Source organism: Serinus canaria, chromosome Z, assembly GCF_022539315.1.
Source record: "Serinus canaria isolate serCan28SL12 chromosome Z, serCan2020, whole genome shotgun sequence".
Taxonomy (NCBI): domain Eukaryota; kingdom Metazoa; phylum Chordata; class Aves; order Passeriformes; family Fringillidae; genus Serinus; species Serinus canaria.
The window spans coordinates 36,099,447-36,387,804 of record NC_066343.1 but is presented as its reverse complement, the minus strand read 5'-3'; the positions used below and the strand labels follow the sequence as shown (position 1 = coordinate 36,387,804).

General features: G+C 35.1%; 1 protein-coding gene across 1 annotated transcript; it reads right to left on the bottom strand.

Moving 5' to 3' along the window:
* Nucleotides 1–69,307: 69,307 nt before the first annotated feature.
* Nucleotides 69,308–269,818, bottom strand: CNTNAP4 (contactin associated protein family member 4). Its single transcript, XM_009098299.4, has 24 exons — nucleotides 269,470–269,818; nucleotides 227,463–227,573; nucleotides 196,718–196,911; nucleotides 149,414–149,561; nucleotides 141,176–141,379; nucleotides 140,818–141,002; nucleotides 138,988–139,131; nucleotides 136,320–136,581; nucleotides 128,731–128,877; nucleotides 123,251–123,422; nucleotides 117,098–117,204; nucleotides 114,792–114,911; nucleotides 111,951–112,148; nucleotides 108,692–108,848; nucleotides 105,561–105,688; nucleotides 96,469–96,639; nucleotides 91,375–91,593; nucleotides 87,521–87,760; nucleotides 86,145–86,369; nucleotides 84,718–84,851; nucleotides 83,627–83,714; nucleotides 76,138–76,356; nucleotides 75,703–75,774; nucleotides 69,308–72,694 (listed from the first exon to the last, which is right to left on the bottom strand). The coding sequence occupies exons 1-24, from the start codon at nucleotides 269,564–269,566 to the stop codon at nucleotides 72,501–72,503; spliced, it is 3,936 nt and encodes a 1,311-aa protein (XP_009096547.3). The 5' UTR covers nucleotides 269,567–269,818; the 3' UTR covers nucleotides 69,308–72,500.
* Between the last annotated feature and the right edge of the window lie 18,540 nt (nucleotides 269,819–288,358).

Sequence of the window (288,358 nt, the reverse complement as noted above, 5' to 3'; positions counted from 1 at the left end):
CTGGTGACAAGATGGAGGGATTTGGGCGTGTCTAGCCTTTCTTCTTCTTCTCTACCTCCATCTTGTCTGGTGATGTTGGCACTTTTAGATTGGTCTAGAGTAGAAACTCACTGTCTAGCGTAGATGATAGGTATTGGAAAATAACTGTAAATATTGTACACGTAGTTTGTAGTATATAAAGATAACACCGCCCTGGGGGAGGGCGGAGTGCCTCTGACTGTCCTGCTGAACGGATCTCGGCTGGACAGGGAGAAAGAATTTTATAGATAAGATGTAATAAATAACCTTGAGACAGAAAAATGAAGAGCCCTGACTCCTTCTTCAAGCACCGGGCTGGGAAAAGAAACTTTTGAACTTTTTCGGGGTCACTCTGACCAGCTAGAGAGAGAGAGACCCCGACAACTGGCAAAGGTGGGCTGAAGAAAAAGTGCCTAAGCGTGTGTGGGGACAGAGACAAACAGCCGGACTCCACACTGGAATAGCTCATAGATTAGAAAACATTCCATAGGTGGGTCACCATTTGCATAACAGCCTAGTTTTTATGTTTCATTTAGTAAATGTCAGTAGATGTGGTTATGCCATCCCCAAAGAAGGATTTAAAAGGGACAAAATGTTTGTAGGTGCCATTCATCAAGGGATCACACTCAGTCTTGCAGTTTGTACTAAGATAATTGAATTACGGTTGTATGAAGTTTTTCTAAACACCTGCTCACCTAACACCATGGTTCCTCACTGCACATGCCTTTTACAAATGGTGATTGTTTATTACTGGGTTCTCAATGTGCAGTGAATATTGTCTTTAAAAGTGCAATTTTCAAACTTTTATTCCAATGATTCTTACTTTAATTAATATTTCCCTAGCTGAGTAATTTTTGAGTTCAAATGCTAAGTTTATATCTATTGTCTTATTTAGTGTGGTAAAAGTAATTCTCTAAACTCTTGCAGAATGAAAAAATAAATGATGCAGGAAGCATCTCTATATTAGGAAAACGTGTGTCTAGTCTAACTTTACGATCAAGAAATAATGCTCACATGCTAAAGGGAGAATAGAGAAAATATTCTAAACCACTGACATATAATTAGAGCATAATTTCAATTATCTAAATGTTACTTACCTGAAAATCCATATTATCTCAAACAATTGGAAAGGAACTTGATACTACCTAATCCAATACTGAAATTACGTAACAGTAGCATGTTTGCCTGCACAAGAAGACTGAAGAGAAGTGATCAAACTGTAGGATGTCCTTGGAAGGAAATAAGAAGACAGAGGTTTAAAAAAATTAATGCCATTGCAGGTAAACTGAGGTCACTTCCTGTCTTTGGGTTTCATCATCTAAAATTATAAGCACATGAAGAGCACAGTAAGCATTTCAAAGGCCAATATAAGAGTTAGATTGCTGCCTACCCTGCTCACAACAGGAACGTAAGAGCATGTAGGTGTTTTATTCATACAAATCCACACAGTGGCAAGCTTTGCAGCTTGAGTCTAAGCCAGCCGCACCATACACACCTGGGTAGAGTATCACACAGCAACAAAGACAGCTGACTCAGGATAATAGCAGCCTTGCAGCAGCATTCCAGAATTTAGAGCAAACCAATTACTCTTTAATTGTTTCGCTGTCTTCTGCTGCGTGTAGTAACCTCTGTTGGCCCTCTGTTCAGTATTACATGAAGTTGCTGAAATTGTGACAGATGTTCAGCTGTGGCAGGCTCAAAGGGGCATAGAAATGTTAGCTCTAAAACACACATTTTATTTCAAACTCTGCAAAATCATACCAGATATTTTAAGCTACTAATTTCAATATTGAAATCAAACTGAACAATGCTTTATAAAAAGAAGAAAAAATACCTCTCTAAGCATGCAACAGAGTTTTGGCAGATCAAACACATTTTCAAAGAATACCAGCACTGTAGAACTTCTGAAATGCTAAGATCAAGAATGTCTTTCACTTGGTATTTTGTGAGTCCTAAGTCTATTTTGTGGCTTCTATATACTATTCTAAAAATTTGGTGTATAGAATTATTTGAATTTTCAGATGTCTAACTGCATCCAGGCTTTCCTAGTCAAAGTATGCAATAATAAAAATGGAGTTAAAAAAGTTCCAACCCAAATTATTCTCTGATTTTCTGAACGTATTGAACTTCTTTATAAAAACAACACAGACCTACTGACTATGTGGAAAGGTACTTTACAAACATAATTACTTGTGATTAGCTGAGTTACAGCTACTGTGGGTTCACAATCCCTTTTAAAGAATAATAAAGCTGTTGAAATATCAATAAAATTAAGTACTGGATTTTAGATGCCAGGTAAAGTAATCAAGAAAAATGGCAAGTGTCAAAAGTGGAAGAGAAAGAAGATTAAAGTATGCAAAATAGAAAAAAAAAACAGTAATAGGCAACTGAGTAGAAAAGATAGATAAAAATGTTAGGCAGTGAAAGATATTATTTTATTTCATTTTACAATTTGGTCAGATTTGGTCAAGGTTATTTTAAGAGCTTGAATCCATCCTGCATGGTCTTACCAAAACCTCCTTGGTTGAAAAGGTCTGCTGTGATGCCTTGTGAAGACAGACCTAGAACAGAGGCTAGATGGAGTCTAAGAATAAAGTAGGCATTTATTAAAAGGCTTCAGTGGATACATCGAGGGCAGTACAAGAGCCCAGCCAGGGCTGCAGCCAAGATGAACCCAAAATGGTTACAAAAGGGACAACCAGTCAGGGGGTCTCCCACTTCTATAAGTTTTAGTCCATTAACATATTGGAGTTAATTGTCCAAATATAGCTTTGGATTATGAAGTCCCATCCTTCCTGGTTTTCTTTCTTCACTCTGCCATTGTTTGTGCTCTTGAGCCTGAGCTTTGGATCATTTGTCCTTGGTCCCCACCTGGAGAAGGAATTGTTTTCTCCACTTTGTGAAGAGAGTTTATTACCCCTTAATATGAAGCTCAGAACTACACACTAAAGCAGTAAAGAATCTGAAAAATACAAAACCTAAAACCTTAGGCTTCAGCTGAATATATTAACAAGAACTATCTTTTACAACATTTTCAGTATTTATTAGATTTTTTTAACTCAGTTTTTGGCCTGTGTCCTTAATAGAAAAAATTAAAAATTTATCTCAGAATATTACTTAATTTTCTTAATACTTCTAAAAGTTTTGTGTTTTTTCTGAATTCTGAGCTGTGTTTTGTATCACTTTTCATTTTTGGGAAGCAGGTCACTGAAAAAAGGTAGAGATCATTTTTGCATGTTCTGTTACTCCCTGAGGAAATGAAGTACTTACTGTCAAGCAATGAAGCAGTACATTTCCATCTCTGAATTCACCTCTGCCCTTTTCATATAAAAAAGGAACTGTTTCAGTTCTCTTGTATGAAAGTTTTATTGAAGCTTTATTTATTTATTCTCTTGTACTAGTTGTATTGAAACAATTTCATCACATACTGTTACTCATTAGTTATTTACCACTTCAGTATAGAAACTAAATCTTGGAAGGAAGGAGAATCTTTTCTTCAGGTAGTTGATTTCTGAGGGCCTTGAAGGAAAATTTACTGAAGTGATGCTTTAGGGACTATTAATGATTAATATTTCAGGACTAATAATAATTATGAAATATGACATTATTTAAAATATTTCAAAAACTATCTGTAGTATGGTTCTACATCACACAGATGCATAGGCAGGCGAAACCGATTCAGAATGCCTCAAGTCTCTTATCTATTGTACACCTGATTAGAACCATCATGAGAAGGATTTAAAGGAAAAAAAAATCTATTTTCACCCACTGTAATATATTAAATTCAGTGGATTTGAAAAGAAATATTGAATCCCAAAATTCTAGTTTAGAATGTTATCCAGTTAGCACACTGTATGTTCTTCAAAATCAGAAGCTTTGTATTAAATTAGAAAATATGTGCATTTTTTTAGATATTCCTGGAAAGATAAAACATCTGATCATAATTTAAATAACATTTCAACTCTTGGAACTGATCTTTTTCCTCACCTCATGGCTAACAATATAATTACATCAGGATACGAAAACAACCATATTTCCTAACTCCCGACAGCAAATATAATTTCATTTTCTCAGTTACAAACCCTTATGGAACTTTGTTAAATGTCTTCAGCATGTGCTTGTGTTAAAAAAAGAAAGAGAAAAAAAGATGTAAGTGAAAGATAGAGACAAGTTAGTGTACCACGTATTAGAAAAAGAAAAAAAGGCTTAAGGAAACTCTAGTGAAAGACATTTAAAGCTCCTTAAATTTTAGCTTATAATGACTCTTTCTTAGTTTCATAATTACACTGGAGAAATATGATGACATTTTGGCATAGTTTTGTTCATCATTTTTAGTTTTAGAGCTTTAAAGATAGATGAGGCTAGAATGGCCTCAGCGGGTAGAAGCTGGTTCAGTTCCATTCCAGCTGAGACAATGATGCCTACTGTATGAGAACCTAGATATTTGGGGCTGAGAACTGGTTTTGGCTTGGATTTTTTTCAGTAACAATTCTGTCTTGTGCATAGTCTAGGAAATGTATAGGAGCTGTGAAACTGTTGTATCAGAGGTATCACACTGAAAAGGAAATGTCTCCCCTCTTGGCATAAAGCCCTGGTTAGAGCCAGCCTGCTGGAGTACAAGGAGGTTTGGGGTGGCCCTGCAGTAGTGAGGTTTGCCCACTCACCAAGATGGGGTAGAAGCAGCCAGCTGTGCTCCAGGCAATCTCGGACAAGCTGTCTGCTTCCCTGGTGCTCTGCTGGCCCTCTCCCTTGGCAGGCACTGTGCAGCACGTGTGGGTAAGCACGGGGTGGCTTGTGCAGGCAAACACGCTGCAGGGACCTGAGATCCAGGATCACATGGACCACACCAAGCCACCTGCACCTGTGAGCTGTGAAGGTGGGCTTGAAACGTGGCCACAAACAGAGCAGTGTGAAACAGCGTGTGCCAGGATGAGGGAGATGAGTTCAGCTCTGCTAATGGCCTGGAAGAGGGAGGAGAGACCAAGGCTAATCAGTTTGTGAATGATACTAAATATGGGGACAGCACCAGGGACAGGAATGTATTTCAGGATGATTGCAAAATTATGGGCTGACAAGATAGGAAGATGCAGCCTAGAAACTGTAAAGTAGCAGAACAACAAAACACCAAGGATATACAAGGGCTCATGGTGAAAAACCTGGGAAAAAAAATGATACCAGAAGGGGATAGAGGAGGATGCAGAGAATAATGTAACAGCTAGATTACTGGATTTATGACTCTGAAAATAGCAAATAAATTTGTTATATTAGTTTCCTAAGTGAGCAACAGAAGATTTTTTTTTAGTTAAAACTCATCTGTCTTTCCACTTGTAAATATTCATTCAAAATAACACTTAAATTAAAAAAAAAATATATACCTAACCTAAACTCCCATTAAAACCTGGAGGGAAAGAAAACTATATTATTTATTTTATTTATTTTTGCCACCATCCCCTGCTCCATTAGCTTCTTTTCTCACTGGACATCTTCTGAACCCACCTGTATTGGTCCAGAATATACTGTCCACATTTCATAATGTGGGAAGACTGGTTTTTTTCTTGCGTCCAGGATGAAGGGGAGGGAACACCCAAGATCACATGAAATAATTATAAGTGTTTAGGAGTATTTACGTGGCTCAAAAGGCATTAGTTCATAGATACACAAATAAAGTTCTACTATTTCAAGTTGCCAAAACAATACATTCCACAGAACTGAGAAAGTCTTAAATTAATTGTAAGAGGGTAATGTAATGTCATTGAATTTTTCTCAGACATTTCACCAGATAATTGGATGCTGAAATCTGTTTAAAAAACAAAATAAGAGGGTTACAACTGAAAATGCAGAAGAACAGTTATTAAGTGGCCTTGAAGAAGAACAGCATTTTTCACAGGAATGAATGATTTGTGGTGTTTTATTGTACAGTTGAAGTTTAATGGGTGCATGAATTAATAATATCCAGTTTTTAGAAAATGGCTGAATTTGTTTTCAATTCTCTAATTTCTTGCATATGCAAACTGTAATTTAAGTATACGTGTTATGTCATAAGAAATAGTCTTAACTTAATAAATGAAAATAACTGGATTGTAATTTAATAAATTTCCTGGTTATTCAATAACTTAAAGATATATAAAGTAAGAGTCATGTTGTAACTGAGTACTAGTAACTCATAGGAATACATAGCTGCTTATTTTTCCCAGAGCTTTTTGGAAAATCTCAATAGGATAAATTTGAGACAGGAGATGCACTTGTATTTCTTGGATTTTCAATATGTATTCAATTTGTATTTCTTTGATTTTCAATATACTTCCTCATAAGAAAGTCTAATTTATCAAGTACCTTAGCAAATTGAAGTTTCAAGAACTTCTCTATGAATTTTATAACCACATATTCAGAATAAGTGGAAGATTATTCTATGACTCTATGGTTCTTTTATTTTTGACTACATTTCAACTGTGTTAATTCTTCTGCCTTAAAACAAATTTATTCTTTTAAGTTCATTTGGTATGAACAATCTGATATGGATTTACTTGTAATGTATATTTCTGTTTCAGGGGAGATATGCCATTAAAGAGCTTTCATGACACATTTAGAATGTCATTTTTAATCATTCTTCCTTTATAAAAGAAAATCTATTAATGAAAAACAACAAAAAAAAAAAAAAAAAAAAAAAAAAAAAAAAAAACCCAAAAAACAAGTAAACAGACAAAACCCCAACCTCTCACCCAGAAACAAAAATCCTATCTTACTTAGAAAACTAAATGGTTTTTTTTTTCCTTTTTTTCCCCCCTGATTGTTAAAAGCAACCTAAATTACTTAAATGCACTGATTTTGGAAGAATTTTATATCTCTTACTCAATAATACCTGGAAGGTGTTGAATAATCTTGAAAATCTAGCAGTGGTGTAGATTTCAGCTTCCTTGTTCATAAGTCTTATTAATGTGAATTAATTTAGTTCTCTTTGTCTTTTGAATATAAATATTCATCATAGAAACTAGTGGCCTTCAAGTTATGGATCTGCCTCTCTCCCACCTCGTTTTTAAATAGTCTGCTAATTGCAAGTTATTTTTTCCTTAATACCTCCATTTTTTTTTTGTCCTTTTTTATGTCCTTGCAGCTGCTGCCCTATAACACATCTGTCAAAACAGGTGCTCTGCCTTCGTGTTCAAAACACTTTGAGAAATTTCTTTCAGCATAACATTGTAGGACATTACTGAATATTATTGTTGGCATTGGCAGTTATTATAAACATCTTTACATTCTTTGATGCTGTCCTGTGGTATTTATTAGAAAGAAATTTTAAAACTTTTTCAAACTTTTCATGTTTTCGGATTTCTGCCCACATGATAAAAAATAATAACTCCACCAAAATAAGACTAGTCTTAACATTTTATTCTAATCTTCATTAGCTGAATTCATGCTGGACTAAGAAACTACTACCTGTCTATTTTTTGATTCTAGGTATTTCCACTGGACTAAATATTGCTTGCAGCATTTTGTAAATAGATTATTCTATGTAACCTTTTGCTTTCTAACAAACTGTTCACATATGGAATTGCTAGAAGGTAGTTTCATTCCTACTTTTTTCACAGTTTGCTTAGAAATCCACTGGCACTATGAGAGCATTTACTATTTACACATTGTGTGAAGCATTAGAATTACTTTGCCAGCAAAATCTCAATATAATCTCATTTTTGAGAAATAAACTTTAAAGAATTTAGAGATTTTAGAAGAACTTAGGTTTTAGTTAGAGGTAAACTTTATTAGAGTTAATCAAAAATAGAGTAGGTCTTGAGGAAGTTAGGAGTTAGTTAACTAATAATTGCTTGTCAACATAACGTTTGGTTAGCTGGATTTCTAATGGAGAATATAGAAACTGATAAATAGCTCTTAGGAACATAAGACAATTGTAGGCCTCCTCTGTTCTGAGACCAATTGAAGACAGGGAATGGGAGTTCTACCAAGGGTTCATTTGTTGTATTTGCATTGAAAAGGTAGAAAGGTCGGAATGAGGAAGACTCCATTTACTTCCTCATTTTGGGACCCCTCGCCATGAAAAGGACCACCGACCCATTTCAAGGAACAAACTGCACATGCTTAATAGCTTTGGACTCATTACCACGCGAAGCAGGAAATGGGATGTGCCAAAGTTATGAATATGCATTTGTATTTTGGGTATTCAATACTTGTATAGATAAAGGACTCTGTAATCACCTGTAAATTGCAGTGTGTATTTGGGAGCTATCCCACACACTGCCCCTCATCACAATAAACATACACTTTCTAACTTTAAACTGTTAGAGAGTCTTTGTCTGTCACAGTTGGATATCAGTGCTAGATCAATATCCTTAATTTAATAAATTAATGTTGGTCATTCTGACCAACATTAATAGCCATCTTTGTGCCCTACCCATTAATTCAGATGTTCTTTTACTGCACTGCTGAAGATTAGAAGTTATTCAGAAGATTAAAAGGCAAGACAGCCTTGGGGAGGACAGTTTCCTAAGTCCAAAGGCGCTATGTGTAGTGATCCTGTAATGGAAAGAAAAGTTCACAGTAAACTAGTTCTAATTTACCTCTGTCTATTACTCTCATAGCACAGCTGTAGCTTCTCACTGTTTAAATTGAATCCAGTTCCAGTTCATAGATTTTTTTCTAAGCACTAACTCCCTGTAGACTACTCACCAGACTAGTAAATCAGCAAGGCAAGAAAAGAAGAAAGAGACAAAAATAATTCTTCTGACAAACATCTATCATGGGTAAACTTAAGGGACTGGAAACCAAAAATATTTCTACAACAGCCTAGATGACATGGGGTGTTTTTCTATTCAGAATAAAGGTGTGCATTTGGCCAAAAACCAGTTTGCTCTGTTTGGCTTACCAACTAGAATGAGGAAAAAGATAATCCTTTTAAAAAATCTGTAGGTAAAAGTGCTAAAGATACCTGAAAGGGAAGAAAAATTATATCTATTGGAAAACAAATACAAAAGAAAAGGATGACTAATAATGCCCTCTGGAGTAATTTATAATATTGTTTTTCTAAATAGACTGCTTTTACTTACCACTGTTAACAAAAGCAAAATCTTTTAATAGTAGAATTTTAGAATATTTATAAATTTAACGCATGCATGTACATTTTTCTGTGTATATAAATAAACACAAAACAGAGCAAAAAAAACCTGAGCAAAAAAATTTTTATGAATTTATGTTAAGGAAAGCTACAGATGAATTTCTCTTACACAGAAATTATTGAAATTACTTTCATTTATTTTATTTAGCATGCAATTTAATTCCTTTGTTTGTAATTTTGGCTGTATGCTTATAGTATTTGCTTACAGATCTTAGCAGTGTACAAGAATTTAAGTAGACAATGCTTATAATTTTTAGGAATCTTGTACGGAAGTCATATGCTTTTTTGTTTGGTGGTTGGTTTTGGTTTTTAATGGTTGAAAGAACAGTTTGCCTTTGATTTCTTGTAGAGAATATGTAAGATTTGGATTTAAGACGAGAAACTAACCTTTAGCATCTGTTTTCCTATCTAAGGTGGGTATGATTTTCCTTAAAAGTCAGAATTAACTCTTGTCTTTCAAAAACACCCTCTATTAGAGGTGTAAATAATGTCAGTTTTAAAGGAATTATTTTCTCATTAATCCTGCTGAGAATAACCTTCTGAAAACTGGATGAGAATCTAGATCCTTTAAAAGTGTCAAATATCAACAGCTGGAAAAAATCCCTTGTCTCAAAATAAAACAATGATTCATTGTGCAAGGTGTAGCATCAGTAACATGCTTATCCCTACAGAAACACAAAAAAAAATTACTTGTAAGACAACTAAAGTTTAGGATTATCAGGAGATTGGTCTTGATTGATGTTTTTCAGAACATTAATCTCATCAGAACACCAGGAATTTAAGTGAACTGCCAAATAACCTATAAAAATAGTCTGGACAGATTCTTTAATTATTCTCTTTTTGCTACAAGAAAGAAAATATTATTTATATGTGCTGTGAAGTGGGTGTAAAGTGGCATGTTAAATACAGAGAAAATGTTCATACAAATCAGTAGGTTTTTTTTTCTGTATTCAAATCAAAATTTAAATGGATTTATATAACTTATATTGTGATTCCATTATATAAATGCCCACAGTTTCTGTTATTCTAGAATTGTACCCTTAAAGAATAGACTGCAGAAAGGAAAAGTAAAGGACATTTTTTTATTAGTTTTTTTTAAATTAATTTTTCATTATGAACAGACATAGACAGTTCATCTACAAGTGGGCATTTTTCAAAGACAGTCATGCAGAAAGATTTTAATGGTAGTCCATGCCAGAATTAATTATATTTGGTGCATACTTTACAGATAAGTTTGTAGGTGTTTACTGTGCAGATAGCAATTCCTGTGCCAGTCATCTTCACTTCCTAAACTGCAGAGAGAAATGACACTTTGGGGATAAGAAAGATCTCATTTTCAGGTATTATTTTAGATCAAGATCTGGTAGAAATAACAGTTTCTACTGTCTGTGAAGTCTAAACAACTATGTTGTCACTCAAAAAGAATAATTTTTTTTAACCACTTGGTAATTAATACCATAGCTTAGTCACAAATACAAATTATTACAATAACAGCCATTAAAAAATGCAGTTCTTTTTGATAAGGTAATCGATTGCCTCAAAACCAACAAAGAATTAAAGCAGTGGTAAATGAAGTTTTATTCACTGTAATTTATTGGGAAAATGAGGGAAGTTTAAAAAAGAGAAAAGCAAACAACGAGAAAAGCAAACAAAACTTTTCCAGTAGAATAATACCAAATATGTATAGGGAACCTCAAAAATTAAAAAGTATAGAATAACTTGAAATCTTCACACAAAATTGACTATACTAACATCATGATTAATAGAAGTAATTAAGGAGTTATTAAGAACTTGCATTAAAGCTGTAATGCAGTATTAATTTTTCCAAGAGTGTACCTCATAAGTTTCTGCACACATTAAAAATGTGGAACCTCAGGGAAGCTATTTATGAAAATTAGTATGCTATTTTAGAAATGTTATGGCTTTTTGTTTAAACATTACCATGTTTCTTATTAACTATTTTGCTAAAATGCAGTTTACTTATATATCTGGACATGTCAAGAAAGGCAGCTGAAACTACTTGAGGTTCATATTATTGAAGAAAGTATTTTAATTTTTATTTAAAATTATGTTATTATACTCTAGAATATGTAAATATCTTCTGCTCCATAATTTATAACCTTTAGGCAAATTAGTGAATTTGATAACATAATGCAATTTCAAATTTTATAAAGATAACCTTTCTAATAGTTTTTGCTTTAAATTTATAGCTGAAAGAGCATAGTGGGCTTTTAGTTATAGGCTCTAACCATATCTGAGTAACAGTAGCTTTTATGTATGAGTTGCAAAAGTTTAAAATGAGAATATTAATTTCACATATATCTCCTGGCACCTCTCTTCCAAGCTGCTCTCCACTCCTGATAACACAACAGATTGCAAAAAAAACATGGATAGGGTTTCTAATAATTTTTCAGTTTATTCTTTTAGGGAAAATGAATTTTAATACTGATTTGAGTGGGATGGAGATAGAAGAACTCTGAAAAGCATCTATAAAGATCATATGGATACACTTGGATGAAATGTTTTGGTGTTCAAGGAGAGGCACTGTATAACTATACTGCAAATGTTCACTGATTTATCTTTTTTTGGGGGGGGGGTTATATTTTTACAAGAGAAATTGATTTTTGTAAAAGCTAGTTCTTAACTATAGAAATATAATAGAATGTAATATTTACAATCACAGTAATAAAAAAATAAAAAGGATCATTTATCCTAAAATATAATAATCTGTTATTGAACTTTTTACTAAATGTGTGATTACCTCATGTTCAAACCACTCACCTGGGCTAAAGCAATCAATTGTATTTTTGGTAAACTGAGCACAACAATGTGCATTCCACATTCCCTGATGATCATATATTCAGCATTTTCACACAACATGAATTTAAAATACTCAAAGTGTGAATTTCTCCTCCACAGCACAGTATCAAGTGGCAGGAAGACTTAGTGTGCTCTGGCAGAAAGAAGGCTAAAAAGTGAAAATTACCATATATTTGGTGTGAGGCGACAAAAGTACTAAGGACTGTAAATGTGAACTGGTCCTTTTGAGAGTGTTTAAATACATATCTGAAATCAGTCAGTAGAGAAGGAATTATACAAAATAGTATTGAATTTTGTTCCAAGGTACGCTGTGTATCAGTGTTCCAGCCGCAGGTCAAAGAACAGAAAATACAAAGGATGTATGTGTGTATTGGGATTGCACAGCAAGCTTCTGGTAGTGGGGGGCTACAAGGGTGTAATCTGTAAGAAGGCCCCTCCCCTTCTGTGACAGAGCCAATGCCAGCTAGTGCCAGCATTGACCTAGCACTGGCCGAGATGGAGACATCGAAAATGGTGGCAGCACCTCTGGGATAAAGTGTTTAGGAAGGAGAGAAACTGCATCCTAAAAGCAGATGGCAAAGAGGAATGAGAACTTGTGAGAGAAATAGCCCTGTAGAACCAAGGTCAGTGAAGAAGAAGGGGGTAGAGTTGCTCCAGAAGCCAGAGCAGAGATTTCCCTGTAGACCATGGTGCCAACCACGATGAGGCAGCTGTCCCTCTGCAATCCATGGAGGTCCCCAGTTAAGCCCATGGATACACCCAAAGGAGGCTGTGACCCTGTGGAGAGCCAGTCCTGAAGGAGGCTCCTGGCAAGACCTGGGCAACCATGAAGGGAGGAGCTCACAGTGGTTCATATTTTCTTGACAGAACCTAATCCACGGGAGAAATTTCTCCCTGAAGGACTGCATCCAATGGAAAGAACCCATTCTGAGCAGTTTGTGAAGAATTGGAACTTCCTTTGGGAAGGACCCATATTTCAGTTCACTGATGACTGTAGGAGGGAGAAGGGGAAGAGTGGCAAAGACATAGAGTCAAGTTGACTGTCTTGCCTGTGACATTAATTGATGAGTGATCTCATGATCTGTTGGTATCTTGTACCATGTCTTTAGTTTGTTACATTTTTCTCCTCCCCCTCCAGCTGATAAGGAGAAGAGATAGAGAGACTTGGTGAACACCTGGTGTCCAGCCAAGGTCAGCCCACCACAGGACTAGAGATAAATTAACCACAAAGACTGCTTGACTCTTTAGGTTGAAGTAAATACATTGAGGTGTGCTTCATATAGGCACAAATCTGACAGTATCATCTTTTGCTTATTCTTTATCTGTACACGCTGAATAACAACAGGGTTTTTTTAGGCTTTTTTATTTACTTGTTTTGTTTAGCAGAGATTACTGAAATGCCTCAATTGTCAGTCAGCCTTCCTTCCTGTTATCTCTGATTTTTTGTGGGGTTTTTCTGAGAACAAGTCTACTTTAAAGTACTGATCTGCCAACTCTTAAAGAGAGAATTTAAAAAAATGTTCTTTCTCATATCTCTACTAGAATCTGCATCTTTGCTCATGACAGTTCAGAAAATTCATACCTTGCCAGGATATATTCATTTAACAAAGCTTGGGCTTTGTGCAGAACTTAGCTGCAGACAATTTTGCTTTTCCAGTGAAGCTGACCTGGAGAAGTTATTTTATACATTGCAAAATAGAATCCCAGCTAAAATGACCTTCATAAAATTCTATTTATAAAATTCTATTTGATAAATATATTCTGTTAAAGTGACAGGATAAAATTTTAAAAGTTATTTCACAGCAAGAGATCTATACCACTCTTTCACTGCTATTTCATACAATCACAGAATACCAGGTCAGAAGGGGCTTCATCATCTGGTCCAACTTCTCTTTGCAAAAGCAAGGTCTAGAGAAGATAATGCAGAATCTTGTCCAGCTGAATATATTATTTATTATTATTATTATCTTTTTCATGTGATTCATTTTAAAAAAAGGGTTCTCCATCTCATTTTTAGCCACTTTTTAAATGCTAAGAGAGGGTGATAAAGTTTCTCCTAAGCCTATTTCTGTCAGACCTGATAAAATCCTGTTCTCTCAGCCTTTCTTCTCATGGCAGGTTTTCCAGACTTTTGATCATTTTCCTGACCCACCTCTGGAGCCTCTCCAGCCTATCCACACCTATTTTCCATAGCAGGGACTTAATTTTTCTTAAGTTTCCTTCTTTCATGATTTAGAGATTTTTCCCTTGGTTCATACAGGTTCGGTTTTTAATTGTTTTTAGTATTTCTTAATTAAACACACTCTTTTTCTCCTTTCATCTCACATGTAGCTGGTCAAGGCCCTCAATGACATAGAATTTAACATTTGACCTTACTTATTTTATGTTAACAGTTAGGGGGTTTTTAATTTTAAAAATTATTTAATTTTTAATTTTAATTATTTTAAAAATTAATTTATTTTAAGTCATGAGTACTTTTCATCAATATAGTTACTCATCATACAGTTATTTTTAATTCTTCCTACTTCTATGGTGCAGTGAGAAATGTTATCAACCAGAAACCCTAATAGGTAGGAAAACTTATGCTATGATGGGCAGCATAACTGACTCTTTTAAAAGTGAGTTATAAGGTGTCCTACATTCAAACTTCCAGATACACTCCTGATACTTGTGATCTCAAAGATTGCTATTGGAATTCCATTCAACACATGGGTGATCTCAGTCGGTACAGATCCATAGCTTTCACAGCTTGCAAAGTACACAAGAAGAAATTGGTTTTTGTCTCATATGGCAAGACTTATCATGCCTCTTAATTTACTTTTTTAGTACAACTTCGTTTGAAACAATTTCAGCTTGCATTGAGTTGGGCTCTGAGACACAGTAGTATAAACACAGGTCAAAGCATTTGGAAATGCAAAAGCATACACTCATATTCAGTAGAGAATAAAGGAAGACAGGGTGACCAAAAACTCTGTAAGAAATGAAAAGTACAAAACGATGGGTACAAGGAAGACCGATACTCAGTACCAATAATTACACAGAACAATGTCTTCTGCGTCTGCAGATGAGAGTAAGGAGAGGAGAGGAAGGAGAGGAGAGAAGAGGAGAGAAGAGGAGAGAAGAGGAGAGAATAGAGAGATAGGAGGAGAGAAGAGAAGAGAAGAGAAGAGGAAGGAGGAGAGGAGAGGAGAGGATAGGAGAGAGATAGAGAGGAGAGAGAGAGTAGGAGAGGAGAGGAGAGGATAGTGAGAGGAGAGAGAGGAGAGGAGAGGAGAGGATAGGAGAGGAGAGGAGAGGAGAGGAGAGGAGAGGAGATGAGAGTAGAGTAGATGGAGAGTAGAGGATATGAGAGGATAGTAGAGGAAGAGAGTAGAGATAGATATAGGATATTATAGTATAGATTAGTTATACGATACTATATTACTAGATTATACTATATTATAGTATACTATACTATATTATACTATATTATACTAATTATACTATATTAAATTATATACTTAACTATGCAATTAATATCATGTCACCTAACATGCTAGTACCTGGAACTTAAGCTAATGTTTGAGCCTAATGCAAATCAAACATTCTTCACGGAACACAATGTATTGAAGTCCCCCCTAAGTCTTTGCCCTATAGTGTGAAACACACACCACAAAATCATGCTCCAAGATAGAGCTTTCTACACTAGAGAACATCTGATACATTCTTCATAAAGATAGCCATGGTGCTTCATTGCAATCCAGCTCTTTTCTATGGTATTTCTGGCAGGTACTCTTACAACACATTCTCACTAAGATTTGGAATTTCAGAGAAAAGTACAAGGCAGAAAGGTATCAGAACAGATAATAGGGGTTTTTTAGAAATTTGCCATATTTTCTCAGCTGTTCCAAATTTTCTGTACCATCTGTGTCCATTAATTGTTTGTTAGTAGTGAGCTGCTTTACCGGCCTAATTACACGGTAGTCTTATCTGAGCTGGTTTTTTTTCCCTGAGTGGAGAATTTTTGTACCATTAAAAATACTGCAATAACCTGTAAAGAGTATATCAGATAAAAATCCTATGTTTAATGTTTTACTCAAAAAATATATTGATACTGCCAACAAAACATATGATGTTTTATAGAAATTTTAAAGCAGCTTCTTAAAGGGAAAGAAGTGATTTCTTTACTAATAAACTTTCCAATTCTGTAATATTTTGTAATTATAGATAAAACACAGAAGCAGTTTTAGTAACTTTGGATTTCCATTGCTTTCTGTTTTGTGTGTTTACATGTTTTGGTTGATTCATATAAGGGAGAAATAAATAGGAGAAACATTCTCTTAAATCAAAAACTGTCAGACTGGTTTTATTAGGCAATATTGGAATATACTGGAAATTGCGGAATGGAGCGGAGGAGTAGACTTTGATTTCACTCCAAGCATGGTACAAGCTAATTTGCTGTGCAATTCTCAATGTGAATCTTGCTGCAATTTGCTATTGTGAATCTCAGTATTTCACTTTGCTGATGATGCTTGTCAATATTGCCCCAGTATGAGAAAACATCTGTGTCCTGATGCTTCTTTCCCCCTTTGCTGCATTTTTGAGGCTGTTGGAAGTGACATATTGCAAAGAAATGACACTGGATGTAGCAGTGAATGATTAAATACATCTATCAAAGTATCACCACCTATGACACTGGTGATCATTATGTGTATTTTTTGCCAGATAGAGAATTATTTGTGTCTACTAATCCTTGAATAGTTTGGGGATATTTTGTGTCCTGACCAAAGTAAAATTCTATATTATTTCAGAAATTATTTTGATTTAAAAACCTAAAGAAGGGACTTGATTCATGGGGCTTTTTTTCCCCCACTGTATATTAATCAATTTTTTTTTTTTGCAGAGTAATATAGACAATCCTTTGATTTAAGTAAGACAAGATAATTAAGCCCTGTGTAATACTAGTGAAACAAAAACCCTCTACATAATAACAATCTTATTTTTCCACACACATTCCAAATAATTTTAATAAAAGTTGTGGATTAATGATGCATAAGATTTTGAGAATGAAGCTGAAAACTGAGGATAAACTGTGTAAGGAGATCCTCCACATCTCTGTGAGTAGTGATATATCTCCTACGTGATGATATCCTAAGTAACTGTAAGTGTCAAAGAGGCAAAAACATTTTGAAGAAAATTAAGACAATACTTCATATTCCTTTTATTTATAGTCTCCTATTTTTAGTAGAAATTTATCAAAAAAAAGAAAATAACGTCTTTGTACAGTCAGATCACAGCTGCAACAAAAAACTGAATCACATTTTTTACTGGATACCTTTTAAAGAGCATTGCTTAGAAAGAGATAATTATTAGAATGGCAATAGTAAAACCTGTCAAGAATACTAGAACATCTTGCCTCAAAATTCTTTGCACTGACAACCTAAAGGAAGAGTTCCAGCATAGTGTACATATTGCAAGACAGCTAAGATTCTTCAAGGAATAAATCAAACTTCATTTTCAGATATAGCAAAAACAATAATTGCATAGCCTATGCAAAACAAAAAAGAATTGATTATATTAATGTTAGGAAAAAATAAGAAACAATTATCTTCAAAGTAGCAACAAAAATATTACTCAGACTGAACCCATCAGTAGAATTTTAGGTTTTTTGGTCATGGGATGGCTTGTCCACCTCCAGGCCTCCTGAAAACAGATAGAGTTCATCTGTGTAAAAGGAGGAAAAAGATCCTTGTCCATGACCTGTCAGGGATGATTGTGAAGGCTTTTAACTAGGTTTGAAGGAAAAGGATAAGATAATTGTTAACAGAGATGAGGCTGGGGTGACATGCCTGTGTTGAGGGTGGCATGGACAGCCCAGCTGAAGTGCACCTGCACCAAAGCACCCAGCATGGGTAACAAACAGTGGAAGCCACTGGCAGCAGGAAGCTATGATATGGATAGCACCATGGGAATGTGGAGGGATCACTGGAGTACTGCAGTGGATGGCTGCAGGCTCCTCAGAAGGGACAGGTGAGGAAGGAGGGGCTGTGGGGTGGCTCTGTGCACTGGGGAGGGTTTTGGCTGTACAGAGCTCAGGGACAGTGGGGATAAGTCTGGGTGCCTGTGGGTGACAGTCACAGGAATGGCCAACAAGGCAGAGATCCTGCTGGGAGTCTGTCACTGACCACCCAGCCAGGATGAAGTGAAATATTCTACCAGTGGATGTTTCATGATCACTTGCCCTTGTTCTTGTGGGAGACTTTAACTTGCCAAAAGTCTGCTGGAAGCTCAGCAGTGGAGAGGAGACAGTCCAGGAGGTTCCTGCAGAGTGAGGAAGGGAAATTCCAGACACAGGCTATAAGGGAGCCTACCAGGGCATGCCTTGCCAGGCCTGCTGTTCACAATCAGAGAAGGGCTGTGGGACATGGGGTGGTCAGAGGCCACAGCAACTACAAAATTATATTCTCTTGTTCTTGGTGAGGTAAGGAAGGTGGTCAAGAAAACCTCCACTTTTGACTTCCAGAGGGCAGACAGTGGCCTGATCAAGACATGGGTAGGAGAGTTATGCCCCAAGCTCACTCAGTGAGATTTCAAGGGACTTGCATTCTTTTGATTGACTCTGGTGGTGCACAGGAGAAAACAAAGTTCTTGCATGGTTGAATAACAAAAATATCCAAAGAAAGAAATGTTACAAGTGTGGGAGTAGGCCATCTGTATGTGCCAACAGATGAGCTGTGTGTAAGTGCCCTGACTGAATAGGGAGATTTCACTGGAACTCAGGTAAAAAAAAAAAAAAAAAAAAAAAAAAAAAAAAAAAAAGTATGATCTTTGAAAAAAAAAAGGTGCAGGCAACTCAGGAAGAATACGAATACGTCAACAGATAATGTAGATAGAAAATCAGAAAGGTATAAGCTCAGCTAGAATTCAATCTGGCCACCATTATGAAAGATAATAAAAAGAGGTTATATAAATACACAAAAATTTCTCCATTCTGTATGGGATACGAGAAGGGCAACAAAACTGGTAAAAAGGTCTAAAGAGCAAGTGCTCCTCCTTGTATGAGGAGCTGAAGGAGTTGATTCTGCTGGAGACATTTTCGCTCTCTAAAACAACCTAAGAGGGGTGCAGCCAGGTGAGGATTAGACTCTTCTCCCACATGACAAGAGACAGGACAAGAGGAAGTGGGCCCGAGCTAGGGAGGTTCAAACTGGTCAAGCACTGGAACGATTTGTCCATGGAAGTTCTGGAAGTGCTCAAGAAACAGCTGGATGCATCTCTTAGTGCTGTGGTTCAGCTGCTGTGGTATTTGGTCAAAGGTTAACAGATCTTGGAGGTCTGTTCCAATTTTAATAGTTCTGTGATTCTAAGATTAACACACTATTTCATATCAGCTGAACTGCAATATCTAAGCCATATTACTCCAAAATAGGAGAAAAAAAAAATGTATATTTTACTGCAAGATACTGCTGGGTAAAATTTTACACATGCAGTTACCAAGGTCTAGCTGCTTTGCAAAAATTTAATACCTAGCTATAACATGTTCATATGTCAAAAAGGAAAAACATTGTCATGAGGAAAAACATTGCTTTGCTTATTTAACCCAAATGAATTGTCTGTTCCTGTGTTACCCCTGTAGAAATAAAATTCATTAGCTCTTGAAGGATTTTTGTACTTAGAATTCATCTCAGTGTAAATCAGTCTCACAACCAAGAAATCTCAAAATTTACCCAGCAAAGTGTTTCACTAGGGATTTGATTTTAAACAATTTATATGACAGGAAATTACAAGGGAGGAAAGCTGTTTATTCTAGCTTTCAAATGTATTGCAATGGATCACAAATGCAGTGCTCTCAGTACTCTATACTAAGACAAATACGTGTCTAATTCTAATTGTATGGTTTTGTTTTTTACACTGTGCTGTTACTACATACAAACTACAGTTGGAGAAAGTTGCACCTGAAGTACCAAATCCATTCCAGTCTAAGAAGGTACTTACTGTGAATTTCACACAGTAAGGCTCTTTCCCAACCCAACATAGTATCCAAAATAAGTATGCTAATTAGACATGACATCTGAATATGGAACCCAAAGAAATTATTCATATAATAATATTAATTTTAATTTTAATATGAATGGTAATATGGTAGACTAATTTTAAAGAGCTAGGTTTTCTATAATTCACCTTGAGCTGGAAAATACCTACCCTAGAATTGGATATCATACCTTCATATTCACTCAATTCTAACTAGAAATCAGCTCTGATAGGTTTTTAGCTGATCTTTGAAGCATGCTACATAGAAAAATTTTGACTATAAAGAAAGTAATAGCATTTGATTCAAAATACACAAAACACCTCATCTGTACTTCATTTGGCCAGTGACATGCTAATATGCTAATATCCGTAGCTACTCTGAAATTTAGGGGACCATTAGAATCAGTAGGTGCAAAATAGAAAAGAGTATTTACCATATTGTTTATCAATAGGCCCCAGTCAGACAAACAATAGAGTACAGATGCTTAAAGTTCTCAAAAAACCCTTATACCCTGGATATTTGAAATACTTATTCTTGAATTTTTTTCCCCATGTTCCACGGTTTAGAACAAATGGAAATATTATCAAACCCATTAAATTAATTATTCACAGAAGTCTGTTAGAATGACTAATATTTGCTCTTCCTCACCCTATTATCACCTAGGGTTCATTTTTCACCTTTTAGATTCATATGTTACTGAGACTTCCTCTTCTGAAGTTCTGTCATCAATCTGCAATAGATCTCTTACCTTCCATCAGACTTCAATCTTTTTTTTCCTGACACAAGAACATGAGAAGGACTGAACTAGATAAAACCCATTGGCTAAAGTCCACAACAGCATCCAGCCTCTGACAGTGGACTTTTTGACAGGGACCTGTTTAAAACAAAGCAAGTAGTACATTAGCATATACTCAAAGGGTGTAAACACATTCTATGGAGGATTAGAGCTATTGCTGAAAGATGGACTTGCAGTCAAATGGTAGGTTCTTTCTTTTGTAAAAAAGTCAAATAAAAAGCTCCTTATGTCAAATATTAATTTAGTGAATAGCTGTTTTTTGAACACAACATTTTATTTTCCTTCAATTTCAATCAGTATTTTATTACTATGCCCTAATCTTTAATGCTATCCAGCTCTATTATTTCATGTTACAAGGCCTGCCTGACACAATTAAATATGATGTGCTAGCCTACAGAAAAATTTTTCAATTACTTCAAAAATAAATATGCCTCAGTTTCTCACAATAGTTGTTGATAATCTTACGTTTTTTAATTAATGCAAATCCAGTTTACATATATTTCAGTATGTTACTAAAAAGATTTAATCATTAGTGCAAATTTCTAAGGCTGCTGAATTTTTAGAGTAGTCCAAGTTATTTGGAAGAATAGATGCATGTAGTATTTAAGAACATAATGGAAGCAATAAAACCACCACAAAAGTCCAACTGATCTAGCCTGTGAATAAACAATAAAGAATAAAACATATAAAATGGAAAAAAAGGCCCATTGCTATAAACCAACTCAATCTTTTTAATACTCATATTGCTATGAATGATTGGGTTGTCCTGTTGTTAGGTACCCTGAGAAGCACCCTTGTCTCCCAAAATACCTTGTACTCTCAGTATACTTGCATAATCACTGTTACACTTGTGATGATAACAAACCTTTTTTTTCTTTTTAATCTCTAGCTGAAGTAAAGGATTGAAAATTATTTGAGTGTGTTTCATTAAACAAATCTGTTTTAGGATAGCAGTTGTATATATTTAAAAACTTGATTATTTGTCATGCTAAAATAATTAAATAATGGAAAAATAATTTGAGTTTTCTTTTTCCTCATAAATTTTTGGGATAATGAAGATTAGTAAACACATATGGCATTTAAAACATAGTCTATTAGTAAAGCATATTTTGCCCTAACTATTCTGCTTACAAAACAAATATTTGTTTAGGATGTTAATTAGCCATGATTTAATTTGGTCCTGAATTTTAACAATAGGTAAATGCTCTGAAATATCATTTTACTACTCTCTGTAGCATATTTAAGTTTCCAATAGATACTAAAAAATCAAACACCTTAGACTTTCTCTTTTCACTTATAACCTGAAACATATCCCTACTGTTAACAGAAATCTCCAAGAACAGCAGTTTGAGCTAACAAAACAATCTGCACAAGGAAACACTGAAAGTTTCATTTCGACTAAGTGTTTGTTTTCTGATTATTTCAAACTCATTCTCATTAGCTGCCTGCTCATTGGAAAGGAAACAGCTGATTCTTCAAGCATGTTGACAGATGTCTACTTTGAAATACCTGCTGGGTGGCCAGCACATCAGTGAGACGTTAAATCATGTTGTCATCTGGAGAGAAGCACTAAGCTGCTAAACTAGCTGTGAACACTGGCTGCTTAGTGACCTTTGCATAGAAATGGTGCTTCTACCCATAAACATTTTAAGGTCATGGGATTTATTCCAGTTCCTCACAAAGCCTGACATTTTGCAAAAGCCAGGAGCAACTCTACTGACTTTTTACCTAGGAAATATCTCCCTTTGGTATTCATTAGGATGGGTCAATCTAATCCAGGCTGTAAGGCCATTAGACCTGATGAAATTTCAGAGAAAAAGGATTTCTAGTGGTGCAGATGGTGGAGTCATACCAATAATTTTTTCCTCGCTTTGATTTATATTGCTGCTCATGAGAATTTATATACTGAATATTTTTACAATTAAGTTTCTCCAAAAAGACGGTGCACAGAAAAGTAACAGCTTGTCCTCTACTCCCTGGTGCTTTGGTCTCCCACTGCTGGGGCAGTAGCATGTTTCACTTGCAAGAAATTTGGTCAGAATCAAATTTGATGCTACAGAAGAACCTGTATGTAGCCATGCCTGTCCCTGTCAAGCTCTTCCCCATCTGCAGTTTGTGTAAATTCTCTCCAGCTTGTGCTTCACATTTTTGGGAATACCACAGTTTACTGATACATTTATATTTGAATTCTGATGCATTAGAACATTAGTACTTTACTTATTTTGTGCCATAAATGGCACCTTTGCTTAAAAACCCAAAGACAGCTTAAGAAATGTGAGTTGTGCACAAACTTGTGGCAGCAGCTCTCTGGCTGCCCTATGGGTGGTGCTGTGATGGGCAGAGCCAGCGGTGGCCATCCGTAAACAGATTGTTCCCAGCTGGATGCAGCGGAGAGAGGGGTGTGGTCAGCATCCAAGGCCGGCAGGCTTGTGGATCAGGGAATGCCGACCCTGGCCATTGGAGCCATGTCGACCGTGGCAAATGCTCGCCAGCTGCCATGTGGCACTCGAGCGGGGGGAGGCGCTCCTCCAAGTCCAATTGGGATGTGCCTACTCAGCTGGATTCACTTTCCCTTGGGGTCCAGCCCCTCATTGCTTTGCAAAGTATCCCCCACACCGGTAGTAGTCGAGGCACACTCACATCTCCCCTTGTGAGTTCATCACACAGACAAAAACCCAGTGAGGCCCAGGGCCACGGATCCATGGGGAAACCGAGTTTTGGCCCAACTTAAAATCTGGAAAGAGCATCATCTGACACAGGAAGTCCCTTATGACAAACCATATGTCCCCACACTGTAAGAGTTACGTGTTCTGGCACAGAAATTCAGATGCCAATTTTTGCAAGCACTTTTTCCCAGCTAGAAGCGGACCCCAGGTTACAGGCAGTGATATTGTTGGAAAATCTGTTACCCGCTCCAACTCCTAGGCTATGAGGGCAAAATTGCTGCCCCAAGGGGCAGATCTTTTCCAGGAAGACACAGGGAAGGGTCATGTTACCTCTCCATGGGAACAGAAGGTGTCTGGTTGGTGGCTGTGCAGGGAACTGGAGGGTCCAAGCAAGGTTCTGATGGAGTCCTGGCAGAGTCCTGGTGGGGTCCCGAGGCATCTCCACCTGTCCTGTGACTCCACAAAGGATTGATTGATGTAATACACAGCATGGCCACCAATTGTCATGTCAATAGGCCCCCGGCTGGGTAATAATTACCACTGACTCCATGATTCACAGAGGCTGATCAAGCTCTTTATTACATTATATTATTATTAAGAAACCCTTTGCTTTTATAGACAGTTACAACACACCTTGACTTAATCAGTCCTCAGATCCAGACACCATCACCATTGGCAAATTCGGAAACCACCCTTTGGTAAAGAAATCTCCATAACACATTCCGCATGTTCACAGCAGATCCAGCAAGAAAAGATAAACATTGTTTCTCATTCTTTTCTCTGATCTTTTCACAGTCTTTCCCAGAAAGGCATGGGAATGTTATGTGTTGTTCTCTGTAGCCAGAGATCTGCTGCCAGATAAACTAACCTAAAACCAAATCTTTCTGGAAATAAAGTGTACAGAACTTTTAAAAGTGTATCAAACCAGAAAAAAGTTGGGGGATTTTTTTCTTATGTGGCCAATTTAAATTGTAATGCCACATCTATTCTTGGTGGAAGTTTATGCTGAAATAATTCAAAAGGGATGGGAAAAACTACTATTTTATTAGTCAAAGTCAATATTTAATTATGAACATAAAGTCATAAAATCAAAAAATTGTAACTCAGTCTGTGCTATACTAAATGGAAAAATATGACTTAAATATTTATAAAAATTTGTCTTTGACATGCATGAAATTCTAAGGAAGCATTCCCTTTTCTAGTTTTATCCTGTCCCTTTATTTTTTGTTTTCTCTTTTTCATCATCCTCTCTTTTAATTATTAGGCCAAATAATGTGATGAAGTTGAGAATTAGGTTTTGAATCAGTGAGAAGGATTTTAAAGAGCTGAATCCCAAATTTTGTACTGTCTCTGAGTTTTGTAATCTAGTTAATGATGCAAATTATGAATGAAATAAATTTATACAGTAGTAAATTCATGTACGGTGCTTTATGGCTCACATTGTAAAGCTGAATTTTAAATGGGAGACTAATGTCATTGAATAACCTGAGATTAATGTATCTAATATTCATAATGATCTGATAAAAATTAATCCAGAACCCTGCATTATTCTTATTGGAATGTGACACTGAATGCCAAGAAGAAAAAGATCTGACCCAGTATATAAAAAAAGATAATTAGAATTAATATGTTGATGTTGTGAGAGGCTACCTAGAACAGAACCTAGACAGTGTTACAGGAATAAAGTAGGTATTTATTTGTAAGGCCTTAAAAGAATACACCTTGGGCAGCACAAGAGCCTGGCTGTTGCTAAACCTAAGATGGACAATGGAGCACACGTTTTTCACACTTTTATAAGTTTTAGTCCATTTACATATTGGGGTTGGTTGTCCAATAACAGCTTCAGGTTATGAAGTCCCATCCTGCTGGTTTGCTCTCTTCAATTCACTGTTCATGCTTTTCAGGCCTGAAGCTGCACTGGTGTCCTTGGTTCTCAGGCTGGAAAAGAATTGTTTTGTCTAACTAAACTGTGAAGGGAACTTTCTAACTCTTTATTTGAAGTTCAGAGTTACATACTAATGCATAGAATTTAGAAAATATAAAAGCCAAAACTGGAGTAATCATGTTAAGACACTCTATATCTTCATCATTGTTTATGCATGGACTTAGATCACATTAAGCTTAAAAAGAAGAAATATTAAGTGCCTCTTTGGTATAAAAATTTGAACTATCTATAATAAAATCTCAGCCCAGATTCTGGCTGTGCACAAAAAATACTTGAATATTTGAATACTTTGAAATTCTTGAATATTTGAATCTGGAGATTTACCTTGGATACAGTTGTAATAGATATCTTACCTATCCATCTTACCCTATCTATATTCCATGTGAGTTTCACCAATTAATTTTAAAAAGTGAAAATGTGGCTATAAAATACCATTACTTCATTTTGTCAGATAAGTCCCCAGACACTGCAACTTCAGCTGTTTGTATGTTATCTGTATTTCTAGGTAAATTCTGAAATATAAAGATTTGGTTAAAAAAAATAAATATAAATATTTTTGGAAGTGGTTATATAATATTAAGTTTTCAAGGTTGGTGGCTAAAAATTTAGCCAAAAACTAAATTACCAGTCAGATTTACAAAAGTAGAAGAATTATTAAAGTCTCATTGCTCAGAATTTTGCATTACAATATTCATGCGATAAGGTGTTTTTCTTTTCCTGAAAAGTGATGTAGTCAGTAAAGATTGTAGTATTTTTTAACATGTTATATAAGATAGATACATATTTGATAGCAAGAAATCACTGCACACCTATGTATATATGTATATTCTAGTAGGAAAGGAAGAAGCTATACCTTCAGAAGCCTATATTCTTCTCATATTCTTAAATGTAATTAAATTATTGATATAATATGTTAATCATAGTACAACATAATATAAAAATTGGATTTGAGACTGGCAAAATTGACTGCAAGTTTTTTTTGTTGTTTATGTTAGGCTTTATAAAAATTCAACATGCACATTATTTTCATGTATACAAATGATGAGGTGTATAATTGTATTTACCAAATTATACTCTAAGCAATATTAAGATCAGAGTAACTACACTCTCCTTTGCTATTATACTTTGACTTATAAAAGAGTTTGTTAGTACAACAGTCTTTTTTGTTCCTCCTCTTAAATTTTCTTTTTCTAATTTCCAATTAAATTTTCTGTTTACACAAATGAGGTAGTCAAATGCCTCATGCCACCTCTTGCCACCCTGTACAAGTCTTCTTTCCATTTTAATGGCTTCCAGTTTCATTCTAAAGAGGGGGTTCTTGCTGAAATTTATTCCTCTTGCTAAAGCCTCATTATTTCCTTTTTTTTTAATCCAGAGCCAGTACTGGAAACATATTACTTGACTCTAATAGAGATTTATTCCTACTATTGTTGCCAGACCACTTTTGTCAGCTGTTCCCCATTCTTTATTTTTATCTTCTCTGTCTGTTCTCTCCCTTCTCATTTATCAGACTTTTTTATTACAATTAAATGTTAAACCTCTGAGGTTCAACTGCTCCAATCCTTCAGGAATTACAGAAAAATTAGAGTGCAAGAGAAAGTGATTTTAAAATTAAATGGTTAGAGAAGCAATCATTTTTTAAATTAAGCTTAGTCTATCTTGTGTCTTCTTTTTACTTATTTTGTGCTCACATTCATTGATCCTGTGTGGAGAATCAAGCCCAAACAAACAAAAATTCCTCCCTATCAAAACTGGTGTTTAAAAGTAATACTTTACACTTTACTTACTGTGGAAATAAAAGGAGATTTACAACAATGGTGGTACAGAAAGATAATAGAAGTGTTCTAAAATGCTGTAGGATATGGCAGAAAACTTGTATGTCTGAATGACTGATAAGATCAGGAGTCAAATGAGTCATCAAGAGCAAGAAGGTCAATAATCACTGACAGGAAATATTACATGGGGAACTTTATTCATTCATAGAATTTTTTTAAGGAGATTTTAAAATATATTCAACTCAGAATAAGGAGGGAAGGCAGCTGTTAAGAAAGATGAAATGCAGAAGGCAGGGATTTTTTTAGGTTTGTTTTTTTTTTTTTTCTTGCTAAAGGGGATCTTTTTATCTGGTAAACATACTTAGAAAGAGTAATCAGAAGGAGCAGTTCTCAAAAAGACCCCACAAACCAAAAACCAACAACCCCCTCAAACAAAAAAAAAAAACAAGCTAAGAAACAAAAACCTCATTTACTTAAACACCAAAAAAAAAAAAAAAAACCCAAGAGAACAAGAACAAAAAACAAAGATGGGGTAAAGTTGAGAAATCTTCATGCCTGACAGAAGAACAAGTCAGATCCCCTTTCTCCTGTCTTTTAACAAACTTAAATGCACAACAGTGGGGTGTCAGTGATGCATTGAGGATTGACATTTGAGAAAAAAATGTGCGGTGACTGAAAATTTTCCTCATTACTGCTTCATAATATTATTAAAACAGAGAAACCTTTTTGACAACAGAAGTTAAATTCCATCTATATAAGCCACTTTATCTTGTATTCATTCAATTTTATGCAGTACAAAGGAAAAATAAATGGAGAGACAAAGGCTTATGAACAAAGCTGAATCTAAAGCTTAGGCAAAGATTCTGTGGTACTTAAATTGTCTTCCAAGTCCATGATATAGTGTACAGAACTGCAAAAGAATAGAGGACTGGTTTATCTGAGCTAATCCTAAGCAAATGAGCTGGTCCTACAGGTCCTCCTGTGTGAGACTTCACAGGCTCCTGAAGTGAAAATGTCCTCCTGACATTTTCAGTAGTCAGGAGGACATCATAGTCCTCCTGACCACTGAAAATGGCACAGTAAACTTGCAGCTGTTTTCCAAGGAGTGGGTGTTACACCTGAAGTACTCTGTTCATGTTGCCGGAGTTCAGATGTTTCCATGGTTTTAGCTATTATAAATATATGCTGTATTTCATATTTCTTCAGGTTGAAGCTAATTGTTTTGTTCCTGGTGCAGTGAAATCACAGAAGCTGAATGATTCTCAGTGGGACAGAATTCGTAACCAATCACAAATTAAAATGATGTTCAGCTTTGTTTGGTGTAGGAGTATAGTGAAATGGAATAGTGCAAAAAAACATTTTTAAAGTAGTTAATTTACTTTGTTAATAAAAACTTTAATTTTTTCTAATGTAGGAACCTAATATTTGAAAATTTGAAATTTTCTGGCCTATTTATGTCCTGTAATCTGTTCTAGAAAGGCAAATGTTAGCATTCACAGGGAACATTATTAAATTACTAAAGAATTACATATCTTAGAACTCACTTCTGACAATTTCATATTCTCAAGCATATTTACACTTCATGATGAGACACTGTCAAAAATTTTTTGCAAGCTTCCTTTGAAAAAAAAATCAAAACAAAGAAATCTCAGAAACTTTAAGCTGATAAATTTTGATGATTTTTAAAAATATTGCATTATTTTCTTTAGCATAGTATTGTCTAACTTCTTTTTAGTGTCAGGTCAAAATGTTACATTAAAAAAAAAAGTCACAGCAATGGTGCAATAAAACAAGGAGAGTATGGTTAAAAGAAGTTTTGAAACATTAAAAATTTTGAAAGCTTGCCAAATTACCTTTTTATTGTAGGAAATTAAAATTGCAGTGAGGAAGAAAATATTACTAGGTTTTGAAGACTAGGAAAGTAGTAATATGTTAGTTGATGTTTCAGTGTTCCAGAAAACAGGAAGAATCTACTTCTAAAATTTTTTTTCTGTAGCCATAAACAGCATTGAAATGCTACCCAACGTATTATAGTAAACAATAAATAATACAGTAAAAAATAAAATAAAAAACATACACAAATAAGTTTGCATTTCAAAAAATACCAGTGTACTCATATCTCTGAGTATTTAAAATGCCTTTAGGAGCTGCAGGTTGCTTAGCATTTGGAAACCTGGACACAATGATTCAGTTAGAATATTATGCAAAGGTGAGTATTTCTGATAAAGTTTTGGTAAAGCTCAAGCACAGGAGTAAAATATTTTTAGAGTTGGAACGGACCTCTTGAGATCATCCAGGCCAACTCCCCTGCCCAGGCATGGTCACCTAGAGGAGGTGACACAGGAACACATTCAGATGGTGTTGGAATGTCTCCAGAGAGGGAGACTCCATGAACTCCCTGGGCACCCTGTAACAGCGCATGGACACCCTCAGTGTAAAGAGTGTAAAGGAACCACAGAAAGAAAAAATAGTTAAAAATAAAAGGTATACAAAATACAAAATATGCTAATTAGTGCAGAGTCTTTCCTTGTGTGGCTATTTCCAAGTGAGATTTATAAAATTAATTTTTAACTTCTGATAAATTTCATTTATTTTCTCTACACTGTCCCCATAGTAGGATTTTCCCTTGTTCTTAACTCATTTCCCATTTATCTTTCTGCTTCCAGAACTTTGTTTTTTCCTTCGAGCTTACAATTAAAGAATGTAATATATATGTCTAAAGCTCTGTAATTAAAAAATCTGCACTCAGTCAGCAGCCTGTTATTTCACCAATATTTAATTGGCCAGCCCACTGGCATAAAAGAGATGCACTGAAGTACTAATTGACAATCCAGAATTTAGGATAGGTGGCAGAATCCCACAGTGCGTAAGCTGTGCTTACAAGGCATCCTCATTTTTTTCCATGGGGAAATGAAGGTTACAGTGCATTCCTAAAAAGTTGTACACTTTTTGTCAAGTAGGAGTGTAGGAGTATACCTATTCAAAGTTAAGGAATAAAAGGCCCCAAGCAGCCAACATAACAAGATCTGGTGGAGCTCCCGTGCAAGATAGTAAACATGCACCAAACTGCAAACATGTGAAATATTATCCACGTCATGGAAGTCCTCCACACACCTACCAAGGAAACAGAACCCAAACCCAACAACCATCAAGCTACGTGACAGCCTAAAAGCAAAAAGAGCACAGAACACTGATGAGCCATCCTGCATCCAAAAGTCTGCCTCTGTAATTATAGGACCTCCCTATCGGATAAGTCCCACTTCTTCTAATACCCTTCCCCAATTTCTGTGGCCTGCCTGCCTCCCTCCCACTGGCCCCTTTTCCTTTCCATTGTCCCATCATCCCTTTTTTTAGTTCCCACAAATTCCTACCTCCCTTTTCCCCCCTTCCCTGGTCTCCCTCCACTAATCTTTTTTATCAGAGTTCCTTCTCAATACCAGAAGGGGGCGATTAGGAAGGAAAGGAAGGAAAGTTTCTCTAAAGTAACCATCTTTTTTCTTAAAAGTTAACAATTTCTATTTGTAGTTTCCGACCGGCACACCACCCCCTACACTACCTTGTACACAGTCTATCACAGCTGACCACTTTGCCACAGGTGACAGAGAACCAGTTTCTGCTGAAGGAACCTTCTCCTGACTCAAATTCCTGATAAACCCTGCCAAGAAAACCCCACATCCCTCCTGCTAGCTCTAAGATCCTCCAGAAAATCTGTTTGGACACTGGGGACTCAGGGTTCTTTACATTTTGAAAACTGTTTTATGGGAGCTTTTGATTGTTTTTGTCATTTTATGTTCATTCTGTTGATCTTTCAGAGAAGCTTTCTTAATAATATTGAAATGGGGAGTTGTGGAGAACCTGAAAGCCTTCCCTGGGGTAGGGAGACACAAGAAGCTTCCCTCAAAAGATCCCCTTTTCTTTAAGACCCCACTAGCTCCTTCCCCTTGTTCGTGACCCTCTGCCACTCCCTCCCTATTCCCTGATTGTCCCTTATCTTTGTACTGCCCCAAGACCAGGGCCAGTCTGGTTTGTTTCTCCCGAGCCACCCCCAGGGTGCCTCGGGAGAAACAAACCTGGAGTCTCCCCATGTGTGTGACTGGGACCCTAGACATCTCACCAGATGGCTGAATAAAACATCTGTGGATATTATGCAAAGTCCTTTTTTGCTTCCTTTCCCTAGACTTTATTAGCAGCTATTTCAGCTGCTACAGTTTTTCATAGGTAAATGAAGGTTACAGCACATTCCTAAAAAGTTTTACACACCTATTGAGGTTTGTCAAGTAGGAGTGTAGGAGTGTACTTATTCAAAAGTAAGGGTTGTTTGGTGGCTTATTCCTAAATATTTTAGTTTTATTATAATTGTTTGCAGTTGGTCTTTCCTTGGAAATAAATACCTATACACCACATATTTAGAGAATATTTTAAAATTCCATATAGTATTATCTTCTAAATCTAGATTAATCTATTAGTAGATTTGACTTGAAAATTTGTGATTGGTTAATGTTGCAGTGAATTCTGTCAGCCATATTACTTCTGACTGCAGTCCAAAATTATTTTATGTTACTATATGTGTGTATATTTATTCTCCCTTAAAAGTGCATAGTATATAGATGCATACAGCAGAAATAGCAACTGTCCTATACATCAGTTCTAATGAAATTTCAGAAAGGCCACTATCATCTGGGATACTGCAATCCAAATATGAGGTCAACCTATCCAAAAATTGCTCTATTTTTAAATAGTAAGCACATTTTCAGGCAAAATACTTTATCAAAACCATGGTAAAGTAGATTTGCTGGTTTTTGCATTGTTGGCAAGAACATATATCTGTGATGCTGCAAAATTTGATTGGAAGTTTTTTGTTGCAAATATAAGCTCCATATCCTGACTTATTCATGTCTCAATGCCTTTTCTTTTATTTAATGGTCCTTGCTGTTTACATCTGTGTTAGTTATCTTTATTTCAAAACCTTAAAGGTCTTAGTCCTTAAAGTCTTTCTTCTGAAATTTGACAGCACTGGATTAATTTGATCTGTTAGTTTATTTAAATAATAATCAGAATCAAAAAGCCTACTGTAAAGATAACTCTTTTTTTCACTTTATTTTCTTCTGAAATGTTCATTTCAATTGTTCTAAATGATGGTAATGCAATAAATTACTCATGTGTAAATGCTAAACTCTAACAGTACACTAGTAATTTCTTTGTTTCAGAGGAGAGATTTATTCTCAAAAAAAAAAATATACCTATCAGAAGAATTTATCTAAGCCTGCAAAATTTTTTTAAAATTATCAGATTATTTGCTGTGCCATGCAGAGCATTTAAATGTTATGTTCATGAGCATTTAAGTTCATCTAGTTGTTCTACTTTTGCTTTCAGTTTTGGATGAAACAAAATTTTAAATTCATTTAATAACAGATGGAGGCTTCATGCTTTAGGAAAGGTAAGGGAAGGCTGAGGCAATGAAGAAACCTTCCTCATTCTGAATTAATGAGGGCAGGTGAGAGAGCTTACTGCTCTTGGAAACATTAAGAAGACAAAGAGTCATACCTGATCTGGTGTGAGCAGAGATTAAAAGATAGGCTGGAACAAGGGAAATTCCATTTTGATATCAGAAATGTTCCACAGTGATGATACTGAAGCCCCCAAAGGGCTTTGTCTAGAGAGACTGGGATTCCAATTCCTTTGAGATACTGGATGAAGAGAGCCAGATGAAGGTCATGATATAAATTGTTCCTACTTCTCATAGGTGGGTGGATGGTGCAACCAGATTCCTTTCTTACCTAAATTACTAAATGTAGAAAAAATATATATACTTCATTTCCTGAAATCTGATGTCTCATTTTCAGGTGAGTATCACATTGATCTAACACTATTTCCTCACACTATTTGATTTAATAAAATCAATTTTCAGAACAGCTTTCACAGGAATAGGTACTAGCAACTTTTCCTTTGATTCTCTGCAGGGTACAGATCCAGAGACATTTCCTCAAAATACATGTTATTCTGGGGAATCCAGTTAAATCCCACATGAAAGTGAAAATAGAAAGTAATTAGCGTATGTTTTTCTACTCATCCACCTCCCCAAAATAACATCCTTCCCAAAAGAGCTGTAGACAATAATTAGCAATCTAGAATTTATTCAATTTGTGTACTTGTGGTTTTAAAATGTTAAAACCACATTTTCACTTTAGAACGTAAGTGGAGATTTCATTTAGCAGTGGTGTCTTTTTACGTATAAACAGTGGAGCAGGTGCTTCAATATTTACTCACAATCACTATGACTTGACAAGACTGCAGTTCAAAGGCAAGTAGGTATCAAAACATTAAAAGCTGTAGTGTCAGAAATCCCATGAGATGGGTACCTTTTTTAAAGTATGTGTATACTTAAGTCACAATTTTCTGTGGTTTCTTAGAAAAGTCCTATAGCTAAGCTATGACAATGACAAAAGAGAACCTCTGGGTCAAACATGAGAGAAATTAATTTATCACTAGTGGACACGGTAAACTTTGAACAAAGTAAGGCTTTGTAAGGCTATTGTTTGCAGGGATCTCAGCTTTTGTGGGAAAATCATATCTATGCAAAAACCTGCGAAGGTCTGTGATAACACGCAATTTTTGTGTATGCTAGTGTACAGATGTGTTATTGTATATTATCTCCAAATTTTTCTATGTAAGAAATAGCCATTGACAGAAAACCTGCTGAAAGTGGCTGTGATGAGACATTGTAGTAGAGCTTTCTGCCCCCTTGGTGCTCATCGAATGGCAATGGACAGGAGCTAAAACACAGTGAGTTTGTGAAAAGCCTTGATCAAGTCACACAGCTTGCAGTCTTTGAAACAGCTTCTGAGCAGCAGTTTATGAGTATGCATTGGAAAAAAGATTCCTTTGTCAAAAGAATGTCATCAGGCACTAAAGCTAGGAGATGGAACTTTGTTCATATTTTTGGTCTTGATTCTGAAAATCCTTAATTCCAAATTCAAACGTGCATTTTTTAACAAGGACATTCCTCTTTTCAATGCTAAAAATCTCCCATGAACTACTTCTTGGTCTGGGCTTTCTGTAGGAATCATTGCCGTAATCACATTGCCTGTGAGTCAGCTGGTATGCTGGATATCATCTCAAAGGGGCAAGGAAAAAACACCCAAATGTAGGTTAATTCTCAATAGTGCAGAGACTTTCTTTTGTCATTTTTAAAGATAAAATACACTATTTTGTGCTGCAATGCAGCATGATGCTTCTTTCAGATTCCATTGCAGGAGCTGCTTTTTCTGCTTTCTCATACACTGAAAATTAACCCAAAGCCAGTTGTCTGCTTCTAAACACATGCTAATCAAGTTTATCCCTGAGGGAAAAAAAATAAAATCAATTTATTGCATCCACGCAAACTATTATCAATCCTCATCAATTATAATGTGGACCTAGCTGCCTTACACTCTCATAACTATTTCCTGGCCCATAAAATTAAATTCTCTTTTTACCTTTTTGTTCCCAGCCAGTTCCCTGTAATAAATTCTATTTGATTTTTTTAAATAAATCATCCTAACTTTTCTATAGAAAAATCATAATACATTAATTTTCCACAATCATTGACCTCACTTAGTATATGGTTAGCAACAGTTTCACCCAATCATAGAAAGCAGTCCAAAAATATATTAATTGCACAGTAACAGTGGTTTGTTTACTATTAGGGTAGAAGTTATTTTTCTAAATGGAGAAGATATTTTTGTGTGCTTTATTTTGGCTTTGGAGTCTTTGGTATTGCAGACAGGAAATGCGGCTGGGTGCAGTAGCAGCCAGTTTCTAACACCTTCATTATCCCAAATGCAATGCTGCTTAATAGGAAAGTCTTCTCATCTAGGCTGTACTAAAATGTTGTGCTTGTCATTTTGCTCAAGTACTAATGCCCCTTTTCTTGGAGAGGAAGTTCCCAACTCACATGTGTCAAATTATACATTTGCCCTTTCAATGTTAAGCCAAGTCTAAGTTTTTGGTCTGCCCTTTCTTGCACTCATAGATTTCAGATCAAATTACTCATGTTGCCTTCCTCCTGGCAGAGTATCATTATTGTGCTAATGTTATTTAGCTTCTTTTGAATTACCACTTGATTTACAATTCTTTGCAGCCTTTGTTTTCTTTTATGCATGCAGATTTTTTTTTTCTTTCATGATGTAGTTAGCCCTTAATATTTCATCTCATAATTCCTTCTATAACAAATGGTCATTTGAAACACAAGGATGAGTGTCTGCTACTTTTCATGGGGTAAAGAATCATCATGACAGGTCTTCCACACAGCTACTGTTTAAGATCTCTGGCTTAAGCTGAATTTATAGGTACAGACAATTAATCATAATTTTTTCTGGGTCCTCACATATTGCCGGTAGATAAATGCAGCATGGAGAAAATGCCTTGAAGTTTAATGGCAAAGATGATTTGATGAGCTCGATTAGTCTGTAATTACTAGAGTGAAAACCAACATGCGACTGTGATAGTGATACAGTTATTGAATGACACTGTTGTGTGATTTGCATGGCTTAAAATCAGCCAGCAAGCAAGCCTCAGAGTTGCTTGCTCGCTCCCCCACAGTGGGATGGGAGAGAATTAGGGAAGAATAAGAGTGAGAAAACTCTTGGATTGAGATAAATACAGTTTATTGGTAAAGCAAAAGCCACACACACACACACACACACAAAATAAAACCGGGAATTCTTTCACTGCTTCTATGGGCAAACAGGTGTTCAGACATCCCCTTCAAAGTAGGGCTACACATGAATCACGGTTAATGGGGAAGACAAATGCCATAGTTTTGAGAATTCCTATCTTCCTTCTTCTTTCCTCAGTTTCACATACTGAACATGTTACCTTTATGGAATATCCCTCTGGTTTCAACCAGCTGTCCCTCCTGTGTCTCCTCACAGCTTCTTGTGTACTTCCTGCTGACTCAGTGGCAGGGCAGTAAGAATTGCAGGAAAGTACTTGGCCACATGTAAGCCCTGGTCAGCAATAACAGAAACGTCTCTACATTATCCACACCATTCATCATAAATCCAAAACATAGCAGTTACAGTGAAGAACATTAATTCTGCCTAAGCCAAAACTGGCACAGTGATGATGTTAGAAGCAGCACACCCCTTTACTGTCACAGTGTTCTACAAAAACAATGTCATCAGCAGCAAAGAAAGGGTCTTCAAACATTAATGTGATAAATTCTGTCACCAGGATTGACTATAAATATATTCTATTTCTGAACACTATTTTTGCACACAATCCTTCCAAACAGATTACTTTTCCCTTTAATGTTTTAGAGTACTATTGTGGTTATTACTTTTGTGTTTTTATCTCTTAATAAACAAAACAAGAACTTTATTTTAATCTCAGGATTTGAGAGCAAAGAGAAAGAAATTATTTTGAGCAATGGGACCTCAAGCTAAATGATTTCTTTCTACCCCAGTCTCCCCTGGCATCACTGTAAAAACCAATGTTATCTTTGTTTTAAAATATAACTTGATTTTAGAAAAGGTATTGAAATATATATATATATATATATATTATATATTTATATATTATCTATTGTGTACTATTAAATTCAGCTTTGATCTCTAGGGTCTGTTCTATTAAATATTAAAAACAGTTAAAAACAGACATGTTAAAAACAGCATCTTAGCTTCACACCATACTAAATAACATATTCCTATTATCTGTGTATATAACTGTGTCTATTCTCAGCTGAAGATACTGAAATGCTGACACAGTTCATAAAAAATGTCAGCAATCCTTTTTTCAATGTGGAAGAAGAATACAGGGAATAGAAGAAAGGGACATTGCAGGTGAGGTTTTCAGTGGTGTAGAAAACCTCCAGAAAGAATAATTTAAAGGATTCATCCCCAAAAGGAAAAAACAAAAAAAAGGAATTAATAAGGTTAAAGAAATAAAACAATGGCAGAGCAATAATATTGGAATGGAAGGGTAAAAAATTTGATGAAAATGATTCAAGATCTGCTGAAAAATCCAGGCTAGTAGTCAGTCTCAAAATAAAAGTCTGTGCCAGACAGAGGTCTGAACAGATGAGAGTCTTCCCTTCCCTTTGATTATCCTTAATAGTGTGAAAAGGATAGCCTCTGGAAGGTTAATCCTCCCAGAAAAAGATTGAGAGAATAAACTGAAGATGGACTGAGAGGGAAGAAACCAAGCCTGGGACAATGCAACTGCAAGGCCATGCATGTAATTTAGGACTGCACATTGTAACATACCTTCAGTAGGATTTTGGTTGTTGCTATCCTGGCATTGTCTGCTGACAGACCAGATAAGTCTAGGTAAGGAGGGGTGGGCACGGTGAGACAAAACAGTGCAGACTAGAAGATGCAGAGGTAGGGGAGGAGTGGGATTTGTGGTCTTTCTCCTGACCCTTTAATGAAATATTCCCTGGAAAGAGGTAAGAAACAGCCTTGAAGACTGTGTGGTGTCTTTTGGTTGCTGCAAACTACCTCATAAACTTCAGATTCATCTGAAAACTTAGAAGTCTTTCTCCTCTCTTCTATTATACTACTTTCTTCACACACTACAGCAAAGTTTTCAGTGCCAAAGTAAATTCATAAAAACCATCCAAATTCTCCAGAGGTTCAAAATAGCTGTTACCCACTCTATCAGAGACATATCTCTTCAAACTCACTGTTGTACCAGTATAAGCAATGTCCTTAATTATCACTTCTGAAACCATACCACTGATTATCATAGCAAAAAAATATTTCAGTTATAAATATATTATTTTAAAAGAAATTAGTTTTTCAATCCTCTTTCTTTCCATATCCTTCTTAGTGACGTAAGATGTCTCAATGCAGATAATATTTGGCAATAATACAATCTATCCATACTGAATATGCACTTTTCAATATTTATAGCTAACATTACTGCTAGCAATTACTTTTTTTTCTCACATTTAAATTCGATTGTCTAAGAGACATTTAATATAGCTTTAAGCATTCTTCACATATAAATTCATTGCTAGCTATTTAAATCTCAACTTAAACTGTTTCAGTAAATAAATTTCCTAAGGGATTTTTTGTTCACAAAAAATTAAGCTCCTAAAATTTGGTAGGTTTTCTTTTTAATCAATAAATTATATAGTTTTCTTAACTTTAAAAAACTTAAAAAAAACCCAAAACTGCAAAACCTAAACCAAAAACATTAAAAAAACTAATTTACTAACTAATAAAATCCCTAAATCTAGATACAAAAAGTCTCTGGCTTTCAAAACATGGTGGAGAGATAAAATGTCATCTTATATTTGCAGTTACAAGGGAAAAGAAAAATTTGCATATTGTGTAACTGGATTTGGATTTGGATTCTAAAAAACCTTGATTAAGCAAATGACCTCGTAATCTGTTTCACAGAAAAAATTATTCTGTCTGCTTGCTTGGGCATTTGCTTCAGTGAGTGGAGGTAGATGAGAGTGGGTGTCAGAATTCATCATCCATTTTTAACCTGTACTGGGGTGTATTTCTGAAATGCAAAAACAGGACATTCTTTTTGTGTGTATAAGTTCCATAATACCTTTGAATAAATCCCCCCAAAAAAAGAGAAGATTATGCATGGCTCTGAAAAGACAGGCAATTTTGCAAAACTACCCAATAAAATCCGAAAATGACAAAGCAAACAAAGAAAAAAATCCTTAAATAAAATGGATATTCAGTGAAAAAAACCAGATTTTCTTAAAAACAGTGTTACAATTTTTCATAAGACAAATGCCTTACTTGGCATATTTTTGAAAGAGCACTACTTCAGATTCCAAAATTTAACTACTAGCAGAATAATGAAAGCTGCAATTAAAATAGATTGGCAGAATGGGAATGGAGAACAAAATGCTTAAAATCTGTATTTATTCACAAGTGAGCATAAATATAGTCTTTGGAGTTAAAATAAGTGTTATGCATATGGCAATTAACCTAAATAAAGAACAATTAAAATAAAATTAAGTGATTTAGGGCTACACCATTCAATTTGCCACTAAGTAACATTTATGTTCTCACAAGACTGTCTTTTAAGAACAGGAATACAAGGCTTATAAATAATTAGGGATACAGAAATACAATAATGAGTGGTTTCCCTTTTAACTCTGTACGATGAAGACAGATGCCAAAATTGAGACTGCAGATACTCAAATGTTGTATGCAAGTACCTGACTAGATTTCTTCCATTGTCTCAAATTTATTTGCAATCAATCAAAAAAATTTCAAAAACATGAGTATGAGTGTTGAAGGTAGATCAGTATGGTGACCATAAATGGTGTGTTTCCTTACAAACACATGCTGTAAGTGACACCTTATATAAAAGTTATGGCCTGTATAAAATATTATGGGACACTAATAGACAATTGAAGTAAAAAAGGGTAGTAAGTTTGAAATAGAACCCATAGAAAAGGATGAAAAATTAAATACTTAAAAGTGATCAATCTGCCTAAGAATATCACAATTTAGCTGATTTTAATATTTATGGATGCCAATAATACTCAGAAATAAAAAGTAGATTAACAAATTACATGTAGTTTATTAATTTATTTCACCTCAGTCTTTTTGCAAAATATTTACAGTCATTAAAATACTCAAATCCACTAATTTTTTGAGTAATCTGTGAATGTACCTATAAAGATATTTCTGTTTAGGGTCAGGAGGTGCTGCTGGGTGAATAATGATTTCGAAAGTGGATCATAGTTACAAATATATTATAAGAACTCAGGGCTTTGTAGCTTTTATCTTTACAATACTCTCAGGTTTTATACAAAAACCCCACATGATAATCTGACAGCCACTGGGAAATAAAGGATAAGTATGTCAGTATTATAGCATTTGAAAAAGAAAATTCTTGTTTTTTTCTTGCAACATCTTTTATCGCTATTCTGAAGACCTTGTCTTGGTCTCATCAGACATCCTTCTTGTTTATATGATCAAAATTATATATTCAATATGCAACCATAGAGAAAAATATTACATATATGTAGAGAGAGAGAGAGAGAGAGAGTATATCACAAATCCCCATTTGTTATTATTATATTCTCAATCAAATTCAATGAGTGAGGTTTTTTTGATTTTAATGGTTTGGTCTCTTATTTCATTTGCTTTGGGTAATTCATTCATCACATGTTGAATATTATGTAGAAGAAGAGGGAGGCAGCTTTAAAGTCTGTCCTTTTCAAAAGGAGAGACTTTGCTTTGCACAAATTGTCAAATGCTTGTCATAAAAGACAAGGATAACAGGTTTTCTGTTGTTTAGATTTTACCTTTTTCTGAAAGCTTTTTGAGTGTTTACAGGTTATTTGCTTGATTCTTGTGATTTATGTCTGGATTGAGTAGTTTGGCTGGTTGGTGTGTTTTGTTTTCAGTCTTAGACCAGAGCTGTTAAATTGAAAGAATTAAATCAATTTACACGTATACCACATGTGAAACAAAGAATTCTAGATAACTGACTTTTATAAAAACTCCTTTAAAGAGGAGGAATTAAACAAGAAAACAGGCAAAATGAAGAGGAGAGCATACTCCTTGGAATTGCCTTAGGCAATGCCTCAATTCACACTGCTTTTGTAAACCTTTTGCCACCCATCAGAGGGTCTGTATTGCACAGTGGTCCCCTGAACCTTCAGGTCATTTTCCCACTGATACACTTTCCCTCCCTGTCCCTCACGAACACTTTAAAAAAGATAAATCTGATTTATTTCTGTTCAGGCAAGGACAGGAGACAGTCTCCAACTCAAGACTTTCACATATACATGGTAAGAGACGACATAATACTCTCAAAGCAAATGAAAGTGTAGTGTAGATCACTATTTCTAACTGTTCCTGACAGCAGTCCTCATTAATTCCTTCTGTGAGCAAAATGGCCATGAGCCTGCTGGGCACAAAGAGGTCAGGGATCCCAGACTCTTCCATGTGGAAGTCACCTCCTTCAAGGCTAGAAAAAGGGTCCTATGCCACAAGAAATGGGTGGGCCACCCAGTGCCACAGGGACTGCTGTGTGAGTAACCATACCCTGAAAGCAGGAGAACTGAAAATCCCATCTCTTCCCCATCTCAAGCTGCAAGGAGGATTTATGTATAACTATTGATGAAGGGAGCCCCCAACACAGGGAATAATGTGCTCTGACTCCATGATTTCAGAAGGTTGAACAAATGCCTTATTAAGATATACTATATCACACTAATACTATACTAAATTACATACTAAAAAGATACTGTGCTAAAGAATACTAAAGAAAAACCCATAACTGTCTGCAGACAGGCAGGACACAGCTTTGACCCAATTGGCCAAGGAATCAAAACAGCCTTCACCGGTCTCCAATTAACAAATTACTTTGGGTAAACAATCTCCATCACACGTTCCACATGTGCAAAACAACAGGAGCAGCAAGTAGAGATAAGAATTGTTTCCTCTTCTTCTCTAAGGTTTTCACTGCCTTATCCAGGAACAAACCTCGGAGAACTTGCGCCTGCTGCTCTCTGTGGAGAGAGCTGTGGCCTGACATAACCACAGCAAGTTCTTCACATCCTGGAACATCTAACTGTGAAATGTTTAATATGTTCAGAAGACAACATATGGATAAGCCCAAACACATGAACACAAATGATTACCTGCTCCACAGGAACACTTGCAGAAGTCAGATTAATATGGTAACCTAGGTACTGATATTTCAGAACACTTGGAGCACCTTTTCCCTTGTAATTTCTCATGGTTTTTTTCATTCTAAAAGATGGTGGAATGACTGAGTTCTGATGGGTGCCTCTGGAGACCACCTAGGCCAGCTCCTTGCTCACACCATGGCTGGTCAGATAAGTTTTCTCCAAATTCGATCTTGTCCAGGTTCAGTATTTCCAGAGATTGAGGTGCCACACTATCTCTGGGAAAACTATGGCAAATACAGAATCATAGAAAAATAGATTTATTAAGGTTGGAAACATCCAAGAAAGTATCCAAGATCATCAAGTTCAACCTTTGACTAAACAAAACCACATCATTTAAACTATAGATCTAGGTGCAGCATGTAGTGATTCCTTGAACACTTGCAGGTGTGGTGACTCCACCAACTCCTTAAGCAGTACTTTACAACACCTGAAAACTCTTCCTATGAAGAAATTCTTCCTGATGCCCAACCTGAGCCTGCCCTGGCTTGAGGCCATTTCCTCTGGTCCTGTCACCTGTCTGGGGGAAGAGGCCAACCCCCACTTAGATGCAATCACCTTTTAGGGGGCTGTTGAGAGTGATAAGATCACCCCTTGAGCCTTCTCCAGGCCAAACACCCCCAATTCACACAGCTTTGTTTTAAAATTGAATAAATTACAGAGTTTTGATACTTATTTTTCTAAAAAGGAAAACAATGTCATTAAAAATATGAAAGCTTTTCCCCTTGAAATACTTCAATGCAATATGACTATAATATAAGCTGACTGCAGTGAAAACATTGTAACTATATTGTAAAGCTAACCCTTGATCTGACTCATTATTAGAGATGCTTCAACAAATCTGGTTAAAGTCTATCTACTTTTCATAAAGGCGGATCAGATTTCAAAGGTAGAAATGTGCCTAAAAATGAAAATAAACACCTGCTTGTCTTTTTGAAAGTACTTAGATCAAAACAGTAGTGTGAAAAAATACTACATGTAATGTTAAATATACCCTTCATGGAGTGAGAAGCCAGAGAACTCTGTCAGCCACAAGACAAGAGTCCATTAAGGTAATGTTTTCTGATGATATTGATGGACTGAGAAAGTTTCCCTGCTTCCAGTGTCCTAATACATCACAACTGTCAGTGGATATTCAAGAGCTGGACTACAAGACATGGCTTCTACAGGACGGAGATCCATCTGCCCCAGTCCTTGTGCAATGAGGCAAAAGTCCAGGACTCCCTGAGAGTGTATCACCTGGACATGTCAGATAAGTCCTGCAAGAAAATGAAGAAAAGTTTTTAGAGAATGATTCTGTTACAAGGGTCAAAGTACAGGGAAGAGAGTTAACTGAAAAAAAGAAATTTAATTTTTCTAATCTAGTTTTTTATGAATCTTTTTGTAATATTGTTCAAGCACTACTATCATTTGAGCAACCTTGCAGACCATGATTTTACATCTAAGTTGACCAACAGCAGTTAGATCAGTATGAGATAAGTAAGAGCTCCTCACAATAGGTATGTTTTCTTTATTTTGCTTTGTTTAATTTGAATTTGATGTTAAACTTCCTCCCTGAAGCTGAAATAAATCCAGTCAGTATTTCAAGCAGATATTGAGACTCACATAAATAAAACTTAGACAAACTATTTTTCCCACCTTGAGGGTTGTGAGATCATAGTGCTGCTATTTGTTGTTTCCTCTGGAAAGAGCAGCCTAGCAGCAATTATTTTATGGTTCTGCAAGTTCGCTTTCTGAACAGAAGATGAAAGCAGGGAACTCCTGTTCATGTAATACTGTAAAAAATTACTTAACATGTCAGAGTTCTGCAAAAGAACACTATTTCTTCCTCTGAGATGTACCACTTGACTATCTATGCTTTTATGCTAAGAATTTTCCATTTTTTTAGAAAATCAAAGGAACTAAAACAAGTTTAAAAAGAAAATCAGCAGCAAGATGAGCAGAAATTTTGCCTTGTTTCAGCTGGATGGGTTTTGCAAGGTTGCATGAGATAGCTTCTTAATATTGCAGTAATATTTTTTTCCTTAAATTATACACATAGAGTTGAATAAAATACGTATTAGAACTTTTAGACAGGTTATAAAATTTTCCACACACCCTCTAGATGCATAATTATGTATGAACACAGACACTTTTATCCCACGAACCTGACCTATTACTCCCATATTCAGAACAGATTGAAAGGACACTATTATTTTGTGAGGGTTGGGCTTTTATTTTGTTTTCTTGTTTAACTTTGTTTTTTTTTAGTTCGCATCTCTTAAATTTTTCTTTTTGTCACAAAATTAGTTTCTGAGGAAGTAAGAATCACTTATAATTAAGACTGTATTCACTGATTAAACTAAACACAAAATCCCTACAAAAACCCCAACTCACAAACCTGTACTTATTTATCTTTCTGTTGAGCTGACTCAGGGAGAAAAGTGAAAACTGAGATTGTCTGGTTCTTCTTAACTGAACTGTTCCTCCTCTTGTTTAGTTGCTTTGGGGGACTTTTTTCCCCTCTCATATCCTTTCTTGCTTTGCCTTTGGCATCTTCAAATAACTACTAAAGTGTTTCGGTTAATAATTGCAAAATACTTGGCCTTGTCAGATTTGCCTTGCCTTGTCTTGTTTTTCTGTTTCTCTGTTAATTCAGAAAAATGTTTTTTACAAAATAAGATAACAGTTCTAAAAACACACTAACAACTCCTGTGAGTGTTTAAAAAGACAGGTTTACTTTTCACCAAGAAGTAATGGGGGAAATTAAAGAACTTCCTCTTAAATCAAAACAAGTAACAACTTGAACAGCAACTTATTTTGGTCTACTTAAACTATGGCAAAAATTGTACAATTAACTAGTTAATCTATATTAATATTTTTAAAAATGCAAAATTAAGAATTACATTTTGACATAATGTCTACTTGGGATTAATATAAAGATCTTTTGGTAAAAATCTTGAATCAATAATTAGTTGAAAGTAAAAATAAAAGATGGGATTCTAATCACATGCCATGGCAATTAGAAAATAAATATACTCTCTCAGGAAAACAGAATATATCCCATACTGTAGTTGTGCAATCAAACTGGGAAAGGGCCTGAAAGTAAAACTTATATTTTGTGCCTAGTTTAATACACACTGGAAGCATCTTTTATTACTTGGGCACCTCTCCTGTGACACATTGCCTGACTAAAGTAAATTGTTTAGGATTTTCTGGCTTATCAAAGCTGAGTTATTCCTCTGTCCAGCGCAGAGGAGATTAGAAAACTTTTGATGGAGCCAATGAGTGTGTGCTGGCAACTCTATTCTGAACTGAGACTGTAGCCTGAGGTTGCTAGGGCAGCCTCACAGGGACATGACCACCGGCACAAAGGCAGCACAGCACTGGAGTGCTTTTTGTCACTGTAACTCACCTTTCATATTGCTTGTTCGCCCAGCTCTCTTTAGGCCAGCTTTGCCACTGGGGTAGGAGCTTATGAGAAACAGCCACATCTTTTTCCTCTATACTCACTGTCTGTGCTCTCTGTTGAGAGCGTCTGCTTGAACAATAACACAAGCAAGTGCAGAAACAGAATGAAAAGTTGTCAAAAAAAATAAAAGTTTCTGAACAAATAACAGTACTCCAGAGCATGACATAAGTAGTAATGAATTTATTTAAAGGACTAGAAAGTATTACCTTGAATTTTTCAGTCCTCCACCTTCTCACACTTAAGGGCTCTCTCTGCTAAGAAAAAATCCTGAGTTTCATGAGGAAAGAAATCGCATTCCCTGATGTTCTTATTCAAGTAACCTGGGGATTTCTCTAACCTATGCTAGGCTGACTATGGTCACTAAGGAACCCCCTGTCATGCGTAGATAGCTGGAGCAAAATACACACATTTTCATTTTGGTTAAGAGGTAACTAAAAATTGTGTTGAAATATCAACCAGTCACTTCTGTTCTCTGTTTTTGATCACACAGGAAATACAAGGTTTTCTTCCTCTCTCTTTTTAAAAATATATGCACACACACATATAAACATATACCATAATTATATTACAAAAACCCATTTAGTTCAGTTGACTGATTGTTCTTTATCTCTTGAACACTTAGCAACACTAACCAATACTGAAACTCGAGCCAAATTAGCACTGAATTACAATTTCAAATAGAAGCAGTCACTTCAGGCATCTGACAGAAAATTCAAGAAAGATGAATTATATTTGCAAGAAGCATTACATGCAGAACAGCAATTATTAAAATCCTTAGTACTTATGCATAGCCAGTCAAATTATCTGACAGGCTGAAAAACTTCTGTCATATTCTGTTATATAAAATCTTCCAAAGCACTGAAACTCATTTCAGAATAGCTTGGCAAGTATAAATAATGGATTACAGTGAGCAAAATCTGATTTCTCAAATCAACATGATAAAGTCAGGCTTTTCTTCATCAGACATAATAGGAAGTTTCTAGTTTCAAAGTCTGTTTTCAAAACAGTAAGGGATAACGAACTAATAGTGAAAATATGTCTTATTTGAAAGCTAGATCACTCATATAGGGATTCTATTATAGGTCCAAAATTTCGGTTTGTAATAAAATATTAAAAAAACCTGGATTGGTCTCCCGAACTCAAGTAAATAAACCAAAACCTAAATACTTCACCCCAAAATTCTTGATTACTATGGTGGGTAGCCTCATCCAAGAGCCCAGAAATGAGCTACAGCCTCTTGTGCCTTTTCACCTGTTTGTATAATAATTTTTTTAATTAATTTTTTTTTTTGTGGAATATAAGACTCTACACAGCATACTAAAGCAATGATTCAGAGTTTTAAGGTGTTGCCTAATAATAAGCAGATAAAGTAGACCACTCCTTATGCATAACTCAAAAAGGAAAGAATCCATATTAAAATGTTGATGAGATGCTGAACTGTGATTGATATTCTTGAGAAGAAGACAGCTAGAACAGAAGTAAAAAACAGTGAAGGAGTGAATTAGCCAGATTTCTACAAATCACACACAAATCAAGTGAGCTCTGCAAAGGAAGTTTCTGCCAGAGGAGGCACTGGTAAGTTCTTTCAACAGGCACACAAATCTTGCCCTGGAAAATTACCCCATTGCTATGAGAAAACAGAAAGCTCTTCTGAAAGCTGTTAAATACAGTCAATTTAGTAAATTTAATAAATAAAATTGTAAAACCTTTATCTTAATGAATTTTCAAAAATATTAAGTGGCAAAATGGACAACTTAAAAAGCCAAAAGCAAACAAAAACCCTATTTTTTTTTTAAATTTAATTTATTGGTAGAGCCCAACCTTAACATTAAAGTATCATTATAAATCAATGAAAACACTAGTCAAAAAATAGACCCAAAAGCTGCTTTCATATGAATTAACTTAAATACCCAACTAAAACAAATTAACAAAAACACCCTGCTGGTAAAATGGCTTTTCCTTCCAAAGCCACAGTCTGAGATTTCTATCCTTCCAATTTAATTAAAAGGACAGAAAGTTATTTTTTCACCTGACTTTTGATGATAAAAGAGATTCATTAAATATTATATCACCCCATGCAGGCTCCGTATCTAGGAGTGCTAGTGCCTGAGGACCTGGAAATAAAGAGATGAAGACACATAAATTTAATGCTGAAACAACAAGTTTCTGGTATGCCTTTCTGAAAGAAAAGAATTCTCTGAGGTAGATGCAGATTGCATGAAGACCTACACATTAGAAAATAATTGATTTTTTTTTTTCCAGTAGCTAACTCACTACTTAATTTATATATTTTACATCAAGAGGGGCTAGAGGGGGCAGTGCTCCTCTCCTTTTGTGTAAGAGGCTTTCTGAATCCTATCTGGATCACACGGGGGGCAGACCATTGGCAGCGGTGACAGGGATCCAGCATCCCGAAGAGGGTGTGATCGTTTACCTGGTAGGGACCATTTGAAGGTGACTGTTACCTGAACACCTTCTCTGCTAGCAACATGAACAAATGCAGATTTTCAGACATTCTCTGACAAAGCAGTCCTGCTTCAGCCTTTGTTTCTGAATCAAGGACAGCTCCATGACTTCTGAATTGTGGGCAGCTCTATGCCCAGTTCCTGCAGCAGACAATGCTTTTTTCTGGTGTTTCTTACATGCTCTGAGATGAATTTTCAGACACTTTGGTGTCTGAAATATAGGAGGAAAAACCAGGAGAAATATATTTCCTGGCATGCTGGACCATAAAGTAGACCTGGAGCTGTCTCTGTTTAAAACATTTAAAGCGCAATTTGGTATATTAGATATACCAGTGAGATATTAGATAAAAACAGCCATCTGTCTCTCCATCAGGCCTTCTAAGTCTGGCTTCTTTTCTACAATTTGTTTTATCAGTTTTCTAATTTGTTGATTTTTTTCATCATAAAAGGATATGTACATATTTCCCGAAAATATTTATTGGGAGATGGATTTTTTAAAACTGTGAACAAGGAATAGTTTTTGTTCAACAGTTGGAGAAACTCAATGTGTTGATATGCAAATATATTACACTATGAAAAGCAAGTTGGTGAAATTATTCTTTAAGGAAATAGCACATGTTAAACTTCATGATAACTTTCTTTCACAAAAGAAATAGAAAATTATATGCTGATTTTCTTTCAAAGTTATTTCATTATGTTCCACTTAGCAGAGAAAATTTCTCTTTTCAAACCTGCACAGAGGATCTTGATTCCTATGTTCCACTCATTTTGCTTCAATGCAAATCTTGATTAAACTTTATGAGAATATTGAAATTCAATACACACTTCCTTCCAACCATGTCCACTCGTTGATATAAACTGCATTTGGAAGTTAAACTGTGTTACTACATCATCTGACCTAAACCTTCAGCATCTGAAAGAAAGCCATCATATTGAAAACCACTCAGTTATTCTGACTTATTTTCTAGGACCTAGTTCCTTATTAGTAACTTGTAAGCAAGAGTATTTCTTAGCTGGAACTCACTACATTAGACAAACTATTACAGTCCTCTGTGATTGTGCATAATTTTTCCACACACAGTGCTGTGGGCCAGTAACAAAGGGCATGCCAAGTACCTAAAATCTCTAATGGAGTTTAAAATCATTGTGATCCTAAATCTTAGGTAATAAAATCCTCCACACGTGTCTATACATGTGCTGATGGGCACAATGGGCAGATCTCTTGCAATAAGCACAGAGTCTTTGTATTCCATGTCTTCCTCAAGCCGACATGCCAGTGAAATTTCACTGCCTGCCTTTGTACAGGCATTACAGCCTACCTATTTGCACATCCCAGGGAACAGCAGTCTCAGGAGATGTGAGATTCAGACTGGCTGCTACTGTCAAACAAATATTTAAACCCACACTGTTACTCAGCACTATTATTTTGGACAACCCAAAGAGTTGCACATTGTGCAGTGAATTGGAAGAGCTTCTTCTGGCATGTGGAAGTCCTCAGCAACCCTGTCAGTCCCTCCAGCAAGCCCACGTACACAAGAAACATGAACATCACTCTGTGTGACAGGGTTGCCAAAACATCATTATCATTTTGAATCCAGCCTCTCCATTACCTTGCCCTCAGCCTTTTCATTTGAGTTAAAAAAAAAAAAAAAAAAAAAACCCAAACATTTTTTCCCTTTTGTGGAAGTGCAGATGTGTTGGACATAACTAAGGAAAGACTGAGGAGGAGGAAGAAGATCTTCTGCGACATATACTGCCAGCTCCAGAACCTTAGGACTTTCTTCCATAAGAGGTCATTGGGATTATAACTAACGACCCTGAAAAAGGATTTTGCATTCACATGTAAATCAAGAACACAAACTAACGCTTTTGGTAGGATAAAAATGTAAATCTCTATACCTCAGAGCATAGCCAGTCGTTGCCACTCCTGTCAGAGAAAACAAGAAAGTCCTCCAGCAGCCAGGTCGGCAATTTGTTGTGCCTTCCTCTGGAGAATCTGTCATTGTCAGGCTCATGCCTCAGTGCCAGACGGAGCACTGACCTGATCCAGAGAGGCAATTTCTTCGTTTTGATTCTTCCTCTGTTTGGACTTAACAAGGTCTCTGATCCTGTTTGGTAAAATCGCTCTCTTGTTAAATTTAACTAAGTGTTCATTAAACTGTGATACAGTGTCATTCCAATGTTGCCAAAATCTGCTTGTACCCAAATTTATATTTAGGCCCCTAGAGATGTTCAGCTGATAACACATTCTTTGGAGACACAACCTTTGTTCTTTTTTTTTTTTTTTCTGCTTGAGGGTGTTTTAGCATTGCTGGCAAGCCAGAAACTCTCCCTCTTCAATCTTTCATTCACTTGCACAAATCAAGCAACATTTCCATCTTGGAGAGGGGACTGCACTGGCTCCAGGATCTCAGTCAGCAGGGGCCTCTGACTCCAGGAGCAGCCACACAGGTTGCAACTTCATAGTTGCTCTATTCCCAGAAAAACGTGATGCTAAGTAAACCTGCAAGCACAGTGTTATGTTTTTACAGGTATTGATATAATGAACCAAATTCTGAGCTGCTGTAAATTGATACCCATCTAACTACACAGCCATTTCTGGAAAACTACATCCAAACAAACAGATGGGTGCAAATATGCCAAATTTTACATCTTGATTATATAGCCCTACATCTGCATTATATAGCCCTATTTTCTATTTACTTATCAAAAGTAGACCTTGAAAATAATTTCATGCAGAACGCTCTTGTCACTGGAAAACTCATAAAAATATAATTTCTTCACTATATTTACTTCTAAAGTTTTTTCTGGTTTAGTACATGTTAGTAGTCCTAAAGTCCAGGAAGATAATTTTTTTTCTTTTAGAAAGTAGTGGATGAAAGTGAAACTACACTTCATTACATTGTTACAGATTAGATATTTATTGGGTAAATATTTAAATATTTACACTCCAAAAAGAGTAATCCAGGAGCATAATATTTCTATCCACTCTTTCAGCCAACTAGAGCATTAAACTAACTTACAAATATCCTCATAACAGATGACACTGATATTCTCATGTCAGGCGTTAAGGCTAAAAAGCTGCAAATTAAACTCAAAGTTTTAACCTTTATCAGCTGTGAACCTATCTGCTACTTTTATGTGTCCTGCAAAGAGCAGAACTACTCTTCAATCCATTTTTAAAATAATGTTAAGTGGACAGGGACAAAAGCAAACCTCAGCTAGGTTAAACAATTGAAAGAGTGTAAGGAATTAATAAAATCCTTTTCTCGAATAACACGGAATAAACTTATTTTCAGTAAACAGCATTCAAGTTTCATACAATAATAATTTTTAGGCACTTACAAAGAAAATGTACTTGTTATAACTAGATATTAAAGACTTCCTAAAACCTCAGCAAGAAGTTTTCAAATAAATTTAAAAGAGGTGGTCTTTATTATTTGACAGATATTTTAGTATGCAAGTAAGGGCTGGCATTCAGGTACCTAAATGCTAATGGGCTATTTGAGATGCTCTGCTACAATCAACCTGATTTCTCTTAAGCCATCCTTTATCATACTGTCCCATGAGTCTCAGACCTTGCTGGGTTGACAGCTGAATTTGATCCACAGGTCAGTATGATAAACTCCTTATCACTATCCATTTTAATTTCTGCGATTTTTTGTGGTTTTATACAATCAACATGTGCATTCGAGTTTGTTGGTCATTGAATAATGACTTGTAATTAAACAAAAAATACACTGTAAGAGAAATAAATCTTGTCCCTTGTAATCAATCAAGTCAAACAGGGCTGGTGTAGTTTTTGACTACTTTTTATCCAAAGAAATGGTACTGTTTTGAAGCACTTCAGCATCCCAGGGACTGAGATCATTTAGCGATTCTTCCATGGTGCCTCTTCTGCCTTTAAGGATTTCACAGAAGGACATGTGATACATTTCAGTCAGGAGGTAACAAATCTGCTGCTTAGATATCTCCTGAGAAGATTTGTGGAGGTAGTAAAAATGAAGGAAACTGCAATATTTTTGGACATGGAAACCGTTAACAGGAGTAAGGGGTCAGGGGCCAGAGAAACACCCTCAGACTGGATTTTTAACTACAAAAAATTACTGTAGTTATTAAAATGTGGAGAAATCAACCACTGACAGCACTGTAATTTCTCTTTAATGCTCAGAAGTTTCCTTCAGAATTCAGTAGACTGTGAATGAAATATACATCAGTTTTTCAGTTAATGAATTTTACATCAGTGCTAAATTCTGGTACAGATACAAGGGCTTCTAGGACCTAGGAAATGCAGAATTTTGTTAAATAAACATAATGTTAACAGTGGCATAAGTTTATAGAATAAGTTCTGAAATTTACAGGTAAAAATAGAAATGCTGATGTTCTCACATGAGCCATTTAAGGTAAGAAGTTCCAAGGCCATTGGATAATGGAGTTGTCACTGTGCTAACTTACTATTTATTATCCATTCCCAGAAAAGAGTTGATGCAGCAGACTGTGTTCTTAGTGACAGGCAAAGTTGGAAAATGGTATAGAGACTGGCTTGTGGCCTTGTTTTCCACTGGCCACAGCTGGGTATACCCACATGCTAGAGAAAAATCAATTTAAAAAAATTATCAAAACAATATTTTTTGAGAAGTTTGAGTACAAGATCAAAGATTGTGCTGTTTCCACTTTGTCCCAAATCCAATATGACCCATAAGACTACACAGTACTTCTGTGCCAGTTACATAAAGATGTTTCAAGGATGAAAATCCCCAAAAGGGTAACATTGATAAAAATTCATATAACCCGTTATTGAGCAGTAGTGGTATGAGACTAGTAAATATGACAAAATTATAACATTCAGCTGTTTATAAGATGTCAGCAATGATCTGTTTCTTAAGGAAACCATTAAACACTTCTTTTTTCTTTCTACACTCAATTTATGTAGTAAAATTTGTACCAAACTTCAGGTGTCAATTTTGAAGAATGCATTCAAGAGTTCAGAAATCCCAAGCTACCTTTATTTCCTACTTTCTGTAGAACTCATTGTCATGTCTGCTTATAGACAGATTATACAGACTGTATATTATGTTTTCTTTGATACTTATATTTTCATTTCCAGATGAATAGTGTATTTTGAAAGGAAATTGACTTTGGATTTTGATGTCAAAGTCTTCAGGGTGATTTCTTTTTTCTCCTTTTGCAGATTGTCTTTTTCTGTTTTTATGCTTTAGAGAGGAACTTTGGAATATGTCAAATTGTGGAAAATATGCTTGGAGAAGTCAAGGAAATTTGAGGTGGGGTAATTTTGGAATTTTAATTAGTGACTCATGAAAGTCTTTACTTCTGACAACATCAAAACCAAATCTGGAACATAGTCACTAGGTCTGGCAGATGTAGGTCGCAAAGCAGTTGATGGAGAGATTATGATCCTGGTACACCTTTTGGTTCTTCCCTAAAATTGACCCCTATCTTTAAACTGTGAGAACTGTCAGTAGCAATAACACAGTAGGCAGGAAGGAGAAAACCACATTTCTGTATTGCCTGACCAGATTGCTTTCCTGGTTCTGGTGCCAGTTTTTATGGCCAGAGCTACTCCACGTCCAGCACCGTTGTACCATTTTTACTTCTGGATCTTCTTTTTCAGCTTACTGCTACATCAGATTCAGATCCTCTACTTTTGAGCAGACTATTAAATCAGCAGTTAAACGAATCACTGAAACATCACTGAAAGGATTTTATTAAGAAGATAATTATCTATATTTTTAGAGATTCTGGTGATTTAAATTTTCTAGGGACACATTATATATTATTCCAATCCAAAATAGGTGTGAATAGGTGAGACTGTATTTGCATTAAAAGAGCCTTGAACCATAAGAAAAAGGATGGCTTTCAAAACTTAGAACCCTAGAACTAAGACAGTTTTGGAAAATAAATCTTAACTATTTGCTTTCACCATATATGCATTGATGTCTGTTTTTAAGGCTAGAGATCTCCTGAACAGCTTTGCCTTTTCATTATTTTCTGTGTGATAGACAGCAATAAAGGCTTGCCAGATGTTTATTTGCAATTTTAAATAACTACAAAATAAATCACAGGATTATAATTTTTTTCAAGGTTTAAGTACAGACATGACATTTCAAATGGTGAAACTGTCATTATATATGAAGTTCTTAAAATGAAATAATTCAGCATTTGAATTTGCTATACTGCACCACATTGCACCAGTTACTTACTTAAAGAACTGTCAGTGTTATGGATATAGGTGGAGATTATTAGACCTAGATGTCAAAGGTATAAATCAAGAGCACACTGATAATCATTAAATGCAAAAAAGATGATATTATTGAATTAACCTAGTAGAAAAATAAATTGCAAGAAACTGTTTGACCTTTTCAAGAATCTTAGTTATTTGTATACCTGAATGAATAAAGTTTTGCGACATAAATGCAAAGAATATTTATATTTATCACTGCATTTGCACCATATCGAGACTGAAATTTGGATCTAAATTAAAGTAATGCTTTTGGAAATTTATTAGGTTAACCTGAAACATAATCTCTTTTGTAACCAGGTATCTTACCTGGCCCTTATCCTTTCTCATCTACAATAAAGGATTAATAAATATCAGATTAGCACTCTTTTAAACAACCTGAATATGTTTGTCTATATATTTCAAAGAAAAAATATGTCAGCTACTTGCAGAAAGGAAAGGAAATTATTCAAACAAATTTTCTTTTTTTCCCTCTCAGCTTTTTGTAGCACTATTGAATAATATGACTATGATTTAGGCTAATGGTCTAGTCAATCCCAGGAGATAGTGCCTTAAAGTTTGGAGGACATCTACACACAGAGCTGCAAAAATCCATTTGACTCTGCATATTTTCCTTCAGTATGAAATGTCAATTCTTTTTGTGATAATGGCAACAGAAATAATTTATTCATGCTTTAAGGAAATATTGTAACATTGTCTACTGCAGTACCACAATATATTATATGCACAATGGACTATATAAAATTATAACATTACTGTGTAGTGTATCTATATATATAATCATCTACTATATATAACACAGTAGCCAATTCTCTATGTAATATACAGTAGATGATACAATATTTTGCTGTAAATATGTAGCATTATGTTGCATATTGAAAGACACTTTCAAGTGCCCAAGGAAAATTAGGGAAAAAGGAATGGGAAGCTCCAGGAGTGCTGATTACACCACCTAGCTCAGGTTGCATTCTGCTGCTCAGGGCTGATTTAAACTATATTTCTATATTTATTTGCAAGAAAGTTGAATAAACTAACCTTGGCCTTTAATAGGGTATTCTTTGTTTGACCCAGAAAATATCTCATCTCTGGGAATGGAACAGTTAACATTTGCAATTATTGGGTCCAAGCTGTATTCTTACTTCTTTTGAGTGTTATTTGCCCTCTCAGACTCTTATTTTCTTCTCCATTTTTTCTGTCTATTACTTTGCTCCCTGACTTCACCGTATGAACGGTTTTGCAAAGGGTCAGCAAATCATGAACAAAAATATTTTCTTTCTAGTTTACATTTAAGTTGCTACATACTCTTTTTCAAGAATAAATTTGTTTGGCCTTTGACTTCTAGCTCTCACTTAAGATTTTATGGCATCTCCTCTTTAAATAAGATAGAAGTAGCAAAATGTATTCTCTATAGACTAATGAAGCCTATGTATTTCCAGATTCTCAGCTGCAAAATAGAAGGACTTTTTAATGTATTGTATAAGTGACTTTGAGTCCTCGATTAAAATTAATTCTGGATATCTTTCTTTCCAGTTTTGTACCAAAGACTGGTGTGAGCTAGGAAATATGTCAGCAGTAGAGAGCCAGGAAATAGCAATATTGCTGCTTGCAAGGGACATTTTTTTATTATTCAGGTTTGCTGAGAAAGAGATTTTCAATATTAGTATCTCTTCTTATGGTATTAAGCATTATAATCTATTTTTCCTTCTGACCCATGGTAGCTCAGCAAGGTATATTTTTTACTACTGCCTGTGAGGTTTGTAAAAGATACACCATGAAACTGGAAACAAGCTATTCCTAAATCAGATTAATTTTGACTGAAATACATACACATTTGCCACTATGTGTTCGTAACCTGAACTTTGACTCAGAATTAACATATATCCACCCCGGTGTTCATTATTGATGTATTTTCACTCTAGCAAATGTAGAAAGGTTAGACACAAGGACGCATTACTGACTTGCAAGCACATCTCAGGTGTGTTCTTTACATGTTCTCAGTTGCCATTTTATTCTGGCCCTCTGTAGACTTAGTCTGTGTGCTGGATTGTTTATTTGTAGCATCCCAAGACAAATCCATTCTTACTTGGCTACAAAGGAAATCTCAGCACTTATCTCTAAATTTCACATCAGCAATGAAGTTTGCAGTTTTTTGAAACATTATCTTACAACATAATGAAGGATGAGCTTTCAAAGCACCCCTCAGATTTTGCAAGTAGAGCAAGAGAAAATTAGTAGAAGTGGAAATTTTTAGAGACATCCATGCTACATGTAAAATTAAAATACCTACCCTAGGAAGTAGCAGTATCTGAAAGGCTAGCTTTATTTTTAAATTATTTTTTCCTCCCTGCAGGCAGCCCAGTGACCTCTGTTTTTACTTACAAGGTCTGCTCTGGGGCAGTGAATGACACTTCTGATAACAGGGAAAAGGTTCTGACTGCAAGCAAGTGAAACAGTAAGCTGAACTCCTACCTTTATCATCTCCCTCTTGTCTTGCACCATGGCATTCTACTTTGGCTTTTGCTCCTGTATATTTTAAATCTGGAGAACAGTACTGAGAAAAGACATTTTTGGTGCCATTATTTATGAGAATGCTTGCAGCACATGCTGCACTGCTAACAACAGAAGCCCTGCAAACTATGCTGCCATAGTTTTACCTTGACTGTTTTCCACCTCTTGCTGCAATAAAACAATTCTAAATGAACATTAAATATTATAATCATGTCACTACTATAAATTTTTTTATGTCTTTGTGCTACAAGAAGTCCCAGACTGTCGATTATCCTTTGCAGAACAGCAACTGTTTTTACATGTGGGCTTTTTCCAGCTTAACCTTATAAACTGTTTTCTGCAGTTTCATTCTGTATAAGAAACAGATAAGAATTCTAATGGTAGTAAGAAACTTGAAATTCCATTAGAACTCACACTGAGTGCTGTAGGGAAGGAATACATTTTTCAAAAAAAGCCTTCTTTTCTGGGGCATAAGTGTGAGACATGGATGGATTTCCTTATTAAGTGATAGAAAATTACAAATCAACATGCCTATTGTAATAACAAATACTTTTGAGTGATGAAATTGAAAGTATTTTGCCTTTGATGCAGTGAAAGTAAGGAAAAATAAAAACAAAGCAGGGGCAAGAAACAAGATTACTTGAATTGTTTTAACAATAACATGCATATTTATATACATAACACGTATATTTATAATATATATAAAATTTCTACATCTCTGTGTTGGTGAAGTCATGAAGAAACTTTGGCAATTAAATCCTAAAGACAGACAACTTTATGATTTTTATAATTTTCAAGTTTTTCTCAAAGTTTTGAACTCAACCTTCTTTAGATAAACAAAGGAGGGGGTTAAATTTTTTATTTCATTCTGTGATATTAGTACTAGTTTGTATGGTCTCTAACACTAACTTTTCCCTAAAAATCCTAAAAATAAATTTTTTGATTGTGTCCACACTGATTCACACACTACAAAATTTGCTTTCACGTTTTCTGGTGCAACACAGATTATCTTGTGCATGTGCCTGAATGTCCACCAAATAACATTTCATTTTTTAATGTCACATTAAGAGGGCATTAAATGTATGGAGGCTTGATGCACAGCTTCAGTGGCCTATAAAATAAGAGCAGCAGCCACCTGACCACCTCTCCCTCTTTTCTACCCAGTGTACCAGTTACTTGCCACCAAAGGACTCCATTTTTTTCACTGAAGAAGAAACACTCAGAAAGGCCCCGGATCCTGGAAAAGAGGTTCTTGAGGATTCATGCTCCTACTCCGTGTTAGAGCTGCAGTAAATGTCACTACATCTGCTTCAATAATTTCATTCCAAAGTGGTTTTTTTAGCTGGTGGATGCATAAACTCCTGACAAATTCATTTTAATCCACAAAGAAGATTCCCATGTTGCAAAAATCTTACTCTAAAGCTCTTTTAATGTGTACTTCTTAGACGCTGATGGATTGTCTGTCATTATCATTATTTATGTGGTTTGTTTAGCAAAGAAATTCACTTTTTGAACTACTGATGTCTAGTTTAGGAAATTTAGAAGTTTAAATACACACATATAGTATTTGTAGCTGATCTAAGGAGAACTTTATACCATGAAAATGTGCTTTCTCTTTTCCTGAAGCTGAAGACACATTTTAACTCAATCCTATTTGCTCTTCCTTGCTGTCAAGCGGTTTCACTGCAGATTATAAAATGCATACATATTTCACACAAGATTATGGAAAAAGATGTTTCTAGACTTTTTCATTGCTATCTTTCTGTATACTCTAGACCTCTGAATGCCATCAATTTGACTCTCATTACTTTTGTTGGCTTACAAATGAATAACATTTTAGTGAATATAAGGAACTGATAGAGAGAGGTGAATAAAATTTTTTCAGCTCTCTCTAAAGAAACACACACAATTACCTAAAAAGTATTTTTTCTTTTACTTCAAATTTTCCTCACTTCAGACTCTGTATTTCCTTTCAAACATGCTGTTTCAAGGAAATACAAAATCTCACAGTTCATTTGAAGCAATAATAAATAGACAAAAATCTGTAAAGAGAAATAAAAAAAGACAGTCTCATGAAAAACTCTTATCTAATTGTAGTCATCCATATTTGATCCAAAAGTTGAACTTAATTTTTTTAAAAAAGAGTGTTAAAGGAGGCCTTCTAAAATTGATTGAAATCTGTGTTAATAGAAACTTTACTTCTTTACCTACTAAAAAAACCCCATTATATTATTCTCATACAACCATTGAAAACTAATGTGGAAGAACACATTTTATTTTGTATGACTTCCTTACATTTTCTTCAGTGGAAAAATTTCTAATCTAATGTTTATGTGGAATTCTTTTCCAAAGCTAAAGAAGTATTTCTGTAAATTCAAGAATTGAATGTGTAGAGATGTCCTATGTATTTCCCTAAGTTTTCAGTATATCTTAGGGCTTAGAAATTTCATGTGAGCAAAGAATTCTGAAATCACTTTAAGAACAAGTATCCTGACAAAAAATAACAAATTGAAATAATTTAAAGTAATAAAAAACTAAAAAGTCAAGACAAATACACAAGGCAATAAAAATGAGTTAGATCTTAACTAGGAATAATTGTCAATTTAATGTGATCACGTTTTGCTAGCCTTGCAGTAATATGAAGACCTCCTGTATTTTCACTGCTCTTGGTTATATATTCACCACCTTGAAAAGGAAGAATCCATCTGAGCTGTTTTAGCCTTCCTTCTCTTGCCCTGATTGTGCAGATGGCCAGAAATCTTTTCAAATAAAAATGCAAGGTGCTGAGGGCTTGAGCACTGGCATTCTGAACTGGCTTCCCTGTCTGGCTTTGCTTGGGATGATACTGAGAAAGACTTCAGTTTGCCTTCACCAGTGCTTTCATCTGGGAGCACTTCCAAAGAGCATTGCCAGCAGGTCTCAGAACATGCCCACAGGCAAGATCAGCTCCACAGGGCAATAACTGCCTGTCAGCTACACTAGGAAAAGAAAACCATTATTATAGAAGGTAGGAGAGCTAATCTACCAATGCAGTATTTGAAAAATGTAAATCTCTTGTACATTTAATATATTATCCAAAAAAAGGTTTGTTTGAGAGATACAGTTTTATGTAATATGCAAGTGCACAACCAACTTAGGAATGATTTTTACAGTATTTTTCTTTTAAAAAATTACTTTTGGAAATATAGATCTAAAAATACAACCACAGGATGAAACAACAACTATGGTCTGCATTAAAAAGTCAAGACAACTGATATCAGTGCACTAGCAACAACAGCTTTGGCATTGATGGTTTCTTGATGGTTTTATCTTTCCCTCATAGAGAAGATATAAAAACTGTATATCCCAGAATGATTATTCTAGTGCATTTCAGGGAAACAAATACTGAATGAAAAACAGAAACACACGAGTAAAGATTCATTCTCCTAAACATTGATTGTCACAGGCTGAAGACAGTAGACTATGAGTGTAATTATTCCACATGAAGTGCTCTCATTACAACCCTGAGTTTCCATAGATCCCTTTCAATGTTTCTTGAGTACACATTGTTGTCAGAGAATCCAATTCACTGACAAGTCACTCATGGGATTCTGAGAAAGTGAAAACTTTACACAAATACACACAGCATAAAAATGTATTTTTAATACTATTTCCTGCTGTTTGAAAAACTGTGGCTAAGGACAGTCTTGTAATATGATAATTCAAAAATCATTAGCAGAATTTTAATTAGAACCAGCTAAAAAATAAAGGTGTAGTGTCAGAACTCAGGAAATTCCTCTGGCTATCCTCGAGGACTCGAGACCCTGCCAAGGGGTTCAGAGACCTTGGCACAGAGCCCAAGACGCCTGTGCCTTTGATCTTGACCTATGGAAAAAACAATTACCAACCTTTATACGCAGAATCACAAGTCAAGAAAGTTTAAGTAGAATGAAGTAGTTTAAGTGAATTTATCACCAGGTGAAAATGTAGAATTTTGGGGTTTTTAGAATGGGGGTTCAGGAGGCAAGATGGAGGAATCTGGGCCTGTCCAGTCTTTCTCCTTCTTCTTGTCCTCCATCTTCTGCTGTAATGTTGGCACTTTTAGACTGGTTTAGAGTAGAAGCTCACTTTCTAACAAAGGTGATATGTATTGGAAAGTAATTGTAAATAATGTACACGTAGTTTTAGTATATAAAGATAAACTGCCTCTAAGGTGGGCAGTGTGTGCCACAACCCGACCTGCCAGACAGACCTGTGGCAGGTCAGAGAAAGAATGTTATAGATAAGAAATAATAAACAACCTTGAGAACAAGAACAAAAGAATCCTGACTCCTTCGTCGACTGCCGGCTGGGAAAAAGAAGTTTGTATGTATCTCAGAGTCACTCTGACCAGCAGAGATTCTCAGAGTGTAGGCTTTTTCTTGTTTTTAAACTTTATATTTGAAAGTATCATATGGGAGGAGATACAATCTAATTACACCTCCTATTTATTGAATTACAGGAGATGATTCATATATAAGACAAATTACTAAAGAATAGTTCTGTGTGGAGGCATATTGAACTGGTGTTCGAAGAGAAGAAATGGAGTAATGGGATCAACTTCGAGCCCTGTCAGTTTTCCCATGTTTTGGTCAATTCATTTACTGTGTCTGTTACTGACACTGAGTAGATATTGTTCAAGATTCTTTCCATTTAATACTGTATGTTTCTGTGTGTGTATTTCTCCATTACTGCAACAGGGTCATTGTTTAAGTTAAAATCTCTTGACACCTTTAAGATAAAAATAATACTGTTACATTTTGGATTTTCAGAATAATTATAGGCAATAAAAAAACAACAAAAACCAAACTCAAACAATAAAAATTCAGGAGGAATGATGTATCAAATAAGGAATACACAGTCTAGGGAAATGCTCATTTAAAATTGTTAAGCCACCAGATGCACTAAATCTCCTAAGCTCTGCATGTAAATCAGCTGGAAGCTATTTACACTGTACCAGACAGTTTGCATCTCTCCTGCGAGAGTTTTTAAAAGAAGTGTTGTGACTAAAAGTTTACAAAAAATATATATATAAAAAAAAAAGATAAAAAGATTAGAATCTTGAAACTTTTTAGTGTTCCAACTTGTTTAAGGATTTTCTTGTTTGACTTTATATTACTGACTGTATCCTAAGGACATGTAGATATTTGACAATCTACTATCACATATCACTCTGATTATTTTTAACATGGATTTCTCTCTGTTTTTAAGTCACTTTCTCTTTTATTCTAGAATATATAATTTTACAATATGTTGAAACAATATCATAAAATTTGATATATGAAATGTATTCACAAACTAATTCAATCAATAGCTTACAGCAAGATGAACATTTGTATAATTTATACTGAAAAGAAACTGTACTATGTGATATGCTTGATTTATCACTGCCATAATTCTATTTTATTAGCTCCCATTTAAGGAGAATCTGACATCTATAACTTACATAAAGAAAAGAGCTAGTGGTCATTTGACTAATCATGTTCCCTACACCTCATGGAGCCACAACACTTCTAGTTGTGGCTCCATGAGGTTCCCAAGAAGTTCCCACTAAATAAAAGTGAGAGATGTGATCACAGTCAGAATAAAAACAGAACATTATTTTTCACTCAACCATTGAACTTCACACACACACATACAGAGCATACAGACAACAGCAAAACCATAATGATTGCTGAATCTCTTTTTATAGCATTTGCTGAAACATTATCTTTTTACATAGCCTGGTTAGATATTTATATAGGCTTTGATTACAATAAATTAATGTTGTCATTTTGAGTTAAAGATGTACTAATTAAGAAATTCAGCTGATTAATGGTATTTATAATGTCAATGGTGTGCTTTTCAGAACATCTAATCAATGTGATCAGTTTATAGATGCAAACTCCATTTGTAGAGAGAAATAAGCCCATGTCTCAGTGTATGCTGTGGTCATCCATCTGGAAAGTAACTTTTGAGAAAATGACCTGTGAGTCCTGGTGGAACAAGGTAGAACAAAAATTAGCAATGTGCCCTCACTGCACGGGAGCCTAGTGGTATCCTGGAAATAAACAAAGCACCGACAGCAGCTTGAGAGAGCTGATCCTGCCTCCTCTCCTCAGCACTAGGAAGACTAGGAAAGGGCCACAAAATTATTAAGGCATTGGTGGTCTCTCCCATGAACAAAGACTAAGAGTAATAGGACTGTTCAGCCTGGCGAAGAGAATACTCAGGGGAATTCACGCATGTGCATCAGGGACTGAAGGGCAGGTGTAAAGAAGGCTCTGTCCATTGCTGCCCAGTGATAGGACAAGAGACAGTGGGCATAAACAGATATACTGGACACTCTTCCTGAACGTCACGAAGCACTTTTTTACTGTGAGGGTCACTTGTCACTGACTGATGTTACTGAAAGAGATTGTGAATTCTCCATCTTTAGCTACATTTAAAAGCTATCTTGTCTTGTTTCCAGGCAATTTCTTATGTGTGGCCCTGCCTGAGTAGGGAAATTGGATCAGATGACCCCTAGAGCTCCCTTCCATTCTATGATACTGTGAGCTGAAAGTTTAGTAATTTTTTTCAGAGCACTGAACATGTAGCTGCCCCCTGAATCAACACAAATGTTTTTGAAGATCTTCCTTATCCTGACTGAGGAAGGAGGACTGACTTCTTCCTCATGTTCTTAAGGCATTATAAGGTCTTATTTTGCCTCATATTTCTGTCTCTGCCAGACACTGTCTGACGCTCGTCCTCTGGAGGAAGCAAAAATGGTTTTGAGTGAGATGTCTTGGTTCTCAGCAGCAGGCAAATAGTTAGTAAGGTACAAAGTTTGTTGATCTAACCCAATGAATAGAGAGCAGTGTGCAATGGATTTCTTAGATAATAACTGTGCCATGCTGGAAATTTGAAGATGGTATTATTTAAGAATTTTTTTTACAATAACTTCCTTCCAAGTGCACTTTTCTTGATGTATCACATAGCCTGGAGAGGCTGTATTGCATCATCGTTCTGACTGTCAATTACACAGGGAAAGAACTGTGCTCAGATGACCTATAGGGGTCCTAATTTTTTTTATTGTTTCTAGAAATGCCTTCAGGAGGGTACCAAAGTTCATATTGCTAAGAGGTTTTTTTCTGCTAACAAGAGGAGAAACCATCAGCTCCTTTTCCTCCTTTGCATCATCCTCTTCAGCTCCCTGGACAGACCAGGTCACTGTCAGCCATCTCCCTTCCGACAGCCTATCAGGTTGTGTGTCTCCTTTCTCAGGCCTGAGCAAAAGTGGCAACCCTTGACCCTCTTATTATTTTTATTGAGTGTGGAATAAGAAGAGCTTCTAGGCAGGGTATGTCCCTATGTGTCTGCTGCAGGTGACCCTGCAGCATAGTGTCTTGTACAAACAGTCACATGCATGCTTCCTCCCAGATTCAAGCTGGCCCTGGAACTGCACAGAAGAGCTACGTGGCTGATGACGTCTGGTCAGCTAGATTGGATCACACTGTCCTTGGGAGATCTTGGCACCAAAGAGGGGTGACAGAAGCTTTTTCCATGAATTCATCTCAGGAAAACAGTTTGGAGAGACACAATTCATCAAAATGGAGAGACATAATTCATCAAAATGGAGACAAAACAGACATGTGAGTTGGCAGTGCAGACTCCTTTTGTGAGCTAACTCATGGTACAACAGACATCTTATGGAAAAGTAAAGCACCTACTATCTATGTAATTACAGCCACAGATTCTCCACTTGATACATGATTATGAGCAAAGTAAAAGGAAAGGAAAATAAAAGGAAATTCCAGATGAATTTTAAAAAGTGTGAAACAGCAAGGCATATTTGCTGAAAGCATGTCTAGTTTTTAAGTATGTTACAGTATACCATAGAACTCTAAGGTGAATTTGGTAGTGTGAAATAACTGTTAATGAGTAGTAGGTGTCAGAGTGGGAAGGCAGGTACTGTACAAGGGCAGCCTTATTGCCATAATATGGATTATTTGACTCATTAAAAAAGCATTTATTTTCTCAAATGTAGCACTTAACTATTCTAGAATACTGAATAGTGAGGATTTACTAATGCTTTCCTAATTAACTCCTAACTACATAGGTTTACTTGTAATCATAAAATAATACTGTGAAGGGAACTCTAGACACTGAAAGATCTTCCTATTTCAGGGAGCTCTTAATTATTACTATTTTTCATAAAGAATGTACCAGACATAGAGAGAATGTACATAATAAGCACTTCATGCTGTGCCTAATTTAGATATTGAAGTACTGTACTGAGGCAAACAGACATCTAAATATCATCTTAAAACTAAAATTTGTTTGTTTTTACAAAAAAAAAAAAAAAAAAAATTAAAGTTGATATGCTTAATGACATGGTCCCAAATAAGCGCTTCATATAAATTGAAAAATATCTGTATAAGAATATAATAAAAGCAAACTTTCAGAACTTTATCAAAAGTTTTATGAACAAATTCCTGCTCTATAGTCTCCTCTTTTTCTATGAATTTTGTCCTTTTATTCCAATTATGAATTCTGGGAAAAAATCATAAATCCCTCACAGTACACTCTCTAAAAATAGATGAATTTTTAAATGTATCGCGTAAAGGAATATATGAAATATTAAAAAAATCCTATTCCATATTTAACTGCTAATTTCTAGTAGGATTTATCTGTAAAAAACAGAAGCACAGAATTTATATGCTTATGACAAGAATTATGACTGAAATATTACTTTAAATCAGATGTTTCTATTTTGAATCTGAACATCAAAGAAGAACAATCATAGCAATGCAACATCACTAACTTAAGTGTGAGTTACTGATTTACAGACCATGATACTAAACAATCCAGCTGAATTCTTATTTCATGGGGTGTATTTGCTGTGCAAGAATAAGATTCTCTATGCTTTTTAGTTGAAACACCATAGCTGGAAAAGTATTTCCTTTCCTACATGTAAATATCAAAGCATTCACACATAAAGTTTTTGAACTGCCATAGCAAGGGGACCATGGCTGAATGGTTACCATTTGTGAGATCTGAACCTCTATTTCTAGTGTCATTGAGTGCACTGGAGAAAAAAAATTACACCACATATAGGACGTTTAATAATACTTTTAATCTAAAAATAGAGAGGATATATCTTGGGGCTGTAACTACTGAAGTATTATGAATGTTCTTACCAAGTCTGCAGTTTTTAAATTAAATATTAACATCGTATAGGACCCTTTTGAAATAATATATTCACAAACAGGATGGGATTTAGCTAAAAGTGGCGAAGCCTTTTCGGTTTACTGTGAGGGTGTCTGGATCGTGTGCGTAACCAATCAAAAAATACCCCAAAAACCAAAAAAGAACCAAAGACCACATTAGTATATGTTTACTACTAGATTTGCTGCTTCATATAGAATACACAATATTATTTTGTGTTGATAAGGAGTGTTCCTGTGTGCAATAGACTTAAAGGTATTAGAAAACAGTACATTTTTTATCCTGTTACCTAGAAAATAAGATATGGCATGCCTAGCAGTTACTCATGGGTAGAAGAATGACTCTGTAGTAACTAAAAAATAGCAGAAAATGAGATTAATGAAGCTGATGAAGCTGCTACGAACATTAAAACATTGACACATGATACTCCCTTTGAGCTAATTGATTAGTAGGAAATATTTTGTAAGAATGTAGATATGTGGTTGTAATTCCTGTTTTTTGCTTATCTGTATGAAACCTGTCTTGTTTATTTGAAATATCTCCCATCTATTTAGATGAAAATGTTCTGGGCTCTAATTTTCTGATACAAGAAGACATGCAACCAAATCTATATTACAACAAGTAGTCCAAGGCCTGTTTTTCTACTCTTTATTCATGAGTTACTCTGTGGATAAAAGAACAGGAAAATGCTATTATTTCTGACTGAAAGAAACAGGACCATCTCCTGAAATAAATGTATTAAAACAAATACAGATAATTAATATTACTTACCATATAATTTTTTGCTAAATAAAAGATAGGATCTTGTTTCTATTATCATGCTATTTACATAAAAGCTTTCATCTTCTAAGGGCTTCACAGATATTAATTAAGCAGGTTAGTCAAAACTTCAGTATATTCTTTACATTGTATAAATTGAGTGTTAAGGTCAATGGCTTTTTTCAAGGGCATACAGCTAAAGTGGAATATATATTCTTGGGCTTCTTAAAGTTCAGCCCACAAACTGTAGAGAAGTGTGCTGAAATTCTGCTAATTACTTAAATAGTTTATAGGCAGGTGTGCAACACTGAATTTATTGTATGTAGTGAGGGATGTGTTGCAGATTTCGTATTTTTAATCCAGACTTTGTGATGGCTGCTTTTAGATAAATGAACATTGGCCTTATAAACTGCTTTTAAGGCACTGTTGCTTCTGAAAAAAATAACCCATCAATTCACAGACTCCAAAAACTTTGCATTGTACTTGCATCAATTCTTGCATGTATTAGTGTGTTAAAGAATAATATTGTGCTGTGCTAAAAAGTATAACATACAAAGATTACCAGACCCTATCTGTTATTAGCTGGTTTGTAGAATAGTATAAGCATTGTTAATTTTTTTTTTTTGTTGTTATCATTGGGCTCCTGATGACAAATTCACAGTGATGAAATCCACTTCAACTCACTGACAATTTATTGTCAATTTTCTTGGACTTCAGAATGATTTTGAGAATCTGTTTCTCTTTTGCAGATTTAGGAATTTTTTTTGATGCCCACTGTCTCACCTAATCTAAAAGCATGAGCTCTGGTGCTGAATAAAATCAGGTGACTGACTGGGAGAAGTACACTCAATTAATTGGTAAAGGACATATTAACTGGGTCCAAGATTACTAATGAATTTGAACTTTTTTAGCACACATATTACATAGTAGCTTAAATATGATGTTCAGTGTTGTGATTTATGTATGTGTGTTTGAAATTTATTTTGATATCAGTCAAATAATTTCTCAAGTCCTAGATGTAACTTAAAAACAATTAAAAGAAAAAAAAAAGCCCTATCTGTGTGTGAGGGATGCTGCAACCTTTTTTCATCAGAATTCTGGTTGCCTACCTCTTACAGTCCTTGAGGAAACTTCAAGATCTTATTTTTTGCCTCCTTGAAAAATCTCTGAAAATCTCAACTATTTCTTGAAATAGTTTGAATATTTCCAAGCATAGGGAGTGTGGGGAGGATGGTTCTGAACTCTGAACACTTCTTCAATATTTGACATAATACAAAGAAAATTATAAAATTTAAAGAATCTTAGCACTGACTTCATAGCCCATTTACATGAATTTGTGTGTGCATGTTTGTACACACACATTTCCTCACAGGCTGAAGTTGATTTTTACCGTGGATTTACCATTCTCTTTAATAAGGGTTTTAAGAATGATTTATTCAATGCTATTTATACAAAATGTTACAAACATCAACATTTCATCATGCGTCAGAAATTCATAAAAATTTAAGTGAGATTTTATGTCAGTGTTTGATATAAGGGCATCAGTCTCTATGCAATGACATTGTGATGTCTGATTCCGTTCTAAGAAACGGGAAGATTAAGAGGTTTGGGGAATGTATCCAAAGAACAGTGCCAGTTTTTAAAAATTTTTGTGCCAGCTCAAAAATTTTGAGTGCCAGCTCCAAAATTACTTTTCAGACAGTCTTTCAAGAAGATGAGCATGACTTCTTATCAATTCACAGTCTATGAACACCTTTTTGGTTTTGTTTCTGTTTCTCAAATTAGTAGCTTCAGAATTCCGTACGCAAACTCATTAAACCTTTCTCTTACCAGCACTGCCAAAAGGCCCCTGGAGAAGGTTCTATATAGAGGAAACTTATAGGGTACATCCTTTCTGTACTGTATTCTTTCAAGCATGTTTTGTGCACTGAAAAAAAACCAACACTGAAACTACTTACATACATGTACACATGTATCTTTTCAGTCAGCACTAGTTTCCAAAAGATTTTTTACTTCTCTTCCTTTTTGATAATGCACAATCTCATTAAATGTTCAGGAGCACTAAGGGATTACCGTACTTTCGGCTGCAGAATTAGGTGCTCAACCTGCAAAAAATTATGTCACGTTTCTGCATATCTACTCCAGAGAATATGCACTGCACTCAAAGACTAGGGCACAAACTTTTTCAGAATTAGGTTTTCTGACTTTGGAATTAGTTTTCTGTTACTAAGAACATTCTTTTCCTGTAGCATCACACGGCTTATGCAGCTATATCTCTGCCTTGAGTGTAAACTACAATTGATTCTAAAAGTAACTAATTTTATTTCAAAATTATAGCTTCTTATCAATTCTCTGCTAAGTTGCAATAGTTGCATGTTCTGAATTTATGCAGATCCTTCCTTAAAGAAATTTTGTCTTTTACATGCCATTTTCCTTGTACATCACTGCCATGAATCACAATATTGTAAATATATTTTGACTGTGACTACATTTCATGTTAAGTTGTGCACTTGTTTTATCACATATTCTTCATTTACACAACACTGAATGTATTGGAAAATGTTTTCCCAAAACCTTAATAAATCATATTTATATGCTAAATGTTGAGTACATAAATAATTATAAGCTCTTTATAGCTAGAGCCCACACAAAGCTTTAAAAATGTACTAGCATACATGCCGGTATTTATTTTCTAATGTACTTAAGAAAAATGTATTTGCCATGGAAAATGTGTCAATGGATAGCAAATTTGTCACATTAGTGCTCCAAAGTATCTATAAATAACCACACTCACCAATATAGCATGTGCACTTCTACATATATTTACTGTTGAAAAAAAAATCAGTATATTGTTGTCAGTTTTAAACTTTTAATACAAATTCTTTTAAAAAATATTATCCTCACTTTATTTTAAAAAGTCTTTATTAACAGTGAGGTGAAAATCACACAATGGAATAGAGAATCAAAAAGGGACAGCACAATGTTCCATGACATTTTAGCGCACTTCGGTGCCACCATTTTTTTATCCCCATAGAAATGCAGCAAGTAATGAAAAATGCTGCTTCATTGATTTCAAACATGTATATTTTAGATTAAGGTGACAAACATATGATCACTGTTCCTACGGATGAAAATGGGCATTTGCATCTTCAGGGAGACGTAATTTCTTTATTCTACAAATCTACAGATGTTCATTCAACAAAATCCATGTATCTTTTCCCTCTTAGAATCCCTCACAAAATAAAATGCCTTAAAAGAAGTCATTGAATGAAATAATGTCATAAAAATAGCATTTTTATCCTCCTCTGCCTTTTTATCTAGTCCGTGAAATAGGGATTTTACTAAGCTTTCCCATTCCTGTTCCTTTTAAAAATTCTGAGGAATAGGGAAAGAAAGTATTCATTCCGAGCAAAAACAAAATAAGAGAACTTTCTCTCCATGAAGACACACAATAAAACTTTACAAGGCAATAAAACCAAGAGCAAGTGATTGAAAAGTTAGGTTTACATTCTTCCAACTTGTCTTGCTGTGGGTAAAATTTAGGCTTTATTAAGTTTACATGTGCAACTGTCATATGAGAGTTAAGATAGAAGACAACCTGTCTTTTATCATTCAAACAAAATATCTGCTTTGGTGTACTATAATCATCATCTTGTAGGTTTTGTCCCACATTGTTACTACATCCCACAATGATAAAAAATGGAGTTGACTGGGACACACCCCTGCAGGTGATTCTGTTGATACAAGTGGCACTAAGAGGTGGATTCCTATATGTCTATAGTGGAAAGGGAAAACCTCCTGAACTTCAGGAAAACCTCCTGAACTTCTCTGGTTGCAGAGAAGTCCGTGGGAGGGCTCCTCTTGAATGTAATGCAATTTAGGTCACAGCCTCAAAAAGGAGTCGTAATTTTTACTTCAAAGTAAGTAGGTGAGAAGGTTCAAAGCAGTAAACTTAATAATTCAAAGTCTTCTTGTCATGGCTCATGTGAGGCTTTCACCTCCACCACTCGCCATCCACAAACAGGATATTTTCATCGTTTATTGAGAATAGTCCGGTACTCTGGCCTTCCTAAAGGTGACCTCTTACCATGAAGCCAACTGTATCAAATTCACAACTGTATCAAACTCATAGTTCTTCATTCTAGGTCCTCAGCCTGATTAATCTATCAGAGATGAAAACCAAATTGCAAAAATGAAAACAAGAAAGCACTACATGTAAATCTGAACAATTTATGATTGTAAAGCATTCAGGCACCCCAAAAAAGGAAATAATTTTTTCCTAAAAATTAAGTAAAATCTGTACAGAAGGAAGGAGAAAGCAATGGTAGAATTCTGGAAAAAGAAAGTAAAGACTGATAGAACAAACTAAGTTTTAAACGAAAACATCTGCTGGACATTTATATTTACAATTACCATCTATGTAAAGAAATTTACATGTTAAGGGTTTTGGCATACCATGTCAGTTTTCCATGTCTTTATAATATTGTTGGGCATCTATGATAAACATTTTCTAAATGGCACAATCTAGGGTCTAACTTTGATTCTTTGAATAGAAAAGCAATGACTGTTCTCATAGCTTTCAATGGGAGTAGATAAAACTAAATTCTGGAAGATATTTAAATTTCAAACTCAAGTCTACAAGGTCACAGAAATCCTGTTTGCTTTCTCAGATCCAAGCTCCAGACATCCAGTCATCTGACTGGGGAAAACTGAAAAATGCTTTGTGTGGGTCAGTTACCTAAATACTCTCATCTAATGCCATTTATAATGCCTCCTACCAAAAGACACATACCTTCTGTGGAATCCATGACATTCACATCAGGCCACATGGGTATTTCAGATACCCTATGGTGTCTAAAGTGACCTTACAATCTTCTTTTTAGACAACTTAAACGTAGCCTTCATATCTAACAATTTGTTTGTACAATATAAATAGCTTTAATTTACTCTGTCAGCATAGCAAGCATTTTTTAAATTTTGAGTAGTGAGTCAGACCTTTTCTCACAGAGGCATTGTAGGTACTATGAAGAGAACAGAATGAAAGTGTTCATGTGGCAGACACTGTATAATTCATATAACACTGAAAAAAATTAGTCTTGAGGTCTGGAGCAAATCATAGATACAAGAGTTTCAGAGAATCCATCCCAAACAGTGCACTGAGCATTACTTCTTGACAGAAGCATCATCACTAATTTCCAGGAACAGTAACCGTGACCATCTTCTGGTGTTTTCACTCTTGATAAATTAACTACTGTTAGTCTTTTACTTGATATTTTCAAGCAAAGGTCTTGCCTTTTTCCCCCAGTTTTATTCAAATTGCCTAAAATGTGCATGAGTCTCTTGGTGCCATCACCTGACTGTAAGTGAAAATCTACTGCAAAAGAGATATTAAAATATTTCAACCCACTGTACACTCTTCAGTTCTGCTAAGCCTGACAAAAGGAAGGGATAATGAAGATATCAGGCATATCCCAGGGGAAAAAAATACAGTTTGTTCTGGACATCAAATGCCATGGCTCACAAGCAGATGCTGACACCAGCTCAAAAGGCATTTTCAGTTTGAGGAAGTAAGATGGATCACCATAATGCAGCACAGCAGAATTTCTTTAGTAACACAAAGTATTAGAATCTACCTTTCACCTTGAACAAAAAATCATCAATCAAATTTTAAATAAAAGGATAGGAATAAATTCATAACAATTTTCCCATTCAGAAATCATATTCAGTGTGTACATTAAACTTCATTTGTAGAAGGTCACATTAGAACAGTCGGAAACTACCAACAATGAAATTGGTTACAATATCTAATTCACTGTTACATAAAATGCATTTACGGTATAATAGCTAAGAAATGCATGTAATTTAAAGAGGCCCGCTACAGCAATCACTGAGACTGAACATATCAAGTATAGTAAATCTCAAATCCATTGCATTTAGAGTAGTGTGCAAGAACATTTTCTGCCCAGTGAGAGCCCCCTGGCTTAGCAAGAAAGTCAGACAGTCACATCATTATATTAGATTAAATCATTAATGACAATCAGAAGAAGTATTCCTTTTGATTTTCATTGGCTGTGTTTTGCATGCTGAGCTCACTTTTCAAAGCAGATTCAGCACTGTCTTCGTTTTCAGATCCTTTTGCCTCATTTTTTGAGTATATGCCTTTTTTTTTATAAATGCGTATGGCTATGGCCGTGATGCAAAGCAGGATGAATATGACAACTGCTATCACACCTACAAGAAGAAAAGAGAAAAAAGTAATGAGAAAGTACCAACAAATAAAAACACATAAGCCAGAGAGCAGGATGACGAAGAAATGACTACATCACATAATGGAAGGGCTTACAGGAAAGCCTGAGAAATGACAAGACATAGCTGCTTTCAAATCAGAAAGAGCACTCTAGTATGAGCTTCATGGTGATTGCTTTGAAATTTTGCACCCTATTAATAGTAATACAAAATCCACAGATCATTATAATTTCTGAAATTACTGATTTCAGAAATTATGGAAAATCACTAGGGGCCTAATTTTCAGTAAGAAGGTTTCTTCTTCTCCTTCACTATCAGGCCCTAAATCTCCGCTGGTTTGGGAACTCAAGCCACTGCAGATATGGAACAGTAAGGTGAGATACTTCGCACAGAGATAAGCAAGACCTTACAGACTGCCAGCCCATCTCCTCTCATCCTCATTTATCCTGTCATAATGGTCTTAGGACTTTAGCTTCATGAGTCAGAAGATGGGCAGGAGAGGAATTTGAGGAGATGTGAAACAGAAGGGAAATGGATCATGTTTGTCAAAGAGGCAGAAAATAGGACTAGGCTGTTGGGATGGAGAGAACACTAAGCAGTCTGGGAAACAGTTGTAATGCAGTGCCTCAGTGCCTCAGCAGACAGTCTCTTGCAAAACTTGGTCACCACTGCAAGAAAAATAAAAATACCTAGTCCCTTAGCACTGTAGATAAAAATAGAGCATCCAAAATTCAGTACATGCCAATTTTCTTGATCTCTACTATGAGCAGCATTGTAGGAATATAAGGGTTTTCACACAGTAGATCCTTCTCTGAGATGGACTTTGCAATCTAAGTAAACCTTGTTTTTATTTAGATTAACTAGACCAGTCATTATTTTATTTCAGTCACAGTAGGTGCTCTCTTTAAGGACTTTTCTATAAACTTGTTTTGTTTAAAGTAGCTGAAATGATACGTTAGTTATATTCATTTAAGGGTGCTTAACTTTAAATTTTACTTAATGTTGTACAGTTTGCTTTGTTTTGATTTTTAAACAAACATAGGCAGTAGAAAAATTATGAGTGCCAAATTCCTAAATGTTTTTAATAGCAAAAAATTGTATTGTTATTATTATCTTAAAAGGATTGTACCTATTATAGCTTGAAGTTTAAAAAATGCTTTGTTGTTAGCACACTTAAAAATCCCCACCCACACGAAGTTATCTAGTACACAGTGATCTTAATGTTCAGATACTTATTTAAAAAATATTAATTTTTTGAAACAGTAAAGGAAGTTTTGACAAGGCTAGACATGTAAAAACTCAGAAATCATATTTTTAAATTCTTGCTTTCCTTGAAATCAATGGTACAATTTTCATTTGGTGTGTACAAAATCACCAAAGTGATACAAAAGTATCAGTTTAGAAGCAGGGAAACTTCTAGGCTTAATAATCTCCTTTTAGTATCTTTGGTACTACTCTCTTAAAGATTGCTGGTCATGCAGTGTGCTTTTGCATGGAGTGACCATAGCAGGTATCCCTGTATAAATGGAAGACAAAAGTGACTAGAGGTTCTTATCCTATCTCAACCATTCATAGCCTTAAACGATTTTAACTTAAATGAAAAGCCTGGACAGTTTTGTTCTGCCAAATTCCACTACTTCCTTTGTCTATGAGGCTTTAAAAACTGTTAGAAAGTAAATAGTTTCAGAATTTAAAAGACAGAGGGCTGACCTTTTCATCCCACTGCCCTTTCTATCAAAGTATCTATGCAATTCAAAACATAATTATATTGCCAAAACATCATATTCAAGTTTTATTTACTCAGCTGCTCCAAAAAGAAGAAATACTCCTAGAAATTCTTACAGAGGATGATTGTAACAGGAGAAGATACTATGCCTTGAAAGAAAATTTGAACTGACAGAGACATACACATACTTCAATACTGGTAAAATTAGTTCAGTTTCTGATGCGGGTCCCCAGCCCCAAACTGCCACTATTGATGCTCACTTGAGTAATTCTCATTTTTGTTAAAGAGACAGAACTGGTAGATTTCATGTGGGTATCCATATGAGATGGATCCTTCATATAGGATTCATATGAGATGGACAATCATCCAGAAAGGCATAGTGATGGAACCTGTACAACAGGTTCCTATATCAGTCCTGTACTTTAAGAACACACATCTATCATAATCTTTATGCTCTATTCTGAAAGGCATAAAAAATAAAGGGACTATCACCATGTTCACTTCAGAAGTAACTCAATTCTACATGGCTCTTCCTCTATTACTCTGATTAAAAAAAAAAAAAAGTATTTTGAAAAAAAATTATGAACGGTCATTTGTAGTTCTATTTTAGCCTGATAAAAATGTCCAAAAGAAATGGGAAGAAAATGAAAAAGAGATTTTATTTCAAACCAACAGTAATTATTTTTATTATTAATATTTTAACTTGCATTTTAAGCTGTAAATCAACACAAGTGATTCTTTTCAAGAATACATTGCCTTCCAAACAGGAAACCAAGATGAAATTTCCTCAGACTGTCAGAGGATTGATTTAAGCAGTGACACCTCATACTCTCAAGAAGTCTTTCTTGTCCAGATTTCTTAAAGAAGATTTTAAACATGACTTTGTAGCAAAAGATTATTTTTTACCAAAGTCAAGAAGAAATAATGATTCTTTCTTAAATATACGCTTTTTTCACAAGAAATTCAAGCACTTTTTAAAGTCATAGACACCATTTTTATGCAGGCTGAAATGCTGTCCTTACCACCCTGTTTTTCATCAGAATGTTTCAATATATGGCAACACAGCATAAATTTATGTAATAAGAAGAGCGTGATCAATTGTATTTTAAAATAATGCTTGACTTCTATCTGTCTACCAACTGTAGTAAAATGAAGAGCTTTTACTTGTTTCTGTACGCACACAAAACTAAACTGACTTCACTTAATCACTGACAGATTCACAGTTAGAAAGAAAAGTTCCTGTGGATTTTTTTACAGTCCCTATTACCTCCAATAATTGCAGAGTCACTTCTGATTGCATTAGCTAAGGGCTTTCCCTCATCTATTGGTCCAGAGTGATCTGCAGCAGAAAAAAAAAAAAAAAAAAGAAAATGACAGACAAATAGAAGACTTTTTTAAAATAAATTCTCACAGTCACAGTTCATTTACAATATGGTACAGTGGCAGTAGTATGGGTCAGTACGCATGCACAGAACATCAATGTAGATGACACTTTGCAGAGATAAAAGAAAAATGTAAACATTCAGATGAAAAGAGAAAGGCTAGAGAAAAGGAAGTAAGTACATATAAAAGAGAATTATTTACAAACTACTCCCGAGATGTTAACCGGCATGGAAAAATAAAAGTCAGTTCTGATTCAGGTCATGAGTATTCTATTTGGATTTTGCTTCAGAGATCAGAACAAGTGATAACCATATGCTACCTGCAAATGAATGGGTTGTTTCACTTGATGTTGAGTCAGCTGCAGTTAAAGTACCACAGTTGGATTCAGTGAAACGCCCTTTTACAATGACAGGGGCTGAGCTGCTGTGGTGCAGAGCAGCCTTCAAAGGAGCAATGTGGTTGAACTGCACCGAAGATAGACAGCCAACAAACCCTTGAGAGTTTGCCTTCATAGTCTCCTCATCTACATCACTGTTTTCTGTTAATCAAAAAGAACAGAACACATTTAATCATAGTGCAAATGTACAAAATAAAGTGTCAGAAGAATAAATGAATAATTAACCTGTGTTCTGCTGAGTATATTTGAGTTGCAGCAACATATGTAGATTCACTGAATCTCTTTCTTGTCTGACTTTAATGAAAAGACAGTCAGATGCATTCACACCTCCCCCTTCCTTTTGGACAGATGACAGTTGCTTATCGGCTGAGGGAAATGCTTTTAAATTCTCAGAGCAAGTTCCAAAGCAAAAAGTTTTATTGTAAATAAAGTATTTAAATCAAAATGCAACAATTTTTCATTCTGCAAAAATATAAGATTGAAGAATGAATTCCAGAAAAATTCATTTTATTGGATTTCTTCTCATAAATAAACATTTTTGGAACGTGTCCATTCTATAGACTCATGCATCTACTCCATTTCGGCACCATCAAGTCTGTCAAAGCAAAAACCCTGAAGATCTGAGATCGCCCAATCCTAGAAATCCATCAAGATATTTTCTATGAAATTTTAAAAAATGAATAGTGTTCCAATTAACTATACATTTCAAAACATGACACCATTGTTGATACCACAAAGGGGGAGGAAAAAAAGAGAAAGAAGATACCTCCTCACTTTTTCTCTTGAGTTTCTTTTCTAAACGCATAAGAAAAGTACTCTGCGTGTTAGAACTCTCTGTTAATTCACTGGTAATGCTTACTAAGGCACCACTTTTGATGCAGAAAACAAACAGTTTATTTACTCTGACAGTTCTAATTTAAGCAAAAACTCTGGATGTACTAGTTATAAAATGAGAACTCATAACGGAAGTAAATTTGCAAATAAAAAGGGAATTTCATCTCAATAATTTTCACTTCTAGCATGTCATGGAACCCACAAATGAACTTGTGACCTTTACAATAACTATCAGAATAACTTTAAGTTTTACCGTGCACTATGCAATAAAATTTAGGTTAATACTGAAAAATGGGATCATTTGTTCAGGTGGAATGTTGCAAAATAGCAGAGTAAAATTTTCTTCAACTAATCTCTGCTTTTTGCAGTGACGATGGACTAGATAGAAGGGTGTCAGACAAAAGTCTGCTGACCTACACTGATGGATTACATAAGATGTTGGCTGTTTAACTGCTTCTGTTTTCTTTGCAGTTTTTTTTCAATATCTGCTGCTATGCACTGAAGCATCTGCTAGGATGGGATATTTAAAAAAAAAGATTAACACTGAAGTGGCAAGAAAACATTTTCACAAACCCCTGTGATAAAAATATATATCTCTAAATATGAGTCAGATTGAAAACCTCAAGAAGAGAGTGGTTTTCTATTATTTTTTAGTTCCGACACAAATCCTTTACCAAACTACATATATGTATAACAGGAAAGGAAAGAAATGAATCCTTTGATTTCACTTGACTCCTTAACTAGAAAATATTGCTGGAAAAAGTAAGGCTTTATATTGGATTGGGCAATCTTGATAATAAAAGTGAATGGGCTTAGGGAAGACACCATCATCCACTTTCCTCCAAAAGTAAAATTAAACTAACAGAAAGTGGCATTCAAAAACACTCACAGGTTGTTTATTGTATGTTACAGGAAACTGAAGTTATGCATCCTTTAGTGTTGGGGGCTAGGTTTATTTCCTGTTGTTACCTTTTACTTACACAATTTTTTTCCATAAGTAGCTAGAACACATTAATGACGGGGTACTTAAGAAAAACAAAAGAAGTGGCCAAGCTCAGGGGAGGCAAGCATCTGGTTTCACTTCTCTTGTCTGGGAATTTCTCTCTGAGGGGTGGAGATACCACAGGAATTGGGCAGGTAAGGGATGGGGCTGGGGAAGCTGCTTGGGGAAGAGAATTCACAGCTGATGCCGCCAGAGCCCAGCCCGGAGCCACTTCTTCTGCCATGGGCGAGCCTCTGCTCGTTAGAGCAGGCACTGCACTGAGACCTTATTATCACCCACCTCACTAAAAGAGGGACCCATCTCCGACTGCTCGGCTGCCCGGGATCCTGAGCTCGCCTCTCCCCTCCATGCTGGGAGCCAGACCGCCGCTGCCCCACCCTCACAGCTTCTTCGGCACTGCTCTGAGTTTTTGCTGCACTGCAGCCCTGCACCCCGTGCCTGCCGAGACTCCTGCCATCCCGCCTTGGTGCTCCTCAGAGTCCTGCTGGGACAGCGGGACCGGCTGTGCCAGGGTTTGTAAGGCGAAGCCTCTCCGCCATCCCTTCCCGCCACAGCGCCCCCTGCAGCCGCGGGGGAGTCACGGCGCCTGCCCCGCCCCCCGGGAGCCAGCAGCGCCCCCGCTGGCCGTGCCCGGAACTGCAGCAGAGGGAAAGGGCCCGCGGCCGAGAAGGCGGGGCCTGGGCTCCGGGCTCGGTCTGGGGTCAGCGCCCGGCCCTGCGGGTTTGTGTGCTGGGTCATACAGCCAGGAAAGAAATGCTACTCCTGCCCTCATCTCTCTGCCTGAGAGCCCCTTCGTTTCAAGATTAGAATAAGTTGGAGTGAGGGGATTTACATTTTCCATTGCAAGGGAGGCTCTTGCCTTCCTTAGAAGACACTTCTCTTTCAAATCCAAGATACTAAGTATCTTTTTAGCAATTCATTTACTAAGAGTACCCAACTTTATCACAGACAGAATAACTCTACCTACATTGTCTTTAAAAAGAAAACCACCAACAAAAAAAAACCTCAAAAAGCAAAACACACTCAACAACTCTCTTTAACTCTGCTTCAACCATTGTCTTTATGAAGTAGTCAAGTAGAAAGTCAGCAGACATATAGCTCCTATCAGAACATTTTAAGACAAGAACTGTGTCTTCTAATAGCTTTACGTCTTATATTACATCACCCAAAACTGCACACCTCAAAGGGGAGGCCGTCCCAGTGCAAACCCCTCCCTTGCCCAGATGGCCATGCTGCACCTGGTGCACCCCAGGACAGGGTTGGCCCTCCTGGCTGCCAGGGCACTGCTGACCCATGTTCAACATGTCATTGACCAGGACACATAGGTCCCTTTGTGCAGTGCTGGTTTCCAACATCTCATTTCCCATTATGTCCTTACATCCAGCTACAGACTCTGGAACCTGTCTTTGTTAAACTTCATGCAGTTGGCAACTGCCCAGCCCTCTAATTTACTGTTGTCTCTCTGCAGGGCCTCTCTTAAAAGGAACTATTGACTCTGCAGGAGTCAATAGTTCCTTTTAATTTAGTATCATTGTCAAAATTATTGTACCTTCAAGTCCTGCATCCAGGTCATTTATGAAGATGTTAAAGAGCAGAGGGCTGAGGATGGAGCCCTGTGGATCCCCACCAGTGACAGTCTGATGTCAGAATGTCACTGACATCCCCATTCACAGTAACCCTTTGTGCCTGACCTGTTCGCTGGCTGCTCACACACCCCATGATGTGTCTATCCAGCTGTGGGCTGCACATTTTGTCCAGAAGGATCCTGTGAGAGCTTCAAAACATTTACTGTAAAGGATTATGTCAACTGGCTTCCCTTGATCAACAATGGACGTTTATGTTGTCATAAATGGAAATTTGGTTTGATAACCAGGACTTTCCTCTCATGGACCTGTACTGGCTATGACTAATGACTGCATTGTCTTTCAGCTGTTTTTCAAAGCCTTCTACAATAATCTTCTCCATAATTATACCAGGCACTGAAGGGATACTGATGGGCCTATAGCTCCCTGGGTCAGTCTTATATACCCTTACTGAAACCTGGGACAGCATCAGTGAGCTTCCCATCCAACTGGAACTTGAAAAGATTCCATAATTCAAAAACCAGCCAGGTTTTTCAGTATTACTGCTTGAATCCCCTCAGGTCCCATAGACTCACAGGGATCTGGCTAGAACAGGAGATTCTGCACAAGTTTTGTTTGAACAAAAAACTGTCATGTTCAAATGCAGAAGAGCTCAGAAAAGTACTTCTCCAACTGAAGATGCTTCTTTAAAAAAAAAAAAAGGCTTCCTTGTGTGGTTTGCCTGAACAACACTTTCATGTATAAGAAATACATGATCTCATATTTTGTTAACTCCTTATGTTTGGACCTCTTCACTGCAATAAACACTCACTACTTTTTTCCTCTGCCTTTGTGAAGTCTTCTTCAGTCTCTAGACAGGACTCCACAGGAATCAAAACCTAAAGCAATCAGATTTCTAAGAGAAAGAGTAACTCCTTTGAAACAGGGAGAAATGTTTTTTTCAGTACAGATTCTGAGACAAATTGGGCTGAATGCCCCCAAGTCATTATAACTCTGTGCTTTGCACTGCCACGTCATTGCAAAGCCATCATTTAACTGAAGAAAGTCCCACCTCTGAATTTTTGTAACTGGAAGAGACAATATTGGTCTTGGTCAAAAGACCAATACATTATTTATCTACAAATTTACATTTTCATAGATTTAATCAAACACATTTTTAAGTAAGCAGTTTTGATATGATATTTTATAACAAAGATAGAAGAAGCTTTCATTCTGTAATGGTCACTGTGGTATTAACCTTATGTGAGTGTGACTGCAATAAACTACTACTCTTCAAAATATTATACATTCCTGATTCAATTTTATCATCGTATGGTAAAGTTTAGAAATATTTGTAACAATTTTCTTGTAGTAGTTTATATTTCAGCTAATACTGCTTTAAAGTTATGCGTAAGTGATCATTCTCTTTTTCATTTTGTGTGCATATCTACACATCAGTTCTCTTTTGGAGTGTGAGATTTATATATAAAATCTACATTTCAAATGTATATATTTCTCTTTATGTTAGAAAGGGTTTTCTTCCAGTAAGAAAACAAATCAGCTACAATGAGAGTCTCTTAAAGACAACTAAGCAATAAATAAGATTTTTTTATGGTCTATAAACGCGGTTTCTGAATTTTTTTAATACATTTTAAGCTATTTAGCATTTGGTAATTGTTCTCATAAAAATAACTATCACTGTATGAATTTTATTATATATTTTAAATTATTATTCTACCTTTACTAGATAACACTCTCATAATTGAAAACCACCTCTTTTACAGATAAAGAATTAACTGGATCTCCTTATTGAAATATTTGCATGCAACAGCTCAATGTCTAAACAGGGATTGGTGACAGGTGGTGCTCCTCTGGGCCAACACTATTTCTATTCAACATCTTTAATGACACCAAAAGTAGGACTGAGAGCATCTGAAGCAACTCTGTGGATGACACTAAACTGAACTGTTCAGATGACACACCTGAGAGATGGAATGCCACCCAGAGGGACATTGACAGGTTTGAGGACTGGGACCAAGTGAATCTCATCAAAAACAAGAATGGCAAGTGCAAAGTTATGCACTCATATCTGTGCAACCCCCAGTATCAATACAGACTGGGGTTGGGGGTGAATGGATTGAGAGCATCCTTGAGGAGAAGGGCTTGGGGGTGTTGGTGGACAAGAAGCACAACAAGCGCCAGAAATGTGCACTTGCAACCCAAAAGCCATTGGTATTCTGGGACTGTTCAGGGCCAGGCTGGATGCAGCTCTGAGAAACCTGGTCTATTGGAAGGTGTTCCTGCTTGTTATCTTTAAGGTGATCTTTAAGGTCCCTTCCAATCCAGGCCATTCTATAATTCTGGGCTGCATCCAAAGCATCCGGCCAGCAGGGCAAGGGAAGTGACTCTGTGCCTCTTGTCTGCTTTGCTGAGACCCCTACTGGAACCCTGCATCCAGCTCTGGGGTCCCAGACAGGAAACACATGGACTTGTTAGAGCAAGTATAGAGAAGGACTGTCACCGACATGTTTTATGAAAAATCCTTTCCTTAGGATTTTTCCCTCCTGAGAAGCTGAGAGGCCTCAGGAACAAACTGTAAACAATTCTTATCTGCTGTTGTGGAATGTAACAGGGGGAATCTGTGATTGGTCTCATCTGGTTGTTTCTAATTAAGGGCCAATCACAGATCACCTGTCCAGATTGTTTCGGTCAGAGACAAACCTTTGTTATTCATTCCTTTTTCTATTCTTAGCTTAGCCTTCTGATGAAATCCTTTCTTCTATTCTTTTAGTATAGTTTTAATATATTATATATCATAAAATAATAAATCAAGCTTTCTGATACATGGAGTCAACTTTCTCCTCTCTTCCCTCATCCTGGGACCCTTGTGGACAATACCAAAAAGGACTGTGAAGATGATCAAAGAACTGGAGCAGCTCTTCTATAAAGAAGAACTGAGGGATGTTCAAGCCTGGAGAAGAGAAGTCTCCAAGGTGATTTTATAGCAGCCTTACAGCCTCCTAAAGGAGGCTACAAGAAAGCTGAAGAGGGACATTTTACATGTGTATGTAGTAATAGGACAAAAAGGAATAGCTTTAAATTGAACAGTTGTAGATTTAAGCTGGAAATAAGGAAGAAATTCTGTGCTGTGTGGGTGAGAGACACTGGAACAGACTGCCCAGGATAGCAGTACATATCCTCATAGGAAGTGTTCAAGGCTAGTGGATGAAGCTTTGAATGACCTGGTCTGGATGAAGCTGTACTGGAACACAGCAGGGGTGTTGGAACTAGATGACCTTTTACATCCTTTTAAATCCAAACTTTCTATGATTCTATGCAATCACTTTAGAGGAAAGAGAAATACCCTTTAAATTTGCAACAACACCAAATCTTCCTCTAACTTTGCTAAAGTGAAAGGTACAAAAATAAAAAGGTCTTGAGAATTTCAGTCCAGGCTATTGCTATTTTCTTTTAAGAAATGGTGATTGTAGATTGGTAAATTTCATTTTGATCATTAATTAAGAGACACAGACATATTTTGAAGAATCATCACTAGACAAAGAATCTCCAACAAAGATTTGACTTATATTACCGTATTCTTCACTGTTCACATCAAAATCTAATCACAGGAAGTTTTTCAAGTACGATACGTGATTAATAGTATTATATCATCTTTGTGTATGACTTCAATTTGATTTGTTTTTTTCTCAAGAATAGAAAACAAAGTGGTGTTTCTTAATGCTTGATTGCAAAATGAGAGAGAAGTGTACAATTATTTTTAATGGAATCCACTTGATCATTTTTTCAGGAAGCACTTATTTGTGATTATATCTGTATTTCCACAAGACTGAAGTTTCTACCTTGATTGTGACTCTGTGTCTAAGTAAATCCACAACAACAAATGTCTTTCAGTGACATTTGTGTTGGTTTTTTTTTTATGCCGCATGATGACATTTGATCCATATTTTAGAAAACCCTGCAGTTTTAGAAAATGTTGTGGTGTTCCACTTACCTAAAATCTTCCCAAGTGTGAGAGACTTGATTGCATTGAATTCTGTGCCTGAAGACAGAATAAACTTCATTCTTTCATTCTGGTTAATCTATAGAATGATAGAGTGAGGAGCAAAGTAGAATAACAGAAGAAATAATAGTCAATATTTTCAAAAAAGCAAGTGAGATCAAGGCTAAAAATAAGAAGGTCAGAGGGAAGCATTTGTTATTTATAGCATAAAAACTCATCAGGAAATGGATAATTAGCTTCCTTAGATCACTGATTATAACTGATATTCTTAAGCATCCCAGCTAATAAGCCTTTATGTATCTTAGTGATTTGGCTGATTCTTTTTACCTCTAAGATGAATAAAAAATAGCAAACCTTTAAGAATATGAAAAAGTCTCTTTTCATTTTAAAAAGACACTCAGCATTTAACTTCATAAAGATCAAATATTATATTGTAAATATTCTGTGTCTCAACTTCAAGCCAAGTACCCTTAACCAAGTTCTATGCTCAAAATACTAAATTATAACATGCAGGTATTTTGAATTTAAAAAAAAAAAAACTTTTTGCATGTTAGTGTCAACCATTAGCAAAATAAATGTTTCTATTTTATTATGAAATTTCAACAAAAATAACAAAAAATATCTTCCTTAATAGCCACATTGCTTTGATGGTCTCTTTGTAAAAGAGACCAAAGAAAAATTTTAAAACAGACTTAAAGTATTATCTGTGTGGTAATATATTTGTACTGTAGTTTAGTGCATAATTTAACTAAAAAAACTGAAAATGCAAGACCTGAAACAAACAACAGCAGTCACACACATTTACCAAACTTTGAAAATTCAACCATCAAAAAATTAATTGCATTTTCATACAAAATTAGGAGGTGATATTGGCCTTTTGAAATAGATAAAATTAACATCAAAAAGATTGGCTGACATTTATTTTGACTGTGCATCGTGAGAGTGTTAACTTTGCTTTGATTACTTGAGATATTAAGGCAGATTTTATTTGGGGGTAATTGCCTTGTTGCAAGTATTACTGCATTTTTCTGGTCTACTTTTTTATGATAACCTACTTTTTCCCCCACCACTAACAGAATTACCTCTACAAAAAGCGTTTCGTCCTCTCTATTAATCTTCACATGCTGTAGCTGTCCATCAGCCATGCTTTTGGAACTGATGCTGAAGACATCAGGATCTTGATGACTATCTAACTTGTACCTGATCTGTAAACTTCCTGCAGGGATAAAGAGAGAAAAGGTTTGGTACATACACTATAAGCAGTATAGATCATCTACTTTATGATATACGATATACTATAACAATATATGATAAGCGATATATGATCTAACATGCTTCACAGGGGTACTGCAAGGGCAAAACAAGTGCTTGATTTGTTTAAGGACATTGCCATGAGAAATGGATGTAAGTGAGAAATTAAAGGCAACAGAATGGGTAATAGCAATGTCAGAAGCAGCACATAGTGGCAAAACTAGTCATAAGATGACTCAGTTTTGATTATTGACTTAAAATTTGGGCAGAAATTTTGTAATTTTATAATTAATTTCTAAATTCAGCTGAGAAAAACTCAGTCTGGTATGTCTCATAATTGTGATTTATCAAATATAACTCATAATTCTTGAATAACGTTTTCCCTGTCCAATCCTGTAAACCTCTCGACCATTATAAAATTAAATTCAATGCAGTGTACTAACTCCTAGATCTAGAAATAGGGACCTGTGTCAGATCCAGGACAGTCATGAGCAACACATGTTCCATGTCACATGATGGGGAGGATAATACAGCTACTCTATATCCAAATATGTGTCTAGGAAAGCAGAGAACCTTCCTTAAGCACAGAATCACAGTGACTGCAAAGAGTCCTTGATAAACCTGAAAATTTAACTCAGCCTGTGGGGGTTTTTTACTTAAAAAAACCCAAAATTAGATCTAGATAAAAGAATGGAAAAGAAAGATCCGACTAATATTAATGCTCAGCTTAAACAGAAATATCAATCATGTTACATGTATTTTTACAGGTATGTATATATATATATATATATATATGTATGTATTTTCATAGGCATATAAGTAGCTTATGAAATAAATTTAATGAAATTATCTCTAATTAATTTGGGAAATGGATAATGAACTTTAAAAAGCATTTTATTTAATAATTTATTTTGAGGATGGCAATTAATAGGCCTCATGAGTAGAACACAGCTCAGATAAATTTTAATTTTAATTTCCAAACTTTAAAATCCAACATTTCTAAAGGGTTTTCAGAAATAAATGTTTTTGACAACATAATTAAAAAACAGTAGTGAAAGTTGAAAGTACAGTAGGAGGAATGCTTTTCATGTGGAAAGAATTGCTTGATGCAGCTGAAATACAAAGATACCATCTAAAGAAACAACAGGACGATTTGTAGTTCCTGAGTCAGGTCTGGAAATCTGAGAAAATCCAAGCTGACAGTTATGATGTTCCTTAGTGTTCCCAGAAATTTTCAGTTTCCAATCTGAAAACTCACCATTCCTGGTGAGAATGACTGAGAGGTATTCCTTGTAGAAGGAGCTGACATGGAGCAGTAAGCTTGGCGTCCGTGTTGTTCGAAAGGCAAATGTAATTGCTTCCCTGGCCAGTGTCATGTCAGCATAGAAAGAAGAAGCATGAGAACTGGAATTTTTAGCTAATGTGTAGTATTCTTGAAAGTTGTACGTCACAGAAGTGCCAGTCCAAAAATAGGCAGAGATCTCTGAAACAAAAAGTAATTCAATATTTAAATATAATGCAAAATAACACTAGACAGCTTTTTTTTTTTTTTTGTTTGGTTGGTGTTTTTTTTCCTTCTACCGCACCACAGAAGAAAATAAAATGTGTTCTAGAGTATTGTGATAAAGTTAAAAGTAAATATAAATGAAACTAGCATTTAGAACTGCAGAGAAATTTAAAACACAACCTGGTCTGGGGCAAAAGCTCATTTAGATGTGTTTCTTAGATAACTGTTTCATGAAAAAGTGCATTTTTTCCTAGGATATTTTCTATTGATTATTCTAGTCCTCAAGCACAATATATTCTGTCTCGTATATACAGTGCTCCTACAAAGAAGCGGGTGCAGCAATTTGAATCCTAACATTTAGATTAGATTCGGTCTGAAACACATATGTGGTAGAAGAGACTGGCCAGGTGGGAGAAAGAAAAGGAAAATAGAAACTAACTTATGCTCTTCTTATGTATGAATCACTTATAGAGGGCTTCTTTAATTAACATGAAGTTGTGGCATGTAAGCTGCTTAGTACTTCGCAGAATGCATTTAATACATGGAGCAAGCAAGATATTTTTGCAAATTTGAATTATATGCAAACACCAAAACTTCTAGATAAACTTCAATTTTTGAAATTCAGACATGTGATCATCAACCATTATGATAACTTTACCAAAGAGCTACTTTAAAAAGACTTGGAGAATGGGTGCACAGTCCTTTATGCAAAAATCTTACTTTCTTACAGCAAAAAGTAGATTTAAGTTCTTCTTCCTTGATTTGTTTTAGAAACTCAGACTTAGTTTTGAGATTACTATTTGAAAGACAGAAATCCAAATGCTCTACCACAAAAACATGGTTCCTAGATTTACTGTAGTATCAAAGAATCAAAATAGTTACATGAAGAGGCTGATTCTCTCGGGAAATGTGTTCTTGCTTAAATGGTATATATTGAAGTTATCTCTGAAAGAAAAGTGCCTAGCAAAACTTACAGATATTGACTAAACTCAGCTGAATATTTACCTACATTACGTAAAGTGCCTATTTTGCAAGACTTCAACACATCTTTAAGGGGATTTGAAGATCTTGATCTGGACTGTATGGTCCTGTGGTCAATAACTGATAAAGCTAAAAGACATGCTTGCCTTTTTTACAGAATGGACCAGCATAGGCTGAGAAAGTGCAGTCACAGGAGAATCCACTGTATTTCTCTCTACATTTTCCGCCATTGTGGCACAAGTTACCATAACTGCTACAATGTCCAGGGCAGCCTGGTTCAACTCCTGGTGTTATCTTCGCTCTCTCTTCCAGATCAAGAGCCATTCCATTCAACCGTAATGAACGAATGCATCCCAAAAATCCTTTCTGCCTAGATGCTGTTCCACCTGAAAATAAATTAACAGGAGCTTTTAAAGCTTTTAAATAATTGATATGTAAACAATCTTTATAGTTTACAGCCTATGAACAGTATATTATGACTTTCCAACACACAAGCTTATTCATATGAAAATATTTATAAGTAGCTTTAAAAATACATCTGATTTCTGTTTTGTCAAGTAATTACAGAGAGCCCTTGAAGACTATTAATTCACAAAAAAGGGGAGGGGAGGGGAGGGGAGGGGAGGGGAGGGGAGGGGAGGGGAGGGAGGGGAGGGGAGGGGAGGGGAGGGGAGGGGAGGGGAGGGGAGGGGAGGGAGGGGAGGGGAGGGAGGGGAGGGGAGGGGAGGGGATGGGAGGGGAGGGGAGGGGAGGGGAGGGGAGGGGAGGGAGGGGAGGGGAGGGGAGAACTCTGTCTAGTATCTTTATTTGTGATTTGTATGAGTGTATCTGCAGTAAGTTTGGAGATGATATCATGCTGGGTGGGAGTGTTGACCTTCTGAAGGGTAGGAAGGATCTACTAGGGGATCTGGACTGGGTGGATTGAGGGGCTGAGGTCAGTTGTGTGTTGTTCAACAAATCAGAATTTTTGCAATTCTACATTTTGGTCAAAACAACTTGATGCAAGTCTGTAGGCTTGGAGAAGGGTGACTGGAAAACTGCCTGCTGGGAAAAGGATCTGGGTTTGCTGGTCAGCAGCTGAGCATGAGCCAGCTGTGCCCAGGTGGCCAGGGACAATGGCATCCTAGCCCGTGGCAGCAGGAACAGGGCAGTGACTGTTGCCCCTGTACTTGGCACTGGAGAGGTCACACCTGGAGTGCTGCATCCTGTTCTGGGCCCCTCACTACAACAGAGACACTAAGGTGTTGGAGTATGCCTGGGGACAGGGAATGGAGTGGGTAAAAGGGTTAAGAGAGGTTGTTTGGCCTGGAGAAAAGGAGATTCATGGGTGACCTTATCACTCTCAAACTGCCTGAAAGGAGGGCGTAGTCAGTTGGGGGTTTGCCTCTTCTCCCAGGAAAATAGTGACAGTATGAGAGGGCATAATCTCAAACTGTGCCCAGGGCATGTTCATGTTGCACATCAGGGAGAATTTCTGCATGGGAAGGGTGATTCAGCATTGGAACAGGCTGCTCAGGGATGCTGTGAAGTGTCAACTCCTGGAAAAGTTTAAGAAATAATTAAATGTGGAATTTAGTGCTGTGGTTTAGTTGATGGCGTTTTGTTCATTCAAACGCTGGACTTGGTGAACTTGGAGGTTTTTCCAGCCTTAATGATTCTATGATACCTCTCCACTGGTGTCTGTTCTGATGTACTTTGTCTTAGAAGGAAGCTGTGTCTATTCTTCAATAACAGCAAGGTTAACACCCCTCAATACAGAGGCATACCAGCCAGATTATATCCGACTACCAAGAGGTGATAACGAGCAATCCTAAGAGTAATAAGAGCTGTTGATTCATTTTTTTTCACTGTTCCTTATTTTTAGCACATTTCACGATAGTTAACATTTTATTCATCGGTGTTGCTTTGCAAGGTGTGTAACCTATATACTCTCTCTCTCATCCTCTGTTGCACAACCTACTGACGTTTCTTGTCCTTTGTCCTCTTTTAAAAAGTAAAAGCAGAAAATATCCCACAATGTGTGAGACTGTAAACTATAATTCTCATACATTTCCAGTTCTCATTTGGATAAATGCTTCCATGTGAACATCCATTTTAAGTTTTTTCAGTTTCAAAGTTTGTATAATTATTGGTGTTACATGGAATATCTTGACATAGCTGTTGCTATTTTCAGTTATAATGGAACAAAACAACCTGGTGGTGGCAATTTCATGTCACCCCTGTGATTAAAATGGCAAGAACTAGATTAAGTTGCCTTTCAATCTTACTAACTCCGTAAGTCTGTGATCCTATGGTTTGGAGGGTTGCTTTAGGCATTAGTTCTTGTTTTGAAAAACCAGAGTGTATAAAACTTCTTTACTTCTTCACAAGAAATAAAGACTGTTTTAGCCTGAAGAAATCACAGCCTTCATGTTACCGACTGAGCAATGGGTGACTCAAGAAGGTACTAGATTTCCAAAATGACATTTAAGTAAAGAGTGCCGCTGCTAATGTCATTCTAAAGACTCTCTATATTAAATTTTTCTCTAGATCCTTTAATTAAGCACAGATCTTTGTGAATTTTCAGAATGAAAAAAAAAAGCCACATCACCAGATGCAAAAGTCTCAACTCAAGTACAATTGTTCACCTGAACATTATCTGAAGAAAACAAGCCAGACAACTTACCTGTAGAGAAGTCAAAACTATTTTTATGTTGTCAGCTCCATAAAAGAGATGGACAAGAGTATATAATTTTACTCGGATTTGCCAGATTATTTGACAAAAAAAGAAAAATCACTATTCTATAGCCAAAAATTTACCAGGAAGTGCAATTGTTAATACAGGATAGTATTATATTTTTAGGAGGAGGATTAGAAGAACTAGAAACCAACTAAGTGCCTAAATAATTTAAAAACTCTTCAGATTTGATAGTGCCAAAACACCTATAGAATTAGACCATTTCACTGATCTAATTTCAGGTATTCATATAACAGCAGTTTTGTGGGAAGTCAAGTCAGAGAACAGCAATACAATTTACTCTAATAAATAGAAATCTGATCTTTCTATTAGTAGATCTAGTGCATTACTGTGAATATAAACCAATCTCAAACTTCTAACTCCACTGGAATTAATACATTTGGTATATTTTTTTTATATGGAATCCTCTAAGCTTTTAATCAAAACGTAAAATTCTTTAAAGTTTGATCTAGTCTCCATCTTCTTCTCTTAATACCTTTTGAGGCACAGGTACAATTTTTTTTCAGAGTATAGAGAAATTGTCTTTATTTATTTCATTTTTTTCATAGGCATTCACATTTTTGTAGCAACAGTTTAAGAACATCATTGCCCTTAAATGTATTCCTCCCTAACACCCAGCAAATTAAACTTTCATTAATTTAGTATGAGTTTCTTAGAGCATGCATAAAAAAAGACCTTTTTAAAAGTAAGGTCAGCTTTAAATGCTCTTATACAACATACATTTACACCAGAGACTTCTGAATTCATAATAAGTCAATATTACATTAGGAACACTACTGTGGATATAACACATAGCTCTAAATAGCTTTCTGTAATAGCTAAATAAATACTAATTAATTCTGTTTTACTCCATTGCTACTTTTTCAGCATTTTATCCAAATTCCTTAATGTTGTATTTCAACTTGAGAAGCTATGGATAGAGACAAAAAATTTCTTGAATTTACAGAAATTGCACAACTTCCTTTAATAGATTACATCCTCTCAAAAAAAGGGTACAAATCTTGGATCCTTGGTCCTTCAAACAAACCTCAAAAGAAGTAAACTTCATTTGAAATCCTGTCTTGGAGAAACTACTGGCCAAGGCGCTTTGATCTATCATCTCAAAGTAGTGAGTATCTGCACAGATTTTTCACAAAGTCTCTCATGTCATCACAAAAAGTGTTTTCAAAAGATCTGGTTGGCAATACTTTTTCTTCCCATCCTCACCCCAGCATTTTCTTATTTTTATGATGATAATCAGGAAATATTTTGTGGAGCGCCTACCTACAAAAAGCTGGCTGTTGAGTTGCAAGCGAATATGTCCATCAGGTGGAGCACTGTGAGATCTCTGAGGAAGTTGATCTATTTGTAAGGAAGCCTCTTTGACATTTCGTTCAGCCTTCACATAATGCCATTGGTTGTCATTTAAGGAGTTGGGTGATTGCACTATGACTTCGCTAGGTCCATTTCCCACGTCAAATGAAAAAGCCACTTCAGATGGAGCTAGAAAGAGGATAGTAGTAGCAAACACTTAAATTATTTCATAATTAATTGGGTCACAAAATAATTAACAGCAGAACAAGCTACTTTAAGGTTCAGCCTACTATTTCATAGGATAAGAATGTTTTAAGAGGAAGAGTTTATTGCAGGGGCCTGCAGCTCATTCTTCACACTCACTGACAGCAAGAGCAATGATTTATGCACTGCATGGAAACCAATCAGTTTGCAGACCCCTGGAGAACATAGTAGTCAAGAAACAGTGAAATGTGCTAGCTTTGCAATTTTTCAGTTTGGATGAAATGCATCTCTTGATTACATGTTAATTGACAGCCGTTGTTAACTACATTTAAATTATCACAACTGTAATTCAGCCAGCATCTTCTACTGTCTATTCACTTTTATTATTTATTCATATAGCCTCTACGAACATCAGAGAAAAGATTTTGATATAGTTTATAAAACTGTGATTTAAATTGAGTTTTTCTATGAGCAACTTTCACATTACACAATTTCACAGTTTGCCTAGAAAATCATTGAATCTTTGCAGGTCAAAATAAAGAGATGAGGCATATGTCAGATTACCGAAGATCTGAAAATCTGAATACTCTCTCTGAAAGTCTTTCTTTCAGATATCCAAAGACAATCATGTATGAAAAACAAATTATTCTCTAGACTATGGATAGCCATAATTTTGTATTATTAAGGATTTCATTAAAGGATTATAGAGAAAGTCCGTGAATCCAAAAAAAAAAGCTTCCTAATTACATCATTGAATTCTAACAGAAAAGCAAAAAATTAGGAATCAAGGGAATTAAAAAAGCTTCAAAGAACATTTTAAAGATTAAATAATTGAAGTGGAGAAAAATATTCCATGCAGTATTTTTTACTTTCTCTTCACTATTAAAAAAGATATTAGACATTTTAAAACTTTTAAATCCACTTTGGCCAACCTTTAGACTGACAAATGTAATGCATTTGCAATCCCTTAAGCCCTAAATCTTGTTGCTATGAAGTGTTTTTCTATAATAGTTGAACCTAAGACAGAAAAGTAAAATGGGAAATACATAAAACGTTTCATTTACTAAATAAAATAAAGCATATTGTGCAGTGAATTTATAAATGGAATGCTTTTTGTAATAAATGACCTCCTCTGCTTAAAAATCAAGTTTTACATAATAATAAGAAATAATTGATATCTAAACACAGTTCCTCAGTAAAATAAATAAGTTTTAGGATAAATTTCTTTTCTTTAGAAAAAGCTGAGAACTCACTCTCTCCTTATAAAGGGATAAAAGAAAAAAAGGGAAAAAAACCACACAGTAGGAGAAGAAAAGCAACAGAAAATCCCTGTGACTGTCTAAAAAGAATTTCTACTGAATGTTACCTTCTGCAGAGAGGTCTTTGTAATCTTCTGGATACTGTTTGAGTTAAGCCTGAAAACACAAGTTCTGCTTTGAACTCACTGAATGGGCCTATTGAATAGCATATCAGAATGATAGATCTGATAAATAAAGTTACTGTTTAAATTTTAAAGGCAAGAAAATGCATAATAAAGATTTTGAAATAACCACTGAAATAATGAATTATGTTTGTAGCACTAAAAAATTCATATAATCTTGAAAAAAGGGAAGCAATTCCTGAAGTTCTACATATGAAGCATATGAAGGCTGAAATAACAAGAATGGGTTCATGGTCATCTGTTGTGTCTGAAGACTAACCAGAATATGTCAGAAAAAGTAAAAGATATAAACACTTAACATTCTATAATATTATAACAACATTGATTGAAAATTTGAAAGAATATTTGATTTTATAAGAACCACCTAAGGAATATGCCACAGGCTGTGAAAGGTTGATTCTGGATTCTAAAATTTGTTATCATGCAAAAAAGGACATACGCACAGAGCACTTCGGTAATTTCTTAGGTAGCAGAAGAGAATGCATCTTGGAGTTCTCTTCTGGCACAAAAATATTTTTTGTGTCCTACCTACACTGGTGTCACTTAAAAACTATCCAAGCATTGCAGGAACTTTTGAAACCCTAGTGCATTCAAATATAGACCACAACTAGACTGGCAAAGTGGAGTGGAAGTTGATGGTAGTCATGGAGAGTGGTCAGTGGCTAGCTGTGGCTAGAATGACTAACAGAAAGTACAGCTACAGAGAACCACCCAGAGTATTGAGTGTAAGCATCATGTGCAGAAGCAGAAAGTGATTACCAACTAATATGCTAGAGAATGCAAAATCCTGGCATTTTCCGTAAAGGGAGCCATTGGACTGCACTCATCTTGGACAGTAAGTTGCAAATTTGGGCAGACAAAGGTCACCAGTAGTTGCATATTGCACTGTTCTGAACTTCTTCCAGAGCAACTACGGAAGCCCAACCAAATCAATACACCCTTGTGTTTCCAACCCTACTTTAAACTTTTGTTTAACTCATTGGAAATAAACCTTCAGTGAGCATTCAATAGAAAATACCCAGAACTTTGGCTAGAGTATGTATCTTTGGTCCTATAAGTGTTTAGTAGAGTGTACCCTTCAGCATTAAATCAGCTTTGTAGCTTTCACCCAAATTGCTGCAGTAAATCAGTAAATCAGGAAGAAGTTCAACATGCAATTATAACTTATTGCAAAACAAAAACAAGGGATCAAATATCTTCTTTGAGACAAGTTTCTTCTTTTACTTACCCTCTCTTTTAAAATACAGTTAGAATGAACACACCATTTTTGCAAGAGTGTTCTAGAATGTGTACACAGATGCACTACAGTGTTTCTAACTTCATAAAACCAGCAGAATAGCTCTGTTTCACATTTTGTGTTACATTTCTGGATTTGACTTTTTCATTTTAAGCTAGACTTCAATGTCTAAAGATCACTACACCATAAATAAAAGAATTAGATATAAAGTTTGAAAACAATCAATATAATATTACAAAAAATTAGTCTTCCTAAGTACTGAATGTCAAATGTTATTGACATAATAAGTTTTAAACATTTTCTCACATCATCAGCTTAAACAGTGACATCTGAAATTTATTGTTATTTATTGTTACAAAATAAAGATATTATTTTTTTAGAAAATACCAGTAGAACATAAGTATAGGCTGGAAATTTACATTCACATTTATTATAAAGGATGTGGAGTTATATGATGAAATATAAGTCATCTTATACCATATGAAATGCTCAAGTTAATTTTTTTGAGAAAGGTACTCTTGATGGAAATATATATTGCTCATTTCTGATTGATATTTTCCACAATAAAAAGAGACAATTCTGAGTCCACTACAAACAATCCTCCACTTAATTTAGATATGACATACAAAAAATAGTGGGTCTATCCACTCAACAAATTAGGGTGTTCATGGAGATGAAGAAATATCTCTATGTTCTACACAATAATGAGATAACGTTGCTTTTTTAGATGCTGAAATTATAGACCAATTCAGCCTTTTGCTTTCTCTCACACCTCCCTATTCATATAAAACCCATAAGTATGCAATGGTTTTTACGCTTATGAATGAATGGGACAAGTGACATGAGTCTGTCTTCATATTATTATTCTGAAGAAAAACTTACAGACTTCTAACAAATGTCTGCATAAATTCAGTTATCAGAACCATTCCTTTAATGCTTCCATGATTTAACTGTTTATTTTGAAAATGGAAAATAATTTCTCAGACAAGACTATCATCATTGCTTCAGAGAGCCTCCACTGAAGTGCTGATCCAGTACATTTTCTGTTTTGCATGACACTGAGTTTACAATGTTGCTGTCCTTTAAGCTGTTCACAGAGGTTTAACAGAAGGCAGTTTATACTGCCAAAAACCTGGCAAAAACAGTGTTGAAAACAGGGTAGTTTTCAAATACAGCACTATAGTTTGAGATGATGACAAACAATTTCATTAAACACTAAACTATATTCTATATTTAAATTAACTACAGAAGGTGTTTTTCTGTTTCTTTCATTACATAAGATGTTAACATGGACAAAAACCCCCAAGAAAACAGAATATAATAAAAAATATTTAATTATTTTGCAATACAACATATATATTTATTTCTACTCTTCTCTCAAAAATAAAAAATTTGATTTGGAAAAAAATGAGGAACTGTCTAATCTCAAGGTAAAAATCATTCTAAAAGAACAATTTTAGAGAACTCTCAGAGTCACCAGGCAAGAAGAAGACTTTTCAATTAATGTGACATTTCAAATTAATTCAAAAGTCTAATGAAAAAATGCTTTATCCTTTCAAATACTGTTCTTTTCAATAATGAGCAATATAAGAATAATACATTGGGTCAACTAAGATAAAGGTTTCATTTTATGTTGGTCACCTTATGTCAGACTTAGTGGGATATTTAATTTTCTGTTATACAAGAAAAATTTACCTCTGCTTGTAAGTCCAAGAAATTGTGTCTGCACAAATAAAATGAAAAAAATAATTGAAGAAAATAAACAAAAGAAAAAATATGAGAATGTGTGACTTAAGATATTGCGGCACAAGAGGTCTGATTCACACACGGTTATTGAGTGAGTCTTCCAGTAGACACATATAATGCCTGGTCTTAAAATTTGGAGAATGAGAATTTGGTGGTAGAGACCCACTGAACACAAGAAGTAGAAACAGTCTTAGCAGTCAGGGGCTGATTGCTGTGCTCTTAGATTAAGAAAGCCCTGGGACAGAAAATTTCCTCAAATGGACACCTGTTTAGTCTCAGTGCTGTGATTTTTTCCCAATAATGATAAAGATCTGGTAGTAGTAGTAGAAATAATAAAGGTAGAGAACAATTTTTAAATACTTCCCCTTTAAATTAAAAAAACACATTTTTTTCTAATAATACCAACAACAAAAACAACACCAGTCATGTTACTTACACTGTAACTCTATCCTTATGAAATCTTGAATTCCCAGGTTCTCTAAAAACACTCCTGAAGATGCAGTAGTTTTAAAGAAAAATGAGACATCTGCACTGAATTCTCCATGGAAGGTGGGGAAATGCAGGTAGGATGTCTCTGTGTTGAAGGAAGCTGAATTCCAAAATGTTCCTGGTTAACAGAATGAAAGGATGATAAATACAGTGTTATCTAACATTTCTAGTGCAAGTTTTATAGCTGATAAACAAAAGAAAAGTTTTATAACCAATCAACAAAAGAAAACTTTATCAACAATAGAAAGAAGAAAATTCCCAGGTCTAAGAACAGGTTGCAGTGTTCAGAGAGTCCAGAGAAGCTTCCCTGTTAGCTCATAACACAAAAAGGTAGTCATTATTGGGAATGTAGAATAATGTTTCATCAAGAATAAGGTGCTTAGCTCAGGCAACAAAAACCAATTATTAGGAAACAAAATTAATTTCATCTCAGCTGGGAAGTCCGGTTATGACCTGATGTATCCTTTCATGAAGGAAGCAAACATAGCAGCAATGAAGGAAGTATTAAACCTGCATTAAAGTAGTATGGCTGAGGGAGCTATTTAGCCTGGAGAAAAGGAGGCTCGTGGGGACCTTGTTCTCTGCCACCAGCTGAAAGGAGGGTGTAGTGAGGCAGGGCCCATTGTCTTCTCCCAGGTTGCAAGTGACAGGAGGAGAGGAAATGGCCTCATGTTTAGATTGAATATGACAAATATTTTTTTCACTGAAAAGGTTGTAAAGCATTGTAACAGACTTCCCAGAGTGGAGTCACAATGTATTAAAGTTTTTGAAAAACTTGTAGATATGGCACTTGGGGTCATGGTTCAATGGTGAAATGGGGGTGGTGCAAGGCTGACAGTTAAGACATTATATTTTAAAGGCCTTTTTTAACCTTTACAACTCCAGGATTAATTAGTACAAGCAAAAATTATGAGACTTATTAAATATATATTTTACATAAAAAGGAAAAGAGACTTGTTATTGTTGTAGTCTGGTGAAATTTATCAGATATCTCAAAGAATGCAGGACAAATATCCTTGCAATTACTGTAGAAGAAATCAAAGAAATAAATTTCAAAATTTAATAAATTAGCATAGATATTTTCCAGGTTTTACTTGTTTTAAAGTAAGCATCTAATCATAATTTAGAAGGTTTTGCTAATGATTTTTAAAATGCTGATGTAAAATCTCTAATATCACCCTCTTTTAATAAGGAAATAATTTTCATTTATGGTGTTCAACTAGAAGTACCTTGTTAATATTACTGAATCCTTACAGATATATCATTATTTCTTTATTAAGCTCTATTGCTTTCTAAACCAAATGAGACATTCAATACTTTCTTATCTAGTTGATCAAGCCTATTGAATATTCTCCTGATAATCTCAGTGATCTCAGTCTAACAGTTATGCAGAAATGTAATTTTTGCTCCAGCCATATTCTGCTTTTAGGATGGGAAGGGAGAAGAAAAAAAAAGACTTGAAAATTTCTTTCTTCCCTGCAAAATCAAACCCTGTAATACAGTGCATATGGAGGCCTACCTCACAGCCAGTGAAGTCCATTCCCTCATTCCAGCAGAGTTTTTACCATTTTTGGAAGGGTTCGGAACCCAAAGCTAGAAAACCCTAGAAAAGCAGCACGGCAGGATTTTCACACATATTCTGGCAATTGCCCATTGTGACTTTTGACATTCAGGAGTACTGCCAGCTATCACAAGTTAAAGCAGCCATTGGGACAAGGTTTACATGGTAAGGCAGCTGTGAACAGATGGCTGGGGCTGGGAGGGCAACACGTAGCTTTGCACCTCACTCTCCTGTGCTGACTTATGGGCTTCTTGAAGTAACCAACCTTTGAAAAGTGCCACCAGACAAAAGCAGCAGCCTTACATATTGGCATCAATTTTAAGCCCACGTTCCTCCACTGTGTCAGGTCAAGGCTCCCACGGAGCAAATTTCACAACTGTTGTGACTAATAGCTGTGTATCACAGCTATTTAAAAAAATTGGGCTGTCTGTTACCAGTAATTCAAACACAATAGGAAGTTTAATACTGTAATTTATACAAAATTGGTACAACATTGCCAGCAATTAGAAGAGAGGCAATAGGGGCAGTAACAGTCCAGTAAAGTAATGATACAATTAGCTTCAATGAAGCATTTGAATAATATTTGTAAATGGTGTCCTTGGGGGAGGCCCAGGATAGAAAGTTTTATTTTTTCTTTCTTCATTTAGTACTTTTTCTCGTCTAACTGTTCTTCTTTTCAGCTATGGGAATTGTGTAATTTATGAATGAAAAGATACTCTATCAATAAAGCAGCTTGAATATAGGTTTAGGAAAAATATATTACAAAGTATCTTATATTGTTGTAAATCAGGGTGGGAAAATAATTTCTCAACTTTAAAGCATCTGGCTCACAGTCTCTCATTTAGTTTTCTGGACCTGCCAAACACCATTTGGTTAGGAAATCAATATTATTTAGCATTTTATCTAAGCTGTAAGACTGCAGTCTTCCTAAAAGAAGGAAGATCACATTCTTATAAATTATACATGAAGTTACTTTTATTGAAAAATATACATAAGTTTTTGGCATATATGTACTAGCCTTACCAACTTGAAACTTAAAAACAACAACAAAAAAAAGGGACAATAATAACAAGACAGATAAATTAGCCTTCTCAAAACAACTGTGCAATTGCAATTTTTAGTGCTTATCAAGTTCCTACTCAAAACTGAAATCTGTTCATCATTTGTATCAATTCCTTGTCATATCTCCAATGGTTGCATCTTCATGCTGTCAGCAGGGTCACTGAGTGTTGAGGCAGAGAAAATAAAGATCTTATGTTGCCGAACAGTATATTTTGTACTTTGGGTTTTTTTTAACTGTAAGATCCACAGATAAATGACCAGAAGGGAAAACTGTGATCATGTAGTTCAATGTCTAATATAACACAGACTATATAAATTCCCTGAATCAGTTCTTGTCTGAAAAAGAGAATTTAGTCTAGGAATAATATTCAATTCATTACATTAAAAAATGTCAATTTATGGAAAATTCAAAAATGCTTTTACTGTCAGTTTGTGCATATGTACGTATTCAATTTCTTCCTCTACAAAACACTTTTTAAGTTTAACACATTGCCTCAGATTATGCCCAAATTCATTAAAGCAATTTAAATGCTTTCACTAAAAAATGAACCTCAACTTCTTTAATGCTATCCTTTAACCTTACATTCTCTTCATATATGTAAAACTGTAATCACAGACTTAAATTAAACCTCCTGATTATGCAAGAAGCTGCAAAGAGGACCAAAACAATGTTGATTAGACGGAGGTTAGGACAAATATGAATTAATAATAATTTATATAAAGCTAAATAAGGGGGAAGAGTTGAACACATGGTTTACTAATACTTCTGCTTTGCAAAGTAAAAGACATGTCCTGATTTTTCAGGGTGCTAAAGAGAGATTAAACAGATTTTTGTTGGGTTTTTTTTTTTTTCGCTAAATTAGAAATCTACTGAGCTGCTTTAATAAAGGTATCACAAGTGGTTGATACAGTCAGTCTATGTTACATCTAAAGCTCACAGTATTTCTTTCTTCATTTAAATGTCAAACAGAGAAGTCACATCATTGAATGGATTATCTGCTTGCATTTATATGCTTGCACTGTCATTTTGCAGTTGAATTTACTTTTTTTTTATTCAGCCAAGTAAACAAGACACCATCAAATACCTTATTAAAGTCTATCTGTGTCTTCATCAGTATTACCCTTATCTTTATTAAGGTAAATTCCTGCTGAATGATATATAATCTTTGCAATGCATTATATTATCTATACATATGCATTTATATTATTTTCAATGAAGATCCATATGAACAATTTTATTTTTGGCCCAAGAATTAGTCTTATGTGACAGATTATAATCACCCATTTAATGCACATAATTTTGGCACATTTGCTATATTTCAGTATTTTGGATTTATTTTTAAGTCCTAATTCTTACTGGATCATCATAGTAACAAATCAGAATATGTCTTCTCAGCTCTTATAATGAAAAGAACAAGAAAAAAAACACCCAACAGAGAAGGGTGGGGTTTTTTTAATCTACTCCCACTAACTGACTCTATTGGAACAACATCTAGCTTTTACTTCAATAATGACAAAAATAATGAAGATAACTCTTTCTTTTTTCATGAAGAACATAGAACTTCTATCTCTAAATGTACCAAAGACTTTGTTCATTCTCATATGCTTCAAACTCTTTCCTGTTTCCCAGTTTAGTTGATATATGTTAATTTTCATCTTAACTTTCACTATAGTTAGATATATTTTTCAATCTGATACCAGCAGTCATATCATAAAATTTATTAAACATATTGTAGAGCAGAAAGGGGATTATAGAAAAGAATTGGTAATAAATCAGTACTTCATCTTGAATGTGACAGAAAAGTGTGAGTGCTACTCATATGTGCGGTGCTGAGTATCACTGAATACTATTGACTAATGTTTTTTAAATGGCCATATTCTTCGAGAATATTTTTAATACTTTCATTGTACCTTGGCATCCTATAAATATAGTTAGGTAACTTTATCAAAAGTGCTGAAAAAAATCAATAACATCTGAATGCAACTTTTAATAACTTTATAACATAAACTATATTTATATTTCTTTTGGATTTTTGGGGTTTTTTTCTTACAGAAGGCGACTCTCTCCTGCTTTGCTCTGACTAATATTTTGGTTTGGTTTTCTTATAAGTAACATACTTCATTGAAGAGATCAATCCTTAAAACCTAAAATAAAGAACAGAAATGGAATATTAAATAAAAGAGTGAAAAAAAAATGCAACAATAAAGAGCCAAATTCTGCTGGACTGCGTTTGATACATGACTTTTCAGAAGCACCCAAATAAGTAAATCTTATTTGGAAACTTAGTCATTGGAGTGCATGGTTTATGGTAATTTAATTCAACCAATTATTCATGGTTCTACTTTATTTTGCTGTGGGCATTATCATTTTCTTTTCCTCCCAAGTTACTGTCCCACAAGGGATAGATTATTGATGGAATAAGAACTTATGATATTTTAGATTCAAGTAATTTAATGAAGTACTGAAGGTATTATAAATAACAGTAAACCTTCTCCTCCATGTTTTTACGTGGTACGCTAGTCAGTTATTCTAAAAAACTGATGTCTGTCAGATAGAACAGAAACTTATTTAATAAAACATATCCCCTGTGAAATACAATTGTATTTAGTTCTGGAGAGTGACAGAAGCAAAAATAGCAACAATCTCTTTGAAGAGTATTCAAATGACACTGTGAGTCCAAGAATATCTATTCTCCTTTGTTTGACAGCCCTTCTGAAAAATGGGTATTTGCCACTAGACCTTTACTGCATTCTTCACCTATCCAAAGGTAAAGGTCATTAAAAGTACATTTAATTAGACCCTCATGGGTGTCAGCAACCTCAGGTTAGGAAAAAAGTCTTAATAGTAGTCTTTTTTCCTTCTGCAGCTTCAAATTGCTGCTAGAAGCAGTGACCTGGCAAGAGAGTTTAAATGTCATCAGTTTTTTCTGTTGTTAAAATTAATATGTAGAACTCAGAAATTACTGCAAGTTATAGCTATTTACATTAACTGTAAAACTGAATATCAAGGAAAATGTTCATTATGAAATTCTCTGCTGATACACAATAACCATTGGAAGATAATCTACTAAGTCCTGTACTCAGTATTTATTATAACACATATTATATATGAGGAATTATATTAATATATTTCAATATAGTCTATATACTTACTATATATATATATATATATATATACACACATATAAATAAATATATAACTGGATACACATATAAATATACATTATATACAATTTCCTATGTAGGCTAGATCACAGAATCAATTACATTGCACAAGACCTCTGAGATCATAGAGTCCAACTTTTTTGACTGATCAGCACCTTTGACTGGTCAGCGAGACCACAGCGCTGAGTGCCCCATCCAGTCTTCCCTTAAACACCTCCAGGGATGATGACTCCACAGCCTCCCTGAGCAACTCACTCCAATTCTTAGCAACCCTTTCCATGAAGAAATTCCCCTGATGTACAACCTGAATGTCCCCTGATGCCGCTTGATACCATGTCCTCTTGACCTGTCACTGGCTGCCTGGGAGACGAGGCCAACCCCCACCTGGCTACAGGTTCCTTTCAGGTGGTTGCAGAGAGTGATAAGGTCTCTCCTGAGCCTCCTTTTCTCTGGGCTAAACATCCCCAGCTTCCTCATCCTTTTCTCATTGGACTTACCCTCTAGGCCCTTCATCAGCCTTACTGCCGTTCTCTGGACTTCATTATATATGCTATAAAATATTTATATGATAATTTTGTAATATGGGCAATCCATCATATATTATACATCATAAAAATATTAAATATATATATAACATGCCAAAATTATATAATAACTTATATTTTATTATATACACTCATAGAGTTTGTGGTTTTCTTAATACTGAGTTTATGTCAAAATCTATGACACAATTATTTTCCTTCAGAAATTGTTTTGTTTTCTCAAATTTTAGTTCTTACCTCCTTAAATACACGTCTTCCCATACTGTCTTTATGATGTAAATGACTGAGAAAAATTGCATTATATAACAATCAAAATCAATGATATTATTCCAAGGGTTTTGCTCTACTATGACCACGAACTGTTATATTCTGAAATCGTTTCACTGAGCTTGTTTCAGTTCAAAATAGCTTCTTTTTGAAGTCAAATGCTATAATGTTGTATAACATTAGAAGAATATTTCTCTGACATTCAGACTGAGTTGTTGTCTTGTGCTTGTTGTCATGACATTTTAGAATTCTCTATCACAGCTTGTCTAGAAATACTGTGATCATTCATCATCAGTGTGAAATATTGCAGCAATTCAATCACCCAGACTAAGCAAACATCAAATGAAGTAAGGGAGGTCAGTTGGTGTCAAAACTGTCTGTATGTTTTAGAGATTACTCTGAGGAAGCTAGTTGACTTCAATGTTTTAAGATCTGTCATGTCTGAGGTCAGGTTATGTAATTAATAATAGTTGGGAAGTTGGTGAGTAGCGGAATACAAATTCTTCCCCCAGTAATTAGAACTACACAAGCCCTGAGTGTCTCTGTTTCATTGCTGTCTCTGTCACTGGCTACTGTCTGTAGCCACAATGAAGGTGTGCTGCATCACAGGCTGAGTGAGCATAGCCAGCCAACTGAGGGAGGTAGTTACACCCTCTATTTGACATTTGTAATAGAACACCAATTTCCTTTCCCCTAGCAAAGAAAAACATTAATAAACTGGAGCACGTGTTGTGGAGGACACCAGAATGTTCAGGTGTGGAGCACTTGTCCTGCCCTTCAGGCAGGAGGAACCGGAATGCTTCAGCCTGGGGAAAGAAAAGGTTTCCTGGGGAACCTGACAGCAGAATCCAAAACCTAAGGGGAAATCATCAAAGAGACAGGTACAGGGTCTTTGCCTTGGTGTAAGGGGTGAGTATCAAAGACAGTGGTTATGATGAAAGCAGAGAGTTTCAGGCTTAATATAAGTAAAAAGGAATTCTCAGTGAGGACAGGCAAGCAGTGGTAGAAGCTGCCCAGAGAAGAAGGGTAGGCTCCACCCTTGGGTGCTTCAAACACCAGTTTGGCAAAGGACTGAAAGACCAGTGATCTCAACTCATGGCTAATCCTCCTATAAGCAGGAGACCTCTGTAGGTCCTCTCACTCTGAGTTATACCACAATACTATATCATAGTATTATGATATGTAGGACAAATGATCAGTTCACAATCAGATGTCAGACTAGTGAAGTGAAAGAACCCGATGGGATTTTTAAGTCTTATGAATTTTCAAAAGAATATTAGAATGCAGTGCTGAAACACACATCTGTTAACCAATCTTCCAGGCATAATTACTCTGACAAGAGAGAGATGACACAAAAATAAATACATACTAGTTTATATGGTTTTTATCTGTGTGCTTTACTGAGAGAGCTTAAAAGTATAAATCAGTACTTTACTGATTTCTCTTACTCATATAAACTGAAGAAATTTGAAAACCAAACAAGACATCATATGATAAAGGAGGAAAATCACATACAGAATAAAAATATATCTAAATACTGTATCTATTATATATGCAATGTAATAATTATTATAGATAACAGGTAAGTTCATGAAAACTCATAAGGTAACATAATTTAAGGAAATTAACCTATTTGAAAATTGTAATAACTTACTCAAATAACTCATATCAAATATGGCCCATCCAACTCTTCAGTTGAGTACTTTGTGGTTTTTTATAGCATTTCTTCTCCCAATTCCTAATTCATTATTATAAACAACAGCAGGCATAGAATTTTGTGTAATATGTTACAACTGAACATAAGCTAAACATGTTCTCTTTTCCATTGAATAGGGAAATTATTAAAAACAGAAGTATCATCACAAATTTTCAATAAGGTGTCATTTTGCACAAACATATTATTCTAGTTATTTTACATATATGTATTTAGAATGTAAATCTAGAATTACTATTAAATTTGTAAAATTTAAATTCTTACATGTAGTTGAAAATTTGTATGTAGATATTGCATACACTGAATTACTCTCCCACAGTATAGTTTTCCTAGATGCATAAAAATTCAGAGGAGATAATATGTGTAATGCTTTGTGATGGATGCATACATTGCAAGTGAATGGTATGTCCCCAGGACATGGTAACCAGCTACAAACTCCCCCTCATATAATGATTTATTCATAATTTAATTCAAGTTGGGTAAACCAAAATAACTGTTTGAAAACTATTATAACACTTTTTGTTTTCACTATTGATGTGTATCACGAAAAATAATTTTTAACAATTTCGATGGTTTGCATTAGATGATGGCAGGTTTTTTTCTAATTTTAAAAAGAACTGGATGAAACTTTTAGAGAAGTCTATCTTAGGTCTGTAACAAATAACATTTAAAAGTTATTGCAGAAAAAATGCATCACTGTTTATCAAAACTGTTTATTATTTACTTACTATCACCACGGCAAAGCAAAGGCCCCAGTTTGTAAGCAGCTTCTGAGTTTGGTCTGTCAGTATCTGTGATCACAATTTCAGTCACTGGTAGATGGTCCTTGTAGGAGAGGAAGCCAGTATCATTTGTCCTGAAAAGGTAAAATGAAAGCCACAGCTCTCCTAAATGTTTCCAATAAATATTTCATTATCATTGGCACATTCCAGAGGAAAAAGGAAAGCAACTTAAAAAAAGGAAAAAGGCTGCCTGAATATGTATGTGTGTATATGTGTGATACAAAAAACTGTAAATAGAAACATATGATTTGGAGTTGATATTGGGCTCATTTGACAGGACTAGAAGAATTTCATTGGAAGTGGGTAGTTTTATGGTTGTGACCATAAAACAAGTGTGAGCAAAGTCCTCTTGAATAAATGGGGACCTAACTGGCTGCCTAAGTCAATGAATTTTCTCAAGCCAAATTTGAAAATTAATTTTATGTTGCTGAGGAGATACTGTATCTGCAATTGACTTTGTCATCAATATGGAATATTTAATGACTTAATAAAACTTTCAAGTAAGTCCTTTTTTTCCACCTTGACAAAAGTTAAAAAAAAATCAAATAGAAAGGTATACTCATGCTGACTACAGGAAAAACAGTATATGCTACTAATATGAAATGTGCAGAAAATAAAATATGCAACTTTGCACTCTGAACACACATCTAGTACTTGTAATATGAGATGTAGTTCCTCGTTTAAAATCTTTGTTTACTTAGTGCCAGAACTGAATTTTTAGATTTCATAAGCACCAGTTTTGACCTTAAAATTCCTTTCCCTAAATCCATGGAAATACTCAGTTACTCAGGACTATTCTGGAAAATTCAATCTGTCTATTCAGTCCATTCACGGCTGACTCTTCCCTTTAAGGGCAAAGCAAAGAGTTCAGAATAAAGAGCAGAAACTCCTCATGCTGAATAAAATTAGCGACTTTTTCCTCCTCTCTCCACTCCCCTCTCCCTTTCCTATCATCACCATCATACTTCTTCTGAATATAATTTCTGTTTATCTGTTTTGGAGCACAATGCAAACAAATGGACATTTTTTTTTTAGCAAACTATTTTGCTTAACTGAGGAGTGCAAAAGAGTTTTTTAAATGTTAATTTTTCATTAGTTGAGATATTGCAGGTTTCTAATTTAGAACTCAAAGAAAATACCTCCAAACACCAGAAGTGTTTGTTTCAGTAAAATGATTCTATAAAGAAAAGGCAACTGAATATAAATTATCTTCTGTGGAGAAGATTTTAATTTTTTTAATTTTTAGGACCAATTTTTTTTTTTATTTTATTTTTCTGTTCTAGAGTTTTACAGACTTAAAGCTTTTGATTGTCAAATAAGGAGTTTAGAGTAAATCTATGTCCAAATGCACAAAATAAGATAAATTTCACTATAGAAGTAGTCTGCCAAAAACCAGCGTTTCAAAACCATGGTGTGTAACTAGTTCTCTGTGCTCAAAGTGCATCTCAAACAAGCATGGCTTCTGCCTACTTTTTCCACCCAGTGAACAGTATCTAGTCAGCTGATCCAAAACAGTAGTCTCTAGGAAACCAAATACAACATTAATCACAAGTACCAAAATTAGTGTACACATAACTGCTGTAATGCTGGGTCACTGGGAAGAATCTCTAGTTATAAGTGTCAAAAGTGGATACAAACAGAAATATAAACCCTGAGTCATTATTCTTTCAATTTAATACACTCATAAATTTTCTAAGCAACTTACTGGATATGCATGTGAAGAACTGCACATAATCCTCTCATCTACTGTATTTACAAATACATTACCATTAAAAATTAACCTATATATGTGAGCATGGATTGAATACATGACAAAACTGAGCAATAATATTTTACATGCCTGAGAAATGGTGCTAATTTTTTTCTCAAAATGCATTCACCTTTCTACACCTTATTTTTGTGTTAGAAATTAATATTGTTTTTATTTTCATACAGCATAATAATAGGAAAATTCTTAGTGTTATATATAGTGTTATGTTAAATTCTTTTCTCCAGAAATTTTGAAGCTTGTGAAGAATTGTTCTTTGATTAACTCTTTCTTGTACTTTCATTTCTGTATTTGCTGAATTCCCTGCTCATGTTGAGGGAACAAGCATTTTCCAACCCCACTCAGTAGTCACTCCATTAAAGGAAGGGTGGACCTTCAGAAGAAAAAAATGATGTATTGCTTAATTTTGTATACATCAAGTTGTTCCTAAGTTCCTAATCTTTACATTTTCTCACTTTCAAAAAAATAGATACTGATGCATTTTTTTAAATGCATGTATTCACCGAGTACATTTTTAAATGTACTCACCGAACTCGACTTATTTAAGTGAAATGGACTTCATAATTTTAAGACCATAAAAGTTTCTTTAAAAGAAGAGCTTTCATTTGAAAAGTCCCTCTGCTTATCAAATCCTGTGCTGCATTGGAGCTATTGTTGAGAAACTTGTATCTGATCCTACTAAATGAAAAGCCACGTTCAGATCTGACATTGTAACAAGAGCTCATTCATTATATTATTTATTGAAAGTTATTGTAGATGACACCAGACAATTTTAGGCACAAGTGGAATATGTACATCCTAGAAATTTATTTATTCTCTTTGAATAGGACTCCATATGAGTGCTTTGCTTCATTGATAGCAAGAGTATTAATTTTCTTTATTGATGTTGTAGAAGAAGAAAAAAAGGATGTAAAAAGTCTAAACCTTAAAGCGTAGTTATAAATTATGCTAAAAATTAAATTTTTTCACAGAACATTTTATTTTAACTTTAATTACTTCAGAAGTCTAAAAGTAGCTGAAGTTGTGCTAAAGAACTGTTGTCTTATTTTACAACATGCAATATAATAAAGACTAGAAAGTGTAAAGTTAAATCTTCCCCAAAATTTAGAGTGAAAGAACTAGCAATAATACTTCATGTATATAGCAATAACTTTGTAAAAAATTATGTTCTCTAGCAAAGAATCAGATCACACTGTGACAACTTCGATTTCCAACTGCCTTGCTATTATAAATGTGCTAAGGCCTACATATATTCTTTATTTACTTTTAACAAAAAAAGTATTGTAAATAATGAACAGTAAAAAGTCACCATTCATCCCTGTCCGCATCACAGTTGCAGTAATGCTGGGAATCAATGCAGCTTCCCTCCAGTCCACAAGTACATTTTTGTACAGCAGGCAAGGAACCTCCCCAGTAAGTATGAGTTTCATTGGTTCTTCCAATCCACCAGCTCAGTGGGATCCCATCTAAAAAGGTTAGAGAAAATCAATGCCCAGACTTGTCTCCTACTTCTTGCAGCTTTCCCATGCAAATGATTTTCCCAGAGTTTAAAAAGACAAAAGACCCTGCTCAAATCTAAAACCTTTACATGACCAGGAAAAAATAAATTTCCACCTTTACTTGATAAGTAACTTTTCATTTTAATACTTCGTTATCATGTATTAAGTGATTGTCACAGATTTTTGCTTGCATTAGAAGAAAAGGGAACTCGCAGTACCTAGTTCAGCCAGCCATGATATTAGAATAATTTATCTTAAGCAGTCAATTTATATAATTCATTTTAAAATGGTCCATGAAAGTGGAGACATAATCATCCTAAAAATCAGGATAGTTTATATTCCCTAGTAAAGATCAATTTCAGATGTTGGAACCACCAGAAATAGAATGAGGGAAGTCACAGAAATGGCACCATCCCACTACCGAGAATACTACAGAGTACTACTACCCACATCTGTGATGAGCTTAGAGTAGCTGAGTAGTGGTGTTAATCAGAAATGCCCAAAGACAGCTGCTTGGTCATGGACAGCAGGTTCAGAATTTATATACTCAAGAGACAACAGAAATCATGTTAATGGTGATCCCATAATTAAATTGATATATCTGATGAGCAGAAATGAGGTTGCCCAGGACTATCACATCTCTCTGTGGTGCATCCAGTCAGCATTGTTTGTAGCAAAATGATAAAACTCAGTTTCTTTAATGTTAAAGTACTGCGGAATAAGCTTAAAGATATTGCCAAGCAAGCATAGCAACAGAAGAAATATCTACAGAACACATGATAGCTAAACGATATGAAGCATAAAGATAAACCATCTCAAATGAGATGGAAGAAGAGTGATGGATGCATGAAAGTCAAGGCATGAGAAGCAATCAAGTATTGTTAAACTATAGAATTTCTTACAGTTGCTTTTTTTTTTTTGCTTCTGCTGGAGCTCCATTTTCAGCACCCGTCTCCCATGAAGAAGCTGGAATTTATTCTACTCTCAACTTTACTTACAAGCACCACTGCTTATTAAACCTTACTGTTAGATAAGACCTCTGTTACACTGACAATCTTTCAGATCGTGAACATATTGACTGCATCCATTACCACACAACTGTCAGCCCAGCAGGCCAAAAAACAGTGTGAGCAGTTTTTCGAAAAGTCAAGCCTGCATAATGGTATCAATGTCCAATATCAGTGTTTGCGTTTGCAAACCATCACAGGAGGAAGAAAACCCAGAGACCATGTATAAATAATTTATCAGACAACACTTTAAAAAGGTTCTAGCAACTAAGACTGTAAAAAGCAGAATATTTCTGCTGCTTTAACAGCATGCCTTAGGTTTATACTGTAGGCATGAATTAGCATTCCCAATGTTTCACTAGAGACATAGGGGTATGTTTAAAAGCTGGTCTCAGTTATTTGCTCATACAGCAGGGTGAGGAGAGAGTATTTACTGAAATGTTGCAAGTTCATATTGATTAGCCTGGATTTTTTTCACTGCCTTGGCAGAAAGTACTGCCCAGGCAAAATAAAGCCATTAATTAAAATGGTTAGAGATTTCTTCATAATGATCACATAAATGTATTAACCAATGACTTCTTTAATGAGATCATTTGCAAATGCTATCCAGGCTGATTGAATACAGTGTATTCCTAAAATACAGTCAGTTAGGAATTACTAGGTGGACTGTATGTTCCAAAAAATGTATTATGTAACCATCATAAAATTTTCTATTTCTAAGGCATACCTAATGAAGATTGTAAACAGGAGAAATGAGAGTGATTAAACTCTATTTAAAAAAAGAATTATTTTAGAAAATTTGTAGAAGACTCATATAAGTCTCTTTCACATCTATTTATTCTTAGCATTCAAAACTAGATTTTAAGTTACTTATCACAACTGATTACACACTTCTAAAACATTTATTTTAGCACATTTATGTGCATATTATAAATATTCAATATAAACAGCATAACAATATATATAGTGAATTATTTTAGCAGATTTACATGCAATCTCCATGGACCAAAAAAACAAAAAAAAAAAATGCTTTAAACTTTCTGCTTGAGGCAAACCAGCCTTTTGAACATCTAAACATGGCTTTAATTTGGAGCTCACAGTAAAAAGAAGGTTCAGCAGGACACCTTAAACAGCAGGTTCACTTTTTTTGCTGTGGAGGTGTTTTCAAACAGATATTCTTCCAAGAGCAAACACCAGCCTAAGAATCCCAGAGATACCCATGCCATAATTAGGGAAAAAGAATGTATAAGGAAAGAGCTTAGACCTAGAACCAGAGAGGGCTTCATGCAGAGACATTCTCTCTGCTTAGTAGGAAAGAATGCCAAGGAATCAATTTTTAGCATCTTAAGAGTTTCTGGTGCACAAGCCAAAAACTTTCACTAAGTTTTTCAAAAGAAAGTAAACAATGAAGATTTTACCTCCACGTTATTTGGAGCACTCAAATGTTCAGAGTAAAGTCTTTTACACCAGCTCTGTGTCAGTAATTTAAATAGACTACATAACTTCAATATTGTTTAAAGTAGATTTATTTTCCTTATTTCCTAAGGTAATTATAATTTTGTCAATAATCCACATTTTTACTACTGAGTTTTCTAAGAATGTTTATACTGGATAGTGGAAATTCAATGTTATTGATGTGTTTTGTCAAGTACTCACAATATGCAAATTAAGTGCACACATTAACTTTTGCTGGTATCTATGCACTAATTTGCGCACTTTTAAGAAAATATTTCCTCAGTGATAATTTAATTCCTTCTTTAAAGTTAAAAAATTCTTGGAAGACTAAACAAGAGGGGATCTTAACAACAATCTCTGTTAATTTTAAAGTCTTATGAGAGAAATTAACTTGTGAATTTAATTCTCTGAAAGAAAATCATTATAAATCAACATTTGCATTTTCCTCGTTCAAATATCTCTTGGCAACTTACAGAAATCTGAGATTCTCAATATTTGAAGTTGTTCAAACTCCATAGTAGCAAAATGCCATAGCCTTGTTAGAAATAAATAACTTTAGTAGCCAGCAAAATAAAAGGCATAAATAATGTTTGTCTGCTTTACTTACCTAACTTATCTAAAAGCCTTGACTTTTTGCAGTAGTAAGCAAGCTCCTGTTCACAGTGATCTGCAAGGTTTATTGTAGCCTGAAGCTGGTCTAGGCTGGCAGAATACTTGAAAAACACAGTGTGTGGGTTCTCTCGATTAGCACTTTTAGCTCTGGTTAGGTTGGTTCTGTTATGCTGTATAATAGTCCAGGTTGCATCTTTCAAAACCCATGTGAAAAGTAATAAAGAAAGAGAGCATTGTGTAAGTTAGTAAGGGAAAGAGCATGTATGATGAAATCAGCCAAACTTCAAGATAACTTCTTTGATCACAGAAAGCCCTTTGGAGCCCATGAAACAGACATAAATCATTAAGCAAGAATGAAAACAATTATTAATTGTTTCTATTCATAGGTAGATTATTGTGCCATGACTGTAACAGATATTCAGCTAGTTAGGATTATTCAATAAGAAAAGACCATGTGACGACACCAAATATTTGTATCACCAATAAAATATTGTTTATTTGGAAAATTGCATTGAAAGATTAGAAGGAAAAAACCACTTTCCTCAGGCTTAAATAATGCATAAAATAACACTTATAAGATCCTTATAGCTTCAATTAATTTATTCAGTATGAGAAAATGGCCTACAGGCTTTTTCTATTATACATAGAAGCAGAAGTTTCTTGTTTATACTGTGTTTACTGTAAAACTAAGATTACATGAAGGGGAATTATTACTGCCACCTAAAATTAAATAGTAGTTATGGTGAAGGCTCATATCATTCTTCTGTTTTGTATCTTTGCCAAGACCCTTCACCTGTGAATAGGTTAAAAATGAGCTTATTCTGTTTCAACTCCCACTTTTAAAACCTGTAACTCTCACTCTCCTAACCAAAACCCCTTTTCAAGGTAGGGGTGAGAAGACTTTTACCCCAGTCTTAAAGCCCATCTGGGACAGTCAAGTTCAGATTCATGGTCACTGTATTCTTGTATATTTATGGCCAGCATAACTTGAAAAAAAAACATGACAAATATTAATTTTTCCTAAATTTTACTATTGATATTATATTTCAGACATTTTAACAGAAGTATTCTAACTACTAGACCTGTATTTTATATCATCAGCTGCCTATAGGCCACATAGGGCAGATCATATAAAATATCCATAAAGAGGAAAGAATGATGGCCATTTAGAGATAAGTAATTGTCAGGAAATCTAAATTAAATATATTTTTCTCTAATTATAAAATTTTATTAAGGATGTAATTAGACTGTCAAAAAACAGCTAGAAATACTCATTGTCACACTCACCAAATTACACAAAAAAGAAAAATGGATAACAGCAAAGTTTGTAGCATTTTAATTAACAGTGTGGACTGTAGGCTTTAGATTCTGAAACTGACCTCCAAGAATAAAATCAGGAAATGGCACCTCCCTTCCAGCTGCCTGAAAAAAGAGCCCCATGAATGTCAAAGACAAGGCAGTGCAGTAAGAAATGTGGGCATCTGCCTTCCCTGCCTCTGGTGGGAAAAGGGAATACCAGTCATGAGGAAACTGGGAGCAAAACAAATATAGTAGATTCATCCTGTCAGAACGCATCTTGAGATGAAGAACTGATCAATGATGTTTGCTTAATGTGGTGAATAAGGAGTGACTGAGGAAAACAGGAACAGCTGTTCATGGACACACAAGGATAAATCAGACACTACACTATACCTTGGAGAGTTATACCCACTTAGAAAAATTGTCATCTTTCTGCCATGATTCTTTGGTCTCTTTTAGTCTCACAGGACATTAGAATATTTCTTTTTAAGAGCCTGTGCCAATCTGAAATGTGCTTTTTGTGAGCAAGCACAGCTCACTGTAGAAGTCAGAGTCAGGAGCTGACACAGTGAGACTAGGTAAATTGCTCAAGTCAACATCAAAATCTTACTATAAGGTTTCTAAGTCAATTTCTCAACACTTAGGGCAGATCTAGCCCTAGCCAGTTCAAATCTAGCTTATTCATGTATTCTTTTAAACAGTTATAACTGTGTGAAAATAAATTTATGGCAAACAAAACAATAAAATATTCCAGTTATTTTGGCTGGAATACATTTCAAATAAAAGGAGCTAAGTAAACAGTAAAGGAGACAGCCATAAATCCAGCAAAAATAAATTCCAAAAAGCCATTTAAATTTAAGCTTAGTTGAAAGGACATATATCAATATACCATATACCATACATCAACTGCTTTGTTAAAAAGCAGACCAAAACCAGATTCTGACAGCCAAAACTTCTAGTTATATACAAGATCAGATTTAAAGAACTGATTGCAGAAGGGCAATAGGGTGTCCAAAGGTGAGGCTGCAAGGGTCCCATTGGTTGCATTTGTATTCTCCAAAAGATCACCTTGCTGTTTGAAATATGAAGTTTAATATCAATATTACTCCTAGCAAAGGCCAGAGCTAAATGAAAATTTTTCAGAAGGCTAGTGGGGAAAGTCAAAAAATTTCTCATAAACATAACTTATTTCTCATTTTCTTAAGTATCCTCAAGAGTCTGCAACTTCAGTTAAAACAAAGCTGCTCCCCAAAAATGAACTAGTATGACATTGTCTCCACATGGAACACATGCCCCATTTATGCAAAGCATAACAGGAATGCTGTGTTAGCTTCACAGCCTGAATCCTGTTATAATTCTAATTTTTATGCCTAATTATTTGCCCAATATCCTGAGCTAAGGAGTCACCTTCATTTTGTTGTTCATGTTTACATTAAATTCACAAACTGCAGAGACTTCTCACTTGGTAACTCGGTGTTTCAACATAATGGGCATGCATACAGTCACAGCTGTAAGTTAAAGCAGTTTATCACCTCACCTGTCATATTGCAGTATACGAGAAATGGTCCCAAGGGGCCACTTCCATCTGAATCAATATTGTAGAAGCCTGAAGTGTTCCCTCTGTGCTTATAGGCTTCACATGATTGCTCATAGATGGCTGCAAAAGAACATATTCCATCACAAATGAAATGCCATGATTTTACATTTTATTCAGGAAATTAAAAAAAAATGTGCATGACCCTTGACATTGGGAAAAGAAGTTGGGTGTGTGCTATCTCTGCTAAAGAATGAAGAAAAATTCATGCAATCAAAACTATGCCTTTATTAGAAATTGTTAAGCATATTTGGTTTTATTTATCAGGGAGATTACATGGTGCATTTTTAAGCATTTTATTCTATATTTCCAGCTTAAAACTTCTGGGAGAAAAACATGAAATATAGGTGAGTAAATGGTTGAAACATTGCTGAGAAATGCTAGAATGCCAAGAGTATCACTTAGACCCTGATTTTGAGGAAACCCCCATTAACTACCTCAACTAAATCAGATTTTTGTCGATGCTGTTGCAACGTAAAGCAGAAGGTAAGCATTTTCTGGCTTTCACACCTCTTAGTTTCTTCTCATTTTAAGTGGAAAAGCAAGTGACTTGTCAGAGATTTCAGTAAAAGGACTAAATTAGCAAAGACAAAATGACAGCTCCTTGGTTCCCTGTCATGTATACTTTATATCAGTCTAGGTCTAAAAAGAAAATCTGTGATACCTCTTATATATCAAATATCTGAGAAAAAAAAAAAAAGATGTATGAGTCCACCTCTATAAATGGGTCTCAGAAAATATGATGATAATGTCAAAGCTGGACACATTAATCTAAATTCTCCTTTAACTATTATATTTCTTTTGAGGAGTCATAATATTTTTATCTTTCTTTTCAAAATTAAACTGCCCTGTATCAGTTACCAAAACTTGTAAAAATTCCACCAAAAACAATGAGCTGTTAGACTAATAATGAAAAGTAGTTATGAGTGCTATACTTCTTTTTTTAAAATAAGCTATTTTTTTAAAGAGTGCTGTCTTTCTATTTTTTTGCCTGATGGTTGCTGACATTATATGCCAACAACTATAAAAAGAGACAAACCATTCATTTCACTCAATGAAATATCCATAATAAACAATTTTTTCAATTTTCAAATGCAATTTTATGGTTCCTTACAGTAAATACTTTTAACTAAATTTAAAAATGACAAAAGTTCAGTTATTCATTATTATTTTTGATAATAAAAAAAATTGGTAACTCATATTATTACATTTCTCATTAAGTCCTAATCATCAGGAAACTCTCTGTCTGTCCTCATAGAAATCACCAGATTTCTATTTGTGACTTTTCAAATTGCAATGAATCAAATCACCTTCACCTTCACTCTGGGCTCATCAGGCTTTAATGGGGTACAGCATGGTATTTAGAAGCTACTATTGGCATATTTTCTATTTTACATAGTTTTTCTTAATACTGTTATTTATGGTTGTTGTTGACTTTGTACGAGCAAGATTTAAATAGGTAGCCTTCTAAAATCAGTGATTTCTCAGCAAATTCCATTTGGGTAGACATACATTCTTTTTCTAAAAGCTGCCAAAGAGGATTGTATAGATTTTATATAGACTGTATATAAGTATAAAATTATTTATCTGATGATTAGGGCAATCTTTGTATTTAAAAAAACCAAACCAGTTAACTTCTATCGATTTTTACTTATTATAGGCATGTAATGAAAGCCAGCATACTTCTTTTATCTTCTTCCCAGAACATGCTGAAAGCAGCACCAAAGTAAAGCATCTCCTGAAAAATTATCTAAGTTGCATTCAATTCAAAATGTGTTTATTTTCTTTTCTTCTAATCTACTTCCTGATCCAGCAAAGTATATAAAACATGTGTTTGAGGTTTAGCACAGGATTACCTTTGGACAGGCATTTCATCCCACTGGCTCAGAAATAATAAATATTAGTTGTTATGATGAATGCAGATGAATTTACCATATTTCTAAGTGATACATTGATCCAGAAAGTGGATTTATATGGATGAGACAGGATATTGTTATCCCATATAAGATATAAAAAATGTGAAAGAAAAACAATTTAAATTTCAAACAATTTTCTGTTATATATTTTGAGTTCCCAAGGCCTTTCTTCAAAAAAATTATGAGTATTTTTATGACCAAAAATATTTTATGAATGATAAATTCATATGTTTTTTACTTTGGTTTGCTTTGTCTTTTTGTTTTGTTTTGTGGTGAAGAAATTCAATCAGAAGTAAAAGCATGGTCAGAAATCAGAAAACACCTTAGACTTACGATAGTGACAAGTTGCTCCCTGGTAACCAGTATTGGCACAGTTACAGTGGAAACTGTTCCAGGACTGTGAGCACTCACCACCATGTTCACAGTAATTAGGCAAACACCTAAAACAAAAAACAATGTTCATTTTCACTCTTTTTTCTCCTCTCTTACTTTTTTACTTAACGAGGAAAACAAAATCCTGGAAAAGTATAATGTGAAGGAAGTCACAAATTCCATTTGTAAGGATGCCAATGTAAGTAAAAGAAATTTAAGATAATTTCTTCCTTGTTATTCCTTTTGCTTATAAAAATATCTTAATTATGTAACAAGCTTAAGAGAACAGAAATAGGAAAAAGATACAGAATTGTTATTAGCATTCAACTGGTTGCAATTCAGTACAGACTAAGAAACCAAATACAGGTTCATGTGTTGATAATTCAATGACAAGTTTTGCAATGACTGGGATTTCTTCAACAACATGTATCAAAACAAAGCAATATTATAGCAGATTTTTTTCTGTTCTTGTAAAAATAGTAATAAAAAATCACCTAACAAATAAATCTGACCACAGCACCTGACATCTATTTCTTATTGCTGTTAACTTTCTACCCTAGAAAGAGTTCAGTATGTTGGTTCCAACATAACTAACTACTTGTAAAGCCAGTTTCCATACTGGTAATATGACTAAGATCCTGAAGAGTTTTGATTCCTTTCTTCTAAGTATACAGTGGTTGACTGAAAAAATATTTTACCTGTAACTTCTTAGTGTTTAAGACTGCAGCACTATACTAAAGCATAAAATTATTGTGACATGAAAAAAAAAATGAAATTATATTTTTTTTATAAATGCAGATGAAAATATATTGAAATAGATTGGCACTCTTCAACCAAATATTAACTGGCTTTTAACCAATTATTTACTAGCTTTTCACCTTAGAAATTAGTTAACATTTTAATTGCACTGAGTTTATGTGTATGATATAGTTCAGAAAGTGTAAAATGACTTTACTGTTGGCACTAGCCACAGGAAAAAAAACTAACAAAAACAACATGCCCACTAACATCCACAGGATCTTAAAATACATTTTAATTCATTCAAGAAACGTTAGGAGAATATTAAATTAGGATTGCAGAAAGTCCAGCATTTCACACATCTGCCCTATGAATAATTCAGGGTCTTTACACATTTGCTGCTCATGGCACTCAAAGAACTTTATCTTTCTTTCATGTTTATAAACAAGGATAAGTGGTTTTCACAGAAGGGAATTAAAAAAAGAGGTAGCAGGTGAAGTATAGGTAAAGTAAACTGATAGATGTCAGCTGTTTTCAAGGAAATCTGTGACATTTTTTGGCAGTGAAACAGCTAATCTTGTATCTATTCTCTCACTCAAAAAATGTATTCCTAAAACTAGTCAACAGATTATATATGTCTCAATGAATTATGTTTTGGAGCCTAAAAACAAATTTAGGCACCAGGCTTACAATTATTTTTATTTTAAATACTTTGTTTGACAGATTTACATAAATATGCATACTAATGTTTCTTAGGTAAATGCTCTATTTCTCTTTCTAATCATGTTATTATAAATACAAATCTCTAGCAAAACTGCCATTCAAGACTTCAGTGCATTCACTGACAGCTGGTCTGCTTTTATTTCAGTCACATTTTGTGTCTTATGCCTTTTTGATAAAGACACTATCCAAAAATTGTGTTTTACATGGTCTTTACTTGTATTGACTCCCTGTCCCTACTAATAAATCTTCCTAATATTTTTCACAAGATGAAAAGCTTTGAAGAAATTGATGATGCTTGAACCAACTTTAATGAAAGTAAAAACAAGTTAAGAATATAATTTAAATCTTTTAACATTAAATTGAAATCTTTTAAAATTAAGTTCTTTCCTCTGCTTCGGAATGTATAATAGAAAGTAGCCACTTGCTACATCAAAGTTAATGTAAATTATGTTATATGCTGCGACCCTACCCCAAAGCAAGATTTAGAACACAGCTTTGAACAAGCTAATTTTCTAGAAAAAATATTTCTCATATTTGAAACAGTATTTCTAATACTTAATATATATTAAAAAAAAAATTATGTCTGCTAAAACCAGAAAAGCAACAGCTAATTAAACATTTACCACGTATTTCTTCATAATATGCTTTTAAGTGTATGGCTTCTGAAAATTATATAATATTTTAAACCAAGGCAGCAGCCTATTAATAACTATAAACTGATATTGAGAGGAGAATACTGATCCTGAATATGAATATAGTTGTGATAAAGAAAGGAAAAAGCAAGACATTTGTATGTCAATTTTCAACTAGACACATGTTTTGGTATACTATTTCTTTATCCTGGTTCTAAATTATGGCTAAAATATCCTTTTAAAAAAGCAAATACCTACTGTATTTTTAATGCCTATTATTTCTTCATTTTTCAGTTTATTAAAAAGAAAAGTAAAAAAATAATTTCAGAATTGTGCAGTGATCATAATTTTTATTTTTTTAAAGATATAAACTCATTCAACCTTTTTTTTGTATGCTGCTGGCAGGACAAAAAGGCAAGAGCTCCTGGCAGGAAATTGTATGTTTCTGTGTAGGGCTCAATATAATTAGGACAGACGCATCTGGTACTATCTCCTCAGAGATTAAATGTGCTAACATTGTAAGGTATTTAAATGACACTGTGTCCTTTAAAGTGATTTTGTGAATGATTTATAGCCAATTAGGAGTTATTAAATCAATATATATTGATAAAGGAACTGAGAGAAATTATATTAAAGAGAAATATATGAAGAGAATTGTTTGCATGCATAAGAGATATACGAGCAATAGAACAATATAAGGATGTCATGTAATGAAATGGCTAAATGAGGGATCATGGAAAGACTGATGACTGCAAACAGTCATAACAATTTAAGACCAGGATAAGTAATTAGAAAGTTTATCAAACTGAGTAAACTGAAAATAGGAAAATGGTACAGCATTTGTTTGTATAAAATGAATAAAAAAGTTAATAATTTAGAGTCAGAAAAATTAATTATTAACTAAACAGCTCTCCATGAAGACTGTAAATCTCATAAAGAACACTCTTCATATTCTAAATGTGCATATTTGAGGTAAAGAATGGATTAAATACAATTGTTTTCAGTTTATTTACTATTGCATATAAATCCAGTTTGCTATGCAAAGAGTAAATACTATTTGTTTTTATGCACGTCAATCACTTTTATTACAAAAGCTGCCAAGAACTCTGGAATTTGGGCCATGCTTCATGGTTTGGAACTGAAGATGTAAAGACTCGCATAAAGACACCAAGACAAAGAAGGGATTTGTTTGCACTCACCTGTAGGGAGATATTTACTATGAGGAACACAAAATGCTCATTAGCTTAAGGCATTCAAAGTCATTTATAAATCACAGTAGGAAGAAAGCATTTTTTTTTCTCAAACAATATGGATCATACAAGGATCATACAAGCTACCTACTAAATATTGTTTAAAACTTGTAAGCAGTTTTAATTTTGCCAAATAAATGTGCTTTATCACCTGGGATTTATGGTGAGATGTAGAAATAATTTGTTAAAGAGAGACACAAAGTTTGTTCCAAACTATGCGCTCCAGATATTGAATTAAATGGGACTGTGCGAAGAAATGGGAAAGAAATAGCAAGAGGGCATAAGACCAGAGAGGACTTTTAAAAGCAATCTATTTTGAAAAAAAAAATACAATGAGGGTAATGAAAGATAAAAATGAGTGGATTAAACTTCTATTTTGATAAATTAGGAAGATATATGCTTAGCAGGATGGGAAATGAAAACTAAATCTTATTTAGATTGAGAGCCAATGCAACAAAGGTACAATGGTCAAGATAGAAGGAGACATAAATTGACACTAGAAAATATTAGAGAAAACAAAACCAACCAACCAAAAATCTCCCATAAATATCTTATCTACCTTTTGTATCCCTTATCTTGAGAAAACACACATTATTTTGATGAAGTATGAAAGTAATATAAGTTCAAGTAAATAAAGTGTGAGCAAGTAGTAAGAGTTCAGTGTTCAGACATTTGTCTACTCCAAATAATGCTGGATTTTTATATACTGAGATTTACATAGTGGCTTTAAACATCATTCCCTGTTTATTTATACACTTACCATCTTTTTAAAACCTGCATGTACAAACTTACATCTTATGGCCATTCAAAATGGAAAATAGCTCGAATTACAACATTAAAAATGTACCATCTTCCTTTAAAAAATTTGGCAAGATATTTCTGTGTTCATGGATGAGGAAATGGCTTCTAAACTGAAACTCTGAGATAAGCATTTTAGGAGGTTCACAGTTACTGTGAACAATGGAAAATTCATGGTAAATCAGACAGAAATTGATATCAATTATATTATGAGCCAATTAGGTGAAATTTTTCACTCATAATCTTGCTTAGATATCCTTTAATATGTTTGACTAAAAAATATGCAGATTCTCACATTAGATTCTTCTGACCTGATTCTCTTCCTGATTTTGTCTTCATACAAGAAAGAAAAAAATTCTCTTCCTCATTCTGTCTTCATACAAGAAAGAAAAAAAGCAGTGTAATAGAAGTAAGTTCAATTCTAGAGTACAAAAAACAGCAGTGATGCAGTGCTTTAGAAGCTGGAAAGAAATGCATGAGGTCCTTCAAAGAAGAGAGGAAGGAGAGTTATGACTGAAAAGTGTGAAAATAAGTCAAAGGCAGTATTATGAAAGAGAGGCAAAAGAAACACCATTGAATGTGGCATCCCAAGTCCCCAGTAAGCCATTCAGTAAGTTTTGGTGCATGTCTATCACACTTTGTGCCTATTGCAAAGTCAGGATTAGCTCAGTAAAGGATAAATAATTATTTTATATATATAACATATATATATATATATATATATATATATATATATATATATATGCTGCATATGTTTTTAATGCAGGATAGGTGTAGAAATATTAGTGAGAATACACACTAAAAACACAATTGAAAGGATCATATTGTAGGCAGAACTTTCATCCTCATCTTGGACTTTTCTCTTTTTAAACTTTTATGAAGGATTAAGTAAATAGCTAGTATTTTTTTCCACTTTCATCTACAAGGAGCAGTGTCTGTTTCCAAAATAAGAACATAGATAGTTGCACACTGTGTTATCTCTGGGAATGAATTGCAGGTCACAGAAGTAAGGTTGTGTGACTGATCCTGAAACTGGCTATTGTCTTAAAGCAGATCTCTGCCTACAATGTTTTCCCAAAAAGACATAACTTTTGAAAAGTCTTATAATTCAAAAGACAGACTTTTTGAAATCAAAACACATTTTAGGAGGACTAGAAATATAGAAAGTGAGGGAGAATTATTCAAAAGTACATCATTCTCCTCTGTCGGCTGTGCCCTTTCAGTACAGCCTTTCACCTGGGTCCAAGCAAAAACACTTTGGGATTAAAGACAGCATTAACTGTCTGTGACTGCATTCTATGGAGTCCACAGAATAAAACTTCTCCTTCCATTGACTGTTTGTGGGCTCGCTCCCTCTCTTCTCAGCAGCTAGGGTTGTTCTGCAACCCCTCTGCTCCCACTAAACTGAAGCCTAGCAATGTCTTTCCTTCAAGCATTTCTATTTCTGGGAATGTATACAGTCTTTCCTCTTTGGGGAGAGACTTTCCTTTTGGGGAGGGACACTTCAACTAGCCATTCTATCAGATAGATGCTAATTGCAAGTTAAGAGATTAGTTCTGACCATGGTCCAAAAGACAATTGCTCGTTCACTGTGATGGATATTATCTACTGTGTTTCTGGAAAGGTAGAATATAGGAAACAGCAGTAACTTTTGTAAAAAACATAGTATTTTAAAGGATGGATAGGACTACAGGTTGCAGTAGGGGATTTGTGTCTGCAGCTTACTTGAAAAGAAAGCAAGATATTTAAACTTGTCACAAACATAAAATAATTTTAGTCAAAGTTAATTTTATTTGCAGTAAAAGGGAGACTATTTGCTATATACTACATAATCTGCATTTATTCTGGATTTCTGAATTCTTACAAAAGAAACAGCATGTCACTTTTTAAGTGTTCTGTTCTTTGTCATCAAATCACTATTAGAAACAAAACACAGACATAAATAAATTAATGAGTACACATTATTTTCTCACCTGTCTGTAATGCCACATAAATCTATCTGAAGATCACTGAAATTGCCAAAACCGTTTTGCTGAATAGAGATCATATCCACTGCTTTGTTACCAATGGAAATATGTCGCATGCATCCTTGAAAACCACCAAATGAGGTATTACACTCAGAAATGTTTCCACTGCTAGGACAGCCTGAAAAAAGGAATAAAAACTGGAGCTGAAAATAGATTTTTATTGAAAAACGTTATATACTCCAAAAGTAAATTGAACTTTTATAACCTCTACACACTTTAGCCTCTGTGATTTAACCAGAAGCTCTTCTGATAAGCCATGGTTGTATGACTGAAAAGAAATACTTCTCTGCAGTCTTACTGTTTTTAAAGCATATGCAAAACATCACTAAAAATTTAGTTAAAGGATAACCTAAACAAAAGCTCCAAAGCAATGAGTGGAATCAAGATTGAGACCTTAGTCCCAGAATGTTGGGTTACAATACAATGTCACATGATTTTAACAAGTTTTAAGACACAAATGAAGTTAAATAACTACAAAAAAAAAAATACAAACAAAAAAACAAACAAAAACAACTACTAGGTACAGTGATTTTACTCTATCAGCTGTTAAGAATATTTTGTAAGGTACTGAAACTTCTGTTGCAGACCATCAATGGCTCACCTAGGAGAGATGCTCCACTGAACCTGCTACTCATAGACAAGGAAGAAATGGTTGAAAATGTAAAGGTCAAGGACTGGCTAGGTTACAGCAAACATGAAGGTGAAGCTGTGGAGTTTATGAGCCACAGAGAAGAGAGAAAGAAACAGACTACAGAATTATAACCCCTGACTTCAGAAGAGACAAATTTTTTCTGTTCAGGATCCTTTTTAAGGATACCATTAAAAAATTGCTTTGGAGAACAAAAGGGCTTTCAAAAAAAAAGCTCTTCAGAGCAAGAGAAATCCATAGCAGTATCAAAATAGTTTACCAAGTGTAGCATAAGGCCTGCAAACATAAACACAGAGCTCCTGAGTGAGTGGAAACACAGAGCTCCTGAGTGAGTGAAAAAAGAAAGCACACAAAATGTGGTAGCAGGGACATGAAACATAGAGGGGAATACAAAGACATAATCTGCATGTCTAGGAATGCACTTAGGAAACAAAGAGGAGATAAATCTTGTCCAGGAATTTGAAGTGCAACAAAAGATTTTCTGTAGGTACAACAGTAAGAAAAGAAAGGCTAAAGAGATTATGTATATTATCCATATATCCCATGGGCCAGGGGACTTAGTGACAAGGGTCTAGAGAAGAATTATTTCCTTCAAGATCTTTTTATTCACTAGTAAAACTGATCCTTGGGATTCCCATGTCCTAGCAGAGTATGAAAAAAAGAATGTAGCACCCATGGTAAAAGAACACAGTAAAGGAACACGGTATACCTGAGCATGCTGCAGGAGCTGGTCAATGCCATTTTAACGATTGCCATTGTCATTGTGAATTCATTAACATTTTAGTCCTGAAAGGGTCTTGGCCAAATGCTGAACTTCTTGATAATTGGAAAAGTTGCACCCATCTTGAAGAAACTAGAAGGCTGTTAGTCTTATTGCACTGCCTGGCAAATTCACAGAGCAAAACTTCTTCATGCCATTTCTAAACATGCAAAGAAGTTAACTGGCTAACTTTAGCTTCAAGGTTAAATCATTCCTGACTGAGGTCTTTGTTTTCTTTGCTGAAGTGATGAACAGTATAGGTAAAGGGAGAGCACTGAGCATTGCATACCATGATTTTTTTCCATACTGTCCCTATTGCCAGATTCACAATATATATGGGTGGGATAAGCAGGCAGTTGATGCTATGAAGTCCAGCTGATGATCACTGAGCAGAAGATTCTTTAGAGATCAGTAGTGACATCTGTAATGTCTTGATTGATGATCTGGATGATGAGGCAGCATGCACTTTCAGCAAGCATGGAGCTGATACCAAACCAGAGGCAGGAACAAAGTGTTGGAGAGCAGGGCTGCAACTCAAAGGGATCTGGACAGGATTGACATGAAATTCATTAAGAACAAGATCGAGATTTTTAATCTGCGATGGAGCAAGTCCATGCAATAATCCAAACTGGAGGATAACTGTCCAGAGAGAGGCCTGAGATCCTAGTGACCATCAAGTGGAATATGATCAGGGGAAGTGCTTTTACAGCACAGAAGGTCAATGCCATTCTGGGATGCATTACCGAGAGCATAGCCAGCAAGTCTTGGGAAGTGGTTCTTCCTGCTACACGGCACTTGTGAGGCCATATCGAGAGTGCTGCAGTTCTGGGCTCCCCAGTACAGGGGAGGAAGGACATCAGCGCCCTGGAGTGAGGCCAGAGGAAGCCTCCAAGATGGCTGGAAGCTGAATGCAGTTATGAGGAGAGACTGAGATCTGGGCCTACTCTTAAGGAGAAGAGATAAAGCTAGCTGATAAGACAGCACAGAGAATATAGAGCAGGACTACTTCCAGCAGGACATGGTAACGAGACAAGAGGCAAAGAACAAAACTATAAACCTCCAAATTTGGTTCATAAGACATAAGACACAAGCAACAAGTGTTTTTACTGTGACAGTGGTCCATATCAGAACAATCTGCCCAAAGAAGTTACAAGACTTCCATCTTTGCATCAGTACAAGGCCTGAGTGGTCACATCCCAGTACATCTTGATCTAATCAGATTTGTGTAGAACAGATCTGAGGCTTAGACTACATACTATCTGGATGTACACATTCTGTAAGAATTTAATATTGTGGTTTATCTATTGTCTTACTGGTCCTGAAATGCCTTGGTCACTGATTGCCAAATAAGTAATCATTTGTAGTAAATAAATAAATTGCTTTCATTCTGATTTGATTTCAAACATGTACATTGAGCAGTATTTCCCTGTGGTAGGTAAGCACTACACTACAATGCTTTATTTGTCTTTCTTTCTAAGGGGTATTGTTGTTTCTGCAATAATGCACAAGGGTCATCCTTTGACCTTAGTCAAACAATACTGCATTCTGGTTCACAGCATTTGAAGACCTTCTTGTTTTAGGATGTTAGGAAGCAATGAGTTTTAAGACACTTTTCTGTTCCACAGAGCTAATGAGTATTTTTGAAGTCCTGTAAAGACAGTGGAGAAGCTTATGATACAGGAAGGCAAAATGACAGTGGAAACAACAAAATATATTCAAATAAGTGTGCAACAACATAAATAGTATAGATACATTTTTCAGAAATATAGATAGAAATTGGATTAAGACTGAAAGTTTGTAAGTTAATTGACTGCAGTGTGTATAAATCTGCTCAGGAACCAAACTGCTCAAAATTGTTATCATGTTTCTAAGGGCAAATGTTTGTTATCTCCTTGGTCTGTTGCTTTAAGAACAACAAATATGCAGACTTGCAAAAGTAAAAATAAGAGCACAGTAAGTTTTCAGCACCACACAGTTAGACAAATGAATTACAGGTTTAACCACATGCTTTACAGCATTCTACAGTTGAAACAGTAACATAAATTCTGTCATTTCTGGTGAAAAATATGATGCTCATTTGAGAATGAAATAATTCCAGTAGAGCTTAAATAAATAAATAATAGATAAACAAGCAGATGATTAAATAAATGGAGGCCCAAGAAAGCAGGAAAAGTTTACAATTTTTTGGCATAGCTATTTTACAAAATTGTGTCTCATTTTTTTTGGTGTCTGTTTTTCAAAAATTGTCTTCTGTGAGAGACGAGACAAATACCATTAACATCGATTGTATTTCCTTACAATTGTAGACTGGATATTAAAGATAAAAGAAAATCATATAATCATTGAATTTATATTATGTGCTTATTGCAATATTAAATGATCTCATTTTCCCTTATAGTTGCAATGAGTTTTATTACAAGAACTGAGAGAGGTAAGAGATCCTTGATGATGTCATGACTAGAAATTGTGCTGACATAACACCAAAATGTTTTCATGTTTATTGCACATTTTCCTAGTTAAACATACACATTCCCTGCATAATTTGTATTCATTAAAACAAGTGAACAAATCACCATGTCCCCAGGACATCTCTCCTGAAAGGCCGATACTTATATTTTAACAAACAGCACAAACATGGTAAATATTCATATAAACTTGGAAAGAAAGTAAAAATGCAGTGTCTGCATTTTGACAGTGGCATATAACATAAAAATTTAATAAAGAATTTTCTCAACTCAGAAACCCACTTCTATAATTCCCTGACTTTGTATAAGATGCATGAGCTGCAGATTTCAGTGAAAGGGCTGAGATCAGAGAATCTGAGGGGTGGATATGCCGTTAGTATTTCCCGTATGGAATTATTTTGTCTTCTCCACACTGCAAAGCACAAATAGAAGTGCTCTTCTACAACTTAGTTGAATATGCTGCTTTTTGTAAATCCCTGCATCCCTTCTGAACGTCTCATCTGTGCCATCAACTCTGCAATGGTGAAATCACCTCTTCAGAGATCTGGGAACCTGAACCAACATAGAAGGGTTATTCAAGACTAATATTTTGCATCTTTCTCTGATTTTGCTGATTATTAGCCAAGTCAAGGGGTATTTTTAGTATAACAGTGTAGATGCCAGATGTGAAAATTCATGTGAATGCTCACATAGCAGTTACTATGCAGTAACTTTGTCTAGCAGTTACTACACAAAGTGTATGTCTGTGAACATGAAACTTATTTAAACTTATTTAAAACCTGTTCTTTCAAGGGAAGTGATCTGTGGACAATGACACATTTAGTGTTTTAGTAGATAATCTTCTCAGTTTTCTCATAAATTTGAGAATTATTAATAAATAAATAAAAATTTAATAATTCACCCATTAATGTTTAAAAGAGAGGAAGCATTAGGTAATGTTTATCTTTACTACTATGCGGCCCATTCCCAAAAGGATTATACAAATAACAGAACAATCTGTTCCACTCTATCAGTAACAATACATGTCATTAATGACATAATCTCTTGATGACAGATGACTGTTGATATTCCTAGAGAAATGAAGACGTATGTACATATAGGTTTTTAGGAACGAATTATATTCATCAGAGGTTAAAAAAAAAAAAGTATCATACAAAGAGGGTATTTACACACACAAGCATATATTTAGGGTGAAAACTTGAAGTCATTCCAGTGGAAGACTCGCTGAAATATTCATTCGGCAAAACAATGTCTGCAGCAAGAGAAACTGTGTGTCTGTTTGATTGCCAGCCAGACTATATTCAATTATCAGAGCACAATACAAATTATGACAATCTAAAAAGTGACCAAGAATTTAGGGTGGTGATTTATTCTACCCAACATGGGAAAATTCAAAGGAAACTGAAAGCATCATAACAGTGCCTGGACAAAGCTAGGCAAAGAAGACTTGAAGCAAGCCAAATAATTATTTTCATTTGATTAGATATGTCAGGAAAAACTGATGTGTGTAACTGGTGGATATTGCCTTTATAAACAAACAATGATATTTCACCTCCAAAGTAGAAAACATCTGAATAAATCTGCAAAGGTATGAAGGCATGAGCAGATGAGGTCACATCATTATCCACTCTTACAGTGATACGATTCCTTTTGACAGAGAGAGATACAGAATGCCACTGGCCGTTATTTAATCCAGCACCTGAAAGAGAAATAAAACCCCAACATTTAGTATGAACTTCCACCTATTGTTATACCATCTAATGTTTTAGAATTGAAAGGAGAAGGAACCAAGAGAGCAGTCATAGCCCACATAAAATCTACAAGTGATAGTAAAATGAAAAGGAGCTTTATAAGCACAAGCATCATTTGTGTAGACAGGACCTTGCTTCACATTCGAAAAATAAAAAATAAAGCTATTTCAGTGAATAAGTCTTAGTGTTGTAGCACTATTGTTGTAGCCTAATTATCTGTAATATATTCATTTAATGTAATGACTATGAAGAGTATCCTCCCAATCCAAGGAGGTTTTCATTAAAACATCATTGTGATGGTGGATACAGTATTTTACATATAACACATATTTTTATTACAGTGTTACAAAGTGGTCATTATATTACAACATGGCAAAATAGCAAAATATTGCAGATGCTAAAAGCTTTGTAATCATCATGTCAGTGTCACAAGACAATTTTGCTTACAGACTATTCTTTTATTGGACATGTGTGGGAAAATACTCTGGAAGTTTAGCCATGACCACAAATTTACATTATCCCTGTCTGTGTAGGTGTAAGGTGCCACAAAGCAATAAACTTATAGCCCTGATTCTGGAAAGCTCTTATGTTTGCATAAATAAATTCTACACAGGGTAGCATGTAACCATGTTATTATCTTTAACAAGTGCTTAAAGTCAATCATGTTATTGAGTATTCTTCAGAACAGACATACTTCTTTCAGTGAAGAACAAACATATGAATACAACATATGTGGTATTCAGAATGCCTATGATTTGTGATCTGTGATATCCCTCTTGAAATTTCATGTATTTATGTAGTCCTCTCTAGTACATGTTGTAAATGCTGCAGTAACAGTCCATCAGTTAAGAGATTCATTCAAACAGAAAGAAAACAAATAAAAAGAGAAAGATGAGAAAGCTCAAATAGCTAAATTATAGCATAATTAGGATCCATAGATTGTTGATTACCATAGTCTAAATAAAAGATTGTAATAAAATGAAGAGATAAACCCTAGAAGGACATTGCAAACTCAGATAAACTATCACCTAGATAACTCCAATACATTTAAGGTAATATTTGTAATATATAACTTTTCTTTATTTTTTTCCTTATTTCAATCAGCATATTTATTAGAGAACATGTAACAAGACATCCTATACATTTTGCTTTAGCCCCAGCCTCCCATGGGTACTTCAAGTGATTGAAATTTTCCTCAGTCACAACTCTTTAAAACATTATCTCTTCCTTTAGAAATTAAAGAATCATGGAATCATACAGCATTTTGGGCTGCAAGTGACCTTTAAAAACCAGTTCAATCAATGCCCCTCTTTGCAGGAACCTTTTTTTACTGGATCATGTTGCCAAAACCCCCATAAAACATAAACGTGAATATTTCCAGGAGTAGAACACGTAAACATAACCTGTTTCACTTTAAAATTGTTACCTCTTGTTCTGCCACTACAGATCCTTGGAGGAAAAAAGGATAAAAGTCTGCATTATAGGCCTTTAATATGGAACGGCCACAATAAGGTCTCCCTAAAGTTTTTTTTTCCAGGCTTAACAATACCAACTCTCTCAGCCTGTCTTCATGGAGATGTGCTCCAGGCCTCTGATCATTTTCATGGTCCTACTCCAGTCTCCCTCCAGCCATGTTTTTCTTGTGCTGGGGACCCTAGAGCTTTAATGAGTTCTTGAGGTGGAGGTCTCATCTACCAGCATCCCCAAGTTCTTCTTGGCAGGCTCTTAATTCCTTCCTCCCCCAGCCTGTACTGATGCTACTGATGCTGGGGGGGCACTCAAACCCAGGTGCAGGAACTCACATTTGGTTTTGTTGAGCTTCATGCGCTTCACATGGTCCATTCTTCCAGTCTATCAAGCATCCTCCATCTTCAAATCTACCAAGGGTTGCATTCCTTCCCTAGAGCGAATCAACTGCACCACTCAGGTTGGGGCTATCCGCAAACTTGCTGAGGATACATTTGATCTACCTGTGTAATGACACTACCTGTCTAATGACATTACTTTGTCATTACTGAAAGTAATAAATCCAGTAATGAACTCTGTCACTTTATTTTAATTGTTACAAGGATAACTGCTTTTAATTCTTAGTTGTGCATCCTGCTTCAGAAGCTCCTTGTTCTGGTGAGTAAACCATATTCCAAAACTTGCAATATTTGACTGTGAAGGTAGGTAAGAGACTGCCCTAACATGTAAAGAATGGTGCTTCAGACCATCAGAAGTTTTAGTTACTGGAAAATGAATAATATGAATTTTATACTTTTTGGATTGTTGATTGTAATTCACCTTGCTGACCTACTATATGATTTTGGAATGGGTATTTTATCTCCTGTCCTTAGTGGTTGGCAGGGTTAGAGATATTCACCAATGTTCATGCAGCTGAAGTTAAAACTTCCTAGAAATCCTTTTATTAAGTCTGAGAACTAAGGAATGCCATTGTGGGAGCACAAGGCTCTCTGAAGAAAACTGATCATTTTAGCTCTTAAATTGAGAACTTTGACTAAAATGCTTTTTGCTTGTGTGGAGCCACTGAGTGGTAAAACATCTAAGTGGAAGAGGCCAGTGGACTATCAACATATGCATTCCATCTGAAACTTATATTGTCTGCTGCTCTACTATGAGTTAGAAAAATGTTTAACCACAAACAAACAGGAAAAACAAAGCAATTAATTTTTTTAGTACATAATAATGTAGCTGTTAAACAAGATGTCCATTTATTCTCATTAGTACCATCATTTTAAATCTAAGTATTAAAATAAGGTCTATGGGATGTCTTGCAGAACAAGATACCCAACCTCAGGAACACATGTATAAAATACAGTGTATATAAATTATTAGGAGATCAGTGAGAATAAAAAAAAAAGTTTAGAGGAAGTAATTCATAGATTAGTCTGAAGTACAACAATGAAATCCCATTATTATTAACATCGCTCAACTAAAAGCTGCATGGAAATTAAAAGCTGCATAGAAATAGAGGGTCACAGAACAAACTGAGTAATAAGATCCAACATTTATACATATTGTAATTCAATTTGGTGTTATAATTCAAAACAAATTAACTTTGTGTTGATTTCTCTTTTTTAAAAATCTATGTTATTTCTTTGTGAATATTTGATGTACCACTTGCAAAAGAGGCTACAAATGAAAGACATTAAGCAGCTATTCTGCAAAAGAAAGACATAACTTACTATAACTTAATTCGTTATGAAATGACATGCCATTCTCCTCGGTTTTATACGGTTAAAGCAATTCTTAAAAAACACAGGATAATTAATTTAAGACTTGTGCACAAAAAATATGCTCAGGTTTAATTATCAAAAATTATGTGTGTGTCTGTGTCTGTGTGTGTGTGTGTGTGTGTGTGTGTGTGTGTGTGTGTGTGTGTGTGTGTGTGTGTGTTTGTGTGTAAGTCAGGTCATAAGTCCTTGCCTGTAGGGGAGCAAATCTTCTGTCCAATCATCCATAATTTAATTACTCAACCTCCAAATGCAGGCTTGAATTGCTTCAATGATTACTACAACAAACACTTCAAAAACTCAAGAAAAAGTTTCCCATATGGTTCTGTTAGATAAATTCCTTCTCAGAAGCGAATAAGACGATTTTGCTGTAGCTTTTGCCTTCACAAAGTCAAACACAATTCTTCCTGTTAGACTTTATGAACAGAAAGCCTAACCTAGCATGAGAACATTAAATTCTGTTTCAGCATAGAATGTCAAGATTTATTTTGGGATGTTTACACTAACATTTTATGTATTGCATTGCAGCTTTGAAATGGAATAAATTGCCCCATGTTCAACTCTACCTACTGCTGTTAAAAGTGCCACCACCATAAGCCAGTCTGTTAAAATGACAGTGCATGGCAACAGTTTCTTTAACATACATCACCTAATTGAACAGCAATTGAAATAGCTCCTAAAACACCAAATTCATCACTGCTAACTACATACCACTGACATTCTTACTAAGAAATTGACATTTTCAAATGGTAAGCCTAGGGAAATTTCTTGTCATTAAAGTGGTACTCTTTGTGCATCAGTTATTTGAGAAAATAAAAAATAGCAGGGCCACTCCTATTATCACCCACAGGAACAGGATCAAAGTATTTATGTAAATTTCAACATTATCTGTGGTCATTAGAGGCTTACAGTCTTTCCCTGAGTTAAAATAATCAACAGTTTAAAATTTTACTTGTAATCATTATACACCTGTAGAAACATAATGAACTTGACAGTTTCTTTCTCTCTCTCTCTCATTCTCTCTTTTCCCTTCCCCTTCTCCCTCAAGGAAGGGAAGGAGTTTTCATTTATTAAGAGGATTTAAAGTAAGGAATCAATCAAACGAACAGGGGCATGGAACAAAGATTAAGGAGACCTCATGTTCAAATCCTGTGGCTGTTTCTCTGTCCTGCTTCGTTCTGCTTTGCTCCCATTGCATTATGCTGCCCAACAAATTTTGCAAACAATTTAGATCAGGTAATTCTAATTTTTTCTTTATACTGATTATAACTAGTATGGGGGTTTCTCTCTTGTTTTTTGTTACATAACTGGAACTAACTTGGCTTCTTTTACACTGATAATATTCTGCTTTGTGAAGATAAAATGGAAAATACAGACTTGTGTATGGGTCAAAATGAATCAAAGATCAGCTGATGTTCTAGATATCATAAATGTATTTTCTGCATCAGAATTCACCATTGCTTCTACAATACATTCCTCCAACTAGTGGACTCTGGTCATCTTTGTCCATACAAAAACCACTCCAACCCCAGCCTCAATTTCCTCATATCATATAGTCCCGGTAATCCCTTTTATCCACCTAATATCTATTTTTTTATCTGTTTTTTTTTTCCCTGTCTTAGGACTCATCATACCATATCACATAATATAATCCATCTACAAGTAAAGGGCAAAATTAAATTTGTTTGCATAAATAATGTGAAGCTCTAAGATAGCTGTGACACATGGAATTTCAGAAAATAGTACAATACTGATGAAGAGCTGCTCGGTGAAGGTGGTGATATTATTACATGGGAATGCTACTGGATATCAGCATTTTGTAAAAAGCCTCTGAAGGTGGAGATGATGTTTTCTGTCCTGCTGTAATATTTCCTGAAAGACGGAGATTCCTGACTGAGCCAACAGTCTTGCTGTTCCCACATCAACTGCCAATAGTGCTCAAAAAAACTGAGAGTCTTTGTGAAAGGCTTACTCCCATTCCTGCCAGGCAGAGAGAAAGTTAAAGCTGGAATCTGCTTAGAATCCCAACTGAATAGTCTCTAACATGTTAGTGTATCCACTATATTAGCTTCATCCTTTTGTCTTGACATATTTGTTTGCCAAGGGTGAAATTACTCATCAGAAGACTAGACTAGGTACTAGCTTTCTGAAAATCTGCTTTACCCTGAGGGATGCCCAGCAGTGTACTACCAAAAGTAGATGATCTAGTCTTGGTTCAGTGTTTAACTACAAAAGTGACCCTTTAGCTCTCAGGTATTCATTTTCCAGAAGTTCCCTTTTCTTTAAGTCACAGACTCAAACTTGCCCTGGATTTTTGAAACAAATCTGATATTGGGCATCCACTGTCCAAGATTAATGGATATCTCTGCAATTGAGAACTCTAAATAATAGCAGACATTATAATTATAGTGATGTATAACTATAAAATAAATTGTTACTTGATACCTTTTAAAAGCAAAGACTGTCCTGGTTTGAAAGGAAGTGGTTTTTTTTGGAGACAGTGGTTAGCCCAGTGGGGGCTCAGGTGTGAATACTGGCACCTGTTTGGGCCAATGAGGAGATGGTTCCGCCTCTGAGAACACAGGGTATAAAGGTAGAACTCCCAGGAAGTGACACTCTCTTGCTTGTCGGTCAGCAAAGGGATCAGGTCAGTTTTCTCTCCCCCTCCGGCTGTAGGCCGGGTGGGGGAGGGGAAAAGGCCACGAGGCGGCGTGAGGTAGGCCGGAGACCTTGGATCTTGGAGAGAGAGAGAGAGAGAGACCGGGGGGGGAAGTGAAAGGATGGAGGGGTGGAAGTAGTGAAAGCACCGAGCAAATTCCCCCCCCCCCCACCCTGCTTCCTAGAGAGAGAGAGAGAGAGAAGAGAGAAAAGAGATAAGACGCGCTGGGCAGCTCCTGGAAGTTGGCCAAGAGTGAGAAGAGAGTCCGGCACCTAGAGATGATTTTAACTTTTTTTCCTTCACGATGGAAACCTTCCAGACGTTGATCCTCCCGGAGGACAGAGATAAGAACAAGAAGAAATGGACAAGTGAAATGAGAGGTTTGTGTGAGTAGGGAGTAGTGGAGTTAATGAGAAGAATTTACTTAGGAAGAGATAAACGGAGGAGCAGTTTTTTTCGGCTGTGGACGGACTAACTTTCTATTGTAACACAGAGACTGCGGTTTTGGGGGGAAAGCAATGGCTCAGACCCAAGAAAGGCAGTGAAGAGCAGTGGTAGGCAGAAATCAGAAATGAGAGGATTTCTGTCGTGAAGCCCTTGCCCCGGGGGAAATGGGGGAATTTTGTTATCCCAAAATGGAGAGACTGTCGTTTTGTGGAACTGACCAAAGTATCCTTAAAAAGAGAAACCCCAAAAGCAATCTTCTGGTCCATTTCCATGGTGAGAGCATGGAATATGGAAAGGGGTTAGTCAAGAAATGGCACAAGGAGAAGACTCCTTCCTCTTTAATAGAATGTATTGATTGTTTGAAGAAGGATAACGGACTGAGAATTAAAACCTGGGAGATGGGGATTGAAGGAAGATTTGAGTTTGTATTGTACGTTGTAATGTGGGTTGAGAGGGGGAGGAGAAATGTGTTTGAAAGATTTCCATTCTGTTCTTTGTGTGTGTGTGTGTGTGTGTGTGTGTGTTAATAAAGTTTTTTTTCCTTTTATTCCTAAATTGGTGTTTGCTTGCTCTGTTTCTGGTCACATCTCACAGTAGACACTTCGTGGATGTGTTTTCATGGAGGCACTGGCATTGTGCCCAGTCCAAAACCAAGACAAAGACAAATGGCGAAAAGCATCTTAATGACTTATCTTGACAGAGTAAAGACTAAATTCCTTACACTTCACAACTAAAAAAGCTGCTTAGATTTGTCAGGTTATGCACATGAGCTGTACATACTATATGCATGTTAAGCTAAGGACTCAATTTTTCAGTTTATATTACTGCAAGTAATTCCTTCTCACTCATGGGGAAAAAAAGAATATATGTTTGTGAGAAAAGAAAGCATTTAGAAATAATTAAGTGCAAAATTCCCACAAAAAAAACACAGTTGCACACAAACTAATCATAAAAATAAGTCAAGAAAGCAAATATTAAATAAATAACTTCTAATTTTTTTTTCTTTTATGCATAGGAAACTTGTATTTTTTTTCTTCATGTCTGTTACCTGCAGCGACGTCACTCAGTACTCTTCCTGTTTTATGAAGATTGATTTTGACTCTCCCATCACTCAGATATAAGAGGAAACCGCCTGAAGACTGGTGCAGTTTACTGGATAACAGAAGTCCTTCCTTGTTCCAAGTGCGAAACTGAAAACTGACAAATATTTCATCTTGCCCTGATGTGCCTCGCAGTGCCAGGAAACTGCTGGAGCTCAGAAATGTCACAGGAACCACCTGTGGCTCTAAACATGAGAAGGACATATTGCCCTAGAAATAAATAAAACAAATATGGCATTAGGAAGAGTCATGAGAATTTCTCCATGGAAACTGCAGAGTTTCAAAATATGGTACATAGTACTTGGATGTACTTAGTCTAAAAATCAAACATGAACATCATTAGTTTGAGAAATGTTAACACAGTTGACCAGAGTAGACTCATCTGCCTGCACAGAGTGGCAAGGACCTTTGAGGGAATGGCATATGATCCTAAATTATGAGGCTGATTTAATGCTACTTCAGGAGTTAGAAAGAGCTGCTTTGTTCCTAGCTTGCCTCAGCCTCAGTAAGCATTAGGGACTTGACAAATTCTTCAATGACAAATAAATGCCATGTCACTCACTGCATGTAAACACCTACATGGGTCTAAATGCTGGGATACAGAGAAGAATGTTGAGCTGGCACTTATTGTTTAAGATGGTGCTAAATTTAAGAAAAAAAATTCCAAATTAATGCAATTGGAGATGTGCACCAACTGCAGTATTTGTTTTCACAAACAGAAAAATTCCACATATAAACTCTTGCTACTAATAAATGCTCAACACATACTTCTTAAGTTAAGAGGGACTGTGTTTTCAAGCAGACCCATATGGACTAGATGATGAGTTGGATTAATGCACCTAGCACTTTTCTTGGGCTTACCTTCTTCTGAAATAACTATTTCTTAGGTAAACTTGTGGCTGAATTCATTGAGAAGCTCTGAGAGTAAGCTGCATCTATACTTGTACTAAGGGATGCAGATAAGAAATCTGGAATGGGAATAATGCATTTTTTGCATCTGGTGACAGAGTTAATTAACACTTTATGGTGCTTGATTGTAGTACACTGTACATTCTAATCTAATGACTTGCTGACACCATTTGAACTATAACTATTTTTTTCTGGAAAAAGGATTACTAAAGATTAATGTTTTTGGAATTTAAAGTGAACCTAATTTCTGTTCAACACTAAGAGGTTTTAAACTTTTGAGCATACATAAAACTTTGACCACACATTAAGTAGTTTTAAAATAAATTTAAGAAAAAGATTCACTAGTCCTTGGTGTGGCAAAGTATTAAAGTTTATGGGTTTTCATTTTCTTGAAGGAAAATAGATAAATAAGCAAGAGCTTTGTCTTATGAACTCAGCTGTACAGAAATGAATCGTCAGCTAAACTGACACATCGTGAAAAGGTACTCATCAGATTCTAAAAGCCTTGTTAAATGCTAAAAGCTGGCCACTTGCAGATTCCCCCGGTAAAGTGACTATTTATAGGCACTTTTATCCCTATTTATAACAGGGATTCTGTGGTAACAGGGATTCTTTCTATATTGTTTACATTATGAAATGTCTCCTAAATAGTTTTGAAAGTAGTACAACAATTTAAAATATTTGACATAAAAGTAATGAAATTTCCTATTACAGATAGTTTCATAGATCCCCTTCCACACAGAGCCTACTATAACTGCCCATTCCCCAATATTCAGAACCATCATGGACAGAATACTATGCAGAGGTACAAGCTTAGATAATTTTGGAAAATTTCAAGTGCATTCCACATGAGAAGAGATGCCTCTCATTCATTTCTCCATTTGGAGACCAAATTTGATTATTCGTATTCTGAACAGAAATCCAAGTAAAAATATTTGGATCATGAAAGCATTTAATACATTTTAATTATTCTGAGCTGATTTCTATGACACTTCTACATTTCCTGCTATTAAATAAGCACATGTTACAAACATAGATGACCCTTGTACTAGGGGAAAAAAACCCCAAACCAACAGCAAAGCACTCAGTAACATTTCTAGAAAGCCTTTTGTAACATTTGCTTTGTTATTGGAACAGTTTCTCTAAAAGGTAGGATATTAGATAATATGATTCCTGGCAATGTCACAATAAATACATTAAACCCACCAACCTAAACTAAAGGTCTTCAGAAAAAGATCAGTATAAATTGAAAATCAGAACTGATCTATCAAAATTATAACACTCTGGACAAAGTGGATCAGTGTCCTCATCAAAAAAGAACTTAAAAAACGTACTGCTTGTGTTCTTATTAGACAGACACATATTCTTATTACTCTGCTGCAAAGCCAAAGATTTGATGTTTTCTGATGCATCTTGTTACTCATTGACTTTTGTCAACCAGTTAGAAAGCACACACCACTGTGATATCAGACAAATCTAAATATCAGCTAAAGACCTCAAGAATAAAATGCATCCTGCCTTTTCTACTAGGATGAGTCTACCCAGCATAAAATGAAAGGTAGCCCAACTTGGTAATTACTTTATTTTTCTTTCATTACCTAACATAGATTTTACTAGAAACATGTGCTAACAGGCTGGATTTGAAAGTGGTTGTGATCTTTTTCTCTGTTACAGTTATTTAGTCTTTCTTAACTATAAATCTCTTACCACAATGTAGATCTGAGACTTATGCCTCCTGGCCAGGTCAATAATGTTCACTCCGTTATAATAAATATTTTCAAAACACCCATGAAAATTCCTGCGTGATAATGTCCCTGATTTTCCAGGCATTGGGATCCCTCCAAAGCTGAGCTTAGAAAGAGAAGAGAAATCAATAATACTATTAAGTAATTTTCTAAGGAAAGAAGTTGACTATACTGTAAGAGCAGAAGTCAAAAACTTGCCTATAATGAATCTGCTACTTGTGTATTTCACTGTATCACATCTACATATAAAAAGAAAAGGCTAACAAGAAAATATCAAGTCAAATGTATGTAGCAAATAATCCTGACATTTTGGCTTTTTTTTTTCTTCTTCTGATGTATCTGTGTCTTGAATCAGTTTTCAGGGTCCATTACAGCTGTGCAACCAAGAAGAAGAAGGACAAGGCCAAGTACAAGGAGACTATGTAAAACAGTGTAAAAAGGGAGAAGACAATTAGCAACAATTTCCTTAGAAACTTGAGCTTAACTTCTCCACTCCGTGCACACAATAACTACTATAATAGAAAACAAAAGTACATCAAATTATATTATTCTAGGACAGATTTGAAACAAACTAAAGGAGGCACATTTTCCCTTTCAAAATGCTTAGGCTGTGCAGTTCCTTTGTATGGTGCTGTAAAATTACTTAGTTTCAGAAAGAGGTTGGAAGATTTAACAAAAATAAAAACCCACTGAGAGCCACTAAATTCAAGAATATCATTCTGTCTAAATATGTCCCTGCCTTAAGGCAAAAGCTGCTAGAAAACAATAAATTATTTTGGAAAACCATTGCCACAAGGGTGACCTTAGCTCTGCTCCAGTCTATGCTTTAACTCTACCACCAGAAATGGGATTCCAGTATAAGTGAACATTTGAGCTCACATATTTCAAAGCTATTCAAGACAACATTGTAAAAATGGTCAGTCTAAACTATTAGCCTTTTAATTTTTTAATTTGTTTTAAAACAAATTGTCAACCAGTAATTTTCCCTTTAGCTTTTGGTTTGTTTTTTGTTTTTTTTTTTAATTAGTATGATCCTCCAAACTTTGATATTATGATTTACATTCAGAAATTCTGAGCAGATATTTTTTGAAATGGAATAATGCAGCACAGAACAGCATGACATCTCACTTTAAAATGGTTAAAAATTGGAATGAGTACAATAAAGTCTGCGGGCTCTTGACATTCTGCTCTATCTCATTGTCTTATCCAACAAACAATATAGGACAAACATAAAGCAGCCAGTCATCACATTACAACTGTGAAATAGTGGTATTTTTAACCATAGACAGGAAAATTTCACAGCACATTACATCTACTACTTTTCATGTATCTACTATTTGTGTAAGAAAGATTTCTTCACAGTATAATTTTCTGATCTAACAGAGATTTAAGTCTTGATACAAAAATTTCTACAATGGTTTTTATGCTGACATTGCAATTTTCATTAGGTTTTATGTTCATAACATTAATATTCATTAAATCATAGCATTGAGTTGAGTCTCATTCATTAAATTTGCAATACTGTTTATCACATTTGCAGCGCTATTAAAACAAAGGTAAAATAATGAATTCTGAGATGAAAAAGATGGTCTTTTGAAAATACTGAGTGGAGTCTAGCAGGAGATTTGTGCTCCAAGAACTTGTCTTTTTTTTGATTAATTCTCTTAACAGACAGAAAATCCCCACAGTCTTAAGGACTACAAACTTCCTTAAGTTCTGTTTTCTTTGCCTGTTTCAATGCATTTGCATAACAAAGGTAATAAATGTAATAAAGGAAAGGTAATTTTCACACCTCATAATCAAGGTCCAAATAACTGAATTCTCCTTTTGCATGAAAATGATGAGTGTGTTTATCCACTGTAAAGTTTACTTGATTGTTAAAATGCTCAATGAGAACAGAATGCCAGTGTTGATCATCCAAAAGGCTGCCCAGCGTAATATTAATTTGGGCATTAGAAGGATGAGTTTTAGTATCACCTTGAAAGAAGAAAAATAAAAACTATTAATTTCATTCAAAAATATAATTATTCAAAAATATACTGCTAGTTTAACATACTTTATACATTAAAATCCACTTAACAGTTGAAGAGAAGTTTTAGTCAAGTAATGCCTAGTAACTATATTAGACTTTATGAGACTATAGCTGTTACCTAAATTAATGAGTAGGGACAGCTTCCCTTTAGTTAATTCCATGGTGATGTGGTCTCCATTTTGTCCTTCTCTGTGGAGGAGAATTCCATCACTTTGCATTGTCTTAAACTTCAGAGAAATCACATCTTTCAGTGCATTACTGAGTTTTTTATTTAATGTGTAAATTAGACAACTTTTCCCATCAAAGCCAACCACCTCAGACCCTAGAAATAAAGAAATGAAAGATAATGTATAATGCTATGTCTAAAAGAAACAGTTGCATGTTACTTCAATATGGTATGAAGCTCCATCACTAACATCTCTAGATCACTTGTGCACAGCAAATTGTACTTTATTTTTTCCCCCATATATTAAGAGTGCTGTGTTTTAATAATGATGGTATAACTAGATAATAAAACCATGTGAGAAGAGATCTGGCCTCTATTCAAATCTAAAAATGTTCCCATATGCTGTCTTCCTTTCCTTGGAGCTAAAAAGTACTTTGACCATTTCTGTTTTTACTTGTATTCTTAGGATAAAAATCACTATTAATTTATGTGCAATTCATTCTAATGAACAAAATAAAGACCAAAAAAAAAAAAAAAGCCAGTGCTGCTGTTGACCTTCAGGAAGGGAAGGAAATAGGGCTAACTGATTTTATCCCAATAGTATAAAAGAATATCCAACAAAATCAGTACAGATTGAACAAGACACACACCAAGGAACTGATAACTGATATATAAAACTCATAGAGTATTCATAGTTCATATGTAATGAAGAAAAAAGTAATTACCCTTGAAAAATACATTTTTGAAGTGAATGAAGATGTAAAGGATACTCAATAAAATATGAATTTGTTTTTCAGCTGACTGGTTGACTTCTTGCAAGTCAAGGGAAACCCATTATCTATTTACTAACTTTATATTTAATTTCACTAAAAATATTTCTCCATATTTTCAGCATGGAAATGGAATGAATTCAAATTAACTCTTGTACTTTAGGTTAGTAATTTATATTTCATTTTCACAAAGCTCTTGTCAAGTGAATGCAGTTATGTTTTTAAATATAGTTTCTTGATTTTCTTCATACCTTGATAATGAAGAACTAATTTATCAAATGCACAATGAATAAATATGATGGTCTACCTAAATATGAACCCTAGATTTTACTTCATTTTGTCATTGAATGAACGTGGACAGCAAAAGTGTTAATTAATATTGAATTAAAATAATGAATGCGATGTAGAATAGCTTCAATAAAGACTTCAATTAGACGAATTGTACATTTATATACATCTATCAAAACAGCTAACTTAGTAGGCAATGATAACTGTAGGATTGGCAACATACTCTTCTTACTGTGACAAGAGCAAAAACATTGGCATGGCTCTCCAAAATCCCTTATACTATTCTGCAGCACTAGTCCCAAGAAGCAGTATTTGCTTTGTCTAAATTTGGAAAATAAACAAAATTAAATTTTGCCCCTGCCCTCTCCATGAGTTAATGAAGATTGTGAAAGGGTTGCAGATGGCAATCAAAATTCTTGTAACATTTCTCACACAGGTCTTGTCTTAACCATCCATGCATTACCCCTAGAAATATATTTAAAGAGTTGTAAGAAAGACAGCTTGGGTGTCCTGCAGGGTTATAAGGATAAACAGAATGTGGGCACATATCCAGAGTACCATAAGATTTTTCCTCTCTTATTTACCAACTAATTGCAACTTGCCGGACTTCAAAATCCTCTACATGGATTTTCTGTACTGCTGAAAATAAGAAAAAAAAAAACCAGGTGGATTTGTTTAATGAACAAGTTTATCTTTGGTTTCCAGAGTTGGCAATGTGTCTTCCTTATATTAACGTGATATAAATCCTTAGTGCACTATGAAAATATCTTTGGAAATCACAAAATGCCCCTGAGAAACTGCAAATTTTGGAAGCCTCACAGGACCAAGAATCCTAGTGATTCTGAGCAAAAGTTTTAGTTGAAATGTCTTTGAAAAGAAATATTTTTTTTATCTTTATATCAACTGAAATCAAGGCTAATGTTCTATAAAGAAAAAAAACTTAAACCAATGCAAACCAACTGGACATTATTCCAGTTACGAAGAGGATATGAATTCCTTTCTTTAACTGATGTAACTGTAATGTTGACTCAAAGTATTTCAGCCAGGTAGGAAATGCTGAAAAAGCCTTAATACAATTAGAAATAATGGAAAACAAAAGGGTTTGAGCAGTAGCTGCAATGCTTTGTGTTAGGTATCATAACATAACTGACAATTTTTAATGTGCACTTTATATTTATTTTCCAGTTACCTAGATTCTACAACTTTATACATTTGTCATTTTCAGATTTAAACATATCTTTCTGCCTGCCAGGCCAAAAAAATCCCCACCTTTTTGTTTCTTTGATTTATATTTTTAGACTCCTGTTTTTCAGAGAATGAAATAAGAGAGTACTGTAATGAAGAGGGGAAATTGTAAGCTAAACACATTGCTAATACCTCTTTTTTTTAGCGTCATGACATGGCTTAACCTTAACTGTGTTTTACATGGCTTAATTTCCACAATCTGGCATTTCAGGAACAAGACACAGGAAATGTCAGTAGAGATTCATTGTTCTCTTTTGTACACACTAAATAAAAAGAACTATCAGTCAGAGGCTTCAGACAGATTTTGGGCTAAGGTTTAGCACAGAGTATTTTCAGTGCAGTCATGGCCCAAGCAGATGTTTTATTGGTTCACATGAAGGCAGGTTTCTACGTGTAGGTAGAAAAAGAAAACAAACTAACCCTTTCTCCCTCCTTCCTTCCTTCCTTCCTTCCTTCCTTCCTTCCTTCCTTCCTTCCTTCCTTCCTTCCTTCCTCTCCTTCCTTCTTCCTTCCTCCTTCCTTCCTTCCTTCCTGCCTTCCTTCCTTCCTTCCTTCCTTCCTTCCTTCCTTCCTTCCTTCCTTCCTCCTTCCGCCACTTCCTTCCGCCTTCCTTCCGTCACTTCCTTCCGTCCACCTTCCTTCCGCCACTTCCTTCCTTCCTTCCGCCACTTCCTTCCTTCCTTCCGCCACTTCCGTCCTTCCGCCACTTCCTTCCCCTTCCGCCACTTCCTTCCTTACCTTCCGCACTTCCTTCCTTCCTTCCTTCCTTCCTTCCTTCCTTCCTTCCTTCCTTCCTTCCTTCCTTCCTTCCTTCCTCCTTCCTTCCTTCACTTCCTTCCCTTCCTTCTTCCTTCCTTCCTTCCTTCTTCCTTCCTTCCTTCCTTCCTTCCCTTCCTTCCTTCCTTCCTTCCTTCCTTCCTCCCTTCCTCCTTCCTTCCTTCCGTCCTTCCTTCCTTCCTTCCTCCTTCCTTCCGCCACTTCCTTCCTTCCTTCCTTCCTTCCTTCCTTCCTTCCTTCCTTCCTTCCGCCACTTCCTTCCTTCCTTCCTTCCGCCTTCCTTCCGCCACTTCCTTCCTTCCGCCACTTCCTTCCGCCACTTCCTTCCGCCACTTCCTTCCGCCACTTCCTCTCCTTCCGCCACTTCCTTCCTTCCTTCCTTCCTTCCTTCCTTCCGCCACTTCCTTCCTTCCTTCCCTTCCTTCCTTCCTTCCTTCCTTCCTTCCTTCCTTCCTTCCTTCCTTCCTTCCTTCCTTCCTTCCTTCCTTCCGCCACTTCCTTCCTTCCTTCCTTCCTTCCTTCCTTCCGCCACTTCCTTCCTTCCTTCCTTCCTTCCTTCCTTCCTTCCTTCCGCAACTTCCTTCCTTCCTTCCTTCCGCAACTTCCTTCCGCCACTTCCTTCCGCCACTTCCTTCCGCCACTTCCTTCCTTCCGCCACTTCCTTCCTTCGCCACTTCCTTCCTTCCTTCCTTCCTCCTTCCTTCCTTCCTCCTTCCTTCCTTCCTTCCTTCCTTCCTTCCTTCCTTCCGCAACTTCCTTCCTTCCTTCCTTCCTTCCTTCCTTCCTTCCTTCCGCAACTTCCTTCCTTCCTTCCTTCCTTCCTTCCTTCCTTCCTTCCTTCCTTCCTTCCTTCCTTCCTTCCTTCCTTCCTTCCGCCACTTCCTTCCGCCACTTCCTTCCGCCACTTCCTTCCGCCACTTCCTTCCGCCACTTCCTTCCGCCACTTCCTTCCTCCTTCCTTCCTTCCTTCCTTCCTTCCTTCCTTCCGCCACTTCCTTCCTTCCTTCCGCCACTTCCTTCCTTCCGCCACTTCCTTCCTTCCTTCCTTCCTTCCTTCCTTCCTTCCTCCACTTCCTTCCTTCCTTCCTCCACTTCCTTCCTTCCTTCCTCCACTTCCTTCCTTCCTTCCTTCCTTCCTTCCTTCCTTCCTTCCTTCCTTCCTTCCTTCCTTCCTTCCTTCCTTCCTTCCTTCCTTCCTTCCTTCCTTCCTTCCGCCTTCCTTCCTTCCGCCACTTCCTTCCGCCACTTCCTTCGCCTTCCTTCCGCCACTTCCTTCCGCCACTTCCTTCCGCCACTTCCTTCCTTCCTTCCTTCCTTCCGCCCTTCCTTCCGCCACTTCCTTCCTTCCGCCACTTCCTTCCTTCCGCCACTTCCTTCCTTCCGCCACTTCCTTCCTTCCTTCCTTCCTTCCTTCCTTCCTTCCTTCCTTCCTTCCTTCCTTCCTTCCTTCCTTCCTTCCTTCCTTCCTTCCTTCCTTCCGCCACTTCCTTCCTTCCGCCATTCCTTCCTTCCTTCCGCCACTTCCTTCCGCCACTTCCTTCCGCCACTTCCTTCCGCCACTTCCGCCACTTCCTTCCGCCACTTCCTTCCTTCCTTCCTTCCTTCCTTCCTTCCTTCCTTCCTTCCTTCCTTCCTTCCTTCCTTCCTTCCTTCCTTCCTTCCTTCCTTCCTCCTTCCTTCCTTCCTTCCTTCCGCCACTTCCTTCCGCCACTTCCTTCCGCCACTTCCTTCCGCCACTTCCTTCCGCCACTTCCTTCCGCCACTTCCTTCCTTCCACCACTCCTTCCTTCCTTCCGCCACTTCCTTCCGCCACTTCCTTCTGCCACTTCCTTCCTTCCTTCCAAAACTAACTTCCCCACTTCCTTCTGCTACTTCCTTCCTTCCAAAACTTCCTTCCTTCCTTTCACAATTTCCTTCCTTCCTTCCAAAACCTCCTTCCCCCAATCTACGTCTGCAACTTCCTTCCTGCCTTCCACCAATTTATTCTTCGTTCTGCTTTGTAACTTCTTTCCTTCCCTTTCCTTTCTCTCTTTCCTTTCTTTCTTTTCCTTCCTTCCTGCCTGACTTCCTCCCTCCCTCATTTCCTTTCTTTGAACGACTGTAGAACATGAGTAAAAAGTAAAAAACCTAAGAAACATTGCAGAGACAGCAGAGTGAGCAAGGAGAACCCACAAAAAAAAAAAAAAAAAAAAAAAAAAAAAAAAAAAAAAAAAAAAAAAAAAAAAAAGGGAACTCTTTAAATATTTCATGTAAGTCCCTAACTGACTACCCTTATTTGGCCTCTCTACTCAATAAATGCTGAGACAAAAAAGGAAGGGCTTGTCTGGATGCTCTCTTTCCTAAAATCTAAAAAGTCAGAGTCCTCGATCTAAAAAGTTTATAGGAGAAAACAAGTTGAGTGTAAAAAAAAAAAAGAAAAAAAAAAGAAAGAAAAAACCCCCAAAATAATCTGCTGCATCCTACAGGAAAATATGATGAGTATTACAAACCTCAGTGAGACTGTAATTAAAGAGTAAACACTGTTTTTGAGAATACTAGGTAAAGGTTTTCAGAGCAGGCATTTGACTGGAAAACATCAGATTTGAAGTAGTGTCTAAATTTGCCCTGTATGACTTCATTAAGACAGTAATGACTTTTTAAGAACATAGAGACATACATTTTTCACATCACTTTATGGAGTAGAGAGGTCTAGATACTGTATTCTCACAAGTTAAGTTTTGGTTGTGTAATTTCTATCAGGTAAGCCTGAAGAATGAAATTAGTGCATTTGCACTTGAATACAGAATACACTTCACATACTTGATGGTAAATGAAAAGAAGAGTTGTTTTTTCTGAAAATCTAATACCCAGTGAGAGCTCCCTGAAGGAAAGGATGAGAAAATGGGACATGTAAAACATGTGAATCAAAGCTAAAGTAGATATTATATTATTGGCATTTCTGCTTTTTTTTTTTCCTGGTCCTACTTTGAAAAGTACAGTCATTCAAAAAGGGCCAGGCATAATTACTGTAACAATAACTGCATGTCCTCATTGCACCTGATAAATAGAGAAAAAGACTGAAGAGAAATAATTAAGCTTTTACATTTTTAAATAATTTTTAAAACTGTAAATCTATAATCACCTGGTTTGCCTTCAATGGCAACCACTGAATTTACCTAGTAAAAGCACTTGGTAATCAGTAGATGTTCAAAAAAAATACAGATGTTCAAAAAAATACAAAATATGATAAGAAGTCTGCAGTTTATTTGGAATGACAGCATTTATAGATAGGGAAAAAAAGCATTTCTAGAATACCCATTATCACTAAGTCAAAGAAAATCTTAAACAACTTTAAAAAAATTTACATATTTTTGATGATATCATGTTCTTCACATATTGCATTATAGTGAATAATTCTGCTCCATGTATGTAACATGCAAAAAAATATAATATTTCTCAAAAATAGTTAATGGCTACACAAAAATATTTTAACTTCATGACTGCTAATTCTAAGTGTTTTCTTTTACAGTTGAATGAACACTTTTCTTTATTTGTCCTTCAGACATAGAGTTTTCCACCGGTGGGCAACAAGCATGACATAGAAGAGATCCATAATATGGATCTTGCAAGAGAAAATGATGATAGTGAATAGAAATAATTAAAATCTGACTTTTAGGCATGGTCAAAAGAGTACTCTTCAGTTTGAATATGTTTGAGAGCAAAACTGAGTAAGGATTTAAAGGTTATCACATGCACAAGGTGAAGGACTGTGAAGAAGCAAAGTTGATGGCTATCAATGAATTTTAAAGTGATGCTTAAAGAGGACTATTCTGCCATCATGTACCACAGAAATTAGGTCTCAAATAGAAGACTTAGATGAGGTTTTAGCTGTGAATGATAAATTCATTTGTCTGGCCTCCATTTTTAAACTTTGGTTGCTCTGGAACTTAAAAGAGTTGAGGGTAAATTCAATGATGGTCATATTTCTCAGTTACTCAGTTTTCAAGGCCATTTTCTCAGATTGTTCTGGGAATCATAAGTCATGTTCCCAGTCTCAAAGCAGCTGTCACTGAGGAATTTTGTGTGAGCCTTTCAGTCTCTTCTCCTGGCATGAGATGTCTGTTTTCTGGGATGAGGAAGTTTACCTGATTTCTGAGGTGACCTAATCTCCTGCATTCAGGTTTAAATTTTCAATATCCTTAGTTCACTACCTTTAACCAATTTTAAAAATTCAAGTTTAAGGCAGAAAGCCCAGATATATGTTTTCCTGATATAAAGTCAGATAAAAATGCATGGCAATTGAAAACAGATATATGGAGACCATCCAAAACAAATCAACCATACAAAATATAACTTAAAAAAAGAGGAGTTGGAAAAAAACCCAAAACAAAACAACAAAGAACAACAGATAAAAAGTATGCACAAAAAGCAATTGAAGAGGTTGCTTAAAATAAATTCTGTTTCCAGCATGGAGTAGAGATGTGAAGAATAAAAAAGCAGTAAAAAACTTACAAAGAGGAATTAAAAAAAAAAATCCATTTGTGAAAAACTGCAACACTGCAACAGGAAGATGTCAGGAATATTTACACTGTCCAGCAGATCAATAAAACCACTACACTTACGCAATCTACTTCCAAAGGCTTATGTCAGTTATTGAGGGCACAAAAGCTATTCTAAATATATAAAAATATATAAAATATAAATACATAAAAATCTTGGAAATGTCTTTCAATTTTTTATTTGTGGATCTATCTAGTTGTATTCTTACTGGCTCAGGATCAAGACCATATCAATTTAAAACCGTAAACATTTAGCAGAATTTGCCCTTCCGATAGCAAGTATACCATGTTAAGATGCCATTTTTATGACTATGACAAAAAAAAGAGAAGAGTTTTCATAAAATCAGTTATTGGATTTGTCCACACCATTCATTCCAATACAGAAAGGACTGGAAAATAAGCATCACATCTTGACAGTTGATGTAGAAATAATGTAGTATACACATAAACTTATTAATTCAGTTTTATTTGAGATTAAATTAGCCTTGGAAATCTACTTTCAAATGCTATTTAGGCAGCAAAAGACATTGATGAAGATTCATTTCACTTAGTTGACTCAGAAATAAACTTACTATATGTGCATCCGTATACTTCAATGCGCATTCCAATCCTGCCATTTGGATTCCAGTCCAAAGGCACAAAACGGAGAAATCTTGCTTTAATAGAATGCTGAAGCTTATAGTACACGACACTGTCTGCATTTGTGTTTCCAGAAAAGGCCTAGAAGAAAATGAAAAAGAAATCAGTCACATCCACATTGAATACAGAAATATATGGAAGTATCACTGATCTTTTAATCTTATATATTTTACTTCCACTTCATCTGGCAAACAGTCAAGCACAGGCATAAAAATGCAATTGTCAGTGAATTCCATAGGAACATCTGATGATTTAATGTTGACATTTATTTTGAATAACGTGTTAACTCATCTGTGTATTTAGGGCTGAATGCCCCACATAGAGAAGTATTTAACAGCTTCTAAAATTTTAGTCAACAAAACCTGCACACCCAAACATTCCTCTCAAACACTCAAAATGTGTGGAATATCCTCACATTTCAATGCATGGCTCTATCTAACACTTTAGCAAAAGAAAACAGAGTGATGTGTACAAATTCCTTCTCCTGAAAGGCTAAATGGATTTCATTGCAAGCCTGTGTTTCAAATACATAGCATGCTACATTTAAAATGGTCTTATATTGACAAATCATGGTAATAAAAGACTTGTTTCCAACTAAAGAATCCAAATTATAGTAAAAGGGATGCGTTTCGGTGTCCTGTTAAAAAAGAAGAATCTTTATTTCAATTTTTTAACAAGGTGAAAGAAAAAAAGTAAACCTTTTCTTTGCAGTATTTCAATGATAAAACTATTTTCCCTTTTTCTTTCACAAAGAAACAGAAATACATAAAAATGTAAAGAAGAAATTTAAAAAACATCTGTAATAATAAGTTATACCATTCTAAGACTGGAGAATATTTTCTGATTTCTCTGGGTTGCGTGGTGTTTTTCTGTCATTACCTGTTTATGGTATGTGAAGCATTAAGAATGTGTTCAGACATTTTGTATCCAAATATCTGATGGCTCTCTGAAATATTTAGATAAGCAGTATTTAAAAGATTACGCCTTTCTGGCTGTATGAACAGTACTGTTGCCATAGCTATAAGCCACAGATGTTGCAGCTGGAGATATACATAGCAACCAACATCTTTAGGTATGCAGCTTCTCTTTCCATAAGTTTTAGAAACAGAGATGAGCTTCACTGCATTCACAATTTTTCTTTCTATACACAGACCTTTGCACCTTCTCTCTCTTGTACTAGTAAAATTTCAATAAATTCTAATCGATGAACTGTCAATGGGAAAAAAAAGGAATTGAATAAAAAGACCCAAAACCAAACCAACCAACCAACCAATCAAAATGAAAACCAGAAGAGTTAGAGAATTGGCTTATTTAAGCCAACCTATTAGGCTAGCAAAAAACAATGAGAATTAGTGACTTTGAATGTTCACTTTCAGCTTCATGCTTCATAATTCCACTAACACAGCATGTAAAGGTGGAAACATAACAAAAATCAGAGGAAACCTACTATTGGAGGGCAAGACCCTTCCAGACCTCTTGTCCCTTCAAATCCTATCTGTAGTCTGTAACAAATATAATTGCCCATGGAAGTGCCAATTACTTGATTGACTGAACCAGAACCAGGCCCAAGAAGTTTAAGTACTGCGAGCAAATGAAATGTTCAGTAAGATTTAAATTTTTTGCAAAATTGCTTTTGGAGATCAGCCACCTCATAAAAATTAATTTAAGCTTTGAAAACAGACTGTATGTGGCTTGAATTTTTTACTGTAGGGTATATTTAGACCGAGTTTTTTAATTCAAAATTTGGGGTTTGGCTTCAACAATAACCTAAAAATATTTCAGACTACTCCTTTAACACCATTCAGAATGGCTAGTTTAGAAACCAGTATTTTTTCCTGTAATTTTACAAGGCTTTTATGTAGAAAAATCACAGTTTATCACTTGTGCTGAGCATGGGTCTTTATTGCTTGTTTTAAACAATCTAAAGGTTAAAATAAGTACTTTGATTTTTTTTCAGTCTAAGTTCACGTCAAAAAAAGAGAAGACAAAATCAGACTGCTTTTTTTCCAGGTTGCAGTACTAAAGGTGTACCTATGAAAGTAGCCTGTAAGCTTTTTAGAGGAGAATTATATTTGACCTTTCAGACAGCCCTGTCTTTAAAGAAGAACACAATTACTGTTTCATGGTCCAATCCAGCAATCTTTAAAACATAGAATTTATAACCATATAATGAGCTTCTTTCATCCTACCCCTCTTCTTTAGACTGTTCAGACCACTTCACTCTTATGCCAAATCTTGTATATGGAATGTGCCATTACTTTAGATTATGCAGTGTCCTCACAACCTACACAGATATCTAATGGTTAAAATGATGTCATGTGGCCCACTATTAATAGGAATAACAGACCTAATAATTACACCTAATAAACACTGTTTGCATAAATATTAATAGGGTCACACACTTAACCCATTATAACTGTTTGTTGACTATTAATTGCTGTATTTACATCAACTACACATTATACTGCTTCCTAATAGCTTGAAAACTTACCATCTTCCTTTAAGAATGCAGTTTTGAAGCACTGCAATACTATATTGCAATTTAGCTGTGAACAGTAACAGGGCCACGCAGCAGCAGAGATATCTAGGTAGATAACTCTCCAGAACATATTTTATTCCATGAAGTAGAAGTATTCTGGGCTGCACTAAAGCCTAAACTGAGAGCCTGAACTGCTCTCAAACTTGGTTTAACCATCCTACTCAATTTCTAATCCAGTAATTTCTTTATCTCAAGCTACTTTAACCCTGCTTTGAAGACAGAATTATTCAGTTCATTATGGTGTCAGAAATCATAGTTGTGCTCTGGATTGGTAAATCCTAAATCCTGTCCAGAGAAGGACATTGGCAAGATCAGAATGATTGTGAAGGTAAGCTTGCATCAAGACAAGGTAAAAAAACTCCTTGGTTTGTCTGTCCATCCTCTATGTAGAAAGCACATGTGGGTGTTGACCAGGGATAATATAGGCATCCTGTCCAAAACTTTCTCACCAACCAAAAATTCCCCCAGAAATGAAACTGTGTAGGACCCACAATTCAGATAATCTAGAGGACATGACCCTTATTTACAAATATAACTTTACTGTATAATATACTAAACATACACCATCAAAAAATACTACTAAATAATATGCACAAAGCTTTTACATATGTTGTGTACTCATTGCAGTAAACATATTTATTACAATTACTTAATCTATTTATTACAATATTACTTAAAAATATACATTTATAAATAAATATAGGTATACTTAGCTGCAAAGCCCCATATAATGATTAATAACAAGTACTGGAACAGGATCAAACCTGAATAACATTGTTGGAAGCGAAGTTGTCGTACTAGTGTACCTCAGGATGTGTCTAACTTCATCATGCGGTTTATAAATTAGTACCAACACCAGAAAAAGCAGCTGAAAAAATCAGCATGAAGTAACTTGGAACTGTTTGTATAAACTACTTCATTAAAAAATGCTGCAGGATTAATTCATCTCTCCCATTTTCTCCCAATGCTTCTAAATTACCTCCAAGTTCATGTTACAGTTTAAATTATTTACATCTCAGTGACAAAAAGGAGCACCTATTCCAGATAACTTAGGACACAGTACAAGTACACATCAATTGACAGGTTTTCTGAACAAGAATCCAAACACTCGGACTCATCCTTCTCATCCTATTACCACTGTGCTGAGTTATTGTTAGTCTATTGAAGTTGGTCCCCAAAGCCAACATCTATGAACTTTTCAGTTAAAGTGAAACAAAGTGAAAGTCCTTTACTCTGATAAGAGAACACTGTACCAGACAAATGTCTCCATTCTTAGATGTCCACATTGCAATTACGGCTAGGACAAAATGATCACAGAGATTAAATTAACAGATTTCTAAGACTTCCTTGATATAAATGATATATGCAAAAGCTGGCTTATATCTTTCATAAAAAAAACTAATAGTGGTATTATAGCGACAAGCCCTGTGCCATAAGTTATTCTCTGTACCTTTCGTAGATCTTGAACTGTTTGAAGACACAGTTGAAATATAGTAGTGTTACCTTAAATTGATCAAAACACACAGCATTTACACATACTCATAAATCTAAGTGTTCATAATGTCTTTTGTAAAGAAAGGGCAGCACATATTAATGACAACCTGATTAATATAGACCAGACAGAAAGAAAAAAAAAAAAAAAAAAAAAACTTGGCAGAAAAACCATCATAAATTGTTGTTCCGGTCAATGTTCACTGCTTGTACCACCTAAATCCCCACTCCTGTACTTACACCTTTCAATCACTGTCACTCAGACAGAGGATAGTGGGTAAATTGTATCAATACTCTTTCAGTCTAGATCCTTCTCTTATTTCTTTAAATTTGGTGAGTGTTTTATTCACTGTCATTTTTCTTCCTCCTTTTTTTTGTCTTTCGCTATGTGAGTGGAATATCAGCATAAGCATAACTTTACATAAGTTCCAGAATTAAGAGATGAACAGAGGATGAGACCACACTGGTCAGTTATTTTATCAAAGGTGACATCTAGTATTTCTAAATGGACTCTAGATATTACTTCTGCCCTTCTGCTTTGTTTGGGGTTTATTTTTGGGGAGATTCCTTTTTTTTTTTTTTTTTTTTGTGGATTTTTCTTTTTGAGAAGGAAATGGAAACAATTTGCTTTAATATTAATACAGAAGAGGGAGATTTCAATATCTAAAATTAAGCTAATGGAAAAAGGTTTTTTTTTTTTTTTTTTTTCTTGTTACAGTAGTAGCAGCTTGATATAACATCGCAGGGGTGCATAAAAGTGTATGAATCCAGGGCCCTTGAACTGCTACTGTTAGAAGTCAGAAGAGGTTTATCAACAGCCAGCCATGCTCACTTAGAAATGCGCTTAATAAACTGTATTTTCTGTCTCTTTATTCGTTTCATATTCAATACAGCTGAAATGAAAAGGTACTTAATTTTCCAGATGACATGGCATGGGGAAGAATAAATAAATAAATAAAAATAACAATAAAAATAAAAATTAAAAAAAAAAGAAAATAAAAATAAAAATTAAAAATAAAAACAAAACCAAAAACAAAAATAAAAATGAAAATATATATTTTTTAAGTCACCAGCCACAACAGGTGTTTTGAATTCTTCCATCTACCTTATCTCCTTTCATCATTCAGATGTAGTAAAAAATGTTATGTGAAGTAACTTGTCACCATCAGAGGGAGCTCTTGTATTGACACAAGTAGGCAAAAGATTCTTCCTTTAAAAATTACCATAACAATTCTTTCTTACAAAATCCCAATATAGAGTATGAATCTGTTATGTTCTATTTATTAATGCCTAATCACATGGACCTCAGAGATATTCCTGAAATTGAAAATATGAATGGGTTTCATAATAGAATTACTGGAATTCTACACAATTTTTAACAACCCTTGAAGATTAGCTAACTATTTATCTGAAATGAATATAGGTGTGTTTTTTATAATATGGATCTGTAGTCAATTAATTTATATTCTGATATTCCAGAGGTAGCTGTGATGATCTCAGAAGGTAACAACCAAAGAAGCTTTGGTAGTTCTATTTTCACTCTTCCCCCCCTTGTTTTTTAATAACCTGTTTGAAAAAATCTGTACAATATGAATACATTGAATTTTGAATCTGGGCTAAAATGAAACTTTCTACTTTCAAATCAATCTGAAGCTTAATCACTACTCTTCTGGATAAACAAATGTTTTTACTAGTATTCTTTAATCTAGAGTACAAAGTTGAATTTATACAGTTAGAAATAATTAACTCCATAAGTGTTACAAAATATTTTTAAAGGGCAAAATCTATTTAACCTGTTATTCCACATATTTACCTGCTAAATTTTGAAAAAACAAAAATTGTGCAGGTGGTATAGTTCTCATTGTATGAAGTTTAGATAGGAATTGCAATTCACTATTGTACTCATGTAGTACATGACATAACCCAGAGACTACCAGAAAGGTAATCCAGGTAATTTATAACTAAAATACCTTTAGTGTAACAGCTGTGTATGAAATCCACTGAAATGTCAAAACAGTACATGGGAACTCTGTTTGCTCAAAGTAATATATAAAAAGAAAAACCAAACCAACATTTTATAATATTATAGTATAAATTTTCTTTTCATAAATTTTCACCACTTGGTTTGAAATTAAATTAAGCTATTAGAAAGAAAGGAAAGAAATTTTATTAACTGTACCACATAGAAATGGCACAGCCAATACTCCTATGTTCTGAGGATCATAAACAATAAAATAGTTCAATAATAAGCTTTCCTACTAAATTATTTCTGTGGCTTTTCATATATGATGTCCCATGATTTCTACTTTAGAGACATTTCTGTAAATATATTCTTTTTCAACTCATCATTATGGATTTAGACTAGTGTGTAACATCAAGCTAACATGACAATCTGTTTCTTGGTTGCTGCAACATTAGTCAAATATCTCACCCATTTCACCAAAAACCTTAGTGGCAAAATTTCCCTTTTCACATAGGACTTGCCATTCTGATAATTAGAAAATCTTTCAAAAACAACTAACTTCCATATATTTAGCTTTACTCTGAAAAAAAAGATACTATGAAATGAAAAGCTGAAGAATTTCACTGAGATTAAATGGTTTGGATATGATGTGAACAATAAGGCTGTAAGAACATTCTATATACTAATTCTAATTCTGTGCAAAAGTGTTCAGCAAATGTATATTAAGGTTGCATTAGTAGTTATCAGGAACTAGTAAAAAATATGTGGGAAATATTTCCTGTTAACATTTAGAATACCAAAGTAGAGCTTCTCAGAAGGATCAGCATTCATGGTGGAGCCTACTGCTCTAGTAGGCATCTGATGCCTCAGAAATGTAATGCATAAAGCAAAGTCTGCACTGTAAACATACTACTAGATCACTTAGGAATATTTACTAGAGTGCTCTCTTTGAGCCCAGGGGATGTGTCTAAAAAGCCACACTGAATGCAATAAAACCAAGTTCCTAGTTATTTGTCGCATGGTGAATTCATTTCTGACACAGACTTCAGGTACTTGGATAACCTAAACAACAAACTAATGGCAGTTCATTCCCTCCAGTACTGCTGAGCATTTAAATAGAAATGAATGACTAGCAAATACCAGTGACCAGCAAATTTGGTATGCAATGAGAGAAGAGATGATGGGCAACCAACAGAATGGACAGACCTTCAACCCTCAGCAAATGGGTGCCTTTGTGGGAGGGAAAGAACTGACTGATATGGTGGGGTCCATTGGCTACAGGAAAGGGCAAGCAGAAATTGGCATGGTTGCCTTCACAGAAGAAAGGAACAAAAAAAGACTTTGCAGAAACAACATGAAGTTGATCTTCAAATAGAGATTGGAGAAGACAATTTTAGGTGACAAATTCTCTTTCCAGGTAAAAATTTAAGTAACTTCATGGCTCACAGGGAAAACGTGACATGTGGTTTGCAGCTTGAAGACACATCACTGATGGTCACCAGCTTTCTTCCACCAGATAGGGCTATCTGGTGGAAAGTAAAAGAAAAGAAAGTAAAAAAAAAGTACCAATACAGTGTTAACAGTAATTCTGATACATCACTTTTCATGTGAAACAAAAAATGATCGGGCCCCTTTACTCTTATCCCGTCTCCTCCACAGCATATTTTACTTCATCTCTAAAATAAAAATACAGAGGAAAAACAACTAAAAATGTATCAGGAACTGACAATGTTTTGACTTCAGCTGTCCCAGCTCCTGTATCCAAGTTTAAAAACACAAATCCAAGTTACACTAATATTGATTTACCTTGGAGACAGGCAGGGTCCCTAGTGCTTACTTCAGTCCCTACTGTTACTGTGTATATCACTGAGATCTAGCTCCATGCTAAGGCTGTTATTGTATCAGAGAAATGCATAACCCAGAAGTAAGAACCCAAAAGTATATGTCTTAAGGGTACAACAAGATGAACACAGCAAATTTTAAAGGTCTTTTAAGGTTTTTCAACTCTAATAGTCAGAAATCAGACTTTACATGGCATAAATGGGAATGAATTTCACTTAGCGCACATGACATCATGAACCATTACTTCTTCAGAGGAGATGACTGAATATATGGGAATGATGCTGGTTATTTGTGATTCTAATCTCTTTAGTTTATGTAAACAGAGCAAAAGATAAGTTGTACTCTATGTGAACATCTATCACTATGGGTTAAAGCTAAAATATAGACCAAAGAAAATGGGTTGAAGCTCACATAGATTATGAAGTCCACACTCCAACACATCAAACAAGACATCACTGCCAGAAAATCAAATACTTTCTTTCAATAACTAAATAAAGAATCATTTTTAAATGAAAGACTCAACAAATTTTGGTTTTCACTTGGTATTCCTAGGAGGCAGCTCTCATACCAGCAATAAGCTTGTGAGACAAAAATGAAGCCACACAACTCTCATGAAGTAGAAGCGTCACCAGCTTCTAATATCATAATTTCCAGAATACTGAATTCATGTCTAACAGTAATGAAATGCTTAAAGGATGAGAGACAGCGAAAGTCATTTCTGCACGGCCCTGGAAATTATGATCAAATGACTACATGTACATGGGTGGTCATTTATCTCAAACTAAATTATTCTTTGCTCAAGAGTAGTCTGGAAATTATTTTTTTATTCAATTAGCTTTGATATTAAAAAAAGACCGTGTGGGAATAGCTTTTCTAATACAAAAAATAACAGTTAAGAGTGGAATGAAGATGGTCCTAAGTCCATTTTTTAAACCAAAATTGTGGATGGATAGCCCATCATGGCTTTCTGTACAGTAGGAAAAGAAAGTAAAAATATTAAGAATTTTTTTTTTAATGTAGACATTGCTTGTGGAACTTGGAGCTCCATAAAATGCTATTTTCAAGAATCTTGAATACAGGAATGTTAGTTCTTTGACTAAATGTTTGTGACACGGTATGTAATTTCAATCTAACTTTTAGATTACTTTTAATGTATAGAAACTTGCAGTAATCTGTAGGAAGGAATGTAACAGATTAATGTTTACTCCTTTTAGTTTTTTGTAATATTTCACCTAAAGGATGTTGCTTAAATTTTAACATCTTTAACTGCCTTTGGTGCACACTGGTGCTGCAGAATGCTTATAAATCAAGGTATTTCAAGTGGATATTTTTAGTTTGCAAGTCATCACTACATACTTGGTACATCTGGAAAAAAGCAAAGTGCAAGGCAGAAGAAAATGGAGATTTATCCTCTTATGCCTTGAGAAAACAATGCATCCGAGCAGATGAGCTGATTCTGAAATGCTTTTGAAAAACATTTAAACTGAGATCTAACTAAGAACCTGAAGGAATTCAAAGGTATATCTAAATTTGAACTCTACTAGTGGGTTTGTCTTTAATTTTTTACTTTGTTGTTTAGTTCCCTGTAGGAGTTCTTGGGGGAAGAACTTACTGGGGGAAGAGAAACTATCATGAGACTTTTGTAACAAACACTAAAATGCCTCAATGCTATTCCCCCATTTGAATTAAGGACAGGTAAATTTGCAGAGATGCATATTAGCAAAATTATTCTTACTCCACTTTACAAATGCAGATTGCATCAGACAAAAGTAATTCTACTGAAGACTGTTATCTCCTTCATTTGTAACCAACAAAGTGTGTACAGTTCACAACTCATTGTTAAGGACAACAAGGACTCCAGATATTTTATATATAAAAAGCAAAAGAAATAACAAGAGCGTTGCTGGTATCTCAACAGAGGGGCATTCCTCTGAAGCCAGTTTAAAAAACATTTTGTCACCGTATCGGAGAACAGCTTATTCCTTCCCTTTGATAAGTGTATTTTAGTATGTGTGTGCCACAGCAGAAACTCTATTCTATTTCCTAAAGGAAGGCCAAAATCTGGAAACAAATAAATTAAGATAAAGATCAAGCATGAAGTTGCCTAATCACAATTCAACAAGAGTGATTTCCTTGGAGAACCCAGAGAGCAAAGGCTAAAAACAAATTTCTAGATAGCAAGAAAATATAATTAACTGAACAATTACAGAGTAATTCACCAGTGCCTTTTACAACTAATGGGGGGAAAGGAAGGTGTTGAAACACTTCATCAGTTCATGTGGTCATTCCATCTGATACTGAGTGATCCACTCAAAGAAGAAGGAAGTGCCCACAGAAGTCAACGCACTCATTCTCAAGTTTCTAATTCTTGAGATCTAATTTGTTTTAAAAGCTGACAAGTTTATACTTCATAACAGCTACACAAGTTTTGGGTTTTTTTTAGCCTATGTTAAAAGCTATGAATTAAATCATTCTGTCATATAATCTGTCCCTTGTAACAGCCACCTTCTCTTTTAAACAAGGAATTGTTAGCTCCCAAAAACCTTTGGCATCATTGAATAAATCAATGATCAGGCTAATTATAAAAGAAGACTGCTTCTGTTAAGCAAATTATCACCTTTGCATCAGAAGTAATGTCAAAATGATGCAGGAAAAGGACATGACAATTCAATATGGTATCATTTGTAAATATTTTTAGGTCTGTCAGAAAATGAAAGCCATTCTTCAACTGCCTAACAATATTTCAAATTATCTTCATATAACACAGAGTGAGTAAAAGATTTCTAATACTTTCAAAATGAAACTGTCATTCACATTGTATTTAAAATATTAATAAATGTCACACTTTATCTCATTTTTTCAAACCACAAAGTAAGAAGCTTTGCCAGTATTTACAAAGAGTATCACACTGCTTTGTAAATGTATTTAAAATAAAAACAATTCTTCACAAACATCTGAAATAAATACACATTTTGAAAACCCAACAACAAGAAACACACAATGCAATCACGGATTACCACAAACATTAATTTGTGATGCATTACATAATCTCTTCATGTAATTCTTAAAAAAAAAAAGTTACCATTATTTTAATACTTTTGCAACTTTAAGCTACTTATGATAGATTAAAACATAGGTTTTCTTAAGACATGTGACTATTATTAAATTTTTTTATTCTAAAAAATTATTAACTAAAAGTCAAAACTAGAAAAAAATTTTAAAAAGAAACAACCAAAACCATCCTTTCAGACTTCTCAGACTCTGTTTTGAGTACATATGCTCAGTTAGTTTCTTATTAATTCTGTGCAAAATTTTATCTGTCATATTACCTCTGTGTGAAGGCTGTCCTAGGGGACTCTTCTGAGGACAGCAGTCACTAGGAAAGCAAAAAACTTCACCTCTGTCATACTTAAAAAGGCACGTGGTCATGCTGACTGCCAGTGTGCCTGGTCTTTATTTTTTAGCTGGTAAAGAACAAGATTTAAATTACCATCTGTCATACAAAGATGGCAATTCCAGATGTTGGTAGTCTGGGTAGTGATCAGCTATTAACACACACAGGACTGTGGACCAAGAGTCATGCTCATCTTGCCAAAGAGGTAGAATACATTGAAAATAAATTGAGGAGAAAATGGTTCTGCCACAGATAATAAATTCTAGGATCATAATTAGGATCTGGAATGATTGAAGCTGATAAATGAATGCAAAACACAAACTTACAGACATTATTCTGCAGGTTTTTTGTTCTTTATAGATGAAGATTATGAAAGTTGGTTTTGCAACATTAACCATCTGTGAGTTTATGTGCTGGTTTTTTTACATTGTTGGCATGACTGGATATTTTGACAGTGATAAATAACAAAAAAAGACCATGTATTTCAGACTGAATTTACAAATTTACCTGAGTTCTAACAGAGAAAAAGAGAAAACCAACAGAGAAGTAATTAACCATGATCCCCATTTGTATACCTGGCTTTCCCTCCTGTAACCCTACTAGACAAAAATAATTACTCATCCATCCTGATAGATGGTTAAATCAAATCTTTCTATTTGACATCTGCTTCTAAAGCCTGAGGTGGCTCAAACAGCTTTTAGCTGCTAAAGATTAAGATGGAAAATTCTGCAACATAGGTCTGCCCCAATCTATACCTATCTGTGCGTGTACATTTTTGCAACATAGCAGAGACTCAAGAGTACCATAAAATATGGCAAAATTATTCTAACAAATGAAAGTGTATTGTTGTAAATCATGGAAAACATCCATTGCCTTGTAAGAAATGATGTAACTAACTCCAGCCTAGTTCCCTCTTACCACTCAATTCAAAATGCTGAATTCTTGACTCTGTGTTTGGGGTTGAAATCCCCACCCAGACCACCTATGCAGAAGAGTAAGAACACTTTTAATCAATAATAATTAAAAAAAAACCTCAAAACATTCAATCTTACTTAATTTGTAATAATCTTCCATGACTTTTGTAGCCTTTCTCCTTGCACAAAAAAAAGTAAGAAGCTGCTGCTGTGCTGTCTACTATTTGTTTACTTTAGAAACACAAAACTAAAGAAAGGCTTTTTTAGCAAGGTTTCTTCTAGGAACAGACCTTTCTATATCAAGCAAAGAGCTATTGCCACCTGAATTTACAGACACAGAGGACAAGGCTGCTAACTAACTTTTAAATCTTCCTTTTCTTCCAGGCTTTTTTTTTGACCAAGACCTCCTAAAAATTCTCTTGGCACTTTATACCCTTGCTGCTTTCTGCACCTTTCCAGATTGAGGGCAAACTTTCAGAAACTGTATGTCTCATTAAATTCTGTTCTAGGACTATTCCATGGTTGTACAGCATAGTTTTTATCATGCTTACAAAGGAGTAAATTACCTCCCCCAACTTGTTCTGAGGTCTTTGACAGATGCCACTGACTGCAATAAAAAGAGAACCATCAATTTCTATTTTGTCCCAGTCATAATTTTCTAATCACTAAGGCAAACCTACAACCAGCATTATAAATCTAAAGATTACCTTGAACTCTGTGATTTCTGTGGTTTTCTCTAATTGCGGCCCAAGAAAGAGATATCCAGTTCCAGCTCAGCAAAACTAAATCAACAGAAAAACTCATCAGAGCTGCGCAAGCAGTGTAACAGATCTCAAGGCTTTGAGCTGCTCATGCAGAGATGCTTGCTGGGCACCCTAAATCATATGAATACATCTTCAGCTTGGATGGCAGTCAGTGTCTCACACTGGGAGGCCACTGCAGTTGTACAACCAGCAGCCCTTTTCTGGCCAGATCAGGGCATTTTCATGGCTACTCTTTGCAACCCTTGCAATACATCCATTCTCAAGCTGCCAGAGATTTGCTCCCTGTCACGTGAGCTTTGTCATCATGCTGCTCATCTTCACCTTGGTAAGTAAGCTTGAGTATGGGGCGGTCAAGCTACACACATACCCAGACAAAAAGCTTGTCCTACACAAGTAAATTGTACTTCAAGTAGGACCATCAAGTCCTACTATTACTTTTATTATTGAAAATACAGGGAAGTTTGGGGAAAGATACAGGCTGTTATGAATGGAATTTCAAACCATGCCACCAAAAATCTGTTAGAATTGACTCATTGCTTCAGAAAATCCTAAAATAGGACTGTATTAGAGACATTCCTTCCATGATAAAACTAACCTCCCCAGGATGATCAAAACCAAATCTGAAAACTGATGATAGGCTTTAACTATAACAGAAAACATGGTAAGCATAAGACTTTTTTGATGGTATATTCACCATGAAAGGTGAAAAAGCAGAAAAAACACCAGAAAAAAAACCTACTTAAATCAGAATATTTCTTATTCTAATACATGTCTAAGAAAACCCTTTTGCTCAGCTTTAATACTGCTTCATAATTCCACTGATATCACCTAAACTGACTGCATTTTTAACAAAGTAAAGATGTGATCTCATGTGAAGAAAAGACTGAGACACCATTTTAAAATAATTCCACTGAGGAGAGTATTTTCAATTAAAATAATAAAGTTTAATTTTTTATTAGAGAAAAAAGTAGAAAAAAAACATGTCAGATGAAGAACTAAGTATGTGGAAAATCTGCCGTAACAAACAATAATGCAAGTTAGAATAATTGCAGTGTGCTTTATTTAGACTGAGGAATGCATGCATGATGAATCAACCACTCAAGCCCTCCTTAAGTAAAATCTGTTTGTCAGAAAATTAGCTATGGATACTTAATCCAATTAAGAACTTAGCTCTTTCTTACTGTTTCGCTTCATCAAACTAGAATTTGGCAGTCTTAATTATTTTCCATCTTCCTATTTTCAGAAAGTTAGTTTGTGCTTTTGGAGTTTTGTTTTTCTGTTGTTTTTTGCTCTTTTTTTCTCTGGGTTTTTTTATAATTCTGTTTATTTCTTATTTTAAAAGTCAGTTTACTAACTATATGTATTTTTATTATTTCTGAAAGGAAAGAAAGCATGTGCTATAAACAAACTTAAAATAATTCATTTTTAACCAATTAATATACTGCAAATGCATTTGCAGTTTGTATTTTTATTTATTTCTTAAGAATTTATTTTCAATAGGCTACCTTAGGATGCAAAAGAATGAAAACTAAGGGAAAGTTGAGCTTAAAAAATATTCATATTTCATATTGTTCCTGGCAATTTTAAATACATTTAAAATAATGAGTTAGCTTAGCTTTCAGTAAGGAGAGGTATGATAATTTTTTTTTCTGTACATTAAATCTCTTTTTATATGAATTTGAGGATTTGATTGACCCATTTTTAAGAAAAAATTGAATCACATTAGTAGATTCAAGTTTTTATCATTAAGAGATAAATTTATCATTAAATCAAAGTACAGCAGTGTTTTTCATTAATAAATTTCTCCTAGCTTCAACAACAACAACAAATATTATTTCTGCCATGCAATTTCCTTATATTATGTACACTATATTCACATATACCTTTTTATATTTTTGTGCACCTGAGACCACGCAAATTTTGCAGTCTTGCAGAGGATACCACTATAGAGTTCAGATTTTTCCTGCTGGCATTCATGACAATATCTCTCAAACTTTAAACTTCTCCTGTCTACACTGCCAGAGGCAAAGTACTTCTTGTTCCTAAGGCTCATCATCACAAATTGAATTGGAGTGGTTGCAGTTTTTCAAAAGATTAGATCCTGCACTAAAATAATTATGACAGAGGATTTTTTTTTCAAGGTTTTGGCTTAAATGTTAGCTCTTTGTTATATGGAAGCTAGTAACTGCACTGAGTATTTGGATCTAACAAAAATACACCTCTTTCTTTTAAAGAGTATGATCTTCTAGCCTTACTAAATAAAAACTGGTAAAGGTTCTTTACTACTCCAGACTAATTTCTATTCTATGTAAGATATTTTCTATATCGGAATTTTTGGCTTGAATAACATTTGTTTTCTGAGATAACATAGTGGAATGAAAACGTAATTTCAACTCCACGCATCCCTAATTAACCAAACTGTAATGCAGACTCCATATGAACAACAAAATCTGTCTTCAAACAAATTATAATAGCATTGTGATAAATATTGTCAAAACAGATAAGAGAAAATACCACAGTGTGATTATCCATTATTCAAACATCCCAAACTTAATATCAAGGATGTGCTTGCCATATGATACAAACCATTGGTACAATTAATTCTTAGAAAGAACAAGTGAAATTTTCTGCATTTGGGAATATTATAAAACAAAGAACATTTATTTCATCATAGCGAGCATCCTTTGTTATTATTATCCTTAGTTATTTGCACTTACAAGATTTTTTAGGAAATACATAAATTATGATATGAAATATGCTTATTTTAGTGACAATATTCACCATTACATTTATCCCTAAAGATACTCCTGTAGTGAATGGAGGCTTTTTTTAATGCAATATCTATAAGGAATAGTTGGACATGCTACAGTGTAAGATCTGTCCCTTATTTGGTCTTCAAAGGACCAGTTTAAGCAGACCACTCAGAAAAAACATCCCCAAAAGGATGAGTTTTGTTGAGTCATGAGCAGGGTATGTTATTTTTGCTCTGGTCTACTGGTAGGGGAAATGAAGAACTGACCTTCTTTTTCTTCATGACACTGTGCTTACAGATATCGTCATATTCACACCCAATATTCTTTTTCCAGGCCAAAGAATCCCAGTCTATTCAGTCACTTCTATCATGCCAGATGTCTGCTTTTTAATATTTTAAACATAATATTTTGAATCTTTTCCAATTCAGCTATATTATTTTGCAATGAATGATCAGATCTGCACTGAAAATATGAACAATGCATACACATTCATAGTGGAATAAGAAGGTTTTCTATCTCATTTGCTACAAATTTCTTAATTATTCTAACACTCTATTTTCATTGTTGTTCCAGAAGACTAAGCTGATAGGTATAAATGTTTTAGAGTTTTCAGGTGTCATCCTAGAAGCAGTATCCCAAAGTCTCTAATTTAACATGAAAGGATGGCAGGGTTTTTTGGGGGTGTAATTTGGGGGATATTTTTGCCATGTACATTTTCCTAACAATGAAGCCGGAATATTTGTATTTCTGCTTAATTACAGTACGTTATATGTAAATATTAGAAAGCCTCATAAATGCTCCTGGCCAAAAGCTGTCATAACTCCATTTAGGAGAATTTTTTTTCTTCAACTTATCCTTTTTTTTTTTTCCTCTTTAAACATTTTGTTTTAATAAAAGAAGGCAAGAAGAACTTTTGGACCATATCAGAGAAAATTTAAAATGGCAAGGTCAAATACAAGACTATGGAATAGATCAATATATTAACTGTTTAACATGTTTTGAGTTAAGCAGTTGTTACTGCAACACATTTTTACCTACCTCTGGTAAGGCCATGCCTTCAGTGAAGTATCAATATAGTATGTTTGTTTTAAAGAAAATGTGAATTTTCTCTGACATACAAAGTTACACTATTGTTTGGTCTAATTTAAAAAAAAAACAAACAAACCTGCACGATTTTCAGGAACACACATTCAAAATTACACACACAATTTCAAACAGTATTTTGAGCTGACATTTCTATGTCTGTGTGAGAAAGAGACAAGAAACAGTGAACATTTAAGAAAACCTGTATAGCTTTGTAATTTTCACTGACGGAATTTTTTCAAATATGTGCATATTTTAAGGATGAATGCTGTCTTTATTAATTTGCACAATATTTGAATATGAACCTGTGATAATTCAGCACTGGGTATGTAGATGAGGAATTTTATGACAACTCAACAATTTGTAAATGTTAGTCATCCTGCTTCTACAAAATTAAACAAAACATTAATAATTTTTTCTTTGCTTCCATATCATGTGAATAGTTTTCCTTTTCTGCAAAACAGAAGTATAGAAATATACAAAATAAAAAGAGGGGAAAGTGAATTGCTAACCTAAACTTCAGAAATACTTCAATAGAATACTATTTCATTTAATCATAGGGTAATTTGGGTTCGAAAGAATATTTTCCAAATTCTTGCTTAAATGAAGGTCAACTACTAGGTCATGCAAGGTTTCTCAGGTCTTTCCCATCTTAATATTTTGCTGTGCATCCTTACATCTGTCACATGAAGCTGTTTCTAGGAAAATTCTATTTTCTCCCCTTTTCTCATTTTTACAACAGGATAGAAAAGAAATGAGACAAGCAGAGCAAATAAGTAAGCACTCAATCTGTTTATATTAGATTATTAATGGTTTGATTCTTCAGAGATGCAAAGTATACCATATCTTGATGAAGTCAGTGATATGAGACACTACCTATGGTGATATTTCTCCATACACCACCCAAAGTAGATCAGAGGTTAACAAAGCAATTTCACTTCATATTGCAGAAAATTCGCTGGAAGAGAGACAAAATATCATGGATATCATGTTATGTGAATAATTACATGCAGGTGGTTGGGGGGGTGTTTTGACCTTTTTTTTAAAAAAAAAAAGACATGATGCTGACTGTTATAAATTAAACAGCTTGGGCATAACATGAAGATCTCATTTCATTTGCCAGACTCTTGGAAATAAAAATGGGTTATTAATCCAATTTTACTCGGACTTTATTACCTTCAATTCCCAAATACCATTTACAAACAGGGAAGAAAAAATGAGAGAGAATTTGATTCTACTTGCTTATGTATTAACATAGACATAGTATAAAACATCAAGAAATTATATTATCGTTCTAATTTTAAGATTTAAAATATATATGATAATTAAAAATGCATAAAATATATTAACTATTCACCAATTTTTCCCTGATATGTATGTTTATCACCTTAACTTCCACAATACAGGTTCTAGGTTTTGACACTGTGCTACTGCACTCTCACAAAATGCAAATGACTGAACTACTGTACATAATTTATGACACAATAAGTACCTTGTAAGCCTCTAAAGCTTCACTGCATCTGAAGTATTTGCACCTCAGGAGAACAGAGACACATTTCTCCTAAATGGTATTCCCTAAACAGTGTGAAAAAAATACCAGCATAACCACCGCTGATTAAGGACGACCTGTTTGTTTTCATCACTTCAGCTTATCCAAAAGTTAATGCCTTGTATATAAACTCACAGAACTTTGCTTACAGCCTGCTACTACCTGAACTGCCTAAGACAAATAAAATCAAGGAGGAATATAATGAAATTCAACTCACCTAATTCTTCAATTATATCTGCTTTAGTGGTTTCATCTGGTGCCCTCCTTGATATCAAATCAACAAGGAGAAGCTGAAAATTATCATCTCATTGAGAGAAGAAAAGTTATTGAGGACAATGAAAATCTTTTTCCTCACTATGGAGTCAAGTTTTCTCACATCAACACTGAAGCAAGAATCGTTATTCTCTTTTGCATTTTGTGAATTTATATTGGCTAAATTAAAGAAACCCTGCAAAAACTAAGTAACATCCAACACAATTACACATTTTGCTTGGCTGTTTGGGTTTACCCTTCAGAAGTAAAAGGTCACAAATCAGCATAATAGCATACTAACAATGTCAGGTGACATTTTTAATAATGCAAATTAACTGTGAACTTAATCAGGATGAAAAAAAATTATGGAAACTTTACACTGAGATCCTGATAAGGCTTTTCAAGATCTTATCTTCACCATTTTTTATAGTTCACATAATATAAGTCTATGTAAGGCTAGAATCTCCTGTGTCCCAAGGAGGACCATGAATATATCTGAGGCCTGGAGCACTTGTCCTAGGAAGACAGGCTGACAGAGCTGGGCTGTTCAGCCTGAAGAACAGAAGACTTCAGGGAGGTTTTAGAGCAGCTTTCCAGATAAAGGGGGCCTACAAGAAAGATGGAGACAGACTACTTAAAGGGGCGTGAAGTCACAGGACAAGACAGAATGCCTTTAAACTGAAAGAGGGTAGATTAAGATTAGGAGTTAATTTTTTAGGAAATAATTTTTTACTGTGAGGGTGATGAGGAACTGAAACAGTTAATGCAAGGAGATGTGGATGCCCCATCCCTGAAAGTGTTCAAAGCCAGTTTGCATGGGCAGTGGTCTAGGGGAAGGTGAACCTGCCCATGGCAGGGGTATTGGAACTGGATGATTTTTACAGTCCCTTACAACATAAACCACATAAACCATTGCATGCCTCTATATGTATATAATATTATATTTCATAATTAATTAAAATACAGTCTTACACTCCATAAAATATTGTATTAGATGTAGAAAAAAGTATATGAATGTGTAAAATATCTACAACGCCATGTTGCCAGTAGCACTGTTAATGATTGCTTTTAGGTCTTCATCACCTCATTCCAGAGTTTTCTCTCACAATTTCAGGTCAATACTTTTCAAGTCCTTGTTAAAAAAACCCTTAAAATCACTGGTTTCTCACCAATAGTCACAATAAAAAGTAAAACTCAATGAAATTATTTCAAGGTTTCTTTTAACTTATTTTTGTCAAGAATGTTGATGAAGTATAATTCTATTTTTTAAAAATCTCTGAATATTATTTTAGTAATGATAATAAATTAAGAAATGGTAATAGCATTAAATTAAATTTCTCAGGCGCATGTTGTGACTCCTGGGGATGTTGGGCAGAGCCAGGAACTGGACTTAATGATACTTAAGGGTCCCTTCCAACTCAGATTATTCTGTGATTCTTTAATGGCATTTATTTTCTGAAATGTCTGATTTCTAAAAAAGAGGAAAAATTAACTTCCATATCTTTTGCCAGTCTGTAGACTTTGCAAAGAGCATGTAAAACTACCCAGACTTCCACTACGAAACAAGCAGCAAAACTTCACTGCCATCAAACTGGGTTTTGGTGATTGTTTCATTGTTGTTTTGGTTGGTTTGATTTGTGGTCTTTTTGGTTTTGGGTTTGCTGGTTTGTTTGTTTGTAATGTTGACTTGATTCATGTCACTCAAGCAAGTTCTCAAGAAATATCAAATCTCATCATACTCAAAAATATCCTAAGAGGCAACTTTTTAAAATTTCATTACCATAAACTTGACACATGGTTAATTTACTTACTGAATAACTTGGTGCTAAATTTTCATTTCTCTACCTCAGGGAGAAACCCATCAGTGAAGAATTAAGGGAATAAATCCTGATTTTTTTTTCACCAGGTGCTACTGCAAATAAAAGAAGTTTTCTGGAAGTAAATGCAGATACAATATGATCTGAGCAACATGAATAGATGAGCCTACAGGGTTCCTTTGGGAAATATTTTGAAGAGGCATTATGTCAAAATTATTTGACATTATGAAATACAAACAGACTGTACAGGCAATCTGAAAAGTATTAATTCCTCAGCTAGATTATTGGATTTTCCAGTGTGCACGATATTTCTGGGGGAGATGCAGGAGGAATATAGTTATGGAGAAGATAAAGATAAGAATAGAAAGACACATGAATTGCAAAAAATGATGATATAACAGGAATGGCAGAGGTAGGAATGTATAAGAGGATATTTTAAATCTAAGAAGTAAAAACAAACTACGATAATTTTTAATTAGTATTTTTAATAACTTATTCAAAATCATCTTTAAAAATACATTAATATATATTAACATATTCTAAAAGACAACACTGAGATAGTGCTAAGAGCCCCATTTCTAACATTTATTTATTTCATTATTGATCCAAGAGTTTTCAATGTCAGCTATATTTCTAGCATATCTCAGTACTGTTTTGGTGGTCAACCACCTTCACCATGGAAAAATAACTGAATGAAATTTTAAAAAGTAGTTTTTCCAAAGGACTGGAATATATGGAGAAAAGCAACAGTGCAAGCTGTTGTAATGAATTTCAAGCAGAAAATAATGTTGTCTGTAATGAAATTCGGACAGGAGAGTAGATGAAAAAACATCAAGGAATGTAACGCTAATGAAAAATATAAATGATTTTTTAAAAAATTATCATTTATATTTTGCAAAATGAGAATTTCAGGAATCTATTGAAAAAATAAATCTAATACTGACAAGAAAGGAATATAAATTTTTTACATTAGGGTGGTTTTTAAATGTTTAAGTAGATGAGGATTTTTTTAATGCAAAAACTGTTAATTTTGGTGGTGGTGATGGTGGGGTTTTTGTAGTTTTGTGAGTCCATGTGTTTACATTGCTGTGGTTCAAAGTGATCAAGAAACCACAACAGCAGAAATACTAGTGTATCTACTCCAACTAGATTTTCTGCCAATTTTGGCATTTGAACTTTTCGTGAGAACAACATTCCATAAAGATAAAGTGGGTCAAAGTAACCTAAATTGTAATTATGAGGAAAACTGAACATATGAATCCTTTAATCTTCACACTATGAATGACAAGTTCCTTCTACATAAGAATTTTAAATGTGCTGTAGGATGAGCAGACACCATACCATTGTTTCATATTATTGTTGAGTGCTATTTTTGCGTTTTGGATAGAAAGGAAGATTCTCAGCCATCCTACTAGAAAGGACAGAATTTTGATTTAACTCCTTTTATGATATTAGACTTGCCATTACCAACGTCAGAAAGATTAATCATCTTTCTCAAGAGCAGTGAGTTTAGTAGTACAAGTATAGACTAACATTCCTTAAAAAAATAGAATTAAAAAAGAAACCTTTTAAATTTATTATTTAATTAAAACAATTAATTTTCTGTACTTCATCTAAGATATATTCACAATTTGTTTACTATTCACAAATAATACTGGTTCTATGGAACTGTAGTGCTAACTTCTCTCAATTACTTGAAGGTAGAATATGAAGAAAATTCAAGCCTGTATACATCAACTGTCTCTTATCGATTACTATTCTGTTCTTGCAATTCCATATATTTCATAAACATTTACACTGGAAAAAAAAACTTAAAAAATTAGACTTACAAGGAAATGGTGGGTGACATTTTCCTTTAAAGAAATTTATAAAGATTAGAAATTTGGATTTAATGCTATTGAATCAGAGACAATCTTTTTCACCTGAACATAAACTGTCCCTGAAGAATCAGTTATCTCAGAATTATTTTGTTATGGCAAAAGGAGTTAAACTAAAGTACTTACAAATGCCTTATCTTTTCATATTTGCAATGATACAGAAATATTGGTATTTTTCCAGCACAAAAGAAGTTTCTATTATTGGATAATACATATGGCTTTACAAATGTGTGACATCTGTTTTGATGCTGAATGCTACAAACCCTGAAACAGCACTTCTGAAATGACACTTTTAAGTAGCAAAGTTACTTTTTTTTTTCTATCAGAAATAAACAGGTTTATCTGAAAATCTTTCTCCAATCCCACACTCAGAATTCTGAGCTCTCTAATGGAATCTTATTCAAGGCTTGCACTACAAACGTCTGTTCTTAACAAAATAATCTTAAAGTACAAATAATTTTCCCTAGGACACACACTATAGTGTAGTATATGATCTGAGAAAATAAACAAGGGGTTTCAGAGGTCTCCCTATAGAATTCTAGGGACAAACTGATCCTGTGATATAGAGCACAAACAAAATCAAAGGCAGGCCACAAAGAGAAAACACAATATAAAATACAGGGCAGAGCAGTTTCCATCTTGACTGCAGCTGAAGAATAGTTGTTGCTACACACTCTATCATTTTTATTGTAGAACTCTCTCAGCTTCTAGCACATCTCTGAGAAATATCTTGAATCACCACTCAAGTAAATCAACAAAAATGAACTATAACTTGATAAAAATGGCTTTTAGAGATTTAAATTTATTTCCATACTATTTAAGTCATTGTCATCATTGTAACTGTCAAGAGCCCAATTAATTCATATACTGAAGTCATCACTCTTTGGAACACCTGGCCAAGATAGAGATATTACACCCATGTATGAATTGAAACACTGAAGTGAGCAAGAAATGGGAAAAGCAGCTTTTCTTTTCTAGGTGACAGTTTAAATTAATTTCAACTCAGCAGTGATTAAATAATACAAAGATTGCATGTTGATCTGTGGAAGATTTTTTTGATCTTAATCCATTCTAATGGAAAGCTTCAGCAGTCTGTCATTCTGTAAACAACAAATCTGGAATTAGTTTTTGTGTTTTGAGCCTTACCAGCTACCATATAGGACTGGAAAAGGTAATACAGTGGCCTTTGGTGGAAGTGACACTTTTAGGTTAGGAATGAGGAGCTCTGCTAGAATAAAGGTAGTTTCTCTTCTTAGTCTGTGGTTTGTCTTAAAAAACTGATTTTTTTTCTCTGCCTGAATACATGTTATATTACAAATATATATGCTTAGACTACTTATAAGATATTACTAATAGTATTGTTAAAGTTATCAATTTTCAAAGAAATTGGTGAACTTAAAAATCTCATGCAGGGCACACATCTTCTGTAGATTTCTATTTCTGTTTTCATGCAATCAGTGTACCATGGGAATAATATAATATTACTTTTTTCAAGATTGGTTTTTTTTGCTTTATGTAAATATGAAATATACAAGTAAAAAAAGCATTCAAACATACTGGTAGCTTTTTTGTTTTTAATACATTAATGGTACATTTACTTGTTTTTTTCTTTCTAGGTTATTGAAGTTCAGTTGATTTGAATCTACAAATAAAAGTACCCTCTTTTTGGATACTTCTCTTCCATTTAAAAAATGAATATAAGACAAACTGCAAAAACTTAAAATAATTTTTTTCAAGAAATTGTCTTTTTTTATTTTAACTTAAACATCTTTAAGATAAATTCATCAGATCAGATGAGAATTTTGTTATTTTTCCATTCAAGACAAGCAGATTTTTCAGGTTAAATATTGTGTTGTATTTTACTACTCAACTGAAAAGCACTCCCTACTCTTTACATCATAATGAGTGTCTTGGGAATACTCTCACAGCCTCTTCACTACCCCTAACTGTTCCTTATGGAAATTGTATCCTAAGTACACCTTCTACTTTATCCTTGGACTCCTTTTTTTTCTCATTTCCTTTTAGAATGTTTATATATTCCATTCTTCTTGTCAGAATGCAGCAGTTAAATATTATGAAGCATATAACCTACTTTAGCAAATAAGAAGAAAAAAGTCTTTTTAGCTAGTATCAAGAACATCTTCAATATTGTGATCCTAGAAGACTTTATTATAAAGTGATCATCTCATGTTTTCCTCATTATCAGAGTCTCTGAATTAAACATCTTTATCATCCCACAGACACTAATGTTTTCATTCTGCTCTTAGATTTTTTTTTCTCATTATTTTTAGGATTTGGCAAAATTGATCTTGGTTTAGAAGACAGTAGGAGTAGAAATATATGACACCCCACAGTATCAGTAACCCAGGACTGTCATAAAAAGTAATAAATACAGCTTAAATGCTAACCTGATCAAAAGAAATTTAAGTAGCCCATAAAGCTCTCGAACAGTGGAATGCTGTTTATAGCAAAACTTTCCATATGCCCTTCTCATATATAATACCTTTTTCTTTCCATTAATGTCTTTTGAGAATTAAAATGGGTTTTCTAAAAAGAGTTTTACTGCAGTTCCTTTTTAAATAGCACTCTGTAGGATGGTATATTTATGCACTAATTTGGTACTCCTGAAAATTTATTATCTGGAATTAAGTCAAATAATTTACGTCACCTTCCAGGAGCATAACAGTAATATAATGGTAATTTCTTCCCTCCCCCTCCTGAATTCTGCATTACGAGGCCTTAAATATGCTAAGACAGCAGTGGACTGATTTGTGGAAAGTGCTCGGAAGAGGATTATGTCTTCAAGTACATTAATGTAACTGGGATGGAAATATTTTCTAATGAGAGACTATTATTTTTCTCTCTTTCATAATAGGACAAGACAAAGCCTTTTTGTTTCACTTTGAAATCAAAAATACTGCCACATGATACACATATTTGCTTTTAATGATGTCACATAACATTTTATCCACAATTTTTGAATGCCCATTAATTGAGTCTGTTTTAAAAAGTTCATGTGAATTCAAGATATGGTCCTAAAAGTTGTGCACATTTATCTGAGAATGAGAAATAATCTTGGGGCTGATCAGGGCTGATCATGATTATATTAGACTGCAATAAACTTAATGACATTGGAATCAATACCCACAAGAAATCTCTAATTTCAACAGACCAGCCTCACTGCCCATTTTTTGCTTTGAGACATCATTCAGTGAAATAAAAAATGGATGCAAGTAATCCAGAAGGGTACCAGTTTGTTCCCAGTAGGCAAATTCTGTGCATGAATTCCCAGAAATCCTTTCTATCAGACAAGCAAGCAGCTGAGCTCACTGGAGTGGCAGGCAATAGAGAACTAGGCAAGGGTTGCAGGAGTCCTACCTGTCTTGCTCCCACATTGCCCGGCTTCTGCTTTTTAGCGTAAGAATCCAAGTAAAAAAATTACTGCCAAATATCAACAACATCAACAACAAAATGAAGAAATTGATATCTATGTCAGGAATTAATTTTCTTCTCCTTCTTTTTTTAATTTATTTTTTTAAAATTAGTTACTCAGAGAAAATATCTTAATTATTTAAAAATGTAAATAATTTCTGACAGCAAATATATACTCCTTGCAAGAATGGAGAAAAATTGCCATGAAATAAAAACTTTTTCTAGGAATGGAATTTAAATGCTGAAAAGCTGAAATTATTTCTAGGAATGAAAGACAGTGGTTTAGGTTTTTTAAATACACAGCTGGGCATGTGTAACAGCTATTCTAGGGACCACATAATTTACTTTTTTATTCAATAGTTACTAGATGTCTCTTCTTTTACCCTGAAAAGATTAGATTTCTTTTTAGTGCAATGTTTCTTTGAGAAAAAAAACTACTCCATATAATGTAACTAGCTCCTTGTTGATTTCAAATTTCATCATATTTCTTTGTAACTTGGATTTTTTTCCTTATAATTTCAATAAAATACTGAATTTTATTTAAAAATATTTTAAAAAATAACTGAGGCTGACTGTATATGAGATTATGAGAATCAGTATATTTAGCTAGACTGAGATGCATTCAAATATTAGCACTACTTTTATGGAGAAATCATTCCATACCAAAGATATTTTATGCTCCTCACACAAAGTAACAATTTTCTTTCTTGGCAATGTTTAATGCATTTAGAAGTACAACTTAACAGTTTGGGAGTAAATAAAATTCCCACCCTGCCTCAAGAAGGACATACATTTTACACAAAATACTTAATTAGAAAAAATATTTTTTTCCCTGGAACTCTTATTTATGTATTCAACATATAAATGACATTGCATATACCTAGGCAAATACTATCTGCATGTTAATCAAATTTTATCCTTTGATCAATTGTTACCAAAATGTAATGTCTGCAATCAATTATGTTCTTCTTCCATGTGAGATTCTGTATCTTAGAAAAGAGAAACTAGCAGGTCAAATTTACTTAAGAAGAAGGTAGAGAAATTTATGGCGTTTTCTATGACTTGAGTGAGTGTACTTGACTCACATGTCTTGAGAAGCAAAGATAAATTCATACTAAAACAAATAGGTGGGGTTTTTTACTATTGTCTCTGTTCACCCTGGAAATCATACAAATAGTAGATGGGTGAAAATGCCTTTGAAGTCTGAATTCTTATTTTTACTAGGGATATACACAGCAAAACTTGTGTCTTCTTTTTCACTTTACACCCTGATTACACCCTGATGAAATCCCATTACTGATTATTTATATTATAGCTGAACTAATCCACTATACTAATTTTCATTTCCTTAAAATGACTTTGGCACCAACAGAATGACTACCACATTCTAATTTCAAGGTGAGATATTGTAACAGCAATGAAATAAATGTTTTCACACCATGAAAACACATTGACAAAATCCTTACTTGTAATTGCATTGAATCTTATGCTTAAATGACATATGCGGAGACACAGTAATAAAAAAGGTTTCATTTAATTTTAATCATAAACCATTAACCATGCTTCATGTTAAATAAATGCACAAATCAAGTCTACATTAACAAAAAATAAAATAATTTAAAAATATTTCAGAAACAAAGCAAGATTCTGATAAGCCCTTTATAAAATAGTAAAAGAATACCCCCTGTTCCAGATTCTTATAACAGGCTAATCAAGAAACCCATAAAAAACAAAAGATATTATCCAGAGCTAAGTAATATTTCACAGAATTGATCAATAAGCTCTGTGGTCTGAAGAAACATATGGCTGCAAGAGCAATGATATGGGATTTCTTAAGACTATTTCATAATGCTAAGTACGACTTCCACCTCTCTTATTCTATTTTCTCTAGAGTTTAATCCACTGGCTGAAAAAGGGAAATTGAATATGAAAGTATCCTTTTTTCAAATAGGAAACAAACAAAAAAAATTCTATTTATTGCCTGCAATATCAGTATTCCCTTAATGCTCTTTGCACACCCTAATGACTAGGTTGTATATACAGTACACAGAATAAACTGGAACAGTTATGTGATCTCTTACGACATTAGGCACAGAAAGATGTCCTACAAAGAAACACAATCTCTATGAAAGTATATAGAATATAAACGTAAAATGTAATGTAAGTCAGTTTAAGAATAACTCTTGATTCGCTATTTATTGTTTATTGATTTTCACACTCCTTCAATAGCACCTTACATCACAAAAAAATCATGCAGTTCCATTTATTTTATTGAAAGTCTGAAACATGTCTAATTTTCCCATTGAAACTGTCACATCCAGTCAAAACTACTTGTTTTTTTTTTAGATTGACACAAAATAATTTTGAAATGTATACTTCTCATATATGAGGTTGTTCCCCACAATTGTATTAGAAGCAGTTCTCAATCAGTCAGTAGCATGAAAGAAGAAATCCTTTCCATCTAATTGAATACACATGGCTAAATACCATGACACAGCTTCATACACACTGGATTAAACTACTTCCATCTTAATGACAGCAAGTCCATCCCTCTGAACAGCCAAAAAAAACCATGAAAGGCTAAACAATCTGGTTCTGAATACTACTTAAAATACACAACTTTTCTGGCTTTGATAAGGAATAGAAAGAAAATTGAAGAACAAAACTGTTTCACTGTGAAGTTTACCCGCAATAAACATCTTCTTAATAGATGTGTCATATCATCCTTCCTGAGGGATATTTACAGTGCCACCCACACCCCATTTCTGTTTCTTCTTTTCCCTAAGGAATTGCCTGTTCAGTTCAAAACCACTATGGTCTTTTCTAAGGCTAGGACTGTAACTCTGCCATTATTCAAACAATATTCCTAAATGTAAGTGGACAATCAACTACAAATACAAGTATTGAAGTTAAATGGGATATTTATGTGATTGATGACAAGCACAAAGTTGGATGATAATTATTGTAGGTGGTATGTAACAATTTCTTTTTTGTATTTTTTTCACCAATCCAAGGTATTATTATTGTCTATGTAAAAGAAAGCAAAAGAGAAAAAAGAAGTTTATCTAGACTCAAAATTACCTTTATATTTAAGGTATTTATCTGAAATATCTGCATACATTAATAATCACAGAAGGAAATGCATGAAGCCCTTATAGCAATACTAATCTTCGATGACTGTCAAAACTTAGAAAATTTAAAAATATGTAAATTAAGGGAGATTACATAATTTTTTCAGGTTCTTCTTGAGAATGTAAAATACTTTCCTGTGCTTCTCTGGTTTTTCTTGACTTCTGTGCGAGTGAGAGAGTGAGAAAGAGTAAACAAAAGGGAAGGAGTCAGGCAGAGGGAGTGGGACAAGGTAAAAAAGAGGGAGAGGTATTTAGTTTATTGAAAATAACAAGTAAATTAGAAAATTAATTTGACTTTAGAAATATGAACGTTGTGTAGCTTTCTTATCAGTCCATGTGTTATATTTTCAAGGAGTATGGAAGTGGATTATAGTGTTGAGCATCCAGTTGACTCCACAAGGATCCTAAAATTTTCTAGTTATGCATGTGCATGTATTTAGGTAAAGGTACCTTCCGATCACTGACTGAATTTTTAGGGGGGAAAAAGGCCTAAGAAGAACTGCATTTTTTATCCTACCAAAGGAAACAATTTGCACCTGTAATGGGAAGAAGAGCTGACATAACATGTAATGAACGACAAAAACCCAAAAAGTAGCTCTCAAAGTTGCATTAAGATCTATGTATCTTGCTGTTCACATATATCCTGTGAACAAGTCATTCAAGAATGCTGCATAAGTAAGTGGGGTATTCAGGACCTTTATGCAATTGGTACCAGCACTCTAATGAGCTGAAGATACCCCATACAGAAATAAGGTGTTCTTGCTTTCAAGAAGCACATTCACTCTATGAAACACAGACTGTCAAAGGAATTTAGCAGGTAATATAAATTTGTCTAAAAAAATGCAAATAGAAAAAAAAAGTTAAAAGCAAATCAAGAACAAATATTTTGAACTATCTCTAAATAAAGAGGTGAACATGTTTCTGCTGAAAACTATGAACAAAAAAAGGTATTCTGAGCCATGTTCATGAGCTGCAATTTCTCATTTTTATGTTCTGTACCTTACACCAAATTAAACTAGTTTTACAAGGAAAATCCAGCAAACATTATTTGATTATGATATCTAACACAGCCAATTCAATTGTACAACAGTAAAAATCTTGGCTTGCACCATGTGAAAATTGTCTTTTTGAGGATTTTCTGCTCAATATCTGAGAAAGCTGGTTTTATAACTATTAAATAATTTATTGTACCTGATCAAAATATTTGATATTGCTGCCATTAAGAGAAAAACATTCCTTCTGCAACTTTTCCTCTTACTAACAGTTCTGTGATTTTAATTTCCATGCTGCATTTTTTTATGTAATGAACAATTTTCTCCATTAATACTTTTTGTGTTTCAGTTATTATAGTATTTAGTATGTTATCAGTTCCATCAGTAACATTATAAAAGAGAAAAATCACACTACATTGATAGTGCATTAACATATTGATTAAAAACAATCTAGTCTTTTCAAAATGTTCATAATGTGCATTTATTCACAGCCACATACATTCAGCTAGCAGAAAATTTAGGACAACAATAAAGCAAAACCAAACAAGTGGCCCGTGAGGTGTTTCATAAAACTTTTCATTATAAAATGTTTCTGAAAGCCATTTGATTTCTAACCTGAGCACAGTCATTATTACCCTAACTTTGTGAACACTAATATGTAACAGTTTGTAAAAACTAAAATAAAAAATTCCATTTTTGCTATCTTTAGGTTTTGCTTTTTGCAAAATTATAGTAGTTCAATACTTCCTTGAATTCAGGCTGTGCAGGCAGGTAAGATTTATTTTCCTAAATACCTTTGTATAATACATAACTTAAAACTTGCATAATACAAACTGCAGAGCGTAAAACTTTAAATACCTCCTCTCCCAAAGCAATCATATTTTTTTTGTAGATATAAAATAAAAAATGGCATTTTTATAAACACAGTGTTGGACAAGAGGAATAATTATAATTTGGCAGGATCTACTATCTGCAAAGGCCTACATTAATTTTCTTCAGGCTTTCTCTTTTGTGCACAATAATTTCAAGGACAAATACAAAAATAAAAACCTCTATTGCTACAGTATATTTTTGTTAATTAGTGCCTGATCAAAGTACATATTAGGTTAGTGTAGATGAATCACTTATTGATACACATGTCTGACTGTGCTAGAATTGACTCATTTATTAGTCTCAGCTTGCAGACACTTACGCAATCATGCGCAGTTTCCTGACTTGAGTTTATATATTGATTTCATGTGAACAATATTATTAACACTAGGACCCCATGAGTCAGAAAGGCAAATCACAAGAAACAATGTCATGTCATTTCCACATCAATAATCAAATCAAATAATCCCTAATATGTTTAAATCTCTCTTTGAAAGAGAGGTCTTTGTTTAATTTGTTTTGTTAATTATGAGAAGAAAGGGAAACTACTCTCAAAAAAGGATACACAGGTGAGTGCATGCAAAACTACCTAAAGAAATTACAGCACTCCCAAGTGAGGATCCCACAGAAACTCTACAGGACGTAGTCACAGATCTGAATAAGATCATAAAAAAACCAACAGTAATAAAAATATTAGATGAAGAATTCATAAATTATTGGAAATATGATAATTAAAAAACCCCAAAGAACTAGACAGAAAAATATTTACTACCTAATTTCCTACTCTGTGAAAGAATAGATCAGCAGATGTCCAAATAAAATGCTTAATTGTACAGGCTAGATATAAATAAGCATAGCTGAAGATTTTATCACTTTGATGGAATTCTGACTGTGTACCTATTTGTAACCTGGTGCATATAAATACAAAGTTCTCCCCATATTTTCCAATGATTTTGAATGGTTTCTGGAATTGCAGAGTGTTAATGGTTCCATATCCCAGTAAACATAGTAAATTCCTAGTGTGAATCATGTATCATAGGCCAAACATACTTTTCCTGTTGCTATAAAAATAAATAAAAAGAAAGCGTATCAGTGTTTAAGTCCCAAAGGCATCTAACAGAATGAGGAAAATAGTACTGCATTGGATGGTATTTGCATTAGATTGATCTTACTAGGGGAAAAAGCCATAAAGGTCCTCCAAATGATGAGGTCTCTGCTGCCCCTAATTAATTAAGTTCATTCATTCATTCAATTCAAGTCCCATCCTTCTTACTGTCTTAATATCCAGTGTTAACTATTTTTGTTCCTAAGCTACTCTGTTCTTAAATTTTTTGTTTGGTGATTTTTCAATTTTGTAGGGGATATATCTCTGTGTGTGTGTGTGTGTGTGTGTGTGTGTGTGTGTGTGTGTGTGTGCAAAAAAAATATTAATTAACACTTTCTAGATTATTTTGGTCTCCCAATATTAATTACACTATATTAAGTAAACATGGTATCAAGACTAGCTTTCAAAGAAGGGCTGATCTAACATTTACCTTCCTTCTGATTTCCTTCTTTCACAAGTCAGAGAAAAAAAAAATCTTTAGTTTCTTGAATTAACTTGAATTCAGATCTTTTGTTACTTTCCTGTGAGGGCCACCAAGGATTGGAACAGGCCATCTGAAGAAGTTGAGGAGTGTCCTTCTGTGGAGATATTTGACACAACCTTCAATAATGTTTTCCAGGGGACTCTGCTCAAATAGGGAGGTTAGACTAAATGGCCTCCAGTGGACCCCTCTAAATGTAATCATTCTGGATTCAGTGATTAATGGGTTGTGAAAACATAAGAAAGGTTACAAGAAAGCTTTTTTTTATTTACCAATGTTCTTTTATATAGAGCTGAAATTTGCAGTGCATTATAGAAAAGAAATATATACAATGAAAGAAATCAATTTTGACGAGAGGTTAGATTAACCTTTAGATTAACCTTTTAGATATTTCTTAAGAAGATGAAAAGTAGAATGTAAATTTTTTTAAGCATAGTTTTATTTACCAGAATCATAATCTCACTTCTGCATGGATGTTGATAAACTAGTTTACTTCTTTTTTTAAACCTTGTTGAGCAAGCTTTTAAATTCAACATATTTTTAAAAAATAATAGCAAAGAAATATTCCTAACAGTGAGAGAGAAATTTGTTGTTACTATGAATGAACTGAAAGGTAATAGCTAAACAAATTTCAAGCTATGACAGTTCTTTTAGTAATTTTTAAGATGCCTTAAACATCTTCTTACTATTAATATACTGATCTCAAAACTACATGGCATCACTTTTATTTGGCCTTCATTGGTTTTCGAAAAAAACCAAGAAGCTTACATGAACTATCCATGGATTTTTTCTAAGTGTATTTGAGGTTTTGTCTATTTTAATCACTATTCACAAACAGACTGACCCATGTAGAGGCCTGAGGAAAAGGCATATGTCCACTTAAATTTTTTAAGACACAAAAGATCAGTACAGAATTCTTCATGGGCATTTTTCCTTATAACATAGGGGTTTTTCCTTTTGAAAGCTAAGGATGTAAGACCAATATAGAGGGCTCCTAAAAGACAGCGTTCAACATTGTTGAAGATAATAGAAGAACACAAATCATAGGCTCATTTTTAGGCTGAACAACAGACAGGAAATAGAGCTGTTTTTCTTACGTCAACACTTAGCTTCTGCACATGTGTCTGTCCCTTGTTCCATCTCACTATTGAAAGATATTATAGACTATGAGACTTCCTTCAAAACAAGGACTGAACTAATGAAGCCTGGACAGATTTCCATAATCTTACTGCTGGCCAGAAACTATTGTTTTCCAGCAATCTGTTTAAAATATCTGCATTTCCAGTTACAACATTTGAGCATAAAATTCCTTCTGCTAGTTTTTCTGGCATCATAATATGGCCATTATCACAGGCCACACTCAAAAATAGTAACTTATACTGAAATCAGCTTTTAACAAGAAAATGTTGTTTCCAATACCTTCTTTATTCTAGAATTTTTACAATAGTATGTTAAAGTTTGCGAAATGCCGTACTTTTATTTCAAAAAGCAAACTATTACAAAGTGAAAGAAAATAACTATTAATTCAGAACTAAAGCAGTATGGCTTTCTAATATAAATTTTTGGAAACATATACTGATGCTGTTTCCCAGAAATTTTATTACAGGAGGTACAGTCTTACAAAGACCATTTGTTCTGGGGATACTTAGGCCCCAGTGCTGAAAGGCAGGGATGAGGAGAGGAATGAAGGGCCCAAAATTAAAGGGGAAATAGTGACCTGCTACACTCCTCAGTCACACACAGGTCTACCAAGCCAGATGAACTTCACCCATAGGTACTGAGGGAGATGGTAGAAGTGCTTACTGAGAAACTTCCAATCACTGATCAGCAGTCCTGGTGAATCAGAGAGGTCTTGGGTGATTCAAAGTTAGCAAACATGAGCCCCATTTACAAGAAGGTCCAGTAAGAAGATACAGGTTTTCTTTTTCCTTAATGTAAAAACATTATTTGTACAGGCATAATGATTCAAAACGTCCCAAACAACTACTCACTCTTAGGGTTTAATAATATCATGGTCAATGACAGAATAGAGACATGAGATGTATGGAGATCTCTAGTTTTACACAGAAGTAATTTTTTTTCCAGTTAACATTCTCAATTTTTATCATGTTAGCATGAGATAATTTATTATAAACCAGCTGTTCAAAGTTAGGGTTCTTCCTTTTATTTTCTTTCTGTTAGGGGATTTTCTCCCATTTTGTTGCTGAGAGACATTAAGGACCAGGTATTTAGAGAAAAGAAGTTGCCCTGGAAATTATCAGAGGGTTTCTCTTGGAAGGGCAGAGATACCGTGAGAACTGGTCTGGGAAAAAGGGGGCTGGGGCAGCTCCTAGCTCCCTTGCTCTCTCACCTCTGGAGAAAGGTCTGAGCTGCTGCTTACAGAGGACAGGGCGGGAGGTGTGAGAGAAGGGGAGGAATTCACTGCAGCCGCCGGAGCCCAACCTGACCCTGCTTCTGCTGTGGGTGAGCCTCTGCTCGTGAGAACAGCCACTGAACTAGGACCTTATTAACATCCAACCTCACTAAAAAAGGCTTTTACCATCTGCTCCACTGCCTTAGGAGAAAACCCTGGGATCCCCAGCCCTTTCTCCTCCCAGGGTACTCTGGGCACCACAGCGGACCTGCAGCCCTGCCATTCCTCTGCCACTGCTCTGCGCTTTTGCTACACTGTAGCTATGCACCCCCTGCCCGCTGGAACACCTTATGGTTCCAGCCTGCTGGGACACCTTGTGGTTCCAGCTACAGCTTGCCCTGAGGTTCCAGCCGCTGCTCTGAGGTTCCTGCTGGGGCCCACTTTCGCCAGCCCCTCCGCCATCACTACGTGAGGGAGCCGAGCGCCCCCTGCAGGCGCGGGAAACCACCGCACCCGCCCTGCCCACCAGGAGCCAGCAGCGCCCCTGCCGGCTGCGACCGGAACTGCACCCATGGGCAAAGCGCTCAAAGACTGCGGAGACATTTCCGCTGTGGTTCTGCTCTTGTTTGCTGTCGCTGCCACTGCTGTCTGCTTGCCTTGCTACACACACCAGTAAAGAACTGTTATTCTGTTTTTCATATCTTTGCCTGAAAGCCCCTTAATTTCAGAGTTATAATAATTTGGTGGGAAGGGCTTCATATTCACCATTCCAAGGGAGGTTATCGTCTTCCTTGGCAGACACATCTTTCAAACCAAGACACCATGTTGAAGTATATGACTTGTCTATATTACTTCACAGGTATCTTCAGGAATGGTGATATTTTATGGGAAATGCTGTTATTCTGTCCCAGATTCAAGATTTCTCCATCGTTAGGCATTCCACAAAGTCTAATTTAAGGGTGTTGTAACAGGAGAAACAAAGAGACACATGGATGGATGAAGACACTGTTTCAGATTGTAGTAAGATTAGAAATAAATTTTCACTTCAGTTTTTTACTGCTCTACTGTTGAACAATAAGACTGTGGGACAACTGAGTTTATGATGGCAAATTTTGCTGTCTGAGAAACATTAAGGATAAAACTGCTGTCCTGAATCTGAAACTCTTTCAACTCTCACCACCCACTCTGTGCCAGAATGTGATGAAGATTGATGGACAGCCAGAAGGAGAAACCAGAATGCTTGAAATTTTCAGCAATGCAAAGAAGAAAGGGAAAGCTTTTGCTGTTGAGATCCACAAATCCCTCTTTCTACAACTCAAATTGCCCTGAGTGGAACATCGTACCTGTTCATATTCCAAAAAACCTTTGATTACTCCATAAGTTAAAATAAAGAAGGAAACTATGCATAAAGAAAAATCTCTGACATGTAACAGGAAAAAGGAATCCTCAAAAAAAACCCCACAAAATTGACCACTTCCTTTGCCTATCTTTCAGTATCCTAAAATAACAACTTTCCCTAAGACAGTCTAGTTAGTGAAGGCATCATAAGATAAATCTAATCATAAATTCATGTGTTAAATCAAGAGGCACAGTTTTACAGATTAATTTAAATCTCCGGATATGCAACTCCTCATCTTTTATCTGCAACATATTTTACTCTACTTTTATAAAAACCAATACAAAATTAAGATATGAAGAAGTGTTTAAATGGGTGGATTTTCTAGTGGAATACCCCAAATTTTCTCATTGTCAACTTGCATAAGTTTGATAGCCCTCTGAAACCTAGACTCAGTCTTAGAAAGGCAAAACCTGAAAAAAGCATGTGCATTCAGGGGTAATTAAATACACAGAATATATACAAAATACATCACAATCAAGGAGTAAAATCCTGCCCAACTTGTTGATTTTGCTAGGTGAAAAAGCAAGAAAACCTACTACTTTAAATCTCAGTCCTCCCCCTCCATTAAGTAAGGCCCATCTTTGGGCCTCTCATTTTAAAATTCAAATGACTTCAGAGTCTTAACCTGGTCATAACTCTACAGCAAGCACATTCTCATCAAGTCATCACATAAACTCACCATTTAATTAGCCCATACATAATCAATTCATTAAATCATGACAAAAAATTGCACTGGACAATTTTCCTGAAGAAAACATTGGTATGATGATTGCTAGTGGCTAAGATTACTGTGGCTTAATAAGATTCTTCTCGTGTCTAAATTGTATTCTTCTGTAGCTTTATACATGCTTCTGCATGCTTTTGGGGATTTGTTGGCCCAAGGGGGGAAAAACCATCAAAAAGATAATTCTTTTCACAAATATATAGAAAGTTTGAAGCACAGTCAGTTTTTACTTTCTCTCACTTCTCAAAATAAGCTATTGTATTTTCCTAAGGAGCAGAGGTAAAGCCTGACCTTTGTAATTATCTTTTTATCTCCACCAATATCAACAAATACTTAGACCAAACAGGTATTAATACATAATTAGCAACAACTGAGGATATGCTGAATGCTAAAATCTTTTTGATATATCTGATAAATTTTGCATTTAAATGATTAAAATGTTCAAGCGTATTTGTCATTACATATTTGAATTGTGAGAGACTGAAATGTTATGGTTAATGGCTCTTAACAGAAAAAAATGCCCAAATATTTCTGACTGGAGGTGAATAATGCATTCTAAGTTTTGAGAGATGGAGTTGTTTGAAAGAGTAATATAGTGTTTGTTTGACTATGATAAACAGATTTATAAACGTAACTGATAGAGCTGTTAAAACTTGCCATGCCAAGGCTAATGTAGATAGATGTGTCTCTCTGAGGCAAAATAATCAGTTAAGTCAGCAAAACCATGCACAAAAGTTAAAAAATTCTTTTCCATTCTTTTTCTATTTTCCAATCATTAGACTACTAGAGAATAAAGCCTAAGATAAGGGCTCACAAATTTGAAAAAGAATTCCATGCTGACTCCAGTTTGTATCTGTGACTAAGCACTAACACCACCTAGTTTTCAAAATTTCATTAAGAATATAGCAGCCTTTAACTAAGGGCTTAGCACAAGTATCTACAACTACCCGAGAGAGAGTCCAGATATTATGCAGTTAAGTTACTACCCTTTTTCCCCAAATATTCCATATTCAGTAACTCTAATAAATAATAACAAATATTGTGATTATCCTAAAAAGCTGCACAGCCAGCTAGTCAAAAAAATATGATTATTGTAAATGCCATGGAATCCCATAAGAAATTCTCTGATGTCTTTTACAATGTCGGTGAAAGCAGGACTGACAAGTATATAGAATCCATGACCTGTCTACAAACCCAAATAAAACTTTATCCAACAGGTAAAAATAAAATTCAGATGCTTTTAATTGAAAATTATGGAAGTTACAAAGTCTACCCAAAAAAGTCTCTATGCTCAATTCCTGTTCAGATATGTGAACATCACACAAGGAAATCTGCTGAAAAACTTGCAGATAAATTAACAGATATAGGAAATAAAAACTTTTGCTAAAGGACATACTTTTGTTTAAAGTAAGTTAAATGCTGTAAATTAGAATGTTTCATGAAACTCTTCTGATACTTTGACTCAGATCTGAAGATCAAAACCCCTAGATTCTAGCAAGCATTTTCACAGATAACTATAAAGAAAAGTAGAGGAAGGGGCTCCTTGACGAACATTGAGGCAGTTCTTTTCAGTGATATTTTAATCAGGGCTACTTAACCTTGAACAAATAAGGTAATTTAAGAAGTGGGAAAGAATAAGGTATTCACTGAATTTTCAAATTATAGATCTGATCACACAGAAATCTTTACTAGACATGAATAGTACTGCTATAGTTGCCGAATCACTTATTTGAAACATACTGAAATATTCCTTACGCAATTTAAGTCTAGCAAGTTTTATACAAAGGAAGAAATATGCAATAAAGTTCATTCAAAACTACTTGTCAATGACCTCTAAAACAAGTGGTGGCAAATGTCACTGTCTGGAAGCAGAAAATATGGATCAAACACCTATTCCTAAAACCTATCCTTATTCAGCATAAAAATGCAGGATCTCAAGATTTAAGTCCATGTCCAGTAGAGGAATAACATTCCATTTATGAAAAGACCCTAAAATATTGAAATAAGAAAGTACACAGTATTGATATACAAATTACTAACCTTGTCTGTCCTTACATGATTCAAGTTTCCAATAATGAATCAAAAATACACAAAGTACAAGCTTGAAAAACTTTGGTAAATTGTATGCCATTACCAACACTATGAAGATATGATGATCACATGTAGTCTTAGACAGCTAAAAAAAATATGCACAGTTAAGTTTTTACGAAGATACTGGTCAGGTTGGTATCAATTGAAGGTGATGTTGATAAAATAAGACACTTACACTAAAAGGTATATGAACATTTTAATTCAAAAAGCAACAAAAATTGTATTTACTATCTCAAAAAAATATCTTTTTCTGTATCTGTCTGTCTTATGTAAACATAGAGATTTCATTTTTTAGAGTGTGCAGGAAGGTCACAAAGAGGGCTAAAGTCTTTTTGGAATTAAATCTGGAAAGGGATTTCTAGGATGTTGGTAGTAAAAGGAAGACTAGGGGAAATGTGGGTCTGGTGCAGAATGATGTAGGTGTCCTACAAAGGACAGAGACAAGGAGGGGATACTGAATTCCTTTCTGAGTTTAGTCTTTACTGCTAAAGGTATGCCTCAGGGACCCCAGACCTCTGCAAGCAAGAGCACTAAAACAGGTTTCCCAGGGAGGCTGTGGAGGCTCCTTCTGTGGAGACAACCAAAATCCAGCTAGATGTGATTCTGTGCAATCTGTTCTAGCTGGTTCTGCTTTAGCAGTGGTGTTGAACCAGATGACATCCAGACGTCCTGTCTAACCCAAACCACTCTGTGATTCACCCTACATTTAAACTGTATTTGCCCATGAAGAAAAATACTTTGGAAATAGATTTTGATTTTTTTCCCCAAAAGTATTTGCATTCTAAAAATGTTCAGAAGATAGTTCTTACCATTATTTATGACCTTAACTACATAAACAAATTGTGAGGCAGAGGTTATCTAGGTTTCCAGTGAATGCTTAGGCATGTGTTTATGAAAAAGAACAGCTGCAAAAGAATAAAGGCAGATCTTAGTTCCACAGTAGCATAAAACCTGTCCTTCTGTCACATAAGAGAAGAAGATTACTAGCCACGGCACGTGTTTTACAGAAATGCAGATACAGAGAAAGAGCAGTAACAGATGAAAATTAGATTGAAAACACTGAAATACTATTGACAAAAATCAAATTCCTAAGTTAAAATAGGAAATTTGGCATCTGAGTGTATGTTGGAGCTGCCAAGCTCAAGAAACACTTAGATCTCCAAATATCTTTTTCTACTTTTAGGACTTTAGTTTCGATGCATAAAAAGTTTTGTAAAGGAAATTAAGGTGTCTATAATGGAACTGTGAAAATGATTTAAATATTACTTTGTTGTAGACATTATATATTATTAAAATAACTCATAAACTATTAAAATGGCATCACCATCACAATACCAAGGTTAAGATGTTATATACTCAAAATAATTTGAAGTTTTCTCTGAAGTTCAATGACCAAAATTTTTATAAAAAATCAGTTCTTTCACTTTGTTAACTTCAAACCTCAGGAATTATACTAGGTATAAAACAAGTCCATGTATGACAGAGACATTCTTCAAATTAGGTCTGAAGTCCATTTCTGAAAGTATTTTTGCTCTGTTCAAGGAGAGTGGCTGGAATAAACATGAGAGAAGCTGAATATGTGGTCTGCTACTACTTAGTTGCTCAATAAGCCTTGTGCAAACTGAACATACTCTGTTCTGATTATAAAGATGAAATGCTTTCTTCAAAGGCAGCTTGATTTCTTCAAGTACACAATCTGTCTGTTGCAGAAAAGAGGGACAATATTTTCCCAGCCATAGCACAATTTTCCTCATCCATCATAAGTCATTTTAAGGCAGGCATATGTGTTCAAGCACAAGCTTCTCATTTTGGAACGAGAATGATAGGGATCAGTGCAATATCACTCTAGAGCAGCCAACACCTGAGAGGAGAGACAAAGAACTAATTTTTTTTTTTTTTGGAGTTTTAATGCTTTCTATGGCATTTTCCACTCACATATGAATATTACAATGTTATTAAGATAACAAATAGGTAAAGGCATTACAAAATAATTCATCATATATCACAGTGAATTATTTTAATGGAAAAATGGTGTGCTAGCATCAATATATTCAGAGTAGAGATAATATGTTTAGAGTACAGATAATCAGAGATCAAAATAAAATAACTACTTTAATGAAAACGCATTATTTTGAACTTACAAAACCAACTCAAGATAATAGCTCTGTAATTTACAGGATTGCTGCATCTTAGAAGTGCAAAGTCATGTATAGTGCAAACTCACTGACTAAACATGCAGAAAAGGCAGAAGCAAAGAACCGGATGCTTGTTGTTTCTCTTGTAGTACCCAAATATAGAAACTTGTAGCTGCTTTGCTATTGTTTATGATGCAGCTGGAAACTGTCTGGAAAAAATTCCTGATCAAGATCAGTCCCAGAAACCAATTCTGGTACACAGTTAATAGTTTGCATAGCAGAAATCTTTAAAATAAAAAAAAAAATCTTACCAACACATCCACATTTGTGAATCCCAAAACATTCACATTTGCAAAGCTGCTGCTAATTTAATGACTGGAACATTGACACACATTTAAAATAACCTGTGAATGTCTAAATCTAGAGAGTATTTACTTCCGCATGCTGCTGGATTTGCATATTTTCAAGGCATCTTGTTGTCCTTAGTTAAAAACACGTTTTTTAAATGGGTGTGTGTAGCTTTTTTTTCCACAATATGGTCTACCATAATATAGATAGTGTCAATATATATTTTACTTGTCCTATCGTTAACAGTTCCTTTAATGTTTACCCACAAAAATTATACAGATTTTATTTAAGGCACTACATTTTTTGCTGATGATTCTATATTTTTTTCCTTCCTTTTACCTTATCTTAAATATTCTGGGACAGGTTAACCTTGATGCATGCATTCATCTTTTCACCTAATGTAAGATATTTTATACAGTACATTAATCATTGTGACTGCAAAATTAGCCTTATTAGATTGCCATCTAAGTGTCTAAAAATAGTGCTGCGGTCAGAGTGCTTTTGAAACAGAAGTAGATGGAGGAATGCAAAAGCTCCTAAGGAAAGTTCAGAAATTTTATGTTTTAAATGTCTTAAATAAATATTAGAATGTCCTCTTAAGTGGAACTTTATGCATGCAAAAAATTTCACAAAGGCACTTACACAGCAGTCCCCTGTCTGTATTATTCCACCCAAGATTCCTTGTATTTCTGACTTCCTTCATACTTGATAAATCATATTTCCCTTGAAGCTCCTTTTATACCTCAAGTTAAGAATATTCTCCTCCTTTGTTTCTTCCTGCCTCTCCCTGCATTTTTCCCCACTCAACAAAAACCATCAAATGCCCTCTCATCAGTTCACAGACAACACCGAGCTGGGCAGATGAGCTGATATGCTGGAGGGTACACAGAGGGATCCAGAGAGGCTGGATTGATGGACTGGGGCCAGTTTTATGAAGAGATCTTAAAGATCTCCTAGTCCAAACACCCCTGCCATGGGCAGGAATACATTCCATGAGAAGTGGTTTCTGTCATACATTTCCTCTTTAAGGAGGGTGACTCCTCACCCTTCTGTGCTTCAGCATGTGTCCTTTCCACAGACTGCAGTCCTTCAGCTGCTCAGTGGTCCAGTGTGGGTCCCCCATGGGGGTCATTACTGTATCTGCTTTAATTAATAGATAAAGAGGTTTCTCTCTTTCCTGTGACTAACAAAAGAAGTGTCAGGACGTCTGAAGTCACAATACTTCAAAACTGTACCTATGGAAAATGTAGTGATGGAAATTATCTATGACTTAGCTTGCAAAAGGAAACAACAGCAAAACCTTCGGGGTTCAAATTAGCAGAAGTCCAAAAAAGTAGCATATATAAAAGTAGCAGTCTTTTGCTACTAAAGTGAAGAAAATTATGATCAAGAATGATGACTCTGCTCTCTAAGGAGGAGTATCATAGCAAACATGAATCATGGAATCTAAGAAAGAGTCACCAGCTTTATCAAAACAGTGCATTCTCTAAATTTACAATGTGATTATCACAGAATACTTGTGCTTTGGTATTTCTTAACCTGCAGCTTTCCATAATTGTGAGTTATTTTACACCATGGGAAGTCTCCAAAAAAATAAAAATCCACAACTCCTTTAAAAAGGAAGTTGTGAGTATGCGTAGCAATGCATACACAATTAATTCTTCACCATCCATAAAATTATGCTACATACCATTAGAATAGAACTGTTACATTGACAACACTTCTGTGCAAATTCACGGGGTTGAGGATATTATGATGAAACAAACTTACAGTTTTAACTTCAGCTAAGTTTAATTAAACAACCAGTAGACCTCAGAACTTAAATGTATGTACAAAAATAAACAGCCATAAACAAATTTGTCTTCTAAAAGAGAACTTAATAAAATGATAATAATTTCCCCAAATTTTAGCTATTTTTGTCTATTCATTTTAATTTCTGTCCTTGAAAATCATTTTTAAAGGGAAGATTCAAAACAAATAAAATTGAAAACTCAATTCCAGCTGTGGAATGGATAAATCACTATTCTCACAGGAGAAAAAATAAAATCCACAAAACTGGAGGCTGAATATATGTGTATTTCCATAGGTGTGTCAGAGAAGAAATCGTCAACATTGAATCTAAGAGGAATTGCATTTATTTTGTTCCTCAAAAGTCCTGCTAATGAATAACACTGAGGTGCTTTTCTCCATGAGTTAGATGACTCATGTTTTCACTGAAATTGTCAGCCATGGGAAACTTCTTATTCAAACTGTGAATTGCTATAGTTCTTCCCCCTCTTGACTCCTCCTTTTTAATCTCTTTATCTTATTACTTTCTTTTAAAAGAAGAACCATTAGTAATGTCAAGGAGAGAGCACACAGCACAAAAACTCTTGGGATACGAAACTATGAATTTAGTTAAACCCAGAAATTATACTAGTTGAAAGGATCAGTAGCCCCAAACAGATAAATATAATTACAATAGGAGATTCTTCACAACCAAAATACAGGTGACAATATCTAGAATTACAAGAAAGAATACAAACACAAATCAAGAGGATGAATGAATGGCAACACCTCTAAGAAAGGTAGTATTTAAAGACGTAAGATTTCCTAGCACTTCTTGACCAAAACTTAAGATATATTTTTTTATGATGTTTTACTGTATACCACATGAGGTCTGACAGAAGAAAAGTGAAAAAAAAAATCATCATTTCCAGTGAAAAAAATATGATAACTTAATATACAAAGAGATTTGAGGCCTCTGCTCATTTTAAAGGTTAAAAAGAGCAATGCAAAAGATTGGGCTTGGGAGTTTGAACTTTACTGCATCTGAAAGCACATCCTAAGGAATATGAACACAATAAAAAGACTGAAGAATATAAAAGAGCACAACATGTGTTGTTCAAACACTTCTATATTTATGGTAAAAATAAATAAAATATAATATTGAGTTGAATTAATTTCCTTCCAAGATTCAACTAATCATTATAAAAGGGAATAATTTCTGTGCAAAAACATGTGTTTTACAACTAATAACAACTATTTCACTTGAGAATTGTATCTTGAACTGTACTAATTACTAAAAGGGACGTAAATATTGTTTCTACTAAGATCTGACTGGAAAAAGCTTACAGTAAATATCAAGAACAGGGTAGAAAATACTTACAGTTCACTTTAAAAAGACAGTGAGAGTAATATCACTGAGTACAGAAACCAAAATGTATGGTTGAAATAGGAAAAACTCTATTGTAGAACATATACCTAAAAATACTTAACAATACTTTATCTATAGTGACAAGAGTCCTAGGAATTAAAAATAATGGAGTCAGTCTTTCAAAATCTCCTCTAGTAAAAAATTATTTTAAGCAATAAATAAAATCCACATAAAATGCAAACTTCCTACATTTATGAGACAGCAAGTAAGGCATATATTTAGAGCATCAGTACAACAAGAAAACCAGAACACTGAGAGCAAAATATATTGCAGGAGTAAACACTACAGTCACCATCATGCCTTCTAAACCAATTCCCAATCTACAGAAAAGTGAAAACATATATTTAATAATTAGCAGCGGGGAAGGGACAGAGGAAAATTTCATCTAACATCAGAATTTTTACATCCAAATTCAGCAGTAATGCAGAATGAAGTGTTTTATAGGCAAAGGAAGGTGAAACATGGTTCATTTCAACCTAAGCAAGACACCTGTGGTCAGAAGAGCCAGCCTTGGAAGAAACTACCCACTCCACAGAATATTAAGAGAGTTTTGATAACTAGATAATTTGCAGAGGCATAGATAATATTCTTTCACCTCAGTTGTTATAAAAATTTTACAGAGGATGAAAAAGCTGTTATAGCTGAACAGTGGCAGGAGTTTCAGAACCTTAAGATTAGCCATAACGAAATAAAGACAATTCAAAACTAACTTCTGAAAAGATAAATGGAAAGTAGGAAGCAGTGCATTTGCAGACAAGAGAATTATCTCTATTTAAGTCAGGAAAAAGTGGTTACGAAGTAAAAATTCTTTTGTCTAGTGAAGATTTCAACTCAGGGCCCTCAGAATTGGACAACTTCCATCATTCTAATGCAGAGTAGTATTAAGAAAACCCTAAAAGTTATGTCTGGTTAGTAGCCTTGTACCAGGCCAGTTTAATTGACTCAGTTAAACATAGGCTAGAAATAACACAGTAACACAGTAGACTATATAAAATATTGGAGGTTCTTGCCTTAATGAACTTGAGCAAGTCATTTAAGAAGTCGGCAAAAAGAGGTAACAGAGAAAATCTATAAAATAAATAGGGATTTAAGAGTTTCACTTCAAGACTACATCTGTGTATTAGTTTAGAAAAGAGAGAATATATATTCCCCTAGAAGCAGAACTCCTAAATAAAGATACATAAAAAAGATCAATAGACTGCCCTGAATTTGATGGTTTGCATCCTTGAATTATTCATTACTGCCTGCAAGCCATACCTTCAATCTGCATTGCAATCATTAAAATAATCATTTTTTATTAGGTTTGAGATGATGGAACTGAAGCTTCACTTTTTAGCTCCTATAGATCTAAAAACTCCCTTTACCCAATGTCTGCATCAGCATTTAACTATTTTTCTTAACTTTCATTTGATATTTTACTGGGGGCAATATTCAAGAAATAACAATCTGCATCACTGTTTTCAATACCAATATCAGATTTCCAAAGAGCTGTCACGGAAGAGACCAAGCTGCCCTGACTCTCAGATATGTTTTGTCAGTCTGTCTTAAGATGAGCAAAGACAATATTGCAGCAACTTATGCTCATTTAACATTTAGAAAATTGATTGATTTTCCTACTCCCCACAGCCATATGGATTAGAAACTCATTTATTTCTCTTTGTTATGAAAACACAATCTGAAGTGGAAGTATGTAGCAAATTTAAAAAGCGGGATAATTATGCAACAAGTAAAACAGTGCATAATCTCATTATACTGTAGATGGGTTTTGACAGTAAGAGTGACAAGAACATTTTGAATTAAAAGTCAACAAAATCAAAATGCATAAAATGAAATACATTTTAACATAATGTTTAACTGCAGCAAGAAATAAGTGAAGTCTAAGGCTCAGAAAAATTTAGAAATTAATCAGTTCTATGCATGAAGAACAGAATTCACTTGACAGGATACAATAACATAACACAAGTTCCAATATTCTTCCTCTAGTCCAAGCTGCCAATTATTTGGGATCAAGGAAAGAGGCAAACCTTTTCTAAAACTATATAATTCACTTTTTCATAATCTTTTGAACATAATTTCCCAGATTTTTCACCCTTTGCTCTCATTTATATTCATGCAAAAAGAAAATTATGATCTTACTAATGGCTTATTAATTCTCATTAATATTTACAAAGCTAGCCAGAGATAAGCAGGTTACAGCATAAGAAACTAGAGTCTGAATTTCATGACCAAAACTTATATGTTGCTTAATTTTTTTTATTTTTTTTTTATGGACTGGGATTTGGTTGTTAAGATTTTAATTTCTTTGGCTGTTTCATTTTATTCTTACAATAAGTTTAAATGTTTTTATGCACAAGAAATGCACAAAAAATAAAGGAAGTGTTTTGTTTTGCTTTGTTTGTTAACTGTAACTAAAAGCCAAGTTTCATGCACTGGGATCAATACTTTTGGGAAAAGAAGTTTGCCATACATAGCAAGACAAAAGAAATTTTGTAGTACATTTTTAATCCTCAGAATAATTTCTTGTGTCTTAATGGAGTATTTCTATGGCTAGGTTTTTGATGTTTGCTTGCTTTTTACTGTCTTTCATCTTTTCAAGAGCTGAATTGCTTTGTATATTTAATTATCTAAACATTTTTAGTGTAGTTCTTTATATTTTACAGCTTTGCTTAGATTTGCGACAATGCGCAGTTTTGCCTTTAAGTCTTTTGCAGAAGCGTAATTTTCATTACTGAAAGAACATACCCAAATGCTTTCTTCTTGACGATATTGCTTCCAATTCTGTCCACTGTCACTGAACATCAGAAGGTAGCTTGTTACCCAGTCAGAGCTCCCATAACCACCTTGAGTAGCAACAGCAGTAATCTCAGTTCTTTCACCAAGATCAATCTGAAGCCATTGATATTTATTGGACACAAGAGGGGACCAGCCACCAGCACCTTAAAAAGAATAAAAAAGAGTGAAAAGTATTCCTAGCACAAAACCTGTATATAAAAAATAAATTAGTTCACCTGAGCAACATTATCTAATGAAAAATGTCCATCTCCAACACAAGGTTTTCAAACTAGATGATTGCTAGGTGTCCCTTCCAACTCAAATGATTCAATGATTCTCTGATTCTAATTCAAGATATAGTTGCATCAAAACTATTTTGATATCATTTAGCAAGTACTCTGAAAATGTATGCTAGATTACTAGATATTGGTAACCAAATATAACTGTTATAAATTATTAGGAATTGATTCACACCCTTTTCTCTGTCTTGAAGTTCTACAATAAATTTTACAGAGTAATTTTTACCAGCCAGACTCTTCAAGTAAAATAAATCTGAATTTTGTCTTTTTATTTTATGCATCTCAATTTCCTTTTATGTAGACTAGAAGATCTCCAGAGGTCCTGTCTAACCTAAATGATTCTGCATGTTTCTGTTTTGTGAGGCCTGGATATATAAATTTGCATATGAAAAAATAAAGCATAGATGGCGAAATTGCACATGCTCCTTAAAATGACCAAAACATTTGTAAGCAAAATGATAAAAGAATATGAGATATACATGCAGTTTCAAGCACAGGTACATCTGTCTGCAAAGAGAAAATTTTGCTGAAAGTGGAGAGCTACACCTCCAGCATTTTACCTAATCAGAAAGATATTAAAAGGAAGGAATTAAATCGAGTCAGTGTTCCTTTGTGTTCCTTTGTTTGCTTTTATTTACTCAGATCATGCTAGTTTTCCTGTAAAGCTGTGTGGAAAAGGTCAAAGGTAGATATCAAACAATCTTATAAGAAAAACCACTGATTTACAGAACTACATTGCAAAATATGCAAGTATTCAGACACAGCATCTGCTGAGTTTTACCAGAGAATGGTGTGGTAAAAATTAAAAAATACCCATTATAGAACAGATTTAGATCTAACTCTGAAAAACACACTATAAGAGGCACCTTGAAAAGTTCTTAAAGCTGCATACACAGAACCAGAAAATATCTAGTTTCCACAACAACCAGTTAGCTACAATCCAATTTTATGCTTGTATGGGCTTCAAGATGTAGAAAAATTCATAGTTAAATACTACATGTTGTTTAATTTTGTTTAGAGTCATAAGCCAAGTTCTAAACATTACCTCCTCTAGGAAAGAAAAAGAAAAAATAATTTTAACTTAGGCATGCAAAACTGTCATTTAAATATAAAATGGTGGGAAATTATATAGGTAATAATAAATTGCAAAAAAAGTGAGGTCCATTGTACAGAAAGAACTGAGAGAAAAATATAAAGTCCCATAAATGCAACACTTCCTTTGCCCACACATTTAGGAGCTAATTAAAATGCAAAAGAATTAAAACTATAGAGTTAAATACTGTGTAGATTTTTTTCTCTCTTTATCTAAATCAGAATTTTGAATTTCATGTAAATATGTGATTTCAGTGGCTGCATCTCAATTACTCTCAAGCAGATTTAAAAGCTTTTCCTTATGACCACATGAATTCCTCTTTTAGTGGCTGTACAGAACAGTGTGGTGGCATCAAACAAGCAAACTTTGTGATCAGTCAGCATGGGAGGTTAAACAAGGGTCCTTGCACCCACAGGCAGAGTGGTTCACACTCACATCGTATACTGACTGTATCTGTGACACATGCCACATAAGGCTTGACTGCCACTTTAACTTCCAAAACCTAATGCATGTACACTTACAGACACAAAAACATTCTGCCATGCTTTGTTATCTAAAGCCTTCATAGAATTAGATGTCACTGTGCTTTTTAGTGACAGTATTTAGTGACATTCTTTAACTTTCCACTTAAAAGGTGGGGTTGAATTTTAGCCAACAGGAGTAGTCTGGCAGACTGTGCTGAGTACATAATTTGCAAATTCCTTCTAAGACAAAACATCTCCACTTGGTGACTGCAGAACTTTATTCAGAATGAAGTAACGGAAGTTAGAAGGATGTAAAAAAAAGCCTGAAAAGCAGTGTGTTATGGCAGTACTAGTTGGTACTAGCCAGAGGTAAGTACTCCTGTCTTTAGTACTGGGTTTTCCAGAACTTTTTGCAAGGCATGCCTCTATGTAGTCTACACCTCTGTCACCCTGATTTTGTAAAACTTTGTAAGCCTTCTGATGTTTATATTCTCTCAACAAACTTTCTCACACACAATTCTGTAAATAACCTATGTTTTGCATTCTTTCATGGAGGTGGAGAGAATTGATGGACCCTTGGTCTGTCCAGTGGCATTGGAGAGGTGGCACTGTCACCCTCCAATCCACTGTCACCTTTGGAAAACTATAAATGTTGGAGTCAGAAAATAAAGGTGCTCTTTTTTGTTCCCCTCGAGAGCAGCAGTGTCTGTGTCATCATTTCGTGCCTTATCTCAACACACCTCTATGTAGTCTACACCCCCCCACCATGCTGTACCAAATCCAGAAAAGAAAGAAGACAAAAAGACACAGATACACAGTGTTCTAATGTCAGGGCTGTTTGATTTGAGGCATTGCAGTAAAGATGCAGTCCCAGAAATCATCTATTAGCCTTGCACTGACCAATACAACATAAGACCCATAAAGAATAACTACTGAGAAGAAGCAGCATGATATCTCCAACAGCCTGTATTAAGCCACAGTCTGGACCACCAGGAAGAAGCTGCAACATGTTTCCTGAAAAACCACTACACTGGTTCACATGATGCTTTCATTTGTCAAATGCTCTTCAGGAACTCTTTTGTCTGACTGTCAGCAGCCAGGTGTCCTCCCAGCATCTGACTGCCACCTGAAACATCACAGATATTAAATGTTTGCCCATTCCGGCAGGAAACCCTAATAGGGCACATTAGCTTCTGACCCAGCATTCTTTACAGTGTGTCCTGTCCTTGCAGCAAGATTAATGTTTGTGCACCAAACTGTAGTCGCTTTTGGCGGTAGCATACATCTGGGAATGGTGATGCACAGAAGTTAGCCGCGTAACAGATGTCAAAAGGATCTTGTGTGTCAGATTTCATGCTGTGTGGTGTGGGTGTTCCTGGGAAGATCTGGAGAGGTCTTAAACAGCTTCTCACAGGGATGTAGATACCATGTATATTAAACAAGGCAGTGCCAAAATGCATGAACATGCAAGGATAGACTAAGATTTACAGGAACATAATTTTGTCATCTCTACACTTCCTGAATTATTGACTTCACAGTTGTCACCTTATTTCTCTTCTCTCTTTTTGTCAGTTTCTTTTTATAAAGCATATGTTTTCTTCAATTATATCTGAATCTATGTTCTACAGTGACTGATGAAACATCTTTTTTTGAGAACTAACAGTAAATCAGAAAAATAATTTTCAAAGGAGATAAAACCTGCATGTAGAGTTCCTTTATTTGAACTTTATCTCAGGGGGCTTTTAACCCCTTTTATTTTCCACTGTCTTATGCCATTATTGAGATTTATATGCAACATACCAAAAATCTACATTCAAGCTGCTAAAGTATGCAAGATTCATCCTTTATATCTGTTAAAAACTCCAAGCATTACACAGTTTTTTTTTTATGAAGAACATGCTGACTTCAAGTTGAACACACAGGTAATACATAAAACATTTTAATTTCACTTATAATTCCTGTTATATTCTTTTAAGTACCAGTGCTTCTAAAATGTTTGTACATGTGATGTAATTTTTTAAAGTAAATTAGTTTGCTCAACGCATTTAGTAATATTTTTTCTGAAGTACTAACTCCTTTTCTTAATTCATGACTCTGTCTTTCAATTCCATTTTAGTAAGAACTTGCCAGTTTTACTTGATAGTTCATAAGTAAATGAAGGATCCATGGTTACTGTGAGAATTAAATCAAAGTTTAGAGTTTCCATCAGTCACTTATACATACTAATTCATAAACAGCCTCCTTCATTTTATTAGATATTAATTAATAAATGAATTATTAAATGATTGAAAAATTCCTAAGTTTTTGATGTTTTTAATACATTAAAATTGAATAATTTGTACTAGGTTTAAAATCTAGGAAATCATTCATCTTTGATATTTCAAATTTTGCCTGTGAAATTCCGTTATTCTTGATTTCTGTTTCTACAATATTATAACATTTATTTCCAAGTCAGTTAAGTGAAATATATTGAAGTTTCCTCACACATTCACTCCAAGCAATGCACAGTGCTCTTCTGTGGGAGTTATACAAGGTGGCACTATTCATCAGTTCAGTCAGCAATTTCTTCATCACTAAAACTGCCAAACTATAAACAAGACTGCAGATTGAAACCTATCCTAGATTTATGCACTAAACTTCTAACAGAAGACTTGCTTTTCTTCAGATACCTCTAGATATTCTATTTCTAGAATTAAATTTTTATGCTCTTTATATGTAGTTTAAACTTTATTATCTACCTTTCTTGCTTTTGGAGGTTAAAAATCCTCTGCCCTCTCCCATGACCATCAATATAAACAAAATACAACACTGAATGGGACTAATTCATTACTCTGGCTCCTGTCTGCTACGATATGTGTTTAAAGAACTTTTACTTTCATATTTCCTTAGCTTCATTGGGATGACAATATCATTATTACTAACATTGAAAATAGGAAAAAAAAAAAAAAAAAAAACCTCAGCAAAGTCAGCAAATAGCTACAAGAGAACAAAACTCAAAATGACTGAAGATGTGGTCTGAAATCTCACATCTAGGGCAGAAAATACTGAGTATAGCTACAGTGGACTTGGAGTGCTATAACAGGTTAAAAACTTTTAACGCTGATGGCAGAAAATGTATCAGGTGATGTTTATGCTTTCCAAACTTGCTCTGTGTAGTTATCAGGATGTCAAGCTACTTTTGCTTCATTTTAAAAACTCTGAGCTACATAGCACAGAAACTGATTCAAAGATTGTCCTTATATGAACAGCACCCCTGCTTACCTGGCTCTATGACTACCATCATCCATGTTGTAAAGTAAACCACAAAACAGTTCATGCTCATACAAGGCTTGACATCTGCTTCTTCACATGCAGTTCATTAAGACCGTTTAGCCAGCACCAGCACTTAAACCACTCTTAAATTCCATTAATTTTTTGCATATTTAATTGCAAGAGTATTCTATAATAATATTTGTATTAGCAAAAGTTAAGGTTCAAAACTAACACACATCAGAAAGGGTGTTTTCCTTTGATTAATCAAACTGTGTATTTCCCATATGGATCATTTAACAGAAGCTGATTTTAATTTCAAGTCAATAAAGTTGCACCGGGGATGAATTTGCCTGCACTTATTACAGAGCAGATTTTCTGCATGCAAGCAATTGACAACTGAGTCTTCTAAGGTTTTATTGAAATGAAAAATGAACCAGTTTACAGCATTCAAAACCTCTAAAATACAAAAAATGACACTATTTAATTTCTTAAGCTGAATGGTATCCTCTTTCACAAACTGAGAATTAAAAATCTAGATATATACCTATACAGTACAAGAGTTTTGTTCTTTAATTTTATTGACAGAAAATGAAGGTGGGGAGTGGGGGCCAATATCTGATAAATGATGTTGATGCATTGCTAGCATGTGACAACCCTCTTGGCCCCTTAAAAATGTGTGTACAGTAACAGTACGGCTGTAATAAACCAATATTCTTTTTCATTTTAGTTCTCCTATGTTTGAATGAGGCAATTCAAGACACAGAACTCATACAATTAGAAATTCCCAATTTATAGCCTTGCAAAATGCAAGAAAAGTAATTATCAAGAAGAATCTAAATAGCCAAAGATGCCAAAGAGCATAAAGCACAACTTGGCTCATTTTTCAGAAAGGCTTTGGGAAAGTTATCACAGCAATGCTGTTTTGAGCCATATTTCAATGATAAAAGACAAAAACCTCAAAATCTGAAACCAGGGATAAACTGTGGCAAGTAAACCTGAGAAGCAATGAGGGACCTTGAGGTATGAATAAGAAATATAGGACACAGCATTTTTTTTTCCACACAGATTGAAGAAGCTTGAGAAGGTCAGCTAGATCAGAACCCAGTTCTGCAGTAACAGCTTCACATAAAAAATTTCTGCATAGTAATTTTCAACCACATTTTTGATAGCAGTTCATCTTTTGCCTTTGATATGCAGCATGATGCTCTGCCTAAGTGGAAATAAAACAGCCTGAATTTTACCACATTTGCCAAACTTACTGATTATATATGGAGAGGAGGGGCTTTTTTGTTGTTAAGGAACACTGAGGCCAGCCTGACACATCAATCCCAAAGCTAAATATTCTGAGGATGTGAAGAACAACATCTCCCTACAGAAAGTCATACCAGCAAGTGATAATAGTAATAATTTATCTAAAGGCTGCTGAGCTGACACAGCTGGCTTCACACATATGAATGACAGCCAAACACTTTATACTATGAGAGCCCATAGTATAAGTCCCTCTTGTTACACAAGGGACTTGCAACACACTCCTTCTAGGAGTGCATGTGAAGATTCCTCCCTTGAGTGAGGACACCCCCTCAAGGCTACTCCTTGAGGCAGAATGAAAAAGTTGCCCAGGGACATTGGTATGATTGAGAAAAGTAAATCTCCTGTTAATAATTGTTTTGCTAGTCTTAATATAAATATTTCAATATTGCTTTAAAAAATAGCAGATATAAATATACTGTGCAGGAAGTAACTCTGATTGAAGTTTTTTTGTCTAATCATTATCATCACCAATTTCAAAAATCAATATACTTTATTCATATAAATATGTTTGGTTTGCTGTCCTTAATTCTGTTGGAGAAAGTTACATAAAGGCTGAATTACACCTACATAAACCATTAGACATAAACTTTGACTGAGTCTGGGACTAGGATAGATCCTGCCTCACCTTGACTCCTTTCTAAGAAGGAGTTTACAAAGCAAAGTGTTTCTTTCTGAACTTTGTCCTTGTTGTCTTTGACAAACTTTATCTGAAGTTTCCATTCTATTGCTTTCTACGAGATTATTATCAGGTCTTTCTCATAGTCACATATTATCTATATTTAAAACTATCACACAAAACAACTAATTTTAGCACCTAAAAAACCAAAAGGGCATTCAGCGCAGGAAAACGATGCTCTTCAAAAAGAGCTGTCACTGCCTGATGAAAGACCCATGTCTAACTGGTCTCAAAATGCATAGCCTTGGAAACAGAATCCCCAAAGACTGCAAACGGAAGAGACTTACAAGGATCATTAAATCCACCTCTTAAGTGAATGGTCCATAAATGGATCAAACCTGCATCTGTGGTGTTATTAGCACCATATTCTAACCAACTGGTGTTCTCATCTCCACGGTCTCTTCTTCTGATTTTAAGATTTGCAATTTAGGATGATATAGGGCATTCAGCCAAAATGTAAGATCACAGAAACACTTCTTTGAAGATTACTAGAACAAGGGCCTTTGAACAGTTGGGGGGAATCTTAAGACTTCTCATTCACAGTTACTTTCTGCATGAAAGAGACATTACTGAGATGAAGGAGACTAAAAGCAGGTGTCACCTGTAATCTTACCAGTGTATAAAAAGTCTCCATGGCTGTCCTTTAGGACAGTGTCATGGTTTATTATCCTTCCTAGCAAACTAGATTTTATAGGAAATCATTCAATGTCTTCACAATTGTCCTTCTATTTTAGAATGGTTTAAATAATATAAGTTTTATCTAGGAAACCAAGTATTAGCTGAAGCTGTCATAACTACTAAAATGAACGGATGAAAATTAAGAAATACATAATCCAGCTTCATGTATAGCTTCTTAGCTGTTTTCTAGTCTTGTCTTCCTATGTTGCAAACTGATAGATATGGTTAAGCTCAATATTAAAAAAAAGTACAGAAACAGAATGCAATCTTGGATATATTTCAAGGAATCAAAAACAAGATCTCCCTTTCAAAGAACTCTTTTGAATTATGTTCTCTTTTTGGAAAACAGTACTTATCTCTGTAAATTACAACAAAACCAAATCTGATGCACTATATAAACTCTGAAGTTCTTCAGTACTACCCCTTCCTTCTGAACATATAAGCCGTCATTTTCTGGATTGTTAGGGAAGCTCTTGGCCAGATTTCAGAAAATACTGTGAGAGAATGACTAAGAGACACATTTTAAGGGCCTGATATCAAAACTGCTCACTCACAGGAATATATCAAGAGATATGCTCTTTGAATAAAGACTGAAAAGTCCCATGAATGGCATCTGATTCTGAAACCTGTAAGTTACTTTTGCTGTTAAGAAATGAATGAAGAAATCTTCCCTCTTAAAATCTGAAGAATGAGATTAATCTACCCGAGTAATTTCCAGAAATAAGTATAGACATAACAAGTATGTTTTGGGTTATACATGTAGGGAAGCTATGTTTTCTAAGGATTTTTTTACAAGTGGCATGGAGAGCTTTCTCAATAGAAATCAAAACTACTAAAAAATTTCATCTACTTTTGAGGCAGAACATAAAAAAAGTATATTAATGTTTCAGTCAGACAGAACTTTCTAAGGGAGGTGGGTGTAGCAGTTACTTCAGTGGCCTCAAAGGTATAATAAGCCTAATTTTGTAGGAAGGTCTAACCTTATTTTAAGATATTCTGGAAGTGAATATCAATTAAGAAAACATGTATAATCTTAGAAGAGAAGGAGCAATTGCGTTTATTTTTTCAACTGTCAGAATATTTAATATTTAAGGAACTTAACTTTCAAAATTGTGACAGGTACTATAAAATGAATATTAGGTTTTAGTAATAATTTGTGACAAGTAGTAGTTACTATGTCAAGAAGAATTTCAAAGGCATTTTGAATTTGAATCAGCGCAACACAAAGGCACTAGGAAATGGTATTCATAGTGACAAACTTTGCATCATTCACACAGAAGGTAGACAACTTTATTTCACTCCCCCTTCTGCATTAACAGTAAATTAGGTGAGTGAGAGAGTCAGTGAATCCCATTTTATGTTTCTTCAGAAAGCTCTGAAGACATTTCTCCTCAATTAATCATTATGTAAATATATCAAAGGAGATAGTTTATCAAAAGGAAAGCATACTGACAGTGGTTCAAAGACCTATCAAAGCCACTATTTTGCTCAGATTTTTCATCGCCAGCATACCACACAGTGCTGTGAATCAGTGCCCTATAGTAGGAAACATCTTTTTTTGTGCACTGGAAAGCTTAGGTTTGAGTAAAGAACTTTTATATAGGTAATGAAGCTGTAATTGTGTAGGATATAATCTGAGCCACTCTGAGCCACTTCTAAGCACTATACTAAAAAGGTGGGTTTTTTTCTTCCTCCAGCAGAGAGAGGTACTAAAAAAATGTCATTCCAAGAGATTTCTGCTGAAGTAAAGGTTGTGTTCTCCACAAACTTCTTAGGAAAAACTGTTTTGGAAATGTGCCAGACTCATTGCAAGACTTACATCATTCTTGGCTATTACTATTCACTTTTACCTGATGATAAGCAATTTGTCTCCCTTACTATAAACTAGGAATTTCACATAGCACACATTCTGACACACATTCTTTTTGGCACACATTCTGACAATAATCCAAGACTGAATGTAAAACTGAACTTATTTGGGGAGATTGTCTCCTCCATAGGAGAATGGTTTCTTGCAATAGCACTATTCCCTTCTATATCTCTAGCCTCTGGTCATATCCAGGCTTAGGATGCTGTACTAGTAAATCCTGCTCTGCATGAAGTTTGGTTCACTGCTTCCAATATTTAGCCTTCTCTCTCTTTTTCTCCATCAGTGAAGTGAGGATCACTTATAACTCCTCACTGTACATTTTACCTGAGGCACTTATTTTGTTCATAGATGATGAACAGAAAATTTAATGGGGAAAACAAAAATAGTGAAACTTCATTGCCACCACCTTTCACTACACCACTGAGTTAAAGCAGCATTCCCACTTAAATTTCTGTACTGATGTAATTTTTTGTATATAGAGCATTATGTCAGGAAATATAAACTAATTGCATGGAAATGGAAAATATGTATTTATTGTATAAATATCTGTTACAATAAAACAAAAAACCCCCCATGGTTAGCTCAAATGCACAATTCATCACAGTTTTATAAAGTTATAAAACTTTTTCAAGCTAATAAATTTTTACACGTTCTTTACAGAGCAGCTGCTTTCACTTAGCCACCTGTATTTGTTTCCCTTGCACAGTGGTCTTGCCCAAAATGTTACACTCCTGTCTTGCAATTTAAAGCTAGTAATGATAATTAGCCATAGTCTAGATGTCCAAAAATATTTTTATAATGAGATATTGAGTTTTTACAGTTAAACATCTGCATTTAATCAACCTGTAGACATTTTAATATCCTTCTTTCTTTTTTTCTTTCTTAGTTGTTTTGCTTTTATTAATTCCAGGGTGAAACAACTAGGCAAACCCAAAATTTGAAACCAAATTAAACCTGTTTATTCTAGCATTTACTCCTCTTCACTTCAAGCTAGTGTGCCATCCCAATATTTTACTGACTACAGCCACAGAATTCAAAGAAAAGGAAAGCAAGCACAAAGCATTTTGCATTGACCAGTCAGCTTCAGTACATCTGACACAAGACTGAGTACTCTGTCACTATGACAGCATTCTGATGAGGTTTTCCAGAGTAATTAAATTAAGTTTCCTAATACCAGCTACAATCTCCAGTGATGTGAGTTGTACCAAAACATACAAATACGTGTACATAAATTCTGATCCAAACATGTTACTGTGCAATCTGGCTTGTACTGATAAATAAGAAACCCAGCCTGGTTTCATAAATTGGGCCCTGGGCTGAGAGACAGGGACCTTCACCTGTCACATTCCACCCTGAGCTGCAGGCATCTCCCTGGTCAGGAGCTGGGCTGTCAGACCAATGAGCTGTAGAGACCTGGCAGTTTTGAGCTCCCTTTATAAGAAGGCTCTCAGCAATACGACTGTGCCATGGAGCTTTGCTGTGTGTGTGATGTCCCTGTCTCCAACCGCTGACCCATGGAACACTTGGATTTTAACGTTATACAAACATTCATTTGTGATTTGTGTTCCTGTCTTCTCAAATATACATCCACCACTTTAATAGGAAATAGGGACACTTATTAAGAATAGATTGACACAGGTATGAAATAACTGTATCTTTTTTAAACTTCACTGCAAAAAAAGCCTGGTAGATGAGTATTTCAGATACTATTGTACTTTCCTTGAGGATTTGCCTGCTGCTTTGAAGAATGTTGCACAGCAACAAATTCAAAAATACTATCCATCAAAATCTTAAACCCCCTGACATTTACCACCCAGTTCTAATATATAACTAGATGTATCATCTCCAGTTTTACTTAGCAAAGTGATATGTTTGTATAGTTTACAACAAAATGAGCAGGACAGTACCTTTGAGCTAATGAACATGTTTGTGCTTGTCATTTTTATCACTACTTTAATCTCAATCCTCAATAATCCACTTTGGTACTTCTGGTGGTACTTCTGGAAAATCTATTTCAGCCTTCAAAATGCTGATTCACTGACTCTGCCACCTGTTTCGGTACACATGATGCTTTCAGTACAGCAAAGCAAACAGAAAGAATATTGACACCTACAGTTTCCAAGCAAAAATACTCTAAGTATACATATTTAAAACTGAAAAGCTATATTTAGTTTCCATTATTGTGGGTTTAAATTACTACAAGTGGCATCAGAGAGATGCTGGCCAGCTCCAGCTGGTTATGAGCCAGCATGTATATCTGACATGCACAAAGAGAATGTGATTTTTTAAGAAAACAAGTGCAGTGTCAGCATTTTGAAGTCTGTTTGTGCTTACATGCACAAGAATATGAATATTCTGCTGTGGAATGACAGATACTCTATAAGTCAATGGAAGTGTCCAGTCTGATTACATTTTGGCCTTATGTAAGGTACAATTATAACAGGATGCATCTACATGTGCAGTTCCACTTCTGCACATCTTTGAGCAACTTGACCTGACAGGAACATAAAAGGATGTGGTAACACTGGTACATGCATTCTCCCCTACATATACAGTATCTCCCTAATTTGGCACTCTAGTCATTACTCACAGAATTTTGTTACAAGTATTTAACTTACAAATATATGTCATTTGACACTTAGCACTTCATTAATTGGTATATATAGATGAGATGCTATGCCAGATCCTCAGTTGGGAAGTTAGTGTAACTCTCCCTAACTCCTAGGGAGAGTTACACTAGTTACACTTAGATTCCAATAATTTTTTTCATATTGACCTGAATAATAAAATGTTGCCAGAGAAATTTATTATGGAGCTTTTAAAAGTTGAGATTTGACCAATCATTTACCTTCCATGGTCTAAAATTTCTGTTCTTATAAAAAGAACTCTAAAAAATGATACACTGCTTCTCTTCACATCCAAGTCAATTTCTGGTTTTGTGTATTTGTGCAACATCTGTGTTTTTCAGAGTTCATGCATTATAATCTAAGTATTTCCCCACAAAATTTGGAAAGAAGCACTCACAAATGAGAGAGATTTGAATATTTTAAGTTTGAGGTTTCAATGCTTTTTACACAGCATTGACTTCTGACTCAGTTTTACTGGCATAACGCCTGAGAGTATAACAATGATGACTAGAAAAAATAACCTAGAACATGGAATTGAGCTAGACTAATGGAATTTCATGATTAAGAAATATAATCACATCTGGCTTGATTATCTAGGATACCATCTTTGTTGGTTAAATTTTTAAATTGTAGGTGGTATGCTAATAATAACTGAGCTTTATTATTGTTCCAATTGTTATTATTGTTACAATATTGGGAAAAAAATAAATTATTTAACAATGAAAAAAACCTACAGTTCCATTCATTTAAGTTTTTGTCCCTTGGGAAACTTAATTTTTCAAAAATTTTCATCACTCTGGATATTTTTTTCCCATAGTATTATGATAATATTAGTCCTCATTTGTGATATTCAGTGATAGCATTATAATGTTTATGAAAATAAATCGGCCAATCTCGACAGACAAATGACTAATTCAGGGATCTTTTGTTTGCATCCGATTTAAGACAACTGGTGGATAACTAATGCACAACTAAGCTGTATTATTATACTTTTAATATTATGTTTCACTTAAATGCTTTTCTCAGACTAAGAAATGCGTATTTATGCATATTCAGATCCCATCTTTAAAGGTCATCACTGCTTTTTACTTTTAATGACAGTCATTATGGACAGCTACTGGAATCAGACTATATAATGTATGTAATAATAATAAACAAATCACAGTAGTGGTTGTGAAGAAAAGTTTCTACAGTTTTCACAAAAGCAGTATTACTGTTAAAAACCTTGATGGATTGAACACTGCAACTTCTGCAGGCTACCATGATCCCACTATACTTTTTCTTCAGAAGTATTATATTACTAAAAATATTACAGAAAATTGAAGTAACAGTCAAAATGAAACTTAATCCAATCCAGCAAAACTTACTAATATTTATGTTGTCTTTTCTTGCCCTTAAGAATTCATTTGGTCAACTGAGACTCTTGTGAACTAACAGTTCTTTAGGATCATGCTAAAGTCTTCTTTAGCATGATCCTAAAGAACTGTAAGTTTCTCTTTAATCAGAAATTACTAATCCAAACACTGTATTTTTAGGTATAAAATCACTGAACTTGCCAACTATTTTCACTTTCTTGCAACATACATATAGCTAAAATGTTAATTAATAAAATAAAAAAAGTCATTTAGGATAAAATATAAGGCAAAAATATAGATAATAGGATGCGGCTAGACAATATTTTTCCTTAATTTAAATCTATATTTATACAATTATTTATTTCCAACTGCAAGCTAAGGTCTAACAACATTATTGTTGTGGTGCTGCTCTTTAAGCTTGTATACCAGCTTAACTTACTCTACATCCTGAAACATCTACATCCTGTGATTTGCTAGATAGATATTAAATTAAAAAACCATACTGTTCTCTCTGCACTTTTGGTTTTTTTTTTAATGTGCTAAGTGTTATGAAACTGTAGACTGCTTCAAGTTCAAGTTTTAGCTCTCTATATATAAAACATTTTTAGAAGTAGATTATGATAAACATTACAGATGTTTTTATGTATACATACATATATCTATCTATATATGTGTATTAGATGTAGAAATACACATAAACACATCATATATATAAATAAATGTTTGTGTGTATGTATATACATGTTTAATAGTAAAAGAGAAGCTGAGTCAATCCATAAAAAAATCATATATATATATGTACACTCACACAGAGAGAACCCTTAACATCCCTTAAATTCTAAAAGCATATTATTTATTTGATATAGCAATTTAAGGTGGATAAAAATTGTACTTTACTAACTGGATTGCAAATGGATATATGAATTCAAGAACTCACTTCTGTTTACTCCTGGGTAGTCCAAAGAGATATAGTCAAGGATGGAAGCCAAATTGATTAAAAGCTGTCCAAAAATCACTCTCTGCCTCTAAGAGATGTGGATTTAGAGCTTTAAACTTCTAACTGAGACATTATGTATATTACACTTTTGCCTACATCATAATACTTTATTTTCTTGGGTTTGCAGGTTTCAGTCCTTATGAGGAAATTACGTCTACTTATACAGGGGAATAAAGAGGTAGTACAGTAAAGATTTCTTTGCACTGAAAACTAATGCTTGTAGAATACTGATCTTTGTTATTAAATAACTAGAATAGTGAAACTGTTAATAATTAAAGGTGGATGCTTAACTAGTTATGCATTAATATTTGAATCATTTTTGTTCTGGTTGTCATTGTAGAAAGAAATAACCTTTATTGTATTACCAGTCTCTCCTTTTACTGGGCTCCAATAAAATCACAAGCTAAACAAAAGGAAATAATTTCCAATTGCTTTTGCCAGAATGTTCGTTTTACAGTCGTGCAATAATAATAATGCTGACTGAGTGTAGAAACTGTCAAATACTGCAGTTTGTTGAAAAGCTTATATTCTGCCTACTAATACTAAACGAGTTTCATATTTTAAGAGAAGACCGAAATAGAAGCCCAAGTCTCACAAAAAGCCTAAGACATGCTTTAAAAATTATGCCAACAAATGAAGAGGAATACAGATACCACACATAAAATTTAGACAGGAAGGTCCACATGATCTTAATTCTGACAATTAAATTTTACTATAGTTCCCAGCAAAAAGATAAATTTCAACAGAAACAAACCTGCTGTCCTAGTCAAGACTAGAATGCTATAGTAATGCAGCAGATGACAGATTACAAAAGGATGTTAAAAAACTCACATTTTTTACAATGCAATTTGTTGGGAATCAGGGTAATAAGCTTTCCCTTTCTTTGTCATGAGAGATATTGTATCCAAAATCTCCTACCTCCCACCTACTACAGGAAGTCACAAAATAACACACAAAACCAGGCTGCCCAAGTTCTGACTGTAAAATTTTTACATGCTTCGCAATTTAAAGTGTCATAGAGGAGCTTCTCTTCTGGAAGGTAATTAGGATTTTTGGAGAGCTATTAACATGTATCTTCTTCAAAAATAAGACAAGCAACAATGTTCTATTCTCTAACACTGTTAAAGGGTATATCTGCAGTATCACAGACTTACCTAGGGGTGAAAGGGAGGAAAAATAAATTGAATGCTTTTGTAAAATACACTAGTATAGAATGAATTAGTGCAATTTTTAAATGATTAAATCAAATATACAAATATAAGATATTCCATACCAAGATATTATACTCTCACCAAAAAGCAAATATCTGCTCTTAGATAACAAAGTGTTGGTAATTCAGAGGTCAAAGTACAGCCTTTAACAAAAAACTCAATGATGAAAAATCCCCCACAAATATTATGCTAGCTTTTCTTTACTTAGTATCTGAAAATCTACCATATGAGCTACCAGAGAAATAAGAGATCTGATTGCTGAAATTTCACTTTCAACTGCTATTCCTGAAATAATTAAGCATTAACAAGTATATTGTATTTTACTGAGCAGGATACTATACAAAAGGGCTCGGAATTGGCCACAAATCAATTGCAAACCTGCCCTCAGCTGATCATATTATAGGGGGCTTTTACAGTTAGATGTCAGCTCTGAATGTTGATTGCCCAATCATAGCTTGCCAAGAGCTACATGTTCTTCCTCCCTTATTAAGTTACATGAAAGTGAAAAGACATAGATCTGGATTTCAAATCCACTGATCTGTAAATAAGGTACAAAGAATTACATTATAGGAAATCTTGGTAGTATGGTTTATTATTAAGGTTATCCATTATTTCCAGGTATTTCAAATTCAGTCAGACTTATAAGTAGACCAAAAATTTGTACCTTTCAGGTTTATTTCCTCTCTTTTTCTAGTTTTGTTTTTGTTTTTTTCTTATCTGAGAAATGCCTTTAGCATTCTAAGATTCACACAAAGATTTTGTTTGTTATTAGGTGAGGAGTGTGTGCCATGAATATACTTTTTTTTCCACCTTTTTCTTATCAACCACCGCGTTTGGCTGATATATAAAACAGAAACAAATGATCAAGATATTATCAGGTTATCAGTTAACCCTGAAAGGTCTGCCTGCATTACTCCACAGAAGTACTGGCACTGCTGTGATTTATAGGCTAAGACCAGGTACAAGAACTAAAATAAAGAAATTTATTTTGCAGTTCATTTCCATCTCGTTTCTTTCAGTGAAGAAAACATTCAATAGAGGAAGATAAGAATTTGATCAAAGACGAGAAGTTTAGATTGGTACAAAGAACACTGTGACTTAAAGCAGACTTCTGTTAAAGTGGTTTAAAGTAACTGCACCAGATTCATCATAAATACTGAATGTGAGACTATATGAAGGAAGTATTTAAGTAGGCTGAATAAGAGAATGGCAACGAATGACAGGCAGAAAGAATAAATTGTGATCTCGGTAAGAACACGTTCCTTGAATGTTGGTTTCTTTTTAGTTGGTTTGTTTGTTTCTTTTTTTTTTTTGCCCATAAATATGTATGCTGTAAAATGAAGGAAAAACAAGGTCAAAGATGTTGCACAAATGAAAGATATTGTCAATATTCAACTTTTTGACATGGATGAGATTACAAAGATACTATTTGCTTTTGATTTGATGAGAAGTCAAAAGCTTATTGGTACCAAAACATGAATAATTTGCAGGTGACATTCAATTTTCATAGGGATTTTGAGGTGGAAAATGTATTCTGATAACTATTTTCATGTTATGTGGGACATCCTGTATCAGTAAGATCAGTTCTTACCTGTGACAGTCAGCCTCGAGCACTGCCTTCATATGTGGTTTGAATTTCTGGTAGTTCAACTGTGAAATTGAGTTCAGGCAGCCTGGAATCTGGACTAAAGGCCAGAGGACATTTGTAACCTCATAAGCCAAAACTGCCCCAGCAAGCACAAAGCCACAAAAAAAAAAATGCGCCTTTGTCTTTTCTGATCTTAGAAATTGTGAAAATGTTAGGGAAATGAGTGTAAAAAGCACATAAAAAGACCTGAGAGCTATTGCAGGTGGAATACAGCCAGAAACTGTACTGGGAATATGGTTTCCCTCAAGCAAAATTTTGACATTTAGAAAATTCTTCTTTTTTTTTTTATTATGTATGCCCTCCCAGGATGAGGCTCCAGCTGCTTCAGATCCTGGCACTAGGTCAAACAGTACAGCAGTATTCATACTGCCGCTTCTGGTGTTATAATGCTGTGTGCCAGAAACCCCAGTTCAGTCTCAAATTTTTCCTGGTTTCTTAGCAATCCCCAGTCCCAGAAAATGATGAATACCTGAGGGAAAACTGCTTAAAAGCAGCTCACATAATCCCACTCTTACTGAAAATATTGCCTTTGAGACTACAGTGAGAGGCATGATTGGTCACACAGATGAATCTGAAAACAAGTTTTTAAGAATTCTGGGAAACATGAACACAGACAACTTTTCTGGATTTGTTAGAGAAAAAATACCTTGCATGCTATTGAGAAATGAGAACAAAGCCATGGTGGGTTTTGTGCTTTGTCATTTGAGTGTGAAGAATCCCATGCACACATATGGCCCCCTCAGCATCTCTACTCATACCAGTCTGGTTATGTTAATCTTTATTTCCAGAAAACTTTAAGGACCCGACAATAGCAGAAAACTTTAAGGACTCAACAATGATCACATAACTAGTTTTATATAACAAATACTCATGCAACAGCAAAAATAAGACATTTGTTGAAGTTATAAACAGAAGGTAAGGTGGGGTTTTTTGTTTGTTTTCTTTTGCTTTATCAGGAAGTAAGCTTAAATTACCTTTTTTTTATATATGTATATGTATATATACGCGTCTAGCAAAAGAATAAATGATAAAATCTTTTTCATAGCTCTGCAGGCTAGAAAAATAATCAAGGCTTCTTAGTTATCCAGAAGGCAAAACAATCTCTTGAGGAAACACTGTAAACAATGTAATGACTAGTGAAAGCTATGATTTCAATGGATCATTTCCTTTTTGCCTGAACTGCTCTTTCATGACTTCTCTTCTAAGCTTACCAATTTCAAGGTCGACTTTTTGCTAAATGTAGACAGCTGGCCTTCTGCATCATATTAGAATCTAGTCCTGAGAGTATACTCAGATATTACTTATTATACAGTGATTTCCCTGCAAAATGTATTTTAAAGTTATTACTGCTATTAGAGGGTTTTAAATAGGTAATACAGAATGAAGTCTGCGTAAGTAAAAACAATTTTTTCCATGTATGAAAAAACCTTATACCCAAATGTGGCCACAGACCTAGGGGGTAAGTGCAAATAGCAGAGTCACACAGAAAAAAAACTTATTGAACTAGTTCTTTAAAATAAAAGGAGCTTGATCCATCATTAAAAACCAATAGCAAAACCAAACTCTGTTATAGTTTATTGTATTTTAAGTTAGATAGGAGGCACACATAGTTAATGAACAAAGAGCTTTTTGCTCCTATTTCTACTGAGTATTTGCTTCTTAGCAAAATAATAATGTATGGATGTGTTAAACTTTGCAAAACTATCAGAAAACTTACATTTTAGTAATTCAGAATAGTTTACCTCTAATAGCTGCACCTTGAAAAACTGTAAAGCTTTCACTTTACAAGGAAATTGAAGATATTTTTTAGTACCAGATATATTCAGGAGCAATTATTTTTTAAAAAGAAGGAAGTGGTGTCCTTTTTGCCACTAGTGTCCATTTTAGAATGAAGTACTCATTTTAGCAATGTAATGAGTAACATATTTAATATTTAAAAAAATCAAAAGCCTATTCAGTTAACAAGGTGATTATATGTGAGAACACACTGAAGATCTCAAGAGATAAAACGATATCATAAAAAAGGAATAAACAAAGGAAATTGCATGCACTGTCCAGAGTTCTTACAATCAATGGAGTTAAAATGTCTACTTAAACTCTCTTGGTTTGTGAGTCAAAACATGCTTATAACATATCTTTGCATATAAATAGTGTTAAAATACATTGAAAGACATGAGAATGATCCACTTAAAATCTTATTAAAAAGCGTTTGTGTGAACTGATCTGGAATAAAAGGAGAAATATCTAAATTATTAAAAAAAAAAAACAGATTAATTTTTCTAGTTCTTTTTCATTTCAAATCATCCCTGATCTTGTTTGATTTAAGGTACTTTACAATATTTAGCCTCCTGAATTCAAGATTAATACATCCTTTGCTACAGTTCACATTTTGTGGTCAGCTCTTTATGGTTTGTTTATTTTTGAGCTTAATTAAAACATCAGCGGTTTTATAAATGGGCTTAAATTGCAGACATCCTATTTCAGAATTAAAGACCTACAACAGGCACAAACAAAGGGTTCTGCTTGCCAGATGTAAATCTATGATCCCTCTCAACAACAGCAAAAGTGAAGATTCCACTTCATCCCTTCATTCTATATTTAGAAACCAGGTGCACTTCATGAGGCAGCTTAATCCCTTTTAAAATGTTAGAAGATGAAATACCAAGGCTTTCTGAAAACTGATTTATCAGTGAGCTCTTGCCAGTGCGTTTTTGACAATTTATGGTTTAGAGTCAATAGACACTTTTGATTTCCCATCAGAAAGACATTTATCTTTCTATTGCTCAAAGATCTAATATTAAAGGAAGACTTCAGCTGCTTTATATCTAAAAATAAAGAGCAAAAGTTTTACTCAACGCTCAAAAACCAAGTAAACTATAATGTTGAAAAAAAATTGATGGAATCTGTTCATACATTTTCTTAATATTTTTATTCAATTATTAAAATTATTCTAACACTCTTTTAAAAATTCAGAATTTTCAAATGAATTTCATAGTATTAATGAAATAAACAGTTATCATCTGAAATGATTCTAAAAGCACAAAGTGTTCCGTATTGTATCTCTGTTAAAATTCCCACCTTTGTGTTTCTCTTCTTGCAGCTCACAACACTGGACATCTCAATTGTGTATATTTTTAAATCAACTAACTGATCAATGACACTAATTATGTACCTAAAATGCCATCTAAAATTCAAAACTGTATTAGCTAAACATGTAGCATCCTGCTCACACAGCATATTCAGTAAAATATCAATTTTGTTACATTTGAGAAATTTTAAAAGAGATAACTTAAACTTATCAACAAAGCACTAAATCATTAAGTGGGGAACAATATTTTACCTATTGTATTATCAACCATTCTTGGCCCCTATTAAGCAAAACATGCTCTTTCAGTCTTCAAATGTCGGGTATTTTTTTTTAATTGAACATTGCAGCAAAATACTAGCCTAGTAAAGATGCAAATGATCTTAACTAATTCCTTTCAATTTTTCTGGACATTTAGTTATTAATTAATTTTTTAATAATTATTTTTCACAAAATTCCCAGGTAATGGACTCAAAATTCTGTTTTGAAATTAAAAAGTCTTAAAAAGTCTTGTAGATGCCTATTGAATTTTCAGGTTTATTATAATATTATGAGAAGCAATAATTAGTTTTGAATACAATAAATTACCTGTCTTGAGACATATTTGTTAATGTAGGCAGCAATTTAATAATTTGGATTTTACTTTGGTTTTACTTTTTTTTTACTTTGGTTTATTTTGGTTTTTCCTTTAAAGCAACTTCCTTAAACAATATTATTTAAGGTTACATTTCTCTTTGCTTATCTTTGTGTCCCAAAACAGGGGATATTAGCCTTATGGTGATGATATTGTGAAATATACTCATAGCAATGTAGAATCACCAATAATTGCAAAATATATTTTATTTTTCTGTTCCTTTGCAGGTCATACTGTTTATCAATGATCTCTTAATTTTGTCATGCAAATGGTACAGGGAATAATCTATGAGTGAGACATCCTGCAATCTATGCATGCTTCAGGCAGACAGCAACTTTAGCATGAATTGATACACAGGTATCTGATAACACCACCATTTCTATTCAAATTAATTCTCTACTTAAGGATTATAGAATACCTCAGCCAGAAAGTATGATAAGTTCATTACAAACACTCAGTTTCTGACCTTAGAGTGCCTGCAGGTCTGACTTTTGCAATGACTACCACTGCCTACATGCAATTTAGCATGTTAAGACACCGGAAAACAAAACACCAAAATCACCTTCTAGAAAAAGTCTGAACTGAAACATGTGCATAAACGAATAGGGAACCCTTCATTTTCTTTCTAGACACAGTCATGATGAGACTAATGCACAGCTGTATTTCAGTTCTGAAACTGAAATGAAAGCTATAATAATATGTAGAATAAATGACTATGAAATGGAGAAGCTTCTACCCCCCAAAACAAACAACCCCATAAGCAACTCACCAGATAACAACAAAAAATGTAATGTTCCTATTCTTAAGACAAACAAAACAGCAGTAGTGCTGGTAGTCTAGATAAGTTCACATACCATATAAAGGACAATGATTTTTTATAACCTAAGATCTGAAGACTGAGCAGCTTAATTTACTGATGACCTTTTGGTTTTATTTAATGTGGTTCGTAAGCTATAATCTACAATTACCAATATGGCACTAGGAAGAGACCACAACAACAGAAAGAACATTAAAGAAATTATTTAAATTCTAAAATACTCATGACATTGTAATTTAGGTCCCTGATATTTTAAAACTGAAGAAACCTACAAAATCATACAAAGGAGCTGGCATGCCATGTTCATGGAAATTTTAAAACCCATACGTGAAGGCTTCTTGGAGGATCCACATCTTCATAAATTATTTAACAGTAGAAAATTACTAATAGAAATATCTTAAATCCTGCAAATGATATAAATATTATTTTATGATAAATTATAATCTATTGATTCTGAAATGGTGCCGGTATTACATAATCTAAACCTTGACAGAATTCTTAATTTTGATAAATAATGAAAGCAAATGAAGAGGCAGGCAAAAAAGGTCTCCAAAAAAGGATCCTTCCATAAAGGACTTCAAAATATTTATAAAAATTTCTACTGAATTCATCCAAATCAGTTCTGCCCACTCTACCTCACTATAGATCATCACACCAAGAAATTAAAAAAAAAAAAAAACGCAGCCTAAAATTACATTAGCACTTCTATTTTTGCATAAACATCTTGCTGATGTAGTTATTTTACCTTTTTCTACTACTTTAGGCCACTGGGAGGAGTTTTGGAAAAAACTCCCTAGAGAGTGAAGGAAATCATGAAGTACACAAGATTGTCTTTCAAGTTAATACATCCAAAGCTGAACCACTGTAGTTTTATGTGATATTTGTACCAGTAACAATGACTAGAAATATTTCCAACATAGAACAGGATCTTAGTGTGTTGTTTTATTCTTCTCAAACCTTTTTTATATGCTCATTTAATTATCTACATGAAAATAATTTCTAACAACCTCTCTGGTTAGCAGTTGAGGTACTGCAACAGGGAAATTTATTGAAGAATTATGGATATAGAGTTCATTGTCCACTAAAAATCTGAAGAAAACATATCAACAAGTAGATTTTTTGTTTATTTTACACCTATTTTCATGACCTAGCACTAATTTCTCTGTCTAGTTCTTTACATGCAAAAGGTGGTAATTTTAAATTATTCTTCTGGAACTTAAATTATTCTTGTTTTGGGATATAAGACTGCTAGACAGAGACTGTTGTTTTTCATCTGGCCCCAAGAGCAGTGAAATTTATTCAAAACAGCTAAGTAATAGAAATTTATTGCTAATTTCATTTGGCAATTGCAAAATCTAGAGCAGGAGCAGTTTGGGGCAGAAAGTTTAAAAATGTAAATGAAAAAGGTACTGTGTATACAAAAATACATTTTGCTTACCTAGTGCCATTATCTAATAGATCTGTCTGTTTCACTTATTTTTTATTATTACATCTATCTTTGAAAATAAAATCCTATTGATGAACAGAAATCAATAAGCTGAGACAAGTCAAAGTCATTGTTCACCAGAAAATTCTACCTTATATATTAGTCAGCTAAATATGATGAGTCTGATGCTTTCTACAGACCTGTTCCAAGAGTGTCTGATGTACTTTCAGCTCTATTTCCTATCTAAAGTAGCTTAGTTCATTATTTTCTGTCTCTTTGAGGTATCTAAAGATGCAGATTATAACGTAATATATAAATTTAACATCATTCCATAGAGATTACAGAATATTTTTATGAATTGTATAGGCATATCTATACGGCCATATGACACAGAGGGAAATAGTGATAAGTATATTCATTAGAATAACACCATTTTGAAAAGCTTTGAGATTAGTCTAGGAATTCTGAGTTCTCCATTGAGCCAACTGAGAATGGCACTAACATTGCAACATGACCAGGATGATGAAAGGGGAAAAAAACATGACTCCTAATGAAAGAAAGCTGGTCCTTTAAGAAGCTAAGGAGATCAATTAAAAATGAGATGTCAAAAGACAGATCCCCTGTAGAAGTAAAGCCTCAGAACTTTTTGTAGGGGTGTGGCAGGAAGAATGTTTTCTATTTTTATAGCATTCTCCTTAAAAGTGAAAATGTTGTAATTCTCTAGAAATTGGAATTTATGACACTCAGCCTTATTTTGCACTACAACTGAACAGGACATAGAAAATTTTGTACTTTTTAATTCAGGAAAATTTTCCAAAATCTGGTTTTATCCTATCTAGCAATTGGTGCTTTTTATGTTTCTTAGAAAAAAATATTTCAGCTCCTCTACCCTTGGCCCAAACACACAAAACAAAAAAGAATAAAATCAGATGCATCATCACTTACGGTCTATTTTTCCATCCCTCAAAAAATTAAAGGAGGCATGATCTTAAATTCTTTGTTACTGCAAAGCAATCCTGGGAGTCAAATTCTATTCTGACTCTCTAAAGAACATCATAATGATTCAAATTTTGGATAAAATTTAGCCTTTATCTGAGAATTTAGAAGTATATTATTTAGAACTATCTAAACCCAGAAAAAATTGCTATATCCAGATTTCTATTTTTATTCCATTAACTTTAACAAAAAGGACAGTAGATGTGGGCTGTAGCAAACTTTATTTTTAAGTCAATTTTTATTTGATCTTGTTCTCAAGCCTGTTTAAGGTTGCTTGTAAGAGTATTTGAATACTGTAGTTCAACGCAAGTTTTTTAAAAACTGTTTTTTCCTTTAACTGCTGAGTTGATGCTTAACTGTTGAGTGGATGTTTTCTTTAACTACTGATTGCTAGAATTCATTTATCCATTTTGACCTACTTACTGTGAGTTCTCAAAAATTTTTCTATTCCCATAGCTATATTTATGGTAGAAAAAAAGTTCCAAACAATTTCAAGAATGAAGTACCCTTATTAATATTTTTTTACTTCTTCTATGCATTTCACTATGGATTTTGCTATTCCAATGATGAAACACTTGAAATAGCTGGCTGAAACCACTTTTATGTTTTGTTATGCTTAAATGAATTTTGATGATAAGTCTGGAGTTAGGTTTCTTAAAATAACTGTGCAAATATTCCAACTCCTCAAAAATGTTAATGAAAGCACAATGGGCTGCAAATATTTAAAATATTAGTGAATCTTTGATCCTATTTACTCACCCTGCTTTAGTGCAATTTAGTTCCATTTTCTTTCTTTCTTTCTTTTTTCTTTCTTTTTCTTTCTTCTTTTTTCTTTCTTTATTTCTTTTTCTTTCTTTCTTTCTTTCTTTCTTCTTTCTTTCTTTCTTTCTCTTTCTTTTCTTTCTTTCTTTCTTTTTTTTGTCACTTTGTTTCTCATCCCCACTTCCTTTTGTAGTATTAGAATTACACCATATACACATATGAACAGAAGATATAGCAAAACAAAAGCAGCATTAATTCAAATTTTGACATTAATGCAATAATACTGCTTCAAATTCTACCTTTATAAGGCTGATATACTCCTGAGAATTTTTAAAAATTTTGTAAATGCAACATAACCATGTGCAAGGCCATATGCAACTTTCCTATGTGCCTATACAATTTTTTTAAGGTGTTTAATACCCTTATTAAAAACATCTTCTGCACAAAAAGCGAAGATGTAAAATGGTATGAAAAACAATTTTGTAATTAATATGCAGAGAGATCCATGGTAACGTTCTTACTGAAAGATTTAATTACTGTAATATCTACAAAAAAGAAACCAACCAAAGAAATACAAAAAAGAAACCAACCAAAGAAAACCAGATTGATTTCTTCCTCCGAAACTGCATGGTCCTGGACAACAGAACATCATTAGGTCCTTTATGAAGAAATCACTGTAAAAGTTCTTCTTGTTTTTGGTTTAAAAGCAAAAGACTGAGATTGTTATTTTTGCCTTTTATCTAATGTATATACATACATTAACAGGTAAGTCACAAAAATGTGTCTTGATGTCAGATGCTTCAATTTAGATTGGCTGTTTGCTAATAAAAACATAATGATTAACATCAGACTTGATCTTCTTTTGTTCTAGTTTTCTTTCTCTTGCTTGTTGTATTGAAGCAAAATATCAGCTTTAATAAATTTTATTTGCATACTGCTGAAATGGAAGGGGTAAGCTTTTCCTAATTATCCTTTGGTGACATACAATCCTAGCTGCAATTAAGTTTTTTCTTAATTTTTCTGCCATTTTATTTTAATTGTTAGCATTACATTATGAAGGTTAAACTTCTTGTAAAAATTGATGAAATTGACTTTCTTATTGTGTAAGAAATATTTTTCTTTCTTTAACACTTGACTTGACATTGAACTGTTGACTTGATGTTTTCTTTAACTACTGATTGCTAGAATTCATTTATCCATTTCGACCTACTTACTGTGAGTTCTCAAAAAATGATTAAAGTATACTGTTTTACAAAAAGAAAAATAAGTATGGAGCCTAAAATACTATACTGAATAAATGATCCTTTAAATATTCTTTGTATCAAAAAGAATGCAATAAAGCGTAGGATATTCAGTGTAATGGTAAGGTAAAGGTAATGAAAAAGACAAAGAAGTTCCATATATACACCAGACGGGGGAAAAAAATAGACCTGCTGTTAAGGCATTCAAATTTCAGGCTGCTTTTGAAAAACTGGCAGGGTAAGCTGACAGCATAATTAAAATACATGGGTTTCTTCCTACTTCAGGGAAAGAGAAAGCTGTAAGCCAGTTTTTTTGGCTACTTAACAACTTCTATATTCAATTTTCCTCTGTCACATTTTGATCAATTAATTGTGTGTGAATATGGGGGCAAGATAATCACAGCCAAATCCTTATCCAGCTTATTTAGGCTGTCCAAATATTAAGGCTATTCCAATGGTATGTTCACTCTTGTAGAACAACTGTCTTCTGAATTTTCTTCCTGCAAGGTTTTACAAGTCCATTAATTCAAAAGAAGATCTGTGTTCTTGGGTATAAAGGCTCATGGTATGGTGATTCATAGTGCAATTAATGTATCTTTTCCAAGGGCATTGGAATGGTGAATTAGAGAGTCTGTACAACCAGCCTGACAGTGCACTGCAGACAAACCCAGAAAATGCTGAGCTCAACAATGACACAACCTTCTCTCCATGTGGTAAAGGGCTCTTTCACAGACCATGGCTGGGAGACAATACACCAAGAATTTGCAAACAGAGCAAGCCCTCTGTAGCGCCAGACTTCAGCTGAGTACTCATCATGTAAATTACTGGCAATGAGTGGACAGAAACACATCCTTGATGGTCCTGGTTAGATATTGGCATTTAAATTACTATCGCTATCCCAGGCTGACGTTCTAAATGCTGTCTGCTTTTCCCTTATTTTGGGATCTTCAGTTCACCCTATAAAGAGGTGCACTTTACCTTTGTTCTTTTTTTCCTTTTTGTTTCACTTACTCTCTTGTGAATAGATTCGTAAAATGAGAGCACCTTCCCTGAACATTTTTTCTATCACTTATTCCCACTGGCATAGGAAAACAGCCTAGAATTTCAACCAGACTTTCAGCAACCAGAATTTTAGTACACAGCTCAGTGGTAAAGTACAAAGCTATATAGAAAATAAGAATGCATTTTTTTTTCTGCTTGGTTGTGAACAGGTTTGTTTGCTTTTGGTTTTTGTTTGCTTTGGTTTGTTTTTTGGGTTTTTTTGCCAGAGAAGAAGCTAAGGAGGACTGCTAATTTATTCAATTCCCAGATGAATCTCACCCACAGCAGCTTTGTAGAATGCAGTTTCTCTTTAATAAGTATGACCTCTGCTCTTTCCTCTAAATACTTTATAACTCACCCTGTTATAGTGTTTATTTACATTATATATTTAAGTATATTTATATTGTATATTTAGGTGTATCGATTACATATTTCTTCATAATTGCTGTGCCATGATTATTCACTATTTCACCAATCTTCATTTCATTATGCATTCCATCATAAATTATTTGTGCTTAGTTCCATATAATCAACAAAAGTATTGAACAAAGCTGGCCTTAGAGTTTACTTTGAACTTCTCTGAAAACACCTTTATATAGTAATAATAAATGCATTATGAGATCCACTATCTTGATCTTAATACATTTAATTTGGACTGCACTGATACGATGCTATTATTTAAAATTAAAAATTCATACAAAATTAGGCCAAAAGTCAAACTCTACTACTATTAAATCCCTGCATTTTATAGGCCTGCTAGCTCCACATAATTAAATCTGGTTTAAAATTTTTATTTTTCCATTAAAAATATTCCACTGCTATTAGTGGTTGGGGTTTTTTACTTAGTTCTTTCTACTTAATTTTTCTATCTAAGTTTCCATTACTGCAAGCAAAGCTAATGTCAGAGTAACTACTTTAGCAGTTAGCAGAAGTATTCATTAGCTGTGCTTGAGTATCAAGTATCTGAAAACTTCAGGGAATCAACGAACTAGTAATAATTAAAACTCTGAAGAACATTTAATGAGTTATTCCTGGATGTTATCACTTTCCCTAACTGCTAATGGATTGGAAATTTTTTTTGTCATCAAGGAGTTCAACACATTATCTTTTTGCTATACAGTGAGAAAGCTAAAACATATTCTCAGTTAGCTGTTTTACTACTCATTCTCTGCTGTTACAATTTTTACTATGTCTTCACATAAAGTACATATTGTACTTTTATTTTTTAGGCTTAAGTTTTCTTTCCTCAATCCCTTTAACTTGTCCTATTGATTTTCTACATTTAGTAAACACAAGTCTACATGGTTAAAGAACCATTTCAGTGCAACCTCCCATGTTTCTGATAAATCTCCTGCTATTTTTTAACTTTCCATTGCCAACTGAAACAGTGTAGGTGTATATGCATATTTAGTTTATTTATTTATTGATGAAGGACAACATTTTGACTCCCATGTAATCTGTGTAAAAATACTCAACTTTTTTCTGTCAAAAATACAATTAATTTCCCCTAACTTTGGCATTTTACTATCCAACCATATTATTGCATTAAAACCCCAATCTGCTTGTCCTAAATGAATGTTAGGAGGTCACAATCACTCCCAGCCACTAACTTTGGCTGAAAAAATAAATGTTTTTATTCAAAGTAGAGAATGACCTACATGAAATGCAAACCTACTTTCAGTTATCACACAATTTCTTTTAAAACTCTAATGATGTGCTCATTGCTTCCATAAAATCACAGATAGTACCTGTCATATCTTCTAATAACAGGGTTTTTTTTCCAGTCTCTGTGGGTTTAGCAATCATTTCTTGTGTGATAAATATTTTTGTTCATAACACATATTTATAAAGACTAGCTTTGTTGCATCCAAATAAAACTTTCACTTATATACACTTATAATCAGGTTTTGCATGGGAAATTCACAACAAAGAGTTAAACACAAATTCAACATAGAAAATGTATTCCTGGCTCCATAGCAAGTAGCTATGAGAGTCTCTACTCTCACTGAAAAATAAAAAATAAAATATAAGTTTTAAACTAATTTAATTAAGAATAATTTACTGAAGACTGAAGAAATTTTCATCTCACCTCATCTACACCATTACATAAAGTTATGTCTGAATGAACCAAAGGTATCTAGCCAAACATCTGGTCATATTATTAACAATGACAAATGAATAAGACATTCAAACTCTGTTCAGTTCCATGAACCTGAGGTACACAGAATGAGAAGGTAGATATTCACAATCTTCTAATTAAGCTACCTGCTGTTTTGTATCTACATGAGTTCAAATGAGACCAGATGTAAGGTTATAAGCATTTCTAATGTGTGCATACAGTACAGGGCAAAGTGAAGGAAATTATAAATCTAAAAATGCACTTTAACATGGCACAAACAACTTCATAGCACATGAAGAGAGCCAAATGGAAAAAGCCTTCAAACATACATTTTTAGGGAAGACCAATATGAAAATGCTAACTTTGATGATAATACAGGAGTTATTAAAATTATAAGAGCATATACTACTTCAAACTAAGGGAACTCCTTCCAGGATATATAATTTTCACTGATATCACAACTTCATTCAAAACAGAAGCTCATGCTGATAAGGCATACTAGGTTAATAAAAAAGATTGGGATATTCCTTCTTCACTCTAGTGTTTCTATCTATCAGACATAGCAAATATTCCAGTAAATCATGGAGGTTCAATGACAGAAATTATTTTGGCAGGACAAATATTATTCGGATTTATTTTATACACCTCTTAATTATTAATGCAAAATATAACAATGGACTACATGAGGGAAATTGTGTGTATTTGAACTCTCTAAGTAACCATCACTAATATTGTGGCTGAATTATTAAGAACTAGATTTTGACCCTAAACACAGTATTTCAGTAAAGTTCCCTAGGCTAGTGCCTTTGAAAGAGTTTATTCATCAGATTTCTCATCAATAATAATTAAAAAGAAGTCAGTACCCATAGATACTGCCTCTTCAATAAGCCCACAGAGCAGCTCCAGCCACTGAGGGCTCATGTTGTCAGGCAGCTTACCATAGGGTGAGAATTTGAGACTCATAACTTCCTTGAGCTGAGACTACACTGTCATTCATGGTTGGTATACAAACACCAGACAAAAATTATTTGAAAGAGTAACGTATGCTCTTGAATATCTAAACTGTTTGCATTTCAACCCAGAATTAAAAACTGACCAATAAAATTCACTCACCCTCTCTTCGATTAAGCCTTGCAAATCCAGGGCTGTGACTGCTAGACAGCTCTGATGAGCTACTGAATGATGACTGAGGCAAAGCAGACACCAGCTGATCATCACAATTATCTGCCAATGAAAAATATCACATTCAGGTTAATCCAACAGAACCACTTACTGGAATTGTAACAGAATCAACTCTGCATCTGAGAGCAGCACATCTTTAATATTTCCTCTTGCTGTATTATGTGTAGAAGTATCAGTACTGAGGCACAGGTTTTAGGTTTTTTTACCCAGTATTTCATGAGACAACCAGACAATAATTTATCATGTCTTTTAACCAGCAGGTTTCACCCACTTCTGACTTAACTTCTGAGATCATACTGAGGAATGGTTCACTGTCGCTCATTACGATTTACACAAACATCAAGTGACACATTCAATTCCCTGTTGCATCACCAACCTACAACCTCGCCACGTGTATTTTATTTACTTCTGACCTGATGCCAGCACAGGTCTTTACAATCACTTATAATGTGCAATCACTTTTAATACAGTTGTTTCTATTAAAAAAAAAAAACCAAACAAAATAAAGCCAAGCAAACTGAATGAAATTAAATTAAAAAGTAATCTCATTCCTTTTAAGCACAGTAAACATGACTGAATGGACAATTTTTGCTTTGCAAATGGTGTATGCATTTGATACAGACACAGCAAAATAATCATTATCTCACAAATATTAGTATGCAAGCCCTAACATAATACAGAATAAAACCTGAGCATTTCAGAAAAAGAAGAGTTAATCGCAGTTCACAATCAATTGTGCACAAACAAGCAAACACTAATCAATACTCTAGCTTTAAATGCCTCTCCAGCTGAATTACTATACAGGATATACATTCATTCTCCATTTAAATTTCAAATGCATCAATTGAGAATCAATATCTGATCTAGTCCAGCTGAAAGAAAATTAACTTCAAAAAACTCAAGTGCAGCAAGTCCTTCCCTAACTATACTGGGGCTGGCATCAGTTCTTTAGAGAAAGAGGAAATTATGTCAAATTTTAGTCTTTATGAAGTGTTTCTTTTCAGGACAATCACATTCTTTGGATGCAACTAACAACTGACAAGTCATAGGTGAATTCTTCTTCTTCCACTCCTTCTATTTGTCTACCAGGATTCACAGTCAAAACCCATAAATATTAATGAATACAAAATCTTTTCCTTACCTAATTAATAATTAAGTGTTTCTGCTAAGTAATTACAGATAGTTCTAATTAACCGCAGACTTTAATATGAATGTCCCAAGGGGATTTTTGATCACATTCAAAAATTTTGGTTTTGATGTTGTTTAATTTAATTATTTGAGGAAAACCCTTTCTAAAGGAAAAGCCTAGTAGAGGCCTTGACTGTTAAGAGTTAGAAGTTCTCTCCTCAATTCTATAAATAATATCCATTCCCAACAACAATAGGTTTTAATGATTGCTCTTGATAAAGTCAGATATGCCATATTCTACCACGATCAGAGTACTTCCCTCATGAAAAAAAGAAATAAAATTATTCTTAGTTTCAGAAATTTATTTCCTGTTCAAGATTAGCACAATAAAAAAGGAAAAAATTTAGACACTAGTCTTTAGTGTCTAACTACAAACTCATTTTTTCACTTCATTCTCCACAGATTAGATTTATAATGGTGAAAGAAGCTGTACTATTTGTGACAAATTGTCCAACTGGTAAGCACAAAAAAGAAAAAAAAAAAAGGTCCTAAGAGTAAGTGCATTGCACTGGCAAGTCTTAGAAAAGGATCTCATTAGTGAAAGATTTCTATACAGCACAGAAAATAGAAAGAACTTATTAGTCATAAATTGCATTAGAAAGAGAAGAATATGGTGATGCTGTGCTTCACACAGAGAGCTACTTCCACTGCTGATTCAAGGGAACACTTCAAGTGTCACTGATCCCTTTTCAATGTAGCCAAAGACTACATTGTAAGTCTAGATACCAAGATGAATATTAAGAGGAGAAAATAAAAGGCATTTTCACTCAAATCTATCTGCATGATACACAATCACGGACTCACAGAATCACAGAACAGCTTGAGATGGAAAGGACCTTTAAAGGTCATCGAGTCCAAACCCCTGCCATAAGCTAGGACACCTGCACTAGACTAGACTGCCCAGAACCCCATCCAACCTCATCTATTATGTTTCTGAGGGTGAAGCATCTACAGCATGTCTGGGCAAACAGCCCCAGTGTTTTACTACCCCCATCATAAAAAATTTCTTTCTTGTAACTCATCTAAATCTACCCTCTTTTGTTTGAAAACAATATTTTCTTGTTCTATTGCTACAGACTTTCTTATCAATTACTGAAATGGCCACAATAAGGTCTCAGTGGCAGCTTCTTTTCTCCAGACTGAACGATCCCAACTCTCTCAGCCTTTCCTTACAGGAGAGCTTCTGCTCCATCCTCCTGAACATTTTTTCAGCCTTCATCTGGACCTGCTCCACAGGTCCATGTCCTCTCTGTGCTCAAAATAGCAGAGCTACTTGCAGCAGAATGTCTCATCTCTCTCAAATGCCTCTTCAAATATTGATCTTCTGGTGAGAGGTGGCATGTGTTATGAAATGAATCATCAGGAATGAGAGCATGCCATTAATACACAGAAGCACCAGTAGATAAACAACAGCAGGCACACTACTTTTAAATCACCCCTGGGTATAACTCTTCACAAATTTCAATTCAAAATAAACCAAAAAAAAGATACATTTCCGCTGGATGGATGATACATCTGCCTTTGTAATGTTAGCTTCTGCCAAATACATTTTTCACCTTTTTTCTTTTAATGTACAGGTTGGAAAGGAATCAATGGTACTGAATTATTCTACCCAGATGGTCTAATACATGTGTATTTGTGAAACACACATATTGCTTTGAGATATTCCCAGAAGAATTCTGTGAGCACTTAGCATTTATCATATAACAGTTTATGTCAAACTTGATTTACAATAGAAAGGCACATAAAATTTTGAATATTAGAAAGAGGTATTATCCAAAATCCAACAGTCCATGATATGGCTTTTTGCCTTTTGCACAATATGAGAAATGAGCAATTTGTCACAAATAGATATACACCAAATAATTATACATTTATTTTACAACAGCCACTATGCTTTATTTCAGGAAAATGACTTCATATGAACTTCTGCTTCATTGCTTAGCACATGTAGCTTAAAACATATTCTTGTGGAAACTTCCACAGTGCAATTTAACTCAAAATTTAGTATGAATTCCAGAGTGAAATCAAAGCACTTTGTAGAAATTGTCAAGAACCAGATGGTCAGTATGAACTTGCTTCTCAATGTAAATAAAAACAAATGAAAGAATAGTCTCTACAGGGTGACAATTCTGTATTCTTTCATTTGCATTGGAAGATATTCCACACGATGGAAACACTGTTTGAATTCAGTGCTGTCTCACATGCTTACAGTGACTTTTCCTTTCTCTTGGACAGCTTTCCACTGTTCAACAGAACACATCTCAATGCTGAAGGCAATGTAGGGCTTACTAGTGACACTTCACAGAGCTTCTTCTATGCTAAAGGAATACTTAAGCAGACAATTCTAACATGAGATTTAAAACAAGGAATTTTAGTTAAAAGTTGTCCATCATATAGCATTAATTACATTTTTTGATAAATATACATATTTTTAAACAATACATAAGAATACCAAAAGCATAAAGAAGTCCTAGGTTTCTTTAATATGCACAAAAATCTGGTGACAAATAATGTTTAGTGAAAGAAAAAATATATAAACAAAATACATATAATCTGTTATTCAAGAAAAGTTATTCAAGTTATATAAGGCATGCCTTTTTACAAACCATAATTCCAGTGTGAGTTTAATCAAATTTATAAAGCAACTGAGGCATTTTAAAGGAATAAAACTCTTAAGTGATGCATGAATAAAGTATGCCTATCATTTCTCTTCCAGCTCCAAATGATGACTGTTATGCATAATCAGAGTAAGCCAAGAAATTTTTAATACACAGGTACTATAAATTACATAGATCATGCCATATGAACTACAACAAAGGAGTTCAAATAGGATATCATCCTATAATAATAACAGTTACAATAACAATATTTCCAGTTATCATGATTATGTTTATAACATTATGGTTGAACAAATAAATTTTGTTTCTTCCACCAAAGCAGCTGCTTGCTGAAATAAAAATTGTAATAAAAATAGCTGAATACTGGGACAATCTGAGATTTATTTATTCAGAACGCATAGGTGTATATTTTAATTTCCATGTAGTGAAAAAAAACTGATTTCATTTACAGGCATAAACTTCCTCTTTTTGTGAAAACTTCAAAAAGATATGGCACTGATTTTACTTTGAATAGAACAACTTCTTTGTCTGCATTATCAGCCTGGTCCACAATAATGACTAACAGATTTTAGTGCTTTTCAATTTGAGTGCAAATTTACTCTAAATAAGCAAATGTCAACACGCCTAGCTACTACAAGTTAATGTGAAAAATTATATTCTGTTCATAACTATCTAAAAAGTACATGCATTAATTACATTGTCACATTGACTTTACTCATGATATATCTTAGTTCAAACTGAAACATCCCAACCAAAATGCATACACTAATTAACATATTGCAATTTCACTTATTTTCCCTGTTAATGAAATTATTTTCAGCTATTATAATGTTGCATGCACCTATTTTTTCCTTAAAATTCAGTTTACTCCAAAACCCCCTCAACCTACAAGAACAACCAACTCCTTAATTAACTATTAAACTTCTCATAAGGCAAGACAGAAGTAGCATAGAAGGAAAAAAAAATTATGATGTTTGACTTCCCTAGAAACCTATCAAATTCTTCAGTAGGGAAAACTAAATACCTAATCATCAGACAAGTAGAACAGCTTAAAACAACTAGAAAAGCAGTCACAGTGGAAGAGAATAGAAGAGGCAACAGCTCTGGGAGTCTCTCAGAAGTGTGATAGTGTTCATCTTTACCATGTAGGTAAGTCCTAAGAAGAATCAACTTTGCTATCAATTTTTAATAAATTTAGGTCTATGATGAAAAACCTCATGAAAAGGAATGAGTTTCATAACAATAAAGCACATGTCATACTGTAGCAACAAGACTAGTGCTTGCCAAAACCTAAAAAAAAGATGCCACAAGACCTGCCCTCCAACAGGTATTTACTAAATCTTTGGTTCTGTCATGTGCACTTCAAAGCTTCTTTTCCCATCACTGTGAAGACCAAATATTCTCTAGTCTGTCTACTCTTTTCAACAAAAGAGACTTTATTTTCCCCAGGAGTGAGCACCTATGTCATTTTACCTAATAGAATTTTTAGGTATGTTAATTCTGGTAATTTAGTCTTTGGTCAGTGTGCAGGCTTGTAATTAGTTCCAAGAGATTCACTGAATTTAATGAGATTCCTATGGAACAGCTAAAAAGAGATTTCCCCTCTCCCTGTTTTCCTGGGAGGTATTTACCATTGTGTTGGTCCCAATCTTACTGAAATCTTCATCAATAAGAGAAATGAGAAGTCGACAGATTTACAGACCATTAGACCTCCACAGTTTCAGGCCTTCTAGCTACACAGTCTGCAATGTCACTTAAGATGAACCCAGCCCGTCATGACTCCTGCTGCTGCTATATGCTTATCCTTGCATTTGCCTCCTGGACAGAGATAAATTATCCTTGATCAGAGAGCCTCAGAACTTCTTTATCTCAGGTCTACTGCTGGCTATTTGTAGCTAGCAGCTTAAAAACAGCTCACTAGGAAAGTTGCAACGTTTCATTCAAGCCTTTTGATAGCCACCAGGGTTTTCCATTCTTCCACTCAGTTTATGGAACACATTAGGAATTTCCACATAACTACATTTCAACTGCATGTAGTAGCCAAATGAGTTCATAATGCCTTACTTCACTAAGGTTTCTGCTGTTTGCTTATTTGAAAGATGTTAACTTTCAAGCTGAAATTTTACTTGTGAGCAGCTCAAGCTGGTTTTCTTAATCTGTTTTTTATTTAAACACAAGTTTTCATTAATAGGTTTCACTTATTTCTCAGAGGCACTGGAGAGAGAAGGCAGGGAGAGAGAGCTGACTGCCCTAGATAAAAAAAGAAGGTTTTAGGATTTTGAAACAGCTTCTCTGGAAATGTAAAGACTTTATCAAGGAGATAACCCACATGGCAGGGCTGATTATTTTCTTGAACTTGAAAAAAAGTCTTCCAGTCTTCTGATCATCTTTTCCAGACAGCAGCTAACACAAATTCAGCACAGAATTCTGACAATTAGCAGTCAATTCTTCCTTTTATATTCACATGAGGCATGTGACTTTAACAAAATACATGAAATGCTGTATTTTCTTCCTTTCAAGGAGCTATCCCTTTTCACAACTGCAGCTATTTCATGCCAACAAGAAATCAAGAACAGCTAGTGAGTACAAAAAGCCAAATTTCCTCTGTGTTCACAGACAACCTTGTTGCTCTCCGGGGACATAAAAGACTTTTTGTGACTGAACACAGAGAATAGGATAAACACTGTAGTAATATAGATCAGAATTTAATTATACAGGAATGGAAGGGATTAAAAAAAATGTTTCCCTACAGACACTTGCAAAGATTCCCACCTTGCAATATATCTTCAGTTGCTGGCATGGTTGTTATATAGCTGAAAATTATGTTTTCCTTAGGTTTTTGTTTATTTTTACTTTGTTTTTATCTGATTACACGATACTTTTGTTCCATATATTAGAAAAAGGGAGCATGAAAATCCCGAAGAGTTCTGAAAATCCATGAGCAGGTGAAATGAAAGACTACCTTGTTCTTAGTACTCAGAAACCAGCCACAAGTCAGAAACTCTACTACTACTAACTGGCACTAAAGACAAGCAAATTAATTCACTCCTGATTCTATTGGTCTTTTCCAGAAACCTTCAGACAATGATTCAATGCAAGGCAAGTACTGTCACTAAAACTTAACTCCTAATTCCTACTACCATTTGAAACCAGAAAAGTTCTTGTAAGTTCCAAGGTGATTATATAAAGACTGCATTTTTTCATTGATTCCAATTACATTTTTTATTTGTGAATTCAGTAGTGAAAAAGCATAAACTCCAATAAAACATTAGACTAGGACAAATTAGACCTGAGCGGTGATGGGGAAAAGGGATGACTTCCAGTCAGGATCTTATTAACTTTGAAGAAATAAGACAAAATTTATTAATTAAGCAAATATGATTCAGTAACACTTCAAGATCAACCTCTTCAGGATGTATCCTACAGTAAATCAAGTAGAAGGGCTTCTACTAGATGGAAAAGTTTTGTCTTTTGACTTAAAGGCCTACTTCTAAAAAAGAGTCAGAATGGTAAAATTAGGATAAACACTTTCCAAAACATCAAAGAATCTGAGTTTTGTAGGTTCTTATGGACCTTATTTGGTTGTATAAACTCAAAAAAATATTTAATTAATATTTCTTATTTCTGAAATATCATGCATTTTCATTGAGCTTTGGTGGGGATCTTAGCAACTTGGACTACAGGTTGAAAAAAACTTCTATTATAAAAAGATAGTAATAAATTAAATGTTAGTAAGCATGATCTTCTGGGTAAATAATTTAATTCAGTAAGTCAAACTGAGTTTTTTTCTGGGAAAAGCTATTAAAGACTAATGCACTTTATAATGTCAGTTGAAGTTTCCCAAGCACGCGTAGTAGGAAAACCAAGGTTTCTAGAGAAAATGAAAATGAATACATATATTGTAAGGGAGTAGAAAAAAATAATTACAATTTTTAATTAAAATATTTCATATAGATCAAAAGCACAGAAACTTTACCATCAGCATCCATTTTTTCCCATGTCATTGTGCAATATATGAAAACGAATTTTGTAGCACCATGAAATGTTCATTCTCATGAGCTATGTCTTTAAATTCTTGCTGGCTGATTAAATTTTCACCATCTTAGTGCTATGCCATAATGTTTCTTAGATTTGGAATATTTTATTAGAAATAAATTCTTTTCATCCAGAATAACATAATCAGACAACATATACATGTTTCTCGAGATCAATAAAAGCCTCCTTACCACAAGAGAGGATATTTCACATGCCTTGCTGCCAGAAGTACACTGAAATCTTTTTGCTTTTTCATAAACCAGCAGGTGCAGAGAGAATTCACGCGATAGAGGGAATAAACTGTTTGTTTGCTACGATGAAAGATTTGACCGTGATTTAATTACATCAAACTTTGCTCAGAGGTGGAGGGCTTCACTTAGATTACACTTCACCCAAGCAACAAACTTCCCATTCTTAAAAATAAAAAGAACAGTTCTCCTCTTCAAAAAGAGGAGGAAAAAAAAAAAGTAAGATTTCACAGGGAAATGTCAATGAAATTCAATGCCTTAAAAAAACAATTCCAACCCCCCCTCCCCATTTAATCCATGACTCTGGCAACAGGCTCCTCACATCACTTACTTACTTCCAAAAGCATGGGCTAGTTCTGCTCTGCTTAAAAGTATCTGACAAGCAATGAAACTCAAGAGGCCCAAGAACGCTGAGGGCAGTACAAATAAAATCCTTGTTATCACAGTGTAGGAAAAGAGGAAAAAAGTGCATGCACTTCATCATTTCAGGATTAAAAGGGTCAATATACCAAACTGACTCCTCTTACAGACTGTAAAAACTGTCCCAGTAATTAATACTTACACACACTGTGTAACAGTATTCACTGTTGTAAATTCCATTTATAAATTTAAGTATCTTTTCTGCTAGGGAATAACATCTTTTTTCAAGATCTAAGATTTTTAATTCAAGATTTAAAGTTTACCTTCAGCTGTAAACCTTTGGATCTTGCTATCTTCTCTCCATACAAAAGAAATAATCTCCTTTCTTCACTATCACTTGTACTATTTCAAGTGAAAGTTTATACCAATGGTGATAAAATTACCTCAAGAATTCTTAAATAAAACACAATTTTTCAGTCTTATCCAGCAAGCCCTATTTTCACACCCTGTATCACTTTGTAGGCATGCTTTGAACAGTCAGCATTTGCAGCTTTTTCTTGAAGGAAAGGTACGAGCAGAAAAACTGGTAGCAGGAGTCAATCCTCTGGGCTGAAAGCAAATTTTCATCAATTATTTTCATATACCATATTTGTGGAATTTGCTTATCAAGGCCCAAGATGCTGTACCACAAAACACATGGTATGTCTCCAGCTATCCTCTGGCTGTCTTCACTATTGTGAGCACATACCCTTGCCTTGGTAGATCTTCAGGCGTGTGATGCAATCAAACCTCCCCTTATTTGTATTTTGATCTGAGCTGAGTCAGCTGGTTAGAGCATGGTGCTAACACTGCCAAGGCTGGAGAATTTGATCCCTATATGGATCATTCATTTACAAGTTGGACTCAGTGATCCTTACTAGTCCCTTCCAACTCTGAATATTCAGTGATTCTGCGACCACTGCCTACCATACCACAGAGGCTTTACTTGGCCTGCTTGATCCCAGCACCTTTCACAGTTATGGACATCCATGGGTAAGTCCACCCCTCGAACACAAGCCCATCTGGGTGCTGCATCTCTTCCCTGACGACCTGAGGCTTCATGGGCCCAATGAGTCAGAAACAATTCACCCTTGCGTTGCCAGTCCAGATCCTCTTGAGGCATTTTAATCTTGGCAGCTCGATCCACTCTTCCATTGTTGCGATGTTCTTCAGCAGCCCAATTCTTGGGCACATCTGCATCTCATGATGAACTTCTACAGCCAGTTTCTCTATCCAGGCAGTCACATCCTGCCACAGTTCAGCAGCTCAGGTGGGTTTGTCTCTGCACTCCCAACTGGTTTTCCTTCCTTCCAGCCACCTCCACAGAGCATTTGACACTATCCACAAGTCAGTGCAGAGGTAGAGTGCTGGCCACTTCTCCACTTCTCTTCTTCATTTCCACATTCAGCAACATCTAAAGCCAGGCTTTCAGCTCTGACCTGATCCACCCTGTCCCTCAATAGCTTTTGTGACTCATCACATAGGGCGTCCATTTTTGACATACCCCTAAAGATGGCAAGAACCATCATTTCAGAGCATGTATTGCTTTTCACTTTCCAGTAGCTGATTATATTGTGTGGTCTCCTCAGCACATGTCATCTTCCCCTCCTCCTCTGATGATGATGTCCCAAATTTTTGCCTTCAGGCCAGTTAGTGATGACTTCGAAGATCCCTGGAATATTGGGGTTTCCTATTTGAGCTCACTGTGTGAACAGCACAACCCACTTCACATCACATCAGTGTCATGATGTGTGGATGGGACTTTGAACATCCATCCCAGCACTGGCACTCAGGCTTCCAGGGGGAGCTGTGCTTCATTGCCAATCACTTCTGAAGCAATTCTAATCACTTTATAAGCTGCCATTATTTCTTTTTCATTTCGGGTTTAACAGGCTTCATATCTTTTGTATTCACAACTCCAGAAACTCATGAGTCATCCTTGAGTTTCCCTGGATACTTTTTGCTAGTCTCCAGAAAGGACAATTCTTTCCAAATGCAGTGTAGAGCACATTTTTGGTATCTTGTCCTGCTCTGACTGGCTCACGGGCTACTTTATGAACAATTCCCCATTTAATCTGTTCAAAAGCTTGTTGTTCTTCAGGACTTCAATTAAAATCATTCTTCCAGGTCACATCAGAGAGAGGGTTTACAATTATGACTGTGATCTAGAATATGCATCCTCTCAAACCCCACAACACCCGCAAAAGACTGAATTTCTTTTTCACCCATTGTGGGGGACAGAGCTGCTATTTTGACCACATCCACTGGAATCTGATGATGTCCATCTTGCCAGGTTCTGTCCTGCACAGGGTTAATTTTTGCAGTACCCAGTAGACTGAGGTGGTACAGAATAACCTGACAGGGCGCAGAAGGGGAGAAGGGCTTCCTTCCCATCGAGCAAGTGTGGTGGACCAACACGTGGAGTAACTCTGGTTTCATGCTGGAAGGAGGGGGTTTGGGTGACTGGTTCTGTGCCAGCGGGAGTTGGGGGTAGTATGGCAGAAGGGGCATTTGGGTATTGTCTGTTTTCAGGGGTTTCCTTGGTGAGCAGTAAAGTTAATTTTTTGTACACTCCGTTGTTAGTGTGGCTGCTGTTGTTGCTTATGTCTTTATCTCATTGCTGCTTCTCGTAAATTGTTCTTATCTCAACTCTGATGTTTACTTTTTGTGCCTCCAATTCTACTCTCCAGCCTGCTGCAAGGGGGAGAGGGAAGGCAGAAAGGAGCAAGTGAGCAGAAGTGTTGTTTGGAGAGTTTCAGGAGGAACACTAAATTGGTGAGTACGATTCCTAAAGCATGTCACCAGCTTACTCCTAAAAGACTGAATTTACTGGGGAGGTTCCTTCACCTTACTTTCTTTTATGGCAAAACCAGCCCTCAGGACAATTTTAATTGTCTTCTCCTCTTCCTCAAAACTTCCTCTGCTGTGTTGCTACACACTGTAATGTTGTCCCTGTCCTGCAATTGGTCTGAAGCCTCACCCTTTTTCAGTGCAGCCTGGATCAATCCATGGCAAATGGCTGTGTTTCCAGTTCTTGGCAGTCAGTTCCAGGTGTACTCCATGCCCCTCCAGGTGAAAGCAAATTCATCCAGACCCTGACAGTTCACTGTCAGTTTCCATTCTCCATTGGACTTACACACTGGACATATAGAGCTGTTAAAGGGTGAGGGAAGCTTGCTGACCACTCCCTGGGTCTCCAGCTCACAAATCATCTCATGGCTGGGGACCACAGAATCCCACTGGTGCAGTTTTGCTGACAGTGCAGTGATGTGGTAGTGATCAGTACCTGTTGTTCTTCAACCCTCAGCAGCCACACAGCAGAAGGGTCCTCTGAGAGACCAGGCAAGGTATTCATCTGTCTGATTTCCTCCGTCTCCATAGCAGCTATCCCAAAAGCCTACCAATGACTTTGGGTCCTTGAAAACCCTCTCATGAAGTAATCTATGCCAAGGATCCATGCAGCTTCTGGCCTAGTCACAGTGGGGTGTTGTTGCCATTCATTCCCAGCCAGGCTCACTCCAGCTTCCAGTGCAGTCAGCCGTTGGGATTCCCTTGTCACCCCAGAAACAGAGATGGATTCTACCCCTACATGTCTCGATGGTATCAGGATACATTGTGCTCTGGTCACAACTAAAGCTTTATACCTTGCATGTCTGATGTGCCAGGGCATGGGATCCACACAGTCCAATAGATCTGTCCCTTTTCCAATAGATTTGTCCCTTTCCCCTACCTGGATGGAGTCAGGGTCCCTTTAGTCCTGGCCAAGGCTGTCATTGCTCACCTCTTGTAAATATAAACTGAGATCCCTTCAAGAGGACCACAAGGAACACCAGCCCTTCTATCCTATCTGAGGGAGGATTTGCCCATTGGAAACTGGAGTGGCATTTACGGTTGCAGAACTTCATGTGCTACCTGTTCTTCCTTTAAACTCAGATACGCCTGCCACTAGTGCAGAGGTGGGTTTTCCATCCCAGTTCCTCATGTCCTCTCTGTGATCATGTGGGTAAAACCCTATGTTACCTCATGGCATGGACCCTCTCTCTCACAAGCATGGGATGCTTGCTCCCAGTAGAAGAGATGCTGGTCCATTCTGGCAGGACAGGGGACATCTTCCTTCTAATTTGTTTGAGTCTTTTGAGTCTGTCTGCAGTCTTGGATAATCTTTCCAGAGACAACGTACATTTTGGCAGGGAGGAGAAAAGATGATCTTCACTACCTTGAGAGAGTCAGGTAGTCACCTGAAGCACTGTTTTTTCTTCTTCTTTCATCGATACCAATGCTAATGGGATGGTCTACAACAGTGGCACACTCTGTACAAACTTCTGCCACATAAATTGTGTACACTGGTTCTCACATGGATCTACAGAGATCTACAGCTTGTTATTTGAATCCTTATAGATAACTCCAGCACAGCTCATTCTCTCAAGTACTGGCTACTTTTCTCCATTGTGCTCCAACACTTTGAGTGCAATATTTGATCACCCTTGAGAGAATACCCTTCTCTCATGCTTGACAGGAGTCACCTCCAAAGGCTGAGAATTTCTGTACTCTTCCCAATGCCCTTGTCAACACCTACATCCCAGAACAGGGATCCTAGTTTCTGGGCTTCACTACCATCTAGCTTCATATCATGGGCCATATCCCAGCATCAGGGTGGCCAGGGCACATGGGGCCCATTCAACTGGCAGGTGAAATTTATTTATATATCTCTGACCTAACCCAAGAATAGAGACCAGATGATTACCTCTTGCTCTGTCACTTCCTCCTGTTTTGACAGCCCTGCTTCTTCATCCCTCACTAAGCTAATGGATTTGTTCTTGAATTATTTTTTTTTCCCATAGGGGCAACTGCTGCTGGCATGGGTTTTTCCTCTTGTTCAGCTGCAGTCTGAGTGGCCTTGTTGCCTGTTGCTCTGCTTTCCTCTTCTCCCCCCCAGAGTGCTGTATAGTAACAAGCAGTGCCTGGAAAGTAGCAGCCATGGCCCAGCATGTTGCGTAACTTTGCACCTCTCTGGAGCTGTCACAGAATTTATCTTCCAGATATTCTGCCACTTAATCAGGGTCCTGTAGTTTTTCAGGGGTGGACTTCTGAACCACTGAGGCAGAATAGTCTTACAAAAGCTGGCCCATTTTCTTCCACCTCCTGCGCCACTCATCCACCCTCAAGGCCAGATGTCTGAAAAGACCCTCCTAAAAATCTTTTTTGTCACTTCTTTGTTGGCACAAACAGAGGTGCGAACCACACTCAGGAAACCCTGCAGACCTAGCAACAGGAACACGCTTTCCTTAACACCAAAGGGAAATTCAAAATTCTCAAAACCTGTTGTAACAGGCTTGAAGGAAGAAAAGATAGGGGGGTGAAAGGCTGCAGGAATTCCCGGTCCCCTGCTCTTTCCAGTGGGTATAGTTATTAATGGATTCCCAAAGGTAACAACCAAGCTAAGGATAGCACAGCAACACTGAATACACTTTCCAAATTTTCTTCACTGCCCTTGATGTTTTGATGTCACAAGTTGGTATCACACAGTACAGTAAAAAACCAATTGTGATCCCTTTCCTTGCTCTGGAAAAGAACATCCTAAGGAGCACATAGCGCATATATAGGAATATATACAGATAAGGTACCACAACCACATGAAGGGACCAAGCAAATTGTGACCAGTAACTCTTGATCTAAACCATCAAATGATTAGATCAAATTTGATTCTAATCTGCTCTGGAAACAAAATAAAGAACAGTAAAAGTACAACACTAATGATAAAGTGTACAGGAAAAGAGAGGAAGGATTCACATTGCTCACCCTCTGTGCAAACCCCTGACAACACCTAAAATCTCTCTCTTGCAGGCTAGCTGACACAGAAGGGATCCCTTTCCCATCCCCAAAAGATGACATGAGGTGGTATAGAACAACTTCTGGGTCCTGGCCATGTCCACTCCTGACAAAAATTCATCCTGTCTTAGCTACATCCAGGACACCTCATAATAGAGATGTTCCAGTACCCTAGACAGTTTAATAGCCCTCTGCTGGACTTATTCCAGAAGCTCCATGTCTCTCTTGTTCTGGGGAGGCCCAAACTGGACACAGCACTCCAATTGTGCCTCACCAGGCCAAGTAATAAGATCACCTGCCATGAACTGCTGGCAACCCTCTTCCTCATGTACCCCAGGATCCCACTGGCTCTCCTGGCCTCAAAGGGCACACTGTTGGCTCATGGTCAATTTGTTGACCAACAGGACTGCCAGGTCCTTCTCCACAGAGATGCTTTTCAGCAGGTCAGTTCCCAGCCTGTATAGGTCCTTGTCCCACTTTTGTATCATCAGCAAACTTGTTGAGGAGACAGTCTGTTTCTTCGTCCAAGTAATTTTATTATTAGTAGCATGCATTTGTATCCCAGAATATGTTATTGACAAACAGGACTAGATGAAGTACCTGTCTCTCAGGCATCCTTCTAAAAAATGCTCAGTCCAGTGATCTCACCTAAGTTACTCCTGCATACTTCGAGCTTGGCACTGAGCCAGTTTTAATGGAATTTAAGATGTCCTATATTAATAACACAGAGGCAATTTTTTAATCAAACTTTTATCCAGCAATACCTCACGACTGAATTACTGAAATATGTGGTTTTATCATTACTTTTAATTAATGTCATTTACTCCTTCTGATTATTACTAAATTTTTAAGCTTAAGAATTAATCTGAATCCTACAGCCTGAGCTGATGTCCCACAACAGATCAAACCTACATGATGTTACACAAGTTTTCTTCTTAAATCATATCCAGACCTTTATGAAGGTGGTTTCTGCCACTATAAACTTTCATTACAACTTCATCAAAGTCCAAATACAATTCCTTTTCACCTCCTTTCACAAGTTTTTTAACCACTTTATAACTTGAAAATGCCAATAAGGAATACTGGTATTACAACCCTTTTAAAATGCATGGACATGAACAGACTACAAGGAGGAACACCTTATATTTTTTGTAATATCTGGGATATCAACTGACACCTGGGATCATCATGTATAACCAACAATGTAATAGGCTGTAAGCTTCACCGGCATGTATGATTAAATCTGGTACAATTAAAGACACAATGAAAACCTAAAAAAAAAAGAATTAGCAACATCAACAATAAAAGCATATTACATTTAAAAATATTTTTGATTTCACAGGAATACCCATGCAAACTTACTGTACTGATTTTTTAAATAAAAATTAGCAGTATTTTAAAAATAGGTAATAGTTTTAAGCAGAGGTAATATCGCCATATAAATTTCATATTTATTTATCATGTTGTATAAGGGTAAAATAAAAAAAATATAGATACTTACATCAGAAATGTTATACACTCCTCACAAATCTTAAAGCTTAGGCATGCACACCTCATTGCATGTCTCTGCATGCTACAGTGCATTCTCAATTATTATGTTTTGCTGGAACATACTTCTCTTTCATTTTTGGTGACATTTTCCCACTTGCCCCTTCAGCTACAGTGAATTCACACACTATTACCTTCTGCATGCTTTGGAAGAGTTATTCTGAGAGCTAACATTTCAAACTACCTGCATAGACAGATAATACCTTGGTCTTATCCAGGTACTTTCAATCTCATTAAATTCACTTTCATTAAGAAAGAAGATAAAGAGAGATTTTGGAAAATTTCTTCTAATGAAAAGTGAAAGCCCATAACATCAGACAACAACCTATATTTTTTGATTTCTCTTGGCCTGTCAATTTTTTGCTCAATTACTTTGCTGTTCAGTCCTTATGAACCATAGCTGCCTCTTCAGGACTGTTTGTCACAGAAAACACCAGCTGGGGAGAGCTCCTCCATTAATGAACATGCTGTGGTGCTCCCTTTTGAATGCTTCCCTACAGGCAAACTCATCTTCCACGTTTCCTACAGATTCAGAAAGATTTAATTTTTCTCCCCATATTTCCTTCTATTCCCTTCTTGAGATTACCACTCTTCATAACTAAAATAATCTTTGTTCCACTTCCTGAAATATACACTTGTATCTCCTCTAGGCTGGCTGACATACCTGCTTTGCTAGGTAGCGAACAGCTCCTTGCTCCAAAGGGATAATACCCCTTCCAATCTCTTGGAAGGGGTATTATCCACACATGTCTTTTGCACTGGATGAATTATTTAATATTTATCGGTTCACTAGGGAAGATTAAAAACACCTGTGGGTGACTATCCATTTAATCTGTTTGGGGTGGGAGAGAATTTGAGGTGACCTACATTATGCTACATCACAAGCACACTCTAAAATGTCCTGCAGGTTTTGGCTGCAGTCCAGTTAACAGAGAAGACTAAGTTCTTTTTTGAGATAAAAAAATGTTTTTGTAAATGATGCCTTTTCCATGTTTCCCAAGAGAAAATATTCTACAATAATTTAACAAATGGTAAAATACCAGGGTGGATTCCACATATTAAATCCCCTAAAATGCAGGCTTCACAGGGACAAAATCTAGCAATTTCTTCTGTGACTGGAGATCCAGAATGGATACAACATTTCTCTAGGAGTTATACAGAAGTTTTTCTTAAATATCTGAACAATTATTTCCTCTCTAAATAAAACAAATCAGTATTTCAGTGAAACCCAACTAATTAAATCTAAGATGAGAAAAGAATAGAAGGAATAGCAAAATTATCAGAGGGCAAGTTTCCACTCCTGGTTCAATGCTCAATTCTGTCCCAGGAAGAGAGACAAAGGAAGATATGTTCCTTTCCATACCCTGCTAGTTTGCAAATTTACTCCACTGGTGCAATGCTAAGCAGTGAAAGTTTCAGATCATGCCATATTTTTTTGGGACATTTCCCTGAAAATCCTCCCAAATATTTTTCTCTGTTAAACTGAATTTAGGCACAACTCTATCTGAATAACCAGATACTACAGCAATTGCTATTCTTGCTAATAATAACAACATGAAAGAAATACAGAGACAAATTTTTTTGTAAAACTTTTGGATAAGTCTTCATATAGCAACCATAATTGCAAAATCTCATTCAAAACTGGTGGCATTATTGCTTGTAATGACACAAAGTGGCGGGAACTACACCATACATCTAAATAAAACAAGGGACTGTAGACAATTTTAAGTTATGATATCTTAGCCTTATGATTTTACAGTGATTTGGGTGATTTGCAGCAGCAGCAGCAGCAGCAGCAGCATAAGGAGGGCCTCTCACAACAAGGACTTTAATTTCCTTTAACTTCTGAATGAAGTTCTTGTTTTATTTTGCTTGCGTGCATGGTTTTTGTCTTTCCTGTTAAACTGTCTTCAGCTTGACCCATGACATAAACACTCAAAAAACAAAAGTTACGCCCCAAATTTACCCTCCTTTCATTTTATATCAAAGCGAATGTATAAATGAAAGACAATAGTTAGGTTTTTCTATCTTAAAAATAACAACAATCCTACAAGCCTCCCTATGCACTGAGAAGTTTTCACAACTTGGAATTTGGCAAGCTACCAAATAAAAGTGATAAAATCAAACAAGAGATGCATAATTGACAGTGGAAACGCTATACTGTCATGCAGCACTGAAAAGAAGGAAAAAACTTTGTTTGTTTAACCCACAATTTTCTCTAGAGCATTAGCATTGCCACAGATTGATGCAAAAATATCAGCAAAGTTTAAATAGATTTATAGTTTACATCATGTTTTATCTTCTTTCAACTATACAGATTAAAAATATACTTGATTCTATGGATTATAACTTTAAATAGATTAAAGTATTAGAAGATTAACACTCAAATATTGACGTTGCTTTTGGAAGCAAAGTGTGTTGGAATTTAGTCTGATATGTAATTACCTTATTATAAAAGCCTGTTCATTTTTTTCATTTAAAAAAATCTTTTTTCTTTTCCATAGAAGACAATTTTAATATTGCATTATAATAAAATAGGACTTTTAAACTTCATAGCAACTCATTGTTAAAAACGGAATGGGAATTTTTATTATTACTAATTTTAATCCTACAATTCACAGAAAGATTCATTTATTCAACCATACACAACTCAGTGGAATTAGTTATTCACTGGAGATTTGTTTTTAACTGATAGCATGAGATATTTGTCAAGTGTTTAATTCTGCAGAAACAGCATTTAAAGCTAGTTTCAGAAAGCGGGGCTGCTGTGATCCTACTTTAGAAGAGTTTGTGATAACTTAACAATTATTCCCAAAGGCAAAATTTCACCATTTCTAGGTTTGGAAAGACTGAAAATATTCACTTATAATTCATTTACCATTTCTATTGTTTTTTGGTAAATCTTGTTTTAATTTTAAAAAGTCTTAGGACTGGGATGGACTGGATCTCAGCACTAAGGAAGTGAACAGAGCATAAATTGCCCTTACTTTTCTTTTGAAACTGCTATAGGACTGTTTTATTAATCAAGAACTCAGAGGAAAACACACACGTTATAGTTTGGTTTTCTTTTTATTTTTTTTTTTATTTGAATATTGACTTGAAGTGAAATCACACCTAAAATTCCTACTATTCTTGGAAGTATTCAGTTTTGAACACAGGTGATGCTCAGAGGAATAACACTCCAAAAGTAGGTATCACCCATTGTAAAGAAATTATTTGCATGATAAAGTTTAGATTCACTGCAATTACAGAATAAATCAAATGCACTTCTGATATGCTTAATGCAGATTTTTTTTCTACAACAAAATTCTTCTATTCACAGTGCTAAAAATAAATCAACTTAGCATGGAGTATTTTATCTGAACTTTCCTAAAACACTCTTTATTATCCTTACCCTTCCCACTTTTGCTTTTTCCCTCTCCCCTCCAGATACTTTTGGGGTTTATTCTGGTTTTAGTTTGATTTTAGAATTTAGAATTTTGCTTTTTTCAGTGTGTCTCAAGCATCTAGCAAGCAGTAGAGTGAACCTTGCCAAGGAACTCTGTTACGATTAAGCTTTTACACTATTTGCTCATATTCGCTGATACCATTGCAGGTGATTCTTTAAGTGACCATAAGGTTTTGAATCACGACACCAGCGTTCACCCAATCTTATTCAAATGAACTGTCTTGCCCTACACATCAAGAAGAATTTATGTGGTTAACAAGATGGATGAAGAAAGAAATGGGAACATTCCTCTCTCTGGCCAATTGACTTTATTCCCCCTCTGACAGTGGGTGGAAAATGTATATGAAATTAAAAGATCTGTAATTCACAATCTCTGTGAAACCGGAACCTAGAATAATTAATCTATAATCCGTTCTAAATTTAAAAAAATAAAAATCAAGGAGCGGTACTATACACATCCACATTGTTTTCTGTCAGATTTTCTTATTAGACTACTTTTCTGAGATGCTCAGCAAGAACCTCAAAATTCAGTACTTTACAAGGGTATACACTTTCACTACAAAACAAGGCTCTAATTAAGAGCACAAAGAGACTTTAAAAAGGGTTGAGAATGAAGTAAATTATCTTTAAGCGATGTGATTAAAGTATTTCTGTCCATCATTAAGGAGAATTTGAGTCAAGTTTAATTGATTTAAAGTAGTATATATTTAAAAGAATAGCAAATTTGCAATCACATCATTAATTTCTTGGAAGGTAAAAAGTGTAAGTTTTCAATCACATCCAAAAATGATCTATTTAAAGTAAAGTGGTGCTTAATACTTTTGCCACAAAAAACCTAAATGCTCTCAGATGGAGATGGTGAATATTCAGGAAACCACAGACTGTCCTTGTTTAATCTGCAAAATTCATAATGTTCTCCTTCACACCAAACTCATAATATTTACAGTAAATGCAAGTAACAGCAAATTAAAAAAAAAAAAAAATCACAGACTTATTTACCGACTTTGAAGCAAAACTAGCCAGCAAAATATCTGCCCATCTTCATGTTCAGTTTACTTTTCATTACATTTGCTTCAGATAGATATATTACAAACTGCTAAAGGCTTGATGCTTCTTTTCTGCACTTAGAGTTTAACCAGGAGCTTACAGTTTCCATGGGGTTCTGGTGCAACACAGACCACAACTGAGAGAAATTTCTCTCTCCTATTTACTTCACTGTACCCATTATTGTGACATCTGAGTGTGTAATTTTCAAGATATTTACCTTCACAAAACTTCTGAGACATACCACATGGTGTGAGTAAACAAAGAAAAGGCTTGGTGGCTGTCTCACAAGCAGTTTGTAACTAGACAGTTGTTTTCTCACAATTCAAACAAGAACCTAAAAAAATCTACATCAAGAAAGTGTTATAATGTTTAACTTGGTTCCCTTCAGAAATAAGACAGTAATTCTGTAACTGTTTTTACTACAGTGTGTATAACTATTTATGTCTCTCCTCTATTCTGCTGTCCAGCTTTGCTTTATTTCCTTATTTCCTTATTTCAACTCAATTTTAAGACTTTAAGAACAGGAGTAGTTGTAAAGATAGTAAAGTTCATTAAAACTTTGAGATCGTAATGGAAAGGATTTTATTAAGGATGCCAGATGGACTTTCTTCTGATAAGGTGCCAGAAAATCCAAACAATCAACCACAAATAATCACAGATAAATGCTTACAGTGGTACTCAAAAATGTCTTTTATCAGTTTATACACATTCAATTTTATATTGCAAAATATAAATCTATGGAAAAATATAAATCCGTATCAGTTTATATATATTCAATTTTATACTGCAAAATGTAAGTCCATGGAAATTTCAGCTAATTTCAGTGCTGAAATTTTCTTTTTCCTCCTCAAACAGAAACAAAATTAATTCATACAACATATTTCACATTTAGTTAAATATTTCGAATTCATTTATTTAGACAACCCCTAGGTATATGAAATAAAAATATTTTACATTTTTATTAAAAAATTTAAATCAAATTTTGATCCAAGTTTTAAATAAAATTTTTAAATAGAAAACATATTTTTTAAAATTAGATATACGAAATACGAACATCCAGAAATTCAATTCCACCTTTCCTTATTTCAGCTTCATTAACTACTCTCGACCCATACATTTTTTGGAAACAGGACCAAGCCACACTATGACATATCTGCACGCACACATTTGCCACTTTTGAAGTGGTAAAATCTTCAATCAGCTCCTTCTTCAATCAGTCAATCAGCTAACTTCTTCCTCTCTGAGAAATTCTTATTTGTAGAATAAGATTTGTAATGATTTTATTTTTATAATATCAGATCTCTTATGTTTTGTTTTTTTTTTTTCTTGCCCTTCTACTTATAAATTTCGGGTTTTAATATGAGAGAAAAATAAAACTTTAAAGAGTAGAAATGAAACAAAGGTTCTTCTCCTCTACATTAGAGAACAGCGTATGTGCAGTCATGTAAAATCAGTGTGTGTGGCAACTGAAGAAATGTGCTGATAATGTCTTAAATACCGATGGGAACAGTAAAAAAAAAACCAAAGCTGAAAAACTTTGGAAAACCAAAGCTGAAAAAAGCTCTATCAAGACTGAGATTTTTCAAAGTTTTTGACTGCCTACAAACAAGGCTTACACTCATCATTTTGAAAAGTCCTAAGAACACTGACCTTTATCAGGAGAGTTCATGGTGAGACTGCCAGCAAATAAAATTTTAAGAACAAGCAAACAAACAAAACCAAACAAAACCCAAAATACAACAAACCAAACAAAAGAACAACAACAACAAAAAAAAAACCTCACAAAATCCAAACAAAACAGAGATACATATGGGAGATAGATAACTACCCCTTATTCCCCAGTATTTTTATATTAGTGTCAATACTTAGCGCACTCTGCTGAAATTTGCTCTAAAGCAGGTCAAAATCTGCTTTTTTGAGGTGTTTTAGCATTTTAAGGTTGAAGTAAAAATACTATGTTTTCTCCTTATAAAAGTCATAAATATTTACAATCTGAAAGCTTATAAAAGCTCAAGTCAATCACACAATGTCATCAAGTTTACTTCCTTTCTTCCTGTATTTTTATTCAAGGTTGAGAAGGCACAATATTACTGCAGAATACTAATCTTTTTTTTCTTTAGACAAATCAAATAAAACCTTAAATCAAGCAGATAAACACACAATCTCATGATATCAAAACAATAGATGATAAATAGTGAAGAAAGCATTTCTTACATGTTATCTCAATTGATTGAGTGTAATATAAAGACACATTTTAATGTAAGCCACTGGAAGTTCTTTCCTATCTAAAGTCAATGAGCTTCTATTATATCACTCTTTTTTTTTTTTAATGTAACAGTTAGGTAAAAGTTGTAACATGGTAAAAAGTACCCTAAAATTGGGATTGAAACCATCATTATATTGAACTGCTTGTATTTATTCAAAATGATGGGCCATTACTGTTATAATGCAGCACAATTTAATCATTTTCTTTTAAGTTTGTACAAACGGAGAAAAGTCAAAAATTTGACTGACTTCAGACAGATGAAATAGTACTTTTTCCCTGCTTCATCTAGAAAAATGTCTATGTACTACTATTTCAACTACTTAAAGTTATTAATGCATGTTATTTCTAGATCTACAAATGTAATTTCAAGGTGTATAAATGCAGACACTTAAAATCAAGTTCCACACTTTTTGAGATCTATACCAGATTTTGAAAAGACTTGCTTAGCTGAATGATATAAATTAATAACTCTCACCACAAATCAAGGGGCTCTAAAAATTTCTATGCAGGAACATGAAAGAGACATATTTAAGCATTTACAAAAAATGTGCTTAAACAACATACTACACAAAATATTTCTACTATGGGCACAACAAATTTAGGAAATTAAACAAAGCTTACTGCTATTAGATCTGCTTTTGTTTGGGGAGGATCTAAATTTTACTAGGTATTTTTATTAAATGAAAACCATTTATTCACTTGTAACAGCTCAAATACATTACTTGATCTAAGCAGATTAAGAAAAGCAACAGAAAAGCCAACAGTACAAAATTAAATTAGATTGTTCCCTCATAATATAATAAAAAGCAAATATAAACTACATGCAAAGTATTTTTAGAAGCAATAATCCCAGAAAAATTTCCAAAATCCATATTACTTACACATTTATTGGCTGCTACCATCTTATTTGATGATGAAGTTTAAGAATTAATTCTGAGTACATGTGTATCTTTTAATATCCATGCTTCTGTGTATCAACAAGTACAGAGTGCCTATGTTTATTGATGAGACATTCAACTTTCCTCTACACACATCTCATTTCCTCTTGAAGCATGAAAACATCCAGGCTTAAATGTGAAATTTCCTTGCTCCAACAAATATAATGTTACCTACTAAATTATATAAGAAATTCTTTCAAACGACTTTATAAATGTGACTGATAACCAAAGATACTAAAGTACAATGTATAATGTGAACAAATGGAAAACAAAAAAAAAGTCAACAGCAGTGTATTATACCATCCCAGCTCTGTTCAGAAGTGTCTGTCTCTGAATTCCGAAAACCTGATACATGTTACTACACATACAAATAAAAGCACCATAAACTAATCTAACAGGGTGAATTAGAACAGAGTAAGCGGCCAAAATCCTGTGTAGTAAAAATTCAGAGAGCATAAGAAAGGTAGAATGGCTACAAAACTGGTAGTAAAAAATGTGTAAATCTGACTTCAATAATACATGAGAATTTAGGAAAATTCTGAAAGGAAAGAATATTTAAGAAAATGAAGGTAAATCAAAAACTAGATCAAATGGAACAAAGTTTATCTCATGTAGATCAAGTCAAATCTGTGGTTTTCTGTGACAGGCAATTTTTAGACAGAAAAGCAGTGGCTGATTTTATCTATTGTTATATAGGAAATTGCTAGTCATTCATGAGTACATGAGAAAAAGAACTACATACTGCATAAAAGCAGGAAAATGGCCATATGAGACACTGAAAAGGGAAGAATCAAACCACCCATGACTTAAGTAATCACAGAATCAAGGAATTCCTTAATTTCATTAAGACCATGAAACAAAACCCATAGATATATTCATGAATTCATCTCCCTGTACAATTAGGTGTTATCAATCCAGAGCAGAATCAAGATATCAAAAGACAGAGCTAGGTGATGGCAGGGTAACAGCAAATGAAGTCTGGCAGCAGAAAATACAAGGTCATGTACCTGACCAGAAATAAGCATTTCAGCTCAAGTCAGAAGCTTATTACACAGACATGACTGAAGTACTAGTCAGTCATAAGATGACATAAAATTACTTACAGGTGTAAAAAAACAAGTGGATGTTTAAAATTTATCACATTCAATTGCTGTCTCAACACCCCAGCCTCAAAGATACAGATATAAACATTTTACTATAGGCCAGTCCTAGTGGATGACATCCCATCCACAGCCCTCAGTCATCTGGACAGACAAGAAAGAAAAACAGAGCAGAAAATTGTAGGGGGTTAGTTTTCTTTCTTTTCGTTCCTTTTTACTTACAGAATTTTTCCCTTGAGTTGCTAAAAAACATTAACAACAGGGTACTTAAGAAAAACAAAAGAAGTGGCCAAGCTCAGGGGAGGAGGCATCTCTCTTTTCTGGGAGTTTCTCTCCGAGAATTGGGCAGGTAAGGGATGGGGCTGGGGCAGCTGCTCTCCCTCTCTCTTGGTGTCGGAGGCGGGCAGTCAGAGCTGCTGCTTGGGGAAGGGAATTCGCTGCTGCTGCTGGACCCCAGCCTGTAGCTGCTTCTTCCGCCATGGGGCGAGCCTCTGCTCGTTAGAGCAGGCACTGCACTGAGACCTTATTATCACCCACCTCACTAAAAGAGGGACCCATCCCCGACTGCTCGGCTGCCCGGGATCCTGAGCTCGCCTCTCCCCTCCATGCTGGGAGCCAGACCGCCGCTGCCCCACCCTCACAGCTTCTTCGGCACTGCTCTGAGTTTTTGCTGCACTGCAGCCCTGCACCCCGTGCCTGCCGAGACTCCTGTCCCGCCTCGGTGCTCCTCAAAGTCCTGCTGGGACAGCGGGACCGGCTGTCCCAGGGTTTGTGAAGCGAAGCCTCTCCGCCATCCCTTCCCGCCACAGCGCCCCCTGCAGCCGCGGGGGAGTCACGGCGCCTGCCCCGCCCCCCGGGAGCCAGCAGCGCCCCCGCTGGCCGTGCCCGGAACTGCAGCAGAGGGAAAGGGCCCGCGGCCGAGAAGGCGGGGCCTGGGCTCCGGGCTCGGTCTGGGGTCAGCGCCCGGCCCTGCGGGTTTGTGTGCTGGGTCATACAGCCAGGAAAGAAATGCTACTCCTGCCCTCATCTCTCTGCCTGAGAGCCCCTTCGTTTCAAGATTAGAATAATTCAGTGGGAGAGGGTTTACATTTTCCATTGCAAGGGAGGCTCCTGCCTTCCTTAGCAGACACCTGTCTTTCAAACCAAGAAACAATAAATCATGGTTTTGTTCATTCTGGATTAAGAGATTTACAGAAAGCTAAAAATCCCCTTTTTCAAGGGTAATTTTTCACATCTTTCCTTACACATTCACAGGAAGAATACAGTAGTGGGATAGAAAACAAAATCCAGTGTTACCGATTGACTGCTCTCAGACGAATGATAGAGCTCTATTGAAGTAATGACACACTATAAAGCAATAAAAAATACTGATGAAACCAAGTCTTAAAAAAAATTAAAACAAGTATTAAAAGACCAATTTTAAAATATTGACCTTTTAGTGAAAACCAATATCTTGTACCTACTGTCTATTTAAAGTTTCCAAGTGCACTATAATTGAGGGCCAATTAGAAACATTTGGACAATCAACCATAGGAGTTCCTGCTTTATTTTGATTGCTAACACTATCATATTCATATGAATATAATGTGAGTAAAGCTATTTAAGCTGCCTGTGTAAAATAAAGAAAAACAAAAGTAATGCACAAGGATGCTCCCTTTCAACCTGTTCCTGGAGTACAATATTGCAAAATTATGATGAGATCTTTCAAGAAAAAACAGAAATGTAAGAAAGGAAAAAGATCTTTATTGCACTCTCTCATATTTCAGTAGAACTGAAATACTGTGTTAAAATAACAGCGCAAAATACCACATTCAAACCAATTTAGAAATTGGTTTTAAAGAATTAATAAGGCCTTTGAGGTATAATTTAATTTTTAATTTACTTGCCAAATAAATCTTGCAATTCAATAACTCTTTTTTCAAGATCATTTTGAAAAAAATTCAACTTCATGGTTATAAGACCAGCCTGTGTTGTTAGCGTAATTATTACATTTCTTCTCATTATGCTGGTTTTTTAGTAGTGAAAATTTTGTATGAGATATCTACTGTTGTGCTTACTCAAACTATAAAAAAAAGATCATTTTAGGCTGAAGATGGTATCCTAATCTCTTGGCAAATACTGAAATCTCAAAAATACAGTAGATGAAATAACTATGGGTTCTTTTTTTTCTGAACAGTATGCATTGTTTGACAGAAATTATTAATTTTTTCTCTTGGCGCTAGTTTGTCAAGTCTTTCTTCACCCTTTTCAATGAAGAAAGTCTTTGCATGGAAAGGAAATCCCTTGCTGGACTTTTCTATTTAGTACTGCCTTCTCACATTTCTATACACAGCTGTAAAAATCACTGTGGAGACAAAAAGACTATGCTGAGCTGCCTGTCTTATCTTGCTGGCCTGCTTAAAGAAATGTGATTCACCTTTAGTGAAAACAAATCAAGCAATCAATAGCATAGCAGAGTGCATAGAAAATACACTGCATTTCATTACTGCTTAATGAATTTATCTACGATTAAAATAAAACTCATCTTGTCATTGCATGGAATGCTCCTGCTCTAATTATTAAAGTATTATCTATCCATTTTCTCCTCAAGATAGTGCCTAATTAAAATATCAAGACAAGTATTTCTTACTGTTAGATCAATAATTTAAACTTATGGTGGGGGCAGGTGGAGTGGTGAGGGAAGCACCTGTTTTGAGGGGCTTGACAATACAGCACTATCAGAGACATACACATCTAGAGAAGGTCACGGTGTTTTTCTCCTCCTTTGACATAAACCAGTGTTTTCACTTTGTTCAATGGTGCTGCATAAAAAAGTTAAAACTTCTACTAGTGACAGAAAAAGACATATTAAGTGAAGCATTCTGTTGTTTGGAAAAGCATCCCTTCTTACAGATGTGAACTCAACACACAGTGGCTGAGAATGGCACACCTAAAAAAACCATAGAAATGTTTGTGCAGGGTGTTTGGCATTTGTATTTGACTGTGAATGCATATTAGAACTAACTCTGAAATTTACTCTGAAGAGTAACAATAGATAACTTCCTGATCACCCTTAGGCAGGGTCTGCATTGGTATCTGCAATTCGACAGCTTGTGTCCTGTGTTAAATTCACAAATCTGATTATAAACACAAAAACATCAATAGGAAAACCATGTTAAAACTGAGCAAAAAAAAAAAGGTTTAAGAGAGCTCTGCAGTGTGAGGCACTTAAAAAAACAAGTAATGTATGTCAGCAATTTCATTAAAAGAAATTTTAAAGTCACGACTATAGAAATAACATCAAAAAACTCCACTGGTTTGTGAAATAATTCTTTACATACAGATTTGTGAGTACAGTTACAAGTGCTATCTTGCCACCCTAAAGAATTCATTGATATTATGTATAAAAATTTTATAAAGCTTAGCTCCTGACAATTAAATGATGAAAAGTTCTTTCTTAGTGGTTTGCTGCTTTTGTGGTTTCCTTTTCCCCAGATTTTGAGTTACCTGCCAATACAATCAATGTTACCTGAAGTTTCCCAGCAATAAAACCAATTCTCAAATCAAAACAAAAAAATAAGATGCAAAACAAGGGAAAAATCAGTCAATATATTCTTGCTCTTTTAAAGGTGCTGATGCCAGCTACATTCCTGTTGAAATCTTTTCTTGAACACGAATGGACTGGAGCCCAGAATGGGACTCAGACTTAAAATCCTTTAGAGCCACATGCAGATATTTCATGCCTTAGCTGAGGTAACTCAGAAAGTTGTTTTATTCTCTTCCACAATAAGAATTAATTCTTCAAAAAATCATTGGAAAGACTTCATTTTGTGCAACTGTTTGAATACTGGAGTTACACAGGGGGTGTACAATATCAAAACCCAGCATTAAAACTACACAAGATAGCAACACTGTGCAGTGCTGACACACACAACCAACCATTATGAGTAAACCCATTTGCTAACACAGAAATGATGTGTTACAGATGGACTGTCAGCAGTACACAGGTTTAGTGTCTATCAGGCTCTTCTTTCTTTTATGAGTTGTTGCTTCAAATATTCAAATATATGCATCATTTCCAAGTTCAAAGGACCCATCTACTCATATCCTTATGAAAACTGCACATTTCTCACTATAGTAAGAAACAGTAATGAGCAGAGTGGCCAAGGCCTATTGTGGCAGCCAAATCATGTGTTAGAAATAGAGATAATTCCAACTCTTGGAAAATTTGCCAGGGAAACAAATGAGGCCACAGTGAATGAAACAATCAACCATCTGAATTTCTGATGCCTGCAAAACAGAATGGAGGGAGTTTATGAAATAAGAGTGTCCCTCACAGTCTAGTTCCACAAACCTTTGTTTTGACTGATCATGTAACATTATTTCATACTACAGCAAACTCAACCATTGTAAAAAAACTTAAAACTGAGTCAATTTTAAAACAACACACACACACAAAAAAAAAAAAAAAGAAAGAAAAAGGAAAAAAAATCCTGCATAGAAGTGTAAGTATTTCTAGAGTAAATAAATAAATTTTCAAGTCCTAAAAATATCTGGGAGAGGCATCATTCCTCAATTTTAATACTATTTGAAAACATAATAGACTAAGATATGGGCATTTGTGTTTTGCCCCTGTCCACAGTCTACCACTTCAAACATAGTACTGTGTGTAAGTTGGGTACAAATTCTATTTTAACATTTGAGCACAAAATCAGTCTTCTCAACTACAATAAAAAAAAAGGAGTTATCTAAAAGGTACATTAGTAGAAAAGTGGAAAGGGGAAAGTCAAATTCTAACTAGTCATCAGTAGTAAATCTGTGATTGAGAAATAATTTGGAATAGAGGGCAAGAATGCCTCAGAAGGGAGTAAAGAGTCAAGGAGGAAGGTTGCCAAAAACAGGACTCCCTATTGTCTTACAGCAATCCAGGAATACCAGCAAGGCACTTGGGTCCACATGTGAGCAGCAGCACTAGGAGAAGGCCTGGGCTCAAGGATAGACTGAGGTGTGACAACTCACAGGGCTGGTACTGGGTGTAGTGGTTAAAAAACAACTGCCAAGAGGCATCTTGTTTTAAAACCACTTATTGAAGTGGGATTCTGCTCACTGTATCATTCATTGATTACATACACACACACACATATATATATATGTATTATTTTTAAGATGAACATGTATTTTACATGCCTTGACAGATCAAATAAAAATTCCCCAACAGCAGTTTAAGCAGAATATCACTTACTATTAACTATTTTAAAAAAATGTTTTAGTTTGGTTCTGAGTTGTGCAGTTAGGCTCTGAAAATAAAATTTCTGTTTAGTCTGAAGGAATTACACAATTCTTCTTCCATAAAAATTCCATATTCCAATACTGATAATACTGATCTGGCATAGTATTTCTTCTCTCAACAATGATATAATTGCTGTAAAAGTGACAATGAATTATTTTGCTTGGAATAAATTTAAGAGGATCAAGATACTATCTGTCAAATATTTTTAGGCAGATATTAAAAGATAGTATAAAACAGATCACTATTTATACTCCAAGAAGGTAACATACTGAGTGATTACCACCCACTGCTATTTACCACCTATTTACCTGGTTATGTTTTATGAAAAATTACAGTTTAAGAAACATCCAATATTTTAAATGTTCTAGTCTGAAAAAAAGATTTTTTACCATACAATACCTGATTTTCTGACTGAAATTGTCCACTACTATAAAAGTGGTTCTAACATATTTTTAGCAGTGAGGTTCCAAGTCAGCAGAACCTCACTGTCTTCATCCCACCGCTTTCTCCTACACATAGCTCTTTACTGGCAACAGGCAGAGTAGAAAGGATGACAGAAACATTTGAAACTTTTTCCTGGGTCTTCCTGGTTTAAGGTTAAATTTATTACATTTACATTTATCCATTGTGAATTGCTGAGAAAAGGGCACATGTCCAGTTTGGGATGTTTCCCAAACGTATTTATACATAAGTCAAAGCCACAAAAATATTATAAATAATTAAATATCTAGGCCATCAGTAACTGGTAACATATCAACAAAAATTCAGATGTGAAAGATGAATGAATCTCTCATTAAAAAAAAAATCTATTGAGACAGCATTAAAGCATTAAGCAAGATATGGATACATGTAACTATAAAAGCTAACATGTAAATATGAACATCTTTAAATCTGTAATACTCAAGTATGCACAACCATGCACTGAAACTTGACATAATTTGATTCTACTCAATATACATTCTCAACACCTGCGGCATTATCTTAGAAACACTCCCACTGAGACATTATGAAATATATTAGAAACATCAAAACAGAGACTACTCTCTTCGGTACCTCCATCACACATATAGACTTTACTAGATTTGAGAGCTACATCAGAGAATTCTCTGTTAGAATTTCTCAATCTGTCCTTGTGTAGAACATCCAAAGAGAAAATACTACCATCCTTCCCAAGAAGCAGAATATGATCAAATTTCAATGTAGTCACTGCAGAGATAAAAGAAGAAAAGATTTATTTGCCATGGTAGAGTCCCCACCTCCACCCACCCTCCCACAACAAGACCCAAAATGGTGAAAAAAAAGCTTGTTTTCTACTGTGGTTTCCTAAGTATAACAGAGATAAAGTTCAGCGTAACTGTGAATGCATCACTTACCCATCACTCTAAATTTGGGGCAGTCTGACTGTGTATCTACCACTGCTGGGTTACAATGAGCAAACTGGCAAAGAGACGTAGACAATTTGCAAAGGGTTTGAAAATAAAAAAACTTCATTGCAGACAGTACAGAAATGTACATATGGGTACTTGCACATCAATCTTCCTTTTCCCCAGTCTCTACCTCTTAAATTCTTTATTTTCCTGTCCACAGAGAACGAATCAGAACACAGTAAGGCACAGGTATACAGCATAAGTATGATCTATGAGGTAATGAGTGTTCACAAAAGTCAAAACAAGTTGAGTAGAGATGGAGGTTTTTGAGCCCTTGAGAAAGAAAAAAATAAAGTCACTATGCCCCAAACTCATTTACAATATACGAGGAGTAGATGCTGAAGTGATATTCCATAAAAAAACCCTACACATTGCCTATCATAACTGAAAGGATTCTTCAGGAGAATGCTATAGCTACATTTAACCTGTCACCTGTGTCTAGGTGAGAGTTTTACACTTAATTATTGTTATATGAACCGCAAATTTTACCCAGATATAAAAGCATATTGATAGTCTCTTAGAGGAACACTGGGTCTGTCAAAACCTAACAAAGTTTCAGCAGCTGACTGATGTATCCCTGAATTCCTTCTGTATTTTATTTTACTTGACGTCCCAATAACATTTTTACAGAACTGTGCCCTGAGAAAAACCCTATCCTAGTCTTCTCTTGCACCAGGCTGACCACTGCCATCTAGATCTTCCAAAAGTACACCAGGAAATGAGATTACAAAGCACTGTGGTTCTGTTTGTTCTGTTTTACAGGGAGAAAAACATATTCAGTGACATTTACATTTTTTTACAAATATGCTTTATGTAAGAGCAAGTATGTTAGGAGTACAATTATGGGTTAGTATTTGCGAACAAATTTTATGATAATCCCTCCTTTCTCCAGGAGGCTGGTTTGTTCTCAGTGTTAATTACTGGAGAACATGTCTGCTCTTTGGAGAAGCAGTCTCTGAAACAGAACTTGCTTGAAAACAGAAATGTAATCTCTGACAGGTGGAGGTCCAGAGCCTGCTGGCATGGTGCAACTGAAACACAGCCCTAAAACCTCCACACTCAGGCTGATAGAACTAAGAGCTTACTGCAACATACTTTATCAATTTCAGGGCAGAGCTCAGCAATCATCAGTGTGCTCCACTGCATCCAGATAGTCCTGAAAGAATTTAGTTTTAAGGGCTATTTCACCCTTTAAAATTAAAATCAATCATCTTGATAGTTTTTATAAAAAAGTTACCATTGGTTTAGAAAAACAGCAGTAGTTTTTCGCTACAGGCATAGAAATTCCCCAGCCACAGGAAGTATCTACAATTCTAAATGTTTTTTTCTTCTCATATTTACATTTTGTCAAGCAGGACAAATGAGTAATTTTTTTTTGTTATACAGTTGTGTATCTGAGTCCTCCAAACAGGGCAGAGCAAAAGAACTGATACTTAGAAAGGAAATAAAGAGACCAGTCATATTCAAGCTATGCAGCATATCACTGCTGAATGAATATTCAGCTCATTCTTTCTAAAGCTTTTATCCAATATTTATTTACGCAAAGCTGCCATTGATTTCCCTAGGAGCTTTAGTTATAAAGAATAGGGATGAGATTCAGTGCTATTTTTAATTGAAACAAAAACAACTCTCCCCCTGAAAAAAAAAAAAACAAACCAAAAACAAAAAACCAACCCAAACAAACCAGTTACTAAAGATTGCTTATTCTTCTAACAAAAAAAAAAAAAAAAAAAAGGCAAGTAAATCTCACTGTGATTACAAAACTATTGCAAACTAGACTACTGCATAGCAGATAGGCTTCCTGTCATTGATTGGAAATTATACTGAGAGCCACAGTTTACTGGCTTGAAGCTTCCTAATCTAAATAACAGTCAGTCTGGATGGTAGAAAGGCTTTAAAGTTACCACAAAAGTACCAGGATATTTTATTTTTATTTATTATTGTTTTATGAAAAGAAATGCTGTAGGGTTTTGGTATTTTTTTTCATAAGAGTCTCTTTCACTCTACGCTTTCTTTAGAAGAAACAAAACCCCTACAGTTTTGACAAATCTAGGTTTAAAATGGAGCTTTAACATGGTTTATCAAAGGGGTGGAAAGATCAGACTGTCTCAGGTGGATAGAATAGTCAGTTTCAGCTTATTTAATTTAATGAGATTGCACTTTACCAGAACATCGCATATGGTCAAAATACCTATTTCACACTTTCAGGAATGAAAGACAATCTCACTGGAAGGACATTTCCAGCTCCTCACTTAGTCCCCATGTTTTGTCTAGGTCTAGCAATGGCAGCAGCATTACCCCTGGGAAATCAAGGAGAACCTTTGTTACCAAACACAGAAAAGGGAGACTCGGGGAGTCTTACCAGCAAACATGAATGAGTTGCCAGGTATAGCTGGTGATTTCTGTACAAGATAATCAATACAGATTGGTATACTCTTTTCTAACACTTACTAACAGTAGGATATTTTGATGAAACTGGAACCCATCTCATCTAGTGTAAATGTCTACAAAGCATACAGATTACCTACTTACTTGGTCAAAATCAGTAGTGAGAGGCAAATGGCAATACTGCAAATCCTCTTTGAATGTGATTTCTTCCTTCCATCTTTGTCACAACTTCACGTAAGATACACTTTTTTTCTTTCATATGATTAAAAAGGGACCTAGATAGCTCAGATGCAAATATCTAAATTTCAAAATCTTAATTTCATAGAGAGAAATCCCAATTTTCCTGTCTCTGCAGAAGACAGAAGTTAATCATATGTCTCAAAAGTAAGCAATATTTGCAAATAAATGGGACAAGGAAATTCTCCCTACTCCTGCTAAAATCTATAATTTTATTTCTAATTCCAAAAGTCTTTGAGCTTCAAATTGGTATTTTCTTATTAGTATCCCATCTAACACATCATCTAACTTCTACCATAATTAGTAATATTGAAGAAACCAACTTTGCCCATCCCCTTAAATTTTTCAGGTAATTACAGAATATCCATATTGTGCACATCCAGTCTAATGTAACTCAGGATGCAGCAGAATGCTGCAGGTAAACTACACCAGTGTTTTGGGCTCCCCGTATGCAACTTGGTTTGTCTAGAACATCATTTTTATAGTGCATGTTCCCCTCAAAAGGTTTTACTCTTGCTGTCTTGTTGAAAACCTCGGCTCCTGGCCTTCTTTAATAACAAGATATTCTGTTTTCTCTCCAGGTGAGGTTATATGGCAACTGAGTAATAGTATTTTTTTTGTACCCTGTTTAACCACGTATTTTATGAGACTTTTGTTTTGTTCTTCAGAGTTTTCTATAAAGTTATTCTTTCACAATAACTCTGAACAGATCAAGCAAATACAGATGGGGATTTCTAGCAGCAAATATTAAACACAATCAGGAAAAAAAATCTTAAAATCTTATTTTTGAAACAATTAAAAGTTTTAAAAACACTTTCTACTTAGATTTAGAGCAGGACAGAGGAACACTTGAAAAAAGATTTTCTTCAGCTGTTGGGTGAAAAAAAATTATATTAAGTAATAAAAATAAATTTGAATATTCCAACATGCTGTTTCTAATCTACTTTTCCCTCAAGACTCCATATGCAAATATTTTAATTGCTCAAACAGAATCATAGAAACAAACAGGCATTCTAACAGTAAGGAACAAGCAATAACTTATTCTTGAGCACAACTAAATAACAAGATCTACTTAATGAAAAGTTATTAGACCCACTATCCAGCTGGAAAGATTTTCTAACCATACTTTTTCTCTATCCTTTGAGACTTAAGGCCCTGGAGGCACTTTTCTTTACTTCCTTATTTAGTTAGTATGATATTTAAATAATAATTCTGTTGTTTTAATTTTAGTCTACTTAAAATGAAGTTTCCAGGATTTCAATTACTTTTCAAATTATTGCACTAAAAATGGTCATTAAGTAGATTACAGACAGTATAGATATTACCTCAGGTCCACACAATATTTTGGTTCCTAAAAACAGCATACCAATTTGTAGTAAACACAAAACTTTCTTCTCAAAAGCAAAATAATTGGACACCAATCCTCCACTGTATTGGACAGATTTAACTCAAGGTTACTGATCTCAACTTCAAGTGGTAATAGATGACCTACAGAGTATTCTGTATTCTACAGAGTACAACATTAGCCTGTAATGGCATAGTCGCACATATATAAAACACAAACATAAGGCAAATAAGTAAGAATGATAAAATACAGAGATACAAAACATTGCAGAGGTAAAATTTCAGCAAACCACAGCTGGCTAAACTCTTAAGAGTAAAGATGCATCACTTTTTACAAACAAATAGAGCAAAACATTTTGGTCTTGACAGCATGCTGTTTCTCCTATATGTTTTATGTTATTTCACAAATTTAGAAAGACAGTCCTAGTTATAATGATATTTATCTAATATGTATCAGCATACTGAGAGAGACACCTCTTCTTCAATTTTTAATCTAGAAGTCACATGTAGGCTCTGACTGCCAAAATTAAAAGTTACAAAGAAATTTTATACTTAATAACTACCAGATCAATTTAACAAAACACTTAACAGTGCAAAATACAAGCAATTGTACAGAAACTCATAATAATCAATGTTTTCTCTATGTTTTCACTATTTCACTACATTTTCCTCTTCATAAAACTACTGAAAACTCAGAGAAAAAAGCAAATTTTATCTTTTTAACTTCAGAAACATCCTAAAAATAATGTATACTTCTGGAGTTAGTGACAGACACAGACATGATTAATTTTAGTACTTGTTATTTCTTCACTGTTTTTAAAAAATTGCCTGGAGTGTTCTAGGAAGGAAAGCCCTTTGAATTAGTGATGGCTCTCACAGCTCCCACCTCTGTTATCACCTTGTTAGTTGAGAGCAGCTAACATTAAACATTAAAAGTACTGAGAAGCAGTTCTGACTTTCCCACAATCCTGTGTGATACAGCACAATAAACTCTCAGATCTACAAGCAGCACAAAGGCACAGGTTTATCTGGGGGGGAAAAAAAATATATTTGAAAGATGTAATGCTTCTTGACTGTTCAGTTGTTCTTTCATTTGCTTGTTTGGAGTGGGGAAGTAGCAAGATTAAGAAGGGATGGGGGCGATACTTGTCCTATTTTTTCTCAGCTAAACTTGTTAGAAGGTGAGATTGTTGAAGTTTTTTCAAAAGATGAATCAGTGTACAGAGTACTGGCAAATATATCATATGAGATATTGTGATGGTTTTGGCTGGGGTAGAGTTAATTTCCTTCACAGGGGCTGGTATGGGGCTGTGTTTTGGGCTTGTGCTGAACACAAGGTTGATAATATAGAGACTTTTTTTTGTTGTTGTTATTGCTGAGCGGGGCTCAAACAGAGGAAAAATCTTTTCTGCTTTTTGCACTGCCTCAATGGAAAGGAAGTTAAGAATGCATGGAAGGCTGGGAGGAGACACTGCCAGGAATAGGTGACCCAAAGTGATACCCCAGACTACATGGCAGAATTTCACAACATTCTGAGTTGGAAAAGAGGATCATCAAGTTCAACTTTTCTCAATCCACAAGTTTTCTACCTTTTACCCTTCCTCATCTTTACCTGCTGGTGGGGGAATCACTGAGCAGCTATGTTGGGCTTGGCTGATGGCTGGGATTAAAACAACACAGAGCTTATATGACAAACTACCAGTTTGTAGGTTTTTTTCTAATGCAACATAGAAATGCCTGGAAAAGATATTAAATTTGAGCTTTGTTCCTCACATACAATGCAATGACAGAAGCATTCATTATTTTGTGAGACTTTGGCAAATTGTCTTAGTCAAAAGCAGTCTTTCTCATGGAAGAACACAGATGTAGGCTTACGTACTCTTATGTAAGAAAGAAAGCAAGCAGAATGGCCATGACTGAATATTTATGAAAACATTAAGAAGTTAGTGCTTCCTCCTGAACTTCTGACTGGCATTTGATTAAAATAAAGTATGTCCTAACCAACACAGCAAATGTAGTAAATAATTAACATATATCCTACTGGATTTTCTGCTTGTGGTTGATTCTGTCATACTCAGACAACATCATTAATTGTCTCTCCAATCATGACTCCTCCAATCATGATGAAGTTTGCTCCATCCATCCTGCTGACTGGGCTCAGGGACAAGTGTATTCATGGGAATACTAAAGCCTGGAGCAATGGGATGTAAATTGTTGATTATACTCAGTGTAATCAATCCAAGGCTTTTCTGTGAATTCTAAGCCTTTAAAGTCTAAAAAAAAAAAAAAAAAAAAAGATAGATTTTCCTTCTGGTATTAGTTTAGATTTGCTGCTGATGCAAGTTTTTGATGTTACTATACAAACAACATGTGAAATGTATCAGAGATGTCTGTAATGTTTTATTCACGTAAATAACTGCCCAGAGATGGCCTGATCTCTCATGAGCTCTCCATTGCCCTCTCATAGCAGAGACAGATGATAATAAACAGAAAATAAATATTAATGAGGATAAAAGAAAATTAAGGGAGGGACTACTTTCTCCTCCCCTCCAGTCCACATCAATCACAAACTAACAGTAAAAGAATTACATTTTAAATAAATTGTTTTTGATAAACAGCACTTTAGTATCATTTCAATGCGGTTCCATAAAATTGTCAGTTATTCTATGAAACTGTTTGGTACCAATGATTAACATCGGAATGGTAATAATTTCAAAATTTATATACAATGTTTTCCTTGTAGAAAGTAATCCCTTCCCAGCAGGTAATACTTGCACAATGACTTGCATCTGATGGTATATTCAAGGTATGTATTCACTCAGTCCTCTCTCTGAAAACTTCATTTTCATTAATAGTCATTCTCTGTCATCTTTAGAGAGGTCCTCTAATCTAGGACTAACAAGAAATTCCTTTTATGTAAAATAAAATCAACAGCAGTCGTAACAGCAGTAGTAGTAGTAGTAGTAGTAGTACTAGTACTAGTAGTAGTAGTAATATATGTTTATGTGCTTATAGAAATTGTGATCATCACAGTACACATGTGAAAATCTGAATTCATAAAAGCTTCTGTAAAACTGGGAAGATTTAACACAGAGAAGTAGATATGCAGAAGTGAGAATTTGCATGGAAACTCCCCAATTCCTCTTACTTTCATTCACTGCAACGATTTCCCTTAATAATTTTTAGTCACAGCAGACTTGATGTGTATAGCAGGTTCAATTATATTTTCTGCAACACTTCAGTTTTAGAGAGTTTAAAAAAAAGCCCCTGCACTTACTGGAGTACCAATTTCTGGCAGGTTCTCAAGTGATGATTTAGTAACTTACTGATTTACAACAGTAGAGCCAGTTACCAATAAAATAAAAATGTTTCATAGCTCCAATGGAAAAAACTTACAGCAGTACTTGCCTTAATCTTTCATTTAAAACTCATATTTGACCTTATACAATTACTTACTAAGTCTGTGCATTTCAAACTTCTTTCAACTACAATGGAACTTCAGTTCTTTGGAAGGAAGAAAGTAGAGGAAAGCTCTAAGTAGCACAAGTACAGATAAAAACATTAAAAATATTAATTTTTTTAATAAAAATAATAAAATATTTGGAATTTCAGCATCAATTATTACTTCTCTTTGTTGGAAGTGTCAGTGTTAATTTTCAGGGGAAACAATCAAAATAAGACTAGAAATAAAATTTCATATTTTAAATGAAAATTTATAATATAAAATATTAAAAACATGTCTGTTAGTTCCCGACAGCCTCAGAACTTCAAAATCATTTACTCAAAAGACGAATATTGTGATTTCTTTAAGACTGAAATAATTTGAAACACATCAATTTTTGAAAAAAAAATTGATGTGTTTCAAATTATTTCAGTCTTAAAGAATCTAGGAAATTATTTCAGTCTTAAAAATCTAGGAAATTTTCTTTGGTCAACTCACTTAGTAGTATTACCAATAACACTTCAAGATGAAATTAAAAGGTCTTTAATTTTGTCATTTCTTACTGGCTGCTGGCCTAAAAGGCAAAGCAAAACTTAAGTATTCAGGATCTATTACTACAGAAAAACCATAAAATTAAAATAGTAAAAAAATATTAATACAGAGGAAAAATTAAAACCCCATCCTATAGTCTTTGATGGGTGGCAGCCTACTGGAAAATCTAGCTATCAAAATTCATTCAAGACATTCAAACTTTACCTGTTTTTTTTAATGGGTTTTAAGTACATTAATGCCAAGAGTAGAAGCACCTACTGAAAAGGATTTCAGTTCCTGGTTAACATCACAAGAAGAAAGGAGTAAACTAAGTTCAGGTAGGTAGATAGTGGCTCCTTCATGGATCTACCATAATCAGTAACTATGAAAACTCTTTCCTCCTAAGGTAATTTTTTTGAATTGTAACATGCCAACAAAATTCATACCATAATACTTCAGATGTAAACTGTCACTTCTAAAACAAACTACCTCCCCTACAGAAATTTTCACTTCCAAAACAATATATATATAAGGGGTTTTTTTTCCAGATTAGATATTGAAAAAGAACAATATTCATCAGGCTGGCCAAGTTCTCTCCATCTGTTATTGTTCATTGTTTAATTTAAATAATTATTTTTCCCATAATAATGATATCTTGTCTGTAGCATGGGCAGAGTTCTTGTATTTTCAATTCAGATGAGTGTTTTGACGTCGTTGTTAGGATTTCTTCCTAAATAAAAATACTTTGCAATTATAAATAACAGCATATACGTGAAAAAAATCTGTTCATTCAATTCAAACATTTGACACAGGATTTTTCCCTGTTTTGAGATGTATCTGAGAAAGCCAGTAGTGAACGTATTTTATACTTCATTTGTTTCATCCTTCAGAATTCTATATTGGAAAGAAGCTTGAGCCTCTTCCTCAAACCTTGCTTCCTAAATTGTAAGAGTGACCTCTAGTGCTTTACTGCTTTGTTGTGTGCTGCAAGTCTTTTTTTGTAATGGTTTTAATATGCCTCCCTGTAAGCAACTGATTTAGTTTCGTGCATAGTGCCAAATGCTATTAATGTGCAATTCAATTATCATGGTCTTGTGAAAATGGATGTATTCATAAACTGTACAATGCAGAATGATGAAGAGAATTAAAGCTGTGACTGGATTGCAGCAGAGTGTTTAACATGAGGAACTTAGTATTCATGTTTAGGGCTACACTATGCACTTGAGTATCAAATGAGATATCATTACTGAATGACAGCACAAGATCATTCTGGTGCTGCAGTGTGAATGTCTGGCTCATGGGAGCATGTTTAGTTTACAAACCATCCATATGCAAAAACCCTAGGCTATAGATCCATTGAGCACTTCAAACTTCTCTGCCATTGCTCAAATGTTTCCAGGGAGCTGTCTCCTGCCACTGGGATGTAAGGTTATTCCTGAACATTCCTCATTGCTTTGCACGCACTTTCTTCCCATAGAATCATTACTTCAGCCCTTCCCACTCCTGTGATGCACAACCAGTGCCTTAACAAGAAGAGGAGAAAATATGTTCAGGTCAGGTTATGAGCATCTGGCATTTAGGCTACTGCACTACCACAGAACACAAAATTAAATCCTTCAGCTTGTTGAAGCTGAATCAAATGGAACAAGAATAACTCAGTTCTATTACTGAATTATAGAAGCCCTGAAAATTGATTACTTAATAAGTTTTTTCTTTTTAATTTAAAGGTAATTAACCTAATTCAATACTGGAAACAGATTTTCCAGATACACACATATATATATATATATATGTCTGTATGTGTGTGCCTCTATCTAGCTGCATATCTATCTATCTATCTATCTATCTATCTATCTATCTATCTATCTATCTATCTATCTCTCTCTATATATATACATATATATATATATATATATATATATATATATAATTTGCCTCCTAGAGAGCAGATTGTCCTTAAAACTGTAATCATGGTCTTTATTTTGGGATAACATTCCACTGGCAAACTCATTTAAAAAAAAAAAAACCAAAACAAACTTTCTATTGTAACTGTTATCATCCTCTTCTGTAGTCATGCATGAACAATACTCCCTAAGCAATCAATGCAGAGACCTTAAAGTCTTGCTAGCCATATTTTTCCTTGTTACATTTCTACTGCTTTTGAACTGCACTGTGATTGCCATTCAAGTTGAGTGCCAGCTCAATCCAGGATATGCAGATACCAGCTTTCAAAATTTTCAAATGCTAAAATCCACTACACAATAGAAACACTGAACCATAGAAGTCTGCCAGTAATTTCTATGTAAGACAAAATTCCTTGGAAAATACTGCACTTCAAAAGAGAAAACAAAAATGAAAATACAGCTGAACATGCATCCCTTAGTAAAATGCTCCTTCCAGATACTCTTACACAGTAAGCTTTATAAACAACATTCTGTACGTAGACTCATGACAAAAATTTATAGAAGAGTTTTAGAAAATTTTCAGGCTAGCAGCTTCATGACATGATTTCAGAGGATAAGTGTTTATCTCAAAAAATATATTTATTCCAAATGCAAAAAAAAAAAAAAAAATTCATCCCAGAAGTTTTCAACACACTCTGGATTGAGTTTTAAATCGTATGCAATACTTACATTTATTCCCTGCCACTGCCATGTGCTGGCGATGAACAGACAGGAGAAAGAGCAGCTTCAAGAAGATTTCAGTGACAGAATCCATGTTCACAATCATTGAGGCACCCAAAAGAACCAGAGTATTCGGAAACAGCTGTGCTGTGCTGTACTTCAGTTCTGCTCCTGCCTCCTTCCCACCGCCTCTCTCCGCCTCTTCTCGCAGAGCTTCCCAGGGGCCCGGCACCTCAGCCAAACGCGCTCCGCATCTTCTGGCACACGCACGCACACCTCGGGATCTGCTTCTCAGTCTGGCAGCAGCAAGCCCTGAGGAGCAGCAGCGAGACCCTCCCCCCGCTGGCACGGAGGCACAGGGGGCTGCACCGGCGGCGGGCTCGGCACGCCGCTGCTGCCGGCAGCCCGCGCGGCGCGGCGCTGGACACCCCTGGCGGCGGCACCGGGCGGCCCCGGGGGGCGGCGCCGGGCGGCGCGGCCGGCACGGGAGCGAGCGCCGCCGGCCGCGCTCTGCCCGCGCTGCCTGCGCTGCCCGCGCTGCCTGCGCCTGGGCGCCGCTGGCTCTGCCTGATGAGCCGCCTTTCTCGGCGTAGTAATTTTTCTTCCTTTTTTTTTTTTTTTTTTTTTTAATTTTTTTTCTTTTTTTTTACTCTTTCAGCTGCAAAAGCGTTGCGACTTCTGCTCTCTGAAAGGAAAGCGATTTGCCTGTAGGAGAGAGCCTAAGCCTGCGAGTAAAATGAGCAGCCTGCCTTTACATCAGGTGTGAATGATTGACTGCCCCTCAGGAAGCGGCACCGCCACTGTCCCTGGAGGGCTTTATCGCTATTAATGCTGGCATTAAAGAATTACATTCTCAACTCCTAAGAGTAAACACCTAAACATAATATAAACGTATGATTGCACCTGTCTTTCCCAAAATACTTTAGCCCCCAAATACCACATAGAGCATTTTGCTTCTTATGCTTTCACAAAGCCTTCTCTTTAAACCCTCCTATTGCTTGTGTTTGGGAAATAGCTTCATTTTAGAAAGGGCTTCAGAGGAATTTTAAGTCATTGTACTCAAACTATACCCTAAAATTGTATGGTTTTGGTTTGGGGTTTTGTTAGGCTTTCTGTTTGTTTGTTTGGGGGGTTTTGCAAAACAGGCTGAGTTACTGTAGATGCTAACTCTAGCGACATTATTTCTCAAGTGTGAGAAACTGTGTAATAACCGCGTAATAATTGTGTATTAGCAAACTCACGACATTACTGAGGGTAAAAGCTGCATTAAAGGACCACATCAATGGCCCCATCACCGCTGCTTCTGCAGGGTTTGCACTGTATGAACTGCCTGTGTTCTTGCAGAAATTACTATGACAATACAAGACTGCATGCCTGGTGACTGTGAGGTATATAAAAAGCAGACTTAGCATTTGTATATTCAGCCCAGTGGCCCAGACTTCATCTTCCTCCTTCATGTGAGCTATCTAGCAGCTCCTATACACCAATAGGATTTTTCATCCTAAGTGATACTGCTGTGTGTGGGTTAGACACTAGGTACAATGTCGCTGAATGCTCTCTTTTCAATGTTGCAGAGACTACAGAATTTTCTGCAAATTGCTATGTAGAACTGTTCGGTGTCAAGAATAACTGGGGGATAGAGACAAAATGTGAATTAAGCTCCCGTAGCGTCTGAATTTTTGTTGATTATTTAAATCAGTTTCCTCACCTCTTGAAGGATACTCTTATTCATCTACAGAAGTAAGAGTAAAATGTTCTGGTTTCATTCTACCAAAGCCAAACTGTGTTAGGTGTTACAAAAGCTTATTTCAGCTCAGCCAAAACAACTAAAATAAAAAACTTGAAAAGCAGGTTTTTGTTACATCCTTTTAAAAATCAGCATGATTGAGTCAAAGAGACCTATTTCTAAATTGCTATATTGGGTAGAAAGTTTCAAGTGAAGTTAATAATCTGTTATGCAGCTGGCCTTCCACTTCTCCATGTCAACTTTCATTTGAACAAAAACGCATGAAGAAACTGTATTAAAGATTATGTGAATCATAACCTGCCTTCCAACTCTCCTAAATCAACCTTTAAATTCTACATTCTGTTTCCAGAGTTTAGTACAACCACAGAGTCACTGTCCAGAAGCTGGATTCCTTTGCTATATAGTTCCTTGAGTTAATATTGACCTTCTAACTAAATTAATATGAGCATAAAAATGTTCCATGTGCTGCATCCCATCTCTAAAGAATATCCCATGAGATGGTCCTTGACTCTGCAGTTAGACAAAATTTCATGCTTAAAAATAGGACAAATATCACATAAAATCTTGGCAAGGACTTTCAATGTAATGATGTTCTTTAGGATTAGCTCAAAGATCCCCAGGGCTTTGAATCAGAAAGAATTATTATTCTGGTAATGTAATGCAAATTCAGTAAAAAGTTCCATGCCATTGTGGGTAAATATTTGTCTTATAAAATAGCTTACAGCCACCAAAAAGGAACATCTAACAGACAAAGGTCATAGAATTTTCTGCTCTTTTTTTTTTTTTTTTTTGGACTGAATTGCATGCAAATATGCAAATGGATACAATGTACTTTTATAAAAATGGAAAAACCAGTCTTAGAATAAAATGGTATGCCGAAACATGTACATATGTTTCTGTTTGGATAGATAGAATTACTGAAGTCTATACAGTATGTATCTGGAATATCAAGATAATCATCTATTTATCCAGGGATGAATCTATGATATCTGGCACTGGTAAAGTGCATAAAGTAGCATAGCATGACTCACACCGAATATTGCAACCTCCTCTTTGTTTCTGCATTGTATCTTTCTCCTGCATCCCTGAAATATTTCTGCTCACATAATCCTATCTCTGTATGCCAGCATCTCGTTTGCCATTTCTCTTCCATACAGTGTCCAGATTTTTCACTAACTTCTGAGCTCCTCTTTGTAAAACCCAGACAAATTTTTCTGTTTCTTACAAGCCTCTTTCCTATTGTAATTTTAAAACTCCCCCCATTCTTCCAATGTTTTGTTTTTCTTCTCATATCTTACTTTTGAAATTTCCCCCAAACATTAAAAAAATTACTCATTTCATATGCCTTTGAAATGAAACATTATGACCACTTGATTTGATAGAGAATCCTTCCCATTTGATCTTCATATAGGTATTCTTTAGAAAGACTGCAAATTCCCCAGAAGAACTGTGTCTTGTTACAAATTAATCCTTACAGATAAAACCTCTGCAAAGTTTAGCTGTTCAAAACTTTAATTAGTTGACCTGGGTATTGCCAGCCTTCATTTACAAATGAAGGACCTTGTAGTGAGGTCCTTTTTCTAGCAGACAAAAACTAACAGAAATTATTACTCTTAAAATTATTTACACTGTGACTTTTGTCTTTAAAGAATAAACACTTTTAAATTCATGCTAACCATACTCCTGGTATTATTGTGATCTGCTTATTAATTGTAAACCAATTTTAGAAAGGATGGTTATAAGCACTTCTGCTTCTGGTACAAAATCCGCAACAGGACATTTGCTTTCAGTGTATCACAGTTATCCAATACACATTATTAATAACAGGAAAATAATAATTTGCTTGCAAAGCACAAAAATAAAAGTATGAAAATTCAACAGCACTCATACTGGCTAACTGAGAATATTTGTTTTATTCCCAGTAAATTCCTCATTCGAAGACATCAACCAAATTAGAAATCAGCTATTCACTTAGAACCTTCTTCATCTCACCCTTCACTAATTCAGCTCCATCAAGCCCACTTTACTATCCAACTAACAGTGACACTGCAACTTTATTTCAGGAGGCTAGAAATAAAGATAAAAATTTTAAACCTTTATGTTCATCTTTTCCTGTTTAGTTTCCTTGGTCCCTCGTCTGCGTCATGGCCTTGGTTAACCCTCCTTCTAGTGCCACCTGCTGCAGTTGTGTTGGCATTACAGATTTCTCTTTACAGCATCTAGTCGTATCATGCAGCTGGAGAGTGTCTTTTTAATGCAATCGAATTCTTTCATGATCACGTAAAATCTTCCCAGTACTGTTCCTAACCCTGCAGAAAAACACTGCTGTAATTGTCTGCAGAGACTGCAGAGAGCAGAAATGCTCAAAGACAAATATAAATCAAAAATAAATAAACAGAACCACATAATGCCAGGTACACTAATAGTGATATTTGGAACGTTTTTAAGCCATTTTTAAAGAAAAAAATAATTCCCATATCCACCTTATATTTCTACATGTATTTTTTTAATCATAGATCTCTATATAGTAGGTCTGACATAGAGTAAAAATTGATTTTCAGAAATAAGGGTAGCATAACTACTAGTCTTAACAATGTCCTTTTTTTGGTTTTTGTTTTGCTTTGTTATTTTCCACTAGGGTCAGGATAGCACAGTTTGTCTTATTGCAAAGCTACAAATTTCCTCTTAGGCTGTATTTGTTAAAAGGGGAGAGAATGGAAGCCATCTGTGTATGGCTCATTTTACCGCTTACTGCAACTACACTTATTGCACCTACACTAATGACTTCATTAAGGATTTAAAACCTTTTTTTTTTTTTTTTCTCAGATGGGACTCAGAACACAAGCCAGAGCAGACATGGCTCCATGCGCCTACAGAAGAGTTCATGCCTTTAGCACTGTTGTGAGTCTGTGTTTGAAGGTTTTAACAGGATATGTGGCTACACAGAGAGTTCTTTTGCTGCCACTGGCTGACCACTCAGGTTTTTCACCTGAAAGGGTGCCATGAAAATCCTTGGGGCAACTTCTTTTCATGGTTTGTGAAAATGCTTCTTCTTAGCTCTTTTCATTTCACAGTCAAGAATTTTATTATTTCCATCATAAACACTCTGTGTATTGTGCCTCCCAACACAGGAAATACATACAGGGTACTGGAAAATGAACTTACACATGCAATCATAGAATCTTTACGGTTCAAAAGGATCTCTAAGATGATCATGTCCAACCATTACCTCAGTACTTACACCTATGCTATCAAATCATGTTCACAAGCCCCTCATCCACATGCCCCCTAAAGTCTTTCGGGTATGGTCACTCCATCATTTCCTATGAAGTCTGTTACACTGACTACTCTTTCAGTCAATAAATTATTCTTAATATCCAATCTAAATCTCCCTGACACAATTTGAGGCCATTTCCTTCTTTGCTGTCTCTGGTTGCCTGGGAAAGAGGCTGACCCCTACCTGGCTGTGCCCTCCTTTTAGGCACTTGTAAGGTCTTCCATGAGCCTCCGTACCTCCAGGCTCAACAAACCCAGCTCCCTCAGCCACTTTTCCCAGGATGCTCCCAACCCTTCACCAGCTCCACTGCCTTTCTCTGAACATGCTCCAGTCCCTCAATGTCTTGTTGAACTGAGGAGTCCAGAACTGCGCACAAAATTCAAGGTGTTGCCTCACCAGTGCTGAGTGCAGGGACGCAGTCTGCCCTGGCCCTGCTGGCCACGCTGTTGCTGACACAGGCCAGGATGCCATTGGCCTTCTTGGCCACCTGGGCACAGCTGGCTCATCTTCAGTCACTGTTGAGCAGCACCCCCGGCCCCTTTTTTGCCAGGCAGTTTTCCAGCCACTCTGCCCTCAGCCAGTAGCACTGCCTGGGTTTGTTGTGATCCAAGTGCAAGACACATCACCTTGTTGAATCTCATGATGTTGTCTTCATTCCATTGATCCAGCCTACCTGCATCCTCTGCAGGACATTCCCACACTCTGGCAGATCAAGACTCCTGTTCAGCTTGGTATCACCTGCGAACTTACTAAGGATGCATTCTTTTCCCCTGTCCAACTCATTGATGAAGGTATTAAACAAAGCTGGCCTCAAATATTTTTCTAAAAATTTAATAGTAACAATAAGAAGAGTTTTAATAGCAACATTAATAATAATAACAGCAATAATAATAATAAAAAAAACAGTGTTTAGTAAGTATTTTTAACATCTCACATGTGGAATGGGTATTTTTTAAAGGATGGTATTCACAGTAATTTATAGAAATAAATGTGTGAATAATAAAAGGAAGCAAAAAACAGTATTGAAGGACTTGATGCTAGGGTACTTTGGTGATTTTTTTTCCTAATTAGACCATGTCTTGAAGGATAGAATACTTAAAGGCATGGAGATTAGAAAGGCACAGTGAAGGCATAAAATAGAATATGGATTTATCAAAGGCAGATCATAGTATACAAAGCTCATAGTTTCTTTGATATCTGATTCCTTCCTAAGGAAGAATATAAATTTTTGACACTGGATGCATATGAGTATGATACTGTTATGATGTTTCTTGATAATGTAAAAAAGATGGAGGATAGGAAATCATGTGTACAATGAATCAGAAGGAAAGGCAGCAAAAAAGGTGGGGAAAGTATCATTTATGTATAAGCCTTGCTTAATGTATTCATTCATGGCTACAGTGAAAAAAGCAGGAACAGGCTTGTGGGGCTTATGATTTTGGAGATTTTTAGGAAAATGCACTCCGTGTAGGAAAGGTGTCACACATATGACCTTCTCAAAGAAAAGCTGAAGATATGCAATAGTAAGATATGCAAGAATGTGCATTTTCCGAGGCTGATATTGATGACACCAGCTGTAAGTCAGTTCTTTAGTTGGAAGCAGAAGAGCCTAGATGAATCAGCCAAGTCTGAGATGAATATAAGCTTAGCTTGAGCCACAAAAAAAAAAAAAAAAAAAAGTGATCAGTTGTAACCTGCAAAAGGAAGGTTTCTGAGTTGGGAATGGAGTGAGAGCCAAAGAGTCTGAGTCTGAGCTGAAAGGCCAAGGGACCCAGAGACTCCCTGTCCCATGATGTGTACCAGTTTTGGAACACGAATTTGAAAATCCTCAAGAGTGGTGAAGAGTCAAGAACCCAAGATCCGTGCGTTGGATTGGGATGCAAACCCCCAGATGGTCTGCAAATCTTTTCAAATATTTGCTTCTTTTGCCAAAAGAGTCAAGTAAATCTTGAAGAAGACTCTGGGCTGTGACTTTTATTTTACATAGTTTCCTTCAACAGAAGTAGAGAATTAAGACTTTCTTTAGTGCTTTATGAAGACTAACTTTTATCATTGCTCAGTGAATATTTGGCTTGGTATAATTCTCATTCACAAGTAGCATAACCTGCACATCACACAGGGAGCTTAGCTGCCTGGCTGGAATCTGGAGATTTCAGGCACCTGAAAGTCAGGTGAAGCTGCTTGCTGTGAAGTTGTCTGCTATCATCATTCCCAAGGATACAGCTACAAACACAGGTGTAAATAAGACTACAAAGCATCCAGCCTGGAGCTCCAATGTGTCTTTCTACTTGATGTATGAAAAATGAAGCTCAGCTCTGTCTTTCTCTGTTTGAGATATTTCCTGTATTTCTTTCTATATCAAACCTAGATTTCATTGCCAGGAAAGCAAGAGTCATGAAACTATGATTCCGTAATGAGGCTGGGTTTATTTCTCTATGCAAATTACAAGTCTCCTTGAAGTAGGAATGTAATGTCCTTGAAGAAGGAATATTAGGAAGGTAAACACGAAAAAATTGTTTATGTGACTTTTTTTTGACTGTATAAAAATCAGCGCTACAAGGCTTTAGTTATATGTAATTATTTCATGTTCAAAATCTATCAATTCTGTGGAAAGCAGTCAAGTGTTCAGTTGTTGTGCAACAGAAGATGTAACTTATGCAAGCCTTATTTCCACCATGTTAGGAGAAAAAGGCATATAATATGTCTTCTCTATCTAAATTTGTGTGAAATTGTTCATTTGACAGCAGAATTAGGATACTAATCTGGTGCTTTGTTGAAGCAATGTGTAACAGAGAGATAATACAAAAGAAGAAAGCTAGTAAACATGTTTCTGCAAGTTGAAGAAGATCAAAAATATGGGACTCAGCTCTTTCAAAAATGTGACTATCTCTGAATTGAATGGTAGGTCTCACCTGCATTGTCAGCACTGAGAGTAAGCTGCAAATAGCCAATGTTTCATTGATCTGGGCTGTATTTTACAAACCAGGGTCAGATTCTACATACTGTAGGTTAACAGTTGTTGACATTGTTCAATGCATTGAAACATACACACAATTCTCTGAAGGGAAATTATTTAATTCCTTTTTATTTTCTCCCTGTTTTAGATAATATTTTGCAGACATCAGAAAAGGGAAAATCACTTTATATATTCTTATTTGTGTTTCCTTTTTTATATGCCTATGGTGATTATATGCAGAGTATCCAGCCTGAATATTCTGCATATAGGTGTGTGTGATTATATATATATAGATATATATATATATATATACATATAGATATATATATATATATGATATATATAGTATATATATATATATATATTAGTAATATAAACATCACATGATCACATGATACAATGAGAAACTCTCATACCAGTGCCTAGCTGGTAATATGATCATTATCTCTTCAAGGTGTAGGATTGCTTTGGAGGTGTGTTTCAGGTAAGTAGTCTCTCTTTATTTCATTATGAAACAGACACTGAGAGGGAGAGACATTTGGGATATGAGCAGTGACAGAAAGATTAGCAACCACATGAGTAGTTCTCCCCATCCGTATCAGCGAGCAATAAAGCTCTTGCAAATGCAGTTTCATTCTGAATGTAAAATGAGCAATTGTCTTCTCTGATGCTCCTTATATAAAGCCAAAAAGAAAAAAAAAACTTATTCTTGTGCTTTTTTATTTTATTACAGACTTGACTGGACAAATTCACTCACTTGTTTACACTGCCTTTTTTGCTGAATAATGCATTAAGAACCCAGACCAGCTCTTGTCTGGGAATGAGAAATCTTTGAGAATTATGTTTTTTTGTGTTTGATCTCTAGGGAAATCTCATACAACTTTGAGATACAATATCTCAAAGTCCTGGGATGACAAACAAGATGTAAATTAATCAGAGACACCTCTGATTTTCCCAGATTTTACTCCATCCTTACTGCCAGCAAGGCTTCTCACCCAAGATTGGGAAAAAAAAAGCAAAAACAAAAACAAAAAACCCAAGAAAAGCAAGTAACCCATAGTTTTAATACACTGTGTCATGTAGTATTGCCCTATTTGCTCTTGTGTTCAATACTTACCCTGTGCACACTCATTCTGAAGGCAGCGCCTGTTTTTATATGTTAATTGCTCTTGCCATGCTGCCACTGCAGTTTGCTTAAAACAGTGCTAACTTCTGGGTCCAGACTGGTGTGTTTTGAAGCAAGAAGTAATACTCAGCCTGAAAGCAGCAGAGCATCCACTATACCTTATACATTGCAAAGCAGAGGAGTGCCTTGAAAGGGGCACTGCAGAGGCTAAGCATCTGTATCTTTGCATTAGGAATCAAGATTCCCTTCAGATCCTCACACTTGATGCAATTACAGGGAAGCTTATGTTCTTTAGGCCTTCCATTCTTCCATTTATCCCTCCTGAAACAGTAGCTAATGCCCTGGGTTTTCCACAAACCAAGGTTTAATATTGATCTTTCTCTGCACTTTTGCCATAGAAGGGACCAATTTGCCTGTAATATAACCTTGATTGAGCTTTGTGTGTCCCTATGGATATCAGCAATACTGCTAGTGAAGTTAAAAACTAAACAGAGTTAGGAAATATGCAGTTTTTACAAAAATGTAGAAGGAAGTAGGAAGAAACAAAAAGACCAACAAGCATGAACATTAATTATGTCATGCTGGAGAGAAATGCAGGGGTACTTGCAAAATTGGTTAGAGTCAGCCAAAACAATCAGGTACAGTTTTGTTTCTATTTATCACAATCACAGAAGCACACATTGGCAAAGACTGGACATGTATTTCTGAGATTAAAAAATCTAACAAACACAGGAAAAAAAGAGAGGACTTTTAGGTTTACTCCTATTTACTTCTAATTTGACATAACTATAGCTTCTACAGAACATACCCATTGCTGCCTTCCACAGAAACTCTCCAAATTTAATGAAAACAAACAGAAAGAGATTCTATACTCTCTTTAATCCCCAGTCCTGTTTTCTTATATACAGTAAAAGCAACACAGTGAAAGCAATCTATACTGCCAATACGAACTTTCTTCATCTCGAAACTCCTTTGCTTTCTTCTGAAATCTCTTTAAAAACTTTAAATGCATAGTCAGTGTAATACAAGTCACTATGTTGAAAATCTGACAGAGATTATAAAAGGATAGGGCTTTTTGCTTTTATAAAGTCCTTGTTGAAAAAAATCACATTGTTGTATACTGACAAATCTGCTTGTTCATTTGTATATTATACATGATCAGATATTAATCTCATATATGTCATGTTCAATATGTTCTATAGTTGTTATCTTCTTTTTCTATTTCATGCTTTAATAATAGGGAAGAAACAAATTATGTATTCAACTGGCTTCTCTGTCTTTTAAAATGCAACTTTATCATACACATACTGAATGCAAATTATAATAACCTTATATAACCTCTATGGGAAACAGGGATAGTTAAAACCTGGAACTTTATATTGAGGACAGAGTAATGAGATTTAGCTGATTTATAACTTCATCTGAATAACGCTTACTCTTTGCATTTAATATGTAGATGGAAAAGAGTTAGTTGATTACTAATGACATTTTTATATGGATCTGGTTTCAAAATTCAAAATATATTAATTCAAAATAATATATTTCAAGAATGTATTCATTTTACCTCATTTGGTTTACTTGCCAGAATTTTAGAATACTTGCAAGCAACAAAACCAATACAAAACTGTCTCTCTTATGTCTGTGCACAGGACTGTATTTCCTGTGTTCCAGTCTCAGTCACAAATCTATCAATGGGAGTTTTACTATAGTAGAAAAGAGACTCAAAGCAGAGTAATAATAAAAAGAATAACCTTTTATACCTAGATTAACATCTTCAGAACAGGTGCCTGTGATTTTATTTCTGTTGCCACATATGGCATTAATTATTGGTCTAGGATATTGAGGAGTTGATATATTCTTGGTGTTTTGACTAATTGAAAATAACTAAGTTCATCATAGCATTGCTTTATATGTGATTTCTCAGCCTTTGGAATTTAGTTAACTTGAAAATTTCAGTCATCTTTAATAACAGAGGAAGCATAAGCCAATAATTTGGTGCTAATCTAATTCAGGTTATTGAGTATTCTTTGTTAGCACAGCTTTTCTGAATAAGTCTGAGCCATTTAAGGCAAGATCAAAAGAAAGGCAGCAAAGACTTATGAGCTAGGTGTTCCATCCCAAATTACAGAGCCACCTACTAGTCTTGATATCACCTTTAATCACCAAAGTACATCTGTCTTCCTGGGCTGAGCAGCAAACCATTTTTCTCAAACGTGGCTGACCTCCATAATTACAGCATTCTCCCTGCTGCATCTTTCACAGGGCAGTTATAGCCACTGTCTGGTGAATATATAAGGAATTTAATTATTTAATACATTACTGGCAAAAACACCCAGGCATTCTAACTTTCCTCTCTCACGATGGCCTAGATATTGCCCCATGAGTGGCAAACACCACGCAGCCTCAACAGAAAGCCGTGTCTCTCAGCTTCTTAAAGGATGGATTTTCAATGGTAGAAGGTAGTCTTTCCCATTTTCTGGAGCTATTCTATTGTCAAAAAAGTATTTTAAGATTTTCTGGCCCATAAAAAATGAGGGAAAAAAAGCAAGCCAGCAAACATGATATTACAGCCTAGGAGACAGGAGAATGCATCTGAACTTCCCACAAGCATCATGGATTTGGTCTCTCTTCTGGGAAGTGCCTGCTGTATGCAGAATGCAGAAACAATCCTCAGGGAAAGGCTCCAGGTTTGTTAATTAGCTCTTGTATCATGTCAGCTGTGGAATTGGGCCTTATGCCTTTTCTAGTTCCTTCCCCTTTTTAAGTATATACATAACTGGTATTTTCTTAAAAAGAAAATACTGTTAATTATGAAGTGCATGGATAATGCAATCGTGAAACCATTTAAATGTCAAATATAATTAAATTTAATAATGCATAATTCAGAAAAAAAAGCTTCTGTTTTGTGGTAAAATAGATTTCTATTGTTTTGGTTTTTGTTTTATGGTTATATTTTAGGCATAGTTATAAAAAATTAGAGAACCTGATAAGAGGATTAACTAATCAGATTAATTAATATGTAGAAGAAGTTGCCTCATATTTACGGGACACAGTACTTGTGGTAAAAATTTGTGTCTCATGAAGCAACCTCTTTGCAAACTTACACCTCAGGTAGCCACAAACTACATTTTATGTTCAGTTTTCTTAATCTGTTCACTTTTCACTTGCCTCATTTACAGGCTCCTTCTATTTGTTTATTACAACAGACAGTAAGAGAAGTTTCTATATTTTCTTTATTTTGTGTTCTCCTGTGTTTCAGAATTATCTTCAAGGGAATTAAGCTCAGTAAATAGTGTAGTAATACATGCAATAGTACTATCATATGGAAAAGCAACAGAGGAGTTGTAAAAAATGCAAAATCTAAAAACCAAACAACAAAAAAACAAGCAACCTACAAACCAACCAAAAAACCCCCCAAAAAATGAAAAACCCACTAAAAAGAAAGCAAAGTTCTGCAAAGGAGATTGCAAAAGCCTGCAAAATGTAAATTTCTTCTAGTTTATAGAAAAAATAAATTTATTCATTAACCATATATATGATGTCATTCTGCTTTTCCAATGGAGTTTTAAGACCAGAATATTTATAAAAGAATATATTTTGAGGATGCTATAGCAAGGCCTATTTGGTTTTGCATATAAAAATGCACATAATTAATCGACTTCCAGAAGCAGACTTGTTCCAGACTTAGATTATATGACTGAAGGACATTATATAGTTTTCATGGCGGTTTATGCTGACACCTGAACTAGGTATTAATGCAACAAGTTGATAAGGGTTGAAGCCAACAAATCATATTTCTGTTTTAAGAATCAAACAATTGAATCTGCTTAAACACCATTAAAATCAAGAGCTAAGTACAGAAAAGCCTATAGATTTTAGGTAAAATAGGTATTAGAACAATTGTACCATAATTAGCTAGTAGTATTCATGGCCTCTCATTTTAATTTAAGTCTCTAGAATCTCTCCAAGTATTGTAAACACAACAGCTTTGAACCTTCTTGTGTAGGTGAACTTTCAGGGCTGGTAGTTCAGATTCACAGGTAGCTCCAATTCTTCAAGGAAAGGCTGGCTGATGACACAGAGAAATAGTGTTTGTAAAATGTTGTTCTCACTTTCTACTGTAGAAGCAGACTACAAGCTTCTCAGGGAAGGAAGGCTGGCAACTAATTGAGATGGAAAAGGAATCTAGATAGAATTCAGCTGATTTATAGAATACCAGAATACCCAGTTGGGAGGGGACCTCGAGGGTCACGTGCATCAGCCTTTCCTGGAAAAAGCATAATATAGACCACATGGCCCAGCACCAGCATAATATAGACTACATGGTCCAGCTGAATCTCAAAAGTGTTCAATACTGGGAATAATTCACTGTTCTCATTTTAAAAATTTTCTCTTCTTTCTAATCAGAATTTATTCAGGTTTAACTTGTATCTTGGATTGTATTTTCCCAGGTGCCAGATGCTATGCTTGTCCTTGTTGAACTTCAAAATGTTCTTTCAGCCTATTCAGGTGTCCCTGCAGGTGCTGAAACCACTAACTTTGGTTTTTCCATGTGATTTCTTGCAAAAAAAGGATTCTCTATCTTCTTTGTAACCACCCTTTCAAATACTGGAGCATGGTGATAAGGTTTCCCCTGAATCTTCATTTCTCAAGGCTGAACAAATCCAGTCTTCTCAGTCTTTCCTCACATGGCAGGTTTCCCAGTCTTTTAGTCAGCTTTGTGACCTTTTCCTGGAATCTCTCCAGCCTGTTCATATCTATTTTGTATAGCAGAGATCAAAATTGAAAACAATATTTCGGGTATGGCCTGACAAGCACTGAGTAGAGCTTGGCAATATCTTCTTTGTCTCCGCTGCTGATGCAGACCAGAATCCCACTGGCTTTCTTTGCCACAGCAGCCCACTCTTCACTCATATTGAACTTGTTGCTGGCCAGGTCACTCAGGTCCCTTTCTACAGAGCTGCTGCCCAGCTGGATAGATCCCGGCCTGTGCTGCGCTTCTGGATTGGATTTTCCCAGGTTTAATTAACAAGACCCTGTACTTGTCCTTGTTGTACTTCAAAAGGTTCTTGCTAGCCCACTCTTCCAGCTTATCCAGGTGTCCCTGAAGGTGCTTAAATATTTACTTACTCACTCGATTTTAAAGCAGCCTCAAAATTTTATCCCCACACTTAATCCCATGATCCAGATCTCCTATTAAGATATTAAAATCTTTGGCCTTGGTTTTGATCCTTGAAAGATTCACACAGTGTGAAAAAGAGCTGCTTACCTTTGTGGAGGGATTACTGAGCAACAAGATTAGCATCATTTTAAAAAAATTGTGTCCTCTGTCACATGGTCTATTTTACTTATTTACTAGCATTTTCTTTATATTCTATCTGTATAGAAAGCACAATTATTAGTATCTTGGAATAAAATATGCAGGCATTATCTGGATATGAATAAAAAATGGGAAATGAAAAAAAAAATGAAATGTCACAAATTAAATATGATCCAAGTTGATATTTGTATCATGATGTCTAATGTAACCAACTTTTTCTAGAAACAACCATTGCCAGAATGTAAGAAGAATCATGTTACAAACATGCACAACAGAAATGTCTGAAAGGACTATATTTCACCTCTCCCCTCTCTTGCTTGAATTTAAATCTGTTAGGATAACTCCTCTGATTTGAGAACTGTCAAATTTGTAAGCAAGGGTTTTGTATCATCTGTTTTATAAAACAGTTCCTTTCATCTTCAGTTTCTGTTATCCACAGACATCCACAGCCAAAGAAACTTCTCTTGTTCTAGCTGATTCTCTGTATCAAATTTGAGTCTCTAGAGTCTTTAGGAAATTTTAATTTTCCAAAAGCTGTAAGAGACCTGATGTATGAGGTTACTCTGTGCAATGAGTTCAGAGCTAGCAATATCTGAGATTAGTATATGCAAAACCTGTTCTCCAACACAGGCTGGATATAATGAGAAAAGGGGAAGGGATAAATGTCCATAATAAATTGCAGAAGGTTAGAGACTGAGCTAGAATGAGGTATATGAGAAAGGCATCTGGAACAAGCAGAAGCTGAAGCAGATTTTGTTAAAGTCATCCAAAGGAAAATGGAAACTTTGTACCTGGTAGGAAAACGCAAATCTTGGAAACAAGTTTTTCATGTGTCAGTGCTCCTCTGTGGAAGCTCATGAAAATCATAGGTGAAAAATTCTCTTTTTTTTGGCAGTACCAGTGTTAATAGTTGCTGCACTCATTTGTGCTGCACAAGCTATAGTGGATTTAAAGAGAGCCCCAGCTCTGGAGATTTCATCAGGATTTTTGTGATTATGGTTCAATACTAGCAATGTTATCCTATCTGCTACTAGATGTATGCATGAATATAATAATGTGAAGATGAGAATGTCCCAATTAACTTAAAAACCATTTCAAAACAATTTAATTTCTTATTTCAGAGCAGTTATTTTGCTCTTGGAGCAAAAATCAATTTTACAATAGTATCACAATGTATAAGATGTGATTATCCCTTCCACAGAAGGGTGACATTATTGTGACAGTAATCCTTAGGTGACAAAATACATTGTTTCCCCAGTTTAACACTTCAGAATGCCTAATATTCTAATAAATTGAACAAACTAACAGCATTACTGAAGAATTCTAGCTGCACTTCCTTAGTCTTAAAAGCAAAACAAAACAAAACAACAAAAAAGACCTTATTTGTTTTTTAAGAACCTGTTTTCTCTATGACATCTTTTTTATTTTCTGACTGACTTTGTTTAATCTACAGCAACTATTCACATGACAATATCCTTTAGTACTAATTGAGGTACAGAAAAAAAGTAACCAAAACAGCTTTGGGCTGATGAAAATTTGTGGAGCAAAAGAGTAACCAAGCATTCAGAAGCCTCATTTCCAGTGATAAGGAAAGGTTTGCACAGCCTCTTATATTTCTGAATCATCCTGTCATCATTAATTCAAATGTGCATAGCCTGCTGTAGAAAAAGATTCACAAACTGAAGGCAGCAAGTTATGCCCAGAAAATAACACACTAAATTCATATAAGCATATCCTGACTGTATGGAGAAATTGTGAGCATAACTTTATAAAGCAGCGGTCACTCACTGCTGGAAGTGATCATTAAATGCTGCAAGATAAAGATCCTTGTGTAAGAGCCATCCACCACTGGCAGTACCTGGTCTGTTCTGTGCAGTGTTTATGCCCTCTACTCCAGCTTGGGTGTGGACTTTTCTAGTTTCAGAACACAACCTGCAGTGATTCAGAAAACAGGTGCTGTAAAAGTGATGTATTTGTTTTTGTATGATTACCCAACAACGAGAGAATTGTCTGGCCAGTGATCTATGTCTAGCTCTGCTTAAACTGTGGAAATACAGTTTCACACATTCTTCATCTTCCCAGAGATTTCTGCTTCTAACTTTACAAAAGAGTACTTAATGTCATATTCAGGCTCCACAACAAACATCATATACCTTAGTTTTGAAACTCCTAAGCAGTGTTGGTTTTCTTCCAGTTTACCGTCTTTTTCACACTGTGAAACTTTTATTTTTTTCTGGAGTCATCCAGATTGCAGTGAAGGTGTGCTCAGTTTTGTGCCTTTGAGATAGCATTACAGTTAAGGCATAATCCTAGGCAGTCAGAAGATAGTATTCTGCAATTAGAAGTGGTACATTGTCAGGTGACAAATGACAGAGAAAAGTTTTTTATCCCCTACAACAACAGTTCTATGAAAGATTGGTGGCCATGTCATCATAGCATATCAAAAGAAATACCAGAGATGGGATTTTTTACCTTTTTTTGTAACTACAAAAATCTCTGGAATAAAGGAGCAGGAAGAAATCTTTTGGATCTTATGACAAAAATCTCTGGAAGAAAGCTTTTGTGTTCTAGCTAGGTTTGATAAACAGATTGTCTTTCTTGAACAATTTAATTAGTGCACCTGCAGTATATAAATACAGATTTTCAAACTAAAGCAAACAAACAATAAAAGCCATGTTTAGTATTTTTGAGTTAACAGTTTGCACTTTTTTGGTTTTTTCAGACTTCATATTCTGTGTTCATTTGGAAGACAAATGCTTGAAATTAGGCACAGAATTTACTCCTTTGTTGGCTTCTAGATCATTAAGTGACCCAGTTTCTAAGTATTGTGAAAATAATTCTGAGACTTGGAACAGAAGTTGCAACTTTCAGGAAAAAAATTAAACAAAACAAAAAGAAACACCACTGACTTGACACCACTTCATTTAACATCAAGAGTAAAGTTCTGTTCTTATTAGTAGATGCCAAAATCTACTATCCGGCATGATTCACCAGGGAGAAATGCATTCTAGTTAGACTTCTACTGATTGACTGGTATTCACATGTTTAATAGAAATAGTGAACATTGGCTATAGACATTGAATATTCAACTCAAAATAGTTTGAGTTGAAAGTTAACTTTTGAAGTTGCTCTAGTCCAACCCCCAATTCATGATGAAAACTACATCATGCTGTTTGACATCAAAATAATTATGATGATATTTATGATTAAAAAAAAATAAAAGAAGACAGTGAAAGCAACCTACTCTGCTTCTAATTGCAAACCTGCATTAGTGGAAATGTCACATACAGAAGAGCCAAATGATACATAAATTTGTCCATTTGACTATGACAGAAATGAGACATTAATTGGAAGAAGGAAAGAATTAATTGGTTTCTGGATCCTAAATACTTCCTGATACAATGTTTTTTATCGCATACACTGATTTCCTTTGCTTTTATCTTCAACGAGTTCCACATACTTGATATGATCTATAGTCTAAGCCTTGAGTCTCAGCCATTGCCTTCATTTCCCATACAACTTTGTGCCACAGAATAATAAAATAACCTGCTGAGTAGGTGCCTATTGGAAAAAGAGTCTGAGATACAGGTAATATTCCTGCAATTCCTATGTCTCCTACAAGTATGTTTTCATGACTGAAACAGTAAGGGGCACTTACTTAAAGACCCTTCACTTATATTCTCAGTTTTCTCATATTGGCAGTCAAAACTGACACTTGGTTTCTTTACAGAAGTTGTTCTTCTGATAAATTGCTCCTGACTGAAAATGGGAAGAGCAGCAGAAGAGGAGGGATTGTAAAATACATTAACTGGGCATTTTGACTGAAGTTCTGAAGCAATCAAAACCTGCAGGGGGCAAAGCCACAGCTTGCTTGGTTTTCTTTTCTGACTTTCCAGTCTCTTAGACTTACAGACTCTTACACACTGCTAACTTATGACCCTGAGTCTGGAAAAGAGAAGTTGAACAACAGAATGTAGAAAGCAAAGGAAAGACAAACAAAAAGCCACCAACCAAAATAACAAAACAAACACGCAACATAGCAATTTTACCTTTATGCTGATTACAAAGAATAAGCTAATTTATTGTACAGAAGTCTCCTAACCCCTTTCACTTATCAAAAAGCAGATGTTACCATCTAGAGCATTCCTTGTAGTTTTTCCTTTGTTAATATTCTCTGACTTCTGCCTTTCTTCTTGTTTAAATTCTTGCTTCACCACTAGCTTTCTCTTTATCTCTTCTACCTCCTTGTCCTCTATCCTGCCCCTGCTGGATTTGGTAATGAATTTACCAAATAAGATACAGTTTCTGCTCTGCTTCAGAAATTTATGCGATATAGAATACAGAACATAAAGGTAACTAACCATGAAATACGGAGGTAAGCAGCCACTATGGTGGCAAGAGACACATAGCATTAAAGTAATACCAAAAAAGACATCTAAGGTGATTTTAAGAAAACAAAAACCCTGCTGAGA

Excerpts from the sequence above, each read along its gene's own strand:
- CNTNAP4 (XM_009098299.4), bottom strand. The coding sequence starts at position 269,566 with ATGATTGTGAACATGGATTCTGTCACTGAAATCTTCTTGAAGCTGCTC. Across the intron at positions 108,849-111,950 it reads AAGGCTTTTAGATAAGTTAG|ATGGGATCCCACTGAGCTGG; the intron begins GTAAGTAAAGCA and ends TAACCTTTTTAG. Across the intron at positions 83,715-84,717 it reads ACGAAACGCTTTTTGTAGAG|ATTAACCAGAATGAAAGAAT; the intron begins GTAATTCTGTTA and ends ATCATTCTATAG.